General features: G+C 46.2%; 6 protein-coding genes, 4 long non-coding RNA genes, 1 other non-coding gene and 1 pseudogene across 88 annotated transcripts; 5 read left to right on the top strand and 7 right to left on the bottom strand.

Annotated features, from left to right (window-relative positions):
- Positions 1–46,951: 46,951 nt before the first annotated feature.
- Positions 46,952–53,385, top strand: LOC138848591 (uncharacterized). The gene is made up of 3 exons (XM_089327063.1): positions 46,952–47,079; positions 47,536–48,060; positions 53,303–53,385. Exons 1-3 carry the CDS (start codon positions 46,952–46,954, stop codon positions 53,355–53,357), a joined length of 708 nt encoding a protein of 235 aa, XP_089183189.1. The 3' UTR covers positions 53,358–53,385.
- C2H2orf42 (chromosome 2 C2orf42 homolog) lies at positions 53,072–98,235 on the bottom strand. Of its 34 annotated transcripts, none has more exons than XM_089326320.1 (11): positions 98,104–98,173; positions 87,706–87,813; positions 86,325–86,426; positions 83,272–84,106; positions 79,361–79,471; positions 74,485–74,589; positions 71,627–71,731; positions 63,599–63,706; positions 61,919–62,019; positions 60,027–60,189; positions 53,072–53,742 (listed from the first exon to the last, which is right to left on the bottom strand). In XM_089326320.1, the coding sequence occupies exons 4-11, from the start codon at positions 84,092–84,094 to the stop codon at positions 53,534–53,536; spliced, it is 1,725 nt and encodes a 574-aa protein (XP_089182446.1). In that variant the 5' UTR covers positions 84,095–84,106; positions 86,325–86,426; positions 87,706–87,813; positions 98,104–98,173; the 3' UTR covers positions 53,072–53,533. The 34 variants fall into 34 exon arrangements, with proteins under 34 accessions (XP_089182446.1, XP_089182444.1, XP_069925072.1 ...); XM_089326318.1 differs by having other exon boundaries at positions 86,325–86,588; positions 98,104–98,169; XM_070068971.2 differs by having other exon boundaries at positions 86,325–86,588; positions 98,050–98,140.
- On the bottom strand, positions 90,634–91,796 carry LOC100338304 (acetyl-CoA acetyltransferase, cytosolic pseudogene; annotated as a pseudogene).
- Positions 98,236–102,529: 4,294 nt separating the features above from the next.
- Positions 102,530–144,203, bottom strand: TIA1 (TIA1 cytotoxic granule associated RNA binding protein). 34 transcript variants are annotated; one of them, XM_089326315.1, is made up of 15 exons: positions 143,896–144,103; positions 142,529–142,593; positions 125,873–125,969; positions 120,886–120,979; positions 120,255–120,309; positions 120,050–120,082; positions 119,336–119,454; positions 118,761–118,848; positions 115,467–115,542; positions 110,333–110,441; positions 109,842–109,937; positions 109,645–109,729; positions 108,860–108,983; positions 107,875–108,020; positions 102,530–105,652 (listed from the first exon to the last, which is right to left on the bottom strand). In XM_089326315.1, the coding sequence occupies exons 7-15, from the start codon at positions 119,340–119,342 to the stop codon at positions 105,526–105,528; spliced, it is 858 nt and encodes a 285-aa protein (XP_089182441.1). In that variant the 5' UTR covers positions 119,343–119,454; positions 120,050–120,082; positions 120,255–120,309; positions 120,886–120,979; positions 125,873–125,969; positions 142,529–142,593; positions 143,896–144,103; the 3' UTR covers positions 102,530–105,525. The 34 variants fall into 34 exon arrangements, 21 of the variants coding, with proteins under 21 accessions (XP_089182441.1, XP_069925099.1, XP_069925105.1 ...); XM_070068998.2 differs by lacking the exon at positions 119,336–119,454 and having other exon boundaries at positions 120,881–120,979; positions 143,896–144,156; XM_070069004.2 differs by lacking the exon at positions 142,529–142,593 and having other exon boundaries at positions 120,881–120,979; positions 143,896–144,156.
- On the top strand, positions 136,761–140,620 carry LOC103347660 (uncharacterized). Its single transcript, XR_516238.5, has 3 exons — positions 136,761–136,927; positions 137,292–137,362; positions 140,395–140,620. It is a non-coding gene; the product is annotated as an uncharacterized LOC103347660 (long non-coding RNA).
- A 252-nt stretch (positions 144,204–144,455) lies between the features above and the next one.
- TRNAG-CCC (transfer RNA glycine (anticodon CCC)) lies at positions 144,456–144,526 on the bottom strand. Its single transcript has one exon. It is a non-coding gene; the product is annotated as a tRNA-Gly (tRNA).
- Positions 144,527–151,393: 6,867 nt separating this feature from the next.
- Positions 151,394–155,964, bottom strand: LOC138848593 (uncharacterized). Its single transcript, XR_011386597.2, has 2 exons — positions 155,577–155,964; positions 151,394–151,917 (listed from the first exon to the last, which is right to left on the bottom strand). It is a non-coding gene; the product is annotated as an uncharacterized LOC138848593 (long non-coding RNA).
- Positions 155,965–156,021: 57 nt separating this feature from the next.
- PCYOX1 (prenylcysteine oxidase 1) lies at positions 156,022–176,696 on the top strand. Its single transcript, XM_002709813.6, has 6 exons — positions 156,022–156,272; positions 157,293–157,499; positions 158,821–158,995; positions 171,144–171,355; positions 171,638–171,790; positions 172,947–176,696. Exons 1-6 carry the CDS (start codon positions 156,161–156,163, stop codon positions 173,603–173,605), a joined length of 1,518 nt encoding a protein of 505 aa, XP_002709859.2. The 5' UTR covers positions 156,022–156,160; the 3' UTR covers positions 173,606–176,696.
- Positions 176,697–177,049: 353 nt separating this feature from the next.
- On the bottom strand, positions 177,050–189,656 carry SNRPG (small nuclear ribonucleoprotein polypeptide G). Of its 7 annotated transcripts, none has more exons than XM_002709808.6 (4): positions 189,431–189,656; positions 185,073–185,095; positions 183,695–183,819; positions 177,050–177,221 (listed from the first exon to the last, which is right to left on the bottom strand). In XM_002709808.6, the coding sequence occupies exons 1-4, from the start codon at positions 189,460–189,462 to the stop codon at positions 177,171–177,173; spliced, it is 231 nt and encodes a 76-aa protein (XP_002709854.1). In that variant the 5' UTR covers positions 189,463–189,656; the 3' UTR covers positions 177,050–177,170. The 7 variants fall into 7 exon arrangements, with proteins under 7 accessions (XP_002709854.1, XP_089182433.1, XP_089182434.1 ...); XM_089326307.1 differs by having other exon boundaries at positions 177,050–177,676; positions 189,431–189,601; XM_089326308.1 differs by having other exon boundaries at positions 177,050–177,676; positions 185,073–185,126; positions 189,431–189,565.
- Positions 189,594–193,065, top strand: LOC138848590 (uncharacterized). Of its 2 annotated transcripts, none has more exons than XR_011386591.2 (3): positions 189,594–189,719; positions 191,906–192,033; positions 192,510–193,065. It is a non-coding gene; the product is annotated as an uncharacterized LOC138848590 (long non-coding RNA). The 2 variants fall into 2 exon arrangements; XR_011386590.2 differs by having other exon boundaries at positions 189,657–189,779.
- Positions 191,125–197,284, bottom strand: TIMCC (TIM double twin CX3C motif chaperone). 3 transcript variants are annotated; one of them, XM_051842802.3, is made up of 3 exons: positions 197,179–197,284; positions 196,286–196,426; positions 191,125–192,535 (listed from the first exon to the last, which is right to left on the bottom strand). In XM_051842802.3, the coding sequence occupies exons 1-3, from the start codon at positions 197,263–197,265 to the stop codon at positions 192,347–192,349; spliced, it is 417 nt and encodes a 138-aa protein (XP_051698762.2). In that variant the 5' UTR covers positions 197,266–197,284; the 3' UTR covers positions 191,125–192,346. The 3 variants fall into 3 exon arrangements, with proteins under 3 accessions (XP_051698762.2, XP_089182437.1, XP_089182436.1); XM_089326311.1 differs by lacking the exon at positions 191,125–192,535 and adding an exon at positions 193,128–193,454; XM_089326310.1 differs by lacking the exon at positions 191,125–192,535 and adding an exon at positions 195,221–196,012.
- An 11,106-nt stretch (positions 197,285–208,390) lies between these two features.
- Positions 208,391–250,710, top strand: LOC149128067 (uncharacterized). Of its 3 annotated transcripts, none has more exons than XR_016229281.1 (3): positions 208,675–208,907; positions 239,569–239,717; positions 249,681–250,710. It is a non-coding gene; the product is annotated as an uncharacterized LOC149128067 (long non-coding RNA). The 3 variants fall into 3 exon arrangements; XR_016229280.1 differs by lacking the exon at positions 208,675–208,907 and adding an exon at positions 209,001–209,149; XR_016229282.1 differs by lacking the exon at positions 239,569–239,717 and having other exon boundaries at positions 208,391–208,907.
- Positions 250,711–259,138: the final 8,428 nt, after the last annotated feature.

The raw sequence follows: 259,138 nt of genomic DNA, 5'->3' as shown, positions 1-259,138 counted from the left end.
AACATGCATGTGCTCACACAGTGCGCGCGCACACATGTACACCACCCACGCCCCCCACCCCTGCCGGCTGGCAGTTTGGGCTCACCACTCGTGGGTTCCCCCAGAGCAGCTACCTGCTGTCTGACCTGCCAAGGAAGCCATATTCGGCAAGAGATTGGGTTTGCTACTGTTGGCTACCCCAAGTGGTAAGCCACATATATGCCCAGGCCTGCCACTCCCACCAATGAGGCAGTACCAGGAGAAGCCTTTCACTATCAAGTCTCCCATCGCCTTGCCTAACCCGGCTACCTGGAAGGCTTCCTGAAATTAAAATCTGACCTCCTCTCTCCCACCCAGAGTCTAAAGGTCTAAGCTTTCCAGCACTGCGTACACTGCTCTCTCCAGATCTGTTCCCTGCATCTCTTATCTGCCTCCAGCCTTCCAAGCAGAAACACTTGCTGTTCCCCGAGAAAGTCGTTCTGTTTGGACATACCTGTTTCTCATTCTGCCCCTGGCTGCGCCCCTCCCCCTTGCCTGCCTAGGGTCCTGGGGTTCCTAATTGGAGCATCAACGTACTACAGGGAAAATCACAGAGGATCAGGAGGCCTGGCTCTGGCGTCAGCCCCCTGGGTGGTCTCAGACAAGTGGGTCCCTCTTTGTGGGGCTCAGTCATTCATCTGAGAGTGCTGGGGGGATGATCGTGATTGTCTCGCTGCCTTTGTGGGTATCCATCCCTGCCCGCCATAGGGCTGACTGTGACCCACAGGCCACTGTGAACGCTCGAGGGGAGAAAAGCAGAAGTTAACGAAGCCCAGCAGGCAGTCAGCCGGGGCCCAGCTTAGCATTTGGGTACTACCAGTGGGTGCTCGGTTGAGGAGGAAGCAGAAAGGAAGGAACTCCAGAGAGATCTGCTCTGAACCTCTCCGAGCATGCCTGTCGCTCGAGACCTTGCGGGGAACAGGAGCAGAGAAGGTGGAAAGCAACACGCCAGCAGCCAGCTTCCTAGTCCTCAAAGCACAGCCAAGCCCTTTCCTGTCCTCAGGGCCTCTGAGGGCACAGTGCAAGCGGCTGCAGCCTTCTCCTCCCCTAGGGGAGGCCAGGGGAGGCTGATTATTCCTCCAGACATTTGCCCCCAGGCCGAGTGACCTTGGCTGGGGCTGAGGCCACTGCATTGCTATGACAGCAAGCACTACCGGGTTCCTGACAGGCCTCAGGGAGGCCCCCAGCTGCGTCTGCAGGAATGACTGACGCCCACCAACTGCTTGTGCACAGTGTGTGAGATACTGCTGCAAGCACCCAGATGAACTAGCTCACTGGTTTCTCACGGCGCTGTGAAGTCCATATGAGGTTGATGCCACTTTCCAGGTGAGAAAGTTGAGGCCCACAGCTAGGAAGTCACATGTCCCAGGTTACAGATAGTCAGCAGCAAGGCCATTTTTTGGCTACCAGCCGTGGGGCTCCCAAGCTGCTGTCTTAACCACTTTTTTGGACTGTCTAGGCTAGAAAAACTGCCCCTGGAGAGCCTAAATGAACAGTCTGCACGTAGTTTTATTTTGTCTGTAGTAACTTTTCTTGCCAAACTTTTCTATTAGGAAAGCAATATGTGTTTTTCTAGAACACATATGAATGTGAAGTACACATGGAAATCAGTATTGTTAGCATTACTATCCTTTATCCCTTGTTTTACACAAATACACTAGGTACTACTACTCTTTATTTATTTATTTGAAAGAGTTACAGAGAGAGAGAGAGAGCTTCCGTCCTTTGGTTCACTCCCCAAATGAACACAACAGCCATGGCTGAGCCAGGCCAAAACCAGGGGCCTAGAACTCCATCTGGGTCTCCTACATGGATGGCAGGGGCCCAAACACTTGGGCCATATTTCACAGCTTTTCCAGGTGCATTCTCAGGGAGCTGGATTGGCATAAGAGCAGCCAGGACTTGAACCTCAAGCCGGCACCCTCATGGGATGCCAGTGTTGCAGGCAGTGACTTAACTGTACGACACAGTGCCAGCCCCTCTTTACAATGGGGTCCTATGCCACACACTCATTTATATATACTCTGTTTTCTTTTTAATGAGATTCCATTCATAAAATCCACCATTTTTAAAGTACATCTTTAGTGGGTTTTAGCATATGCACAAAGTTGTATTATCATCACCACTCTCTTAGACCATTTTCATCACCCCCAAAAGAAAGCCCTGTACCTGTCACGAGTCACTCCCTAAGCTGCCTCACCTCCAGGCTCCACCCTCGCGTCCCTGCCAAGCACTAATCTATTTTCTGCCTTAGTGACATTGCTTGTTCTGGTCATTTCCTGTGAGTGGAATTCTGCCCTGGGTACCCTTTTATTTCTGGCTGCTCTCTTTTAGCATAAGGTTTTTACATATTCATCCACGCTGTAGCAGGTGTCAGTACTTCTTTGCTTCTTGTGGCTGAAGATACTGATTCAAATATGGTACAGTCATGCAGTACACAGTGTGTATAAAGCAGGATACGATCACATCCCATTATGGTTTATCCCTCCAAAGGCTGCTGGACCCTGGGACTGTTTCTCCCTTCGAGCCATTATGAATAATGCCGCTACAAACATCCGTGTCTGAATATGCTCTCATTTCTCTGTGGTGTAGGCATGGGCTTGCCGTTAAGTGTGTGTCTAACTTTTTGAGGAACCTGCCAAACTGTTTTCACGGTGGTTGAATTATTTTACAGTCCCACCAGCAATGTATGAGGGTTCCAGCTCTCCACATTGTTTTCTCTTTCTTTTTTTTTTTTTTTTTAAAGATTCATCTTATATTTATTTGAAAGGCAGAGTTACAGAGAGAGGGAGGGAGAGACAAAGAAAGAGAGATCTTCCATCCACTGGTTCACTCCCCAAATGGTCACAATGGCCAAAGGTGGGCCAGGCCAAAGCCAGGAGCCAGGAGCTTCTGGGTCTCCCACAAGGGTGCAAGGGCCCAAGCGCCTGGACCATCTTCCACTGCTTCCCCAGGACATTAGCAGGGAGCTGGATCGAAAATAGAGCAGCAGCAATGAGATTCAAACTGGTGCCCACATGGGATGCCGTCACAGGTGGTGACTTTACCAGCTACGCTACAGCACCGGCCCCTCAATTTTCCACATTTTTGACAATACTTTGACAATACAATTCTTTTTCTTTCTTTCCTTTCTTCCTCCCTCTCTCCCTCCCTCCCTTCCTTTTTCACAATAGCCATCCTGGTGAGTGTGAAATGAAGTTTTAACTTGCATTTCCTAGTTGAACATCTTCCAGTTTACTTATTGGCCATTTATTTATATGTTTTCTTGGAGAAAAATCTTTTCAAATCCTTTGCCCATTGAGAAAACTGGGTTTTCCTTTTACTGTTGATTTGTAAGGGTTCTTCATATGCTAGGGACCTTATCCGATTTATAATTTGCAAATATTTTCTCCCATTCTGTGGATTGTCTTTGAAGTTTCTTCATTGCATCCTCTGAAGCACAAAAGTTTTTCATTTTGATGAAGCCCAATTTATTTATTTTTTCTTTCTTTCTTTTTTTTTTTTTTTTTGGTTTCTTGTGCTTTTGTTGTCACATCTGAGGAACAATTGTCTAATGCTAGGTCATGAAGATTTATACTGATGTTTTCTTCTAAGAGTTTTATAGTCCCAGCTCTTACACTATAAAACTTTAGAAGAAAACATCAGTATAAATCTTGGTGACCTTGGGTTTAGGTCTTTGATCCATTTTGAGTTAATTTTAGTATATGCTGGACAAGTCCAAATTTATTATTTTGTATATGGGTATCCAGTTGTACTAACACCATTTTTTTAAAAAATACCCTTTTATTGTATCCTATGCTTTAATTTATTTTCATTTTATTTGAAAGTCAGAGAGACAGAGATCATCCATCTACTGGTTCACATCCCAAATGACCACAGTAGCCAGGGTCTCCCAAGCACTGGAGTCATCATCTGCTGCCTCCTAGGGTGCTGATTGGTAGGAAACTAGAATTTGAAGCACAGCTGGAACTCAAACCAGGCACCTTAACACAGGATGTGGGCATCCCAACCAGCGTCCTAGGTGCTGTGCCAAACACTGACCTCTAGCATATCCTATTTTTTAACTTAATAAATTGTGAACATTTTCACTACAATAAGAACTACAATTTTATAATACTATTTCTTTGTTAGCCATGTATACTCCATAACATTAATGTAATTTACTTAACGTATCCCCTATTTATGGACCTTTAAGTCATTTTAAATTTTGCTGTCTTAGATAATAGTATGATGAATATACTTACAAATATTTCTTAAGCTACATCTTTGGTTGTTAGGATGAATTATTCCAAAGAGGAAATGCCAAGCTGAAGGGCAGTGCCATGTCAAGGCTTGAGGTTTGTGTTACCATTCGCTGTATGGCACAGTTCTCAAACCTTTTGGTCTTAGAACTACTTTAACAGTCTCAAAAATCACTGATGGGCATGGCCATCTTGGCTCAGGGAGTTAAACACCACTGGGGCTGCTGATATCCCCTATCAGGCAAGTTGGAGTCCCAGCCACTTTCTTCCCATCCAGCTCCCTGCTAATATGCCTGGGAAGCAGTGCATGATGGTCAAGTCCTTTACTCCCTGCCTTCCATTAGGAGACCCAGATTGAGTTTCTGGGTCCTGGCTTCAGCCTGGCCCAGCCCCAGCTATTGTGGACGTTTGGGGAATGAACCAGAAGATGGTAGAACTCTCTCTCTCCATCTTTCCTCTTTCCCTGTCACTCTGCCTTTCAAATCAATATTTAAAAAAATAAAAATTAGAGAATCCTAAGAGAGATTTTGTTTATATTGGTTATTTATTTCTTTTTTAATATTTATTTATTTATTAGAAAGAGTTACACAGAGAGAGAAGGAGAGGCAGAGAGAGAGAGAGAGAGAGAGAGAGAGAGGTCTTCTATCCACTGGTTCACTCTCCAGATAGCCGCAACGGCTGGAGCTGCACAAATCCGAAGCCAGGAGCCAGGAGCTTCTTCCAGGTCTCCCATGTGGGTACAGGGGCCCAAGGAGTTGGGCCATCTTCTATTGCTTTCCCAGGCCATAGCAGAGAGCTGGATGGGAAGTGGAGCAGCCGGGTCTCGAACCGGCGCCCATATGGGATGCCGGCACTTCAGGCCAGGGTGTTAACCTGCTGTACCACAGCGCCAGCCCCTATATTGGTTATTTCTATTTATATTAACTGTCTTGGAAATTAAAGCATAGAAAACTTTAAAATATTTCCATATAAAATATATATTATATAAATATATACTATTAAAATATAATTAACTCTATTAAGCCCATTAATACTTATATATGATACATTTTTATTTAAAATATCTGTTTTCCAAAACAAAAATATTTAGTAAGAAAAATAGCATTATTTTACATTTGGCAAACGTCTTTAATGTCTGGCCATAGAGTATGTTGGAGCTGAGTCTCATCTGTTTCTGCACCCTCTGTTCATGTATCACAAATCATGTAGCCTCTGGAAAATTGTACTCTATGCCAGTGAGAGAATGAGAGTGAGCAGGGCAAATGCCGTGGTAGTAGTATTATGAAAATAGATCCCTGGAAGGCTCTTAGGGAGCCACAGGGGTCCCTGGCCAATGAGAAAAGCCGCTGTACAGAATGGCTTTATGAAAGTGCACTCTCACTACTGAGCCCTGCGTTTTTGCACCTTCGCCCACCCTGGGCGTCACCTTTTCTTTCTTTCTTTTTTTAAGCCTTTACTAATTTGTTAAGCAAAAAGCAGGATCTCTTTCTGTTTTCTGTTTTTTTTTTTTTTTCACTTAAAGATTTTTTTATTTATATGAGAATATATTTCATGTATTTCATACATACGGTTTCTAAGAGCATAATGAAGCTTCCCACCTTACTCTCCCTCCTCCTTCCTTTCTTATTTTTAATTTTTACAATCACATGCTTTCAATTTACATTATAATCACAAGCTTAATCCTTCACTAAATAAAGAATTCAATAAGTAGCATGTAGAAAAACCACTGTTCCTCAAGAGTATAGATAAGGGCTATAAATAATAATCAAATCTCAAAATGTCAATTTTGCTCATATGCATTACATTCTTTTTTTATTCTAAATATTAGCTATCACAAACCAGGAAAAACATGATATTTGTCTTTGTGGGACTATTTTATTTCATTATTAAGCATAATGGTCTCCAGTTGCATCCATTTTGCTGCAAAAGATAGGATTTCATTCTTTTTTATCATTGAGTAGTATTCCATCATTTATATACACCACAATTCCTTTATCCAGACATCAGTTGATGGATATCTTAGCTATTGTTGAGCTGCTTTTTTTTTTTTTTTAAGATTTATTTTATTTATTTGAAAGCCAGTATTACAGAGAGAGGTAGAGACAGAGAGGTCTTCCATCCGCTGGTTTATTCTCCAGATGGCCACAACGGCTGGAGCTGCGCCGATCCAAAGCCAGGAGCCAGGAGCTTCTTCCGGGTCTCTACATGGGTGCAGGAGCCCAAGGACCTGGGCCATCTTCTACTGCTATCCCAGGCCATAGCAGAGAGCTGGTTCGGAAGAGGAGCAGTTGGGACTAGAACTGGCATCCATATGGGATGCCAGCGCTTCAGGCCAGGGCGTTAACCCTCTGTACCACAGCACCGGCCCCTTAGCTGCTTTAAACACGAGGGTACTGATAACTCTTTCATATACTACTGATTCCATTTCCTTTGGGTATATTCTTAGGAGTGGAATGGCTGGGTCATATAGTATTCTGTATTATGTTACCTTTTTCCCCACATCCTCACCAGCATTTATTATTTTTTGATTTTTGGATAATAGACATTCTTCTTATTCATTTTAATTTGCATTCTGTGATTTCCATTAATATTGAAGCTTTTTTCATTATTCTTGCACATATAAGATCTTATTTTCTTGTATTGTTTGCATATCATCTTCCTGGAGCTGGTGTCTGATGGTAAGTGCACTCTTTCTAACCAGAATATTAGCCCTTTATCATGAATATTGAAAATATTTTTGATGTGCAGGAGGTTTCCTTTCACTATGTTTTAATTTTTATTTATTTTTTAATTTGAAAGGCAGAGAGAGAAAGACAAACACACAGAGAGATCTTTATCCTCTGATTCACTCCCCAAATGCCCACAACAGCTGGAATTGGGCCAGGCAGAAGCCAGCAGCTAGGAATACACCTGGGTCTCCCACGTGGGTGGCAGGGACCCAAGCACATAGGCTAGCATCTGCTGCCTCCCAGGTGCATTAGCCAAAGTTGAACTGGAAGCATGGAGTAGCCAAATAGGTACTCAAATGGGCACTGATATGGAATGCAGCTGTCCCAAGCAGTAGCTTAACTCGCTGTGCCACAACACCTGCCCGCCATTTTTATATTACAAACAAGATCTCCCTGCTTTTAGTTTGCTGAATATTTGGATATTTCATAATGAAAGTAGTCCTTTTTAAATTTCCACTCATTTATTTGAGAGGCAGAGAGAGAGAGATAGAGCACCCATCTACTGGTTAACTCCCCAAATGTTCACCATGGCTAGGGCTGGGCCTGGAACTGGGAATTCAATCCAGGTCTCCCATGTGGGTGGCTGAAACCCAATCACTTAACTATCACTTGTTGCCTCCCGGGCTGGAGTGAGGAGCCAGAAACAGGTACCTCAACATGGGGCACAGGCATCTGAACAGGGGTCATCTGCTAAGCCAAACCTCCTCCCCATGAAATCACACTTGAGCCACAATGAAGGTGGTCTTTGAAAACACCATCCCAATACACTTCCAAACCAACTGTCCTTGGGGAGAGAGTTCCTTCTTACCTAGAACCAGGGGACAAAGAAGGGATGTGTTGTTTGTGTATTAGATGAGGCCAACCTCATCTGATCAGAATGCTGGATACCCACATGTGTCCTGTTTCTACCAGAGGAGATGGCCCATCTAGGTGGGCCTCCTGGTCTGAGGTTAAAGTTGTTGTGCCCAGTAGGGGGCTGTCTCACTGTACCCTAAGGTGGGGGCAGCTTTTACCCAAAATTTTCACAGGGGATTTGGGTATTCAAGAAGTTAAAGTTTGGGCCAGGTGTTCTGTGTAGGGGTACAGACACCACCTGGGATGCCTACATCCCATATTGGAGTGCCTGGGTTCTAGTCTCAGCTCTACTCCAGTGTTCCATACCTGCCTCCAGCTTCCTGCTCATGCACACCCTGGGAGATGGCAGGTGATGGCTCGGGTAGTTGGGTCCATGCTACTCACATGGGAGACCTGGATTAAATTTCCAGTTCCGAGCCCTAGCTGTTGTGGGTGTTTGGGGAATGAACAGATTCAAGATATCTATCTGTCCATCCCTTTCTCTCTCTGTCTCTCTCTCTATCTCTCTCTCTGCCTTTTATGTCAACAAAATAAATAAACATTTTTAGAAAGAAGATAAAGCTTTATTACAGGACAAATAGCCTAAGCACTCATGACCCATTTCTTCATAGGAGACCTTTGCAGAATAAGAAAAGGAAACTAGAACTTAACAGTGTGACAGGATATTCTTGCTAACCACAAATTGACAGAATTATAGTGGAGCTGCAGAGAGCTTGTCCTGTCACAGCTTCTGCAGATCTCTCTAGCAAATGCCGCCTTCTGCTTGACTGCTCACCGGAAAGCTGAGCAGAAGCCGTCACTCAGTGGATTTTGTGTCCAAGGTGACCAGGCCCCAGTAACTGGGACTTTCTCCCTTTCCAGAGTTTCCCACATCCTTAACCACACTGAAGATTGTTTTTTGTTTCTTGGTCAGTAAAAAAGAAGAGAGAGAGAAAGAGAGAGGAGAGAGGGAGAGAGAGAGAGAGGACAAACGGGCATAGGAATGTGTTAATTTTCAATCCTTAGGTAACTAGTGGGTAAAATTTTTCTGGGGGCGCATTGGTTCTAGTGTTGAAGATGCTTGCAGCCCATCTCAGAATACCAGGGTTCAGTGGCTGCTTCCTGTTCCTGACTCCAGCTTCCTGTTAATGCAGACAGGGGGAGGCAGCAGTGATTGCTCAAAATAATCGCATTCCTGCCACCCACGTGAGAGACCGGAATTGAGTTCCTGGCTCCCAGCTTCAGCTTCAACTCAGCCCCAGACTTACTGGGCATTTGGGGAGTGAACCAGAGAGTAAGCCAGTAGTTGGGGAGATCTCTCTCTGTCTCTATGCCTCTCAAATAATTTTTTAAAATTCTTTTTATTATTATTTGAAAATCAGAATTACAGAAAGGAAGAAACAGAGAGGGAGTGATCGTCCATCTGCTGGTTCACTCCGCAAATGGCCGCAATGGCCAGGGCTGGACCAGGCCAAAGCTGGGAGCCAGGTGCTTCATCTGGGTCTTTCACATGGGTGCAGGGGCCCAAGGACTTGGGCCATCTTCTGCTGCCTTCCCAGATGCATTAGCTGGATTAGGGAGCTGGATTGGAAGTGAGCAGCCGGGACTTAAACTGGTGCCCATATGGGATACCAGCACTGCAGGTGGCTTTACCCACTTAGTCAAAGCACCAGCCCATCCCCTTTTTTTAAAAAAAATTAATTTATTTGAAAGTGAGAGTTACACAGAGAGAGAAGGAGAGGCAGAGAGAGAGAGAGAGAGAGAGACAGAGGTCTTCCATCAGCTGGTTCACCCTCCAATTTGGCTGCAACGGCCGGAGCTACACCAGTCTGTAGCCAGAAGCCAGGAGCTTCTTCCAGGTCTCCCACGTGGGTGCAGGGGCCCAAGGACTTGGGCCATCTTCTACTGCTTTCCCAGGCCACAGCCAAGAGCTGGATTGGAAGTGGAGCATCCAGGACTTGAATCAGCACCCATATGGGACGCCAGCACTGCAGGCAGCGGCTTTACCCACTGCGACACAACGCTGGCCCCAGCCCCCCTTTTTTTAAATCTAAAACAAAAAATAGTTTCTCAGCAGTTTGCTTCTCTCCTTCAAGAACATTGCCTGTTCACATATTTTTGACCTTTTTCTATTGTGGTGTTAGTTTTCTTATTGATTGAGGAGATCATTATACAGTAAAACATTAGCAATTAATCATACTGTATTTTTTTCTTCATTTGTTAGTTTCTTTTTAACTTCTGCTCTACAGAAGTTTCTAACGGTTAAGTAGCTAAACCTATTAATCTTTAACTTTACGTTTCTGTCTTTAATGTCATGCTTGGGAAGTCCTTCCCTATCCACAATAATTTTATTCAAACTTTTTCTTTTTTTAATACTAGCATTTTATGAATGTCTTTTAAAATAATTAAATCTAATCAATCTGAAATTTATTGACTGTATATAATGGTGAGGACTAATAATTTTTTGCTCAAACTGCTTGCCTGTTGTCCCAGAGATATTTATTGAATAATCCTGCAAAGGCAAATATGTAACTATGTGACCCAAGTGCAATCAGTCTGCCTCTTCTGGACCCCTGGAAGACAATTTTTTTTAAATGTGGTCTCCTCCCCCCACCCCCCACCACCTCACTGTACAGTGAGCAGACAGACTTTTTTTTTTTAAGATTTATTTATTTATTTGAAAGTCAGAATTACAGAGAGGCAGAGGCAGAGAGAGAGAGGTCTTCCATCTGCCAGTTCACTCACAAAATGGCTGCAGTAGGTGGAGCTGGGCTGATCCAAAGCCTGGAGCCAGGAGCCAGGTCTCTCACCCTGGTACAGGGGTCCAAGGACTTGTTCCATCCTCTACTGCTTTCCCAGGCCATTAGCAGGAATCTGGATAGGAACAAGCGCCCATATGGGATGCTGGCGTCACAGGCGCCAGTGTAACCCACTATGCTACAATACTGGCCTCTGCCCACACTCCGACTGTTGCTTCTGTGTACTAAAGGGTAATAACTGGGAGCACAAGCTTACACCTTTTTTCAGCATTTTCTTGATTATTTTCTTTCATTTAAACTTCAGGTTAAATTTATTGCATCAAAATGCTTCCAAAAATATAAAATTCCTATTAGATTTTCCAATCTAGGCACATATATTTCTTTTCATTTTTACAAACATCCATGAAGTCCAAGAGTTTTATTCTAACAAGTCTTACACATAACTGGTTACTTATTATTATTATTATTATTATTATTGTTTTCTTATTTGAAAGGCAGAAAGACAAAGAGCAAGAGGGACAGGGAGCTCCCATTTGCTGGTTCACTCCCCAAATGACCACAGTGGCAGGGACCCCGTTACTTGAGCCATCCCTGGTACCTCCTAGGGTGTTCATTAGCTGCAAGCTGGAGTCAGGAACCAGAGCTGAATATCTAACCCAGGCATTCCAGTATGGGATGCCAGCATCTTACCTGCTAGGCTAAACACCTGCTCTAACTGGTCTATTCCTACATACTTTATATTTGTGATTGCTAATAAAAGTGGAATTTTTTTTCAATATCTAACTTCTTCTTACTAGAATGTAAACTTCACGAGAGCATTGACTACGTAGCTTTTGTTCTTTTGTAGTCCTAGAGCTTAAGAAATTGCTATCAGGGCCAGTGCTGTGGCATAGCAGGTAAAGCTGCTACCTGCAGTGCCAGCATCCCATATGGGTGAGGGTTTGAGTCCTGGCTGCTCCACTTCCAATCCAGCTCCCTGTTAATGTGCCTGGGAAAGCAGTGGAAGATGGCCCAAGTTCTTGGGCCCCTGCACCCTTGTGGGAGACCCAGAAGAAGCTCCTGCCCCTTGCTTTGGATCAGCCCAGCTCTGGCCCTTGTGGCCATTTGGGGAGTGAACCAGTGTATGGAAGACTTCTCTGTCTCTCTTTGTAACTTTGCCTTTCAAATAAATAAATAAATCTGAAAAAAAAAAAAAAAACTTCCATATTACAGGCCTTCAATTTTTTTTTAAATGAATGAAGGAATAATGGCATACAGCAATGCTATATTGTCTTAGTGCATTATTAATTTATAACAGGCAATCTTGTTGAATTCTTTGATTGTTTTTTATACAGTGTTCTCTGGAATTTTCCACATCTGCAAATATCAATAACTGCTTTCCTGTAAGGCATCAAATTCAATAGCTCTTCCAAAAAGGTTCTAAATAATGGTGAGGGCAGAGGCACCTTTTCTTATTCCTAACATTTATGGTAATACTTCTAATAGTTCACTGTTAAATATGATGACTACATGAAAAAACAAATTTGATGAGAACAAAATTATGGGTTCTGTTGTGGACATGTTCAAGGGGATATGATTGTGAAGATGTCCCATAGATGGCTGGACATACACGAAATCTGGACGAGAGACAAAGATCAGACCAGGAAAAAAAATAGTAAAGTGGTGGCAGGGGCGTCATGGTGCAGTGGGTTAAGCTGCATCTTGGGACACCCACATCCCATATTGGAGTGCCTGGGCCACTCCAGCTTTCCATCTAGCTTCCAGCTAATGTGCACCCTGGGAGGCAGCAGATGATGGCTCAAGTACTTGGGTTCTTGCCACCCACATGGGTGACCCTGATAGCTTCGACCTGGCTGAGCCCTGGCTGTTTGCAGGCATTTGGGCAGATGGAGATAATATTCTCTCTTTCTCCATATATATATCTTTGAATAAATCAACATTTTTGAAAGTGAGCTCGTGTGTGGGGATACTGAAAGGTGGTGCTGCCCCTGATGGAGCAGGGGTCCCTGTGGGGACTACAGCCATCCTCCCATTCATACACAGATGAATCCCTGCCTTGTTCTGCCCTTCTGTCAGGATCTGAATTCCTCTCCAGCCTCCTTAAACCCTAGAGATCTTGCATGACAGAGACCACCAGCCCCTGGGGTAGCAGTGGAGGGCCAGGCTCCGGAATATCAGTGATTACAGTGAACAATATGTTCTTCCACTTACCAGCCAAGCCCCCGCCTGGCTCCCTGCACTTGTGTGTGTGTGTGTGTGTGTGTGCCTCTGTGTGTGTGTTCAAGGCTGCCTATTCAACTGGAAAACAAAAGCCGCTCTGAGTCTGGAGCTAAGGTTTAAGCAGTGACCGCGATGACTCATGCTGCTGGGCTGCCACCCTCAGCGGGGCGGGGCCTGGTGGGAAGAGTCACAGGTACAGAGGCTCCGGTTAACTTCCCACCCTGGCCCCAGGCAGATTCCCTTTTGAGCCAACCAAATTCTTCGGCAAAAATTAAGACAGGAACTGTAACTTTCCTTGCACAGTCACAAATTTCCCAGTGTAAGCAAGGAAGTTGAAGCAAGCATCGGGCCAGTGGCTCTTGCAAAGGAACAGGATGCTTGCACAGGACCGGGGTACACAAAATTCAGTTAAAAAAGGGATTTGAGCAGGTGTTCAGCCTAGCAGTTAAGACACTGGCATCCCCTATCAGAGTTCCTGGGGTTCATCTCTGGGCCCCAGCTCCTGAGTCAGGCTTCCTACCAACACAAACTTCGGGAGGCAGCAGGTGATGGCTAGAAAGACTGGATCTCTGCCACCCTTGTGGGAGACCTGGATAGGTGCTTGGCTCCTGGCTTCCTTGCAGCCAGCTCTGGCCTTGCAGCCACTTGAGGAGTGGACCAGCAGATCAGAGATGGTCTTTTTCAAAATGCGTTCAAGTTGGAACAAGAGAAAGATGCTGTTGTGAGGAGGGGTCTCCTACAGGAGACATTTACCGGGAACTTAGGACATCCAGGGTTGGGGACAAGAAGAAAATGGTAAACCTACACTAACACAGTAGCCACTTGTTACATGTGGCATTGAAGACTTGAAATGTAGCTAGTTTAGTTAAGATATAAAATACAGACTACATTCCAAAGACTTCCTGGGGGGGATGTAAAATAGCTCAACAATTTATTATTTAAAAAATATATTTATTTATTTGAAAGGCAGAGATATAGAGAGAAAGGAAGACTCATCTAGAGAGATCTTCCATCTGTTGGTTCATTCTTCAGATGGTCAAAACGGTCAGTGCTGGGCCAGGCTGAAGCCAAGAGCTTCATCTAGATCTCCCACATGGGTGCAGGGGTCCAGGCATTTGGGCCATCTTCTGCTGCTTTTCCAGAAACATTAGCAGGGACCTGGATTAGAGTTGGAGTAGTCAGGTCTCAAATGGGCGTCCATATGGGATGCTAGCGTGGCAGGTGGTAGCATTCCCAGCTATGTCACAAGGCTGGCCCCCAGTGCAACAATTTATTAATATTTTTTATAATGACTACATATTAAAATGATAGTATTTACATATATTAGGTAAAATGCACTGTGCTGTTAAAATAAATTTCATCTCTTTCGTTTTGCTCTTTAAAATATGGCTGCCAGGGTTGCACATTGTGGTGCAGTGGGTTAAGCCACTGCTTGGGACATCTGCATTCCATATTGGAGTGCAGGTTCGAGCCCAGCTACTCTGCTTCCATTCCAGCTACCTGCTAATGGGTCCGGGAAACAGTGGATGATGCCTCAAGTACCTGATTTTCTGCCACCCACATGGGAGACCTAGATGGAGTTCCTGGCTCCTGGCTTTAGCCTGGCCCAGCCCCCCGCTGGCAGCCGTTTGGATAGTGAACCAGTAGGTAGAAAATCTCTCTCTCACTGCCTCTCAAATTAATTAATTAAGAATTAATCTTTTAAAAGATATACCTATTAGAAAATTTGAAGTTGTATTTGTGGCTTCCTTTGTGTCCCTAATGGACAATACAGCACCAAATCCTTCAACCAATGAACTTTTATTGGACAGTGACTTCGCTCAGGGAAGTATGGGTGTTCAAGGACATATATAATAGCAACAATCACTCTAGATTTTAAGCCAGGTATTTTGCCCTGATCTAGTAACTTTATTTAGGCCGAAAGCTGGTCTGCCTGCTTCTAGAACCATTCCTCCCTGCCCCATTATTAACCATTAGGCCAAACTGCTTCTCGGATGGTCAAGACCAAAGGATCTGATTGAGGCGCACCAAACACAGGCCCTGACACAACACAAGGAGCTGTGACATGGCGGCGAAATCTCAAGCCAAAGACCTACCCCTAGGACCACTTACTCCTAGTTTTTAAAAATCAGTTTTCAAAATAAATTTTTATTGATTTACTTTCATCTTATGTGAAAGGCAGAGAGACAGGGGGAGAGAGAGAAAGAAAAACAGAGACAGACATCTTCCATTCACGGTTCACTTTCCAAATACCTACAACAGTCAGGGCTGGGCCAGGCAGAAGCCAGGAGCCAGAAACTCCACCCTAGTCTGCCACAGAGCCCCAAGTACTTGAGTCATCACCTGCTGCCTCCCGCAGTAGCAGGAAGCTGGAATCAGCAGCAACTCTGGCACTCCAAGCCAGCACTCCCATGCAGCATGCAGTTATCCCAAGCACCATTATCCATCCCACCCCACCCCACCCCACCCCTTTTTTTTAAGATTTAAGTATTTGGGGCCCAGTGCTGTGGCACAGTAGGTTAAACTGCTGCCTGTGATGCCAGCATCCCATATGGGCACCAGTTCAAGTCCAGGCTGCTCCATTTCCAATCATAAAATCTTTTTTAAAAAAGATTTATTTATTTGAAAGGCAAAGACATATATAGAGAAGGAAAGACAGAGAGAGAGAGAGAGGGAGAGAGAGAGAGAGAGAGAGAGAGGTCTTGCATTCCCGGGTTCATCCCCCTAAATGGCCACAATGGCAGGAGCTGGGCTGTCTGGAAGTCAGGAGCCAGAAGCTTCTTACAGGTCCCCCAAGCAGGTACAGCAAGCACTCGGGCCATCTTCTGCTGCTTTCCCAGGTGCATTCACAGGGAGCTGGATCCGGGATGCTGGTGTCGCAGGCTGCAGTTTAACCCATGTACTGCCTTGCTCCACAAACAGCATCTTAACTGCTGAGCCAAGTCTATCCCTACTTAAGTTTTATTAGTTTTGAACCTGAGACTCAGCAATCTGTCTATACTCTCCCTACAGAGATAGCCTCAAGCCCCTTCCAGCTTAGACATTCAGGATTCTAGATCAAAGCTAGACTGGGCCCTGGGTTTTGAACAGAGCTGGGCCCCTTGCTGGTGCAGATGCCAGGCTCCCAGCCCTGGTGGAGACTTCACCTTTGGAACAGAAATTTCCATCTGCATCCTCTCCCTCTTCCCCACCTCTGCTCATGTAAATCAGCCTGGGGAATTAGATCTTGAAGAAACTTTGATCTCTTTATCTGGAAGGCACAAAGATAGCCTTGCAGGGCTGCTGCTGGTGTGGAGGTGGTGTTGCGGAATGCTTCACATTTTTCTAGTGAGTTTCATTCCTGCTGTATTCCCCAGGAGGGGCCTCCCCTGGGAGGCAACAGGGGAAGAGCACTGGCCTGGAATAAGGGAGGGGCGGGAGGGGGTGTCTTTGGAAGGAGGGATTGGCAAATTCTAACATTACAAAGTTTTGAAGTGATTGCAGTCACTCAGAAAAGAACTCGGGACTGGGCCGAGGGCCTGGCTCTGCTGCTGGGTGACTTACAAAGACCTTCATTGCCTCTGGGCTGGGACCACAGCAGGCCTCTCTCAGGTCTCCATTTGCATGCTTCCAGCCCCCCAGTGTCAAGGTCTGACTCCACCCCTCTCCAACCCTGTGCCTCCATTACCTGCCTTGAAAATAAGAAAATCTCAAGTCTTCCCTGGGGTGTTTGAAGCCCTTCAAAATCCAGTCCCAGGCTAGGGCCTAAATCTCCTCTCCTGCAGATCTGTGCCTTTCCCCTGCTCGACCGCCTGCTGAGTCCTTCCCGACACCGCCCAGAGTTCCTGTCTGCCCCTGCAGGGCCGTGAGCACCACGGGAAGGCACAATGGCTTCGCCACCACCAGCTGTGTCCTTCCTCCAGCACCCAGGTCCTGGCACACAGGCTCAGTAAAGGTTTGAGGCTTAATGCCCAACTAAATGGGTAACCAGGTAGGGGAGGCCCTCGCACTAATTCCCGAATTCCTCCACAGCACCGACCTGTGAGAACTGTTCCCCAGGACAGAGTTCAAAACTGCTTAGGGCTTGACCCAGTCACATGAACACTTACAGCAGCTTCTTCCTTTCTTTCTTTTTTTTTTTTTTTTTTAATTGGAAGTGGAGCAGCCGGGACTCCAGTCAGCACCAACACAGGATGCCGTCGCTGCAGGCGGTGGCTTAACATATGCCATGGTTCCAGCCCCTACTTCAGTTTCCAAACCAGAAAAATAGAGACAACTGTTTCTGACAGAGGGTTTAAAAGTTCGTTGCTCATAAAATAATTTTCCATAAGGTATAAGTTACAATGAAATTAATATTTTTAAAGGATTTATTTATTTGAAAAGCAGAGTTAAAGAGAGAGAGAGAGGTCTTCCATCCACTGGTTCATTCCCCAGGTGGCCACAATGGCCAGAGCTGGGCTGATCCGAAGCCAAGAGTCAGAAGCTTCCTCTGGGTCCCTGGGTGCAGGGACCCAAGCACTTGGACCATCTTCCACTGCTTTCCCAGGCCATAGCAAAGAGCCACTTAAAACTACTTAAGAATGGAGGGACTGGTGCTGTGGCACAGCAGGTAAAGCCACCACCTTTGATGCTGGCATCCCATATGGGTACCGGTTCAAGCCCCAGCTGTTCCACTTATGATCCAGCTACCTCCTGCTAATGAATCTGGGAAAGCATCAGAAGATGGCCCAAGTGCTTAGGCCCCTGCACCCATGTGGGAGACCTGGAAGAAGCTCCTGGCTCCTGGCTTCAGTCTGACTCAGGCCTGGCTGTTGCAACCATTTGGGAAGTAAACCAGCAGATGGAAGACATCTCTCTCTCTCTCTCTCTCTCTCTCTTTCTCTCTCTCCAACTCTTACCTTTCAAATAAAATAAATCTTCAAATAAATTTTTAAAAAAAGGTTAAGATGGGGGCAGGTGTTTGGTTTAGCAGATAAAACCTGCCATCTCATATCAGAGTGCCTTGGTTCGATGCCTAGCTCCAGCTCCAGCTCCTGACTCCAGCTTCCTGCTAGAGCACATCCTGGGAGTCAGCAGTGATGGCTCAACCACTTGGGTTCCTGTCACCCATATAGGAAACCTGCTTTGAGTTCCCAGCTCCTGGCTTTGTTCTGGCCCAACCCAGGTTGTTACAGGCATTTGGAAAGTGACTAGTGGATGAGACATCTCTCTCTATCTCTCAAATAAACGATTTGTTAAAAAGAAGGTTAGGACAATATGTTATGTGTAACATTACAGCCTAGGGGCAGGCACTGTAGCATAGCAGATAAAGCTACCACCTGCAGTGCCGGCATCCCAAATGGGTGCTGGTTCAATTCTCAACTGCTGCTCTTCCCATCCAGCTCTCTGCTATGGCCTGGGACAGCAGTAGAAGATGGCCCAAGTCCTTGGGTCCCTGCACCAGCATGGGAGACTGGAAGAAGCTCTTGGCTCCTGGTTTCGGATCGGCGCAGCTCCGGCTGTTGCTGCCAGCCTCTCTGTAACTATGCTTTTCAAATAAATAAATAAATAAATAAATCTTAAAAGAAAATTACAGCCTAGAATAAACCGAAACAAAACCAAAAACAAGCACATCCTGAATGTGCAGTTGCTGCCACCAAGCTCCCTAATCCTCTGGGTCCTGGGAGCTTAAAGTGATTCCATAAAGAAAAGCCCCTGGAGGCAAGAAAAGTAGTAAACACTTCCTTTCTGAGAAAAGATGGAGAAAGAGAGGATTCCTGGTTTAATGACGCATTCAGGGGCGGGTATTTGGTGCAGCAGTTAACATGCTGCTTGGTGGGTGGCGGTGGCGCTGCCATTATGGCACGGTAGGTTAAGCCACTGCCTGCAGTGCAGCATCCCATATTAGAGCTCTGGTTGGAGTCCCAGCTCCTGTGCTTTTAACCAGCTCCCTGCTAATGCACCTGAGAAAGCAGAGGAAGAGGGTCCAATTATTTGGGCCCCTGCCATGCCACCCATGTGGGAGATCCAGATGAGTTCTGGGCTCCTGGCTTTGGCCTGGCCCAGCCCCAGACATTGCAGTCATTTGGAGAGTGAACCAGTGGATGCTTCTATGTTGCTCTGAGTTTCAAATAATTTTTTTAATCTTAAAAAAAAATAAAAATGTCATTTGGGATGCACAAATTACACATTGGAGTTTTGGGTTTGAGTCCTAGCTCCCCCTCCAATTCCAACTTCCTGCTAAGGCAGCAGGGATGGCTCAAGCACTTGAGTCCCTGCTGTCCATGTGGAAGACCCAGATTGAGTTCTTGGTTCCTAGTTTTAGCCTGGGCCATTCCCAGCCATTGCAGGCCTTTGGGAAGTGAACAAGCAGATGGGAGATCTCTCTGTCTACCACTGAATTTCTGTTTCTCTGCCTTTCAAATAAGTAAATAAAGTATATAAATTTTTTTACAAAATGAAATAAAATGTTCAAATGTGGTATTTGAAGTGTCCTAACATCACCAATGTCTGGAGACTTCAGCTCTCTGCCACACAGCTACAGATCAGGCAATAAGCACAAATAGCCTCTACGTGACCACAAGGAACGTCACTTGACTAATGGAAGATCCAGTATTATGTGGGAGGCGCTTTTCAGTTTATAGGCAAAGACATTAAGGTTCTGGAAGGATAACTTTCCTAAATGCAGACAGCAGTAACTCTGAAAAACTGAGATGTAAAACCAGCTTTGGTGCAGAAGGAGTGCAGGGAAGAGGCCAAAAAAAAAAAAAAAAAAAAAAAGAGGGCTTCCTTGGTTTGGTTTTTCAAGGTTTTTTTTTTTTTTTTTTTCGTCCTCCCAAAGCAATTTGGAGCATCTGATCCAGACAGGGCTTCAGTGAAAGGAGATGGGGGCCGGGTGCCCCAGAGACCTGGGGGAAGAGCTAACACAGCGGCACACAGGCAGACGCCAGGGCAGCACCGGGCCACCTTCTTATAAAACACCGTGCTTCATGTGACACCGCTCCCAGCCTGCCAGGCTCCGAGACTCTGTGTTCAGGTTTCAAATTCCCAGGAGCCAGGATCTGGTCTGCCTGCCTGGGTTAGGTGTCTGTAACCCTGCCAGCCAGCTCTGCTCAGGGAGACAGGGTCCCAGGCCGCCGAGGGCCGCGGGGGCTGAGCCGAAGTGTAGGAAATCCCTGTGCATGAGGCAGTCTTCCAGCTGAGTCCCCAGCAGAAACACCAGGACAGAAGTGCCCTGTCATCCCAAGAAGCTCCCACACAAACATTCCCTTTAAAGAAAATTACTTCATTTCATTTACTTGAAAGACAGAGTTACAAACACAGAGAAGGAGAGATCTTCCATCTGCTGGTTCACTCCCCAAATGGCTACAGTGACCCGGGCTGAGCCAGGCCCAAGCCAGGGGGCACAAAGCCGTTCCTCCCTGCCACCCATCCCACCCCCAAAGAAACACTCTGAGCTCAAAATTTAGCCCACGTTTTGCACGTTGTCCATTCAAAGTTCCATCAGCATCAGGGACAGCGCGTCTGCAGCTTCGGCTTCCCTGTATTCCTGAACCTGCTAAAACTCGTCTTGACTACACTGCGGTTGCTACTCCGGAGCTTGTCTTCTGAAGGCACCCTTGGGGGATTCTTGGGTGAGAGCTCAGGGCAGGGGGACATGAAGACACACAATCTAGAAAGCTGAGCTGCCTGGGAAGCAGGTTGTGCTCTGGCTCCAAGAATCGCCTAGGGGTCCCTAAACAAGACACAGAATGTACGCCTTGTGTTGGATTTGTTTAGCTGTGCTTTGTGGCTTGTTGCACAGACACCTACCCATGCAGCGAGTCCTAATGAGCAATAAGCAAAGACCCCTTGGCCTGAATTCTAAAGCCCTTTCGAACCATCAGCCCTTACCCAGAGTTAAGTGTCAGGCACAAATCACTATTCGAATGAAATAGCCAGTAGATCAACAGCCTTTCTAAGTCAATAAGGCCTGTATATGAGTCAACAGTAGTTGCAACTATCACTGCTTAGCGCCTTACTGCTGTATATTTCAATCACACTTCTCTACAATTCTGAGACAGCTGCTATGACTTTAACATTTATGGATGAGAAAAATGAGGCACAGAGGAGTTTTGACTTGGTCCAGAACAGAATGTTGGGAAATCCCAGAGAGTATAGGGAGCTGAATTCAGGTTTTCTGACCCCGAATCCTAGGCTCATATAACTTTTAAAATATATATTTATTTTTAACTTATTTGGAAGGAAGGGGGACAGAGAGGGATCTTCCATCTGCCCAGATGCCAGCCAACAGATAGGGCTGGACCAGGCCAACATCAGGAACCCAGAACTCCGTCCACGTCTCCCAATGTGGACAGCAGGAACCCAAGTACCTGAGCCATCACCTGCTGCCTCCCAGGGTACAAATAAGCAGGACTCTGGACTGGAAGTGGAGAAGCTAGGATTCAAACCTGGCACTCTGACATGGCATGCAGGCATCCTAAGTGGTTAGCTGACTGCTACACCAAACTACCACCCAAACTTAAAAGGATTTGTTTTCAGGGCCAGTGCTGTGGCACAGAGTGTTAAAGCCCCAGCCTGAAGCACCAGTATCCCATATGGGTGCTGATTCAAGTCCAGGCTTCTGCACTTCCAATCCAGCTCTCTGTCATGGCCTGGGAAAGCAGAAGATGGCCCCACTCCTTGGGGCCCTGCACCTGCGTCATTTGGAGAGTGAACCAGCAGAAAGGAGGACCTTTCTCTCTCGGGCTCTACCTCTCTAATTCCTTCAAAATAAATAAAAAAGATTTAAAAAAAAAAAAACGGATTTGTTTTCAAAGATGTATTTATTTATTTATTTGAAAATCAGAATTAGAGAGTGAGGGACAGACATAGACACACACACACACACAGAGAGAGAGAGAGAGAGAGAGAGAGAGAGAAGAGAGAGATCTTCCATTCACTGGTTCACTCCCCAAATGCCCACAACAGCCAGGGCTGGCCCAGGTGGAAGCCAGGAGCCTGGTACTCAATCTGAGTCTCCCATTTGGGTGGCAGGGATCTCTGTACTTGAGTCATCATTGCAGCTTTCCAGGGTGCACATTAGCAGGAAGGTGGAATGGAGAGTGGAGCCAGAGAGCAAACCTAGGCCCTCTGATATGGGATGTGGGTGTCTTAAGCAGTGTCTTCACCACTGAGCCAAACACTTGCCTCTCTTGTATCTTTTTTTATTTTTTAATGTGGGCCCCTCACTCATAGGGAGGTGACAGTTCTTTTTTTTTTTATTTTTTAAGGATTTATTCATTTATTTGAAAGGCAGAGTTGAGAGAGAGAGAGAGAGAGAGATATCTTCCATCTGCTGGTATACTCTCCAGATGGCCACAACAGCTGGAGCTGGGCCGATCCAAAGGCAGGAGACAAGAGCTTCTTTGGGGCCTCCCATTTGGGTGCAGGGGCCCAAGCACTTGGGCCATCTTTGGCTGCTCTCCCTAGCGCATCAGCAGGGAGCTGGATCACAAGTGAGCAATCAGGACTTGAGCTGGTGCCCATATGGGATGGCAGCTTTACCTTCTACAGCACAGTGCCAGTCCCTCTTGTATCTTTTTTTAATTTTGATTTTATTTGAAAGGCAGAGACACAGTCAGAGGTCTTCCATCCATTGGTTTATTCCCCAAATGCCCATGACAACCAGGGCTGGGCCAAGCCAAAAGCAGGAGCCCAGAACTCTTTCCAGGTCTCCTGTGTGGGTGTAGGGACCCAAATACTTGAGCCACCACCTGCTCCCTCTCAGGACACACATAAGCAGGAAGCCTGATTGAAAGCAGAGGAGCCTGGACCCAAACCAAGCACTCCAATATAGAATGCAGGCATCCCAACCAGTGACATTCCCTGTGCCAACTGCTGATCCCACTCATGTACCTTATGAGGACTTTTTAATGAGTTCATCACTTCCACCTTCTTCAGAGTAAGTAACATAACAATTCTCCATCTTTATACAGAAGGGCTGGCTTCTCCATGCCAGTCCAAATGCATGTGCAAGCTGTGGCTCACTAGACTAATCCTCCGCCTGTGGCTCCGGTACCCCAGGTTCTAGTCCCGGTTGGGGCGCTGGATTCTGTCCCAGTTGCTCCTCTTCCAGTCCAGCTCTCTGCTGTGGCCCAGGAGTGCAGTGGAGGATGGCCCATGTGCTTGGGCCCTGCACCTGCATAGGAGACCAGGAGAAGCACCTGGCTCCTGGCTTCCTGGCTTCGGATCAGTGCAGTGCGCCGGCCGCAGCAGCCATTTTGGGGTTGACCCACCGGAAGGAGGACCTTTCTCTCTGTCTCTCTCTCGCTCTCTCACTGTCTAACTCTGCCTGTCAAAAAAAAAAAAAAAAAAAAAAAAAGCATCGTATCTGTCTCTCTGTCCAAGAAAGTAGTGTCTCCTTTTGCTTGGGCTCTCATTGCAGACAGCTGAGCTGGAGTTGATCCTGGTGACCCTTGTTGCCAAGTCCCAGATTACACAGCAGACAAGAGAATGAATTTTCTACGACTACACTAAAGCGAGGATTTCAGGATCACGGCGCGAAAAGAAACCCTGTTCCAAACCTCAGGATCGAAATTCAAAACCGGAGTTTCTGCTCTTCGCCTGTTAGATGTCAATCAAAGCTTAGTTCAGCCTGAGTGCTCAGGCACAAGTCCTTGGTGTTCCTCTGCATCTTTACGAAAGCCTGACCTTTCCATGACCCCTTTGGAGTGGGAGATGAGTGAAAGTGGCAGTGAGTAGGTAATGGGAGGGAGAGAATCAGCCATTTTGTGGTCCTGATCTATTTTTTCAAACTCTGAGTCAAGACTCCCTTGAGGGGCCGGCACTGTGTCAAAGCAGGTTAAAGCCCCCGCCTGCAGCACCGGCATCCCATGTGGGCGCTGGTTCTAATCCCGACTGCTCCACTTCTGATCCAGCTCTCTGCTATGGCGTGGGAAAGCAGTAGAAGATGGCCCAAGTGCTTGCGTCCCTGCACCCGCATGGAGACCTGGAAGAAACTCCTGGCCCCTGACTTCAGATCAGCTCAGCTCTGGCTGTTGTGGCCATTTAGGGAGTGAACCAGTGGATGGAAGACCTCTCTCTCTCAGACTCTCTCTGGCTCTACCTTTCTCTGTAACTCTTTCAAATAAATAAAATAAATCTAAAAAAAAAAAAAAAAACAACCCAAAACAAAAAAAAAACACAAAAAACAAAAAAAGAACTCCCTTGATGGGTTGTTAAGTTAGTTTACTGGGTCAAGATCAACATGTTTAACAAAAATGAAATAAAATATAGGACAATTAGTCAAGCAAGAGACTTCAGAACTAATCACATGTAGTTATGGTAAGTAATATCTCATGAAACATTTCAAAACAGAAGTTTTATTTATTTATTTTTATTTGAAATACAGAGGCAGATAGAAAAAATCTCCCAGCCACTGGTTCACTCCCCAAATGCATGCAACAGCCTATACAGGCAAGAGCCAGGAATTCAATCCAGGCCACCCATGTGGAGGGCAGGGACTCAAGTGCTTGAGCCATTATCTGCTGTGTGCATTAGCAGGAAAGTGGAATTTGGAAGCAGATTCAGACCCAAACACAGGCATTCCAATATGAGATGCACTTATATTGGATGCTGGCCCCCTAAGATAAATGTTTAAATAGATATATTTTTGTTCAGTGATTTGCAAGGTCAATTTTTTTTTTTTTTTACAAGTCACAGTGACTTGGCCCCTACTACCCATGTGGGAGACCTGGATGGAGTTCTTGGCTCCTGGCTTGCTCCTGGCCCAGCCCTGTCATTGTGGCCATTTGGGGAGTGAAATAACAGATGGAAGATATCTATCTATCTATCTATCCATCTATCTATCTTTCCCTTTCTCTCTGTAACTTTTTCACATAATTAACATAAATCTTTAAAAATATAAATAGGGGCTGGCATTATTGGCATAGTGGGTAAAGCCGCCGCCTGCAATGCAGTTATCCCCTATGGGTGCCGGTCCATGTCCTGATTGCTCCACTCCCATCCAGCTCCTGCTAATGTGCCTGGAAAAACAGCAAGTCCTTGGGCTCCTGCACCCACGTGGGAGACCAGGATGAAACTCCTGGCTCCTGGTTTCAGCTTGGCCCAGCCCCAGCCGTTGCAGCCATCTCAGGAGTAAACCAGTGGATGCAAGATTCCTCCCTTTCTGTCTCCCTCTCTCTCTCTCTAATTCTGCCTTTCAAATAAATAAATAAATCTTTAAAAATTTTTTTTAACAAATAAATGTTACAATTTTTTCACCTGTCTCTGTGTGTTTGGAAGACCTGGTTTTGTCAAGGATGTAAGCCTCCACAAGGCATTTCACACACAACTGGTGGAAGGATAATTAGACACGCTGGAGGAGCTATTGGCAACCAGAAGCCTTGACAACTGTGTGCCCTTTCACTCAATAATTCCCTTCAAATAAATTATCTCAAGGAAATAATCATGGGTGTGTTCAAGGCTGTCCACAATAGAAACCACTTGGCAAGCAAATCCTGACAGTCCAACAACAAGAATGTTACGAGCTTCTTTGTGTAAAAAGTAAAGTTAATTAATTAATAAGTATGCAAACAAAGCTGGGCTTGGGACAGGAGCTTGGCCATTTTGGGGGCTGGCAGGCTGAGGGCGCCTCTGGGGGTTCATTTTCCTGAGCACAGCTATACAGGCGGAGGTGGGGGAATGTAGGGGACAGAGGCCTAGGGCTGTTGAACCTCAATGGAGAGAGAGAGGTTTGCAATGGTTTTCACTTGAGGCTGTGTGAGACTCCCAAGTTTGACAGGGCCTGAGCTGACCAAAATGATCCCAAGGGTGTGCCGGAGAAAAAGACAGTGGGTACGAGGGTGATGGGGACCGTGGAAGCTTTTATTTTATAAAAGTGTGGGGATTTTATTTCAATGACCCGGACTCCATTTGCCAAATGCCTACTGTCCACCTGCGGCCAGCAGAAATGCTGCCTTCTCCCGGGCCCCCTTGGACAGCTCATTTTTTGTCTTCCCCTTAGGCTCAGTGGCCTCCCTTTTAAAAGCTCTTTTCTCCAGCACTTGTACATGAAGCTTGTGTTTGGGCCAGAGGGGTCTTTCCTGTAAGTCGATTCTGAAAACAGTGTGCAAACAGGACCCAGAAGTACTGAGGTTCACAGTCCGCCTGGGAGAAGTGGTGGACTGAGGCCCCTGGGGACCGGGAGGCCAGCTCTGGATCCCGGCCAGGCCTCTGCCTCCCTGGAGGTGTTAGGCTCCAGTGCACCCACACTGAATCCCTGACTCATTGGAAGCAGAGAGTGAGCTGCTAGTGTAGACTCAGTCCTATTATGTGTCCCCATTCTCTGCCACTGGGCACCCCATTTGGAGGCCTCCCAGAAAGCCAGGAAGAGGTGGAGACCTTTGTCATCATCCTGATTTCTTGGCTTCCATGTTATATCATCACTGGTTTCCAACATCAATAAATATTCTTCAGAAATATAATTTTGATGATGACTTATTATTCCCATTAACCATAATTCAATCAGTCCCTCTTGAAAAAAGGTGGATGATTTCTAGCTTCTGCCGTCGTCCTTAACAACATCTGGTTAACTGATCTCATTAGAATTCAGCCTCCCGGGCCGGCACTGTGGTGTGGAGGGTTAAGCCACTGCCTGCAGTGCTGCCACCCCATATGGGCACTTTACTTCCCATGCAGCTCCCTGCTTAAGGCCTGGGAAAGCAGTGGAAGATGACCAACTGCTTGGGCCCCTGCTCCCACCTGGGAGACCCAGAAGAAGCTCCTGGCTCCTGACTTCAGACCAGCCCAGCTCCAGCAGTTGCTCTCTCTCCCTCTCTGTAAACTCTGCCTTTGAAATACATGAATCAACCTTAAAAAAAGAGAGAGAAATCAGTCTCCCAAATTTTGAGACTGCAACCAAGAGAAAAAAAATTCTTTTATTTTCCAGTTTTCCCCACCTTCTCTGCCCCCTCCTCCTATTTCTTCTTCTTCTCATTAATTTTTAATTATTTCTTCTACTTGAGACAGAGCACGCCCATCTGCTGGTTCACTCCACAAATGCCCACAGCAGCTGGGAGAACCAAAGCTGGGAGCCAGGAACTCAATCCAGGTCTTTCATGTGGTTTTGTTTTATTTATTTTTTTTAAATTCTACTTTGGAAAGACAATCATTCTTGCCAGTGTCTGAGTTAATATTTATCTTTATTACTATTATTTGTCATAAGGAAGAAATAGCTTCACAATTTACAAACTACTCCCTTACATATTGTCTCAGCTAACACAACATATCTACAAAGCAGGTAACTATTTTACCTATGGGGAAACTAAGAAATTGAGGCTGGAAAAGGCTATGTGACCTGTTCAAGGTTAACCCAGGACTCAGAGCTGAGACTTGGGGCCCGGTCTTGGGACTCCACTTTCTGTAGGAGTGCACAGCACTCTGATAGGGTGGTGGGGGTAGGTAGGGAGCAACAGCAGCAGGACAGCTGTGGAACTGCTCTGCCCTCGGGAGAGTCAGATAAAGGCGGGGGTGGGGGGGTGGCTTTGGAAGGACAGAGGGGCTCCTTGCACCTGACGTGCAGAGGCAAGGGCCAGGTCAGGTGTTCAAGGATGCCCGGGAGCCCCATGCTGTGGAGGAGGGCTTTCCAGAGGCCCTGAGGAGCAAGGGGAAGTGTGGCTGGCTGGGGGGAGGGACAGCGAGCCAGAGCTGGGGTGTGGCCCGGGAGGAATGGAACTATAATTAGGGCCTCACGGAGGTTACAGCCGCAGGCAGGGCCCTGGAGCCATCTGCTAACACCAGAGATGTGGGGCTGATAGCGAAGGGCCTAGCAGGGAGGGCAGGGGCCGGATTCTACCTCTGGCTTCCGGTCTCCTTCCGTGCAGCCGTGACCCTTACCAGTGTCCTGCAGAAGGGGCCCCTTCCCTGGCGTAGGAACTGGACCAAGAACCAATGGTGGGGTGAGGGATGGAGCACAAGAGCCTTGTGAGGAGACAGCCAGGAGGCCACTGCAGTGGCCTGGCACAGGGACAAGTGACAACCAAAGAAGGTGGAATGAGAGGAAGCGGGAGGAGGGGTGGCAGGAACAGATACTGCCGAGGGCAGGCCGTGGGCAGCGGCAGGAGAGGTGAGGCAGCCCACAGGGAGGGCCTGAGCTGGGCGTCAGCCCCTTCCAGGAAGCCGCACCCGCGTGGAGCGCCCTCCAGCCAGGCCAGGTAGACTTCCAGGAAGTGACGCGCACTGCGGAGCGGGCTGAGCCTGTTCTGCTGCTGTTTGTGACATAAAAATACACAGGGGGAAAAACAAACCCCACCCCCTCCCAACACACAGGAGAAAGTGGCATCCGTGGTGACCTTGGGCCAAGGAAACGAGTGGGTGGCAGGCAGAGGTCTGCTTTTCTCCCTTCCCTCTTATACCTTTGGACTGTGGGCCAGGCATGCGAGACCCACCAGTAAAGAATCCGCAAAGTCCTTCCCCGGGCGTAGGAAGAGGAAGGCAAGAACTGGGACAGGACACGTGGAGGTGGCAGGTCCGTTTTTCTTTAGGGCGGACCAACTGGCCACAAAGGTGGGGGAAATACAGATGAGGGGAGGGCGCAGGCGAGAGCTCGGCCCGGCGGGGGGTTGGCGCCCGCGGGGGCGGGGAGGCGGGGAGGGGCGCAGCCGGGAACATGGCGGACGCGCGCCCCGCGGGCCGGCGAGCGGAGCTCTCGGAGCAGGCGATCGCGCGGCGCACTCATGGGGGAGCAGAGGCAGTACTGCAAGGGCCTTCGCGCCCAGATTAATGTCCAGCCAGCGGAGAACTGGGGTTTCCACGCGGCACCAGAAAAGCAAGGCGCGTAAGGGTGCTTGCCGCATGTCGGCAGACAAAGACGAACGCCGTGCCCGTGCGTGCGTGCGCGTGCGCTTCTGTGTGTTGCCCTCGGAAGGGAACCATGAGGAAAGGGGGTCCTTGGTACTCACAGAGTAAATGGAGCAGGTGCTAAACCAAACCAAACCCCCCCCCCCCCCCCCCCCGCCAAGGGCCCGGGCTCCGCGACGCAGGGGCCCCAGGCCCGCGGGGCGCAGGCGCGAGGGCGCGCTCGGCGCTTTGTTGGAGGCGGGCGGCTGCGCGCCCGGCGCTCCTCGCTGCCTGCGCCCCCGCCCGGGACAGACACTCGCGGGGGCGGGGCGTGGGACGGCCGACCCTTCCCCGGCTGACACGCGCGGGCCGCCCACTCCCTCGCTCTCCGTGCAGCCATTTGCTCTCCGCCGGGTGTTCTCCGTTTCTCTTTTGCCTTCCTCTCAGCCGCCGTAACCTCTCATCTACCTTCTGTCTCCGTGAATTTGCCTCTTCTAGATCATTCCTGCAATATTCGGCCTTATTTTACTTAGCATAATGTTTTCAAGGCTCATCCATGTGGTAGCAGGTTTGAGAACTTCATTTCTTAGGTAAATTATGGTAAGATGTACGTAACAAAGTGCCAATTTTTTGAAGTTTTTATTTTCATTTTATTTGAAAAGTAGACAAAGGCTGACACATGAGAGACCCTTCATCTGCTGGTTCCCTTTCCAAATGTCTGAAACAGCTAGGGCGGGGCTGGAGCTCAGTCTGGGCCGCCTACAGGGGTAGCAGGAACTCAAGTACCCTGGCCATCCTGCTGCCTCCCAGGGTGCACCGTAACCGGAAGCTGGAATGGAGGGCAGATCGGGGACTTGAGCCCACGTGCTCAGGTGTGGAATGTGGGAGTCCCAAGCAGCATTCTTAACCTCTGCACCAAGTGCCCCTCCCCCAAATTTACCATTGTAAACAATTTTAAGTCTACAGTTCAGTGGCATGAAGTATATTCATACTGTGCAACCATCACTACCATCCCTCTCCGGAAGTTTTCCATCGTTCCCAACGGAGACCCTATGGGGAGACTGAGACTGTCCAAGAAAGTGAGGCCCTGGGATGATTTCAAGTCATGTAAGGGAAAAACAGAAACAAAAACCAATAGGTTTTAGTTGAAATTTGAAAGCCAACAGTGTTGGAGAAGACTTAGGGATGTGCAGTGGCTTCACGAGGATGGCATTGTAGGAATGTGGTTAGAACGCTGCTGTCAGTAGAAATTATCAATGCGAATCACATTTTAAGTTCTCCAGTAGCTCACTTAAAAAGGCTGGCATTGTGGCGCAGTAGGTTAAACCACTCCTGCAACGCTGGCATCTCCTGTCAGAGAGCTGATTCCAGTCCTGGCTGCTCTGCTTCTGGCCCAGCTCGCTGCTAAAGCACTCGGGAAAGCAGCGGCAAATGGCCCAAGTCCTTGGGACCCTGCACCCATGGGGGAGACTAGGATGGAGTTCCAGCTTCTTGGCTTCAGCCTGGCCCAACTGTGGCTGTTGTAGCCACTGAGGGAGTGAACCAGCAGATGAAAGATTTCTTTCTTTCTCTGTTTCTCCCTCTATCTTTGTAACTCTACCTTTCAAATAAATAAATGAATCTTCAAAACTAAGTAATTTTACTTAATGTATACAAAATATGATTTCAACATGTAATCCATTTAAAAAATAATAATCTGGGGCCACACCCCATTTTAGTGTACTGGGTTCAAGTCTTGGCTCCCTTTCTGACTTCCAGCTAATGCAGACTGTGGGATTCAGCAGGTGGTGGCTCACATAATTGGCTCTCTGCTACCTATGTGGTCTGGAATGAGTTCCAGGGTTTAGCTTGCCTCCCTCCCCCATTGCAGGTATGTGGGAGGATGAACCAGTGGATGGAAGTTTTGTCCGTCTGTCTCTCAAATAAACATAAAAATGAATGATGAGACAGCTTGTTTTCACATTTGGTCTCCAGAATCAGAGCGGCCAATTTCAAGTGCTCAGTACCTTCATGTCGGTACTGTATTTGACAGTGCAGGGTTAGAAGGTAGGACTCCTCAAGACTCAGACAAGCCGGAGTTCAAGGGCCCGCATTTCGCCCCTTACCGGGCCGTGTGGGCAAATTACTTCACCTCCTATTTCTGTGTCTTCATCTAGAACATGGATCTAATAACAGTACCCACTTTATAGGATACTTTTGAGTATTAGTGGCACATGAAGCACTCAGTACATGCTCAGTAAGTGCTGGTGCTTAGTAGTAGTAAATTGGGTGATTATTAATTGAATGGATGAGATTTTGGTATTACTGTCAGGGTGACCTTGTACTTTTCCAGCAGATGATGTGGCTTGGAGACATTCCAGACAGACAGACAGACACAGCTAAATGACAATGGGCAAAGCAGGAGCACATCTCTGCAACACATATGACAAACAAAATGTTGTTATTCTTGGTTTTTAGGAAGTGCTTGCAACTAAATAATAAAATGAATATGAATGGGAAGTGCAAAAAAAGGAGTTAAACATCTGAAGTGATTTTTCAGGGGGAAAAAAAAAGCAAGGGAAAAAAAAGTTCAACTCTCCCAGGAATCAGACACAAAAATAAACTTAAGATACCATTGTTGAATAACAAATGTGCAGTGACCAGATCAGCTTTCTATTCCAATCAAGATTTTCTGAAGCTCTGATTGTGAGATCTGACCCCAGATGTTCAGGATAAATGAGTTGAGATCACGCCTGAAGCAGGAATAGCCTTTCTACCCACCCTTTCCCTCCTCCAAGTGCAGCTGAACAGCCAGCCCCTTCCAGCAAGGTGCGTTTCTCCCTGGGCCCAGGAGCAGTCCCTGCCTGCATATTTGCTCTGCCTGCAGCCTTTTACCACAGGTGTTGACATTTCACAGCGCTTGAAATAGCCCCCAACATTGTTCCAAATTTGGACAGGGCAAACTGAGGTTCTTAAGCCACAATACCCCCAGAATATTCTTAGACTTCTGGCTAATCCCTTTGGGAATGTTTTATCTGTCGGCAGGGTAAGCTACATAATTTGTGGGGCCCTTTTCTTCAACAAAGGAGGAAGCAAGCTCTGACTTCTCTGGGCTATTTGCTGTCGGGGATCCTGCAGGGGTCAATGCAGACCCTCACAGGTGCAAGACAGCATGCAGTGTCCAGTCTGGGAAAACTTGACCCCGTGGAGGGGGAAGACACAACTCCAAGTGCTTCCTGAGTCTTCTGTTCTCTACCCTCCGCTGGACAGCACTGCCCTGAGGAAGACGCCAAGGGGAGGGAGGGTCACAGGGTAACAGGAAACACTGATTGGCTAAGATCAAAATATTACATCTGCACATACTTATGCACTCTTTGTGTGCTACTGGCTCAGGTCTTGGGCCAAGCAAGGCTAGGATCAGTCTGATTAAGCTGTGAGCCCAGCTGCTACCATGGGGAATGTCTCTAGGTGGCCAATGCTATTCTGGCTTCATAAACTCCTGGAAAGTTCCTAGGCTGTTCAGGGGTCAAATGAGAGAGCATTAGTTAAGAGAGGGCCCAAAGTTGATATCTCACCCTTTACCCCCGTCTTTATTCAAATCTTATTTTCTTGCATCGTAAAATGCCTCCCCTTCAGGAGCACTTCCAGCCCTGGGAGTTGGGAGGAAAACCTAGGTCCTTGCCTGCACATGGAGAATGAAGCCAGTGCTGAACAGGCCCTCAGCTCCTGGTCAGTGGGAGGCCACATTCCACACCGGGATGTTTCTGCTTCCCCCACTCCCAGGAAATGTGGAAAGAAACCAACACAGCTCCCTCACTTCAGCCAGACAACGGCTGAGGAGTGAGTTTCCTGCCTCGGAGGGGAGGGCTAGCAGGAAGATCTGCAGCAGTCTGGAGTAGAGGCTGCAACAGGCTGCCGCCCTCTGGACGTGCTCAGGACCCGCCTCTTCCCGGGAGAATTCCCGGCTTCTGCCCCACCTGGACTACGTTCCTGTGACCACTTGAGCTCTACGGCAAAGAGTGAGAAAGCAGAGGGGCTCTTGTCTGGCAACATTGCCCTTTTCCCGTGGGCAGCAGCATTTTGCGTTGTTAGCCTTCTTCTGAAAATCTTTTTTTTTTTTTTTTTTGGTTCTGTTTTCTTTTTTTTATTTTTTGGTTCTGTTTTCTCTCTTCTGGTTCATCCATTCACCTGATCAGCAGTCAGTGAGTGCCTGTTGAGCAGGAGGCATGATGCCATGATGCTGGGTGCCAAGGACACAGTGTGGGACACCTGGCCTCTGCCTTCAGGCTTGTCACTCACACAGGATCCCCCTTTCCCTGGCTGCTCCTCCTCATTCTTCACTACTTCCTGGTTTTCTTAGTGTCCCAAAGCTCTTTCCTTTGGTCCTCTCCTTCCACCTGAGTTCACCCCCATAACTCTCATACCTTCACATGCAACCAGCCTTTAAATCCACCCCGACCCAAAAACTCGCCCGACCTCCAGAGCGGATCTTCGATAGCTGACCCATGAGCTCTACGTGGATGTCCCAGTGGCAAGTCACTTACCACAAACGCAATTCTTCAACCTCCAGGTACCTGCACAACATCCTACAACATCCTGCCTTAGTCCCCATCCTGACCACCTGAGCAGCCTGACTCCAGTGCTGGTTCAACGAACATTATTTTCCCCAGTGTGCACAATAAAAAAATCTTTGTTATTTGACTCCTTGTGTGTACCCCTGCCCTCCTGCCCAGTGGTCAGCCTCTGCCATGGATTCATGTCTGCTCTTTTCCATCTCTAGCACCCTGGCTGCACCTCTCCTGGACTGTTCAGTAGCTTTTTAAAAAAATTATTTTATTTTCTTAAAAGATTTATTTATTTATTTGAAAAGCAGAGTTACAGAGTGGCAGAGGCAGAGAGAGAGAGAGAGGTCTTCCATCTGCTGGTTCACTCCCCAGATGGCCGCAATGGCTAGAGCTGCACTGATCCAAAGCCAGGAGCTTCTTCCAGGTCTCCCACATGGGTGCAGGGGCCCAAGGACTTGGGCCATCTTCTACTGTTTTCCCAGGCCATAGCAGAGAGATGGATTGGAAGTGGAGCAGCCAGGACTCAAACTGGCACCTATATGGGATGCTGACACTGCAGACTGGGCCTTTAACCTGCTGTGCTACAGCACTGGCCCCTAAAAATTTATTTTATTTATTTGAAAGACAGACTTACACAGAGAGGTCTTCCATCTGCTGGTTCACTCCCCAAATGGCCACAACGGGATGAAGCTGAGCCGACCTGAAGCCAGGAGCCAGGAGCTTCTTCCAGGTCTCCCATGTAGGTGCAGGGGCCCAAGGACTGGGGCCATCCTCTACTGCTTTCCCATAGCATAGAGCTAGATTGGAAGAGGAGCAGCCAGGATTCAAACCACCAGCACCCATATGGGATGCCAGTGTTGCAGGCTACGGCTTTAACCCATTGCGCCACAGCTCCAGCCCCTCAGTAGCTTTATTTTTGTCTTCCTTTATAATTTTATTTTGGCTTCTGACTTTTTCTATTTTAATGTCGAGCTTCTAGTGCCTTTCCTTGCCTAAAAATTCTTCATAGGTTTACCACGGTCCCTTGAGGAAAATGCAGAACTCAAACCTGACACCTGAGGCCTCATCCAAACAGCCTGTTCTTCCTCGCATTCCCCCCCACCTAGTTTTCCAGAATACAGCCCCTGAGCTTCAGCTTCAGCCACACTGAACTGCTTTTTCTCCTTCTTGGTTCATTCAGTTTGCTCTGCCAGCACACTTCCTTGTTTCCTGCTCCAAATGAAAGCCCAACCCAAATGGCTCCTACTCCATGAAGCTTTTTCTCTTCTCTCAAATATCTGGCATTTTTTTCTTGTTTAAAGAATCACAGCCTTGGACGTGTTCCTCTCTGAGACCCACATATCTTGTGCCTCACCCCTCCCAAGTGAATTGAACACCTGAAGCCCAGGAGAATTTATTTCCCAAGACTGCATCATCCAGAGCGTAGCACCAAACCTTAAGTTGAGTAGCAACAAAATGAAATAGAAAGAGCATGAGTTTAGAATGAGAAGCCCTGGATTACTGCTAAACTTTGGTCACATCACGTAACTTTCTCAATGTCTTCATTATCTGCTATTCCCTATTTCACCCTACCTGTTGGACATCAAACAGTTGATATGTACACGTAGAAATTCTAATAGAGTTCAAATAATCTATCTAATCAACAAATACTTATTTTTAAAGATTTTATTTGATAGGTGAAGTTAAAGATAGGTCTTCCATCCACTGGTTCACTACCCAAATGGTCACAATGACTGGGGTTGGGCTGGGCTGAAGCCAGGAGCTAGGAACTTCATCTGGGTCTCCCACTTGGTTCCGGGGCCCAAGCACTTGGGCCATTCTCCACTGTTTCCCATCAGCTGCATCCAAAGTATAACAGCAGAGTCTCTAACCAGCACCCATATGGGATGCTGGTGTCACAGGTGACCGCTTTACCTGCTATGCCACAATGTTGGCCCCATGTCACTCTGCCTTTCAAATAAATAAATCTTTAGGGCCGGCGCCGCGGCTCACTAGGCTAATCCTCCGCCTAGCGGCGCCGGCACACCGGGTTCTAGTCCCGGTCGGGGCGCCGGATTCTGTCCCGGTTGCCCCTCTTCCAGGCCAGCCCTCTGCTGTGGCCAGGGAGTGCAGTGGAGGATGGCCCAGGTGCTTGGGCCCTGCACCCCATGGGAGACCAGGAAAAGCACCTGGCTCCTGGCTCCTGCCATCGGATCAGCGCGGTGCGCCGGCCGCAACGCGCCGGCCGCGGCGGCCATTGGAGGGTGAACCAACGGCAAAGGAAGACCTTTCTCTCTGTCTCTCTCTCTCACTGTCCACTCTGCCTGTCAAAAAAAAAAAAAAAAAAAAACTTTAATAAAATTTTTCTTTGTAAGGGAAAACGTTGAGGAGAATCTTAGATGGAATGCTGAAACATACTCACGGCTAAGGAAGCACATAGTAAGCAGTACTGTTCAGGGCATAAACATCAACACCAACTGGGTTCCACACTATCACACACACTTGGGTGTTTTGTCAATAAACTAGCAGTGTAATGAGCGACATAATGAAGACAAATGTATTCCTAACTTGTCATATGTCCCACAAAATTTATTTTTCCTGTCTTCATTTTGGCAAAAATACTAATGATGTATAAGTATAAACTACAGATTTTGAAGACCTGTTACCAAAAAAAAGAAAGTACAATATCTCATTACTAATTTTGGTATTGATACATATTGAAATAATCATATGTTAACTGCATTAGATAAGATATGCTATCAAAATTAATTTCATCTATTTCTTTTACTTTTTATAATGGGGTTACATAAAATTTTAAATTGTATTGGTAGCCTGCATTGTATTTGTATTGTGTAGCACTGATTTAAGGATTAAAATTGGAAATGGAACTCTATTTGAAGCACTGAAATGGAGTAATGTAAAATGTAAAGTAAAATATCAAAAAATAAAATTTTTCATGTTTCCACAAATTATCGCTCTTCTATAATGTTTTAAATGTCTACCAAAATTAAGACAAATAATACAGAATTGATAGATATAAAACATTTACAAGTTGTTTAAGTAAATCCAAAATTTAATTAACTTACTAATTTTTTACAATGATTTTTTTTTTAAAGAGAGAAAGAGAGGTCCCATTCACTGGTTTGTTCTTCAAATGCCTGCAATGATTAGGGTTAGCCTGGGCTGAGGGGAGAGGTAGGAACTCACTCCATGTTTTCCCATGTGAGTGGCAGGGACCCAATTACTTGAACCATTACTTTCTACCTCTGAAGGTGTGCATTAGCAGGAAGCTGGAAGGCAGATAGGGTAGCCAGGAATTCAACCAGATACTCCAATATGAGATGTGGCTGCCCCAAGCGGTGATTACCACTGTACCAAGTGCTCCACCCCCGAATAAGTTTTCTTTACATCAATAATATACTCCTAGAAAATATAGTGAAAAAAAACTCCACTTGTATAAGAAGTACACAGAACCTATGTGAAGAAAACTATCAGATATTGTCCACAGATCTAACAGAATAATTAAAACGACATATTCTGATTTTCATGGAAAAGCTAACTATGATAAAGATGTTAGTTTTCCGCTGTGGTAGGCTGAAAAATGGTTCCCAAAAACATATCCATGTTTTAATCCCTGGAACCTTATAAATGTTGCCTTATTTGGAAAAAAAACCTTTGCCATCCCAAGTGCCCTTATCTCAGAAGGGCAGAGGGAGCCCTGGCACACACTGAAGAGGCAGTGATGCGACCAAAGGGACTGGTGGGATGCAGTCACAGGTTTAGTGTGTAGCAGCAGCCACCAGCAGCTGGGAGAGGCACTGAATGGCCCTGCTGGAAGGTCTCCGGGTGGGACACAGTCTTGCTGACATGTGATTTCACCCAGACTTCTAGCATTAGTAATGCCAGAGACTAAATTGCTATTGTTTTAAGCCAGATTAGTAGTAATATGTTGAAAGAAAAAAAAAAAAATAGTAGTAATATGTTACAGGAGCCACAGGAAACAAATACATCCCCAAATAGATGTGTAAACTCACACTTCAATTTCCACTCCAATTCCACTCTTCTAGAATTTGGAGAAATTATTTTGAACTTCTTCTGAAAAGATAAATTATAAAAATGGCAAAGATATTCTTGTACTGCTGTATATTTAAAATATTTTAATAAAATTGTGAGTATAATATAAGAAAAAGCTAGTCCACAAAAGAGAATAAAAGCTAAAATGAAATCTAAATATATATGGAGCTGGCGCTGTGGTGCAGTGGGTAAAGCCAGCGCCTGCAGTGCCAGCATCCCATATGGGCGCTGGTTCAAGACCTGGCTGCTCCACTTCCAATCCAGCTCTCTGCTAAATTGCCTGGAAAAGCAGTAGAAGATGGCCCAATTGCTTGGGTCCCTGCACCTGCACGGGAGACTCAGAAGCAGCTCCTGGCTCCTGGGTTTGGATCAGTCCAGCTCTGGCTGCTGCGGCCATTTGAGGAATGACCCAGCAGATGGAAGACCTCTCTCTCTCTCTCTCTCTCTCTCTGCCTCTCTGTAACTCTGCCTTTCAAATAAATAAATCTAAAAAAAAAAAAAAAAAAAAGTCACTTGGGATGCACGCATCTCATACTGGAGTGCTTGGTTCAAGTCCTGCCTCCTTGGCTGCTGATCCAGCTTCCTGCTAATGTGCACTCTGAGAGCAGCAGTTGATGGTTCAAGTGTTTGGGTCCCGGGCCGGCCCCGTGGCTCAATAGGCTAATCCTCTGCCTTGCGGCGCCGGCACACCGGGTTCTATTCCCGGTTGAGGTTCCGGATTCTGTCCTGGTTGCCCCTCTTCCAGGCCAGCTCTCTGCTGTGGCCAGGGAGTGCAGTGGAGGATGGCCCAAGTGCTTGGGCCCTGCACCCCATGGGAGACCAGGAGAAGCACCTGGCTCCTGGCTTCAGATCAGCGCGGTGCGCCGGCCGCAGTGGCCATTGGAGGGTGAACCAACGGCAAAGGAAGACCTTTCTCTCTGTCTCTCTCTCTCTCTCACTGTCCACTCTGCCTGTCAAAATATATATATATAAAAGAATTTATAAAAAAAAAAAAAAAAGGTGTTTGGGTCCCTATCACACATGTGGGAGACTCAGATTAAGTTCTGGGTTCCTGCCTTTGGCCTAGCCTAGCCTTGGCTATTGAGGGCATTTGTGGAATTAACTAGAGAATAAAATCTCTCTCTCTTTCAACTGAAGCAGAAATAAATAAAAGTTTTTAACAATTAGCAAGAATTTTTCTGGGTGGTAAGATGAAAGGCAACTTTTATCCCATTTTCACTTATCTGGGCTTTCCTGTCAAAATAAAAATGTACCGGTCCTGAAAAACAATATAATAAACTCATATGAGTACTATTTCAGGAGGAACAACCATAGTATACCTTTTCCATGAATAAATTCTAGAAGTATGTGCTTAGCCTGCTGGTAAAGATGTATATGTTGGGGCCTGCGCTGTGGTGCGTACTGGACTAAGCTTCTGCCTGCGGCACCAGCATCCCATATGGGCACTGGTTCTAGTCCCAGCTGCTCCTCTTCTGATCCAGCTCTCTGCTATGGCCTGGGAAAGCAGTAGATGATGGTCCAAGTGGTTGGGCCCTTGACCTGCATGGGAGACCTGGAAGAAGCTCCTGGCTTCATTCAGCCCAGCTCCAGCTGTTGTGACCATTTGGGGAGTGAACCAATGGATGGAGGACCTTTCTCTGCCTCTCCCTCCCTCTAACCCTACCTCTAAAAAAAAAGCCTACGTCTCACATTGGAGTACCTGGGTTCAGTTCCTGGCCTCAGTTCCTAACTCTAGTTTCCTGCTAATGCTGACCCTGTTGATGACTGGATTCCTGCCACACACATGGGAGATCTACGTTGTACTCTTGGCTACTAGCTTTGGCCTGGGTAGTGCTGGCTGTTGCAGGAATCCGGGGAAAAAATCAGTAAACAGGATTTTTGTCTCTCTCTGTTTCTTGTCCTTTCAATAAATACTTAAAAAAAAAATCCTAAGGTGTCCTGTGTCAAGGTATATTATTTTCACAGAGCACCTATGATCTCACGAGTTCTTTTTATATTATGTAATTTAATCTTTCATAGCAACATTATGGGGCAAGTAATATAAAATAATACTTGTTCTACAGATGAATCAATGAAGGACCAATTTAGTCATCAGGACAGGGCCCGGAAGCAAATATGTCTTTAAAGTCCGTGCCCTATTTTATTGCAAAAGGCTAAAAACAACCTAAACGTCCCTGGTGGGAAGCAGTTAAGTTACAGTACATGCTTCAAGTAATACTCTGCAGCCACAGAAATAAAAGTTGGCTAATTTTTTTTTTCTTGAGAGGTAGAGCCACAGACAGAGAGGGGGAGAGACAGAGAGAGAGGTCTTCCATCTGCTGTTTTACTCCCCAAATGGCTGCAACGACTGGAGTTGGGCTGACCCGAAGCCAGGAGTCAGGAGCTTCTTCTGGATCTCCCACGTGGGTAGAGGGGCCCAAGCGCTTGGGCCATCTTCTACTGCTTTCCCAGGCCACAGCAGAGAGCTGGGTCGGAAGAGGAGCAGCTGGGACCCAAACCAGTGCCAATATGAGATGCTGCCACTGCAGACAGGGGCTTAGCCCACTCCGCCACAGCGCCGGCCCCATGGCTACTCTTCATACCCTGGTAAGGATGTGTCTCTCAGATCGAGGGTTAAGTGGGAACAGGGCATGCATCCAGCCTGGCACACCATGTATGCTACTGAAGTAACAAAGAGTATATGGTATATTGCTTTGGCTTGACTATGCATACAACTATGTTAGAAGGATAAACAAAGACCTCATCATCTAGTTGGGGGGAGACTGGACAGATGGAGACTGAAATAAGAGAAATAAATACTTTTTACTTATTTGTTTGGCTTTGAGCCACATGGATGAAGTACCTACACACAAAAAAGTAAACATCATCAGCATCTTAAAAGCAAAATAAACTTGTCTCCTTTCCACTCTGCCACGTGCCGCAGACATCTCTGGGGGGCAGTCGGTGTCCCCCTTCCACAGGATGGCTGCAGCACGCAGGCTGGCGGACTGCAGAAGATGCCCTGCCAGCCAGCAGCCAGGGCCAGGCGGGCCCTCTTCACTTATCCCCGACTTAGGAAAACAAAACCGGCAGGCAAATCCACTTGTCAGCATTTCTCAAGCCAGTTGTTAACCAATCCTCTTCCTGCCCTTTACTCTCCCTTTCATCCTTTTTCCAGAAAAACCTGGAAAGCTCTGCAGCTTCTTTGCAGAGGACTTCACCAGCTCTGGCTGCCGGGTTGTTTTCCTTCTCTCCCTTGCCCGTGTCAGCCTCTCAGGCAAGTACTGCAGTCAGACTCCCTGCCAGCTCGCCTGCTGCGTTCATCTGGCTCAAAACAAAGCAAAACAAATTTATATTTTTCATAGAACCTATCAGCCTCAAGTTTGAAGTTATTTTGGCCAACTCTCCACCCAAAGCAAAGCATCCCAGTTGTAAAATTTAGCAGAGTAAATCCATTTGGTTTTAAAACACAATCCCTTGGTTTCACTTTGTCTAGCCAATCAACTTGAAGTGACAGCTCTCATAAAATATCTGCTCTTGCGAAGAATCCCACGGGGCAGGTCTGTTTGTGTGTGGAGTCTGGCAGTGCAGTGAGTCCCAGTAAATTTCCATTCAGTAATTCTGTGACTGCTAATCGACACCTAATATGTATCCAGCGCTGTCTGAGGCCCTGTGCTGGGGACAAAAACAAACATAAGATTCAGTTCCTGTCCTCAAACCGGCAACCCTGTTAGGAAACCTTCAGTTCATCAGGGTGTCTGGCATAATCTGTTTTCTTAATTCCATTTGCAAGCTTCTCAATGCTGTCACTGAGTTGTGGATATTTCATGGTGCAATACGCATCAGAAACATGATTTTCTATCTTATTTAAGGTTTGGGAGAAATAGTCTTATACTGCAAAGATCATGGCCAGTGTCCAGCACTGCAGCACAGCCAGTTAAGCAGCTGCTTATGATGCCAGCATCCCACATGGGAACACCAACTCAAGTCCCAGGTGCTCACTTCCCATCCAGCTCCCTGCTGATGTGCCTGGCGGGGCAGCAGCAGAGGGCCCAAGTCCTTGGGCCCTGCCACCCATGTGGGAGACCTGAATGGAGTTCTTGGCTTTTGGCTTCAGCCTGGCCTAGCATGTGCTATAGTTGCCATTTGGGAAGTATACCAGCAGATGGAAGATCTCTCTCTCTCTCTCTTTCTCTTTGCCTCTGCCACTTTTCAAAGAAGTCTTTTTAAAAAAATCATAGCCAAAGTTAAACTCCAGGTAAAATAGTTCACATAAGATTCACTAATTTCAGGGTGTTAATTTGGTCATAGCAGTGTCATAGCTTTCATTAGCTAGCATTCCTTGGCTAATGTACAGGAAATTTGCAATGTCTTCCAGCCGTGTTCATTGAAAGGTTTGAGTCTAAAAGCAAGTCATTCTCAGAGAGGCTGAGCTTGGCATGAGTTCAGGCATCTTGAACCGTACCATATCCCTCTCCCAGAGGATGCTGGGCAAGAACACTGCCTTCCCTCGAGTGTTGTTAGCTTTGTAGGGATCATGGAGCAGAGTGTCCATGGAGGCAGCACTCCCTGTCACACATGGACAGCGTCAGCAGGAGTGATACCTGGGGATTGACTCTTCACTGACTTATTCACAGAGGGAAAGCCGGTGAGGTGGAGGCTAATGAACGGCAGAGCCTGTAAGAAGCAGCAAGAAGCTCGCACACAGCGGTGGCCCCCACGCGTCCACACAGCGCACACCAGCAGGAAGACGGAGGGGCAGCATGTTACTCAGGTTTCCTGTCAGGACATCCTGGTTTGAAACACAGCGTTGTTGCTGAAAAATGTAAGATAACCCACAGATGGAAACTGCCAGCTCATGTCCTTGAGTCTCAGAACTCTGTTAGCTTGTAAAACAGAGCTCAAAAACTGTCACTCATTCCCGTGACAGGCAGTCTCTCCTTCAGGTGAAGGGAAACCTAGGAACATGCAGGCACGAACTGATGCAAGGATCTGACCCGGGAAGGCTCCGCGCACATCCCAAGCAGACCAGGCTGGTTCCTAGACCGATGACCTTGGGCAAAATTTGTCATAAGGATGCGGCAAACTTGGAGGATAAGCATTACTGTGTAAGCAGCAGGCCACACGTTGTTTGTGTCTCTGAAGACGGCCTGGGAATTCTCCAATGCCTGTGGGCCCTGCAGGTCTCACCATCTGGCACTGAACAGTACAAGCCGTACTGAACACTAAGCTGCAGGGTAAAGGGGAATCCATTGGAAGTAGGGTACAGGCCAGGGTCCTGCTCTCATCACGGCATCAGTATCATTCAGTGTGCTCATCTATTCATTAACTTACTCACTCACCCACTCAGCACACACTTCTAGGGCCCTTCTGAGCTTCCAAGCACTCTGCGAGGTGCTGGGAAGAAGGTGAATGGCACACAGCTCCCTGTCTTTAAGACGTTCCGAGTCTAGTGGCAGAGGGCTAGGTAAACCAGGTGACAGGAAAACGGTAGGATGCAAGCTTGAAGAGTGCTGTCGCTGTTACTGTTGTGTACCCTGCCCTGTGTCAAGGACAGGGGGGCCCGTGGAGAGCTGGGCAAGAGGAACCAGACACTGTATGCCTGAAAGATAAGTAGGAGGGGCCACCACTGGGGCACATGGGTGGCAGGAGCTATCCCTGCTGCCTCCCAGGGTCTGCGTTAGCAGGAAGCTCGAGTTAAGAGTTGGAGCCAGGGATCAGAGCAAAGTATCAAACCCAGGTACTCCAATACAGGACATGGTTATTTTAACTACTGGGCCAAACTCCTGCCTCTAATTTCTCCCAATCTTATAATTAAGAGATGGGGAGACTCCAGGTACAGGTAATACTAGAAACCCAAGTTACTCAGCAGAGTTTAGCTATCAGTCATCCCCTTTTCTGTTGTTCCGCCCTACCTTCATTGCCCATGTCCTCAGCAGAGGTGACCACTGCCATGGAGGCCCTGCAGGTCAGCACAGGTTCTGAGGGAACTGCTGGACACCTCAGCCTTGTAACATGGGCACTGTCACCACAAATATATGTGCCATCCCATGAGCTTTCCCTCCTCAGACTTTCATTTCCTTCTGTTCTGTCCCAGAATGCCCAGAGGCATCAGAATGCATTTTTTTGTGCGTTCCCATTTCACCTCTGCCATGATAAACATGATAAATTCTAGGTTCAGAAGAGGGTGCAGCAGAAGGCAAGGTAAGCGAGTCTAGAACCATGGTGTTTGTACTTAGGGATCTAGATTAAAATTCCATTTTCCTCTTTTATGGTCCCTGGGTTTTCTGGCTTTCTGAGAAAATGCTCCATTCAGAGATCTTGGCTTATTTTTCCCCAGATAGTGAGTCATATTCATATATATTCCTGGAACACAACCTGGTCAGTTCCTCCAACTCACAGAAAATGACAGAAGACTGTATGTCCCTTCAGCCTTCATATTATTCGCTTACACAAAATATTTAAAATTTAGAGGAAAATCATGGGAATCTGGCATGCAACAGCTGCCAACAGCATCTCTCTAACAGACCTGGAAGACAGGCCTTTCCAGTAGAGTTCATGTCTCTGATCTCATGGTGTTCCCAATCTAGTGTCAGGTGTGGAGTGCCTTTAGGAAGCCCCAAGGCATCAAGGCCAGGGCTCACACTGGTCAGGTCACCAGGTCAACCTACATCAAGCTGTAGAACAAGGGGCATCTGACTGAGGCCTTATGCAGGGCCAAGTTCAAATTCCCTGGCTGCCACAAGATCCACATCTTGAAGAGGAGGGCCTTTAACCAAGTTTACAATGGATGAATTTGAAGACCTGATGGCCAAGAACTCATCCTAGATGGCTGTGGGGTCAAATGCACCCCAAATTATGGTCCTCTGGACGAGCGGCAGGCCCTGCAGCAGTGAGGGCCTGCACTGTGCTGCCCCCTCCCTATTCACGTCCACCAGCAAATCTTACTTTCTATCTAAAAAATAAAATAGAATGTGCAGGAAAGACATCTCAGCATTCCCCCCTGCCTTCCCACCCCTCGCTTTAATTTTCTGCATAGCGCTCACCGCCACCTGACATAGTATATTGTTCTGAACACTGATTCATTCTCTCTCCTTTTTGAGGGCAGGGCTTTTGTCTGTTCTGCTCATCAGCGCATTCCCAGGCCCCACTCACTGCCTAGTAGCACACACGGCAGTAGATATTCAGTAATGTTGAACAAACTGTTGGATGAAGAGTTGATTTTTCTTTCCTCTTCTCTGGGGCCTAACACTTCCCTCTCCTGCCACAAAAATATTTTCCCACTGCCCTAACAGCTAAGCAATCGGAGACCACACGTTTTACCTCCAATCTAGAGGCAGACTTCCCTGAGGTGGCAGGGAGTAGTTCCTCTTCACCTCTTACTTTCTCACCTCCTCTGTGGCCCTATCCTTTTACCTCCCACGGACTCTCACCAGCCCCTAACCCACGGCACAGAGCACTCGTCTAGAATTTAGCACTTTCCTCCTCGTGCGGACATGACTTTCCTGAAGGTGATTACAACAGTGAGACACACGTTGGCATCTCCTGGGCAAAGCTGGCTTCCTGCTCCCTTGCCTTTCCATCTTTCCTCGTGAGCAGTGTTTAACCTTGCTGACCTACTGCAAGGGAACATGGACTAAGTTCATGTGGCTGAGGGATATATAATTTAGATGCCAATTTGCTGACTTACAATGAAAAACAGTGGACATGGGCCTGACTGGCTTACCTTCTTCCCATGGGCTGAAGATTGCTTACCCATACAGACTCAGAGCACCTGTAAGCACCTAGAGTCGGGTTTCCCCTTTCCTGCAACAGGAGCTGCAGTTCCCTCAGTCCGGACCTGGCCTCCCTTCACCAGTGTCAGGAGGGACCTTGCCAGGGCTTACTTCTCTACTTGTGAGGATGGCCAGACCTCTTCAGTTCCCCAAAGTGGTTTACAAATTAACTGATTAGACTTTCAAGAAATTACAACCACTTTCCAGCCTATCAATGAGACTGTAGGCTACCAAGATCCATGCCTTGTAGGTCTCGATAAACATGCCAGCTGATTTGGGGCAGCAAAGAAAGGAAGAGAAAAACTCACTCCCTGAGGCTGATCTACTGTCTTGATATGAAACACAGATGCCTTATTCAAAACCAAGGAGAGTGGCCGGCACTGTGGCACAGTAGGCTAAGGCTCTGCCTGTGGTGCTGGCATCCCATACGAGCACCACTTCATGTGCTGGCTGTACCACTTCTGATCCAGCTCTCTACTATGGCTTGGGAAAGCAGTGGCAGATGGTCCAAGTCTTTGGGCCCCTGCACCCACATGGGAGACCTGGAAGAAGCTCCTGGCTCCTGGCTTTGGCTTGGCCCAGCCCTGGTTGTTGTGGCCATTTTGGGGAGTGAACCAGCGGAATGAAGATCTGTCTCCCTCTCTCTGTGACTCTGCCTTTCAAAAAAAAAATCTTACAAATAAGGAGCATTTTCATACGAAGCCCTGGGTTTTAAATAACTACTCCAAAATACCTGAGTCTTTATTCCCACACAAGTGATCTCACAAGGGTCCTGAGAGCCAAGCAGAATCATCATTCCTTTATCCTGGAAATTTCAGTCCCATGCTCTAGCCAAGTTCAAGATTTTAAAAAAGAAGAGGGGACTTGGGTCTCTGCTGCCTTTCTCTTGTCTCTTGTGGTAGCACATACAACTCAGGAGCGTGTCTGGGCTGCCATCTTCATGGCACGATACAGAGAACACAGCCATCCCCGAGGCACCCTGGTTCTGCCTTTTGCACTGACTGGCAAGTGAGTAATGGTTTGCAGAAGCAGCAGGTGCGGGAGAGGTGACTCCTGCCAGATGGTGCTAAAAAAAGGCCCGAGTCTGATACCCAGGAGTCCTTCCATTAACCCATCCATGACCCAGGCATGAGGGAGGGGGTTGCTTCTCATTTGCCTTCCTGGGCTTCTCCTGCCTCAAAAAAACCCTTGTCACCTAATCTGATTTCACCTTAAAAATAGCAGGGGAGCAGCAGGAGCTTGGCCTGGAGATTAAGACACTGACCGCTGAGACACTCGTATCTCGTGACACTGGCTGGGTTCAAGTCCTGACTCGGCTCCCAATTCTAGCTTCCTGTTAATGCTCACTCTGGGAGGCAGCAGGCGATGACTCAAGCAGTTGTGTCGCTGTCAACCCAAATGGGAGACCCCGAGTTTCAGGGGTCTTTGGCCTGGCCCAGCCCCGGCCACTGCAAGTACTGGGGGAGTGAACCAACAGATGGGAACTCTCTAATGAACAGATTGAAAAAACAATTTTTTTAAATGGCAGGTGTGGCCAATAGAGTGGACAGAGGTATGGCCAGAGCAGTATGTTTCCTCATACCCTCCAGCATGGCCCTGGAAAACTCACTTCCTAAGTACCTGGTTGGGTGCTGCCCCTTGCCACAGTCCTCCAACAGCTCCAGGGCACTGTCTCCAAAAGCAGAGGCTCCCTCACAGCCCGGCTGGGAGAAGGCAGGTGAGTGACTGAAATCAGCTGAACCCGTTTCCTCCTCTGTCTACATGCAAGATGACTCCACCGGTCTCACAGGAACCCGGTGGAATCAAACTTGAAATTTCTTGCGCCAAAAACCTGGTAGAGCCCCTGGCCAGCCTAACTGCTAAATGAGTACTTCAGGATACAACTCTTTTTCTTCTTTCCCGGGGAGTCTTGGCGCTGTGTCCACTCTGCCGGATCAGCCTCCTACAAACTATTGGGAGCCGGTTTGTCTCCCCCCTCCCCGGGTGTCAGGCCAACTTAGGAACAATGACTTGGCCACAGTCATGTCGCATGAGGTGAATGAGTCTGGGAAGGGTCAGCGAAGAGCAGAAAGAGAACTGAAGGGCGCCCTCTCCCCATGCCCACTAGGTCAGAAAAGAAGCCTTGGCCCCTCTGCTTCCAAAGCCACCAGGTAGGCTGCGGAGTTCACATTACCAAAAGGGAGGCTTCTCTACCACGCAGGCGCAGACCCACCCAGCGCCTTTTAGTGACTACGCAGGGATTAATGTTCCTGCAAACTGGCTCTCCCGATGGGCGGGAAGGAGCGGAAAGCGAACCGCGGTAACTATTCTGACTGAACAAGTCTGTGGGCCGGACGACGCCTGTTGGTTCTTTACCAAGTGGAAAACCGAGCCTCTGAGAGGCCCAGAGGCTCGCTCAAGGCCAACAGCACAGAGTCGGTGGCGGCCCCGAGTGAAACCCACGTGTCTCTCCGTCTCCACCCGGGAGGCCCGCCCGGGGGAGAGAACAGCTAACGCCAGCGAGGCGGGGAGGGCGACGCGACCCCGGGCAGGGAGGGGCGTGGGCGCCGAGGCACCGCCTGGGGCTCGGCCAGAAGCCGGCTCCGACGTGCCCCGAGGCCATTCAGCCGCCCGGGAGGGCCCGTGGGCCCCAACGAGGGGACCGTCCCGCCCGCGCGAGGGCGTGGCCGCCCCGGATGCCAGGAAGTCGGGGCCCCGCGGGCCAACGACGCAGCTCCGCAGAGCCTCGCGCCAGGCCGCCCCGCCCGCGCGGCCGCCTCGTCAGCACCTTTCCCCCTGCTCCGCCCGGCGCCCCCGCCGGGGCTCGGCCCTGCGATGGGTCACGAGGCGGCCGCGGCCAGGTCAGCGCGGCTGGACCTGCGCTCCGCGCCACCCTCCCCTCCCCCAGCCCGCGCGGCAGGAACGCGCGCCACGTCCCCGGCCCCGCCCCCGCGAACCACGCGGGGAACTCCGGTGACGTCACCACGGTCCGGCGATCGCATTCCCGCGCTCTCCAGAAAAGACGCGAAGGTGGTGACGTGTCCGAGGCGCCAGTGCGGCTGCGTAGGAGGCGTCGGTAACAGACCGTCCTGCGGCGCCGCCTGGTGGAAGCAAAGCGGCCAGACAGGCCGGAAGCGACGGCGCGGGCGAGAGTACGTGCCTGACGTCATCGCGCAGAGGCGCGGGGGTGGCGGTTGCGTGGCCTGAGCTCCCCCGCCAGCGGTATCTATCTCCTGTTAGTGGGGAGCACGGGAGCCTAATTTTAATAAGGCGGTGTTCTTTGACTTTGCGTTAACTTTTCCAAGTAATGTTCGTTCTAGAAAATTCGGGGGATAAAAGGGAAAGATAGGAAGAAAATGTTAGCATCCCCAGCCATATTCAACCTTCATATTCCTGCTTTTTTATTTCAGGAAACAGAATTATAGTGTTACTGTATGACAGGCGTGAAGTACATAAAAGCCTAAGAAGGGACAGAAAACGCCACTGGAGCCTTAAGGCCAAGTTAGCGGAACAGGGGACTTAAAACAATAGGCAAAATGAGCGATTTGCTCACCCTAGTATCTCATTTACTTATCAGGTAAATTTCCAGAGGAGGAAACAGGACTGAGAGAGCTAACTTACTGCCCAAGGTCGCATGGCAATAGAGGGTGGCAGAACTGGCCTTCAGACCCAAGCCCTCAGATGTGAACTTTTAGTACCGGGGTGGGAGAGGGCAGGGGGGGCAGAAGTGGTGCAAGGAGAAGGAGAAAGGCTGCAGGACACTTAGGAGGGTTACAGGACCCACTTCCTACTTCTGGAAAGGTAGAATTGGAACAGCTTTAAACCCCCGAGGAACAAGGCTGGTGCCACATCTGTTGGAACAACGTCGTGGGAGTGCCATAAAGCAGCTTGCACCAGCTAAGTGCCACAGGCCTCCAGCATTTCCTGTCCGTGGTAGTGAAGGGGGTAGGAGGGATTGCCTCCCAGGTGCGGCATTAGACGTGGCTGCTTAGTCAGTGGGCACCCAGCTGCATCCCTGCAGTCCAGTACTTTCCAAGTCACCTGGACAGGTGATAGACATGCAGCGTCTTGGATCCTCTCCCCCTCCCCCTCTGCTTCCCAGAACTTCTGGATGAGTGTATGCGTTTTACCTAGATTCAGGGCTGTTGTAGATGGGATGGTAGAACGACGTGGATGAAGGACACTTCATGGATGGTGAGAGGACAGGCAGACAGAGCAAGGTTAGTAAGATTTTTAGAGATAAGTAAGTGACGCCAGAAAATAGCATCATTACAAAGGAGAAAAGCCAGATCATCACAATCTGGGAGATTAAAATAAAAAGTTTGAGGAGGTGAGCAGATCCATCCTTGGGAATCACAGCTCCCTGTGGCTAACTTTTCTGTGTTGCTGTGGTTTATGCTTGAGGGGCTGGGGACCAGTTAATTCAAAGGGCTTCCATGGAGAGGGCAGCCCTGTGCCATCCCGTCAACTTCAGCAGTGTAGAGTGGGATTTATTGGGTTTTTCTAAAGCAGGGTGTAGTCTGGGCTCTTTCTGACATGGGCGAACCAGAGATAGGCGCTGGCTTTGGATGACAGACACAGTTGCACTGTAGCTGGAGTTTGGAGTGTCAGCACGTGTGTATGTGTTAGCCGAGATGGGCTGGATAGAACAGCTGGGAATTGACAGCCATCCACAACAGCAAACAGTACAAGATGAGGTGAATTACGGGTTTGGAAATTGCTGAGCCCCAGAGGTCCCAGACCTAATGACATCTGGTACCCTGAGCGAGCCAGGTGGCAGGCCATCTTTTGGGTGGGTGGTTCTTGGAGTCAGAGTTTCTGGAGACCCCCCTCCAGCCTTGAAATATTAGCAAGCTGTTGAGATGACAGCAGTCCCGGTAGAGACAGGGACACAATAGTCAGAACCAAAGTGTTCTGGATGGAGGAGAAGCGAGTAGCTGTTCTCATGCTAGCCATGATGTGACACAGCCCAGCCTGTTGGCCTCGAGTAGGAGGAATTAAGCCGTTGCACTCAGGCCCGTTAACACAGTCTGAGGATGATCCCTGGTGTACGTGGAGAGCTGTCTAGATACAGCGGGCTTTGAACTGTTCCCCTCCAGCAGCTGGGAGAGGCAGGGGCTGGGCTGAAAATCCCATTGGCTGATGGCAAAGGTGTGCAAGGCATAGTAAAGAGAATGTGTATGTGTAGGGAGGCCAGTGGGTGCAGAGTGAAGTGTGCTGTTCTGGTGGGAGTATCTAGGACCACTCTGGGAGAGTGTGGGACAGGTCTGAAGTGAGGTCAATGCTGACAGTGGCCCAGAGGGTGTGGGCGCTGGGAGTGGATGTAGTGCTCCAATGGGTCCTCCTAGGCCCATGCTTGACCTGACGGATAGGGTGGTGCTACAAAGATATCACCACAAAGATAAATGTTAGAGGTGATTTCTTATGCTAATTACCCCAATTTCATCATTACCTAATCTATAAATGTGTTGAAACCTCATTCTGTACTCCATAAATAAGTACAATTATCAACCAAGGATGAGAGTGAAACTGTTAGAAAAACAAACCAGTAGGGGCCGGCACTGTGGCTCACTTGGTTAATCCTCCGCCTGCGGTGCCAGCATCCCATGTGGGCACCGGTTCTAGTCCTGGTTGCTCCTCTTCCAGTCCAGCTCTCTGCTGTGACCTGGGAGGGCAGTGGAGGATGGCCCAAGTGCTTGGGTGCCTGCACTTGTGTGGGAGACCAGGAGGAAGCACCTGGCTCCTGGCTTCGGATCAGTGTTAGCTCCGGCTGTGGCAGCCATTTGGAGAGTGAACCAGTGAAGGGAGGACCTTTGTCTCTCTCTCTCACTGTCTGTCAAATTAAAAAAAAAAAAAAAAAAAAAAAAGGAAAAACAAACCAGTGTGACTTAGAGCCCAGTGTGGGATGGTCGGTATGGGCCGTGTGTGAGTCTGTGCTGGGGTGCTCCAGGTGAAGACATTGGCGCTCGAGGCCTCTCTGGGTGGATCATCTGCCCCAGCACATGTCGTGTGGCTCAGGTTACTAGACCCAGGTACTTGCTCCTAACATGAACAGTCTTACCCTTCAGGTGCATCTCCTGTAATTTTACTTTTTGAAAATATTTGTTTATTTGAAGAAACAGAGATACAAAGAGAGAGCTCCCATCTACTGGTTCACTCTTCAGATGTCTGCAGCAGCCAGGGCTAGGCCAAAGCCAGGAACCAGGGATTCTATCCAGGTCTCCCAGATAAGTGTCAAGAGCATGACAATGGCCGGTGCCGTGGCTCAATAGGCTAATCCTCCACCTTGCGGCGCCGGCACACCGGGTTCTAGTCCCGGTTGGGGCACTGGATTCTGTCCCGGTTGCCCCTCTTCCAGGCCAGCTCTCTGCTGTGGCCAGGGAGTGCAGTGGAGGATGGCCCAAGTGCTTGGGCCCTGCACCCCATGGGAGACCAGGAGAAGCACCTGGCTCCTGCTGGATCAGCACAGTGTGCCGGCCACAGCGCACCAGCCGCGGCGGCCATTGGAGGGTGACCCAACGGCAAAAGGAAGACCTTTCTCTCTGTCTCTCTCTCTCACTGTCCACTCTGCCTGTCAAAAAAAAAAAAAAAAAAAAAAAAAAAAAAAAAAAAGGCAGTAACAAGCCTCAGACCCAAGCACTTGATATGGGATGTGGTGTTCCACCTGGCAGAGTTTCACCTCTCAGCCAAACACCTACCTCCTACTTCTCCTAGTTTTAATTTCTCCTCTTCTCCATACCTAGCTAAACTTTAAATTTTTCTTCTTTTTTTTCTTTAAAGAGTTATTTTATTTATTTTAGAGAGTTACAGAGAGAGGTCGAACGAGAGAGAGAGAGAGGTCTTCCATCTGCAGGTTCACTCCAAGTGACCACAGCCGAGCTGACACGGAGCCAGGAACCAGGAACTTCTTGTGTGTCTCCCAGGTGGGTGCAGGGGCCCAAGCACTTGGGCCATCTTCTAATGCTTTCCCAGGCCATAGCAGAGAGCTGGATTGGAAGCAGAGCAGTCGGGACTCAAACCGGTGCACAATGGGATGCCAGCCCTGCAGGCTGGGACTTTAACCCATTGAACCACAGCACTGCCCCCTTCCTCTCTTTTAAACCCCAGTGCAAGCTCTAAGTCTCTGTGCATCTCCCTGGATTCACCTCAATGATCTCCCCTTTGTCTGAAGCACTTAGGAGCCATCCACAGAAGCCAGCCCCTCAGTCACACAGGGTAGACACCACTTAATCTGCCTCCCATCTTGCTTTTAGGAGCACTGCTGCCCTTACCAAAAACCCTTTCCTCTCCCCAGAGTTAGGCTAATCAGAGCTTTTCTTGTTTTTTTTGCCGTTTGGGTCAGAGAGTAAATGGAATGGTCAGTCCTGCTCTAGTGTGGAAGCCAAACTTTCGAGCACTTTAGATATCAGAATTCCTACCAGAAGAAGCTTCTCTATGCTGAGAGAGAAATGAAGTCCAGAGAGAGCCAGAATCGGGTCAGATGTACCATGGCTCCCCGACTCCTGAGGTCTAGCCATACCAGCTCCACCCCAGTGTGCTTGTCCAGCCCTATCTTAGTGTCCATGAACTCATTTTTGCATAAGCTGGTTAGAGTTGGGCTTATATTACTCACAACAAAAAGAAAAAGCCTACTTCATGTGGAATTTTCCATCTTTCCAAGGACAATTAATTACAAGTAATTTATATCAAAGCAACATGATCGAGTGGAAAGAATATGCACTTTGGAGTAAAACTAAATATTATTTTTAATGCTGTTTCCAGCAAGATAGGTAACCGTAGAGAAGCCATTTCTTTAGTGTTATGAAAGAAGAATGCCTAAACTCTAAGAATAATAGAGGCTACATGACGAGGTGAGAATGTAAAGGAGAGGGCCTGGCACGTGGCAGGCACAGGGAATGTTTGTTCCGTCTCTCCTCCGTGAAGACAGGCTCCCACGCCTGTGTCTTTCAGTACACCTTCATCCTGTGACCAAGGAAGTCACAGGGCGTGAACTTTACCAGCTCTTCATCTTTCTGAAGAATAAAGGAGGAAATCAATATCAAGTGAATAAGCATTAGTCTGAAGGTCAGTTGTCCCCTGATACCTAATGTCTTTCCTATTTCGCTATCAGTTAAACTCCCCAAAAGGTCCATCCTTTTCAAATAAGGCCAGCATGAGATAGAGTTGGAAAAACTAGTGACACTGTGCTTTATTTGAGAATAAAATACAGAGCATGGCCGGAACCCTGCTGGGATGGTTCTTATCCCTCTGCCCTAACCAGGCTGTTACTAACTTTCCAGCACTGTTGGTAGAAGGTTGAGTGCTGCTGACTTCTTAGAGAATTAGAAAAAGTTCAAACTCTAAAGGTGAGTGCCTAGAAGGAAAGTGAGCTTATTTTCTTTTTGTTTGTTTTAGGTCTCTAGCCAGAAATACTGCCCAGTGTATAAGGAAGACTACACAGCAGCACTGAAGAGGCTGTTTACAAGAATTTCCCTTCCGCAGAACCCACCTGAATGTTCTGAGCAGCTGCTTCTCGGCTGAGAGCCGTTCGCTGAGGAATGGGCCACCTAAGGGAGCTAACCAGTATTTAAAGTGGGCGAGGGGTGGGGATGTGCAAACTTAGCAGCAAAAGACTCCTGTTGGGCTTCACGGGAAAGTAATAGTGGTCAGAGGGGCCAGTTCCAGGGGCTGCTCAAGGGGGGGCCTCTGGTCTTGGTACTCCGCCACATGCCCATTCCGGTGGTGACCGTACTCAAACTTGATCCGCAGCTCGCCAATCTTGGACTGCGGAAGGATATCTGGGATCCACTCGATGATGAAAGGTGTTGGCTCCTTTTGATCTGGGGAAGTGTTGCCTACAAACCAACACAAAGGAACATTTATTAGTACTGTTCCACCTGATTCTAATTGGCATTCCTGGAAGTAAAAAGTTTGCTGAATTGGAGCCCAGTCCCCTCAGCTCTGATAATAGAAGACTGCTGATAGGGTTTATGTATTCCGTGTTGATGGGTGTATCACATTTGCTGATCATTATGAAGTTAAAACATATATATTTGATCATTTTAGGTCTTTCTTACTGATGCCACAGGCTGCAGTGACAGTCAGATGGCAGATATGAAACCAAAGCATTCAGCTTCAATGACTTCTGCCTGCCACTTAGAATGAAGGTGGGGTGGGTGTTTGGCATAGTGGCAAAGATGCTACCTGGATGCCTACATATTGGAGTTCACTCGTTTGTGTCCTGGCTCTGGTCTTGATTCCAGCTCCCTGCTGATGCACACTCTGAGGCACAGTGATGACTCAAGTGGGAGTCCATGATGCCCATATGAGAGACCCAGATTCAGTTCCCAGCTTTTGTTGTTGCAAACATTTGGGGGTGAACTAGTGGATGGGAGCTTTGCCTATCTCTCTGTCTTTCTGCCTATCAGATAAATAAAATTTTATTTATTTAATTCATTTTTTAAAAAGATTTATTTATTTATTTGAAAGGCAGTTACAGAGAGGCAGAGGCAGAGGCAGAGAGAGAGAGAGAGAGAGAGAGAGAGAGAGAGAGACTTTCATCCGCTGGTTCACTCCCCAAACGGCCAAATGGCCACAATGGCCAGAGTTGCACCAGTCCGAGCCAGGATCCAGGAGCTTCTTCTGGGTCTCCCACATGGGTGCAGAGGCCTATGGACTTGGGCCATCCTCTACTGCTTTCCCAGGCCATAGCAGAGAGCTAGATCAGAAGTGGAGTGGCCAGGACTTGAACTGGTGCCCACATGGGATGCTGGCGCTGCAGGCAGTGGCTTCACCAGCTACACCACAGAGCCGGCCCCCTTTTTTATTTTTTTAAAAAGATTTTATTTATTTATTTGACAGAGCTACAGACAGTGAGATGGAGAGACAGAGAGAAAGGTCTTCCACCCTATGGTTCCCTCCCAAAATGGCTGCAATGGCTAGAGCTGAGCCAATCTGAAGCCAGGAGCCAGGAACAACTTCTGGGTCTTCCATGGGGGTGCAGGGCCCAAGCACTGGGGCATCTTCCACTGCTCTCTCAGGCCATAGTAGAGAGACAGATCAGATGTGGAGCAGTTGGGACTAGAATTGGTGCCCATATGGGATGCTGGCATTGCAGGCGGAGGATTAACCTATTGCGCCACAGCAATGGCCCCAGATAAATAAAATTTTTAAAAATTAAGTCTTTCATGAAAAACAGTAAACATCAAAACTTTAAAGATTGTGTAAATGTAAGCAAACAAGGATAAAGGAAGATGACCCTAAATACAAATGTATATTGTAGTCCTTTTCCTCTTACTACTACATGCTGAGTTACAGAGACGCAGAGGCAGAGAGAGGTCTTCCATCTGCTGGTTCACTCCCCAATTGGCTGCAACAGCCAGAGCTGCACCAATCCAAAGCCAGGAGCCAGGGGCTTCTTCCGGGTCTCCCATGTGGGTGCCGGGGCCCAAGGACTTAGGCCATCTTCCACTGCTTTCCCAGGCCATAGCAGAGAGCTGGATCGGAAGTGGAACATCTGGGACATGAACCGGCGCCCATATGGGGTGCCAGCACTGTAGGTGACGGATTTACCTGCTATGCCACAGCGCCAGCCCCAATAAATAAATCTTAAAAACAAACAAACAAAAAAAACTAACGTGAGCCCAGACTGAGCAGAAAAGATTTACCGTGAGAAAGTCAAGTTTGCAGGAAACCACAAAGCAACAGAATTCAAATCAGCATAGTTCTAAAACATGTTAAAATCTGCAATCACCAGAACAGTGTGGTACTGGCATAGATGTCTAGACAGCTTAAAAGAATAATAGAAGGAAAGCTACAGACATAGAGCAGGAATTTAGAAAGTGAAGGCAGCATTTCCATTTATTAAAAGAAATACAAACAAGTGGGTTACTTTTATAATAAATGATATGTAGCAACCAAATATTTCTGGAAGAAAATTAAAGGTATTGAATACCCAGACAGACAGACAGACACACACACACACACACACAATCACAATGTTTATTCATTTATTTGAATGACAGAGCGACAGAGAGAGAGAGACTTATCCACTGGTTCACTTCCCAACTGCCCACAATAGCTATGGCTGGGCCAGGTCCAAGTCAGGAGCCTGGAACCATGCAGGTCCCCTACATGGTGGAAAGGACCCAGTTATGTGAGTCGTCACCTACTGCCTCCTAGGTGTATTAGCAGGAAACTAGATTGGAAGAAGAGCAGCTGGGACTCCATCAGATACTCTGATACGGGATGCTGCATTTAACACACTCTATCACAATGCTGCCTCAGGTAGTGGACTCTTACCTCATAACTTATATCAGAATAAATTCTAGAAAACCAAAGATTTAAACACGAGAAACTCAGCTTTAAAAAAATGCTTTTGATGTGGCTGGCGTTGTGGCATAGAAGGTAAAGCTGCCTCCTGCAGTGCCGGCATCCCCTATGGGCGCCAGTTCAGTCCTGGCTGCTCCACTTCCCATCTAGCTCCCTGCTAATGCACCTAGGAAAGCAGCAGAGGATGGCCCAAGTTCTTGGGCCCCTGAACCTACATGGAAAGACTCAGAAGAAGTTCCTGGCTCCTGGCTTCAGCCTGGCCCAGCCCTGGTTGTTGGCAGCCATTTGGGGAGTGAACTAGTAAATAGAAGACTTTTCTCTCTGTCTCCTTCAATTTAAACAAATCTTAAAGAAAAAAAAGTCAACTGTGTATCTCATATTAAAAGGTATAAAAATAAAGTAGTACTAATAAAGCAGGAAAATTTAAAAAGAGCCAGAACACATTATTAGACAAAAACAGAAAATAGTTTAAAATAATTGATAAAGAGCCAATTCTTCAGTTTGAAAAAGGCCATAAAACAGACAAATTTTCAGAGAGTGAACAACTACAGATTTAGAACAGATTTTAAGTTATGTGATTGGGGCCGGCGCCGCGGCTCACTAGGCTAATCCTCCGCCTTGCAGCGCCGGCACACCGGGTTCTAGTCCCAGTCGGGGCGCCAGATTCTGTCCCGGTTGCCCCTCTTCCAGTCCAGCTCTCTGCTGTGGCCAGGGAATGCAGTGGAGGATGGCCCAAGTACTTGGGCCCTGCACCCACGTGGGAGACCAGGAGAAGCACCTGGCTCCTGCCATCGGATCAGCGCGGTGCGCCAGCTGCAGCGCGCCGGGCGCGGCGGCCATTGGAGGGTGAACCAACGGCAAAGGAAGACCTTTCTCTCTCTCTCTCTCTCTCTCTCTCTCTCTCACTGTCCACTCTGCCTGTCAAAAAAAAAAAAAAAAAAAAAGTTATGTGATTGGGCCAGTGCTGCGGCTCAATAGGCTAATTCTCTGCCTGTGGCACTGGCACCCCGGGTTCTAGTCCTGGTTGGGGGGCTGGATTCTGTCCCTGTTGCTCCTCTTCCAGTCCAGCTCTCTGCTGTGGCCCAGAGTCCAGAGTGCAGTGGAGGATGGCCCAAGTGCTTGGGCCCTGCACCCGCATGGGAGACCAGGAGAAGCACCTGGCTCCTGGCTACGGATCACGCGGTGTGCCAGCTGCAGCGTGCCAGCCTCAGCGGCCACTTGGGGTTGAACCAACAGAAAAAGGAAGACTTTTCTCTCTGTCTCTCTCACTGTCCACTCTGCCTATCAAAAAAAAAAAAAAAAAAAAAAGTTATGTGATTGGGGTGGGCATTTGACTTAGTTGTTACGATGCCCTATGGGATCTCCACATCCCATATCAAGAGTTCCTGGGTTCAAGTCCCAGTTCTGCTCCTGATTCCATCTTCTTGCTAATGCACACTCTGGGAGGTAACAACTGATGGCTCAAGTAATTGGGGCTCTCCCACCCGAATGGAGACCTGGATTGAGTTCTTGGCTCCTGGCTTTGGCCCTAGCCAGTCCCAGCTCTTCAGGCATTTGGGAAGTGAATCAGCAGATGGGAGATCTCTGTCTCTCAAATAAATAAATAAATACAATTTTAAAAAAAATCATGTGATTATCATCTATACAAAAGTTTATAAAAATGCACATAACTTAGCTATTTAATTTGATACAAAGCTTTCCTAAATAATTTTCTCTATACCTGCCCCCTTCAAAAGCCTCCAAAAATGAAATGGTAGGCAATTATCACTCATGAAGAGAATAACAATTCCTCAAAGAAACCAACAAATAAGGTCTGTGTGTATAGTAGAAGAAAAAAAAATAGACCAAGCAGGATTTGGTCCAGAAATGTAAGATTAGTTTGATATTAGAAAGCTATTAGTAAAATTCATTGTGGGTAGTGGTCTAAGCCACTGCTTGTGACATTGTGACATGGGCATCCCATATCAGAGTCCTGCTTTGAGTTTGAGCTGCCTTGCTTCCAGTCAAGCTCCCTGCTAATGGGGTTCTGGGCTCCTGGCTTAGCCTAGGTTGACAGCAATTTGGGGAGTGAACCACAGTGGATAGAAGACATCTCTCTCTCTCTGTGCCTTTCAAATAAATTTTTTTTTTTTTAAGATTTATTTATTTATTTGAAAGAGTTACACAGAGAGGAGAGGCAGAGAAAGAGAGAGGTCTTCCATCCGATGGTTCACTCCCCAACTGGCTGCAACGGCCGGAGTTGCACTGATCCAAAACCAGGAGCCCCTTCTGGTCTCCCATGTGGGTGCAGGGGCCCAAGGACTTGGGCCATCCTCCACTGCTCTCCCAGGCCATAGCAGAGAGCTGGATGGGAAGTGGAGCAGATGGGTCTCAAACCAGTGCCCATATGGGATGCCGGCACTGCAGGCCAGGGCATTAACACATTGTGCCACAGCGCTGGCCCCAAATAAATAAGTCTTTAAAACAAACTATACCTCAAAATGGGTAAAGAAACATCAGCTCCTTTAAATAGCAGTTCCTAACAAAAATACTCAATAAACCAAGGCCATATGTCCTTAAAATAATAAAATTTATCTGGAATCCATAAACAACAGCTCACTATTTAATAGTGGTATAGAGAGCAACTTTCCCTAGGAAAACATGCCATGAAATGCTAATGACATTCTCCTGGGAAGTACTCACTGGTGAAATATATCTGGGAAATCTTAAAGAAAGTTCAACAAGTATTTGTATTTCAGGATTTTTCTAATATGCAAACTTATAGGATCAATTTCCAAGAGATGTAAATTACACTCTAACACGATAATATTATTTGAAAGGTAGAGTGACACAGAGAGAGGGAGTGATAAAGGCAGAATTCCTTCACCTGCTCACTCACTCCCCAAAATCCAGGCTGAAGCCAAGAGCCAGAAACTCAATCTGGGACTCCCACCTGAGTGGCAGAGGCCCATGTACTTGGGCCATCTCCTGCTGCCTTCCCAGGCACCTTAGCCAGAAGCTGGACTGGAAGTGGAGCAGCTGCGACTCAAATTGGCACTCTGATATGGGATGCCAGCATCACAAGCAGCAGCTTAACTTGCTGCATCAAGATGCTGGTCCCAAAATCCAAACTAATTTTTTTTTTTTTTTTTTTTTTGACAGGCAGAGTGGACAGTGAGAGAGAGAGACAGAGAGAAAGGTCTTCCTTTGCCGTTGGTTCACCCTCCAATGGCAGCCGCGGCAATAACTCTGCCTCTCAAATAAATAAATAAGATCTTAAAAAAAAAAGATTTATTTATTTGAAAGGCAGAGTTACAGAGAGGCAGAGGCAGAGAGAGATCTTCCATCTGTTGGTTCACTCCCCAAATGGCCGTAACAGCTGGAGTTGGGCCCATCCGAAGCCAGGAGCCAGGAGTCTTTTGGGTCTCCCACGTGGGTGCAGGGGCCTATGGACTTGGGCCATCTTTCACTGCTTTCCCAGGCCATAGCAGAGAGCTGGATCGGAAGTAGAGCAGCCAGGTCTTGAACCAGCACCCATATGGGATGCTGGCACTGCAGGTAGCAGCTTTACTGCTATGCTACAGCGCTGGTCCCCTAAAGGTGGTTTTTATTTTTGTTCTTTATGCTCCATAAAGTCTATGATTTCTCTATAGAGAATATATACTACCTCTGTAATGTTATTTTGGAAGCACTAGTTCAAACAGAACACACACCTTATCCCACGACTGCCTGTGCTAGATAAATGAATGTGTCATCTTCCTTATTTAAGGTCAAGAAGCAAAGCCTCCGACAGTGTCATGTACTCAGCTGACTGTTGCAATTCACTTACCAACTTTGAGAAAAGTCTTCAGTTCCAAGGGCCGCAGCACCGGCTGCTTCTCGATGCGCCCGTAGGTTTCTGCTATGCTCTCTACTTCCACTTTGGGGCATTTGAACAGCTCGTAGGTCCCATCTCGGTTCTGGATAAAGCTACGGGTGATTTCCAAGGGCATCTGGACACCCACATAATAACAAGACAGATGAGACAGGGAAAATTTTCAGAGTGGACAAATACTTGCGTGCCAGGAGATCTTTTAGTACTCCTTTTCTGCCATGAGCTACACTCAAATTAATTAAAACTTTCTCTGTGTTTTCAAGTAAATCCGGTCAACAAATCTGTCTTTTATCTCTTACATTATCCATGTCTTTCTTTCTCTTTAACCTTAATTTCAACCCTAGCTAAACCATATCCTAGCTAACCTCTAACACTTTGAAGGCTACACGATTGCTACTAGCAGAGACCTGCTCTAAAAATGAGGTTTATTCCTTCTCCTACTGTTCTGCTAGCAGCATTTTTCTCCTAAATACCCTGCTACCTTACATCCCTGTGTGCTTCACACTGTCCTTGGGACTGAGCCAGGCACAACCTGAACTGAATTCTGTCTCGCCACCAACCAGCAAGGTGACCCTGAACAGCTCACTGAATTTCTCAGAGACTGTTCTCTCATCTGCAAAACCAGGTTGATGCCCTTCCCAGTGCCCAGGTGGGAGGCTAAATGATGCCCACCAGACAGAGGTTCAGCGACCATTAGCGCTCTTTCCTCGCCTCCCGCACCTTGGGCTGCTTCAGTGCCTTCCTGAATGCCACATTCGAGGCCGGGAGCTGCTGCATTTACAGAGTGTCACCCTGCATTTCCTCGGGTGAGGCCAGTGAGAACTCTGGATAGAGGGTTCACATAGAGTTCTTTTCTTTCTTTCTTTCTTTCTTTTTTTTTTTTTTTTTTGACAGGCAGAGTGGACAGTGAGAGAGAGAGAGAGAGAGAGACAGAGAGAGACAGAGAGAAAGGTCTTCCTTTGCCGTTGGTTCACCCTCCAATGGCCGCCCTGGCCGGCGCACCGCGCTGATCCGATGGCAGGAGCCAGGTACTTCTCCTGGTCTCCCATGGGGTGCAGGACCCAAGCACTTGGCCCATCCTCCACTGCACTCCCGGGCCATAGCAGAGAGCTGGCCTGGAAGAGGGGCAACCGGGACAGACTCTGGCGCCCTGACCGGGACTAGAACCCGGTGTGCCGGCGTCGTAAGGCGGAAGATTAGCCTATTGAGCCACGGCGCTGGCCCACATAGAGTTCTGTAGCCACCAAACAATGTTTTTCTTAATGTAACAATATTCTGCAATTAAGATCCTAATGTATGAAATCACATTATGCTGCCTTCTCTACAATGTGCCATTATCATAGGAGAGGATTTAGGACCTGCTTGAGAAAGAATGTTTTAAAATGTCTGATGTTTCCCTAGTGAAAGAGAACCATAATTAAGGCTCATTGCTCTAATGAGCATGAATTTGCAGTTTTGCTAGGAGGGTTTAATTGTGTTGGACTCACCTCGACATCACAGAAAATGTATCACTTAAAATTATTTATATACTTTCCAGCTGCCTGCCAGTCATACTTAGGCTCATCATAGCCACCAGGGGATCATTATTTAACTTACAAGAAAAGTTCTCCAGTTTTCTGATCCCAAAGGCAGATAAAAGCATATTCCAATTTAAGATACCTTTCTGAGAAAGAGGGAATGCCCATTAAAGTCACAGTCAGAACTCTAAAGCCATGGATATTTCTGAATAACCTCTCAGCATGACCAAAAGCAACTCTTCGGCTGGAGCAACTGGTATGGAAATTTCCCTACCCCCACTCCCTCCTTCCCCACTCTGCCCTTCCACCAGTGTGAGAATAAACCCTTACCTCTGGGGTGTCTAAGATTTGTTTAACTTGCAGAATGTTAGTGATATGCCAGGTATACTTGGAAAAGGTTCCCAGTGGCAAGGCATCTTTCCGAACAAAGGCTTCAATATAAAAAAAGGACAAAATTAGATAACCAAAAAAACTGTCCCTCTATTTCTAGAAAGTTCAGCACAGTGTCATTCCTCCCTTATAGAATCTTAGCATTCTTGAAAAGAAATTCTAGGAGCAAATATATAACAAATCAAATTACAGGCAGATAAGTGACAAACCAAATGGTACAGATCTCTGCTCTATCTTTATATAAGTCTCTAATGCTTCTTTGAGACCCTGTTTCTTATTGGTACCTAAGAGACCTGTTTCTTTGGTAAAGCACAGAATGTACAGGAGTCCATTATAAAACAGCATCTGACAACACTGGACATAACAGAAGTCAAACCATAGTTCTTAAAATAATTACATGAAGATTGCTAATGTCATTACCAGTTCATTGTCCTGTCTGCAGGATTATAAAGCAGGTCCACCAAAGAGCCTGCAGAAACAACTAAGGGATTGGTTAATATGGATGCATCTGGCCTACAATTTAAACTGAAATAAAGACTAAATGCTGCTTCAAAAAGATAAGTTGTGAAGCAAAGATTCAGATGGTTCTAAACACAGTGATGAACAGCTGGCACTACGTAAAAACAGATGGAAACCTCAAGAAGTAACTACTAAATCACTAAATAACAATTTACCAGGATTAGCATTTGGTATAGCAGTTAAGACAGTGCTTGGGATGCCCACATCTCATTCAGGAAGCATCTGGGTTCAAGTCTGGTTCCACTCCTGATTGCAACTTCCTGTTAATGCACACCCTGGAGGGTAACGGATGACAGCTCGAGTATGATTCCTGCCATCCACATGGGAGATCCAGACTGAGTTCCAGGGTCCAAGCTTCAGCCTGATACTGTTATGGCTTTTTCAGGTATTCAGGGAGTGAAACCAGTAGATGGGAGATCTGTCTGTCTCTCTGCCTTTTGAATACATAAAATCTTACTGAAGAAACAGCATTGGCTTTTAGTTGCTGCTCTTGGCTATTGGCCACCAAGCAATCTTTTCCTCCCCTTCTTCCTTTTCTCTATTTCTGTATTCTGTGAGATCTCTAGAGAAAGAAAATACGTGAAACCAAAAACTACCAGAGTAATGTAGAATTATAAAATGTTCCAAACTAAGAATTACTCTAAAAAACAAAATCTTCCTTCACCAAAATTTGGGGACCAGGAGAAAATGCTTTTGTTTTTGATATACATGGTAATATCCGTCCAAGAAGCTGACCTGAATAACCACTGGCGCATGCAGTGCTTTGGTGGCAATTGGTTCATCTCTAGAAACACCAGACTTTTGGCAGCACCGTCACTGCACTCCACTGTTCTTCCTTTACCTCATTTGCGCTTTCTGAATCTTTCCATTAATTCTTACTGGAAGAGTATGGGGGGGCCCTTGAAGCATGTGGTCATTATTTCAGGAGCTGATTAGTGATGGGTTCATGCTCCAAGAATGTTACTTGAAGTCCTCACCCTCCAAGTTCCACACAGATTTTTTTCCAAACATAATTCTCTAAGGTTGAGATATCTACTGCCATTCTTTCCTTTCCTTCCTTCCGTTTGTTTACTTGTGCCCTTCTCAAGGGGAAACCCCTACCTGTGGTGGAGTTCGGGAGCCGTTTTTTTGCACTTCCTATGGATATTCTCTGTTGCAGGGCATCAAAAAAGGACTGAGGAATGTGGAACACCAGTGGTTCTGGTTTGCCTACAAAAGTAAAAAGAAAGTCACTTAAAAAAATTCAGTGAGCAGGCTAGCACTGTGGCTCAGCTGGTTGAGCTTCATATGCAATGCCAGCATCCCCTATGGATGCCAATTTGAGTCCTGGTTGCTCCACTTCCAATCCACTTCTCTCCTAATGAGCCTGGGAAAGCAGAGGAAGATGGTCCAAGTACTTGGGCCCCTATACCCAAGTGGGAGACCCAGATGGAGTTCCAAAATCATGGCTTCGCCTGGCCCAGCTCTGGAGTTACAGCCATTTAGGGAGAGAACCAGTGGACAGAAGAGCTCCCTCTTTCTATAATGCTGCCTTTCAAAAAAATAAAATAAATCTTTAAAAAAAATCTGGTGAGCTTTCTGATCTACAGGGAAAGGTCAAAGAAATGGAGAGTAACTACAAATACCCCTGATGTTTCTTTATACAGAGGCAAAAAGAAGGCTTTTGATGGGTATCTCTGAACCAGGCACTGTCACCAGCCCTGCACTTGATCCTTTGTAATCATAAAAACACAGTGCACCTACTTCTCATCTTATATAAAAATTAATTCCAAACAGATAAAAGACCTAAATGTAAGACCTGGGTGGCTGGCATTGTGCAGTAGCAGGTAAAGCCACTGCCTGCAATGCCAACATCCCATATGGGCACTGGTTCGAGACTTGGCTGCTCCACTTCCAATCCAGCTCCCTGCTGATGAGCCCAAGAAAGCAGTGGAAGGCGGCCCAAGTCCTTGGGCCCCTGCACCCACGTGGGAGACCTGGAAGATGCTCCTAGTTCCTGACTTCAGCACAATTCTGGCCATTATGGCCATTTGGGGGGTGAACCGGTAGATGGAATTCCTTACTCTCTCTCTCTTTCTCTCTCTTTCTGTAAACTTTGCCTTTCACATAAATAAATTATTATTTAAAAGAAAAAAAAAAAAACCTGAGGGGCCAATGCTATGGTATAGTGGGTAAAGCTGCTGCCTACAGTGCCACATCCCATATGGGCACTGGTTCGAGACCTGGCTGCTCCACTTCTGATCCAGCTATGGCCTGGGAAAGCAGTGGAAGATGGCCCAAGTCTTTGGGCCTCTGCACCTGCATGGGAAGACCCAGAGGAAGCTCCTGGCTCCTAGCTTTGTATTGGCGCAGCTCTGGCCATTGCGGCTAGTGGGGAGTGAACTAGTGGATGGAAGACTTCTCTCTCTCTCTCTGCCTTTCCTCTCTCTGTGTAACTCTTTCAAATAAATCAATAAATCTTTGGGAAAAAAAAAAAGACCTGAAATTATTAGAAGAAAACATAGGGGAAACATTTCAAGACATCATTTCAGGCAATGTTATTTTTTGTTTAAGACCTGAAAAGCAGAGACAACAAGAGCAAAACTGGACAAATGGGATTATATCAAACTAAGAAGCTTCTGCACAGTGAAAGAAATAATCAACAAAGAGACAACCAAGGGAATGGATGAAAATATCTGGCAACTATTCATCTGACAAATGATTAATATCCAGAATAGCCAGTGCCGTGGCTCACTAGGCTAATCTTCCGCCTTGCGGTGCTGGCACCCCGGATTCTAGTCCCGGTCAGGGCGCCGGATTCTGTCCCGGTTGCCCCTCTTCCAAGCCAGCTCTCTGCTGTGGCCAGGGAGTGCAGTGGAGGATGGGCCAAGTGCTTGGGCCCTGCACCCCATGGGAGACCAGGAGAAGCACCTGGCTCCCACCATCGGATCAGCGCGGTGCGCCGGCTGCGGTGCGCCGGCCGCAGCACGCCGGCCGCGGCGGCCATTGGAGGGTGAACCAACGGCAAAAGAAAGACCTTTCTCTCTGTCTCTCTCTCTCACTGTCCACTCTGCCTGTCAAAAAAAAAAAAAAAAAAATCCAGAATATATGAGGAACTCAAAAAACTCAATAATGGAAAAAAATCCAGTTAACAAATGGGCAAAGGATCTAAATGGGCATTTTTCAAAAGAAGAAATACAAATGGCCAACAAATACATGGAACAATGCTCAATGTTGCCAGCATAGAGAAATGCAAATCAAAACCACAGAGCAGTACATCTGACTCCAATCAGAATGGCTAGTATCAGAAAGACAAAAGATAAGAAATGATGGCTAGGATGTAGAAAAAAGAGAACCCTTATACACTATTGGTGGGAATGTAAATTCATACAACCATTAGGGAGAACATCACAGAGGTTCCTCAAAATACTAAAAACAGAGCTACCATATCACCCAGTTATCCCCCTTCTGGAGAGAGAGAGAGAGAGAGATAAAATGCATAAATATATTTATATAATATATATTTATAAATTTATATACTTATTTATAAATATATAAAATACATAAATATATTTATATACTTATAAATAATATATAAGTAATTTATAATAATTTATATACTTACAAATAATATTTTATATAACGCATATATATTTATTTATATTTGCATATATAAAGTGCAATATATTATATGCAATATTATATATAATGCAATCAGCAAACAGGAGCTATACCTGCATTCCCATGTTCATTGCAGCAGTGTTCCTAATAGCTAAGATATGGAAACAACTTAGATTTCATTGGTAGACGAATAAAGAAAATGTGATACACACGCACACACACACAGGACTATTATTCAGCCATAAAGAACAAAATACTGACATTTACAGCTACATTGGTGGAACTGGTACTCATTTTGTTAAGTGAAATAAGACAGACGCAGAAAGACAAACACCATATATAGATATTCTCATTCATGGAAGTTGAAGGAAAAAGTGGCTCTGATCTAGGAATAATGATTACTAAAGGCTGAGAAGAGTGGAGGGGGACAGATTAGAGGGAGCTTGGATGATACATAACAAAGCACTGAGACAGAAGTAGCAAGTTCTAGTGCTCTACAGCACAGTGGGGCCACCACATCTCATGATAGTGCACTGCTCTCTGTAGAAAGAACTAGAAGAGAGGAGCTGCTAAGCTCAAACACAAAGATAAGGAAATGGAAAGGTTAGTTGCCCAGTTTGATAGATTTACACTGTGTTTATCTTTAAAAATACTGCACTACACCCCATAAAATTGTACAAGTATTGCATGTTAATCAAGCATTTAAAAATAATTTAAAAAACAAAACAAAACAGAGCAGATCCTTGTCATTCACCAAGGATAAGTTTTTAAATTTTGAATTTTAAAAATTGTTTTTATTTGAAAAATGGAATGAGAGAGAGAGCGGAAGAGACACAGAGATCTTCCATCTACTAGTTCACTTTCCAAATGCCAGCAACAGCTGGGGTTGGGCCAGGCTGAAGGCAGGAGCCTGGAACTCCATCTGGGTCTCCCCCATGGGTGCAGGGGCCCAAGTACATGGGCCATCTTCTGCTGCTTTCCTAGACACATTAGCAGGGAGCTGGATCAGAAGCGGAGCAGTCAGAACTTGAATCAGTCCTCTTATTTGGGATATCAATGTTGCAGGAAGCAGCTTAACTGTATGCCACAATACTGGCACAGGAACTTAAATTCTGCATTTTGAGCACAGACTTTTCGCTTTAAAGGGAATATTAAATAAGATGAGATGAGAACAATGAAGCTGAGTTAAGGAGGAGCTGGTCACCTGTGTCCACTTGCTCCTGTTCACCACCCACAGGCACCTGCTACTTGGATTCCTGTCTGAGCAAAGTAACTGCATGCTCCTACCTGGATGGTCAGCATCACAAATGCTGAGGGACTACAAAATTAGGACATGACTTTATCCAATGGTCATCAGCCTTCCTCCCTGAGTATAGCCTCACGGCAAGCAAGATTCTGAACATATGTAACAAATCTCTCTTTTTTTAAAAAAAGATATTATTTATTTATTTCAAAGGGAGAGTTATGGACAGAAAGAGAAGGAGAGACAAAGAGAGATCTTCCATCCACTGGTAAATTCCCCAAATGGCAGCATGGGCTGTGGCTGGGCAGGGCTGAAGTTAGGATCCAGGAGCTTCTTCCAAGTCTCCCATGTGGGTGCAAAGCCCCAAGCATTTGGCCCGTCTTCCTTTGCTTTCCCAAGCACATTAGCAGGGATTGGATTGGAAGTGGAACAGCGAGAACTTGAAGCAATGACCCTATGGGATGCAGGTGTCATAAGCGGTGGTTTAACCTACTATGCCGCAACGCCAGCTACAACAATCTCTTCTTTTTTTTTTTTTTTTTTTTTTTGACAGGCAGAGTGGACAGTGAGAGAGAGAGAGACAGAGAGAAAGGTCTTCCTTTGCCGTTGGTTCACCCTCCAATGGCCGCCGCGGCCAGCGCGCTGCGGCCGGCGCACCGCGCTGATCCGATGGCAGGAGCCAGGAGCCAGGTGCTTCTCCTGGTCTCCCATGGGGTGCAGGGCCCAAGCACCTGGGCCATCCTCCACTGCACTCCCTGGCCACAGCAGAGAGCTGGCCTGGAAGAGGGGCAACCGGGACAGAATCCGGCGCCCGGACCGGGACTAGAACCTGGTGTGCCGGCGCCGCAAGGCGGAGGATTAGCCTAGTGAGCCGCGGCGCCAGCCCAGCTACAACAATCTCTTAAAGAAACTTGCAAGACATTAGTTTGACCAAAAGTCAACAGAAAGAGAATTCAGGGGCGTACATCAAATGACTTTAGGGACAGATACTTGGCACAGCAGTTAAGATGCCACCACATCACATCAGTTTAGTTGGATTGGAATGGCTGCTCTGCTTCTGATTCCAACCTCCTGCTTATGTGCACACTGTGGGGGCGGGCAGTGGTGGAAAAGCACTTGGGTCTCTGCCACCCATACGGGAGACCCTGACTGAGTTCTTAGCTCCTGGCTTTAGTTGCCTAGCCACAGCTGTTACGGACAATTGAGCAGTGAATAGTGAAAGGCACATCTTTTTCTGTCTCTCTGCCTTTAAATAAATAGACAGATATATACTTTTTTTATTAATTGAGTTGAGAATTTTCCTTAATTCTGCCTAAAGATCCAGAATGAGTTCCAGGATTCCAGTTTCAGCCTGGCCCAGCCCCGGCTGTTGTGGGCATTTGGGGAGTGAACCAGCAGATGGAAACTATCTTTTTCTCTCTTTCTGTCTCTGCCTTTTGAATAAATAAAATATTTTTTAAAAATTTTGTCCAAGGGGGCTAGCCCCTGCAGACAGAAAAAATACAGAACTACATGGATAAACAAGGAAATTATCTGCCTAGTACAATTAAAGGACTCTTTTAAAACAAATTTATTTGAAAGGCAGAGTTACAGAGAGAGAGAGAGAGAGAGAGAGAGAGAGAGAGAATCTTCCATTTGCTGGGACACTTCCCAAACTGGTGCTCATATGGAATGCTGGCATTGCAGGAGGCAGATTAACCCAACCCAATGTGCCACAAAGCTGGCCCAAGAAAGACTCTTAAAGACAGTTCAAATGCCTTTATTTTTTTTTTTTTAAGATTTATTTATTATTTGAAAGGCAGAGTTACAGAGAGAGATCTTCCATCTACTAGTTCACTCCCCAGATGGCTGCAACTGGGCTGGGCTAATCTGAAGCTGGGAGCCAGAAGCTTCTTTTGGGCCTCCCATGTGGGTGAAGAGCCCAAGTACTGAGCCATCTTCTGCTGCTTTCCCAGGCACATCAGCAGGAAGCTGGATGGGAAGCGGAGCTCTGGAACTGTAATCAGCACCCATATGAGATGGGTACAAGCGGTGGCTCTACCCACTATGCCACAGAGCCTGCCCCTTAAATGCCTTTTTGAAACAAAAAAGCAAGCCAAGAAAAATCAGAATGAAAAGTTTTCTAGAATTCTGTAGAAAGATTCAAATTCTCTCCATGGGTTTTGCCTACTTTACTGAATGCAAAATGTTAATAACCATATGGTCACTGATTCTGAGGCACAAAAATATTTTGTTTGCTTGTTTTTTTTTGTTTTGTTTTGTTTTGTTTTGACAGACAGAGTGGACAGTGAGAGAGAGAGACAGAGAGAAAGGTCTTCCTTTGCCGTTGGTTCACCCTCCAATGGCCGCCGCGGCAGCGCGCTGTGGCCGGCGCACCACGCTGATCTGATAGCAGGAGCCAGGTGCTTCTCCTGGTCTCCCATGGGGTGCAGGGCCCAAGGACTTGAGCCATCCTCCACTGCACTCCCGGGCCACAGCAGAGAGCTGGCCTGGAAGAGGGGCAACCGGGACAGAATCCGGCGCCCTGACCGGGACTAGAACCCGGTGTGCCGGTGCCGCAAGGCAGAGGATTAGCCTAGTGAGCCGCGGCGCCGGCCTAAAAATATTAACATCTAGATGTTTTCAAGAAGTCATCACACATTGGAATTTTAAGCCCTTTCATCCTGAAATCAGATTATGGACTACATGTAGGGGTAATTAGAGCTCCCCAAGAAGTGCTAACTCATCTGACCTCAGCTGATGTGATGCTTGAATGCAGGTTTACACAATCTTGGGGCCGACACTGTGGCTTAGCAGGTAAAGCCGCTGCCTGCAGAGCTGGCATTCCATATGAGCGCTGGTTCGAGTCCTGGCTGCTCCACTTCTGATCCAGCTCTCTGCTATGACCTGGGAAAGCAGTGGCAGATGGCCCAAGTGTTTGGGCCCCTCCACCCATGTGGGAGACCCGGAAGAAGCTCCTGGCTCCTGCCTTCGGATCAGCCCAGCTCCGGCTGTTGTGGCCATCTGGGGAGTAAACCAGTCGATGGAAGAGTTTTCTTTATCTCTGCCTCTGCCTCTCTGTAACTCTGACTTTCACAATACATAAATAAATAAATAAATCCAGCCTGTATTCTTCAATCTTCCTTAGTAGACTGTCTATACAATTTCAAGCAACTGGGGCTGGCGCTGTTGCATTGCAGGCACAAATGGATGGAAGACCTTTCTTTCTGTCTCCCTCTATCTGTAACTCTACCTCTCAAATAAATAAAATCTTTTAAAAATTTTTCAAGTAACTATCTTAATCTCACATGTTAAGATTTTTCTCTCAGCTTTTTTCCTCTATATTTTGATTTTAACAGTAAGAATGATCTAAAGGTTTGGTATCTCTCTCACCAAACACAGATACACACACACACACACACACAAACGTACATGTGATCAAGGCCATTTGCAATTATTTATTACTTGCTGTACTGTTTTCAATTTCTAAATCCATTTTTCTAGTCCTGCATTTTAATTATGTGAGTAGAGGCCACTGTGTGGCATAGCAGGTTAAGTGCCACTGTGACATTGACATCCTAAAGGAGTTTATGTCCCAGCTGCTCCACTTCTGATCCAGCTCCCTGCTAATGGCCTGGGAAAGCAGCAAAAGATGGCCCAAGTAGTTGGGTCCCTGGCACCCATTTGGGAGGGCTGGAAAAAGTGCCTGGTTCCTGGCTTTGGCCTAGCCCAGCCCTGGCTATTGTGGCTATTTGAGAAATGAACCAGCAGACAAAAGATCTCTGTCTCTGTCTCTCTCTGTGTAACTCTTTCAGATAAATGAATAAATAAATTACATGATTAGTCCTTTCTTTCAATTTGGACTCCTATTATGTGGGGGCCCAAAGCTCTCTGGACTGAAGTCCAATTACTTTTTCTATCAAAACAGAGTAGAATTATAGGACAATTGGACTGACATTGAGTCCCGGCTGCTCCATTTCCCATCCAGCTCCCTGCTAACATGCCTGGGAAGCAGTGGAAGGTGGACCAAGTCCTTGAGCCCCTGCACCCATGTGGGAGACCTGAAAGAAGCTCCAGGCCCTGGCTTCAGCCTGCCACAGCCCCAGCCATTGTGGCCATCTGGAGAGTGAACCAGCAGATGGAAGATCTCTCTTTCTCTCTCTCTGTCTATTCTCCTCTCTCTGTAACTCTGCCTTTCAAATAAATGAAAATAAATCTTAAAAAAAAAAACATTAAAATAAAAAATTACAGAACAATTTAGTACCTTCTACTTTGAGCAAGAGCCCAGTTGGGCAATCAACACTTACCATCAAATTGATAGTGCATGGTTTGATGGATGCGTTCTGTGACACTGGCCAGCCAGTCTTGGAAGGATAAGGTCACTTGGGCCTCATCCAACAGCTGACCACAGGCTAGGAAAAGAAGAAAAGACAACTCTTTAGTCACTTTTCTTATAGAATAAACACTTAATTGAAATTTGAGAAAGTTGAGTTTGCACAGAAAAAAAACCTAGAAGCTGAAATTCAAGGAAAGTAGATAAATTAAGTTTTACAAAAGAATGTACTTAGAAAAGCTTTTAGAGACTAACAGGTACAAGAGTATTAACCACAGAAAGTTTGCAATCTTTTAACACTAACTGCATGCTAAAGAATGGTTCCTCTCTGTATAACAGCTATTTTAGACATCCATAGGTTAGTTCTATTCCTGATAAATATATATTTACATGCTCCAAATCTTCTCCAAAATGAGGCTGTTTCAAATAAAGGTTGATATGTTTTCATATCAAGGTTGAGTTGATACATTCACCATGGGTTGCTGTGATATCTTTATACCTAAAACCTAAAACCTTGTATACAGATATCCAAAATGAATGAAAATTCACTTCTAAATAACGGCAAAAGACGTAAATTTCTAGCTCTGAGTAACTGGGAAATACAGTGACAAATGATGGAATTTAATGGGTCCGAGTTTGGGGCTGGGAGTCAAAAGGTTGCGGGATCATCATCCTGTGTGCTTACTGCCTCTGCCTCTTCTCTAAATAAGGATCTGAGTCTGAATGACCTTCCACAAATCTACCTTCCTATCCTATTGCTTCTCTAAAATATCTTTATGTGTCTGAAACCTGTCACCTTTTTATATATAGAGAAAAACATCATCATCCCTACTACCTATTTGAAATTAAAATTATCATAGGCAGGGGCCGGCGCTGTGGCATAGTGGGTAAAGCTGCCACCTGCAGTGCCAGCATCCCATATGGGCGCTGGTTCGAGTCCCAGCTGCTCCATTTCTGTTCCAGCTCTCTGCTATGGCCTGGGAAAGCAGTAGAAGATGGCCCAACTCCTTGGGCCCCTGCTCCTGTGTGGGAGATCCGGAGGAAGCTCCTGGAGCCTGTCTTCAGATCGGCCCAGCTCCGACCTTGCGGCCAACTGGGGAGTGAACCAGCGGATGGAAGACCTCTCTCTCTCTCTCTGTAACTCTGACTTTCAAATAAATAAATAAATCTTAAAAAGTTAAAATTATCATAGGTAAATGTGCTTATTTGTATTGAGGATACTTTCTTACTTCTTTTCCCTACAGGCAGTGATGACAAGTGGTTTAAAAAAATATTCTACCTGGGCCTGGCACTGTGGCTCACTAGGCTAATCCTCCGCCTGTGGCGCCAGCATCCCATATGGGCACCAGGTTTCTAGTCCCGGTTGCTCCTCTTCCAGTCCAGCTCTCTGCTGTGGCCCTGGAAGGCAGTGGAGGATGGCCCGGGTGCTTGGGCCCCTGCACCTGCATGGAGACCCGGAGGAAGCACCTGGCTCCTGGCTTTGGATCGGCGCAGCGCCGGCTGTAGTGGCCATTTGGGGAGTGAACCAAAGGAAGGAAGACCTTTCTCTCTCTCTCACTATCTGTAACTCTACCTGTCAAATAAATAAATAAATAATCTTTAAAAAAAAAAACTTCTGACAGTTGATCTGTTTATTTCCTGACCTTCCAAAAACATTTATACCCAGAAAGTACAAGTGCTTAATGAATAAGTTAATTAGTATTCAGTCCTGTATTCTATAATTACATATTGGTCTTATCTTCAAAACCAGAATGTAAGGGCAGGGATGATTCCAGTTTTTAACCAGCCAGTTGCATTACATGGCTGGCCATATCAAAACAAGTTTTCAATACTGCCAATGTTGGACTAAACTCTTTATACAATTTATAGAGAGTTAAGAAAAGATTGATTACCAAAATGTATAAGCTTAAGTATTCTGAGTAGAAAAGTGATAAACATAAACTGTGTTCAAATTAAGTCATTCTGTCTCATAAATTCAGAACAATAGCCAGGCTATTGCTTCTTAGGTATGTTTTCAAGCTTCACTGACTTTGGAAAATAAACTATACTTGTCCTTCTCAATAAATATTAATTTTTTGTAATTATAAAAACACATTTTTCCTTTCAGCTTTGACTCAACTACATGTGGGCAATAAGCAGTAAGAGGAAAACATCCTGCAAATACCCATTGCTAAAACATATGAGGCACTGCTGAGTTAAAGACACAATTTGTTTTGGTTTGTTTTCTGCATGGTTTTCTTGCTTTTAGTAATCTCTAAGGCTTTTCTTGCATAGTTTAAAATTTTTTTAGAGAATTGTATATTCATGTGAAATTGTAAGAAATGCAGAACTTGCACGCTCTTTACACAGATTCCTCCAAAAGCAGCATTTTGTAAAACTCTAGTACAACATCACAATCAGAAAAATGACACAGTACAATCCAGTGGCCTCATTCAGATTTCAGTGGTTTCACATGCACCCAATGTGTGGTGTGTGTGCATAGAGTTGGATGTAATTTTTCCACACGTGTAGACTTACATGACAACCACACTGAAGAAACAAGGGAGTCATGACAAGGCTCCCCTCTACTATCCTTTCACCACTGCTGTTACTTCCCTCCCAAACCCTCTCCAAGCTCTGGCAACCAACCAATCTGTTCTCCAACTCTATGGTTTCACACACAATTGAATTTTGAGCATGATTTGAAACTAGTAAAACAGGAAAGACCTCAGGTTCACGCCTGCTATTGTCTATGTTAGCACCTTTCAGGGACAACAGACGACACTGCTACTGCTTCTGGATTTTTAGGATGACTTTCCACCACTGTAGCCTATGCTAGGGAAGGGAACTTACCCTGCCTTTTTAGTGAAGAAGCAACCACAGGCTTTTTCAGGCCACTTTTTCTTAGGTTACTGCTCACTGCATCTTGAGGCAATAGTGAACTGTTCATCTGTGTGCCTAAACCATAAATCATGACAGTGTTTAATAAAGTACCTACAAAATACAAATTGATTTGATATTGATTTCTAAAGAGTCTAAAATATACAAATATTCCCTACTAATTTCTAGGTTGGCTTCATAGTTTCTAGAAGAAATTTGCATTAGCCATTATACATAAAAATTTAAACTTTTTATGCTCATTATGGAAATTAGAAGTTACAAAACAGAAAGAAGAAAAGATTCACCCATTGTTCCCACTTCTCAAATAACCGATTAGTTTTCTGGTGAGTGGTCCTCTACTTTTTAGTTTGTTTTGCTAGTTTTGTAATTGTAAGGAGCTGTGACCATAAAAATATTGCCAAATGTAGTGGAAAAATTAGTTTGAATTTCAGAAAAATAATTTTTAGTTAAGTATGTTCCAAATATTGCATGGGAGATACTTACACTAAAAATTTATTCATTATTTATCTGAAATTCCTGTATTTTGTTTTGAAAATTTTAGAGGCAGAGAGAGAGAGAGAGAGAGAGAGAGAGAGAGATGGAGAGAAAGCATCTTCCCACCTGCTGGTTCACTCCCCAAACGATGGTAATATCCTGGGGCCAGGCCAGGCCAAAGCCAGAAGCTTTATCTGGGTCTCCTACATGGGTACAGGGGTCCAAGCACTTGGGCCATCTTCCACTGCTTTCCCAGGCCATTAACAAGGAGCTAGACTGGAAGTAGAGCAGCTAGGCCTCAAACCTGCACTCATATGGGATACCAGCACTGCAGATGGCAGGTTTTTTTTTTTTTTTTTTTTTTTTTTTTTACAGGCAGAGTGGACAGTGAGAGAGAGAGAGACAGAGAGAAAGGTCTTCCTTTGCCGTTGGTTCACCCTCCAAGCACCTGGGCCATCCTCCACTGCACTCCCTGGCCACAGTAGAGAGCTGGCCTGGAAGAGGGGCAACCGGGACAGAATCCGGCGCCCCGACCGGGACTAGAACCCGGTGTGCCGGCGCCGCTAGGCAGAGGATTAGCCTAGTGAGCCGCGGCGCCGGCCTGCAGATGGCAGTTTAACCTGCTATACCACAACCCCCAAATTCTTTACAATCATTATTAAAAAAAAAAAAAAAAAGATTTATTTATTTACTTGAAAGGCAGAGTTACAGAGAAGGAGAAGTAGAGGCAGGGAGAGGAAGGGGTGGGGGGAGATCTTCCATCTGCTGGTTCATTCCCCAGATGGCTGTGATGGCTGGAGCTGGGCCAATCTGAAGCCAGGAGCCAGGAGCTTCACCTGGGTCCCCCATGTGGGTACAAGGGCTCAAGCACTTGGGCCATCTTCCACTGCTTTCCCAGGCACATTAGCAGGGAGCTGGATTGGAAGTGGAGAAGCCAGGACTCAAACTAGCACCCATATAGGATGCAGGCACTGCAGGCAGCTGCTTAACCCACTATGCAACAGCACCAGTCCCTACAACCAATTTTTTTTTGACAGGCAGAGTGGACAATGAGAGAGAGAGAGAGAGACAGAGAGAAAGGTCTTCCTTTGCCGTTGGTTCACCCTCCAATGGCCACTGCGGCCAGCGCACCGCGCTGATCCGAAGGCAGGAGCCAGGTGCTTCCTCCTGATCTCCCATGGGATGCAGGGCCCAAGCACTTGGGCCATCCTCCACTGCACTCCCTGGCCACAGCAGAGAGCTGGCCTGGAAGAGGGGCAACCGGGACAGAATCCGGCGCCCCGACCAGGACTAGAACCTCCGCAGGCGGAGGATTAGCCTACTGAGCCGCGGTGCCGGCCCTACAACCATTTTCAATGGCTGCCTGATATTCAGTGGTAAAGTGGCTTTACCATGGTTCATTTAACTATCACTAATTGTTTCTAAGTTTTCAATATTATAAATAATCATAAAATAAACATCTCTGGACAAAATTATTTTCCTATACCAAGATTATTTCCTTTAAAAAGATTATTTGTAAGTGGGACTACTGAATGAAAGGATAAAAACTTTGTTCCTTTTCAGAATTTTGAATTTTCCTGGAAAAAGATCAACAAGTAAACATTTAACAACAATCTCTACCTGATACTGCCACCTGAGGGCTTCTCCAAAGCACAGCAATGACCATGCCACTTTGTTTCTCCATTTTACTTCAACTTCCCGGCACCAAGATTCCTGTGCACTGACCATTTTAAGGTCCAGTAACAGATACTGCAAGCTTCATTTACCCATGATTAAAGCAATTTACTTTACACCGGCCATGAGAGCCTGGATTGCCAGCTTTGCCTGCAGTCTCAGCATTTTTAAATCCTTGATAATGTGTGGACAGGCCCTCCCTGAGACGCCACATCCCACACTGAAGCCCCAGGGCTGCTGCCCATTTCAGCTCCCACTAATGAGCACCATGGGAGGCATCAGGTGACAGCTCGGAGAGCTGGACTCCTGCCACCAACATAGGAGACACAGAAATTAGCTCATGGCTTCCTGCTTTGGTCTGCTTCAGCCTGGACTGTGTGAGCATTTGGGGAGTGAAACAGTGCATGAAAGCTCTCTCTCTCCCTGCCTTTCAAACACATAAAAATTTGGTAATTTGGTAGCAGAAGTATCTTGTTTTAATTTTGCATTTCTAAATGTTCACATTTCCCTGTTTACTAGTGAGTTCAGGGTTTGATATATAAAAATGGGCCAGGTAATATCTTCACTTTTTTTAGAATATAGATTTCTGGACACTTACGTAGTATAGTACCATGGCATTTCCACACTGACACATATGGGACCTTAACTGATACTGGCATTAAATATTTGAATTTTATTTTTTATGTTTTAAATATTTATTTACTTGAAAGGCAGATTACAGAGATAGACAGGGAGAGACACAGAAAGGGAGGTGTTCCATCTGCTGGTTTACTCCTCAAATGGCCACAATGACCAGGGCTGGGCCAGGCCAAAGCCAGGAGCCAGGAGCTTCACCCAGGTCTCCTATGTGGGTACAGGGGCCCAAGGACTTGGGCCATCCTCTGATGCTTTTCCAGGCTCATTGGCAGGGAGTTGGATCAGAAGTGGAGCAGCTAAAACATGAACCATCACCCATGTGGGATGCCAGCGTTGCAGGCAGCACTTAACCTGCTGCACCACAGCACCAGCCCCAAATATTTAAATTTCAAAATTGTGTGTGTGTGTGTGTGTGTGTACATATGGTCCCCGACTTATGATAGTTCAACTTAATGATTTTTTTTAGAATTAAAACATTTTATTTTTGCCATAAGAAATTTTTTTTCAACAATGACTTTGGGATTTTATAAGGGTGCAAAATCAATACACATTCAGTGGAAATCATACTTAAAATTTTGAATTTTGATTTTTTTCTGGGCTTTAATACTCTCTCCTGATCAGCCATGTGATCATAAAGAAAAAAAAAAAAAACCATACTCCACAATGTGTCCCATGGCTGAGCTATGAGGTGCTAAGAGTATTACATGCATTTTTAACTTATAGTATTTTCAGTTGATGATGTATCCCATTACATCTCAAGGAGTATCTAAATGTTATCAATCTCCACATGCTGAAACTGCAAACTATACTCCTACATTAGTGTGGAAAATACAACTAACCATTGTCACACTGTTTTTTGTAAAACCCTCTATGGGGTGGCCATTTGGCACAACATTTAAGCCACCATGTGGGACACCTGCATCCTGTATAAGAGTGCCTGGTTAAAGTCCTGACTCTTCCACCTCTGATTCAGCTCCCTGCTAATAAGAACCCTGGGAGGCAGCAAGTGATAACTCAAATACTTGGGTCCCTGTCCCCACGTGGGAGAACAGGATGGAACTCCAGACTTCTGATTTCAGCCTGGCCAAGCCCTGGCTACTGCAGGGATTTGAGGAGTAAACCAACAGATGGAAGACTTCTGTCTCTTTTTTGCTTTCTCTCTGACTTTCAAACAAAATGAAAACAATCATTATATTCTTAGAATTGTATCTATGAACTACATTGAATCTGTTCTCTTTATATTAACATCACATTAACATGAGAATTGATAAGAATTCTGCTGTAGTAATTACCATGCATTTGGTGTAAACCTAAGAATCTAACATATTAATACATCCCTAAAACTAAAAAAAATAAAATGAAATGAAAATTGGGACCAGTGTTGTGATGGAGGAATTAAGCCACTGTTTGCAATGCCAGCTGCCCATATTGGAGTCTCAGTTCGAGTCTTGGCTACTCCGCTTTCAATGCAGCTTCTCACTAATGCACCTGGGAAAGGCAGAGGAGGATGGCCAAAATACACAGGTCCCTGCCACCCATGTGGGAGACCAGGGTGGAGTTCCTGCCTCCTGGCTTCAGCCTCACCCAGATCTGGCTGTTGAGCCATTGGGGAGTGAACCAGTGGATGGAACATCTTTCTCCCTCTCTCTCCATCTCTCCTTGTCCACTCTGACTTTGAAATAAAAAAAATCTTAAAAAAAAAGAAAATAAATAAAAATTATAAATAAATAAAACCCTCTATAGATGAAAACTTCATAATGAAATAATCAGGTAGATTAAGATCTAAGATTAGTCTGAATGTTTTGGGGTTGAACAAACATAATAAAAGTGGAGTCTGGCTGATCTTACTTTTGATCAATAAAACCAATTTTTAGCTTGAGTTGACAAGGAATCATCAGTGGAGGAGAAAAACTTTTTTTGGAAGAAAGCCATAAGAACAAGAATGATTTCTTAGAATTGCTGAGATTCAGTGAAAGACATAAAACTCAGTAAAACAATTTCTAAAGATAATACCACCAAACAAACCAACTAAACAGCCTCTCACCAGATACTTCATCCTTCTTCCTTTTCTTGGGCTTAGAAGCAGTAGATTCACAGGCAGACACAGTTGATTCTGAATGGCAGCCTAACTGGGGTACAATAATCTCTTTAAGACCTAAAAGAGAAAAGACTTCCGAATTACAAGTACTACTGATTACTAATACTACTAATATTTTAAGAGTTAAGTATGGGCCCCTACTAGAGAAAAAGTAATTCATAAAAATCCAAATCCTGAAAACAAATGATCACGTGTTTGCCTGCTTAGAAATAAATTCCTGGGGCTAGGGCTGTGGTAGAATGGGTTAAATTGCTGCCTGCAATGCCAGCATCCTATATGGGTGATGCTTCAAGTCCTGGCTGCTCCACTTCTGATCCAGCTCCCTGCTAATGCACATGGGAAAGCAGTGGAAGATGGCCCAAGTGCTTGGGCCCCTGCATCCATATGAGAGACCCAGATGGAGCTCTAGGCTTCTGCCTGGCCCAGTCCCGGTCACTTGAGGCCATTTTGGGAGAGAACCAATAGATGGAAGACTTCTTTCTTTCTGTCTCTCCCTGTCATTCTGTCTTGCAAATAAACAAATAAATCTTTTTTTTTTTTTTTTTTTTTTTGACAGGCAGAGTGGACAGTGAGAGAGACAGACAGAGAAAGGTCTTCCTTTGCCGTTGGTTCACCCTCCAATGGCCGCCGCACCGCGCTGATCCGACGGCAGGAGCCAGGTGTTTCTCCTGGTCTCCCATGGGGTGCAGGGCCCAAGGACTTGGACCAGCCTCCACTGCACTCCCTGGCCACAGCAGAGAGCTGGCCTGGAAGAGGGGCAACCGGGACAGAATCCAGCGCCCCGACCGGGACTAGAACCCGGTGTGCCGGCGGCACAAGGTGGAGGATTAGCCTAGTGAGCCACTGCGCCGGCCCAACAAATAAATCTTTCAAAAAATAGTATTTAGTTCCGGGACTGCCATTATGTCTTGATGCTGGAAACCCCACATGGGTGCCAATTCCAGGCCTGGTTGCTTTGCTTCCTGTTTAGCTTCTTGCTAACACACCTGGGAAAACAGTGAAAGATGCCACAAGTCCTTGTGAAGCTCCTGGCTCTTGGCTTCGGCCTGGCCCAGCCCCAGCCCATTGCAGCCATTTAGGGAATGAACCAGCCAATGGAAGATACCTCTCTCTCTCTGCTACTTGGTCATTCAAATAAACAAAATATATATAAAAAAAGATTTATTTGTTTTAAAGGCAGAATTACAGAAAGAGAAGGAGAAAGAGAGGGAGAGGGGGAGAGAGAGAGAGCGAGCATTTCCATCTGCTGGCTCACTCTCTAAATGGCCACAATGGCAGGGGCTAGGCCGGGCTGAAGCCAGGAGCCAGGAACTTCATTTGGGTCTCCCACACGGGTGGCAGGGGCCCAAGCACTTGGGCCATCTTCCACTGCTTTCCTAGGCACACTAGCAGAGAGCTGGATCAGAAGTGGAGCAGCCCATATCTAACTGGCACTCATATGGGATACTGGTGTCATAGTTGGTAGTTTAACCTGCTGAGCAACACAGTTGCCAATGTGTGTGTGTGTATATATATATATATATAATTTTTTTTTTTTGACAGGCAGAGTGGACAGTGAGAAAGAGACAGAGAGAAAGGTCTTCTTTTGCCGTTGGTTCACCCTCCAATGGCCGCCGCACCGGCGCGCCATGCTGATCCAAAGCCAGGAGCCAGGTGCTTCCTCCTGGCCTCCCAGGTGGGTGCAGGGCCCAAGCACTTGGGCCATCCTCCACTGCACTCCCGGGCCACAGCAGAGAGCTGGACTGGAAGAGGAACAACCGGGACAGAATCCGGCGCCCCGATCGGGACTAGAACCTGGTGTGCCAGTGCCGCAAGGCGGAGGATTAGCCTATTGAGCCATGGCGCCGGCCTCTAAAGGAACTTTTAAAATATATACATTGGTGGCTAGCGTTGCGGCTCAATAGGCTAATCCTCCGCCTGTGGCGCTGGCACACCGGGTTCTAGTCCCGGTCGGGGCGCCAGATTCTGTCCCGGTTGCCCCTCTTCCAGGCCAGCCCTCTGTTATGGCCCGGGAGTGCAGTGGAGGATGGCCCAAGTACTTGGGCCCTGCACCCAATGGGAGACCAGGAGAAGCACCTGGCTCCTGGCTTTGGATCAGCGCAATGCACTAGCCACAGCGCGCTGGCCACGGCGGCCACTGGAGGGTGAACCAATGGCAAAGGAAGACCTTTCTCTCTGTCTCTCCCTCTCTCACTGTCCACTCTGCCTGTCAAAAAAAAAAAAAAAAAAGTTCCTTTAAAGAACTATCTAAGGGCTGGTGTTGTGGCACAGTGGGTTAAGCTACTGCCTTCGACACTGGCATCCCTTATGAGTACTGGTTCAAGTCCTGGCTGCTTCACTTCCATTCCAGCTCCCTGCTAACATGCCTGGGAAGGCAACAGAAGATGGCCCAAGTGTTTGGGCCCCTGCTACCCATGTGGGAGACCAGGATGGAGTTCCAGTTTCCTGGTTTTATCCTGGACCAGCCCCGGCCATTGCAGTCATGTAGGGAGTGACTCAGCAAATGGAAGATCTCCTTCTCTCTGTCTTCCCTTCTCTCTGTAACTCTGCCTTTCAAATAAATAAATCTTTTTTAAAAAGCCAAGCCATACTGGAGGCAAATTAAAAAAAAAAAAAAAAGAACTGGCTGGCGCCGCGGCTCACTAGGCTAATCCTCCGCCTTGCGGCGCCGGCACACCGGGTTCTAGTCCCGGTCGGGGCGCCGGATTCTGTCCCGGTTGCCCCTCTTCCAGGCCAGCCCTCTGCTGTGGCCAGGGAGTGCAGTGGAGGATGGCCCAGGTGCTTGGGCCCTGCACCCCATGGGAGACCAGGAAAAGCACCTGGCTCCTGGCTCCTGCCATCGGATCAGCGCGGTGCGCCGGCCGCAGCACGCCAGCCGCGGTGGCCATTGGAGGGTGAACCAACGGCAAAGGAAGACCTTTCTCTCTGTCTCTCTCTCTCACTGTCCACTCTGCCTGTCAAAAAATAAAAAAAAAAACTACCCAAAATTTGTATTTTTGTTCATAGATCATCATTAATGATCAGTATGAAGTGAAAATAAAGTGTTAACAAGATAAAGGTTTGTCAATGACAACAAAAAAAACTTGATGAAGACACTTTTAAAAATCTTTTGAGGGCCGGCGCCGTGGCTCACTAGGCTAATCCTCTGCCTTGCGGCGCCGGCACACCGGGTTCTAGTCCCAGATGGGGCGCCAGATTCTGTTCCGGTTGCCCCTCTTCCAGGCCAGCTCTCTGCTGTGGCCCGGGAGTGCAGTGGAGGATGCCCCAAGTACTTGGGCCCTGCACCCCATGGGACACCAGGATGGGTACCTGGCTTCTGCCATCGGATCAGCGCGGTGCGCCGGCCGCGGCGGCCATTGGAGGGTGAACCAACAGCAAAGGAAGACCTTTCTCTCTGTCTCTCTCTCTCACTGTCCACTCTGCCTGTCCAAAAAAAAAAAAAAAAAAATCTTTTGAGCAAGGTATTAGTCTTCCTTATGTTCAAAGCAAAGAAGCCAGGATAAAAGGGATTTTTTTCTGGTTCTTTGTATTAAACAAAGAACCAAAAAATGTTCCACAGAGCATCTGTGGAGGAGAAAAAAAAAAAAAAAAATCAAAGTGAGGCCCACTTGGCTTAGGTTCATTGTCTCAACAAAAAAATATCAAGTCTCTTGATCCTTAATTTCAACCAGTTATCCAAGGAACCAAACAACCTTTCTGTAAGTGTGCTGACTGGGGTAATGCAAAGGACCGCTTTCCATCTGAATCATCTAGCAGCTGCTTCTGAAGGTGGCCAGGGCACTCTCCAAAGCATCAGTGGCAACCTTGCATTTGCCACTTGAGAAAAACAGAGTTATTGTGTCAATCACACCACCTACCGCTGGAGTCAAAATTTAGGAAGTCTGAGAATTCTTGAGCCAATGTCTCATCACTGGCAAAGGCACAGATGCAGGCAAAGAAATGAATGCATCTCTGAGCTGCCTCATCCTTGGGGGTGGTCGACTTGCTCGCTTTCAGAGTCTGGCAGGAGCAGAAGAAGCGCCGCTCAGGCAAGCTTTTGGTACCAATTTTCTGCACAAAAGACGTATGCAAATACCCCAAACTATGCTTCTGGCTTGCCTTGCACTTCACCACCAAGATGTTTTTAGTGATCCTTTGTACCAGGGGGCCCGTGGGTGCTGTGGCCAACTGCCAGATGGTCTGTTTGGTTTCCGGGGAGGCCTGCATCGCATTCAGAACCGAGCTCTTCAGGGTCAGAGGGGTGGCCTCTGCCTGGCAGTTCACAGCCAGCTTAATGTGCTGGCACTGGTTTTCCACAACACCCTGGGCGGCAGCCTTGAGGCATGAGGGGACATAACACCGGCCAGAGCTCAGCTGAGTGATGATGGTCCCATCCACCGTCTGGATCGTCGTCTCCGAAACACCGAGCTCCACAAAGCACCGGCAATCAGGGCCTCGGTCTCTCTGCCGCACAGAGTAGACTTGCAGATCGGAGCCTGTGATGATTTTGACAGCTTCAACACTAGGTTGCTTCCGGGCCCCATAGCGGAAAATGGTTCCACACGTCTTGTTCTTACAGCTCAGCCCCCGAGTTCCATTGTATGTGCCACATCGGGGACACTTTCTAATTCCCCTCAATGTGGCCTTCCCCAAGTCAGACAAGAAAGCTGGGACTTTAGTCCTCAGTGAGTTTGGCTCCATGTTTCACAGACCCTAGAAAAGGCAGTAAATACATCCGCATGAGTATACATTCACACACATACACACACACACACACACAGAAAATTAAAATCACCTACATTATTTAGTACAGAAAGTAAAATCTAAAGAAAGCTTCTACTGGGATGGGTGGTTGAGCTAGGAGCTAAAATGCTGCTTGCAACACCTGCATCCCATATTGGAGCCTCTGAGTTCAAGTCCAAGCTCCACATCTGAGGCCAGCTTCCTAGAATCTCTCTCCAATGGATGAGATCTCTCTTTTTCCATCTCTGTCTGTCTGCCTTTCATAAAAATCATAAATGAATAAACAAAAATTAAAAAGAAATGTATGGAGATATGGAAGGCAAAGTTTCTATCACTATTATTTGAGGTTTTAAATTAATTTTTTTTTTTGACAGGCAGAGTGGACAGTGAGAGAGAGAGACAGAGAGAAAGGTCTTCCTTTGCCGTTGGTTCACCCTCCAATGGCCGCCGCGGCCGGCGCGCTGCGGCCGGTGCACCGCGCTGATCCGATGGCAGGAGCCAGGAGCCAGGTGCTTTTCCTGGTCTCCCATGGGGTGCAGGGCCCAAGCACCTGGGCCATCCTCCACTGCACTCCCTGGCCACAGCAGAGAGCTGGCCTGGAAGAGGGGCAACCGGGACAGAATCCGACGCCCCATCTGGGACTAGAACCCGGTGTGCCGGCACCACTAGGCGGAGGATTAGCCTAGTGAGCCACGGCGCCGGCTAAATTAATGTTTTATGGTACAATTTGAAAATGGTAGATAACATCTTTATTATTATTTATTTGAAGGGCAGACAGAGTGAGAGAAACAAAGACAGTTATTCTATCTTCTGGTTCACTCTCCAAATGCTCACAATAACCATATAGAGCCAGGCTGAACCCAGGAGCCCAGAACTCAATCTCCCACGTGGGCGGCCAAAGTCCAAATCTTTGAGCCGTCACCGCTGCCTCTCAGTGTATGCATTAGCAGGGAGCTGGAATCAGAAGTGGAGCTGGGACTGAACCCGGGCACCCTTACACGGGATGTGGATGTTCTAAGCTGCTCACTGCACTAAATACTCACACGTCTCTATGCATTTTTTAAATGTTTGTTTTCATCTATTTGAAAGGCAGAGTGACAGAGCAAAAGAGAGAATAATGAAGAAAGCTATCTTCCGTCTGCTGGTTTACTCCCCAAATGCCCCAACAGCTAGGGCCATCTTCATCTGCTGCCTCTCAGGAAACATTAACAGGAAGCTGAATCAGAACCAGAGATGCCACTCTTGAGCCAGCACTCGAACTTAGGATGCAGGCATCCCCAAGTGCGGCTTAACCTCCATGCAGCTTAACCCACAATGCCCACTCCTCTGTACAGGTTTTTTTTAAAGATATATTTTATTTACTTGAGAGGCAGAGATACAAAAGAGTAGAGGGGGTGGGGGTAGGGGAGAGGTATTCCATCCACTGGTTCATTCCCCAAATGGTCAAAAAGGCTGGAGTTGGTCCAGACTGAAGCCAGGAGCAAGGAGCTTCATCTGGGTCTCCCATGTGGGTGCAGGCACCCAAGGACTTGAGCCATCTTCCAATGCTTTCCCAGGAGCATCAGCAGGGGAACTGGATTGGAAGTGGAGCAGCTTGGAATCGAATGGGATGCCAGCTTTGCAGGCAGTGGCTTAACCCCTTGTACCAAAACACTAGCCCCTCTATACAATATTTAAAAAAAAAAAAAAGATTTATGTATTTTATTTGAAAGGCAGAGTTCCAGAGAGGCAGAGACAGAGAGTATTCCATCCACTGATTGACTCCTGAGATGGCTGCAATGGCTTCACTGATCCAAAGCCAGAAGCCAGGAGCTTCCTCTGGGTCTCCCACGTGGGTGCAGGGGCCCAAGGACTTGGGACATCCTCTACTGCCTTCCCAGGCCATTGCAGAGACCTGGATCGGAAGTGGAGCAGCTGGGATACAAACTGGCACCCAAATGGGATGCCGGCACTGCAGGTGGCGGCTTTACTGGCTATGCCACAGCACCAGCCCCCCTCTCTATACAGTTTTTAAAGTCCCACTGTAACCACCAAAACATTTTTCCAGGTTTGACCCTATATAACAACTGAAGTTAAGTTCACCTAATTTTTACATGCAGAGATGTTTAACTTTAGCAAAGACTAGAGAACAGGAAAGATTATTTTTTTTCCCTTTCATCATTCCCCGTAAAACCCAGTCCAGTCCTACCTGTGCCAGCTGCCAGGGCATCTGGAAAACCTGCATTCATAGGACCTACAGGTGTTTCATTAGTTTGTGATGATCAGACGGGACAGGCAAAGGCACAATCACCTGCAGAGTAAATGACACTGCATAACCCAAAGTCTTCTGAAGTTTGAACTCTATGGTGTAACAATGCAGACATTCTGCCACCTCCTTCCTGACCAGCCAATGGCAAAGCTCCTGCCCAGTATTCCACAGATTCCCACTGCCCTACATGGAAATCTTGGCCGTCTACAAGGAAACAAGAAAAACCATTAAAGTCATACAAAGATAGGATGATTCATGCCTCTTAGAAATCAGATATAAGAATCTAAATCTTTCACAATTATTTGAGGAATACTTGACAAATTCTTATGGTAATGGTTAAGTGTTTTATAGTTAAAACCACAAAAAGGTAAAGCAATGTTAATGTCATCACTGGGTTGTCAAGAACACCTAGAGTCATTGGCATTATTGTTGGTCAAATATTTACCCTTCCTAATTGTAACATATCATACCTTTAGAATGCTTTATGCTTTTCCAAGTGCTTTCACATGATTTCATTTGAATGTCAGAGCATTAGTATTTCATTCAAGCCAAACAATGGCTGTACAGTTGAAAATAAAGGAGGTAAGTCTGAGGTTGCCCAGCAGTCAGAAAATGCAGTTTCTACCAACCCACAGACTCTAAGAAGGGGGTGAATCTCTACTTGTGACTTACACCCAATATTTTATGAAAGATTCCAAACATACAGAAAACGAATCCTCACTAGATTTTACGATATTTGCTTTGTTACATATCTATCCATCCCACCTTCCATCAATCCCTCTTAATACAATGCATTTCAAAGTAAGTTGCAGGCATCAATTCAGCATGCACATTACTAATTAAAGTCATGTTTTCAATGATTTTTAAAGATTTATTTTATTTATTTGAAAGACAGAGTTACAGAGAGAGGTAGAGACAGAGAAAGAGAGGTCTTCCATCCGCTGGTTCACTCCCCAGGTGGCTGCAGCGACCGGAGCTGCACTGATCTGAAGCCAGGAGCCTGGAGCTTCTTCCAGGTCTCCCACACGGGTGCAGGGGCCCAAGGACTTAGGCCATCTTCTACTGCTTTCCCAGGCCATAGCAGAGAGCTGGATCAGAAGAGGAGCAGCCGGGACTAGATCCGGCGCCTATATGGGATGCCGGTGCTTCAGGCCAGGGCTTTAACACCGCTGCGCCACAGCACCAGCCCCAATATTTTCAATGATTTTTTTTTACGAAAGGCAATCTGCTTGTGATCTTTTTTGTTTTTAACGTTTATATATTTGAAAGGCAGAGGTACAAAAACAGAGTTCTTCCATCTATGGGTTCACAACCCAGTTACCTGTAATAGCTGGAGCTGGGCCAGGTCAAAGGAGCCCGGAACTCAATCTGGATCTCCCAGATGGTGGCAGGAATCTGTTGCTTCCCACAATTGTACATTAGCAGGAAGCTGGAATTAGAAGCAGAGCTGGGACTCGAACCCAGCCATTTCAATATGGGATACGGGCATACTAAGTTGCACCTTAACTACTGCCCCAAAGGCCCACCCTGCTTGTGTCTTTTAAATAGGCTGCTAGCATTGCTTACCCCCACCCCGACCCTTATCCCAAAGGATGGCCTTCATAAAATATTTTCCCTCCATATCTTCTGTAGTCTACTGATTGACAAATTGGAAAGCACAAATAAGAAGTTCAAAATATCCGTCTTTCACTGGTGCTACGACCTAATCCCCAACAGCAGTATTTGGTGAGTATCCACTTAACAAAGCTTTGTGAAGTAAGAACTATAGCAGTTGTCCACCTCGGCACTACTGACATTCAGGGCTGGACTACTCTTTGTGGTGAGGGTTATCCTACATGCTTTAGGATGTTTAGCAACATCCTTACTTTCTACCCACTAGATGCCAGCCAGTACTCTTACCCCCACATGTAAAAAAGACAAAAGTGGGGCTGACCCTGTGGGGCAGCGGGTTAAACCACCATCTGTAGTGCCCCCATCCCATATGGGCGCTAGTTCGAGTTCTGGCTGCTCCATTTCCAATCCAGCTCTCTGCTAATGGCCTGGGAAAGCAGTGGAAGATGGCCCAAGTGCTTGGGCCCCTGCACCCATGTGGGAGACCAGATGAACCTCCTGGCTTTGTCCTGGCCCAGTCTTAGCCGCTGCAGACATTTGGGGATTGAACCAGTGGATAGAAGATCTCTGTCTCCCCGCCGCCCGCCCCCCCCTCCCCGCCTCTGTACTCTGACTTTCAAATAAATAAATCTCTAACAACAACAAAAAGACAAAAGTGTCTCCAGATAATGCCAAATGTCTTCTGGAGGCAAAACCACCCCAGTTAAAACCCACTATGCTAGAGGCATAGCCTGTTCATATAGCATTTTCTTCTCAGCTCAGTGACCTTGTTTTGTAAGGATTCTCACTCAGCCAGACGTTCTTAGAATGGTGTTCCAAAGTCAGAACAGGGAGGATTTAGTGTGCTCTTTATCACTAGTTATCTCCATGATCAAAACCCTAACCCTCTGAGCTGCAGGACCTTTTTCCACTCACAAAAAGCCACATGCAGTGTTTCTTACATCGTATATATGTGTGTGTGTGTGTATATGTGTGTATAAATATGTATATACACACATACATATACATATATATAAACTTAGCAAAAAACTAACTTCTAAAATTATGTTGCTGATTATTTAAAATATTAAAGTGGAAAAAATATTTCTGCTCATTAAGGAAGGAATTGGTTTATCAGTTGATCATGGTGATCTATGGCAGGACAGGCATTTGGCTCAACAGTTAAGAAGCTGGTCAGTATGCCTGCATCCCATACTGGAGTATTCGGATTCACTCCAGGCTCTGGCTCCTGACTCCAGCTCTCTGTTAAGTCAGACCCTAAGTGATGGCTTAAGTGATTGGGTTCCTGCCACTCACATGGAAAACCTGACTTCAGCCTCACTGGATAAGGCATGCACTTGGGACGTAGACCGGCTGGTAACAGCTCTTTATCTTTCAGCTCTCAAAAAAAAAATTTTTTTTTTAAAAATTTATTTTATTCATTTGAAAGACAGAGTTACAGAGAGAGGTAGAGACAGAGAGAGAGGTCTTCCATCTGCTAGTTCACTCCCCAGATGGCCGCAATGGCTGGAGCTGCACCAATCCAAAGCCAGGAGCCAGGAGCTTCTTCCTGGTCTCCCACACAGGTGCAGGGATCCAAAGACTTGGGCCATCTTCTGTTATTCCAGGCCATAGCAGAGAGCTGGATCGGAAGAGGCGCAGCTGGGAATAGAACCAGTGCCAGTACGGGATGCTGGCGCTTTAGGGCTTTAACCCGCTGCGCTATAGCACTGCCCCACCCCCCCCATAAATAATTTTTAAAAGGACTTTATTTTTATGTATTTGACAGGCAGAGTGACAGAGAGATCTTCCTGAATGGCTGCAATAGCCAATGCTGGGCCAGGCCAAAGCCCAGGAGCACTCTGGTTTCTCATGTGGGTAGTAGGGGCCCAAGGCCATCCTCTACTGCTTTTTTAAAATTGATTTGATTTCTCCTTTATTTATAACAATATTAGATGGAATTGTCTTATACCTCAGATTACATATTAAAAAACAACGAGTTGTTAACTTGAGTTCTTATGAAGTAGAAAACGGTATCTATCCTCACTTTGGTCTTATTAGTTTACAAAGAAATGAGGCTCAAGTATAGTGGAGGCCTGATTAATTCTTTTTTTTTTTTATTATTATTATTATTTTTTTTTTTGACAGGCAGAGTGGATAGTGAGAGAGAGAGAGAGACAGAGAGAAAGGTCTTCCTTTTGCCGTTGGTTCACGGCGCACCGTGCTGATCCGATGGCAGGAGCCAGGTACTTATCCTGGTCTCCCATGGGGTGCAGGGCCCAAGTACTTGGGCCATCCTCCACTGCACTCCCTGGCCACAGCAGAGAGCTGGCCTGGAAGAGGGGCAATCGGGACAGAATCCGGCGCCCCGACTGGGACTAGAACCCAGTGTGCCGGCGCCACAAGGCAGAGGATTAGCCTAGTGAGCCATGGCGCTGGCCTTTTTTTTTTTTTTTTTTTTTTTTTTGACAGGCAGAGTGGACAGTGAGAGAGAGAGACAGAGAAAAAGGTCTTCCTTTTGCCGTTGGTTCACCCTCCAATGGCTGCCGCGGCCGGCGCGCTGTGGCCGGTGCACTGTGCTGATCCGATGGCAGGAGCCCTGGTTTCCCATGGGGTGCAGGGCCCAAGCACTTGGGCCATCCTCCACTGCACTCCCTGGCCACAGCAGAGAGCTGGCCTGGAAGAGGGGCAACCAGGACAGAATCTGGCGCCACGACCGGGACTAGAACCCGGTGTGCCGGCGCCTCAAGGCAGAGGATTAGCCTAGTGAGCCGCAGCGCCGGCTTGATTAATTCTTAAGACCTCACCCTCTCTGAACACACATTGCTATTCCCACTCCATTCCTGACACACTGGGCCACAATGCCATGAGGTCCACTGGTTCTCTCCAATGTCTGTAACTGGATAACCAGAATGTGACAACCAGGTGCTCCAGGAGGATGACATGGTCTCTGGAGGCCATGACCCTCCTTGAAAGCTGACCTTCTCTGGGTTGAAGCCAAGTCCTTTAGCTATTGCAGCAGACATAGTTGCAAGGGCTTCATGGATCTCAAACATGTCAACATCCTCCAGTGACCAGCCTGCTTTTGTAACAGCTGTTTTATTGCTGGAATTGGTCCTGTTCCCACAATGGAAAGCTCCACAACTGTGTGTGACCAGGAAACTATCCGTACTAGACGTCTAAGCCCACAGTCGCCAGCTTCTGACTTCACAAGAACCCCGGCGGCAGCACCATCATTATTCCTGCAGCATTGGCTGGCGTGACTGATCCGTTCCGTTTATAAGAAAGGCCCTAGTTTGGACAGGGCCTCTGTGTTGCTCCTGTGGTGAGGAAACTCATCCGTTTTAACTTCAATAAGTCCTTTTCTCGAAGACACAACAATTGGTAAAATCTGTCCAAATGGCCGGCTTTCTGTGCTCTCTCTGTCCCGTTCTGGGACTGCAACCTTGTCCTGATTTCTTGCCATTGTTTGGCTACATTTTCAGCTGTAATCCCATGTGATAGTTGTTAAAAGCATTGGTGAGGCTGGCACATGGTATGCGTCTTACCAACCTGGACTCCTGTGCCCAAAGGAAGCAAGTGAGGAGCCTTGCTCACACTATCCACACCTCTGGTAACCGCAATGCTGGAGTCTCCTACCCCTACTGGCTGGGCTGCAAGGCATCAGTTTTTAGGTCTGACCCACAGACCATTTGGCAGTTCCAGGCTAGGACAGAGTAGGGAATTCTTGCACCCACAATAGGCTGTGGGTTCTGCCCACATCCTGCTGCCCAAACATGTCCAACTATGACCTCAGGAGCCACAGTGGCCCTCTTCAAGACTGCTTTGATGAGAACTGAGCCCAGGTCCTAAACAGGAACAGCAGACACAGCACTATTTAGGAGCCTATCATGGTCTATACCACCAAGATGATGATCATGGGGTCCCAGCCTGCACTCACCCTACCACAACTACCTCTCCTGCCGCTGTAGCCCTTCCCTGGGGGCTTGGAAGCTGCCCATCCACTGCTTTCCCAGGAGCATTAGCTGGAGCTAGATCAGAAACTGAACAGCTGGGACTCGAACCAGCACTCCAATGGGATGCTGGGGTCTCAAGCAACAGCTTAATCCACTGTGCCACAAATCAGTCGCATAAATACATATTTAAAAAGAAAACTCTTCAGGAGCCGATGTTGTGGCGCAGCAGGTTAACGCCCTGGCCTGAAGCGCCGGCATCCCATACGGGCGCAGGTTCGTATCCCAGCTGCTCCACTTCCAATCCAGTTCTCTGCTGTGGCCTGGGAAAGCAGTAGAAGACGGCCCAAGTCCTTGGGCCCCTGCACCCACGTGGGAGACCCGGAAGAAGCTCCTGGCTCCTGGTCAGCCCAGCTCTGGCCGTTGCAGCCAATTGGGGAGTGAACCATCGGATGGAAGACCTCTTTCTCTCTCTTTCTCTCTCTCTCTCTCTCTCCCTCTCTGCCTCTCCTCTCTCTGTGTAACTCTGACTTTCGAATAGATAAATAAATCTTAAAAAAAAAGAAAGAAAACTCTTCAAAAAAGAAACACTATAGCTTTAGCATCAGCATGAGAATCCTACTCTTTCATCTTTGCTCACGACCACTTTTTGTATTATGTCCTGTAGGGGGTAATTTGTTGGTAACTTTCAAAATTATAACTGCATTTTTTGATAAAAACTTTCAATTTTGATTAATTTTAGATTTATAGAAAAGTTACAAAGATAGTACAGAGAACGCCTGTATACTTTTCCCCAAATGTTAACATCTCATGGGATATTTGTCATAAATAAGGTTTTCCTAGTGGTATGCCATAAACTCTATTGCAGGCTTTATTTGGAGTTACCAGTTTTTTCCACTAATAACCTTTCTTTAAAAGAGTAAACTTTTGGGGCAGACATTTGGCCTAGCTGTTCAAATGCCCATGACCCACACTGGAATGCCCAGGCTTCAGTTCCAGCTCTGGCTTCCGCCTCCTGCTTCTCACTAACATGAATCCTGGGAGGAAGTGCAGACAGCTCAAGTGGTTCAGTTCCTGCCACCCACACGGGAGACCTGGATTAGGTTCCTAGTTCCTAAATCCTGGCTCCACCTTTGGCCCAGCCCTAGCCATCCCTAGTGTCTAGTGTCTGGTCAATGGACTAATGGATGAGAGCTCTCTCTCTCTCTCTCTCTCTCTCTCCTTCTTGGATTAATTATTTTTAAAAAGAATAAGCTTTGGGGCTGGCACTGTGGTGTAGTGGGCTAAGCTGCTGCCTGCAGCACCAGCATCCCATATGGGTGCTGGTTTGTGCCCCAGCTACTCCTCTTCTGATTCAGATCTCTGCTAATGGCCTGGGAAAGCAGCGGAAGATAGCCCAAGTCCTTGGGCCCCAGCACCCATGTGGGAGACCCAGAAGAAGCTCCTGGCTCCAGCCATTGCAGCCATTTGGGGAATGAACCAGCAGATGGAAGACTTTTCTCTCTGTCTCTCCCTCTCTGTCTGTAACTCCGCCTCTTTCAAATGAAGAAGAAGGAAAGGAAGGAGAAGGAGAAGAAAAGAGTAAGCTTTTTATTTTAGAATAATTCTAGATTTTCATAGAAGCTGCAGATAGAACAGAGTCCCCAGCCTCTCTTTACTTAGTTTCCCCTGATGTTAACATCCTATTTTATCACAGGACATTTGTCAAAAATAGGAACCCAACACTAGCATATTATCATTAACAAAATTTCTGATTTTGCCCTTTTTTCTGTTCCAAGATCCAATTTAAGATACCAGATAACATTATTTATTTAGAGACTTAAAAGTATTAGAATCAAGGACTTCCAGCCAGAGCAGCGTGGAGGGAGGCTTCCAAAAGAGCAAAACCCAAAGGGACTGGTGGTAGTCGGCTTTTTAAGCATAAATTTGAAGGAAAAAAAAACCAAAACTTGACAATCAGATTGGCATTCAGTTACCAGGCGGGGACAAAAACCATCAAAAGGCCTCATTTACAATCCTCCTTCCTTCTGGCCAGCTACGGGTGGGACAGGTAACTGTTTTCACAATAAGCTGTGAGCTCAGGAGAGTTCCTTGCTATTCTCAGCCACAGAACAAGTAATCATCCTGTCTCTTTGATCTCATTCCCTTGGTGAGTTTCTGGTTTTTCCGTTTTTCATAATCTTGGCAATAATGAACAATATTGAAGAGTCATTTATATGATAAAATGTCCTAAATTTGGACTTCAGTGATATTTCCTCTGTATATTCCTTTTGACCCAGCAATTTCACTAATATGAATTTATCTTATATGTAGATTCCCACATGTGTGAAACACAAAGTTAATCATGGAAGCATTTTCCTAACAGCAAAACACTAGAAATTACATAAGATCCCTCAAGAAGGAATTAGTTAAATGACTTATGGTATATCTATATGACATAATACTTTTTTTTTTTTTTTCTGACAGGCAGAGTTAGACAGTGATAGAGAGAGACAGAGAGAAAGGTCTTCCTTCCGTTGGTTCACCCCCAAAATGGCCGCTACGGACAGTGTGACAGTGCGCTGCACCGATCGCAGCTGCACTGATCCGAAGCCAGGAGCCAGGTGCTTCCTCCTGGTCTCCCATGTGGGTGCAGGGGCCCAAGCACTTGGGCCATCCTCTACTGCCTTTCCAGGCTACAGCAGAGAGCTGGACTGGAAGAGAAGCAACTGGGACAGAACCCGGTGCCCCAACCAGGACTAGAACCCGAGGTGCTGGCGCCGCAGGCGGAGGATTAGCTTAGTAAGCCACGGCGCCGGCCGTGACATAATACTTTCTAAAAATAAAATGCTTTCACAGCTGGGGCTGGTTTTGCAGAGGAGCAGGTTAAACTGCCACCTGAGGCACCAGCATCCCATATGAGTGCTGGTTCGAGTCCTGGCTGCTATACTTCCCATCTAGCTCCCTGCTCACGTGCCTGGGAAACCAGCGGAAGACAGCCTGAGTGCCTGGATCCCTGCCACCCACGCTGGAGGTCTGGATGGAGTTCCAGGATCCTGGCTTTGGCCTGGCCCAGCACTGGCTATTGTGGTCATTTGGGGAGTGAACCAGTGGATGGAAGAACACTCTCTCTCTCTCTCTGCCTTTCAAAAAATAAATACATCTTTAAAAGAGGGTGGGAGGGGGATGGCATGTGGCACAGCAGATCAAGCCACTGCTGCAATGCTAGCATTCCATTTGGGTGCCAATTCAAGTCCCAGCTGCTCCACTTCCGATCCAGCTTCTTGTTAATTCACCTGGGAAAGCAGTGAAGATGGCCCAAGGGCTTGGGTCCCTGCATCCATGTGAGAAACTCAGATGAACGTCCTGGCTCCTGGCTTTGTTCTGGCCCAGCCCTGGACACTGCAGCCATCTGGGGTCCTGACTGCTCTGCTTGCCATCCATCTGCTTGCTCATGTGACAGGGAAACAGCCGATGATGGATCAAGTACTCAGGCGTGTGCCACTCATGTGGGAGATGGGATGGAGCTCCTGGTTTCTGGCTTCAGCCTGGCCCAGCCGTGGCTACAGCAGCTTTTGGAGAGTGAACTAGTGGATGGAAGATCTCACTCTTTTCCTCTCTCTGTCACTTTGCCTTTCAAGTAAATAAATAAATCTTTTTAAAAGAGTGTGAATTTTTTGTGATTTGAATAATATTCAACAAAGATTTTTTTAAAAGTCAAGGATGGCCCAAGTTTTTTATTATTTTATTATTTTTAAATTTATTTGAAAGGCAGAGTTACAGAGGGAGACAGAGAGAGAGATTCTGCCCATTCGTTAGTTCACTCCCCAGACGGCTGCAATGGCTGGGTTGTGCCATGCCGAAGGCAGGAGCCCAGGAGCCTGGAGCTTCTTATGGGGTCTCCCACATGGGTGCAGGTGCCGAGCACTTGGGCCACGTTCTGCTGCTTTCCGAGGAACATTAGCAGGGAGCTGAATTGGAAGTAGAGCAGCCAGGACTTAAACCGGGAGCACTGCTGTGTGGCAGGCGGAGGCCTAACCCAATATGCCACAATGCCCGTCCCTAAAGACGTTATTTTTAAAAAGAGCAAAAAAAACCTCTGAAATCCAAATGCCAAAGGGCTTATTTCCCGAAATAAAAGTCTCCAGAAATCAACAGAAAAAAAAAAACACCACAAATCTTTCAGAAAAATGGATAAATGACCTGAAGAGAGAGTTATTTAACCTTACAATAAGCAAGAAGCAAATTAAAACAAGATACCACTTTGGCAAGTAACAAACTGAAACTTACAAGTGCAGGAAGAGGCACTCCATATTGTCGCTGGTACCCTCTCTGAAGGAATGTAAATAAATGTAAATAAAGCACATCCTTTGTCCTGCCCATCTCAGTTCTCAGAGTTCCTGAGTTACAGCTTCCCACGTGCTCCTGGTACCTACAGGGACACTGACTTTAAAAGATGTCCAGCCAGCGCTGTGGCCCAGCAGGCTGATGCTCTGGCCTGAAGCGCCGGCATCCCATATGGGTGCCGGTTTGAGACCTGGCTGCTCTTCTTCCGATCTAGCTCTCTGCTGAGGCCTGGGAAAGCAGTAGAATATGGCCTAAGTCATTGGGCCCCTGCACCCGCGAGGGAGACCCGGAGGAAGCTCCTGGCTCCTGGCTTCTGGTCAGTGCAGCTCCGGCCATCGGATGGAAGACCTCTCTCTCTCTCTCTGCCTTTCCTCTCTCTGTGTAACTCTTTCAAATAAATAAAATAAATCTTTAAAAAAAATGGTCTACACAATTAATTAAAAACAAAACAAAACAAAAAGCTGTTCATAGGGGCCAGAGCTATGGCATGGCAGGTAAAGCCGCCACCTACAGCAAAGGCATCTCATATGGGGGACGGTTCCAGTCCCAGCTGCTCAGCTTCTGATCCAGCTCTCTGTGATGGCTTGGGAAAAGCAGTGGAACATGGCCCAAGTGCTTGGGCCCCTGCACCCACGCAGGAGATCTGGAAGAAGCTCCTGACTCCTTGCTCTGCATCTGTCCAGCTCCTGTCAGATGGTGAACCAGTGGATGGAAGACCTCTCTCAAAAGAGTTATCCATAAATGCACAAGAAGAGAAACTGCCTAACAACTCATCAGGAGAGAACTGACTACACAAGTTATACCGTCACCACACAACAGATTATAAAGTTGTAAAAAACAGGTCTATCTGTGGATTGCTAGGGAACGAGTGTCAAGAAATACTGTGCAACTGGAGCAGACGTAGTACTCTGTGTAAACATGCTATTCTCGGTGTTAAAGAGAAAGAGAGCGCGAGCGGGCGGGACGCACACACGGAATGCGGCGGGCGAGAGGCTTGGGCACCGCTGCGTCGTTCTATTTGAACTTGATGGACCAGCATCCCTTGTTAGGGGGCGACAGTGAAGGCAGACAGAAACAATGCCACTCGGAAAGAACTCTCCTACTGGAAACCTGAGCGAGAGGGCGCAGAGCGCCTGGTGGTGGCCGAGCTGACCCAGGACGGCTCCCTGCGGCGGTGGCTTTTCATCCAGCCCGTTTGACGGGGGACCGTTATCGTTCCGGGGAGGCTGACTAATGCTGGCGAGGCGCACCCGGGCGAGGAGAGCCGACCACCACGAATACACCACGGCACTCCGTGCTAAGTAAGCCCTTCCTACGCAGTTCCTCGTGAATCACTCACGCCACCCTGGGAAGAAGACACTGTTTTACCCACTTAGGGAGGGGGTGAAACCTGCTCAGATTCGACAAAAGTGTCAGAGCCAGCAGGTGTCTAACTTCGAGTTTGGAATCTGCTGGATTCCCTGTCGACACACAAGAAGCAGGGGCACACTAACTCTGCGCCGCCTCGGAGGAGCGGAGAAAGGCCGCCGAACCCCCGAGGCAGGCGTCGAGCGCGTCAGGCCACCGCGACGCGCACCGCCCGCAAGGCTTCCGGGACCCACTCGCCGGGAGACACAGCGGGACCTGCTTCCCGGCATCCTCCCCGAGCGGCCGTTCACTTCCGGTCTTCCGTAGGCCCAAGAAGAAGCATCACCCTGCCTGCACCCTGCTCCTTAGAAACGCTCTCCTCCGGGATTCCCAGATCTACACCCCTGTCCCGCCGCCGCCCCAGTTCTCTCTCATCGCGGCCCCCTTACCTGCCCTGCGCCCCCCCGCGGGCCCCGGGGCCCCTCGCTGATGACCGCCCTCACCTCTTCTCTCTTCGCCTGCCGCGGCCTTTTACAAACACGGCCAAAGTGTTCTCTGTAACGACAGTCGTTATTGGTCAGAGCCTCCCACGCGCGGCAAGTGCCCGCCCACCTTGGCTCGCGTTGTCTGATGGGAGTTGTAGTTTCTTCTTGCAGACGGCGGAGAATTGCAAGAGGGTGGAGGGTAGAACCTACGCTCACCTGGAAAAGCCATCGCTCAGGGACTTCCCTGTTGCTGGACAGTTTCTGGCCGAACCTGCCTGTGTGGAAGGCACCAGCACAGCCCCAGTAGTGTAACTAGTAATGGATGGGAAAATCGCCCGGATTTTCTACAGTAGCAGATGTCAGCCTTCCCCTGCTGCCTCCCAGGACGCTTTAGCGACAGCTGGATTGGAAGCAGAGGCACAGGGATTTGAACTGAGCACTCTGATATGTGATGTTGGCATCCTAAGTGAGGTGGTCTAAACTGCTGTCACAATGCCCACCCCAGTGCTTTAACATATTACTTAAATGTTATCCCTGTAATGATTAGAAATTGGCTTCCTGGATATAGTAGTTCTGGTCCTTGGAATCAAACAAAATAAATCTAAATGATCGTTATTCATGACTGCAGACAGCTCGCGAACACAGTGTGTTTCCAGGGGAGTCCTGTGTGTTCTGCAAATGCCAGTAATGAGATTTTCTATACCCTGGCCATTGGCTAGCTTCTCACAAGTAGTGGTACTGTGAGCAGGTTGCTTCCCCATTGAGAAGACTTTATCTTCCCAAGGCTACAGAGAAGTGATCCCTTCCAGGAGTAAGATTGTTTCTTAAACAGTAGGAAGGGGGAGAGAGGACCACAGTTTTTCCAGAAGACTTTTCAGTCTTACTTCCTCTTCAATTATAAGTTTTAAAAGTGCTCATCAGTATGTCCAGGACCATCTGATTGGATTCTGACAATAATGTGTGTTTTCCATGCCTGGTTTATGATCATATGGGTGCCAACTGATGGTTCAAAGCAGTCTCTCTCTCAACTGGGAGCGCTGTTATTGTTGCCTAGGGAATGGAGGCCATGGATGTTGTTAAAGATCCTGCAACGCCAGATGGCGCTGTAGCTCAGCGGGCAAAACCGCCACCTGCAGCATCAGCATCCCGTAGGGACACCAGTTCGAGTTCCGGCTGCTCCAATTCTGATACAGCTCTCTGCTTTGGCCTGGGAAAGCAGTGGAAGATGGCCCAAGACCTTGGACTCCTGCACCAGCGTGGGAGACCTGGAAGAAGCTCCTGGCTCCTGGCTTTGGATCAGCGCAGCCCCAGCCGTTAAGGCCATTTGGGGAGTGAACCAGCGGATGAAGATCTCTGTAACTCTGCCTTTCAAATAACTTTTTAAAAAAAATCTAAAAGAAGCTGTCCTGAGCAACCCCGTTTCTCAGTTTTCTGGCATCTTCTCTCGGATTCCCAATGCGGTTGCTGCTGTAGCGCCCTCCCTGCGACACGGTGAGGCTGAGCAAAGCAGCCAAGCAGAGGCTGCAGCCTCTCTTCAAGGGGCAAGATTGATTCCCTGTGGCATTTACCTGGGTTTTCAGAGGGATTCAGGTCCTGCAGTGCCTGCAGCAACTGTTCTGAGCCTACTTTGGGGATAAAGGACTATTTGTTCATCTGGACTTGAAAGCAGTCATGGGAGAAGGCCAATGGGGCACGCGTGTGGTCTGGCTGGGACAAGACACGGACATCATTCAGCCACCAGATGCATGGCCCAGGGCTCTGCTCAGATGCACTGGTGACAGCATGGAACTGCTACTGATACATCTATGATAGGTTGATCAAAATAAATATTTTTTAAAGAATTTATTTATTGCCTTGAGAGGCAGAGTGAGAGAGAGAGAGAGAGAGAGAGAGAGAATCAACCTTCCATCCACTGGTTCAGTCCCCAAAAGGTCGCAACGATTGGAATTGAGCCAATCAATCCAAAGCCAGATGTGGGGAGCTTCTTCCAGGTCTCCCACGCTGGTGCAGGGGCCCCAGCATTGGGCCATCTTCTACTCCTTTCCCAGGCCATAGCAGAGAGCTGGACTGGAAGAGGAACAGACAGGACTGAACCAGCGCCAATATGGATGCCGGTGCCACAGGCAGTCATAGTCTACTATGCCACAGCGCTGGCATATAAAAAAACTAGCGATTTCTTTCTCATAAGCCAGACACCCAGGGTCCTTCCATTTCAAAGAAGGACCTCTGAAGAAATGCTTCCAGGAGCACAGAAGCTCCTTGTGAGCCCTCTCTTCTAAATGGAATTCGCAGAATTGTAAACATTCTAAAGTCACGTTCTGACACAGTATGCCTTCTCTTCACACCATCTGAACTTGAGCGAAGTCACTAATTCACAGTGAGCATCCCTGGCATCAAGATATAATGGTGGGATTATTTGCCCGCGCCGCGGGTCACTAGGCTAATCCTCTGCCTTGCGGCACCGGCACACCGGGTTCTAGTCCCGGTCCAGGCGCCGGATTCTGTCCCGGTTGCCCCTCTTCCAGGCCAGCTCTCTGCTGTGGCCAGGGAGTGCAGTGGAGGATGGCCCAAGTGCTTAGGCCCTGCACCCCATGGGAGACCAGGAGAAGCACCTGGCTCCTGCCTTCAGATCAGCACGGTGCGCCGGCCGCAGTGGCCATTGGAGGGTGAACCAACGGCAAAGGAAGACCTTTCTCTCTGTCTCTCTCTCTCACTGTTCACTCTGCCTGTCAAAAATTAAAAAAAAAAAAAAAAAAATCTAATGGTGGGGCCAGCATTGTGTTATGATGCCAGAATTCTGTATTGGAATTGAGCCCTGGCTAATCTACTTCCAATCCAGCTCCCTGTTAATGTACCTTGGAAGGAAGTGGAAGATGGTCCAAGAGCTTGGGCCCCTGCCACCTGTGTGGGAGACCTGGATGGAGTTCCTGGGTCCCAGCTTTGGCTGGCCCAGACTTGGCTGTTGTGGCCATTTGGGGAATGAAACAGCAGTTGGAAGATCTCTGTCTCTGTAACATTCAAAGAATAAAAAATTTAAAAATTCCTTTGTCAGTCAGGTGAAAATCACACTGTGATTGTGGCCATTTGGGGAGTGAACCAGGAAACAGAAGATCAATCTCTTTCTTTCTGCCTTTCAAATAAGTAAATAAATATTAAAACACAAGCTTCAAAAACCAATCAACAAGCTTAAAAAAACAGTAGATCCAAAACACTTAAGTATTCCTTTTCATTAATACAGCTCTAGAAAATTAACCTACATATAAAACTTAGAAAGCAGAATTTGGCAATGAGGCCACTGTGAAGATTTTAGTTAAAAAAAAAAAAAAAAACATAAATAAGAAGCTTTTTACCACTGATAAATTCTGTAAGAGTAGGGATTAATTTTTATTCATATCAGTAACTACTGTCTAGAATACTGGAACTGTCTAGAATGTCTGGAACTGTTAAAGACATAGTTGTAGGCCAGTGCTGTAGCATTGCTGGTGAAGCTGCCATTTGCAGGGCCAGCATCCCATATGGGCACTGGTTTGAGTCCTGGCTGCTCAACTTCCGATCCAGTTCCCTGCTAATGCACTGGGAAAGTAGCAGAGGATGGCCCAAGTGTTTGGGCCCCTGCACCCACATGGGAGACCTGGAAGAAGCTCCTGGCTCCTGGCTTCAGACTGGCCCAGCCAGCAGTTGCAGCCATTTGGGGAGTGAACCGTGGATGGAAGACCTCTCTCTCTGTCTCTCCCTCTCTGTCTGTAACTCTGCCTCTCAAATAAATAAATAAATTTTTTTTTAAAGCAGTTCAGTTTGTTTCACGGGCGGGGGCCTCAAATGTCAGTGCCTATATCCTTTTTCTCCCAGGAGTTGCTTAGTTTTTTCATCCAAAGATCTTCCCACAACCTGTCTGGTGGCTATTACTCTGGCAACTGGTATTCTAGAGCTGAACAAAGGTAAGGAGCTAGGGATCTCATGTATCCAGAATTCAAAAGTGTGCTCAATCTTTGTTTTCTATATGGCATAACCTAGTAAAAAAGTTTACTCCCCTTCCCCTTGTAAAGTCGAATCATTATCAGAATACTAGCCTCCAACTTTAAAGGCCATAGTGTATTAGTATGTCAATCTCGAGAAAAATCTCATTTCTGAAGCCAGTGAGTGCTACAGAAAACTGAATAAAGCAGAAATCTGTAATACGGATACTCAAGGTATGCTACTGCTGACACTTGCAGGTATCATGGTTGGTTCATTCCTTACCATATATCCATTATGAATCAGTCTCCAAAGGAAGATATCCTATTCAACTGAGACACACTCATTTTATTAAGGCTCTTAAATTAAAATCCATGGTTTTGGAGGTATGTTCTTCAAATTCTAAACATAACAGTCAAAATGCAGAGATTGGAATAAAAGGTAATAATCCCCTACAAAGAAACTGTTTTTGGAAATCATGACTCTCTCATTAAAAAGGTTTGTTGTTTTATTTCTTATAAACACATTTTGCTTTTCTAGTTCAACTGTGCTCTCAGGAGCACCCTACAGCCCTTCTTATATCTAACTTGCACTGTAGGTGCAAACTCGTCCTTACCAACTGCCTTTTCCAATGGAACAGAACTCTTAACACACAAATAAAAGGAACATGGACAAAACAGACTATATATCTCATTTTGAACAAGAAAAATGAGACCATGGGTTCAAAACTGGAAAAATCTGCAGAATGCCAATTCTTTGTAGTATTAAACAGTAAACCAAGGCAAACCACAGTTTCTGGAATAAGAAGAAAAAAATTAACAAATATCTGAGTGAATATAACAATATAACTAGACAAAAAATTCTTACACACAATAATCACCGCAAGAAGATCCCACAGGTTATAGAAAACATAAAGGAACTTTAATATCCAAACAGGGTAAAGAATACTGGATTAATAACCCATTAAGTGGGAATTACTTCAAGTTCTTTACAGTACCAGAAAGTAAAATCTGAACGCGTATTGCAGAGAATGAAACTCTGATTCTCTTACCTGATTATTAACACCAGTATGACTTTCAGACTGAAAAATCTTTTAACACTAAGATTTCCACCAGTCAGCAGTGTGAGTTTGTTCAGTAGTAACCTTTTCATCATGACTACTACTACTTTCTTCTCAAAGAGCAGTCAATATACATGTTAAGATTTGTGCAATCTGAAAATACACCGGCTAATAAAAACTGTTACTACTTGAGACAGTCCAAATGAAGAAAAAGCTACACTTTTGTTCTGATTAGTTATTTCAACCCAAATAATTTACCCTGCAGTCCATGAGATGTACAGGAAATAACTGTGTTTTTTTTTCTTTTTAAAGAGAAAAACAGTAAGGGTCCTAAAATGGAAACATGAACTAGAAGCATTTAAAAGACAGCTTCCTGATTTTTCTGAGTATTTAATTTCAGCTTCTTTTGGCTGCATGCCCTGATGTGTAGAAGTTAACAAGGAAATACTATCTCCAAGTACGTAAAAAATGTACTCATCTTCCATAAAACAACTGTGTAATGTATCAATACTTAAAAATACACAGTGACTTAATGAAACATCAGCACAACTGCATAGAATTGAGCTCCAGAGAACTACAGACTAGGAGCTGCCTCCCCGGGCTCTGGTTTATAGGTGTTGGCTTAGAGACCAGTGTAATCAGGTGCTCCCCCCTGCAAGATTCAGGCCCGGAAATGGAAAATTCCACAGGCCTTTTCTCTTCCTAAATCAAATGCTGGGAGCTCTCTGAAAGTCTTCAAAGCCACCAAATATTCAAATATGGACCCCCAGACCCTTCCTCTCTGTGAGTCAAGGAAGGAGGCTTGTGACCTTCACTGAAAACCAAACCAAACCAAACCAAATCTCCCACAACTCTTCTAACAAACTCTGAAATGTACTAGAAATTTCAAAACTAGAACAACGCCATCAGAGGTTAAACCTCTTAATGCTTGAAGCAGCCAAAAAAAAAAAAATTAACCCCAGACACAGCACAAAATTAGGAACTCCAGAAAAACAGGTACCAAAATCATCAAAATAATGATTGCACTGAGGATTCTCTTCTTTGAAGGCTGTTTAAGGAGGTAGGATTTTAAGGTTTGTGTTGTGTGTGTGTGTGTGTGTGTGTGTATGTGTGTTTTAAAATCTTTTGGCCTCTGAACACCTAAAAAAATGCTTTGCCTGGCTGGTCCTCCAGGCTAATTTTAGAGTTCACAGTGAACCCCAAGCCTGACCTCAGGATATTCTAGGGTTTCACAGCTATCATTTGTACATATTAAGTTGATTTACTCTTTTTCAGTAAATCTAACTAGAAAATGGCAAATTAACATATTTCATTTACATAGAATTTTGTGTCTCAAAATTCTTGAAAAACAAGAGCAGATGACTTTGCATTCAAAGACTACCAAAGTATGTATTTGATATTCACATGCAAACAGCTGAAAACCTTATAAATCTCATGTCAGCTCTGCATGATGCCTTTAAGAAGGAAACGACATACAAAGTTTGCTAACTGTGCAAAATATAAACTTGCTAAAACATTTTACATAATAAAATAATACATGTAAATGTTGAAGTTGACACATGAAATTAACATGGCGCGAGAACTTATCACATTTCAGAGATTTTTCTTTAGTAACAAGTTTTTGTTTTTATAGTTCCGGGTACACAGCAAAGTTTATCACAGAAGATAAAAATCCTTTTAAACAAATCCAACAGGGAATTCTTGAGGCACCTTCTCATATAAAACACAAGATGAATGCAACTGTCAATCCATCTGAGAAAAGTATTCAATCGAAGTGAACATCATTTTTTTCTGTCTCAGTATATTTTACAGAACTTTAATAAGGCAAGACAAATTTGTGAAAAAAATGTAAATACAAAAATGATGTAAACTAATAATTTATATTTAAAAACCCCAAGGAGATAACAGTGGAAACGGGATAGCTCAAACAATACTTTTTTTTTTAACCTAAAACAGAATTGTGCACAAGCTGAAGATTACAAAGAACTTCTAGACTTTGCACAGTTTTGGTTTTTCTTTCTTTCTTTTTTTTTTACATCTTTATATTACATGTTTTAAATCATATCAGGAATGCAAACTAGAACTGCACACTACTTTAGCGGAGAAAAGTTCAACATTGTGCAATTTTCTGCCTCTTAATTTTTCAAAAGTGGCAGCAATCCCTGCAATTGTATTTGAAACAAGGATCTGAGAAACTTTATCAAAAAAGGTCATGAAGGCAAAAATTGGCAGACATCCAGCATCTTGTTTCTTTTTTAAAACAATGTGGATGATAAGTAATTTCATGATTAAAAAATGAATCTTTTAAATAAATACACTGTATCTGACATTTGCACTGACTGATTTGATAAATCTTTAAGTAAACAACGGCTTTACTACGCTCCCTGTAGCCTCAAGCCACTGGCTTTAGCTTCTGGAGTCCGTTTTCACTGGGTTTCATACCCGGCCACTCGGTAGCCCGCAGGCTGGCTGGGTAACATGCTGCCGTTCTGGCCAGGAGGCGGCTGCACGCCGTAGTTTGGTCCCATCCACGGTGCGGAAGACTGCGTCTGGCTGGGGGAGAATGTGAAGGGAAGAAGCAGAGGGGAAGGGCAATGCACTGATTAAAACCATGTAATGCAATAACAAATGCACTGGGAAAGGGGACACATACTTTAAAAAAAAAATACCAACGTAACAGTAATGCCATGTTACACAAACCAAGGGTAAAAGTGGAAGTTTCTCCTTGTAAAAGCAAGTATCCTCATAGTCCAGTGTAGGCAGTTTCATTTTGTTAGAAATTACAGCTAAAAAAAATATACCCTTGGGGCCAGCGCTGTGGTGGAGCTGGTAAAGTCACCACCTGTGATGCCAGCACCCACTATGGGTGGCTCAAGACCTGCCTGCTCCACTTCTGATTCAGCTCACTGCTAAATGCATCTAGGAAAGCAGTGGAAGATGGCCCAAGTACTTGCGCCTCTACACCAGAGTGGGAAACCTGGAAGAATCTCCTGGCTCCTGGCTTCAGAATGGCCCAGTTCCGGCCATTGCAGCCATTTGGAGAGTGAACCAGCAGATGGAATCTCTTCCTCTCTCTCCGTAACTCTGCCTTTCAAATAAATCAATCTTAAAACTAAAACTAAAACTTAAAAAAAAAAAAATCCAAAGCCTTAAAAAAAAAAGATACTCTTAACATATATTTACTCTGGGGCCGGCGCTGTGGTGTAGCAGGTAAAGCCACTGCCTGCAGTGCTGGCATCCCATATGGGCACTGCTTCGAGTACTGGCTGCTCCACTTCTGATCCAGCTCTCTGCTATGGCCTGGGAAAGCAGTAGAAGATGGCCCAGGTCCTTGAACCCCTGCAGCTGTGTGGGAGACCCAGAAGAAGCTCCTGGCTCCTGGCTTCAGGTTGGTGCAGCTCCAGCCGTTGTGGCCAACTGGGGAGTGAACCAACAGATGGAAGACCTCTCTCTCTGCCTTTCCTTCTCTGTGTAACTCTGACTTTCAAATAAATAAATAAATCTTTAAAAAATAAATTATAACAACAACAACAACAAAAACCACACATATATTTATTCCCTTTGAATTCAGAAACACCTATCTCTCATCTCTACCTGGGTTGTATGTACATTCACCCAGCTACTACCCGAAAGAAATTTGATCATCTGGCACAGAGCTAACTTTTATTTTACTCAAAGAAATTAGTATACGTAAGCTCATATATTTTCTCAACATTACAAACACAAGATTGTTTTTAAAACTGAAAAGTATTTTTATTTTCAGTTTCCTCCATCAGAAATTTAAACAAACAAAAAAAAAGAGGCATAAAATCTAAAAAAAAAAAAAAAAAGAGCTGGCACTGTGGCACAGCGAGTAAAGCTGCCACCAATGATACCAGCATCAAATATGGGCACTGGTTCAAGTTCTGGCTGCTCCACTTCTGATCCAGCTCCCTGCTAATGTACCTAGGAAAGCAGTAGAAGATGGCCCAAGTGCTTGTGGGGGCCTGGAAGAAGCTCTTGGCTCCTGGCTTTGGCCTGGCCCAGCTTGGGCCACTGGGGTCATTTGGGGAATGAACCAGAGGATGGAAGATCTCCCTCTGTAACTCTTTCAAATAAAATAAATTAACAATGAGGTTCAGCACAGTGGTGTAGTGGGTAAAGCTACTGCCTGCAGTGCCGGCATCCCATACTGGCGCTTGTTTGAGTCCCAGCTGCTCCACTTCTGATCCAGCTCTCTGTTGTGGCCTGGGAAAGCAGTAGAAGAGGGCCTAACTGCTTGGGACCCTGCATCCATGTGGGAGACCTGGAGGAAGCTCCTGGTTCCTGGCTTCGAATGGGCCCAGCTCTGGCTACTGAGTCCATTTAGGGAGTAGACCAGCAGATGGAAGATATCTCTCTCTCTCTTTCTCTGCTTCTACCTCTGTAACTCTGCCTTTCAAACAGACAAATATTTTTTAAGAAATCAGAAATGGTATAATGCCAGGAATATAAGGAATCTTGATATGTTAATAATATACAAATAAATCCTTCTGCAAAGAAAAAATGAAGCATAATAAAACTAGCATTAATAGAAGCACCTAAGCATGGCTAAGTCACCATTAGTCACACAAAAAGCTTAACAATTACTAAACTGCTTTTCTTATAAAAAAATTAGCTTATCCATTATCTAAATTTATGACTGGTCAATTCAAGACAACATATTTCTAGGCAAATTTTTAGAGAAATATTTAAAACTATAAAATTTCCTTTGACGTCTTCAAAGGTTAGTAAAAGAAAAGATCAAACGTGCTTACTTAAACCCCTGCTGGTTCCAGGCCTGGCCGTACATTCCATATGCAGGTACTTGCCAGCCGTTAGGCATGTACTGGCCAATCTGTTGTGCATTTCCATACCACTGGCCCCACTGGCCATAAGCTTGTGGATATCCAATTTGATTCTGCTATTAAGTAAAATTACAATAGATCATTTAGTATTAATTTAAGTTATCTGTATTTACAATCAGTCCTAATACATCACTAATACTTAGCCAAAACACATAGGGCACAATTATAATTAAAATGACAGGATAAACAGGAATTTAGCAAGTGACTGTGGAAAAAAAGAAAGTGAGGTAATACTTCTACTAACGCTATGGTGATGCTCTGAATGGCACAGTCTTTGTAAAGTAGCAGGTAATGCCCTAGTAAGATATTAAACTTAGTATAATGTTTAAGTGTCTGGTATACTACTTATGAAGATTACTGAGTCCTATATTCATGTTAAATTAAACCTGTAAATTAGGATTTTCTTACTCCCATCTCTGTGTTCTATTTACAAATCCTTAATAAAAACTTTTTGGGACCAAGTTGGAACCACCACAGCTGCCTGGAAAACAAAAGGCAGCTACATCTGGAAGAAAATGCCAGGACCCTCTATATGTATTCATATCTTCATTTTTGTTTCAGTTGAGTCAAACATTCTTCTGAGTTCTCCAAATAGTACATGAATAAATCTACCAAGTATCAAAAAAAAAAAAAAAAAAAAAAGATGTAATAATCCACTAGGTTTGTCGGAGCCTTTTTAAATTCATTGTGTGAGCATGAATCAGCTGAGGCAGTCACACTCCTCACATCACCACTGTAGTCCATGAACACCACTCCGGAGCTACCGTGCATGGAGGCAGAGCCCTCACATGCTCTCACTTCAACTAGAAATGTAAATAAGGATTATCAATAAACCTCATGTAAAAATCACCTCGCTATCACCCCTGCGACACCTCCCAGAGCTGAAGGCCCTCACCTGTTGCACAGGATTGATCATGTCAAGAGTTTCTTTGCCCCAGTAGCATTTCACGACATGGCCTTCAATGGTGGTTCCATTAACAGAAACAATTGCATGTGCCGCACTTTCATGGGAGTTGAACCTGTTGAAAACAGTATTAAGAGTATTTATGAAAATAAAATGTTATTTTTAAAAATCAAGGTGAGCCTGAAGGAAAACACGCAGTTTGCATATAATCAATAAAAATGTCAGATTTCCTTTGCTATTTTTTCCAAAGATCTTGCAGTTCTAGAGAAACTTGTTTTAACGGAGGATGCCTTTCACTGGTCTTATGTTCAAAGGAGGGAGTAATGCAGAAAAAAAAAAGGAGGTGGGGGCAGGGCCCACCACTGTGGCGTAGTGCAGAAAGCTGCCGCCTGCCGCGCCGGCATCCCATATGGGTGCCGGTTCAGGTCCCGGCTGCTCCATTTCCGATCCAGCTCTCTGCTATGGCCTGGGAAAGCAGTTGAAAGATGGCCTAAGTCCTTGAGCCCCTGCACCCGCGTGGGAGACCGGAAAGAAGCTCCAGGCTCTTGGCTTTGGATAAGTGAAGTTCCACCCATTGTAGCCATTTGGGGAGTGGATCAGTGAATGGAAGACCTCTCTCTCTGTCTCTGTAACTCTGCCTTTCAAATAAATAAATAAATCTTTTAAAAAAAAGAAAGAAAGAAAGAATGAAAAGAAAAGAAAGAAAACCATGAAGCTAAAAATTCCAAAGTTATTTAGAGGCAAAATGTTTTAGAAACAAAAAAAACCACCCCTACCGAACAAATGAATATCCTTTATCTGGAAAGACTCGAATTTCCATTATTTGTCCAAATGGTGAAAAAGTTTGACGCATTAGTTGTTCTGTTGGACAAAAAAACAAAAACAAGAAACCACATTACATAAAGTACTACAAATATTAAATTTCTCCATTTATAAATAATTTCAAGATGCCACACAGGAAAAGCTCCCATACCTGTTAGCCCCGAAGTAACACCTCCGCAGTACACAGTACAATTGCTTGGACTAGACTGGTTTACAACCTCATCATATGATAACTGTTTGGTGTTTGCTAAGGAAAGAAAAAGTTTTCTATTTTTAATACATGAAATAAAATGTCCAGAAAAAGAAAAGCAGCATTGACTATACCACTGTAAATGGTAACATTTACCTTGACCAAAATGTTTAAATAATACATACTACATTTGAGTTCAGGATAAAACCTCCCCCAAGAATGTCTAAAACATCACCCAGTACTCTCTACTTAACAGGAGACTTGACATTAGAAATAATATAACTTATTATTTATAATTACAAAAATGAAAACTAAGTACATTTTTGAACAGTAGTCTTGATTTGCTTCTCATCTATTTCTGCAATAAGTCTCCGGGAACAGCTCTAACATTTAAAATCTAGTGTATTTTTCTCCAAAATTCCACATTTCTTTTTCTTCTCCAATACACCTACACTCATATGTACTCTTTGGAGCTGGAGGCTTTCGGGTTGCCCAGTTAGTTCTGATTTGTCTTCCACCAAGCCACTGGCCACCCATCTGCTGAATGGCGTTTTCAGCATCCTGTTCCGCACATGAGAAAGGACAAAGAAGCCACCATTAGTTGATGTTAGGACAACTGTTAGCAGTAGCAACAAGCTGGCACTTTACGTAAGATTTTTAAATAAAATGCTGTATGAAATAGACAACAGAAGATAGCCTTCCTAAAATGTAATGATGCTACGTATCTTTCCTTTTCAAAAATCATTTTTATTCATTTATTTTCATTTCATTTGAAGAAACAAGAGACAGATGGGGAGAACCTTCCACCCACTGCTACACTCCTTTCAAATGCCCGCCACAGCCAGGGCCCTGACAGGCTACAACCTGAAGCCTAGACCTCAGTCCGGGTCTCCCATGTGGGTGGCAGGGACCCAGACATTTGAGCCATCACTGCTGCCTCCCAGGATGCGCATCAGCAGGGAAGTGCATCAGAAGCTGAGAAGCTGGGACTTGAACCAGCCACTTGATATGGGATGTGGGAATCTCAAGCAGTGACTTGAGAGCTGCACGAAAACATCTTTATTTTATTTGGATATCAGACACTGGGAATGTCAATCATCTGAGAGTCCTGAGCCCAAAATTCCTGATGAGGTAGCTTTCATAAAGTTCATACAACAGGGCCGGTGCTGTGGTACAGTGGGCTAAGCCTATGTCTGCGGCGCTGGAATCCTATACGGGCACTGGTACGTGTCCCGGCTGCTCCTCTTCTGATCCAGCTCTCTGCTATGGCCTGGGAAAGCAATGGAGGATACCCCTAGTGCTTGGACCCCCTGCACATGCAAGGGAGACCTGGAAGAATCTCCTGGCTCCTGGTTTCAGATCAGCTCAGCTCCAGCCATTGCAGCCATATAGGGAGTGAGCCAGAGGATGGAAGACCTTTCTCTCTGTCTCTCCCTCTCTCTGTAACTCTAACTCTCAAATAAATTTGAAAAATCTTTTCAAAAAAAAAAAAAAAAAAAGTTGGGGCTGGTGCTGTGGTGTAGCAGGTAAAGCCGCCACCTAAAGTGCCGGCATCCCATATGGGCACTGGTTCAAGTCCTTGGGCCCCTAACCCACATGGGAGACCCGTAAGAGGCTCCTGGCTCCTGGCTTCGGATCAGCGCAGCTCCGGCCATTGCAGTCAATTTTTTTTTTTTTTTTGACAGGCAGAGTTAGACAGTGAGAGAGAACTGGGGTCTCAGGCTGAGAGGAGGGCACAGCAAACAAAATGGGACCCATCAAAGATAAAACTCTTGGGTTCCTGCTTGGGAAAATTGGAAGGACAGTGTACTAGCAATTACTGAAATGGAGAGAAAGATTAGGAGAAAAGAGGGCAACAGGTTTGAGGAATAAGGAAAAAACTCTATTTAAGAGATGTTAAATTTGAGATATGTGTGAGACATTTAATGAAGATCATTTGACTCTAATTCCTAATAAATATGCACTCAATAGTGATTTTTATATAGCAGAAGCCTATACTCCATAATTTTAAAAAAATATTTATTTATTTTGAAAGGTTACAGTTACAGACAGTGAGGGAGAGAAAGAGATAGAGATCTTCCATTCACTGGTTCACTCTCCAGATGGCCACAACAGCCAAGATTGGGCCAGGTTGAAGCCAGAAGCCAGGAGCTTCTTCTGGGTCTCCCACACAGATGGTAGGAGGCCAAGGATTTGGGCCATCTTCCTTTGCTTTCTTGGCCCCATCATTAGGGAGCAGGATTGATAGTGGAGCAACCAAGACTCAAACTGGTGTCCATATGGGACGCCAGCATTGCAGGCGGTGTCCTCACCTGCCACACCACAACACCAGCACCTATTCAATAATCTTAAATGGAAAAGAGGGTTCTTAGTCCACTCACAACCACCAACCTACTATGTAAACAGCACTAAAAACATTCTGAAAACCTATGAATCAATCCTCTAAGGAACTCATACTAATTGAGGTTATAAACCCATTGTACAGGGTATTTTTCTCCTTTCCCAAATATTACACTACGTTTAACAGTAGAGCAGATCCAACCACACTATCATAATTTTTATTTTCATATCTCAGAAAAGAAGAATCTCCTAACTGGTAGATGGTACATGTACCATCTTGTGATCCTTTAATTGCTTCCAACTTCCTTCTAATATGTGGGTTTCCCCAATTTCTTTTTATTTTTTTTAAAGATTTATTTATTTGAAAGAATTACAGAGAGGTAGAGAGAGAGGTAGAGGTAGAGGTAGAGGTAGAGGTAGAGGTAGAGGTAGAGAGAGGGTCTTCCATCCGCTGGTTCACTCCCCAAATGGCTACAACGGCAGGAGCTGTGCCAACCCAAAGCCAGGAGCCAGGAGCTTCTTCCAGGTCTCCCATGTGGGTATAAGAGCCCAAGACCTGGGCCATCATCTACTGCTTTCCCAGGCCATAGCAGAGATCGGAAGAGGAGCAGCTGGGGATTAGAACCGGTGCCCACAGGAGATGCCGGCACTTTAGGCCGGGGCTTTAACCCGCTGTGCCACAGCGCCAGTCCCTCCCCAATTTCTTAGGCTTCTTTCTTCAGAGGGTTTTCTACTTTCTTTGAGGTTTTCACTTCATGTAGAGAATCTAAGACTACACTGCATAACTTATTTAAATGAGCTGATCATAAGCTATATTACTATGAGAACAGCTAACATACAGCTATGTACTTACATTCTCTTGCCTAGATCTGTGAAGTATGAAAATAAGTATGAAAACATTTTAGAGCAAATTACTGATGTGGACAGAAAATTTTGGGCAAATAATTACAAGCAATTTCAACAAATATCTGGGTAGTCAAAGTTCAGTTAGGAATAATCAGATATTACTACAGTGCAAGTAGACACAGGAACTAGAAAAATCATGGCAGTTTGACACTATTTGGCATAGCGGGAAACAGATGTATTAACAGAAAAAGAATCCAGAAGGAACCACTATAGCATAGTATATCATTATAAATGATGTTCATAAATTTGACCTGGAGTAATTTACTTCAAATATTCCATTTACTAAAGATAAGATTTTCAAAATATATTTCACACTATTAAAAAACTTTTGGCCGGCGCCGTGGCTCAATAGGCTAATCCTCCACCTTGCGGCGCCGGCACACCGGGTTCTAGTCCCGGTCGGGGCGCCGGATTCTGTCCCGGTTGCCCCTCTTCCAGGCCAGCTCTCTGCTATGGCCAGGGAGTGCAGTGGAGGATGGCCCAGGTGCTTGGGCCCTGCACCCCATGGGAGACCAGGAGAAGCACCTGGATCCTGGCTCCTGCCATCGGATCAGCACGGTGCGCCGGCTGCAGCGGCGGCCATTGGAGGGTGAACCAACAGCAAGGGAAGACCTTTCTCTCTCTGTCTCTCTCTCTCACTGTCCACTCTGCCTGTCAAAAAAAAACAAAAACAAAAACAAAAAAAAACCAAACAAACAAAAAAAAAACTTTTAAAGGTTTGTTCTAAAGGAGTCTAACATATAAGGTAGTGTTTCTGTTCTTATCATTGGCAGCCAATAGTTGTAATATAAAGGTAAAACAATGAAACCAAGGCTGGCACTGTGGTGTAGCAGGTAAAGCCACCACCTGCAGTGCCAGCATCCCATATGGGCACTGGTTTGAGTCCTGGCTGCTCTACATCCAATCCAGCTCTCTGTTATAGCCTGGGAAAGCAGTAGAAGATGGCCCAAGTCCTTGGGCCCCTGTACCCACGTGGGAGACCTGGAAGAAGCTCCTGGCTCCTGGCTTTGGATCAGTGCAGCTCTAGCCATTGCAGCCATTTGGGGAATGAAACAGTGGATGGAAGACCTCTCTCTCTCTCTCTGCCTCTCTGTAACTCTGCCTTTCAAATAAATAAATTAATATTAAAAAAAAAAAAAACACAATAAAACCCAAGGTTAATGAGGCTCTGAGGCATATTCCAAGACCAATCATATAAATTCTCCCACCAAGCATGCCTATCTATGTGTTTGAACGTGTGGTTCTGCTATATTTAACTATTTTGAACATTCAGTTAGCATACTAAAAATGTTCCAAGTTCTTTATTATTTGAAGTGGCAATACATTTACAAGGTTCAAACACCAAAAAGTACAATACAGGGGCGGGCAATGTGGCCTGGTGGGTTAAGCTGCTGCTTCAAACACCTGCATCCCATATGGAAGTGCTTGGGTTTGAGTCCAGCCCACGCTTCAGGTCCAGATTCCTGTTAATGCACAGGAGGGGAGTGAGCAGGTGATAGCCAAGAATTTGGGTCCCTGCTACCCACTTGGGAGATCCAGATGGAGCTCCTGGCTCTGTATTTGGCCTAGCCTAGCCTTGGTTGTTGAGGGCATTTGGAGAGCAAACCAATGGATACAAGGTCTCTCACTCTCTTTGTTGCTCTTAGATTTAAATAAAAATAAACATTTTCAAAAAGTTTAATATACTGAGAAGCTTCTTAGCCTATCCTCTATCTGTTTAGTTCTCATCACCTACCACCAAACAGGAAATTCTATCACAGGTTTATTGTTTATCCCTTCAGGGAAATCACACATACACCCCTCTCACTAAATCGGTCTCTTTTCCTTTTGAAACAAAGTAACTTTTTATCTAACAATACTTGGTAGAAACCTTTCCATAATTAGTACTGCACTATTCTTTCTTTTTTCTATGAGAACCAGAAATTTCAAGCCCATGCAAACTGGTTTTCATGAGGGTTCACAAATGAGAGGAGAAAATGAGAAATTAAAAACATGCAGAAGTTCCCATCTATTGGAGCATTTATTACCTACTTTTAAATTAACATGGAAATACAAATGGAGATAATGAATTATATCCACACATGAGATTTTCAACATCTACCTTTGGCTGGCTGACAATTTCAGCATTTCTATTAAGACAGTGTGAAAATCAGTACTGGTATATATATCAGGTGCTAATAAGCAAATATTGAATAAATAACCAAATAAGAACCCTCTAAGAAGCATGCTAATTTTCAGAGAAATGAACAAACAGCAGATGAAAGGAAGATGAATAATTAGGCCAACTGTTTCCACTCTGTCCTCTTCAAGCACTGCACAGGCACTTTTGACAGAGCTCACCCATTTGTTGAAAAAGGAGACAAAGCCATATCCCTTCGATTTTCCTGTAGCCATGTCCTTTACCACTCGGGCGTCCCTGAAAACAGAAACCATGAGAAGTAGATTTAGGCTTGTAAACAGTCCTCTGGATATAAAACAATTTCATACAACTCATTTTCATGATCTTTCACCTTCATTAAAGTGAACCTTTAATGAAAATCCATCATTTATTCTATAAAACTTATCATTTATTAGCAAATGAGGCTTAATTTTATAAACATGCAAATCTCAGTAACTTTTAAAATATATATACATATATATATACACACATACATATATATATGCTGTACAGAAAGGGCCTCCTACTTTGAAAGGGTTTTTAAACTTTTAAATATGAAGCATGGTGAAAGCAGCTATTCACATGAATTACTTATCACTGGTAAGGTTCATAGTCACATTAAATGAATGGCTTTCTTTAACCATGCAATTTATAATTTGCTGTTGGATATCATGAGTATTCCACCTAACCATTAAAAATTTAAAATAGAAAACTGAAAACTAAAAGATTTAAAAAGGTATATATTCCCTGAAGTAATTATTTCATTTTCTCAGATCAATTTTATACCCCCTTTCTGGACTAGGGTAAATTTTGAGAACTTGACATTTTCAGAACTGTTAAATCATTGAAGAAAAATTCCAAGACACACACTTTAGTTTTAAACTATACAAGAAAAGATTTTATACTGAATTTCTTAATAGCATTCATTTATATAAGATTGATTGAAAACTACAAGATATAAAAGCAAAATTTTAAAAAGTCAGAAAGTAAAAAAGCACGCCAACATTTATCCACTGTGAACCGTAGCTTGTAGTTAGCCAGGGCAATTCTGTCCATTCTTCAGAGACACTCTGCAAAATAACCAGAGCCCTATTATTTGAGATTGAGTAAAAACCCAGCCATGACAGCTAAAACTCCATACCTCAAAAAATTGGACTCAAATTTTGCTTCCTAGGCAATCTGCTTTTAAGTTAGCCAGGTATGTCACAATGCTTGTTCTCTCAGGACACATGAACAAAACAGGCACTTGTACAATAAAAGTCAAAAAGCCATGCAATGTAATTTTATATTAATTAGGGTACACAAGCATAGTTTAGGTCAATTTAGGAATTATTTACTAAGTGTTTAGGGTCAAAATGACAAAGAGGTGGTGGTGAAAAGGGAAAACTAACGTAAGTCACTTCTCTATATATAAAAACACTTGAGTTATCTGTATGGTACATGCATTTATTTTTGTAACTGATATATGCCTACAATTATTTGCTAGACTATTCTAAACTCAAGAAACAGGAAGGATTTAAACTGTGTGAATTAGGGAAAGCATATTTTTAAATATTTTAATAGAATGCCACTTATTATACACCTTCTGTAAATCAAGCACTGTTTAAGGTACTCTCTAGAAAGTATCTGAGAATCATGACAATCCTTCAACAGATAGTTATCAACACAGCACCTTTAACAACAACAGCAAAGATATGCTACTAATTGCCAAGTGGTTCCTTTAAATGTCAGAAAGCTAACTCTTTGCATAGCCTAAAGCTCAAACATATGAGGACTCTTCCAAAAGTTAATGGAAAACGTCTATTACAAAAAAAAAATCATAAAAGAACTTCAAAACCATTTGCAGCAAAACAACCCTTATCTTTTAATTCTATTTTTCCTTAAACTTTTCCAAGTACCCTCATATATTATCTTAACTGAAAATTCTAAAACTGAAAAAAGGTCCTATGAAGAAAAACACTGCGAATGTCAACAGCCATGGGACAATCAGAAAATCTGCAGACTAAAAACAGGACACCAATATATTTTGCAAAGTGGTTACTAATCCACAATTAAAAAGTCATGAAACTCCTAAAATTTGGAGGTTAATTATTAAATGACCTTTGGCTAATCCCAAACTAAAGGTACCATGTTCTCAAAAAGTTACTTCAAATCAAAGTATTTAGTAAACTTTTTAGCTAACAATCTGTACACACTGCTGATTTTTTCTTCTTAAAGTTTCAGGAAATATCAGCCTTGAAATACATTCAACTCTTACTAGTTCTCTCTGAAAAAGCTATAGCAAAGATATAAATCAGGGTTCTCAATCCTCTTATGGTCCTGTGACCACACTGAGAATGGGATGAAATTTATGATTCTCTGCACCAAATGAAAACACAAAATTCTGAAAAGAGATTTACAGAGACTTTGAGAGGCCAAAAACTAATACCCTCTATGTCTAGGTATCTTCTTAGAAGCAAGTTCACCAGTATTACAGTTCTAAGACAGAGTAAGAGAAATTAAAACCTCACTTATTGTCCTCATCAGCTCTCACAACAAAAATGTCGTCTACCAGAAGAGTCCATTTATAAGCCCTAATTTTGCGAATGCCTTCAAAGTTGGCCATTCCTTGTTCACAATGCATTGTCATTCTCTTACCAAGGAACTACAACTCTTCAAGATTCATCACCAATGCCACTGGCATTCTTTCCAGTATCCTCACCTTCTCATCTCTGCTGCTTGTTCAAACCAAGCTAACCATTTTCTTTTTACTACTCTTCTAGCTGAAACAATAACAAAGCAACAAGAAACCCTAAAAAATTATTTTCTAAATTCAACATTTATTCCTACGACTTTTGAGCAACTTTTTATTCTTATTCCAATATGGTATGCCTTCCAAAATAGTAAAGTTCTTTTATGATGAATGCTATCTTGAGGGAGACAGTTATAATGGGCCTAGAATGTATGATTAATAACAAATGCAAGCAAGACAGTGCTCCACAAAAAATACTATAAGGCACTAGTATTATTGTTAACAGTTAAAAAAGGGCGTGGGGGTGGAATACCTAAGGAATAACATGGAACTGCGTTTTAAAAGGTTGAATTGTTAAGGTCTCTTTTTGTTAAATTATCTAGACACAAAATGCATGGTATCACAGAAGTGCCCAAATGGTCTAAATTCCTTAGTCCCAGCACAAGTTTACCAAAGATCCTCACCAAGCTAGCAAAACATTTATGTAAGAAACTATAATACGTACAATGGCAAATTTGTCTCTTAAAAGCTAATGCTAATTGAAAAAGTACCAAAAATGCCTAAGTGGAAAGATTTCTCCACCAATAGGAAAACAATCTTTGGCTCTTAACTTCCTGAATGATCTCTAAACAATGTAATGTATTATATTCAAGTGTTAAAATCAATGCCCAAAATTAACAATAAAATTATTTTCAAATTACAAAGGACTATTTTAATTAAAAACATTTTATCTTTTGTTACTTACGATATTCTTCCAAATGGGGCAAAAGCAGCTTTTATATCTTCAGTTGTAATTTCTGGACTGAGATCACCAACAAAGACATGGAAATGATCTTATAAGGGGAAGGAAGGGGAAGTGAAAAGAAAAACAAAACTTTAGAATTTAAATATTAAAATAATTCATGGTTTATAAAAAAGTATAAATAAAACACTAGTCTATATCTATACAAGTCCTGTCCATAAAATTTTAAACACAATGAATCAGTAACAACATGGGAAAGAGCCTCCTAAAAAGATTGATATCTCTAGCTGGAAATTGACATTTATATTGCATTAATAGTCAATTATTATACTGGCCTAAGAACTAATAATAAACAAGTTTCAGTTCTGCAAAAAAAAGTATAATGACTTAGTTAGCATTGTAACAGTAGTTTACTTTTATTCAGTTTACCACTATACTAAGACTTCACAAATTAAAATAAAATAGTGGTACTGTGAGTTATGTAGACTAGATTTGCCTCAGTTAAGACAACTGACTGAAGCTAGCTACATGATACACTTGGTTTAACCATATTTTGTGAAGAACAATCAAAGAAATACCTTGCATTGCAACAGTTTGATGTTAAAGTATTTGATAGTTTTCTCAAAAGCCAACAGTTTTGGTTGCCCAGACATTACACCATTCAGTTTATGTGAATCCATGTGCAAGTGAACTAAGACTGAAGGCAACAGAATGAAAACAGTAATCCCTTCACTTTATATCAGAACCATCAAAAAGCATTGGAGAGAAATAACCAACCCATATTTGAAGTTTTTTTAAAAAGAGAGACAGTTCTCATAAAAGAAACACTTTAAAAATGCAAAATCCTTGGACCAACACTTTAAAATGGACACACATATATCACTTTTGACAAGGCATATTTGGAAAGAAGTTACCCCTTTCTGGCAGGCCTTAAGCAACATATTGCGCTGCTCCTTGGGAAACAGTTTCAGGAGCAACTCAAGCACTTGGAAGATCTGGATAGGAAGTCCAGATGGAGACCTCAAGGAAGCAGGGTATCTTGCCCTTTAGATGGTGAAAGTATTTCTAAGGCATCAGCTGCTACCAAGGGCACAGAGCTTGAACTAGTACCAAGGTAGTGGACAAGCCACACTTGGTCAACACTGGGAAGAAGGGGGGAAAATACTGCCAGAGACAAATAGAAATATTACCACCACCCTCTTCCCTCCCCCAACATCAAACAAAAACACTTCAGATGGTTAGTGAATACCCTTTCAAGATATTTCATTTTATGTTTAAGAAGATACAATTACCTTGTGAACGCTGTGTGCTGACAACGGTACTACCTGATGACAAAGATTAGATTTGTTCTTAAATTTATTAACACAAACACATTAAATCATATCTTAGGATAACGATCAAAACATTATTGCGAATATGTATGATGTTTATATGCTTTATAGTAAAACTAATGAGTATAATAAAAACAAACGTTTGAAGTTTACAGGATGTACTTACTGCTTGTATCCTTCTTTTGACTGCTGGGGGTTGTTGCCCAATTCACTTTGACTTCCTAAAAAAATTTTTCTACATTTATACTTCGTGAAAAAAAAGTTCAAAATCAGAGTTGCATTTATGAACACACAGGGAAGTGCTATGTTTGAGATGAAACACTCAAGGGACTGCACTGTAAAGTCTCCTACACTTAAATGCTGACAAATCCTAATTTTTATACATTTCTGTTAGCATTTAATTAATCTTTCCCATCTAAAGTACAAGTGAAATTGTTCTCTTTTACTTTTCCTCATTAGCATCCAATGTTCCTAGACATTTCATCCAAGTTTCAGTAATTCAACAAATATTTTAGTATCTACCATGTACAAGGCACCATGGAGAATACTAACACAAACATGGACCTCTGTCCTCTGAATCCCTTTTCCCCCCTTCTATTTTTTTTTTTTATCTTTTATTTAATGAATATAAATTTCCAAAGTACGACTCATGGGTTTCCCCCCTTCTAAATATGAAATGTGATGAATGGACCTTCTGCTATGAAGTGAATTTAATGCTTCCAAAAGGAAACGGGACCATAAGTAGCTTAAATCTCCCAGTGCAAGTCACCTACTTTAATCATGACAGCTTACCTTACCCATTATCTTCCGCCCATTCATAGCAGCTAGTGCAGCAGCTGCGTGCCGATGCTCATGGAACTCCACAAAACAATAGGGATCGTTCCCAGCTGTCTGTTGGAGAAGAACCACAAAAGCCAGCGTGAAGCTTTATTCTCCCACTACCTTAAAATTAGGCAGACTTGTAAAGCTAAGTTTTATATAACTCAATTACCAGGTTATGGAGAAGGAAGGGACCATTCCATAGGTAAATTTTAAGAGAAAACAGTAAACACTTAAAAACAAACATTTTATGGAAAGCTATCTTTTTGACATGCTATTATGATATTTGTATAATTAAATTTTAAACCAAGAATTTTTTTCAAAGAGATTTTATTTATGGAGCTGGTGCTATGGGTGGTGGGTTAAGCTGCCACCTGCCGTGCTTCCATCCCATGTGGGCATTGCTTCAAGTTGCGGCTGCTCCACTTCTGATCCAGCTCCCTGTTAATGCACCTGGAAATGCAACAGAGGATGGCCCAAGTGCTTGGGCCTCTGCACCCCTGTGAGAGACCCAGAAGAAGCTTCTGGCTCCTGGCTCCTCGCTTCAGACTGGCCAGCCCCGGCTGTTGCAGCCATCCAAGGACTGAACCCGCAGATGGAAGATTCTCTCTCTCTCTCTCTCTCTCTCTCTCTCTCTCTCATTATTACTCTGCCTTTCAAATAAATAAAAATAAATCTTAAAAATATGTATTTATTTATCTGTAAGTCAGAATTACAGAGAGAGAGATCTTCCATCTGCTGGTTCACTCCCTGGATGGCTGCAACAACCAGGGCTGGGCCAGGCTGAAGCCAGGAGCCAGGAGCTTTTTCCAGGTCTCCCACATGGGTAGCACGGGTCCAAGAACTTGGGTCATCTTCTGCTGCTTTCCCAGGTCATTAGCAAGGAGCTGGATCAGAAATGAAGCAGACAGAACACAAACCAGCACCCACATGGGATGCCTGCATTGCAGGCAGTGGCTCTACCCACTAAGTCCCAATACCAGCCCCAAATTAAAAATTTTTAGTGTCCTAAGTGAGGCCGGTGCTGCGGCTCACTAGGCTAATCCAACGGCCTTGCAGCGCAGGCACACCGGGTTCTAGTTCCGGTCAGGGTGCCAGGTTCTGTCCCAGTTGCCCCTCTTCCAGGCCAGCTCTCTGCTGTGGCCCGGGAGTGCAGTGGAGGATGGCCCAAGTGCTTGGCCCCTGCACCCCATGGGAGACCAGGACGGGTACCTGGCTCCTGCCATAGGATCAGTGCGGTGCGCCGGCCGCGGCCGCAGTGGCCATTGGAGGGTGAACCAACGGCAAAGGAAGACCTTTCTCTCTGTCTCTCTCACTGTCCACTCTGCCTGTCAAAAAATGAATAAATAAATAATAATAAAAAAATAAAGTGTCCTAAGTGGTTATATAGCTATAAATACTGAATTTGTAGTTTCTTCCTCTATTAAGTGTAACTATTGAATTTGTAGTTTCTCACTTTGTAAGTATAACCATTTCTTTCAGCTACAGAAGTTTGACTAGACATTTCTAGTTTTTCTTTGGTTTCTATCATTTTTCTATCCCTTTTCTGTTATATGTTACTTTTCTGCTTTCATGTTCTTTAAAGATTTATTTACTTATTTATTTGAGACAGAGAGGGGGAGAGAGAGAAATCTTCCATCTGCTGGTTCACTCCCTAATGTCTACAATGGTTGGAGCTGAGCCAATCTGCAGCCAAGAGCCAGGAGCCAGGAGCTTCTTCTGGGTCTCCCAAGCAGGTGCAGGGCCCAAGCACTTGGGCCATCTTCCACTGCATTCCCAAGCCGTAAGCAAGGAGGTGAAATGGAAGAGGAGCAGCCAGGACACTAACCAGACCTGCAGCCCAGATGGAGGCTTAACCTACTATGCCACAGCGCCAGCACCCTATGTTACTTTTTATTGCTACAAATATACATGTCTTTGCTGCTTCTGACATGCTGGGTAGAAGACCTTAGCTTATCTTCTTAAATCTGTTTCAGAAATATGAGTAAATAGGTCTTGAAAACTATCTCTGGTAAGTGAAGTTTTAGAATGTGAACTTACAAAATAAGTCTACATTTCTTTCTTTTTAACTTAAAAATTACTTATTATTTATTTATTTCAAAGGCAGAGAGAGAGATACAGAGAGAGAGAGAGAGAGAGAGAGATACCTTCCACCTATGTGTTCACTTCTCAAATTCCTGCAACAGCCAGAATTGGGGCAGGCCAAAACCAAGAACTCCATCCAGATCTTCCACATGGGTGGCAGGGACTAAAGTATTTGTGCCACTACCCACTGCCTCCCAGAGAATGCATTAGCAGGAAGCTGGAATGGAGAGGTAGAGACGGGATTCAAATTTAGGCACCCTGGTTTATAACAAATAGCAAAGGCTAGCCTAGTCAATCTTTTCAGTAGGTTAGGCAAGTCATTAACATTTTTCTAGTGAGCTTCACCCATGGAAATACAGGAGCAGGAGTGAGTGCCTGAGGGAACCGTGAGGGTGTTGGTTGCATCTCATATTCGAGAGCCTGAGTTTGAGTCTCAGCCCACTTATAATTCCAGCTTCCTGCTAATGGACACCAAGAGAGACAGCAGGTGATGGTGCAAGTGGTTGGGTTCCTACCACCTGTGTCGGAGACCCCGTCTGAGTTTCCAGTTCCTGGCTCTGGCCTGGCCCAGCCCTGGCCACCATAGGCATTTGGGCATTGGGCAGTAAACAAGCAGATGGAAGTTATATCTAATTAATCGATTGAAAGAAAGAGAAAGAAATATATGACCAGATAGAGAGAAAGGAGAATATCAGTACATAAACTAATGGAGAAGGTTTGTATTCAAACAGATAAAATTACAAATTCTTGTTTTGCTTCATTTTCTCACACATGAAATAACTTCTTAATAATATGTCTTTATATTTCCATCTGGCATTTCTTATAATATATTAAAATAACTGACAGGTGGCAAGTATTACATAAATGCTATTACTAGGATAAGGAAGGAAACTTTGATCAAGGAAAGACTGATTTTAAATTCCACATCATTTCCCTGTCTTTTCTCTTCTCCTCTTCTCTTCGGGTATAGATATCTCTTCTACTTTATTCAAAGCAAATCCATTTTAAAAGTGATAGACTGGAAAGCACAAAAATATTTGTTGATTCCAGCTATCTGATATGTACCTGACCCTGCAGTATTATGAGACAGCCTTGACAACAGAGCTTTCATCTGCTGGTTCACTCTCCAAATGTTTGCAAGAATCAGGGCTGCACCAGGGCCAAAGCTGGGAGCAAGGAACCCAATCATCTGAGCCACCACTGCTACTTCCCAGGATCTACACTTGGAGTCATGAACCAGAGCAGTGGGGCTGGTGCTGTGGCGCAGGTTAAGCCACCACCTATGAGGCCAACATCCCTATGAGTACCAGTTCTGCTTCTGATCCAGCTCCCTGCTAATGTGCTTGGGAAAGCCGCAGAAAATGGCCCAAGTGCTTGGGCCTTTGCCATCCATATGGGAGACCTTGATGAAGTTCCAGGCTCTTGGCTTCAGCCTGGCCTGGCCATTGTGGCCATTTGGGGAGTGAACCAGTAGAGAAGGTGTCTCTCTTTCTCTCTATAACTGCCTTTCAAATAAATAAATAATTCTTAAAACAAACAAAAAAAGTAGTCAGAGCTGGGAAATTGAACCCCCCAGCACTCTGATGCAGAAGTAGGCATCTATTTATTTATTTATTTATTTTTTGGCAGGCAGAGTGGACAGTGAGAGAGAGAGAGAGACAGAGAAAAAGGTCTTCCTTTTCTGTTGGTTCACCCTCCAATGGCCGCTGCAGCCGGCGCACCGCATGGATCCGAAGCCAGGAGCCAGGTGCCTCTCCTGGTCTCCCATGCGGGTGCAGGGCCCAAGGACTTGGCCCATCCTCCACTGCACTCCCGGGCCACAGCAGAGAGCTGGACTGGAAGAGGGGCAACCGGGACAGAATCCAGCGCCCCGACCGGGACTAGAACCCGGTGTGCCGGTGCCACAGGTGGAGGATTAGCCTAGTGAGCCACGGCGCCGGCTTTTTTTTTTTTTTTTTTTTTTTTTGATTTATTTAGAAGTAGGCATCTTAACTATGAGGCTAAATGCTACTCTCAACTACTTTTGTTTAAAATTGTTTAAATTTTATTTATTTTTTCAAACAATCACTTTTTAAAATATCAATTACAAAAACAGTTAAATCAGAACACAAAAAAGTCCGAAAAGTAGCAGATATGCACACACAAACACACAATTTTCTTTCCCTGAAAAAAGAAAACCAAAAGTTTACAGAAGGGGCTGGTGCTCTGGCGCAGGAGGTAAGCCACCACTTGTGACACCAACATCCCACACTGGAGTACTGGGTCAAGTCCTGCCTGCTGCACTTCCAATCCAGTTTCCTGCTAATGTGCCTGGGAAGGCAGTAGAAAATGGCCCAGGTACTCAGGCTCCTGCCACCTACGTGGGCGACTAGGATGGAGTTCACACCCCAAATGGCTGCAATAGTCATGACTGGTCCATGCTGAAGTCAGGAGCTGGGAACTCAACCCAGGTCTCCCACATGGGTGGCAGGGACCTAACTACCTGCAACATCACCTGTGCCTCCCAGGTTGCACATCAGCAGAAAGCTGAAATGGACAGCAGAGCTGGGATTCAAACGTAGGCACTCTGATTTGGGAAGTGGGCATCCCAATGCGCATCTTAACTGCTACACCAAAAGCCTATCACACAGTAAATAATTTGAATGCCTCAATGCTTCTTAAAACAAGAGCATACATGTTCTTTTCATCTGTTCTAGAAATTAGTTTTATTTTCTTCTTCCCTCATTTAGTAAATCAAATTAATTCAGCCACCAAGAGATTCATTACCAGTTCACTCAAGTCCCTTTGCATTTAAACTATTCAAACTAAGAATTTCCAGAAGTAATGGCTTTACATAATGGATGTTATCAAAATAATGTTGAATAAGTAAAATACCCTTACATCCATAATCATTTTGCAGTTTTTACAAGGTCCAATCTGGCTAAAGAGCTGGAGAATTAGAGCTTCTGTCACATCTCTGGAAAGGTTACCGACATATCTGAAACACAAAGAAAAACAATTTACCATTTTAGATTTGCTTCTTTTTCAAGTTGCTTACTAAAAAATGATTTCAGAGAATAGGTAGATCTCTGCTCACACTATATTATTTGGGAGTAACTTATAAATCTGCCAATACCTAAAAATCTCTTTCAAAATAGCGGTAAAATAGGTTATTTGCAAATATATTAGACACTGCTGGTAGAGGGGAAGCTAGTCTGTTCGTATATGCATGTTTGAGTCAAGGGTTTGCAAATTAAAGCATGTTTCTAAATGTCTAGACTTATCTTAGGAAGATATGCTTTTAAAATTCTCCAGTGAATCATTATTAGATGTACAGAATATTTCATAAAATCTATCTTGGGAAGCCCTGCAATTACTTCTACTATTACTGAGAACATTAATTTTCCTTCAATTTTTAATTCATATGACTCCCCTAATACTGTTTAATTTAGGTAGACTTTGCTTATGCAATGAACAAATGTTTGAAAAGTTACATGTGAGTCACATACAAGGTGGTGTGGAGGCTCCCAAAGGGATGGGAAACCTTTCCTTGAACATCCCGATCAGAAGGGTAAAAGGGAATAGAGAGCTTCCAGATAATATGAGTTGTGACTAACAAAATTAACATAAATTATACAAGACCACATGACTGAGATATCTTTATGTAAAGAGTTTACACATAAATTTTCCCAAAATGGGATTCGGAAATGAGATTATGTCTACTATGTTACAGAGTTAGTTTTATATCACTTCTGAAATCAAAGCAGTTTCCCAAGAACTGTTCTCATCCTTCCGCTGGGTAGCCATCAGAGGATCTGAAAGGTATAAACTCGCACCAGAAAAATAAACATCTATCCAAGCCCACTGAGTATGGATTCAATTTCTTCTCTCTACCAAACACATATTGAGTTCTCACTCTGAAGCCACTAGAAGATGGAAAAAGGAGAAGTGCTGGGGTGGGTACCATGGAGCAGTGGTTAAGGCTGCAGTTTGGGACTCTAGCACACCACATCAGAGTGCCTGGTAAGAATCCTGGCACTCCCCTTCCGATCCAGCTTCCTGCTAACGTGCCTAGAAGGCAGAAGCTAATGGCCCAAGTACTTGGGTTCTTGTCTCCCACATGGGAGATGGATTTTGCCTGGAGTAGCCCTAGCTGTTATTGTCACTCTGCCTTTCAAATAAGTAAACCTAAAAAAAAAGGGGAGGGGAGGGGAGGGGAGGAAAAAAAAAGAAAAGAAAAGTGTTGACTCTTCAGGAACAAATAGCATTTAAAGACAAGGTAGGATGATGGCCCCTACAGCCTGCCTGTGACTCTACCTGCCCTCACGTGCACTTGGCAGCACTTACAGATAGAGACGGTACCAACTTACAATGTCCGACTTAGGGGGCTGGTGCTGTGGTGTAGCAGGTAAAGCTGCCACCTGCAGTGCCGGCATCCCATATGAGTGCCAGTTCAAGTCCCGGCTGCTTCCCTTCCAATCCAGCTCTCTGCTATGGTCTGAGAAAGCAGTAGATGGCCCAACTCCTTGGGCCCCTGTACCAATGTGGGAAACCCAGAAGAAGCTCCTGGGACCTGGCTTCAGCATAGCTCTGGCCACTGTGGCCAACTGGGGAGTGAACAAGCGGATGGAAGACCTTTCTCTCTCTGCCTCTCCTTCTCTCTGTGTAACTCTTTCAAATAAATAAATAAATCTTAAAAAAAAAAAAAAAAAGTCAAAAAGTCCCACTTAGGAGTTTGTGACTTTATGGTGGTGGGAAAGGAATATGCACTCAGTAGGAAGGATGCTTTGTGTCTGGACCTCTTCTTGGGTTAGTGATATGCAGTACGATTTTCTCTGGCCGTGCTGAGCAAGGGCAGTGCTGGCGCTCCCAGCTAGCCAGATGATCATGAGGGGAAACAATCGCTATCCGCAGTGTACTTTGGTACCCGGCATTTCGTACACAGGTGTGTACGTCTTCATCCTTGGCGTGATGAAGCATGAGCATGCTTTGGAATTAATTATATGTGTACTTTATGCACGATGGCAATGGTGTTCACTATGTACAGACACGAAACAAAAGGGGAATCAGACACTTCTGGCAACCACACCGTGTTCATGGCCACTAAAAGGCACGAGACTGGGCTGAGAACAGGCAAGGGCCCTCTCCATCAGATCCACCAGCACTTCTCTACCTTTACCGGCTTACAAATGCTCTTTGTACTGAGTAAGCACTTGAACAGAGTTAACTCCACTAAGGGGAAAACTTATACTTGAGCTGGTCCTGGAAAGGCAATTTCAAGTAGAAGGTTCCACATGCCTTTTTTTTTTTTTTTTTTTTTAATTATTAGCTCATTTAGGGGTAGGGAACCTTTTCCTGTCAGAAGTTATTTGGGGGGCCAGTGCTGTGGCTTAGCGGGTAAAGCCACCACCTGGGTGCCAGTTTGAATCCTGGCTGCTCCACTTCTGATCAAGCTCTCTGCTATGGTCTGGGAAAGCAGCAGAAGATGGCCCAAGTCCTTAGGCCCCTGCATCCAGGTCGGGGAACCAGAAGAAGCTTCTGGCTCCTGGCTTCAGATAGGCGCAGCTCTGGCCATTGTGGCCATCTGGGGAGTGAACCAGAGGGTGTAAGACCTCTTTCTCTCTGCCTCTATAACTCTGCTCTTCAAATAAATAAATAAATCTTTTTAAGAAAAATGGTCATTTAGATATTTATAACATCATTCTTGGGGCCAGCGCCATGGCTCACTTGGTTAATCCTCCGCCTGCGGTGCTGGCATCCCATATGGGTGCCGGGTTCCAGTCCCGGTTGCTCCTCTTCTAGTCCAGCTCTCTGCTGTGGCCTGGGAGGGCAGTGGAGGATGGCCCAAGTGCTTGGGCCCCTGCACCCGCATGGGAGACCAGGAAGAAGCACCTGGCTCCCAGCTTCAGTTCGGCACAGTGCCAGCCATGTTGGCCATTTGGGGAGTGAACCAACGGAGGGAGGACCTTTTTCTCTCTTTCTCTCTCTGTCTATAACTCTACCTGTCAAATAAAAACAAACAAAGAAAAAAAAAATCATTCTCAGGCCATACAAAATTATCAACCTAAAAATTAGCCTGCTATAGAGCTACTGAATTTCAGGTCCTGCCTGCAGCTGGCTTCGCAGGAATAGATCAAGTGACAAGGCCTGTAGGCCCTATGTTCTCCACCTCTGCAAGGTGCACCACTGTTAGAGAACTCGGGGGCTTAGCACATAAGCGACAGACTTCCCAAACGACCTTGACTAATATACTCAGGCCCTTTATACTCTTTCCTAGAACCTAAAAAACTCTCCTTTGATGTAGCTGGAAATGCTCTAATGTTCCTATCAAAGAATTCATTTGCAAATAGCTTTGCTGTTTTTAAATTTAATACCAACTGTCAGGAACCCCTGAAGTTTTGAACTCTTTATAACATTTCAGAGTATGATGCACTGATCATGATGGGGTCAGGGCAAAAACAGGGACAGGCAAAGACCTAGGTACCAGGAATAGTTGTGAAGCCTCGCCTGAGAAGTGATACTTTCATCCAGTAGGTCAATAATCATGAATAAAGTATAGCTTTTAGATAGCAGAAGTACAATGTCCACAAACAACTGGCTCCTCCTTTTTTATAAAAATACCTCTGTAATTAAAACTTTCAATGGTTTGTATTTTTAGAATTTTTCTTTTCATGATCCAGAACTGAGTTTGCTAGAACCAGCTTAATGGAGTATTCACCCTTTGCCTTTGTATTTCTTTTTTTCTTCTTTTTGACAGGCAGAGTTAGACAGTGAGAGATATAGAGAGAGAGAGAGAGAGAAAGGTCTTCCTTTTCCGTTGGTTCACCCCCTAAATGGCCACCACAGCCAGCACACTGTGCCAATTCGAAGCCAGGAGCCAGGTGCTTCCTCCTGGCACCCATATGGGACACCGGCACTGCAGGTGGTGGCTTTACCCGCACTTGGGCCATCCTCCACTGCCTTCCCAGGCCACAGCAAAGAGCTGGACTGGAAGAGGAGCAACTGGGACAGAATCTGGCGCCCCAAATGGGACTAGAACCCGGGGTGCCGGCGCCACAGGTGGAGGATTAGCCAAGTGAGCCGCGGCACTGGCCTGTATTTCTTGAATTGTGATAGATCTCTATTGACTTCAGGCTACAGAACTAGCTGAGGTAAGCTCAGGTACGTAAGGATGGATGTCACTAGCTTCTTTTTTGCTTAACCTAGAAATTACTTCAATATATTTATCCTTTACATACACTGCATCATGTTGAAGGTGATTAAACAATTTTATACAAATTAATAGATATAAATCTAAGGACATTCCATTTAAGAGGCATATAAGAAAATGTCACATACTTTTATTGAATTTAAAATGTGTTAATTACTCAATTACCATATTTAACCAATATTCAGAGCAGCTTCTATGTACTAGGAATCATAGGAGATGCCACTAGCTTTTCCCCATGCCTCTGTACTCCAAAATCTATGCTCAAATGATTAAATCTGCCATCAAAACAATATTCATAAGAATGGGTCTTAAGCTCTGAAGGTAGTACCCAAAAATAGTATCCTACATTGGTGGTAGACAAAGAAAGCATTGGGGTTGGCATTGTGGTGTAATGGTTATACTACAGCTGGTGCTTTGGCATCACAAAGGGGTGCTGGTTTGAGTCCCAGCTGCTCTACTTCCAATCCAGCTCCCTGCTAATGTGCCTTGGAAGACAAAGCAAGCATCACTTATCTAATCATATTTAAAATGCACTATAGAGGGGCTGGAGCTGTGGCACAGTGGGTTAATGGCCTGCCCTGGCCGCTGGTTCTAGTCCTGGCTGCTCCACTTCCCATCCAGCTCTCTGCTATGGCCTGGGAAAGCAGTAGAAGATGGCCCAAGTCCTTGGACCCCTGTACCCACGTGGGAGACCTGGAAGAAGCTCCTGGCTCCTGGCTTTGGATCAGTGCAGCTCTAGCCATTGCGGCCATTTGGGGAATGAAACAGTGGATGGAAGACCTCTCTCTCTCTCTCTCTCTCTCTCTATATATATATATATATATATATAACTCTGATTCTCAAATAAATAAATAAATCTTTTTAAAAAATAAATAAAATGCACTAGAGAGGTGCTTTTCTCAAGGTCACTATATAATGAATTTCTATATATGCTTTTGAACTATGGGTTGCCTTGTTTTGATTATTCCAACAGCTAGGGTTGTCCTGTTAACTAACTCAGTACCCTCCATGCTCAGTTTAACTTATTTCTTTTAAAGATTTATTTTTATTTGAAAAAGAGAGAAATCTTCCATCAGCTGGTTCTCTCTCCAAATGACTATCAGCCAGGGCAGGGCCAGGAGAAAGCCAAGAGCCAAGAACTCCATCTGAATGTCCCATGTGGGTGGCAGGATTGCCTTCCCAGGTGCATCAGGAAGCTGGATTGAAAGTAGCATAGCCAGGACTGAAACTGGCACTCCAATATGGGACTGGGTATCACAAACAGCGACTTAACCTTTGGCACCGCAATGCCCGTCCCCTCAGTTCAGCTTTTGACTCTCTCCTTTAAACTCTCCCTGAATCCACCTATATGTTATTTTTTCCTTAATTTACTTAACAGGCAAAGAGGGAGAAAAAGAGTGTGTCCTATCAGCTAGTTCATTCCCCAAATGCTTACAATGGCAGGGGCTGGGCTGGGTGGAAACTGGGAATTCAACCCAGGTCTCAAATGTTGGGGCAGGAACCCAATCACTTGGAGCCATCACCGCGGCATCCTAGGGTCTGAATGAGCAGAAAGCTGGAGTCAGGTATTTGGACATGGGATGCGGGCGCTTTAACTGCTAGGCTTACTGCTCTCTCAGGGCTATTTTTTTTTTTTTTTTAATTTGACAGGTAGAGTTATAGACACTGAGAGAGAGAAAGGTCTTCCTTCCGTTGGTTCACTCCCCAAATGGCCGCCACAGCCGGCGCTGCGCCGATCCGAAGCCAGGAGCCAGGTGCTTCCTCCTGGTCTCCCATGCAGGTGCAGGGACCCAAGCACTTGGGCCATCCTCCACTGCCTTCTCGGACCACAGCAGAGAGCTGGACTGGAAGAGGAGCCACCGGGATCAGAGCCTGGTGCCCATATGGGATGCCGGCGATGCAGGTGGAGAATTAACCAAGTGAGCCATGGTGCCGGCCCCCTCAGGGCTATTTTAAAGTGAATCGGTACTAGCCAAAATACGCTTTACCAGTAATGTTTTTGTGACTTCATAATGTTTTTCTCTCCAGGCTGTGGGGTGATGGAATTGAGGTTTATTTAGATAAAATGCTGTAAGTAGAAGTATAATACCAACAGAAATTTAAATGTTGCATGTTATCAAAGGGATTTCATATCTTAAAAGCATATACTGGCCGGCGCCACGGCTCACTAGGCTAATCCTCCGCCTAGCGGCACCGGCACACCGGGTTCTAGTCCTGGTCGGGGCGCTGGATTCTGTCCCAGTTGCCCCTCTTCCAGGCCAGCTCTCTGCTGTGGCCAGGGAGTGCAGTGGAGGATGGCCCAGGTGCTTGGGCCCTGCACCCCATGGGAGACCAGGAAAAAGCACCTGGCTCCTGGCTCCTGCCATCGGATCAGCGCGGTGCGCCGGCCGCGGCGGCCATTGGAGGGTGAACCAACGGCAAAGGAAGACCTTTCTCTCTGTCTCTCTCTCTCTCTCGCTGTCCACTCTGCCTGTCAAAAAAAATAAATAAATAAAAAAAAAAAGCATATACTACTAAAAAGTGCCTTACAGGAAGATTTTTGCCTGGTTTAGGTAAAATTGTAACAAGAAAAATGTAATAAGCAATATATGAAAATAAACATTAAAAAGCAAAAAATAACAAGATTTATTCAACAGCAATTTAACAATATTAGAGGTTATCACTACACCAAATCTATCTTGTGATTAAGTAATTAAAGGTGAAAATTAAGCATTTATTTTGTCTTTTCAATAGCAACTCAAGAACAATGTAATCTATCGGCTGTGGTAAATGAAGGAAAGTTCTTTACAAAGAATGCTAGTTAATAAGTGTAGAAGAACAGTATTAGATTAACACTGTACAAGCCCTAATGAAATAACTGATTCAGGCAAGGATCACTGATTTATGCTAAAACCATTAGGTGAAAGGTTTGTGTGAAAGAGTACTTATAATAGACCAAAGTTACAGAGATTATTTAACTACTCCAAAAGAAAAAATCATACCTAAAAAATGAGAGCTCTGGGAGGCCAGTGCTGTGGTGCAGCATATTCAACCACCAGTTGCGACGCTGGCATCCCATAGTTGAGTACCAATTTGAGCCCTGGCTGTTCCACTGCTAATCCAGCTTCCTGGTATTGTGCAGATGGTGGCCCAAGTACTTGGGTCCCTGCTAGCAAGTTGTGGGAGACCAAGATGGAGTTTCTGGCTCTTGGCTTCAGCCTGGCCCAGCCGGGGCTGCAGCAGCCATTTGGGGAATGAAGCAGTGGACAGAAGATCTCTGTTACTGCCTTTCAAATTAAACTTTTTTTTTTTTTTTAAGGATTTATTTATTTGAAAGGCAGTTACAGAGGGGGAGAGGAGGGGACAGAGGTCTTCCATCTACAGTTTCACTCTCCAAATGGCTGCAACAGCGGAGCTGCGCTGGTCCAAAGCTGGAAGCCAGGAGCTTCTTCTGGGTCTCCCACATGGGTGCAAGGGCCCAAGGACTTGGGCCATCTTCCGTTGCTTTCCCAGGCGGATTAGCAGAGAGCTGGATGGGAAGTGGGGCAGCTAGGATTTGAACCAGTGCCCATATGGGATTCTGGCACTGCAGGCAGTGGCTTTACCTGATGTTCCACAGAGCTGGCCCCCCAGTGATTAAGCTTTAAGTCAGGAGAAAATAGTTTTTTGTTTTGTTTTTGACAGGCAGAGTGGATAGTGAAAGAGACAGAAAGGTCTTCCTTTTGCCGTTGGTTCACCCTCCAATGGCCGCCACGGCTGGTGTGCTGCGGCCGGCGCACCGCGCTGATCCCATGGCAGGAGCTTCTCCTGGTCTCCATGGGGTGCAGGGCCCAAGCACTTGAGCCATCCTCCACTGCACTCCCTGGCCACAGCAGAGAGCTGGCCTGGAAGAGGGGCAACCGGGACAGAATCCGGCGTCCCGACCAGGACTAGAACCCGGTGTGCTGGCGCCGCTAGGTGGATTAGCCTAGTGAGCCGCGGCGCTGGGCGAGAAAATAGTTTTTTAAATTTTCTTTTCATATGAAAGGCAGAGAGAGAGATATATAAAGAAGCCTTCCATTCACTACTTCACTCCCCAAATCCCCACTACAACCAGACAGGGCCAGGCTGAAGCCAGAAACCTTGAACTCAATTCAGGTCTCCCACATGGGCGGCAGGGATCCAAGTACTTGAGCCATCACCTTCCAGGGTATGCATCAGCAAGGAGGGGCCAGGAGTTAAACCAGACACTGATACAGAACGTGGATATACCTAGCGCAATTTAATCTCTGTGCCACACACCTGCCCCAAACTAAGTCATTTTATAGATGGGCAATGACACATGGTGTGTGTAATACCAATTATAGTATACCAATGAGATGGCCACATCAAAAGTCTAAGATAAATTTAACCAAGATTCAAATTAGATTTGGGGATAGTAGGCATATAAAACAATTATACAGGGGACCAGTGCTGTGGTACAGCTCCAGGTTCCTAGCTTTGGCCCAGCCCAGTCCCGGCCCTTGTGGCCATTTGAGGAGCGAACCAGCAGATGGAAGATATTTGTCTCCTTCTTTGTAACTGCCTTTCAAGTAAATAAAATAATAAATAAAATCCTTAAGAAACAATTACGGGGCCGGTGCTGTGGCACAGGTTAATCTTCCGCCTGTGGCACCAGCATTCCACATGGGCGACAATTCAAGTCCCGGCTGCTCCTCTTCCAATCCAGCTCTCTGCTGTGGCCTGGGAAAGCAGTGGAGGATGGCCCAAGTGTTTGGGCCCCTGCTCCCATGTTGGGGGCCTAGAGGGGGCTCCCGGCTCCTGACTTTGGATCGGTCCAGCTCTGGCCACTGCGGCCATTTGGGGAGTGAACCAGCGAGTGGAAGACCTTTCGCTATGTCTGTAAACTCTCTCTCTCAAAAAATCTTTAAAAAATAGATCTTGAATGAGGAAAATGGCTTTCTCTTGCAGAATGATAATTAACAAATGTTGAAGGAATGAGAGAAAAATCACCAGTAAAATATCAGCAATAACCAGGGGCAAGATCTACCCCTGGAAGCTAAAATTAGCTGATGAAATGTTAGGAGAAACAGTATTTGCATATTCTCTAAAATATTATTGGTTTTAACCAATGAAATGGTGGTTTTACCATATGACCACAAATTCTTTTGATATACCTCCATCCAGTTAGTGTGACTTAATTCTCCTCTCAAGTGTGAGCTAACCTCAGTGATTTGTTTCTAACAAAGTGTACAATGGACAACCAGTGTCCTCGGAAAGTGTCAAGGTCACTAAAGACATCCACTCAAAGCCTGAAGGAGAATAAAGAGATATGGCAACTAAATTCCAATGTTGGAGTAGAAAAGGGATATCAGCGGGGGAACTGGGGATATGAAAGCCTGCAGTTAACAGCATTGTTACCAATGTTAATTTCTCAATTTTTGATACATAGGCCAATGTTTTACACGATGTTAACACTAAGGAAAGCAGGTGCAGATTACGTGAGAGCTCTGTACTATCTTCTCAATTCTTCTGTGTCTATTCTCATCAGACTCTTACATTTGTAAAATATTACCAAGAAGAACAACTGCCACATACACAGGTTTATTCATGCATTTTTATTAAAAATAAATAAAACAGAAGCCCTCAGGATTGCATGTAAGACAAAAATGGCTCTTCTGAAGCTAACTGGGGTACTACTCTGTTGAAGCTAGACAATCTAATGACAAGTGGAGAGTGCTTAGAGCACCTGAATTCTATCCCTCTTTATATAAAACTGTCTCTAAGGTTTCCTGAGAAATGTTTTCTGAGTCACTACCTAGTTTGAAGACAGGCAATAAAAGGCAGTGAGAAAAAAACTACTCTGAAAGAAGCACTAAGGTCTGTGCTGCCTTTACTGGAATTCACTTAACATGATCAGTTGTATGCCCTAAGCTCCAGGAGCAGCTATCAATTAACTATACACAGCTGTTTAGAGAAATGGTCTGAAGAGGAAGTCACATACAAGATTTGCTGGCAAATCTGTGTCTTTATTACAATAAACTACAGGTAACACCGTACGTTTTCTTAATAAAGAAATGACAAGATCTCCTTTTCTTGTCTGTGCAAATATGAGGACTGAATACATTAATCTTTTGTTTTTTACCAGTAAACTGCCAATACCTACCTCAAATTTTAGAAACTTAATGCTATTACTATTTGTTTATTTGCTAAATAAACACTGTAATTTGAAACAGAAAGCCCAAATTTGAAATCTGCAGCCCCTTTTTAGACCCAAGATATTTTCATGAAAACAAAAAAACCCACAAAAGTTTCTTAAAGTTTGTAGAATACTTTATAGTTCACCCTTATTTACATAGACAAATGCTTCTTGCATTTTCACATACTTTATCACATTTTTTTGTTTCTGAAGCCAAAGGATTTCCTATTAACAGTATGAATTTCAGTTGTATGTGTAGTGGATTATTTTTTTCTTTTTGGCTACCAAACACCTCCTTTGCTATTTTTAGAGAAATCGTCACCCGAGGGCAAAGCCTGACTCCCTACAGGATCTGAAAACACCAATTATGGTTTTGTGTCCTCCCTTGCAGCAAGAGCAAGTGCATGTGATGCAGCTAGGCCAGTTAGATACCTTAACACAGAAACTGTGCACAGGCCTTAAAGAAGCAGAGACTGAAAAGAATCCATTTTGGTAATAAATCACAGCAGTGGAGTCCCATGTCCAGTGCTAGTGGAAGCTGTGTTATTTGCTTGTCAGTGGACAGAAGAGCAGTACTCCTCCTGGGATGGTCTGTGGCTTGATTATTACCAAGGAACTAATAGCTGCCTCTCTTTCCCGAACATTTTCTAAAGCAAGTTCTGTGCCCTTCCTGCAAATTTGGGGAGTATCTAATACATTTTTAAATTTATTTGATCCATAAACTAGTCAGCTACTTTGTTATTTGCTTTTAAAATACTGACTGATACAAAAATTTGTACCTGAGCAGGTGCAAGCCAATGTCTCTTTCACAATGTCTGCTAGACTGCAAAGTAAAAGTGTAAAGCTTTCTTACAGATCTTGTTTTCCAAAATTGTTGTTGAACATTAAAATGTGTCTTTTTAGCTGTCCCATAAACTTAAGAGTATGGATTTAAGTATCTCATGTATTTACAGAATCAACTCTGAGATCACTTCTCAATCCTGTGCAGAAGTGGAAAGACAGCAGAAGAGAATTAACTGTTTAGGTAATGAACTGAAATACATTCTTGGGCAAGTGGATAAATATGAATATGCACTATATGTTAGCTAATAATGCTGTAGAAATATAATCTCCTTAATGTGAAAAAATATCTTATTATGTAACGTCCTTGTTCTTTTTCAAGATTTATTTTATTTATTTGAAAGACAGAGTTTTACAGAGAGAGGTACTGACAGAGAGAAGTCTTCCACCCACTGGTTCACTCCCCAGATGGCTGCAACGGCTGGAGATGCACCGATCCGAAGCCAGGAGCCAGAAGCTTCTTCCGGGTCTCCCACGTGGGTGCAGGGGCCCAAGGACTTGGGCCATCTTCTCCTGCTTTCCCAGGCCCTAGCAGAGAGCTGGATTGGAAGAGGAGCAGCTGAGACTAGAAAATGGGATGCCGGCATTTCAGGCCAGGGCTTTAACCCGCTGCGCCACAGCACCGGCCCCAATGTCCTTGTTCTTAATGGTAGAGTATTTAAGTCCAAAGTGTCATATCTTCAACCAACTCTCTCAAATGGTTTAGAAAAAAAACACATAAATATGGCAATTTTGGGTAAATATTAGCAATCGGCAATTTCACATGAAAGGTCTGTAAGTCTCCAGTGTTTTATTTTTGTTAGTATTCTGAAGGTTTTTAGCTTTTTGAAATGAATGAGAAGTGAGGCTCAATGGAAAAAGTCATCAAAATTACTACGTGAAAATTCTGTCAGGAATAAGACTTTGTGTAAATGCATTACACATGTTTGAAGCTAACATCAAATATTTCCGTAAGTGGAATCCAGGACTGGCATTGTGATACAGCGGGTTAAAGCCACAGTTTGAGACGCCAGCATCCCACATCAGAGTGGGGGCCGGAGTCTGGTTGCTCTGCTTCTGACCCAGTTTCCTGCTAATGCGTCTGGGAAAGCAGCTGAAGATGGCTTAAATATTTGGACCCCTGCTACCCAAATAGAGGAAATATGGCTGCAACCAGAGACAAAGAAAGAGAAGCAGACCCCTCCTCCCAACACAGACCTTGAAAAGTGGCTGCTCACAACTAACCAGTGAAGCAACTGCCCACTGTTACCTTGTCTAGGGAGGGAAGAAGTCCTAAGCTCTGCTTCTGTAAGCTCCAGCCATACATCTGTCCTAATAAATCTACCTCCCACCTCAGATTTCTGTAACACCCATGTGGGAGACCAAGACAGAGTTCCTGGTTCCTGGCTTTGGCCCAGCCCAGCCCAGCCTCAGCTGTTGTGGCCGTTTGGGGAGTGAACTAGGGGACTTAAGATCCCTCTCTCTTTCTGCCTTTCAAATAAATAAATCTTAAAAGAAAAACCAAAGCTTCAAAAATCAATCAACAAGCTTTAAAAAAAAAAAGTAGGGGCCAGTGCTCTGGCCTAGCGGGTAAAGTCGCCGCCTGCAGTTCTGGCATCCCAAGTGGGCGCTGGTTCGAGTCTGGCTGCTCCACTTCCAATTCAGCTCTCTGCAATGGCAGGGGAAAGCAGAAGATGGCCCACGTCCTTCAGCCCTTGTACCTGTGTGGGATACCCTGTTATTTTGTTTATGGAGAAGTTCCTGGCTTCAGATCAGCACAGCTCCAGCCATTGTGGCCAATTGGGGAGTGAGCCAGTGGATGGAAGACCTCTCTCTCTCTGCCTCTCTGTGGCTTTCAAAAAAAAAAAGGTTGATCCAAAACACTTAGGTGTTCCTTTTTATTAATACACCTCTAGAAAATTAACCTACAAATAAAACTTAAAAAGCAGAATTTAGCAACGAGGCCCCTCTGAAGATTTTAGTAAAAAAGTATAAATAAGGGCCAGTGCCGTGGCTCACTTGGTTAATCCTCTGCCTGCAGTGCCAGCATCCCATGTAGGTGCCAGGTTCTAGTCCCCGTTGCTCCTCTTCTAGTCCAGCTCTCTGTTGTGGCCCAGGAGGGCAGTGGAGGATGGCCCAAGTGCTTGGGCCCCTGCACCCGCATGGGAGACCAGGGGGAAGCACCTGGCTCCTGGCTTTGGATCGGCACAGCGCACCAGCCGTAGCGGCCATTTGGGGGGTAAACTGGCAGAGGGAGGACCTTTCTCACTGTCTAACTCTTCCTGTCAAATTAAAAAAAAAAAAAAGCATTAAAAAAAAGCACAAATAAGTAGGTTTTTACCACTGATAAATTCCCTAAGAATGGAGATTTTTATTTTTAATCATATCAGTATTTACTGTCTAGAATACTGCCTGGAACTGTTACGAGATTCTTGTTACCGGTGCTGTGGCATAGTGGGTAAAGCCACCACCTACAGTGTCAGAATCCCAGATGGGTGCTGGTTTAAGTCCCAGCTGCTCTACTTCCGATCCAGATCCCTGCTAATGCACTAGTGCTTGGGCCCCTGTACCCCTGTGGGAGACCCAAAAGAAGCTCCTGGCTCCTGGCTTTGTTGCAGCCATTTTGGGAGTGTACCAGTGGATGGAAGACCTACCTCTCTCTGTCTGTCTTTGCCTCTCTGTAACTCTGCCTTTCAAATAAATAAATAAATCTTAAAAAAAAAAAAAAAAGATAACTTATTATAGTCTCTCAGAATGATTTGCTAGGCAATAACCTCTTTTTACCTCACTTCTTCTAGTTCGGGGTAAAAGGTTATGTTTTACTGATTAAGAAATTATGTAGAATAGTGACACAGGATACAACACATCAGCACCTCAACCTTACTCCCTTAGGTACTTCACAACTGTCTGCTTTTCACAAATAATCTGTTGCACTGATAGCTGGAACTGCCTATTAGCTAGTACCTCCTTCACTTGGAGATCAAAACAAACCCTTGAACAGATCTGTGTTTGCAGATGGCTTGAGGGATATACATACTTTCAGGACTATTTAAATTTTTTCTTATATTTTGCAACAAACTTATTATTAGATGACTGATAATGCATATTTGTAAATAAACTCACTTACTGTTGATGTGTCATTCTCACATCAAATCCAATTCACTGGGACTACTGCCTGCAACACTGGCATTCTATATCCCAGCAATTTGAGTCCTGGCTACTCTACCTCTATTTCAGCTCCCTGCTAGAGTACTGAGGAAAGCAGTGGAAGATGGCCCTAATCTTTGGGACCCTGCACCCACAGGCGAGACTTGCAAGGAGTTCCAGGCTCCTGGCTTCATCCTGACCCAGTCCTGGGCCACTGTGGTCATCTGGGGAGTAAGCCAACGGATGGAAGATCTATTTCTTTCTCTCTCTAACTCTGCCTTTCAAGTAAATAAATCTTTAGGAGGAAAAAAAAAAATCCAGTGCACTGCAGTTACTGTTAATATTTTCAAAACATACTCAGAATCCAACCACCTCTCACTTCCACCGTTACTCCTTTGTAACAAGCCATCATCATTGTATGTTTTACCTGGTCTGGATTTCTGACTACTTATTTCTGCCATTGTAAAGGTTAAAACAGATTATATCAGTCCTCTGCCTAAAACCCTCTTACGGCTTCCATTCCCACTCAGAAAGACCCAGCCTTCACAATGAATGCCCTGTATAATCCGGTATATTCTGCCCACCCTTCATGGCTCCCTTGCCCCCCTCATCTCTTGCTTCTCTCCTATTCACTCTCCTCAGGTTATCTGAGAAGTGTCTCCCCAGAATCCCTAGCACTTTCTAGAGTGCCTCTCCTTCAGTTTTCTATTCAAATGTCACTTACCTCTTGTCTTACCACTCCCTATAAACTAGTACCCACCCCATCCACCTTACTTACCCTGCCTTAACATTTATCCATGTCACTCATTCAGCACTAACACAATTACTAATATAAGTGCTGTTAAATAAATGTTAAGATTTGTTACATTTACTGTTGTACCCCCCGCTCCCAGAAAAGTGACAGCCATGTGGTAAGCTCTTAAGTATTACTGAATGAATATATTTCTAGCATTCTTAAATAATTGAGTATTACACGATTCTTAAATATCTGACTTTAGTTTATCCTAACCTCAACCTAACCTTTGATAAGAGTCAACAAGCACATTTAACTCAACACAAAAGGGATGCTATTACACAAAGATTACAAGGCCACACAAAGGATGCTAAGGTGCTGGGATTTGAGAGAATTAACGTCCATCAATTCACTTCTTCTGCACCAGCAATGTATTTCTAATCAAGTGTGTACCTTTTAAATCACAAACTCAAAGTCTGTAAAGTGACCAAGGCCAATGCAGATTTACTGTATACATTTTTATTATGAAAAACTTCAAATTTATACATGAGTAGAGAATAGCAGTATGTACACATTACCCATCCACTCCCTACATATGTTTGAACTTCTAAATTGTATGTTGGATACTCTTCAAAACAGTTTTGCAGTATAAACTTGAAGACTTTTTTTGTCTTGCAATGTTTCCAAAGTACTGCTGACAAGAAACTGAATACTGGCAACCTCCAACTCAACAAGGTGACACTAAGATTCAGACTCTCTTTTATTCTCAAGAATGAGTAAAATCTTGATTTATTCCTTAAAACGGTACCGGTTTTTGGGACAAATTTATTTACTTACCATGTACCAGACACTGTACTAAGAACATATTAAAGTGCTAACTTCCAGGGTTGTGAAAGCAAGCATTTTACATTAAATGTAAAAATCCTGCTGGGAAATCTTTGGGAAGAGTGAGCATTTGGATTTGTGGGAGGTAGAAGCAAAAGAGTGGTTAACAAGACATTTCAGAGCAGGGCTACTTCGGAGGAAAAGATTCTTGGAAGGGATGTTCTACTGAGGACTACAAGGCACACTTAGAAACATCAACAGCTGAAAGTTGAGGACAGCAGAAATCTAAGATAAAGAACAAAAAGATACATGATCTTGGGCGGGCTACTCAAACTCAAAGGTTAGTTTTTCCGCAGCTACTAAGTGAAAACACTTCAAGAGTCTTGAAGAGGGTTAATGAGCATGTAAAGCACTCAACACAGAGCCTGGTATATAGTAAGCAGCCAATAACTGCCTGTGAATAAAACTCCACTGTTTCTCCTGCAATGGGTTCCTTCCTTGTCCCCAGGCTAGCACTATGCAACTACCTGTTTCTATAGACTGGCCTGAGACAGCTGAAGTTGTCTTCATTATTTGATAGCCCCAAATCAAAAATACTAAAAAGTTCCCACATATTTTTGGCAGTTACTGAAATTAAAAAATTTCAAAGTAATGAAAGATTCTTACCATTTGAAGGCATTAGTAAGGAACAATGTTTAACCCAATAAGCTGCTGACTCTCTTTAGTTCTACCTAAGAGGCAAGTGGAGAAAAAAGGTTTTCACACCGAAGGAGGCTAATAATTTTTGGGAGCAGTACTCTACAGATACAATCTTTCAAAAACAAAGGCCATGTCCTGTTGCATCCTATAAGAAGATACATGCTTTAGAATAACTTGAATATCCAGACAGCTAGAAAAACAATCTAAAATTGCATGATTAATGCATTGGGCTCTCAAACTGGCAGTTTCTGAAGAATGAAAAAAGCTAGTCAAGAACCCACTGAAAAGTAACTATGAGATGATACACAGCAATGTTTCTCTACAGTAACATTTTAACTATATGAATCCAATAATATCACTGTAGACCTCAGATATACACAGTAAAATGTATTTTAAACAAACCAAAACCCCCACTGAGCTTTTTTTTTTTTTTTTTAAGAGAAATGCAACAAAGGCAGGATCACTCTTCCAATAGTGCTTAGAAAAACAAAGAGGCAGGGGGAGGGGGAGGGCTATAAGACAAATAGCCCAAACTCAGGTCCTGTAACACTAATTCTAGAAATCCCCGGACCTGACTATTCATTAACTGTTGCTTCACAAAAAACCGCCCGTTCTCTCCGCCACATGTCAATGCCAGCAGGAGCAGGCGACGGTGGAAACGAGTTAATCCACTCCCTGGGGCCGGGGAGGGGGGGTCCATTTTTAAAAAAGCAGTTTCAAAATCCTTGGGGCGTCCAGTTCGGCTTTTTGGTCGGGGGTGCTACGGAAGGAAAGCCAGCGAGTGGTTAACGACGGAGATTTGGCTTTTGTCCAGTTGGCAACCGCCAGAATAAAGTTTACTTCACTAAAAAGGAACACGAGCAGCCGCGAGAATAAAAGATCCTATCAACGAGAACGTGAAAGGCAGAGTTTCGGGCGGAGGACCAAAGTAAAATCAGAGAGGACTGTAAAGATAGAGAATCATCAAGAAACAGAAACAGGACGGGGCGGGAAAAAGAGAAGGAAGAGAACGAGTCGAAAGGGAGGTCTGCCGAGTTCGAAGAAGGGGTTTGAATGAAAAAGTCTCTGCTCCAGGTCTGAGCCGGCGAGGGGCCGTGCCCCGCGGCGGTGCAGTTCAGACCCAGCGGCTCACTCGCAGGGCTGACCCCTCGCCCTCCGCATCGTCCGCTCACAGCCCGGGTCTCCGTCCTAAGCAGCCAGGTGTGCGCTAAGGAGACGGAAAGCGCGATCTCGCGGCGGCCACGGAGAACAATAGGCGGGGCAGCGGCGCGGGGCCGAGGCCTCCTTCCGGGACGACCACCATCCCGCCTCCCTCATCGCTGCCCCAGACTCACAGAGTCTTGGGCATCTCGTCCTCCATGGCTGCTGCTGTCGCGGCGGCGCCTCCAGGTCCAGCTCCCTGCCCTTTACTACCTCCCAACTCCTTTGGGCAGCTATGGCTGCGGAATAGCAGGGTTTCTTCGTGGACTAGAGGTTACTCCGCCTCCTCCCGTGGCGGCGACTACACTCGACCGCCTGGCCCAGCGCGAACAATGAAGCCCCGATACAAGATGGCGGCCAGCCGGGAGCCCTGGGGCCGCCAGCGGAGTGACCCCGGCCGCGCAGGCGCAGAGTAACTTTGCATGCTCAACCTCCCGGCTGCAAGGCTATCCCTCCTTCCATAGGTTCACTTGTTGCGCAGCCGCTCTTCCACTGACTCGAGGCATGCCGCGGACTGCGCAGTGGCAAGGGTTAAGGGAGCTTGCCTAAACTTTTGTCTGCCGTCTCGCTCCTAAGGTTTTAATAGTGAATTCTAATGAAATAGAAACTTACAGAGAAGGTAAATGACCGCAATATTTCCATCAGCAGGATTCGTCATGACTGTTCAATCGACTCATTGAGAGCAAAATATCTGTGCGCCGCCCGGGAATCGAACCCGGGTCGCAAGAATGGGAATCTTGCATGATACCACTACACCAGCGGCGCTGTTGGAAGAAAGGCTCACAAGAAACTCTTATGAGAAAATTTAAGCAGCTGTTCTCTCCGACGCCAGGATGGATTTTATATTCATTTACTCCTAGAAAATGAAAATTTGACAGTGTATGATCTTCTACTTTTCAGCGATACAAGAAACTATCCTTTTTTCATCCCAATACAGTTGAATACATGTTTCTACTTTTTAAGCGCAGAAAAAGCTCAATTAATTTTTTTTACTTAAAAGGAAGAATTTAGTTAAGAAGTGTTTGCCTTGTTAGAGCTAAAATCAAATTTTTGAGAGCCAGAAAAATATTTCCAGGTAAAGGGTATTTCTTTATATTTGCATTTCTTTGGTATAATCAATGTACCTTGAAAAACATTTTAAGAAACAGTTGTTGAATGCAAACAGGTCACAATAATCTTAAAAGTAAATGAAAATACATAAGCTTCAGTCCTCTTTTAGGAACTAGAAAATTTAGGGCTCTAAAATGTGGTTCAGTGTACTCATTGTGCATTTCACATTGCATTTTATAAGTTACAAGAAATATTATTTTCAAAACAAAGGAGAATTTACACATCCGAAAAGAGGGAATTTACAAATTCCTCTTCAAAGTAGTGATACATTTTGGATTTCTATTTTTGGAAATTATCTTTAGTCTTTGAATATTTCAATTTATATTATATTATATTATATTATATTATATTATATTATATTATATTCAAAGATATGAAATATTCATCTCTTGAACATGAATAAGACACATTTTAATAATTAAGGGTATTTTTAACACCTACTTGAGATACTCATTTAAGTTTTAATTCACAGTTTACTCACAGAGGTGTTCACCCATCACCACAATTAATTTCCAAAAAGGAAACCCTTACTAATTAGCCGTTGCTGCCTTTTTCCCATTCCATGCCACTCCCCGTCTCATCTTTCTATTCGCATAGATTTGCCCATTTTGACATTTCCTGGAATCACACAGGTGACTGGTTTCTTTCACTTAGCATTATGCTTTCATGGTTCATCCATGGAGCACATATCAGTTCTTCATTTCATTGCCCAACAAAATTTCTCTGTATGGATATTGCACAAGTACTTCTTTGGTACAGTATTTTTTTAAGTTACCAAAGTAATATATATGCTCACTCTGACAAGTGAAACAATATAGATACATAAGGAAAATGTTAAAATTCCCTTCATTCTTCCCCTTTTGTAAACTTTCATATATTGTTTGATATGCATAGAGAGGCACATGTATGTAAGTACTTGGGATTTTCAGTTACTTAGAAAATAATGCCAGAGGTAATACTTTGTAACTTGCTTCTCTCACTTAAACTTAGCATATTTTCCAATTCAACAAATACAGATTTAATTGTTTTTCAGTAGTTGCATAACAGTCTGTATACTAGGTGGCATGGTAGATATTAGACTAGTATGTGACAGAGATTAAAGAAAATGGGAATTTTTGTGTGGTTGAATGAGGGGGAAAAAAAAAGGAAAAGTAGAAGCACACCTGGGAAGCTAGCCATTGCCCTCTTTGGACAACCTAGTTAGGTGGGTTCCAGTCCTCTCCAGGGGCACCTTAGTGGAATCTTGCTCTCTGGGGACCAATAACACTGTGCTAATGAAGTTCTGGGAGGAATTTCACAAATCCTGCCACACCTAGAAAGCCCTCGGCCCAGGATGATCCCAGAAGAGGGGAGTGGAGGAGAAACGGTGAGCCTATACCCATGTCCATAAAATCTCCAGTCTGAATCCAGGCAGGGCCCCAGTTCTCTGCGGAGATGCCTGCCTAGCAGGGGCATTGCGTTCATTAAACGTGGCTAGCAGCTCACTGCTACTCCCTGTCTCCCTCTGAAGTTCTTTTTTTTGCATGAAGACAAGGACTTCTGATCAGCCGTCTCCAGTAACACACAGAATAAATTACATTTATTTGATGGTAAAGTGAACAAGCAAATCACCATACATGGTATTGATGGACATGTAGGGTACTCTACTCCCCCCCATCTACAAACAACGTTACAGTAGCATCCTGGTACAAATATAAATTGATTGCCAAACCTGGAGTCACTGAATTAAATGGTGTGTACATAATCTTCATAGATAAAGGTTGTAGCCATTCACGTCTCCACTAGCAAGCTTTGAAAGTCCGTTCTTAAGACCTCCCCGTCCCACCCCACTTTTCTCTGCACTAAGATATTGTATTTTACTAATTTTTGCCAATATGATAAATGAAAAATAGTATATCCTTGTTTTGGTTCGCATTTACCTAAACTGCTACTGGGGTGGAGCTCTCTCTCTCTCTCTCTCTCTCTATATATATATATATATATGTACATGCATATATATATTATATGTATATAATTTTTAAACCATTGACACTTCTTTCATCTTTGACAAATTGCCTATTCATACATTTGTCTGTATTTATATTGAATTGTTCACTTCCCATCAATCTGTAGAACTCTTAGAATATTTGTGATAATGATCACAACCCTTTTGTCCTAATGGCAGCATTTTTCTCATGCATTATTTTTTGTTTTTACTTTTAAAATTTTATTCCTTGCCACCTGAAAAAGTTTAGGCTTTTTTTCCCTCCAGTGAAAGCCTCATTTACAGTCATTTGAGCCTTATGAAATTTACCTGTAAGTTTCTGTATCTTTCTTAATATGAATACAAATATTTAGAGAGAATTTGGGAATTCAGAAAATTAATATGAGTAGAAATAAATGTTGCCCTAAAATTGTATACCCTAGAGGTAACTTTTTAAATTTTTATTTAATGAATGCATTTTTACATAGATACAACTTAAAGAATATAGTGGTTCTTTCCCTCATACTCCCCCCACAGCTCCCATCCCACCTCCCTCTTACGCTCCCATCTCCTTCTTCATTATGGTTCATTTTTAGCATGACTTTATATACAGAGGACCAATTCCATGCTTATTATAGACTTCAACAATTTGCATCCACGCACACACACAACATATAGAATACAGTTTGAGGAGAGAATTTGCAGTCGATTCTCATATAATTCATTAGGGACAGAGGTCCTACCTGGGGAGCAAGTGCACAGTGACTACTGTTGTTCCTTTAACAATTAACACTCTTTTTTTATGACGGCAGTGATCATCTGAGGCTCTTGCCATGGGCTGCCAAGGCTATGGAAGCCTTTTGTGACCATAGACTCCATCAGTATTTGGACAGGGCCATAAGCAAAGCGGATGTTCTCACCTCCCTTCAGAGAAGAGTGTCTCTTCTTTGATGACCCTCCCTTTCCTCTGAGGTCTCACAGAGATCCTCAGTGTAGGATATTTTTTTCTGTCAGAGTCTTGGCTTTCCTTGCCTGAAATGCTCTCACAGGCCTTTCAGCCCGACCAGGAAGCCTTAAGGGTTGTTTCTGAGGTCAGAGTGTTATTTACTGCGAATGTCATTCTAGGAGCGTGCTGTATGGACTGCGTCCCATGTTGATCCTTCCTTCCTTTTTAATTCCATTATTTTTACTGGATACTTGATGTTATTTATATATTTAAACTTAGACTGATCTATCTGTTGCCTTTAACATTTAATATGATCATTTTAATAGTGAAGATCGCGTCTATACCACCGATTCTTATGGGTTTGGAGCCCCATGACCAGTTCTTAGGCTGTACCCTGAGAGGTAAGTCTGTATGACTGTAGGAAGAACTAGACTGTTTTACAGTTATAGACTACCTCCTCCATCTCTTATTCCCCCTCTTATTTTTAACTGGGATCTTTTTCCAATTGCCTTAAATTACATATAATTAACTTTGTGTTACATAGAGATTTCAACATATAGTATGAAGAAGAGAAATGAGAGAGAAAGAAGAAAACAGAGAAAAAAAACAACAAAACAAAACAAAAAGATATACACAGTAAAAAGTAACAATAGTAAACTGTCCCTCTACAATCAGGTCAAGGACTCTTGAAGACATTGATTCTAAAAGTGACAATTTTGCTTCTATAGCTTTCATTTTAGGTGTGCTAATAATTCTCCCCAATCAGGGAGCACATATGATGTTTGTCTCCTTGGGACTGGGTTATTTCACTAAGTATGAGGTTTTCCAGCTTGCTCCATTTTGTTGCAGAGGACTGGATTTCATCTTTTTTTTTTTTTTTTTTTACTGCCATGTAGTATCCCATAGTGTACATATCCCACAATTTCTTTATTCAGTCTTCAATTGATAGACATTTAGGTTGCTTCTGTTAGGTAGGAAGTCAGTTATGAGCTTATGTGTGTGTGACATAAAGGCCTAAAGAGAAGACATCTATGTCCAGCATATGCATCTGCAGACAATGTTTCAGGGGCAGCCCGGTATTCACATCCTGCCCTGCCCCCTTCTACCTGATAACCGGCCAGGTGGAGGTCCCCGCCCCTTCTGCCTGACAAATCTTCCACAATCTCCCAGATGCAGCCCAGTATCTGCATTCAAACACCCTGCTCCGGATCCCCATTCTCTAGGGGGTCCTGTTCACCCTTCCTCTGAACCCAGGATGGCACAAGCTAGGCTTCCTCCTGTCTGATACCTTCAAGGAAAAACTCAGACAGGAGCTTCTTAATATTTACAGCCATAAAATCCTTTGTTTCAGGAGGAGGTGTGTGAAGACAAAGACCCACCTCCTTAAAAACCCCTGGCCTCAACCAGACTGCACGCTCAGCCCTCTGCCTCTATGCTGAGTTGCCCGCCTGGTCTAGCCAGGTGTCATCTCTCCACCCAACCATGTAACCTCGTTCCTTCCCCCCTCCAAGTCCGAGCGACTGGGCACCCTCCCAGGTCCTGTCTGGAGAGGTGCCCATCCATCCTTATGGATGTCCCTTCCCTAATAACCTTGCTATTTTACCTTCCACTACTCTCTGTCTCACGCCTGAATTCTTTCTTGCCCGGAAGACAAGAACCCTGCAATTTCTCCAGTAACACTTCCATATCTTAGCTATTGTGAATTGAGCTGCAATAAACATGGAGGTGCAGATAGTTCTTTTGTTTACTGATTTCATTTCCTTTGGGTAAAATCCCAGTAGTGGGATGGCTGGGTCATATGGTAGGTCTATATTCATATTTTTGAGGTGTCTCCATACTGTTTTCCACAGTGGCTTTACTAGTTTACATTCCCACCCACAGTGGGTTAGGGTGCCCTTTTCCCCACATCCTCTCCAGCATTTGTTGTTTGTTGATTTCTGTATGAGGGCCACTCTTACTGGGGTGAGGTCAAACCTCATTGTGGTTTTGATTTGCATTTCCCTGATGGCTAGAGATTCTGAGCCTTAGAGATAACTTACATTTTATGTATTTCCTTCCTTCCTTTTTTTTTTTTTAATATGATTTATTTATTTATTTACTTGAAAGGCAGAGCGAAAGCGAGATTGAGAACAAGAGCAAAAGAGCTAGAGACTGAGAGAGAGAGTTTGTCATGTGCTGCTTCATCCCCCAAATAGCTGCAAGGGCTTGGGCTGGGCCAGGCTGAAGCCAGGAGCCAGGAACTCCATCCAGGTCTCCCACGTGGGTGGCAGGGACCCAAGTGCTTGGGCCATCTTCTGCTGCTTTCCCAGCAGCATTAACAGGGAAGTGGCCTGAAGGCAGAACAGCTGGGACTAGAACTGGGGCTCTGATATGGGGTGCCAGCATCCCAATAGGTGTCTTAACTCACTGTGCCACCATGCCGGCCCCTTTATATTTTCCCTTCTTGTGTTCAATTCATGCATTCAAGTACCTTATTATCTGCTTCCTTCACTATGAAACACTTTATACATAATTCCTTGTTTGATTTCACATTCTCTTATGTAGTATTTTCATGTAAGGATTCTTCAGAACAACATTTTTAATCTGTATGGATGTAGCCCTGTATATTTAACTATTCTTATCTTTAAAAATACATTGTTTCCTACATTTCGCCATTATCCATCATAGCACAGTGATCAGCTTTAAACAGCTTCCATTTCCTTAGGTTAAAAGTGAGCCTAGACTACTCTGTAAGGATTGTTTTCCACGAACACAGAAAATGTGGAGATTTATGCAGTCAGGTAAGTTTATCTTCTCTTCTCGTGCTTCTGAACTTCCTGTCTTTCCCAGGATAGAATAAATATCATTTAGACTATTGAGAATAAGGAAGAAACTAGATGTGAAGAAGAAAGAATACTTTCTTTCCAGGCAGTTTCAAAGAAGAATCAAAACATATGGAGCAATGGCAGAATTTAGGAGCTGACTACTGTCAAAGAAACAAAACAGGACACTGTAAAATGGTAATGATACAGAACAACCCCAAAAACTGGTTGGTGGAGTTGCTATAGAATCCCCAAAACTGGATCCACTTGCCCAACGTGCAGAAAGCCAATTACTGGCCCCAGGATGGTGAAAGAAAGCAATTTATTGCAAAGAGCAGAGCAAGGAGCCAGGCAGCCCTCAGTTGACTCCTGAGCTGCCCGAGGGGTTAGGAGTAAAGTTTCTTATAGGCTGAATCTGTGGCTGAGAAGTGCCAAGTTCTTAAATATAAGGAAGCAGGGAGAGTGGGAAGTATGATGCTCTAAAAACTGTACCTATACGAAATGCATGAAGTTTGTTCCCCTTATACGCATTTAAAAATTATTTAAAAAAATCTGAATCCTTTGCTCCAGAACAAAGCAGAAATGTCTTAGGTGTTCATTTGCTTCTCTCTGGGGAGCACTTGCCTAGTCATTGCCTTCAACTTCTGTGACATGAGACTGCCCTGGGCGCCTTCGTGGCTTCTTTTTAATTATTTATTTTTATATGTGATTAAGTAATCATAGATAAATTTTCTTAATTCATTCTGTCTTGTAAGTCAAATAAATATCTAGATCATACATCATATCAACATTTAATAAAACATATAAATTCATTTTGTTTTATTTTATTTTTTAAAAGAATTATTTTATTTATTTGAAAGAGGAATTACAGAGAAAAGTAGAGCCAGAGAGAGAGAGAGGTCTTCCATTCTGCTGGTTCACTCCCCAAATGACCGCAACAGCCAGAGCTGAGCTGATCCAAAGCCAGGAGCCAGGAGCCTCCTCCAGGTCTCCCACGGGGGTGCAGGAGCCCAAGGAGTTGGGCCATCTTCTAATGCTTTCCCAGGCCATAGCAGAGAGCTGGATTGGAAGAGGAGTAGCCAGGACTCATATGGGATGCCGGCGCTGCAGGCTGGGGCTTTAACCTGCTGCGCCACAGTGCCGGCGCCTATAAATTAAATTTTTTAACAAAGTGCAAGTTACTAGTTGGTCTGCAGCGTTCATGACCTTCCTTCGACTGGTCAGCGATATGGATCCTTTAGGGATTTTGATGCTGGCACGGTGAATTTCTGTTAGTTTGGAGGTTACAGGCAGCTGGTGCTTTTGTGCTCTGGGCTTGGAGTCCCTGGAAAAGAAACTTCAGGAAACAAGACCAGATATCAGGATGCAATCTATGACCTCATGAGTCTGATGATTAGAACCTTGCAGACTGCACCACACCCTCCATTCTGTGAATTAATGTTAAAAGAAAGTTGATTATCAAAAGCTGGGGTAGAAACCCTTTAAGCTAATGGAGGAAGGCTGGGAGGTCATGAAAGACAAAGGGCCTGATGGTATCTCACAGGGGCATTCAGGGCAGGGCTTAGGGGCTGGGTTTCAGTAGCAACAGACGTTAATCTGTAACATATTATCACAATAGGGAAAAAAAGTTCAGTGTGAACAGAAGTCTACTTCCCTGGGTACTGAGGCACCTGCACCTTTTAAAGGGAGAATGAGGGATTAGGGAAGGGGATGGGTAAGGGGCTCAGCAGGAGTCAGGAGGGTGAGAAGTTAGGATTAGAATTTGTGAAAGCTGTCTGGGTTTGTTAACTGGCTCTGAAGGCAATTTGTGATGTGACTCCCACAGAGGCTGGGAGACAGGAACCCTATCTTCAGATGCTGATTGGAACAGCTAAACACCTGGCAAGCCAAGAGTTTTCTCAAGCAGGTACTTTGGAAGAGGGTGCAATAGGGTCGACCTAGGGTTGCAGCTTGACGCTACTAGAACCTCTGTTCATGCTTTGTTCATTTGTACAGCTGAAGAAAGTTTAGAAGCACCTGGGTGGAGTTTGGTCAAGGAGAGAATCTTCAGTGTTAGGCTCCCTGGGAAATTGTTTTGCATAACACTCATAAGACTAAATATTTGTTATATATTACCTGGTAATTACACTTTAAAATTAGGTAACATTTCCCCCTCCCCTATGTTTTTTAAGCCTTTTTGAATCTTATTTGCACCAATATTTTGAAAGAGCAAGGGAGCAGAATTAAACAGCCTTCCATCCTCCCTGCCCTGGTGAGCTTTCTGAACTGTCTCTTCACTGCAGCAAACTCTTTCGCAAGGTTTTCCAAGGTTTTGATATCAGAAGTCAAAGTTCCCAAATATGAAACCTGGGTCAAGGTTTCTAAAGTAGCCCATTCCAATCAACCAACACATATTTATTGAATATCGATTGGACTTAGTGCACTGAGATATGGAGGTCATAATGCGGTTTGGAAAAAAAAGAAGCAAAATATACACAGTTGGTTTTTTCAGTTTGCAGTTCCTAGAAGTAGTGAAAGAGGTGACTTGTTCTTCCTATCTTTATGTTAGAAGTTTTTACTATCAGGGTAGGCATTGTACTGCAGCTGATGAAGCTGCCACTTGGGATACCAGGTCTTTCCTGCCCCTTCTGATCCAGGTTCCTACTAATGCACTTGAGAGGCAGCAGATAATAGTTCAAGTACTTGAGTCTCTGCCACCCTTGTAGGAGACCCAGATGGAGTTCCTGGCTCCTGGCTTCAGCCTGGCTCAGCTCCAGCTGTGGTGGGCATTTGGGGAGTGAACCAGGGCATGGAAGATCTTTCTGTTGCTCTGATTTTCAAATAAATAATGAATAGTGGCCAGCGCTGTGGCACACTAGTCTAAGGCCCCGCCTGCAGTGCCCGCATTCCATATGGGCATTGGTTTGAGTTCTGACTGCTTCTCTTCTGATCCAGCTCTCTGCTAGTGGCCAGGGAAAGCAGTGGAAGATGGCCCAAGTGCTGCACCTGCATGGCAGACCCGGAAGAAGCTCCTGGCTTCAAGCTTTGGATCGGCCCAGCTCTGGCTGTTGTAGCCATTTGGGGAGTGAACCAGCGAAGACCTTTCTCTCTGCGTCTCCCTCTCTGTGACTTTGTCTCTCAGGTAAATAAATAAAGTGTTTTTTAAAAAAGATTTATTTTTAAGTCAGAGTTACAGAGAGAAAGGGAGAGAGAGAGAGAGAGAGAGAGAGAGAGAGAGAGAGAGAAAGTCTCCTATCCATCCGCTGGTTCACTCCCCAAATGGCAACAACAGCCAGAGCTGAGCCTATCCCGATCTGAAGCCAGGAGCCAGGAGCTTCTTCTGGTCTCCCACGTGGGTGCAGGGGCCCAAGCACTTGGGCCATCTTCTACCGCTTTCCAAGGTCACAGCAGGGAGCTGGACTGGAAGTGGAGCAGCTGGGACTAGAACCGGTGGCTATATGGGATGCTGGCGCTTCAAATGGCGGCTTTACCTGCTACACAGGGCCGACCCCATAAATAAAATCTTCTTAAAAAAAGAAAAACCCTTTGTTTAAATGGACTTCTTGCTGTCTCTCAAACATGCCAGACATTCCTGAGCCTACAAAGTTTTTTCCCTAGGTACACATATGCTTTAGTTCAAATACCAGCTACTCAGTGAAGCTTACCCTGATCACCTATTTAAAATTGCAGCCCATTTCCCATTTCTTTCATTCCATTATATATATAACATCATTTACTCTTTTTTTTTTTTTTTTTTGACAGGCAGAGTGGACAGTGAGAGAGACAAGTCTTCCTTTTTTTCTGTTGGTTCACCCCACAATGGCCGCTGCGGCCGGTGCACTGCGCTGATCCGAAGGCAGGAGCCAGGTGCTTCTCCTGGTCTCCCATGCGGGTGCAGGGCCCAAGGACCTAGGCCATCCTCCACTGCCCTCCCAGGCCACAACAGAGAGCTGGACTGGAAGAGGAGCCCCGACCGGGACTAGAACCTGGTGTGCCGGCGCCACAGGCAGAGGATTAGCCTAGAGAGCCATGGCGCCGGCCATCATTTACTCATTTATTCTAATTATCACTTTTCTCCACTAAAATGTCAGTTTCTTTGTAGCAAATAAAAAAATGTTTTATTCACTGATTTTTCTTAAGCACCTAGACCATTGCCTGCCACCTAGAAGAAACCCAAATATTTGTCCAATGAATGATTTTTTTCGTATCCAACTTACTGTTCTTTATGCTTATATGCTAGTGTTATTTTTATTTTGGTTTTGGGGGGCCCAGGCTAAAACTGGCCCGTTTGAAGATTTGTTAACATATCATGTCTCTTTTTCTCCGGATATGTTGGCAAATCAGGTAAACAATTTAGTTTCAGCTTGATGTCATGGACTTCATGGGATCAACATGAATGACTCCATTTTGGTTTGATCTGTTGTGCCTGGTGCAGGAACTTTTCAATAAGCTCTATTTTAAACGTCTCATTAATTTTTGTCTTTTGGGGCTGGTGCTGTGGTGTAAGTGGGTAAAGCTGCCACCTGCAGTGCTGGCATCCTATATGGGTACCGGTTTGAGTCCCGGCTGCTTCACTTCTGATCCCGCTCTCTACTATGGCCTGGGAAACAGAAGATGGCCAAAGTCTTTGGACCCCTGCACCCGTGTGGGAGACCCGGAGGAAGCTCCTTGTTCCTGGCTTTGGATCGGTGCAGCTCCAGCTGTTGGGGCCATCTGGGGAGTGAACCAGCGGATAGAAAACCTCTTTCTCTCTCTCTCTCTGCCTCTCCTTCTCTCTCTGTGCAACTCTTTTACAAAATGAATAAATCTTAAAATTTTCTTAATCTTTTGCTGTTGCAAATTCATGTTCTGGTTTTAGGCAAACGGGAGAAGACAGAGTTTTCCTTGAATCTGTCTTCTTAACTGTCTTCACCTTGAACTAATCCTACGTCCTAGAGGCGCGTTTTGGGGGTGGCACGATTTGGTCTCCTGCAATATTCTACTTTTATTCGAGTCTGGCACTGCTATGCCACTTACTTCACAGGGAGCCGCCCCATCCCCAGGCTCCCTCATTCTTCTGTTCAGGGAGCACGAGATGCCCACTGGTCCTTGGGACACCGATTTCTCTCAGGCAATTGTCCGTTGGTCCTTTCTGACGGCGACTGGCTGCGGACATTCTCCGAGGAGGTATGACTATAGGGATAAGAGGGCAGGAGTGAAGAAAGGAGGTGTTTCACCCGGACCGAGAGGACCAGAGGCCGAGAGCCTTTGACGTCTTCGGGAGGAGGGTGGGCTTCGGGAAGGCGGGGTGGGCGCGGTGGGCTAGGGCCCGGGCAAGGGCGGGGTGGGGAAGAGCCAGGCTGGCTTGCGCCCGGCCGGGGCGGGGTTTCGGTGGACGAGGTTGGAGGACAGCGAGGTCCCGGGGGCGGAGCTGTCCAGGGGGCGGAGCTGTCCTGGGGCGGAGCTGTCCAGGGGGCGGAGCTGTCCTGGCGCGGAGCTGTCCTGGCGCGGAGCTGCCCTGGGGCGTGGCTGTTTGGAGGCGAGGCCGGCGGAGCGCGCAGACGCAGCGCGGCGGGAGCATTGCTGAGCGCAGGCGGCTGAGTGCGGTGCTCTCGGAGGCCATGGGGCGCGTCGCCGGGGAGCGGTTCCCGTCGTTGTTGGGGTTGTGGCTGCTGCTGTGCAGCTGGGGGTGCCCTGGGAACGCCGAACTGCGGGCCCCACCGGATAAGATCGGTAGGTGGGCGGGAGGAGCGTTGGAGCGCTCCCGTGCCGGGTGGCCGGCGCGTAGTGTGCCCAGGCCCCGCGGCGCGACTCAGGACGGGCCGAGTGGGCCGGGTTGGCGCGCAGCTCGCGCTCCTGCAGCTCACGCAGCGGCTTTCGGCCTCCCTGCTGACGGGAGCATTCCCTCCTGGGGCGCAAGGAGCCGCTGACATGAGGCATGGACAGGCGCCGAGCGTCCCCGAAGCCTCCCGTCTCAGACCCTGGGGCTCCGGAGAGGCGAAAACCCCTCAGCGCTCTCCTTTCCTGCGCTTTTGGGTGGCCAGTGTTCTGGCTGATCCTGGAGGGTCCAGCCGTGGACGCACATCTCAGGCGTGCGCAGGCACAGCGCGGGGAGCGTCCACACAGCTGGCCCTGTCCGCTTCCCTGTTGAGGCTGCAACCCCCTCCCCTTCCCCCATCCCCACTTTGCTGAGGTCTGCCCGCTAGCAGGGGCCCCTGCTTGCAGTTTCTCTGCCTAGGACTGCAGCTGCCAAAGGAATCTGTTTTTCCTCTAGGTTCGGTCGCCTTGGTTTTTTTACTCCTCGGTCCCTCTCCCTCTCCCATTTAAAGCTGTGTTCTTCGGGATCATTACCCTCTCTCCATTGACTCTCCAGCGAGAGAGAACAAAGCTAAGTAAAAATGGCGGTCCCTTTATGGAAGGTGTGTGTTGTAAAGGCCCAACACTACTCTTCCCATATATTGGGCACTAAGAAAGGTGCGCAGGCCAATCGGTGCCTCCACAAAGACCTATGAGAATCTGGGCATCCGGCCCGGAGGAAAAAAAAAATCTACAAAATCAAATTAACGTTAGTTTGTAAACCAGTCTGTGTTCAGCTTCTCAGCTTTCGTCTGGGCACAGAGTTTCTTCTCCCCCTTCCCTAAATTATTTTAGGTGATAGTTTCAGGTAACCTGTGTAACCTTTTGAAAACCACGCTAAAGCAAACACACAGCAGGTGGGAGAAGACCGCTGTTCCTTTTTGTTCCCCCTCACAGCCATCATCGGAGGAGGAATCGGTGGCACTTCAGCAGCCTATTACCTGCGGCAGAAATTTGGGAAAGATGTGAAGATTGACGTGTTCGAGAGAGGAGAGGTGGGGGGCCGTCTGGCCACCCTGAATGTGCAGGACCAAGAATACGAGGCGGGGGGTTCTGTCATCCATCCTTTAAATCTACACATGAAGCGTTTCGTCAAAGACCTGGGTGAGTGATTTTGGTCTCAGAGCGAAGCGGATTTTTGGGTGACCATGGTTTGAACCCGTGCAGCACTGGAACTTCACTGCCTTGGAAATGAAACGTGCACAGAGAAGTTGGTGAAACTGTTGGCTGCACTTTGCTGAGAGCAGCCGTTACTAGTGGCTTTCCTGTAATGGAACACTGGTTATCTGTATCTTCAGTTATCTGGAATTACAGCCATGAGACGGGGGTGGGGATGGCTGCTGTTTGTCAAGTCTTTTTTTTTTTTTTTTTTTAAAGATTTATTGATTTACTTGAAAGGCAGAGTTACACAGAGAGAGAGAGAGAGAACTGCTGATTCACTCCCCAAATGATCACAACCCCTGGAGCTGGCGTCCCAGTTGTGGGTGCAGACATGGACACCTGCCTGCTGTACTGCCAGCCCAGCGGCCGGGCAGGTCCTGGAGGAAGTCTTGGCAGGCTTCTGCAGGTCCTCTCCTCAGGGGACATTGTGTCATTCTGGCCTCTTCCCAGTTACCTGAAACAGCCAGTAGGCACAGCCAGCTTCCAGCCTCTGCCTCTTTTCCCGGCAGCAGCTCCTGCTTATTTTTAAAGATTTATTTATTTGAAAGGCAGAGTGACAGAGAGAGAAGGAGAGACAGAGAAAAGGATTTTTCCGTCTGCTGCTTCCTCTCCAAATGGCTACAACAGCTGGGGCTGGGTCAGGCTGAAGCAGGAGCCCGAACTCCATCCATGTCTCCCACGTGTTGGCAGGGGCCCAAGGAATTGGGCCATCTTCTGCTGCTTGCCCAGGCGCATTAGCAGGGAGCTGGACTGGAGTTGGAGCAGCCAGGACTCCGTCTGGCTCTCTGATATGGGATGCTGTTGCCAGTGTAATCTGGTGCACCACAATGCTAACTGCCCCCTAACCCCACCCCAAAGTGGCCAGTAGCGTCTTAGATCCTTGGTGATGCTTCGTGTGTTTCCGTGTCTTTCATAACCAGGAGCAACTCATGGCAGCAAGATTCATGGACATTTTTATGTTTTGACTGAATGCCATTGGTCCTCTGGCTTCTTCCTGTGACTTTTAAATCTTTTTGGACATTGTTAACAATAGCTAGTCTGATTTTGGTATAGCTGCATGATCATCTGACCCATCTTGGAGACAAGCTGCTTTTGGACAGTGTGGCGGGTGTCCGGTGTGTCTCACTGTTTGAAAGACAGCACTCCTGACCACTGGGGAAACCCCAAGTCCACTCCTTTCAGGGTGTCCCCGGGAGCTTCGGATTCCTTCTTTCACTGCATCGGCACAGAAACTCCTGACGTGGCCGCCCCTTCTGTGTTACAGGTCTCTCTACTGTCCAGGTGTCTAGTGGCCTGGTGGGAGTGTACGATGGAGAGGCTCTGGTTTTTGAGGAGAGCAGCTGGTTTATTATTAACATGATTAAACTCATTTGGCGCTATGGATTTCAGTCCCTCCGAATGCACATGTGGGTGGAAGACTTACTGGACAAGTTCATGAGGTAATGTTCCCCTGTCCGTTTAACTTAAGACCTGTTGGCTGGATGCGCTTCAGAAATTTTGGTTTCTTGGAACGGTGCTCTGCCTAATTGCAGCCCTGTCCGTGAGATGGTTAGGCACATGTTTTATGGAAAATACACAGACCATTTATCTACTTGGAAGTTGAAAGGACAGTTTATTTTTGTTTCTGAAATCTATTTTGCAAATGCTTCTTTAGTGTGGCCAGATGCTCTACAGATCCTAAGTCACTGAATACTCAGGACAATTTCTCAGGTAGGTCTTGTTACCAGTTTCTTTATACAGCAGTGGAAGATGGAGGTATCCAGAGATTTTTTGTTTGTTTTTTTTTGAAATTTTTGTTTTTATTTATCTAAAAGACAGAACTATTGAGGGAGAGGGAGAAGGAGAGGGAGAGGGACAGAGACAGACTGAGATCTTCCATTTGCAGATTTACTCCCCAGATGCTGGCAATAGCCTGGGCTGGGCCAGGAAAGAAGCCAGGAGCTTGAAACTAATTCCAGGGGCTGGTGCCGTGGGGTAGCGGGTAAAGCTGCCACCTGCAGTGCAGGCATCCCATATGGGCTCCAGTTTGTGTCCTGCCTGCTTCACTTCTGATCCAGCTCTCTGCTATAGCCTGGGAAAGCAGTGGAAGATGGCCCAAGTCCTTGGGCCCCTGCACCCATGTGGGAGTTTCAGAAGAAACTCCTGCCGCCTGGCTTTGGATTGGCCCAGCTCCGGCCATTGTGGCCATCTGGGGAGTGAACCATTGGATGCAAGACCCCTCTCTCTCTGCCTGTGCCTCTCTGTAACTCTGCCTTTCAAATTAATTAATTAATTAGTTGATTAAACAACAACAAAAAAGAAACTAATTCCAGTAGGGGTTGCAGGTACATTGCACTGACCGTCTGCCCCCAGCTTGTCACTTTTCAAGAAGGGAGGTCGTCTGTTGCCACGTGCTCAGCAGGCAGATCAAGTTCAGATGGCAGTGGGTGCAGCCCTGCGTGTGTGCATCATTTTTCTTTCCTGTGGCTTGTAGAGTAACTCTTACAAGTCAGAGCCCTTTGAGAAGTGAAGAAATTACTTTTGAAGAGAGCTCAGGTTATTACAGAACTGTGGAAAAGACACAGTATGAGTGGCTACACAGACTATACCATTTTTGATTTTAGAAACTTTCCCAAATGTTATGGAATCGTTGCCTTTCCATCTTTAATACTTTTATTCTACAGCACTGACCTTTCTGTTGCTAATGTTGCATCCTAAGTTCCTGTTTCTTTAAACACATCAAGGTAATGTCAATCTTGTAATGTGGTCATACTGTGAGATCGTTGGAGAGGAGGTGGGTGGGGTGGGTGTTCAGCCCGCCGGCAGCAGTTGTTCAGAGCAGTGAAGGCACTGCCAGACTGAGCTGTGGCCGCTGTCCTGAGCACCCAACTCAAGAGGTCTGTCCTGTGCCTGCCCCAGCAGGGAGTCTGCTTTCTGATTTCCTGCTGTACTGCTGGTCAGATGTCTTTAATATCAGCCCATGTTGGAGTTCATTCTGGAACATCACAAAAACCAGGTTTGGAAGCCAAAGAGGAATCTGGAACAGCTAATTCCTCTGCATTTCAGTTAAATAGTAGTGGTTTTATAACCCTGGCTACACATTAGAATCACATGGGGATCTTTTAAAAAAAAATATGAATGATGAGCCCCATCCCTAGAGATTTTGAGTTAATTATTCTGGGGTAGAGGTCTGGGCGTTGGTATTTTGAAAGGCCTGTCAAATGGATTTTTGCTTGCAGCCATTGTTAATAGCCACTGAATTAAAATATACCATTGGAAGATATTCATGAGTTTTTCTTTTTTTGAATGGTGTAGAAACCCAAAGGTTTTGATGAAAGGTTGTCTTCTCTTTGGGTGTAAGGGTTTACGAGACAGAGCCAGTCAGTTCCTTGAAAGTGGTGTGCATGAGCTTCTGTGGAAACCTGTGAAGGACTTGGCCAGCCTTGGGGAGGCAGAGTGTGCACAGCGTGAGTGGAGGCACACATGATAGTGGTAAGCCACACATTCAGAGAGCATTCAGGCCTGTGATAGGCAACTCCCGGGGCAGGCATTCACTCTTCTCTGCTGCCGGAGGTTCTTGGGTGGAAATTCTGCAGCCCCCGACATCCACGCTTGCCAGATTAATTTCCAGTTCTTTCCTTTTTTTAAAAAAAATATTTATTTTATTTATTTGAAAGAGTTACAGAGAGAGATAGAGATAGAGAGTCTTCTTTCCACTGGTTCGCTCCCCAGATGGTCACAATGGCCGAACTGAGCCGTTTCGAAGCCAGGAGCCAGGAGCTTCTTCCGGGTCTCCCACGTGGGTGCAGGGGCCCAAGCACTTGGGCCATCTTCTACTGCTTTCCCAGGCCACAGCAGAGAGCTGGATCAGAAGAAGAGCAGCCAGGACTAGAACTGGTGCCCATGTGGGATGCTGGCGCTTCAGGCCAGGGCTTTAACTTGCTGTGCCACAGCGCCGGCCCCAGTTTCCAGTTGTAAGCATTGATTTCTGCAGTTCTTCTGGTTGGGCGTCATCCTTTTTTTTTTTTTTTTTTTTTTTAAAGATTAATTTATTTGAGGCAGATTTACAGAGAGAGTGAGGGGGGGAGAGAGAGAGAGATATCGTCCATCCACTGGTTCATTCCCCAAATGGCCTCAATGACTGGAGCTGGGCAGGTCTGAAGCCAGGAGCTGAGAGCTTCATCCGTGTCTCCTGCATAGGTGACAGGGTCCCAAGCACTTGAGCCATCTTCCACTGCTTTCCCAGGGACATTAGCAGGGAGCTGGATAGGAAGCAGAGCAGCTGGGACTCGAACCAGTACCGTATGGGATGCTGGTGCCACAGGCAGTGGCTTTACTTGCTGTGCTACAGTGCCAGTCCCAACAGGTAAGATTCACAGTGAAAGGCTTCCTTCTAGCTAAAAGCACTGGTTTTATTCTTTTATTTAACAAATCCCGTCTGCTTGAACCCTATATGGCTTTAAAATATGTCGAGAATTTCACCCCTTCTCACCATTACCACTGCTGCCTGTGTGGCCCAAGCTGCTATTCCCTTTGTCTGGCTGTTGGTGTAGTTGTCTTCTGGGATGGACTGAACAGTGCTGCTCCTGCCCCACTTGCCCCAGCCGTCCACATCCTGATCCCCGGAGCCTGGGAATGTGCTGCTTTCCATGGGAAAGGGATTTTGCCAGTGGGCTTGGCTAAGATCTTGAGATGGGGAGACTATTTCTGCTTAAGGAGGTAGGCCCAGTGAAACCAGACGGTTCCTTGTAAGAGGAAGGCAGGAGGATCAGGGCGAGTGGGAGGTGTACTGATGGGAGCAGGAGGTGAGAGTCATGCTAGGAAGGGATGTGACTGTAGGAGCTGAGCGATGCAGGAGGCCTGAAGCAGCTGTAAGGGGCCAGAAAGCAAATTCTTCCCTCAGAGTTTCTGGAAGGAACCAGCCCTGCAGGCACCTGGATTTTAGTCCAGTGAACTTGACTTTGGACCTTGATCCCACAGAAACATCAGATAAGTTAAGTTTGTGGTCACTGGTTACAACAGCGGTGGGAAGGTAAATCCGCCTCCTAGGTTATTGCCCTTCACCTTTGTGCTACAACGGTCTTTGCAGGGTAGAAGCAAGTGTCATTATATCACAGCCTTTTGTTACCACAGTGAAATAGCTGAGGCAATGGACATGGTAAACAGAAAAGGTTTAGGCCGGCGCTGCGGCTCACTTGGCTAACCCTCCGCCTGCGGTGCCGGCACCCTGGGTTCTAGTTCCGGTCGGGGCGCCGGATTCTGTCCCGGTTGCTCCTCTTCCAGTCCAGCTCTCTGCTGTGGCCCGGGAAGGCAGTGGAGGATGGCCCAAGTGCTTGGGCCCTGCACCCACGTGGGAAACTAGGAGGAAGCACCTGACTCCTGACTTCAGATTGGTGCAGTGTGCCAGCCACGGCGGCCATTGGAGGGTGAACCAATGGCAAAGGAAGACCTTTCTCTCTCTCACTGTCTAACTCTGCCTGGCAGGAAAAAAAAAAAAAAGAAAAAAGAGAGAGAGAGAAAGTTTAGCTGAAGTCCAACATCAGACAGCCCCTTGGTTTGACCTCTGATGCAGGCCATGATGGCAGCAGTGCATTGTGTGCAGAGGAAGGATCACGTGGTGAGCCAGGCTGGAGAGAGGCTGGGTCCAGCTCAGGGCTTTGTAACCAACCACCTCTCTTTCAAGAACTGCATATTCCCTAGGCAACGCCGATGATCTGAGGGTCTCCCATGAGAGCCACCTCTTACACAGCACATTTAGATGAAGTTTCCACTCTCTGAGTATCATTAACTTATAGCCTTGGGGTTCAAATGTCCTTTGTTCCATATGCCTGTGTTTATGCTAGTACTATCCTGCTGTTTGACTACTGTAGCTTTGTAATATGTTTTGAAGCTAAAAGTATGAGGCCTCTAGCTTTGCTTTTCTTTTTCAAGTTTTGTGACTACTTGGGATCTTTTGAGATTTCATGAGTTTAAAGATTTTTCTCTTACTACAAAAGAATGCCAGTAAGATTTTGACAGAGATTGTTTTGAATCTGTAGATTGCTTTGGGTAGCATGAACTTTTTGATAATATTAAATTTTCCAGTCAATCCAGAGACATGGAATGTGTTTTGATTTTTTTGTGTCTTATTTAATTTCCTTTAGCAATATCTTGTAGTTTTCAGTGTACAAGTCCTTCACCAAGTTAATTAAGTTTATTCCTTAGTATTTTATTCTTTTTGATGCTGTTGGAAATGAGATTTTCTTAATTTCCATTTTATATTATTAATCGTTAATGTATAGTGCCTTTTCTAGGGTTTAATTTTAATTCTCATTTACTGCATATTTTTGAGTTATTTTATTACACTGAACATCTTGAAACATCTTTAAATATTAATTGTTAACAGTACAGATGGGACTGGCGCTGTGGCTTAGTAGGTTAAAGCCCTGGCCTGAAGTGCCGGCATCCCATATGAGCACCGGTTCAAGTCCTGGCTGCTCCACTTCCGATTCAGCTCCCTGATAATACACCTGGGAAAGCAGCGAGGATGGCCCAAGTCTTTGGGGCCCTGCACACATGTAGGGGACCCGGAAGAAGCTCCTGGCTCCTGGCTTCGGATCAGCTCAGCTCTGGCCGTAGCAGCCACTTGGGGAGTGAATCAGCGGATGGAAGATCTCTTTCTCTCTGTCGCTACCTCTCTCTGTAACTCTTTCAAATAAATAAAATAAATCTTAAAAAAAAAAAAAAAGTACACAATCCTAATTTTTAAGTTCATACCCACTGGTGTCAATGTATTTTTGTTTCCCCTTTCCTTTTGCTACTGTCATACAAATCACATCTGTATGCATTTTAAGCCTATTACCACAGTTTTAGAGGTATTGCTTTGTGTACTTGTTTTTTTAAATGAGATAGGAGAAGAAAAGAACTACAGACAAATATAGGGGCCTTTTAGGGATTGGTGCTATGGCATAGTGGGTAAAGCTGCCACTTCTGACCCAGCTCTCTGCTATGGTCTGGGAAAGCAGCGGAAGATGGCCCAATTTGCTTGGGCCCTGAACCCATATGGGAGACCTGAAAGAAGCTCCTGGCTCCTGGCTTCAGCCTGGCTCAGCTGTGGCTGTTATGGCCATTTGAGGGGTGAACCAGTGGATGGAAGACCTCTCTCTCTCTTTCTCTTTCTCTCTGCTTCTGCCTCTCCCTCTCTGACTCTGACTTTCAAATTAAATAAATAAATAAATCTTAAAAAAAGGCGCTGTTTACTGTCATTTAATCCATGTAGTTACTTCCATTGGTGCGATTTATTATTTCAGGTGGATTTGGGTTTCTGTCTAATGTTCTGTCTCAGCTGCAGGATTACTCTTATTGTTTCTTGTAGGGCAGGTGTGCTTGTGTGTAATTCTCTGCTGCTGTTTATCTGGGAATGCCTTCATCCTGTTGAACTTAGAAAGTTGTACTTGATCTAGGGCTCTTGCTAGACAGTCTTGGAGTTTTTTCTGTCGTACCTGTGTCAGGTCTGTGCTCTGATGTCACCTTAGTAAGGGTTTCTCTGACCACTCCACTTATTTTTTTTGGACAAACTTATTGAGAATTGCAGACTTGCCAACCCCATGCATTGCCAGTTTTCATTTCTCATTTATTTTTCTTAATTATTATTACAGTCATGTATTACTTAAGGACAGGATATATCCTGAAAGAGGTGTCCAGGGGATTTCACTAGAGTGAAATAGATATTTCATGGAGTATATATATTTATATTTTGACTGTCAAAAACCCATTTTATTTTTCCATTCTGTATAAATAAAAAGCAACCAATAAGCATATTTCCCTTACATTCAACTTCTATGACCAAATTTTCAGGAACTACTGAAAGACTTCAAGTACATGCTCTATAAAGAACAGTCTATAACTTCTGAATTATATACATTTTTGCTAAATATATTATACACATTTTTGTTTGGGATACTTTATAAACTAGCTACCTCTTGTAAACTATCTTCACTGTCTTTTTTTAAAATAAAATTAAAAATTTGAAGCTTCATGCAGACATGACATTTTAAATTCCTATGTTCCTGAACACATGCTAAGACTTAGGCAGGCCACCAGTGGGAAATTATAAAATATCCATCGTAACACACAAGTATGAATCACATTGGTAATTAGTAAGAAGTCAAAAACAAAGCTAAGAGCCAGTGCTTCTTTGAAAAGTTTCTGACATTTATTTACTTCTGGATAAAGGAATATGTGAGAGGAACCATCAGTTTAAACCTATTGTTAGTTTCTATTCTTCAAACTGCCTAAGAGTTCTTAGAATACATAAAAATTTTTTTTTGAATGCATTAGGAACAGTTTACCAATGTGTGTATCCCATCTACATTTTTTAATGGAATGTGTTAAAATCAAAGCATAATTCACCAGAAAGATAAATCAGAAAAAGAAAACAAACATTTGAATGGCATGTTATAATGACCTCGCCCCGACCGATTATCAATCATAGTAGTTAGCACACGCGACAGACTGAGAGATTAGATCTTGCACTATATACTTTAAAGTTTTGTCAGGCATGAGCCATTTTTAAATGTTTCTGTCAATCGCTTTTGTCTCCACACATTTATTTTTTATTTAAAACAAGAAACAGTTCTCTCTTCGCATGTTAATCAGTGCAAAGTACAACAAAGCAATCTCTGTAGAAGTTATTACAGTGATACTTTAGAAAGGCTTAATCCCAAAATGTGCTTAAAAGATGTCCAAGTCGTGAGAGTGATCAACCTCAGTGGCTTCCTCTGCTTCCAGCCTGGCTTCTCTGTGTCCCTCCTGGGACTTGTCAGTGGAGGCCAGTGCCTCATTTGTGTCACTTGCAAAAGTTTCTCGCGATATATCATCTTCCTCTTGCAAATTTAGACTTTTGATGGCCTGTTTCATCCTCTTCCCCAGTATCTGTTCTTCTTTTCCTAGCAGCTTTTTAATTTTCATTTTCTTTTTGATTTTCAGTGTAGAAAATGGCCTTAATTTGCGCCTCCCTTATACTCGGAGTATTTTTCAGAAAAACTCCATCTGGTGTCGGTCTTCGACTCCCATTCACTATAAAAAGGCCACCATTTTGTTCAACTTCAGCAGTTTCCATCAGCAGTTCAATTGTCTTTGTTTCGAATTATCCTCACTACTCGGGCTACCAGACCTTTCTTTGGTTCCTGTAACTGGCACTGGCAGCGGTCTGTCACTGGGCGCAGCCATCATGTGGGAGTCTGAGTCGGAAAGCTGCCCATCTTGCATGTCGCCCGCGTTCAGCGCCATCTTCCTGTGGCGCTCGCTCATGGAGTGTATTTGCACAAACCAGGATGGCTACAGTATCACGTGGGACCTGGGTCCTCCCTGTTGTGTATGAGGTCCATCCCTGATTGGAGTGTTGTTATGCAGCGCTGACTGTATTAGCATCCTCTTGCCTGTTCTGTAATTTGCCTGTATTTATTTAATTTTTACAGCCTGCTTCCTCTTCTAGAACACACGCTGCATGAGAGCAGGGATAGTTTTTCCTCTGTTGTGTTCTGTTTAGCACCTAGAACAGTGCCTGGGTCAAAGTTACTCCATAATATTTGCTGGCTGAATAATTGAATAAATAAGAAGTGTTATACCAATTTTGTTGGAAAAGAAAAAAGACTATAAGTAATTACACTGTAGCAGAAGCTACTAGTTATAATATATAGTTTTTAGTAATTAAAAAAAGTTACTTATTTATTTGAAAGGCAGAGTGACAGAGAGCAAATGAGAGAGAGAGAGAAATATTTTCCATCTACTGGTTTACTGTCCAAGTGGCCATAACAGCCAAGGCTGGGCCAGAGTGAAGCCAAGAGCCTGGAACTCCTGTTTCCCACCTAGGTGGCCGGGGACCAAGTACTTCGGCCATTTCCGCTGCTGTCTCAGGCACATTAGCATGAAACTGGATAGGAAATGGAGCAGCTAGGACTTGAACTGGCACTCAGATATGGAATGCTCTATCTGCTGTGCCATGGTACTGTCCCCTTTTTATTTATTTGAGAGGTAGGTGACAGAGAGGGATAGACAGAGATATTTCCATCTGCTGGTTCACTTCCCAGGTCTTTGCAACAGCCAGGACTGGGCCAGGCTGAAACCAGGAGCCAGGGACTCCATCTTGGTCTCCCATTGGTTGGCAGGAACCCAAGTGCTTGGGCCATCCTGTGCTGCCTCCCAGGTGCATTAGCAGAAAGCTGAATCAGAAGCGGGGCTTGAACCAGGCATTTCAACATGGGATGCTGGTTAGCCCACTGCACCACGAGGCCTACCCTGTAATACTTATTTTAATGCACTATATTGTGGAACAGTTATAATGCTCAATATTTATAATATCTATGTGATCTCATCTCACCCTTGCTTGGAAGGCTGGCTTGAGTGGGGTTGCAGCTCAGGCAGGGGGAGTGGGGAATACTTTTATTAATAGTATCATTGATAAGTTATTTAATTGGTTGTTATATTGTCATGTTGACCCTTAGCCAACTTCACTCCTCTTTCTTTCAAGATTTATTTGATAGAGTAACAGAAGGAGAGAGAGAGAGAGATATCTTCCATCCACTGGTTCACTCCCCAAATGGCCACAACAACCAGATGTGGGCCAGGCCAAAGCCAGGATGAGGGAGTCCATTCTGCTCTCCCACAAGGGTGCAGGGGCCTAAGCACTTGGGCCATTTTCTGCTCCCTTTGCAGGAATCTTAGCAGGAAGCTGGACAGGAAGTGAAGCACCCAAGACATCAACTGGGACTCTGATGTGGGGATGCCAGCGTTACAAGTGGCAGCTAACTCTGCCACCCCACAACATGATTCCCACACTTCATTTTATGAGATAGCTAATCTATTATTTTTCTAAATAACTCAGTGGTCCCATCCTGTTTTTTCTAAAACCCATATGATATGATTGGAAGGTGTTGTTTTAATTTGTCAATTTTGGCACTGATGTCTAATGAATTTTTCCCATAAAATTTAATCAACATTTTGTACACTACACTCTTAGCAGGTAAGGCTGAGTGATTATAATATCTTGTTTCCTAAGCATTGCAATTTATTTTGAAAGAAGAAACCTGATCTAAAAGTTTCTTGCTCTCGTGGTCGATGATGAGAAATGTTCTTTGGCACTTAGGTCTTCCCTTTGTTTCACCTGTCTGGCTGTGCCTATGCCTTAGTACCTGGGCCTAGCTCTGAAAGGAACCATGTGTTGTTTGTCATTGTACTACTTGTAACCTCAAAATTCATGTATTGGATTTACTGCATGCAATGATTTTTTTAAAAAAAAATATTTATTTTATTTATTTGAAAGCCAGAATTACAGAGAGCTAGCGAGAGAGGTCTTCCATCTGCTGGTTCACTCCCCAAATGACTGCAGTGACTAGAGCTGGGCCAGGCTGAAGCCAGGAGCCAGGAGCTTCTTCCAGGTCTCCCATGTGGGTACAGGGGCTCAAGGACTCAGGCCATCCTCTGCTGCTTTCCCAGGCACATTAGCAGGGAGCTGGATCGGAAGTGGAGCAGCCAGGACTTGAACCAACACCCATATGGGATGGCAGTGCCTGGGGCTTTAACCTGCTGCACCGCAGTGCTGGCCCCTGTATGCACTGCTTTATGTGAATGTTCTTTGAAATCCATAAGGGGCCAAGAAATGTCAAGTGATACTTTCCTAAAAATAAATAATATAAAGTAGTATCTAAGTGCTAAGTGGGTGGCGTTGATGCTAATTTTTTATGGGACCTTTAAGATGGAGACATCACTGTGGATGAGAAGTCTTATTAGGCAAGACTTGGCAGAGGAGATGGGACTCAGGTCCTCGAGGGAAGTGTAGATGTTCTGGGGTTGGGAAGGGGAAGGGTGTTCCGATTGGAGTGGAGAGTTTGTGCAGTGGGAGGAGACAATATGCAGAGCGTGTTTAGAGACCAGTGAGTCAGAGGCGTTTTAACATGGGATGCTAATGTCCCAAGTGACAGCTTAACCCACTACCACGAGTGCTTGTCTCAAGTAGAGGGTTACGAGCATGAGCACGTGTGTGTGTGTGTGGGGGGTGTATATGTATGTGTTGGGGGAGATTGAAGGCAGAGGGGGCACCTGCTGTGTGACCTTTACATTAGGACTTTTTTATTGAGTTTCTTTATTTGCAATTAGAACAAAGTAGTTAGACTTGATGAGTTTTGCTTTAAAAACTATGATGTACTTTTTTTTTTCTTTCCTTATGTCAAGCTAAATGATCTGGACTTAATTTTTTTTTATTTTTAAACTATTTATTTATTTATTTGAAAGGCAGAGTTACAGGACGAGAGGGAGAGACAGAGAGATCTTCCATCCACTGGTTCACTCCCCAGATGGCTGCAATGGCTAGACCTGGGTCAGGCTGAACCAGGAGTCTGGAACTCCATCCTGGTCTCTCACCTGGGTGGCAGGGGTCCAGGTATGTGTGTCATCTGCTGCTGCTTTCCCAGGTGCATTAGCAGGAAGCAAACAGCTGGGACTCACTGGTGCTCCCATGTGGGATGCTGGGATGCTGGAGTTGCAAGCGGTGGTTTAACCCTCTGTGCCCCAAGCACCGGCCCCTTGGACTTGGTTGAGTAAGCATCCATAAGCAAGACTTTTTGAATAAATGAATGTCAAGATAAAAGAAGTATTTTAAGATTTTGGAGAGGGTCAAAAGCATTTTAAGGGAAAGAAACTAGAAGCAGGTATTTATTTTATAGTTTGAGTATAACTTGTGACTGAAGATCAGGGAAGTAAGAATGGAGTAAAGAGAGAGGTGTTTGGGGCCAGTGCTGTGGCGTAAAGCAGCCACCTGCAGTGCTGGCATCCCGTATGGGTGCTGGTTTGAATCCCGACTGCTCCACTTCCGATCCAGCTCTCTGCTATGGCCTGGGAAAGCAGTAGAAGATGGCCCGAGTCCTTGGGCCTCTGCACCTGAGTGAGAAGACCCAGAAGAAGCTCCTAGCTCCTGGCTTCAGATTAGCGCAGCTCTGGCTGTTGTGGCCATCTGGGGAGTGAACCAGCGGATAGAAGTCCAGTATCTCTCTCTCTCTCTCTCTCTCTCTGCCTCTCCTTCTCTCTCTTTGTAACTCTTTCAAATAAATAAATAACTCTTTAACAAACAAAGGTGTTAGGAAAATGATAAAGCTTCCTACCAAGTGGGAAGAAGCAGAAGGAGCTGTGAGTTTGAAATGGAATGGTGACACATAGGACGTCTGGGGTAGTCAGTTATTTTTGGTGAGGCTAGGGGTTGCTTGAGGTCAAGCCTGGTGGAGAGAGACAATTTAATTTTAGACACGCCTAGGTGCTGCTGGAAGGTCTGAAGGAATGAGAACCAAACCTCTCAGCTTCTGCAAGGTGCTCCCAGAGGCCACATGCGTGCGGGAGGGGCGTGGTGTGTACTGTGGACCTGGATTTCCAGAGGAGGTGGAGGGCAGGGGTGGCCAGCAGCTTCGGGAGGAGCTGGGGAAGGCGGTGGCTGGGCTGCATCTCACGTGACAAACAGAAAGGCGTTGGAAGGAAACTCGGGCATCCGTTTGATTCTTATGATATGATTTCCCCGCTTTCTATCTCCCCTTTGCCCTGTCTCGTTTGGTGTGTAATGGCCATTTCTCTTCTATCCCAAAGGATCTACCGCTACCAATCTCATGACTATGCCTTCAGTAGTGTAGAAAAATTACTGCATGCCTTAGGAGGGGATGACTTCGCTGGATCGCTTAACCGAACCCTTCTCGAAACCTTGCAGAAAGCAGGCTTCTCTGAGAAGTTTCTCCATGAGCTGGTTGCTCCTGTCATGAGGACCAATTACGGCCAAAACTTGGACATCAACACCTTTGTGGGTAAGCCAGGGCTTGAAACGCTAATGAGCATTCGTCCACAGATGGGCTTGCCTGATGTGATGATGGCTCCTGACCTGAGGCCGTGGTTGGAAAGGCTACCTTTCTTGGAACCTTTGTTAGTCAAAGGGGCCTTAGCTCTCATTAGTTTACTGGTTTTCAGCAGGGGAGATTTTGCTCTCAAGGGCTGTTTGGCAAAGTCTGGAGACATTTGGAGCAAACGTAATTGGGAAGGGCTCTTACAGAATGAGAATTAAAATGTTTTTTGTTTCTTCTTGCTTTCAGGGGCGGTATCAATGGCTTGTACTGATTCTGGCCTTTGGGCAGTAGAAGGAGGCAACAAACTCGTTTGCTCAGGGCTCCTCCGGGCTTCCAAAAGCAACCTTATTTCTGGTTCAGTAATGTCCATAGAGGAGAAAACAAGAACAAAGCAGACAGGTGAGTTTGAATGTTATTTTTTTTTTTTATTTATTTTTTTGACAGAGAGAGTGGATAGTGAGATAAGAGAGACAGAGAGAAAGGTCTTCCTTTTTTGCCGTTGGTTCACCCTCCAATGGCTGCCGTGGCTGGTGCACCGCGCTGATCCAAAGCCAGGAGCCAGGTGCTTCTCCTGGTCTCCCATGGGGTGCAGGGCCCAAGCACTTGGGCCATCCTCCACTGCCTTCCCAGGCCACATCAGAGAGCTGGCCTGGAAGAGGGGCAACTGGGACAGAATCCGGTGCCCCGACCGGGACTAGAACCCGGTGTGCCGGCGCCGCAAGGCGGAGGATTAGCCTAGTGAGCCGCGGCGCCGGCCTGAATGTTATTGTTCTTAATAACCCTTCAGAAAATGATTGCTCAGGAGAGAAGCTTCTTTTCTGCAGTATCTCACTCGGTGCCACGATGATGGAACTAGATAAATTACGTATTCTGTGCCATGTAGAAATAACTCTAAATTTGCTCAAGTGCATTGGCATCACACTCTGGATTTAAAAATAATCTCGTCCTTAAAAGTAAGAATTGGGGCCAGTGGTGTGGTGCAGCGGGGTAAACGGCCACTTGTAGGGCCCGTTGTGTGGCAGTCAGTTAAAGCACCGTCTGTGACAGTGGCGTCCTGTATGGATGCTGTATCAGGTCCTGGCTGCTCTCTTCCTATCCAGCTTCCTGCAGGTGCTCCTGGGAAGACAGCAGAAGGTGGTCCAAGTACTTGGGTCCTTACCAGTCATGTGGGGGACCAGAGTGTAATTCTTGTTCCAGGCTTTGGCTTGGGCAAATTCAGCTGTTTTGGTCATTTGGAGAGTGAACCAGTAGATGGAAGGTTTCTTTCCCTGTCTCCCTGTCTCTGTCCGTCTGCCTTTCAAATAAATAAACAAATAAATACATAATAAATCTTGCAAAAAGGTAAAAATTCCGTATTTTGTACTTGACATTCTGAATAGGGAATTGGTCCCAATACATAATAGTGCATGAGACAGTTATTTTTAAGGGATAAAACTCCTTTAATTCCTCAGAATTGGCAACTATTAGGATGGTATAGAATTACTTTTAGAAAGTATAACATGTAGTACATTAGATAGAAACACTAAAGAAATGTATGCTTCCTTTTTCTCTGTAGGAAATCCCACAAAGATGTATGAAGTGGTCTACCAAACTGGATCTGAAACCCATTCCGACTTCTATGACATCATCTTGGTCGCTACTCCACTGAATAGAAATATGGCCAATATAACTTTTCTCAACTTTGATCCTCCAATTGAAGAATTCCATCAATACTATCAACCGATAGTGACAACTTTAGTTAAAGGGGAATTGAATTCAACTTTCTTTAGCTCTAGAGCCAAAGATAAGTTTGGCCTTTCTACAGTTTTAACCATGGATAATTTAGATTTATTCATTAACAGTGTTGGGATTACATCCTCTGTAAGAAACAAGGATGATCCTCAACCATCAACAGATGGGACACATGTTTGGAAGATCTTTTCCCGAGAGACTCTTACTAAAGCACAGATTTTAAAGCTCTTTTTGTCCTATGATTATGCTGTGAAGAAGTCGTGGCTTGCGTGTCCTCAGTACAAGCCCCCGGAGAAGTGCCCCTCCATCATCCTCCATGACAGACTTTATTACCTCAATGGCATCGAGTGGGCAGCCAGTGCCATGGAGATGAGTGCCATTGCAGCCCACAACGCCGCCCTCCTCGCCTATCACCGCTGGAATGGGCGCACAGACATGATCGACCAGGATGGCCTCTACGAGAAACTGAAAACAGAGCTATGAAGCAGTACTTTCTCCTTCCCAGTCCCAGTGCTTGTCGCTGGCAAGAGCGAGCAGTCTGAGCAGAGATGATGTGGAATCAGATATTTTGCCATTAACAAAAGTAATCCCTGTGACTCCTGAGAAAATTGAAGGTTTTAATTAAGTTTGAAGATAAAATTATTGCACTTCTGCCATCTCCCAATTTTTTTTTTCTTTCACTCTTAGCAGTATTTACTACATTTGTCTGCTTGGAAGAATCACCAGTAATTTGTTAAACACACAGACGCTCAAGCTCCCTAGGCATTCTGGTTCAGCACATCTGGGAGTGGGGACCTGGATTTTGATCAAAACCATGAAGAGTATTTTAAGCTGAGCACTTGAAGAACTTAAAGACATCTTGGGGACTCATTCATTGGGCTTCACAGTTGGATGTGATCTTCAGTCAGCTAAAACTGTTAAGAACTGGCATCTTAAACCTGGCTTGTAGTAATTTTTTGTGCCCATGCCTAAAGCTGACTTTCAGAAAGCTGTCTGTCTTTTGATTGTGAGCTGAAATTCAGAAGTCTCAGTAACGTAACCTTAAGATGTCATAGAATACTGATAGACACAACCACAGGTTTTGATTTACTGGATTGAGGATAGGCCCTGAGTGTTTTCATGTTCCTAACATAGCTGGAGTTGAGAGAAAGTACGTGGGGGTTAAATGTCTAAAAAGGGGTTTTAGTGCCTTATAAGTCCTAAGAAACTCAATCCATGATCAAAGCAGATTCATTTCACAAGGAGTGACTTCCCTTCAGTAGGAGTAATCTTGATAGTAAGGAACCGATCCAGAGGCGATTTAGGTAACTACAGAATAGTTGTCATTAGAGCAGGATATTCAGAACAACATCAGACTTGGCCAGATGCAGGATATGGTCAAAGTTGAAATGCCCCAAATAAATTAGAGTGTTCAGGGTGGGCAGTTGGTTGCTGAGATCTAAAGGCAGTGGCCCTGACCTTGGGTGCCCATTGGAATCACTGATAGGGCTTTCAAGTTTCCCAAATGATTCTAATATGCAAACTTGAGAACCACTTCTACATATACTGCACAAAGATTATGAGGGACTTTCACAGCCAATGGCTGAAGAGAACAAGTAAAAGCTAGTGTGTTCTAAAAATAACTGCAACCAAGTTCATGCATACTATTATTTTAAAAAGTCCTTTATCAGGGTGTGGCAGTACCAATGTTAACAAAATAGTGTAAGAGAACAATGGTTCTTAATAAAAATTTTCTTCCTTACTGCAGTTGTGAATATTAATATGCTGATAAAACTGCCAAGATTTATTTGATAGAGGTGGAGATTAAACTCATGGTTTGTCAAAAGATCAGCTTTTTTCTAATTTTATTCTTAAATATATTAAGAAGCATTTCTATTTTTTGCTTTTGTGGTTTTAATGGGAACAATTTGTAGAGCATTTAATACTGTATTATGTATATGATACAATAGTCCCCCTCTATCCAATGAGGACAGAAATTGTATATATAGTTTTCTCTATATATACACACCTAAGATAATTATAATTAATTATAATTAAGATTATTAATTATAATTAATTAATTTATAATTTAGGCACACACATAAGCAAATAAGAATAATGTAAGTTATTTAAAACTTAGGATTTATTTCCAGATTTTTCCATGTAATCTCTTCTTATGCTGTCAACTGCAGGTAACTGGAGAACAAAACCACAAATAGAGGGGAACTACTGTCAGTAATGGTAAATACTAATTAAATAATTTCTATCATTTGTAGACTTGTCTTATAGTGGGATATATTTTTACTTATGAGAATACCAACTTAAAATGTTACTGGCATTCTATTAACCTACTCCGATTAAATGTTCCAATAAGGTGTTTGATGTTGCTGTCTCAAAACCAAAACAGGTGGTCAATATATTAGGCATATTAGGTAGTATTATTGCAACTATAGTATTAAAAAGAATACTTTTCTACTAAGAAAAATACTATTGAGCCTGCTATGCTAGGCTTTTTAGGTAGATTCACATAACTGCAGTATTAAGCTAATTTTATTGGAAGAAAAACTTATTAGAGCTTGCTCCTCTGGACTGTACCTTATAGGATACTGGTAAAATGATGCGGAGGCTGAAAGCCAACTCGACTCCAGTTGTTTTCTGAGTAAGCATCAGAGACAGCTGGAGGGCTTATTGAAACATTGCTGGGCCCATCCCCAGAACTTGTTCATTCATTAGGTTACAAAAATTTGCATTTCTTTTAAGTTCCCAGGTGATGCTATAATTCTACAAATCACACTTGGAGAACCAGTTGTAGGATTCAGCTCTATCTATCTATCTATATGATTGCAAAAAAACAATCAGTATCAGTGAATAGTTAAAAGCACTCAAGATGGAAGAATAAAATGTGTATTGGATTTCACACCAACTCTCCTGTGACTTCTGATGCCTCTGTTTTGTTGTAAACATTTTCTGTCGACAGGAAATATTTCACATTTATACCCTTTCACTGTGTTCTGTGTAACCTACTGTACCCACTCACTTGTGTATGCTTTATTAGTTTTAAAGTGATTTTGGATTTGCAGGCTTTTTACCAAATCTCCGAAGTATAGGCCTTATTTGCTTGGCAGGTTTAAGATTAGGCTTGTAATATAACCATCTGTATATATATCATTTGACCTTGTGGGCCATGAAATGAGACTCATGAACTACTTGAATATATTGTGGACTGCATTCCCACTACCCTTCTTTACTCACGAAGAACCACAATACACTGGAATGTTTTTCTCTGGAATCCTATTTCTTCTCTTTTATTCAACTCTCCTTTCCCCACTTAATGATTATGTTCAAAATAAATGACAACATTACTTCCTGTGTTTTACGTTTGTTTTACTATCCTTGGAATATAGAGGTACAGGTTGAGCATCCCTAATCCAAAGTCTGAAATGTTCCAAAATGGAAATTAGTCTAATGCCAGAAGGGGAATATGCTACACCTAACCTGTATCTGGTCACAGTCAAAATGCAGGTACACTAAAATACTGTATAGGATTACCTTCAAGCTATTGTGCATTAAGAAATAAAAAATGAATTTTGCGTTATGACTTGAGTCCCATTTGTATGATATTACACACATACATATATGTGTATATATTTCAAAACCTGAAAAAATAAAACACGTGAAACACTTCTGATCCCAAGCATTTCAGATAAAGGACACCCAACCTGTACTTGGAGATGTCAGAGCAGATCAAGGTCAGTTGATGTTTCAGGAGAAACCCAAGCATGTTTGCAGCCTCTTTATATCTACTCAGTGCTGAAAGATGGAGAAAAGGAATCCTTGGTATGTTTGACATTTCATAACCACCTTCCAATGAAATTCATAAAACCCTTTAAAACCAGTCCATCCAAGAAAATCTATGCTATTGTATTTCTATATTCACAACATGAAAGATTTTTGACTCACAAAAGTTTATTTAACAAAAAATTTAATATGAAAATGTACATGACCCAACTTTTACATCATAGTAAAACAGGTCCTTTGGAGAGGGAACACGGGTTTCTTTGTTGAACAGTCATACTCGTTCCAAGGCTTCTAACATGATGATACTATTTCCTCGTATTACCTAAGAAAAAGCAAATACGAAAAAGACATGGATGATTAAAGAACTTTTATACAATAGTATTGGCTTTTTGGTATCACGTCAATTTGTGAAGCTTTTTTCAAGCCATAGGGACACCAAATTAATTTTTAAATCACAATATGAAGCCCTTTAATAAGAGATGCACATTTTCCAGTTTGGAGGTTAACAATTACCTTTAAGAGATAAAAAGTTGACTCATTTTAGCCCTCCCCCCCTTTTTAAAGATTTATTTATTTATTTGAAAGCCAGAGTTACACAGAGAGAGGAGAGGCAGAGAGAGGTCTTCCATTCGCTGGTTCACTCCCTAGTTGGCCGCAATGGCTGGAGCTGCGCCGATCCAAAGCCAGGAGCCAGGAACTTCCTCCGGGTCTCCCATGTGGGTGCAGGGGTCCAAGGTCCAAGGCCCATCTTCTGCTTTCCCAGGCCAAAGCAGAGAGCTGGATTGGAAGTGGAGCAGCTGGTCTCGAACCGATGCCCATACGGGATGCAGGTGCTTCAGTCCAGGGCGTGAACCTGCTGTGCCACAGCACTGGCCCCATCATTTTACCTTCTTAACTGTAGAACTTGGGGCCGGAACTGTGGTGTGGTGGGTTAAGCCGTTGCCTTCAGTGTCAGCACCCCATATGGGTGCTGGTTCAGTTCCCAGCTTTTCCACTTCTAATCCAGCTCCCTGCTAATGGCCTGAAAATTAGTGGAAGATGGCCCAGGTGCTTGGGGTCCTGCCACCCATATGGGAGACCTGGAAGAAGCTCCTGGTTCCTTGCTTTGGCTTGGCCCAGTTCCAGCCAATATAGCCATCTCAAATGGGCTCCAGTTCGTGTCCTGGTTGCTCCTTCTCTAGCTTCCTGCTAATGTGTCTGGGCACGCAGTGAAGATGGCCCAAATGTTTGGGGCCCTGCCACCATGTGGGAGACCTGAATGAAGCTCCTGGCCAAGCACTGGCTGTTGCAGCCATTTGGGAAGTGAATTGGTGGATGGAAGATCTGTCTTTCCTTTTCTTTCTGTAAGTCTCTTTCAAATAAATAAATCTTAAAAAAAAAAAAAAAAAAAAAAAAAAAAAAAAAAAGGCCATAAAGTGATGTAGGAAACAGAGACAGTTGGCATTTAACCTCAGAAGGCCTCAAATGCCAGTCTTACAAGTTTGGAGGGCAGCATGGTACCAACAATGAACCCGGGAAAGTTTTCACAGTCAGAGGAATGACAGCTATTTTGGCAACAACAGGAGTCTGAATGGGAAAGCACTTAGAGGCAGGAAGAGAAGTTAAAAAGAAAGGGTCTTAGTAGCACAGTGCCTGACCTAGTAAACATTCATAAATGAAGACAGACAAGGATGCTAATGAGAGCATGGGTGAAGTATCTGGTCACTGCATCTGGAAGGTTAGGAGACTGAAACCGGGAAGTCCCTGATGGACTCTAGATCATAAGGATCTGCAGATCACAGGCCAGTCAAGTAGAACTGGATAGGTGAAGATAGGGCACAGGACAGGAGGGTGCTGATAGGAAATACACTTCCAATCTACTTCTTGCTAATGCGCCTGGGAAAGCAGTGAAAGATCCATACTGGCTTTGGCCTGGCCCAGCCTGGGTTGTTGTAGACATCTGGGGAATGAGCCAATGGATGGAAGACCTCTGTCTCGCTCTTAACTCTGCCTTTCAAATAAATAAATAAATCTTTAAAAAAGAAATGGAAGCATTCCGAATAAAGAGTCCAAGTGGAGCCATGCTTGCAGGCAGAGTAAAAATACCTAGACTTGGTCTTTCTCTTCTTACTCAGCTTCATTATACACACACTATGGTTTACTGTCTTTCCTACTCAAACATAGATTCTATGAGGGCAGGGACTTTGGTGTAGTATCCCCCAGTGTCCAAACAGTAACAGGCACACACAGGGCTCTGTAAGTACCTGTTGAATTAACAAATGAAATTTCATATGACTCCTGCAGGTGACAGATTGGAAGGGACCAACACGGGTATACAACTGATATGAGGCCTGGCAGACAATAACAGCAACGAATATGGTAAGAAGGTGGCAAAGAATTAAAGAGTAGCTTTAGGTCAGCGCCTTGGCTCAATAGGTTAATCCTCCGCCTGTGGCGCCGGCACACCGGGTTCTAGTCCCAGTCCGGGCGCCGGATTCTGTCCCGGTTGCCCCTCTTCCAGGCCAGCTCTCTGCTGTGGCCCGGGAGTGCAGTGGAGGATGGCCCAAGTGCTTGGGCCCTGCACCCCACTGAGACCAGGAAAGGCACCTGGCTCCTGGCTTTGGATCAGCGCGGTGTGCCGGTCGCAGCAGCCATTTTGGGGTGACCCAACGGAAAAAGGAAGACCTTTCTCTCTGTCTCTCTCTCTCACTGTCCACTCTGCCTGTCAAAAAAAAAAAAAAAAAAAAAAAAAAAAAAAAAAAAAAAAAAAGAGTAGCTTTAAAGGCGAATAATACCCTGAAAATGAGAACAGGGGCTGAAAGAATGTATAGATTCTTACTTTTCTTAGTTAGGAAAAGAAATGTACAAGAGTGCTTCACAAGTTTGTGGAAAAATGGTATTAAAGCATAAGCTTATTTTGGTGCAAAAAAATGAAATCTTTTTTTCATACTGTATATTTTGTATGAACTTTTTGAAGAGCTTCTTGTATATATGGCTCTAAAAACTTTGCATACCAAAATGAATGTATCTTTTAATTTCATTTTGAGAGGCAAAGAGCTGAGAGCGCGCCCATGTGTGTACACACAGAGAGAAAGCATGAGCGTGCACACGTGCTCCCATCCACTGGTTCACTCCCAAATGCCTACAATGGCCAGAACTGGCCAGAGACTGGTCAGGCCAGCCCTGAAGGCAGAGGTGGGAATTCAATCCAGGTTCCCAAGTAGGTGGCAGGAACTTAGATGCTTGAGCTGACACCACAGTCTCTCAGGGACTACATTAGCAGAAAGCTGGGGTCAGGAGCCAGAGGCAGCTACTGAACCCAAGGACTTTTGATATAATAAATCTCTGCCCTTCCACAAACTTTTTGACAAATTCTTGTAGAAAGCTAAACAATATGATGGGTTGGCGCCGTGGCTCACTTGGTTAATCCTCTGCCTGCGGCACCGGCATCCCATATGGGCGCCGGGTTCTAGTCCTGGTTGCTCCTCTTCCAGTACAGCTCTCTGCTGTGGCCTGGGAGGGCAGTGGAGGATGGCCCGGGTGCTTGGGCCCCTGCACCTGCATGGGAGACCAGGAAGAAGCACCTGGCTCCTGCCTTCGGATCGGCGCAGTTCCCGCCATGGCGGCCATTTGGGGAGTGAACCAATGGAAGGAAGACCTTTCTCTGTCTATAACTCTACATGTCAAATTAAAAAAAAAATATATGCTTCTCTAGTTCTCAGTTTTATATTATTTTTTTTTTTGCAAGAGATGATGAACAAACACGGCATCTCCTTGATTAAACCATGAGAAACAACTAGCCCTCTTCCTTTCTTGCCCCCTCCTAAATGTATCCATGTCTGACACTTTCCTTAGGAATAGATGGGTGAAGAGAAGTTATTTTTGATAACTATTTTCAAATCTGAGGGCCTTTTCTTTTTAGCATCATTAAAAAAAAAAAAAACTGCGATTTTCATGAACATTTTCTAAAACGGCATTATATATTTCTTGGCCTTGTCACAAAGTATTAAGAAAACAAGGCTACTTGGTGAACACCTTTGCCTTATGGCACACTTCCTCTTCTGCCACTGGGTGTGACTTTAATTTCCAGATCAAACCAGAACCATGAAGTACAGAATTCCATATGACTCCTGTAGTTGTACTTCAATGCTAGTTTTTACAAAGTGCTGTTCAGGCTTTCACTCTCTTTCTTTTTCAAAGACTGATTTATTTTGAAAGTCAGAATTAGAGAGACAGAGAGAGACCTTCCATCTGCTGGTTCAATCGCCAAATTGCATCAACCGCCAGCATGGGCCAGGCCAAAGTCAAGAGTCAGGAGCTTCATCCAGGTCTCCCATGTGGCTTGCAGTGGCCCAAACACTTGGGCTATCTTCTGTTGCTTTTCCCAGGCCATTAGCAGAGAGCTAGATCAGAAGTGCAGCATCCAGGACTCAAACAAGTACCATATGGGATGCTAGCATCGCAGGTGGCAGCTTCACCCGCTAAGCCACAATGCTGGCTCCCAGGCTTTCTTCTCTTGAAAGGGCACAACTGTCTAACAGAATATGAACCTGAAACAGAGCCGCAGAAGCACAACTCTAGCAGGAGCTCCTGACCCATGCAGCATCCTCAAATCTAGTATGTTTACTGTATTCTTACAGGTAACCTCAGATGGGGTGCAATCTTGGGGAAGTAAGATAGAGAATATGCCACTGACAATTCTAGGTACACCTCAGAAGAAGGCAGCTGAGACTTAGCCACATCAACTCTCCCTCAGAAAGTATACACTACCCAGTAATTTCAATTACCTCAACGTGTCACTGACTTGGACAAAGTGCAAATGAAGACAACAGAACAGTCTCCATTGTCAAACAACTTTTCCTGCTAATGCAGCTGTGATTTCAAGTGATTGGGCTCCTGCCTCCTAAGGGGGAAACTCCTGAGTTCCTGGCTCCCAGGCTCTGCCCTTGGCTTAGATTCTGTCAGTCAATAGATAACCCTGGACTCAAGTCTAACTTAGGATATTGCCAGCTCTGAGCCTAGGAAAGACACACACACAAAAAAACAAAACCCCAAACCCACTCTTTTTATGAAAGACAACTGATAAATTACTTCATTTTCCTTCTTCTCTTGCTGAGATTTTTATTTATATGAAGGAGAGAGAGAGGTAGCTTCCATTCGCTGGTTTACTCCATAAATGGCTGGGGCTGGTTTAGCCCAAAGACAAGAGCCTAGTAGGGGCCAGTGCTGTGGCACAGTGGGTTAACGCCCTGGCCTGAAGTGCCAGCATCCCATATAGGCGCCGGTTCTAGTCCCAGCTGCTCCACTTCCTATCCAGCTCTCTGCTATGGCCTGGGGAAGCAGTGGAAGATGGCCCAAGTCCTTGGGCCCCTGCACCCCTGTGGGAGAACCGGAAGAAGCTCCTGGCTCCTGGCTTCAGATCGGCACAGCTCCGGCTGTTGCAGCCAATTGGAGAAGTGAACCACTGGATGGAAGACCTCTCTCTCTCTGTGTAACTCTGACTTTCAAATAAATAAATAAATAAACCTTAAAAAAAAAAAAAAAAAAAAAAGAGCCTAGTGTTCCATTCAGGTCTCCCATGTGGGTGTCCAAGTACTTGCGTCTTCCTCTACTGCTTTCTCAAGCACATTAGCAGAGAGCTGGATCAGAAGTGAACAGCTTAGACTTGAATTGATGCTGACACTGTAGAAGGCAGTATAGATGGCTGTGCCACAATACCAGCCTCTCTCTCTTTTTTTTAACATGGGATGATCTCATGTAAAAAAAAATATTTAAAAGTTAGAGAGAGATATATCTTTCATCTGCTGTGCTCCTTAAATGGTTTCAGAGGCCAAGGCCGGGTCAGGCTGAAGTTAGGAGGCTGGAACTCTATCTGGGTCTTCCATGTGGTGACAGAGGCTCAACCATTTGGGCCATTGTCCATTGTTTTCCCAGGCACATTAGCAGGGAGCTGGATCAGAAATGCAATAGCTAGGACTCAAACTGGTGCTCATATAGGACGCTCACACCACAGGCAGCAGTTTAACCTGCTAAACAACAGCAGTGGTCACCCTCTCTCTTTTTAATTTGAGAGGCAGAGAGAGGGAGGGAGAGAGAGAGATCCCTTGGGCAGATTTATTCCTCAAATGCCTGTCATGGCCAGGAGGACAATACTGGGAACTCAGTTCAGGTTTCCCATCTGACTGGCAGGAACCCACCTCCTTCAGCCATCACTGCTGCCTTCTAGGGTCTGCACTAGCAAGCAGCTGGAACCAGGAACTAGGAATTGAATGCAGGTACTCGGATGTGGGCTACAGCTATCTTAATTGCGAAGCCAAATACCTACCTCTGGACTACTTTTAAGTTTGGGCTATGATAAACCAGAAAATCCGGGTTAACTACATACACGAGTAAAATCACAAAGTGTGATCTGTGGAGTAGCAGATCTGCATAATCTGGGCATTTGTTAGAAATGCAAAACCTCAAGTTCTACCCCATACCTACTAGAACTACTTAACAAGATGCCCTGGAGTATGCATAGTTTGAGAGTTACTACTTTAAGTACTAACTACAGACCTCTTTTATAGAATAAAGCTCAAAAATAATTTCCAATAGCTAGTTCAAGCCCTGGGACCTTCAGGTGTTCTGTATAGCTGAGATCTTACCCACCGGGATATTATCACAGCTGTCATATGTTAAACTAAAAAGGAAATAGGATATCTAATCTTGCCTGTTATCTTTTGTAGGGGCTACTAACTTCAATTTAACCCAAGAGTTTGATACATGGGAGTTAATACACAACCCAAAATCTCTAAGAGAAAGTTTATCTTCACTTACCACCATTCCAATATTGTTCTGTTGTCCACTATTTGCCATCTCCACACATTCATCTATCACGAGGTTCATAAAGGGATCAAATCCCCGTAGGATTCCCTGGACATGTCTGCCACCATTTAATTTCACTATAAAAAAAGAAAAAGTAGTTTCAGTAAAATTTTTTTGAAAAAGATTTATTTACTTACTTCAGAGGTAGAGTTATAGAAAAAGGGAGAGACACTAAGGTCTCCCATCCATTGGTTTACTCCCTAAATGGCCAGAGCTGGGCTGATCCGAAGCCAGGGGCTTCTTTCCAGTATCCCATGTGAATGTAGTGGTCCAAGCACTTGTGCCATCTTCTACTGCTTTCCCAGGCCATAGCAGAGAGCTGGATCAGAAGAGGAGCAGCTGGGACTTACTGGTGCCCATATGGGATGCTGGTGCTGCTGAAGGACGCTTAGCCCACTATACCAAAACAATAGCCCCAAAACTGTCTCTTAACTATAAATAATTCATTAAAAATAGGGTGGGATAAAACACAGGTATTTGAGATGTTTGACCCACTATAGCACATGTCAACTACTAGGTTAAATGTTTTATATTTACTTCTACATTTTAGTTTATAAGAGTCTTGTGGGGCTGGTGTTGTAGCTTAGCACATAAAGTCACTGCCTATGACACCAGCATGCCATATGGGAGGGGGTTCCAAGTCCTGGCTGCTCCACTTCTGATGCAGCTCCTTGCTAATGGCCTGGAAAAAGCAGAAGAAGTGCTTGGGCCTTGCCACCCAACTGGGAGACCTGGAAGAAGCTCCTGGCTTCTTCCTAGCCCTGGCTGTGCGGCCATCTGGGGTGTGAATCAGCGGATGGAAGATCTCTTTCTCTTTGTAAGTCTGCCTTTCAAAAAAAAAAACAAAAACAAAAAACATTCCTGTGAAATGGAGCTTTTAAGTAGCAGTGTTCTAGGTTACAGTTACTGTATGATACAGCCGAGATTCAAACTGCAGGTTGCTTGCTTACCTCTGAAGCTCAGGGTTTAACCCCTATATATGAGAACTAATTAAGTTGATTATAGATTACTAATTAAGTTGGACAAACTTGTGTTTCTTACATATTCCCAAGACACAGAAAAACTGTTTCTTGTCCAAGTACTTTGTAGCTTATTTAAAACCTTAATTTTGTCAAAAATGAGGGAGGATTCATGAAATAACCCAAGTCTGAAGTTCTATTAAATTTATTAAATACCACGAATTAGGTAAATTAAATGGTCTATTTTGACAAGCCTGGTTAATTAAAGGTTCTATGCACTTAAATTTTTTATAAGGTCATTCCAGGTAGGAACCGATACATGTAACAAACACTTAAACAACAATAACACAAAGACAAAACAATAAACTTACATGACAACTTCTTGTCCATAAACCTGAAAAGATGAAAGGGTAAAGATGATGTAACTTAAAAATTTTTAAGCATAAATAAGAACAGATATAGGTAAAATAATTTGCTAAAATTTATACAATATGAATATGAAATTAAGAACAGTAAAAATCTTTTCATAAAGGATGAGGGAGCAATGTAATTTGGGAATGGACAAGGTAATAAAAATGGGTATCTGTAGGTTATATTAATCTATATTAAACTGAATCCTTAAACTAATGTGAATTATAAAAACATTCTTCTTGGGGAGGGCACTGTGGTGCTGGATTTGGGTCCCCGCTCTGCTTCCCATCCACATTCTTGCTAATGCCCACCCTGGAAGGAAGCTCATGTATTGAGTCCCTGCTATCCCAAATAGGAGACCTGGATGGAGTTTGAGTCTCCTGGCTTTGGCCTGGTCTACTCCTGTTTGTTGTAGGTACTGGGGAGTGAACCAGTGAATGGAAGATCTTTCTCTGTTGCTCTTTCAAATAAGTTAGAAACAAAAACAAAAACATTCTTGGTCAATACTATGTTCTTGCTCCACTGAACTAACTTTTAATGAAGACTTTACAGTTATAACAGAAAAAGATATCTGGGTTTTGTTAATTTCTAAAACTTAAGGAACTAAGTTGTGGAGATGGGGAAACAGTAACTAATAATTCATTTTAAGAGATATTTTATTTTACATTTGACATAATGTGTTAAGTATCAAGCTTAAGGGCTGGCACTGTACTGTAGCAGGTGAGGCCATCACCTGTGATGCTGGGATCCTCTGTAGATGCTGGTTTGTGTTCTGGCTGCTCTATTTCTGATTCAATTCCCTGCTTAAGGCCCAGGAAAAGCAGTGGAAGATGGCCCAAGTGCTTGGGCGCCTGTTACCCATGTGGGAGACCTTGAAGAAACTCCTGGCTCCTGGCTTTGGCTTGGCCTAGCTCTGGCCATTGCGGCCATCTGGGGAAGTGAACCAGTGGGTGGAAAATCTCTCTCTCTAATACTTTCAAGTAATAAATAAATCTTTTTTTTTTTTTTTTTTTAAAAAGAAGCATCAAGTTTAAATGTTGAGGACAGTTCTCAGCACTATTTTATTTTTATTTTTTTAAACAGACTTATTTCAAAGTCAGAGTGACAGAGAGAGATACAGACAGGGAGGGAGATCTGCTGGTTCACTCCCCAAATGCTGCAACAGCTGAGGCTGGATCAGACAGAAGCCAGCAGCCAGGAACTCTATTCAGGTCTCCCATATGGTTGGCAGGGACTGAGGTACTTAAGCCATTATCCACCACCTTCCCAGGTGCATTAACAGGAAGCTGGAGAAGCAGAGCAGCCGGGACTTAAACGGGCACTCTGGCTGATACACGATGCTGATGAAGGCGGCAGCTTAACCTGTGTGCCACACTGCCTGCCCTCACAAATATCTTAGTAAAATGAATTGATAACTTGAAACTTTAAAAAAATTTGAATTAAAGAAGAAAGTCTTATGCCAGCAATATGAGAATAGTAAGCCAAACAGTTAAATTAGCTTTTACCTCTTCTAGTTATAAGAAAATAAGAAATTTTATTTAATTTGAATATATAGGATATCACTGGGCAACTCAAAGGTAAGTAAGCTAGAAAGTGGGAGTAGACAGAAATGAAAGTGTATTTCTAGGGGCCAGCGTTGTGGTACAGTGGGTTAACCTGCCACTTGTGACACCAAGCATCCCCTATCAGACCACCAGTCCACTTTCCTGCTATTGCACCTGGGAAGGCAACAGATGATGGCCCTAGTTCTTGAGCCTTTGCCACCCACATGCCATTTGTAGAGTGAACCAGCAGATGAAGGTCTCTGTTTCTATCATTCTGCCTTTCAAATAATATTAAAAATATGTATTTATGTAGTATAATGAATGAAACCATATGTCTTAATAGGATTTTTTACATGAAACAGCAAAGATAACATACAAGAGTCCATTTAATCCTTACAACATATTATTTACCATTATTACCAGCATTATATATGTGGATATTTCAGGAAATTCATAGAAAATGTGTATTACTTCAAACTTTTGAGCTCCAAAATAATTTGTTTACTCCCCAAGTGGCTGCAACGGGTAGAGCTGGATCAATTCGAAGCCAGAAGCTCAGAACTTCTGGGTCTTCCATGCAGGTGCAGGGGCCCAAGGACTTGAGCTGTCTTCCACTGCTTTCCCAGACCATAGCAGAGAGCTGGGTCAGAAGTGGAGCAGCCAGGACTTGAACTGGCACCCATATGAGATGTTGGCACTGCAGGTAGTGGCTTTACCTGCTACGCCACAGCACTGGCACCCAAAGTAACTTTTAATTCCATTTTCTCATGAACTTTTTGAAGAAGTTTCATAGATGAGTAACTGAGGAAGTCTTAGAAAAATTAAGCAAATTCTCCAAAGTCACACAGCCAATGGAAAAAGCTTATCAAGCACAAGTAGTTCAGTTAGACTAGAGAACAGGGCAGTCAAATATTAGGCTGGGAGAGTTAGTGCTTGGATTTCAGATGTAAGGGCTTGAATATTGAGGTAAAAAGTCTAGACCTTATTATTTTTTTTTAAGATTTATTTATTTGAAAGGTAGTTAGAGGAAGAGACAGAGAGAGAAAACCGAAAAAAAAAAAAAAAAAAAAAAGAGAGGTCTTCCATCTGCTGTTTCACTCCCCAAATGGCCACAATGGTTGGAGCTGGGCCAGCCCCAAGTCAGGAGCCAGGAGCTTCATCTGTGTCTCCCACATTGGCGCAGGGGTCCAAGCACTTGGCCCATCTTCTGCTGCCTCTCCAGGTGCATTAGCAGGGAGCTGGATCAGAAGTGGAGCAGTCATCCCATAGGGGATGCCAGCACTGCAGGGGGCAGCTTTTCCACCTCTATGCCACAGTATCAGCCCCCAGTGTTATTAAAGCGATCAGTGGAATACTGCAGCAGCAAATTTTCAGAGGTGGGAAGAATGCCTTAGGCCAGGACATCTCAACTTCGGTACTACTGACACCTGGGGCCAGACACTTCTTTGTGGTCGGAGCTGTGCGGTACACTGTCATGTTTAGCAGCATCCCTGGCCTCCATCCGCTAGGTACTGTAGCACCTGATTCCCCACCCCCTAGTTAAGAACCAGCGAGTTACGCTAATCCAAGAGGAGGGTATAAAGGTGTAAGGGAAGATGGTATTTGTGAGAAAGCAAAGCAAGGACATTTTGGAAGCAGACCTCATAGGATCTCACAGTAAAAATGGCTACTGTTTCATCAATTCCTGATGAATGCAGAGGATACTCACAAGATTTCACCAGCTCCCAAATAAAGCAACTTTTAGATAAACATTTTCATGACATTATTTTCTATTTTTCTTAATGTTTGGTTCATTATTTAATAACTAATTCTTTTAACGGGTCGAACTAAAATATATGGAGGAAGTTTTTATACAGATGTTGACTTTGGTACAAATGTGTATTTAAATGCAAAGTTAGTAAATACAAACTTTTTCTTATATCTGACTTCTTCATGGCAATGGACCGGTAACAAATGAGCTATACACAAGGCAGAGCGTCCAGCTACTCTGGAAAGAACCGACTCCTGTTTTAATGTTTCACTCCTCCTGCAATCCAACTACTACATGCAATCCCAGCATTACACAGTATAAACAGGACAAAGAACTCAGGAAAGAGAACAGGGTAAGGTTAAGTTCACTCAACAGTGTTTGAGGAGGTTAAAGCCTTAAATTTTCCCATCTAAAGGAAGAATACGGTACTTAAAAGTTAATTTTACTGGGTGCAGTAAAAACCCTTCTCATCAGCCTTCTCTGATGAGAAAAACGAATATTTCACTCCCTTCTATCAGAACAAGATATTACAAGACGTTCCAAGTTTAACTTAAGTACAAGGGAGCATAAAAAAGAGAATTCTGAAAGCTCAAAGAAACGGCTCCAACCACATTAAAGTTACAGAGTGGCTTGAGTCCTCATATACAACCAAACACTGCTCCTTAGAAAGACCCCTCCCGTCACCTCATCCAGCGCACGATGCTTTGCACGATGTTCAACAACGGGTGGCATCTGGGTCTGCGAGCAACAGGGGAGAGCTGGGCGGAGGGAGGGGAGCCAGAAACTCGGCACTGAGAGCCACGTCGGCTACACAGAGGCCCCCAGGATGCTTCTGGCAACCAAGCCGACCAAACTAAAATTCGAAGACGCGAAGGCACGGGGCCTTGGCCGGATAAGGAACGAAGAGGGGCCACGCCGTACGGAATGCGCACGCCAGGCGCCCTGATGAGAATGGACCACATCGAAGGTACCACTCCGCGCACGCAAAGAAGCGGCCGCATGGGCGCCGCCCTCACACACTTACTTTTTCAACTCGGGAGGGTGAGCTTTGCTCATGGTGTCTGCTCCAAGCGCTGAGAGATTCCTTGAAACGGAATTCGCAGCCTCCTTCACGCTCCCGCGGTAGGCCCGGCGCTTTGCGTCTGACGTAACCCACGCTGTTGGCCAATCGCTTGTCAGCAGGAATCACATTTAATCTCGCGATACCTAGGGGGAACCCGCGCGTGTGGCTCTGCCCAGAGCTTCCGGTTGCGTCATCAGCGATTGGCCAGGACGGTGGGGCGGGACCTGGAGGCGCCCTCCTTTCTCTTTGTGTAAGTTGATGGTGGTCCTGTTAACGTGTTGCGAGCGAGCCTGGCCTGTCCTTTGTCTCTGTGAGTGAAAACGAGCTTTGGGGTGGGCCCCCAATGTTTCTTTGACAAGTGTTCCCTCTGCATTTCAGGTCAAGCGTAGGGTTCCAGTAACATCTAAATTAATCGTTTCTGCACCCGTTAGGTGACTGGTTCTGACAGCAAGAATTTGAACTTAGATCCTTACAGTGTGTTCCTGAGGATCTTGCGATGTTTTCAACACTGCGTCCAGAATCCACTCCTGGCCTAGTGGTTAAGCTGCAGATGCGAGTGCCTGGGTTGGAACCCAGCAGGCTCCTGACTCACCTGCCTGCTAGGGCAGATCCTAGGATGACGACTCAAATGGGGTCCTGCCACCCCAATTAGGATTAAATTCCTGGCTCCTGCCTTTGGCCCCGCCTCTGGCCACTGTAGGCATTCGGGGAGTCAACACCAGAAGTGAGCTCGCTTTCAAATTACGTGAGGGGCGCAACACAGCCCTTCTCTAATGAGGTACTGACTTTGCAGGTCGCACTAAAGGTAAAAAGTGGGAACGTTCCGACTTGTTCCCCGGTTTTACCTTATTCAAAACATTAGAATCACGAATTATAAAAGCTTTTGACTAGAGAACTTAGGGATGGTCCTCCAAAATTCAATTCATTTCTAATGCTCAGGAATGGCTCTATTTATAAAATTCATCATGTATTTTGTACTCTTGTACTCAAAATCTTAGACACTGCATTTTCTCTCCTTTTTTTTTGATTGGCAGAGTGGACAGCGAGAGTGAGAGACAGAGAGGAAGGTCTTCTTTTTCCGTTGGTTCATCTCCCAATGGCCGCTGCGGCTGACATGCTGCAACCGGCGCACCGCGCTGATCCAAAGGCAGGAGCCAGGTGCTTCTCCTGGTCTCCCATGGGGTGCAGGGCCCAAGCACTTGGGCCATCCTCCACTGCACTCCTGGGTCACCGGGACAGAATCCGGCGCCCCGACTGGGACTAGCACCCGGTGTGCCGGTGGTGCCACAGGCAGAGGATTAGCCTAGTGAGCCGCGGCGCCGGCCTGCATTTTCTCTTGAGGGCTCACAGCCATGTACCTTTTCCACCAGTTGCTGTTAGTATTTAGCTTAAACTAGAAACCTGACATAGCTCTCCAATGAATTATTTCTAACTTCACAGTTTCTATCCTTCTTACATGAACAGACTTCAGGTCACAAGGGTCTGGCATTCCCTCAAAGTGTTTCCCATTTAAAATGAACAAGTCCTGCATCTGAACCATAACGAGTTATTTCCACACTTCTAGGCATCTTAAGAAGTTTCTTTCATACATAACACGGAAAAACATATTGAGAAAGTTACATATTCACTGCCCAGATATTAAAAAAGAAACATTATGGGGAGAAAATTAAACCTTCTTTATTTTCTTTAAAACCAAACAACTAGGAAAATATATCACAGCATTCCAACAGTGAACAGACAAGCTATATGATCATTTCAGCAAGTTCTAAAAAACCAAACAAGGTCCTTATCAAAAATGATAAGGTGCCGAGCTGCGGCACAACACTGCGTGTTGCAAGGGCCTCAGACAAGATGGGATCTGGTAATGGGGGGCTCCCTTCCCTTCCCCCGCTCTCAGGCAGTTGAGGCTCCCCCAGGCCGCCTGCTTTTCCTCCCTTGACCTTTCCAGTCGCCACGGGATTGTCTGAATAAGGCTCTGTTAATTCTGGGGCTAAGTAAGCAATGCTCTGTTTAGGCTTTCATCCCATTCTGTTACACGAAACTCAGGTTTTTCCAAACCCAGTACTTGCCAGCTCTCTTAATTTTGTAGCCAGCAGTTCACCTTGTACCGTTCATTCCTGGATATTGGTATAGATCACAGTCAAACCCCCTTTCCCTTCAAGGGGAAACTCACGGCAAGTTATCCTGGGACTCCGTGAGAGTGGAGCTGTGCTTCCCACACCCTGGGTGACATCGCTTCTCCTCGGTTTGCTCGTCTCCAGGTTGAAAGATGCGGTCCACAGGGTCCTTCAAAAATTCTTTCCCAAACTACTCTCCCTCCCAACTCCACATCTTGAATCAACTTCATGCCCTTGTGTATAAAACAAAACCGAGCAAAACAAAAGCCCAGACACCTATTTTCCCCTTTTCCATGAGTGACCCTGGGAATTGTTACAGTGTATGGAAAACGGTGTGGCGACAGCTCAACCAAACAGGAGGCTGGCAGCGCACAGAGGTCCCTCTCCTCCAACTGCACCAGACCTCAGGCCGATGAGAGGAACCCACCGCCTACTGTACCTGTGCAGGTAGGAAGAATCTGGTGCTTTGGGGGGCTCTGCCTTGGTACAAGGGAGGGCCCTACTGCCAGCACAAACCCTTGCCACATGAAGTTTAGGCTCGAAAACACTCCCCTGTATCTCTAACCCAGATTTTAGCACCATTTTTTTTTTTTTAAATTTCACTTCCAAGGATCGAAATATAAAGGAATCAGTGTCCAGAGGCAAGTGACATATGCTTTAAACTCACTGTCTTCCATGATTTCACTCATAAAAGACAAAAGTTCCCATTCCTTTTTAAAATAGATTCCTTCCCACAGCCCCGATGGCCACCGGCAGACTTTTACTTCCCGATGGATGAGAGTGACTCCTTCATCTTCTTGGTCATGGTTGGGATGAGGTGCATGTGGTCATCCACACACTTGGTCACACAACTGTCCAGCTGCTGCTTCACCTGCAGCTCCTTATTCCCTGCGTCTATGGCATCTTTGGCTTTGTCGTTGCAGTGCATGGTGCACCGGGCCAGGCGGTCCTGCGGCAAGAAGGACAAGAGGTGAGAAGGCTGCGGTCGCCTTCAGTTACTGAGTGCTCATCATGGGACAGGCCCTGCGCTGTCCCAGCTCAACATACAGGCCCTTCATCAAGCACAGCGACATACTTTAATGCGAGCCATCAAGACTGTCCTGGCTAAAACAAGAGGTGGCACAGGAGAGCGCAAAGCATCACCAGATAGAGTTACAGAAAACTCCACCAGGGGGCTGGCATTGTGGCACACTGGGTTAGGCACTGGCTGCCACCCGTGACACCAACATCCCATCTTGGAGCACCTGTTAGAGTCCCAGTTGTTCTGTTTCTAATTCTGCTCCCTGCTAATGCACCTGGGAAGACAGCTGAAGATGGCCCAAGTGCTTGGGCCCCTGCTACCCAGGCTCTTGGCTTCGGCTTGGCTCAGCCCCCTCTATTGCAGCTGTGTGGGGAGTGAACCAGTGGATGGAAGATACCTCTCTCCCTGCCCCATAACTTCCTTTCAAATAAATAAATAAATAAAATCTTAAGAAGAAAGGTAGATCCATCGTCTTTTTTTGCAGGGGTGTGGGAGAGAAGACTCTGCCAGGAGGTTACTGTTAGACTTAAAAACGTCTTGATTTATTAATGCCTGTCCTTGCCACAGAAAAACAATTCAACACACTTTTTATTAAGCACTCAGTGTGTGCCAGACTGTCTTCTAATGTTTGGGTATGTAGCAAGGAGTGAAAGACAAAAGGTTCTTGCCCTCCTAGAACTTACATTCCAGTGAGGGGGGAGATGCAAACAAAACAATCAGGAGACGTCAGGAAGCAGGGGGACGTATGAGTCTCGAGTTCAGGAGGGACCTCTGGTCTGGAGACGGAATGCAGGAGCTGTCAGCACGCACTCATAGATGACACCGGCAGCCACGAGACGAGAGGAGACTGGAGAAGTAGTCAAGACAGACGAGGACTGAGGACGGGCTGGGGAGAAGAGCCAGCCACCGCAAGGCATCCTGGTGGCCCAGTGAGTAAAGCGCTTCAATGGGGAGGAGAGCGACCCACGGTGTCAATGACGCAGACAGGCTGAGTGGGTGAGGACTGGGAAGTGACCCCTGCATGTGGCCCCACAGAGGAGTGACAGGAGCAAACCTGCTCTGTGGGAGAGTGGGTGTCTGCGTGGAGTGCACTGAAGAGAATGCATGGAGACTTCCACGGCCACCCAAGAACTGAATTTTCAAAGACCCCATCTATAAGGGCTCTTCAAAAAAGTTCGTGGAAAATGCATCATGAGAAAATGAAGCTTGTCTTTCCAGTTTCTGCATCAAAATAAACTTGTCTTTCAGAAAGTTTTCTTTGAAACGCAGAGAAAGACAGATGCAGATCTCCCATTGGTTTGGTTCACTACCTAACTGCTCTCACCAGCCAGGGCCGGGCCACACCGGAGTCAGGAGCCAGGAACCCCATCTGGGTCTCCCACCTGGCTGGCAGAGACCCCAGCACTTGAGCCTCCCAGGGCGTGCATTAGCAGGAAGCTGGGACTGGGAATGGAGCTGGGACTCAAGCCCAAACACTCTGATATGGGATGCAAGCATCATAGGTCATGTCTTTTTTTTCCTTTTTTTAAAAAGATTTATTTATTTGAGAGGTAGAATTACAAACAGTGAAGAGAGACAGAGAGAAAGGTCTTTCACCTGCTGGTTAATTCCCCAGATAGCTACAATGACCAGAGCTGGGCTGATCTGAAGCCAGGAGCCAGGAACTTCCTCCAGGTCTCCGAGCTTTCCAGGCCATAGCAGAGAGCTGGATCAGAAGAGGAGCAGCCGTGACATGAACCAGTGCCCATGTGGGATGCCGGCACTGCAGGTGGCGGGTTAGCTTACTATGCCACAGTGCCAGCCCCACAAGTAGTGTCTTAGCTGCTATACCCAACACCCCAAACTTATCTTTTTTTTTTAAGATTTACTTATTTACTTGAAAGTCAAGAGTACACAGAGAGAGGAGAGGCAGAGAGAGAGAGAGAGAGAGAGAGGTTTTCCATCTGTTGGTTCACTACCCAGATGGCCACAACGGACGGAGCTGCGCCGATCCAAAGCCAGAAGCCAGGAGCTTCTTCCAGGTCTCCCATGTGGGTGGAGGGGCCCAAGGACTTGGGCCATCTTCCACTGCTTTTCCCAGGCCATAGCAGAGAGCTGGATATGAAGTGGAGCAGCCAGGTCTTGAACTGGCGCCCATATAGGATGTCGGTGCTTCATGCCAGGGCATTAACCCGCTGTGCCACAGTGCCAGCCCCCCGAACTTATCTTTTAATTCCATTTTTTCTGCAAATTTTCCAAAGTACTCTCATATAAAACTATAGTCCAAATGAACACAAAGAAACTCCCTGACCTTGGAGAAGCTATTCCTTTATAATGGCAGTGATTCTTTTTTTTTTTTTTTTAACTTTTATTTAATGAATATAAATTTCCAAAGTACGACTTATGGATTACAATGGCTTCCCCCCCATACCATCCCTCCCACCCACAACCCTCCCCTTTTCCACTCCCTCTCCCCTTCCATTCACATCAAGATTCATTTTCGATTATCTTAATAGACAGAAGATCAGCTTAGTATACATTAAGTAAGGATTTCAACAGTTTGCTCCCACACAGAAACAAAAAGTGAAAAATAATAGATGATTTTTTTAAATGATGATGAAATCAGATCAGACCTATTGTCATGTTTAATCCCAGTGAGAGTCAAGTTGGGAATTGATAATTTCTTTTCTCTCTTTTTTTTTTTTTACAGAAGATCAGTTTAGTATGCATTAAGTAAAGATTTCAACAGTTTAATGGCAGTGATTCTTAAGAGTTTTATATAGCACAACGTAAAAATGTTCTTACTTTAGGTATAATTTTTCCATGCAAGTGGAATTTCAGGCTACGAAAGACTGGTTCAGAAGTGGGCCCTGCCTCCCATAAGAGCCAGAAAAACAGAAGCAAAATGAAGTTGTGGACACCCTTTGCCTCTGAGAGGGGGAAAAAGCTCTTTAAGCAATGTCAGAGGGACTGTGTGTCCACAAAAGCACTTCCTATCCGGGAGTTGCCTCCGGGTATAGCAGGCAGGGGCAGTCTCGGGTTGTTAGTTCACAACTAACTCTAATCCACACCTTCTCGTGACCATCCTGCTCCACTTTCCTGGGGATTCCGAAGTTTTAAAAATTAATTAGGGATGGGGCCGGCGCTGTGGCACAGCAGGTTAATGCCCTGGCCTGAAGCGCCGGCATCCCATATGGGTGCCGGTTCGAGACCCAGCTGCTCCACTTCTGATCCAGCTCTCTGCTAGGGCCTGGGAAAGCAGTAGAAGATGGCCCAAGTCCCTGGGTCCCGGCACCCACATGGGAGACCTGGAAGAAGCTCCTGGTTCCTGGCTTCGGATCAGTGCAGCTCCGGCCATTGCAGTCATTTGGGGAGTGAACCAGCGGATGGTAGACTTCTCTCTCTCTCTAACTCTTTCAAATCAATCTTAAAAAAAAAGAAAGAAAGAAAAAAAAAAAAAGGAAAAGCATCAGGGCTCTGGGTCCTGAATGCCTCTGCTAACTCCCTTTTACATCATTGTCTCTATGAGAAAGTACGGTTCAACCTACAGCACTCAAGTTCCAGAATCCTAAGCCCTGTGAAGGCTGGTAGGCCATTAGACTCCCACAAATGTTAACGCAGCTAAGCTCTGCTAAAGCTTGTCATCACCTGCGAGAGGGCACAGCAAGGGCCAGGGCCCCCGTTTGGGGTGTTTCTCACCTGGAACTTCTCCAGCTCGCTCGTCACCAAGGCCTGGGCCTGAGCCAGAGGCATGTGGCAGCGTTCGATGCACTGGTGCACCTGCTGCATGGACGCCCGGCTGTCCTCGCAGCAGCCGGCACTGCACTGGAACATGAGGCCCTGCGGAGGGAGGACAGGATGACCAAGGAGCGCTTGCAGGTCAGGAGGCCTACTCTCTACCTGTGCTCCCTCTCCTCGGGACAGGCGGCAGGCCCTTCCAGCCTCGACCTGGGGAAACCATCTCTGGAGACCGGCAGGGTGCGTCTGGCCTCCCAGCCACTGCTAGCTCACTGGCACTTGTTGCATCTGTGGCGGGGACGCTGGGACGGGTCAGACGGAGCCAGGCTCTGAAAGCCGGCTGCCGACGCCGCAGGGTTCAGAGGTCGGCCCCCGACCCAGGGGTACGACAACGTGGTGAGGGTGGCGGGCCCAACACCCTCACACTTTCAGGGGGCCGCGGGAGGAGGGCACACAACCAGGCCATCTGGGTGGGCCCGGAGCTTTCACCTTTTTGGTTTATCACCTTGGCCGTGCCCTTTCCCGGCCTCGGGTCGCTCACCCGAGGGAGGGACCGCGCGCTCGAGGCGGGTGGGGTGGACGCAGGCCTCACACCGGGCTTTCAACTCCGTCCCGCGGACACCCTCCTCCCCGGGGCGGAAAAACGGCCGCGCGCACGGATTTCACCCGACCAGCCCGAGCGCCGCCCGTTTTCGAGGAAGGGGCTCTCTTCCGGGGTCGCCACAGCGACCCCAAGGACGCCCAGCCCAGACCGGGTCCGCGGTGCCCGGCATCGCGCGGTGGCCGAGGGAAGGGTCCAGGAAGGAGTCCAGGCGGCGGGATGGGGGAGTCCGACTCGGCCCGCGCCTCGCTACCTGCATCTTACGGATGTTCTCCCTCTCCAGATTCTTCACCATGGAGTCCACCGCCTCCTGCAGCCGGAGCTGCTGCAGCTCCGCCATGGCGACCCCGCGCTGCGCTGCGCTGCACGGGCGCCCGCATGGACCCGGCGCTCGGGCCCGCCCCCTGCCGCCGCTTCCCGGCTGGCCGCGCGGCCGGCGCTTCTCGGCCCACGCCGCCGCCTGGCGTCCGAGCGGAGGAACTGCACGCGTCCTGCTTTGCTGGCGGCGCGGCGGGCCTGGGGACGCTGGCGGTGCGCTCCGGTCCCGGGGGGCCGCGCGCAGGGCTGTCCGGGGCGGCCCCGGCTTCGGGAGCCCAGCGCCGCGGGGCTGTGCGGCTGAGGCGAGCGCGGCCTGCCTCGCTTCCTCCCCTCCCTTCCTTCCCCCCTCCGTCTCCCTTCCTGACAATTCCGTGAGGACGTTTTTATGTAATTAAGATGCAGGTGGATGCGCGATCGAGGAGTGCAGCCTGATGCGTTCTTCAAACCTCGCCCTTTCCTGGTCATCGCTGCCCCTTCTCTCCCTCTCCCTCCACCTGACCCACCGATGTGCTCCCAGCCACTATAGGCTGCATCCCCCCTTGTGGAATTTCACAGACCCCCGTGTGACTATTTGGGAGGTGCTCCTTTCCACCCCTGGCTTCTTTCCCTCCGCGTCCTGCGTTTGAGGCTGGGTGAGCAGGACACAGACGGGGGTCCTGTCGTTGGAGCTTGGCAATTCCCGCCAGTGGCCACTAGATGGCAGGAGAACTCCGGCTCGAGGCAGCCGGGCGCTGGGTTCCACCCTGGGACCTGGGGGCAAGGCGGTGGTCTGCCACCCCAAGGCGCGCTCTCACGCAAGCGCCGGTGACTCGCTGGAAACCCCTGCTCGGAACCAGCACGTCCTTCCCGCTTCAGGTCAGCGTCAGGCGGCTCCCAGCGGCAGCGGGGTGCCGTTTGAACTGCTGTACCGGGATTAACTCATTTAATGCCCCCAATAATCCCTTGAGGTTGGCACTTTGCTATCCACTCTTCTCCCAGGAAACAGACACCGAGGGAGGGGCCGCCACTTGCCAAAGTGCACGGTTCGAAACTGGTGGAGCAAGGCTTTCCAATCCGATCCTGGGCAGCTGGCTCCCTCCCGTGGCGGCGGAAACGGCTGTGGTCCACTTGACGTTTGTCTTCACATCCCCTCGTGCCACGGGTTTGTTGTTTGTAGCACAATGTTAGAGTAAATCCCTTGTTTTGCCCCTTATTCCTAAGATGTCAGGCCCAATTTCTCCAGTAGGCCCTCTGTGTAGGCCCCGCTAGTCACGCTGACCTGAGGTTCGACGCCCGTAAGGCGGCCTTGCTGGTTCACGTGCACAAAGTGAGTGGCTCTTCCGCAGTTAAGAATAGCGAGTCCCGACTTCAGCTGGCTTTGGAAGTGGAGTTGGACCGCATGGGAGGAAGCTCACATACCTGCTCCTGTTGCTGTCTGGGTACTCGGGGAGCTGGAGATGGGATTTCAGGGTCACCTGGCCCAAGTCTTGGCTGCCCCACTGGAACAAAGCTGATCCCTTCCAGGGTCCGGGGTGATCACCTGTGCAGGCTCGGTTTCTTCCCCAGCGCTCCCGGACACGGGCCGGCCAGCTCTGTTCTCCGGGGTGGCCCAGCCTGTCATGGACAGTGTCCCAAGAGAGACACCGGTCCTTTCCTGTGTACTCCTCCTGTTCAGGGTGCATGTGGGAGGCGCGGGGGCCTGGGAGCTGGGGATGAGGGAGGAAGCTTATCTCCTTATTGCCACCAGTTCTGCTGACCCAGGGTAGTGATGGGGGACAGCCGGAGACCCAGCTCTGGCCACCTGGGTTGCAGTTGTGGATGAACCTTTAGGGATCCTGTGTCTTTTTTTTTTTGACAGGCAGAGTGGACAGAGAGAGAGAGAGAGACAGAGAGAAAGGTCTTCCTTTGCCGTTGGTTCACCCTCCAATGGCCGCCACGGCTGGCGCGCTGCGGCCGGTGCACTGCGCTGATCCAAAGGCAGGAGCCAGGTACTTATCCTGGTCTCCCATGGGGTGCAGGGCCCAAGCACTTGGGCCATCCTCCACTGCCCTCCCGGGCCACAGCAGAGAGCTGGCCTGGAAGAGGGGCAACCGGGACAGAATCCGGCGCCCCGACCGGGACTAGAACCCAGGGTGCCAGCGCCACAAGGCAGAGGATTAGCCTGTTGAGCTGCGGCACTGGGCCCTTTTTTTTTTTTTTTAAAGATTTATTTTATTTATTTGAAAGACAGAGTTACAGTTAGAGATAGAGACAGAGAAAGAGGTCTTCCATCCACTGGTTCACTCCTCAAATGGCTGCAATGGCCAGAGCTGCGCTGATCCAAAGCCAGGAGCCAGGAGCTTCTTCCAGGTTTCCCATGTGGGTGCAGGGGCCCAAGGACTTGGGCCATCTTCTACTGCTTTCCCAGGCCATAACAGAGAGCTGGATCGCAAGTGGAGCAGCCAGACTTGAACTGGTGCTCATATGGGATGCCGGCACTGCAGGCGGTGCCCTTACCTGCTGCACCACAGCACTGGCCCTTCAAATCTCTTCTAGTCCAATGTCATCACCCTGGAGAAAGCCACATACTTTATTATTCTTATATTATTTGACTGGGGTGTTATAGTTGACAATGTTCAAATGTCCTGTACATCTTCGTTATTGAGTGGTCCTTCACTTGCTGGTCTGAAGGACATATTTATGTAGTCTCATAATGAGCTTTTTGTCAGTTATATGTGTATCTTACTCTGTGACTTGCCTTTTCATTTAAAAAATTCTACCTATTAGGGCCAGCAATGTGGCATAGTGGGTACAGCCGCTGCTGGCATTCATATGGGTGCCAATTTGAGTCCTGGCTGCTGCGTTTCCTATCCAGCTCCCTGCTAATGGCCAAGAAAAGCAGTGGAGGATGGCCCAAGTTCTTAGGCCCCTGTACCCACATGGGAGATCCGGAAGAATCTCCTGGCTCCTGGCTTTGGATTGGTGCAGCTCTGGCTGTTGCGGCCATTTAGAGAGTGGACCAGAGGATGGAAGATCTTGCTCTCTGTTTCTGTCTCTCTCTGTAACTGTGCCCTTTAAATAAATAAATAAATCTTTTAAAAAAATCCCTGTTGATGAAATAACTCCTTTATTTAAATATAGTCCTATTTACAATTTTCTCTTTAAAGTTAATTCTTTTTGTGTCTTGTTTTAAAAAAGTATTTCTCAAATCAATGAAAGTACTTTTTTAAAAAATATTTATTTATTTACTCAAGAGTCAGAGTTACAAACAGAAAGAGGGAGAGACAGAAAAATCTTCCATCCTCTGGCTCATTCCTCAAATGGCCCCAATGGCTGGAGCTGGGCCAATTTGAAGCCAGGAGCCAGGAGCTTCTTACAGGTCCCTACATGGACACAGGGGTCCAAGCACTTGTGCCACCCTCCACTGCTCTCCCAGGCTCATCAACAGGGAGTTGGATCGGAAGTGGAGCAGCCGGGACTTGAACTTATGTCCATATGGGATGCTGGCACCATAGGTGTTGGCTTTATCCGCTACATCACAGCGCTGGGCCCCCTGGAAGTACTCTTGAGGTATAAAAATTATGTTTGTTTCTTTTCAGCCTCACTTCTTTCTGATACATGCATTTTAAGGATATAAATGTTCTTCTTAGGACTGCTTCAGTTACTCCTGTAAGTTTTGATTTATAGTAGTTTTGTTCAAAAATTTTCTAATTTTCATTGTGAATTATTTGATCCATGAGTTACTTAGAAATGTATTGTTGATTTCCGAACATGTAGATATTTTTAAGGTAACTTTTCTTTGTCCATTGCCAGTGAGATTCAGTGCATATATTCTGTATAATTTCAGTCCTTTGATTTGTTGAAACTTGTTTTATGGCATCATAAAGGTGTTTCTTGATGGGCCCCTTCCTGCTTTCTATGTTTCTCTGTCAAACTTTTAAAAAAATTTTTTTAAAGTATTATTTTTTTTTTTTAAGATTTATTATTTATTTGAAAGTTACAGAGAGAGGCAGAGACAGAGAGGTCTTCAATCCACTGGTTCACTCCCCATATGGCTGCAAGGGCTAGAGCTACACCGATCTGAAGCCAGGAGCCAGGCGCTTCCTCTGGGTCTCATGTGGGTGCAGGGGCCCATGTAGGCTGTGGCACAGCGGGTTAAAGCCCTGGCCTGAAGCACTAGCATCCCATATGGGTGCTGGTTCTAGTCCCAGCTGCTCCAATCCAGCTCTCTGCTATGGCCTGGGAAAGCAGTGGAAGATGGCTCAAGTCCTTGGGCCCCTGTACCCACATGAGAGACCCAGAAGAAGCTCTTGGCTCCTGACTTCAGATAGGCACAGCTCCGGCAGTTGCGGCCAATGGGGAGTGAACCATCGGATGGAAGATCTCCCCATCTCTACCTCTCTCTGTAACTCTGTCTTTCAAATAAATAAAATAAATCTTTACATTTTTTTTAAAGACCGAGACATAGCAGATAGTCACCACCTACAATGCTTGCATTCCATATGGGTGCCGGTTTGTGTCCTGGCTGCTCCACTTCCTATCCAGCTCCCTGCTAATGGCCTAGGAAAAGCAGTGGAAGATGGCCCAGGTGATTGGACCTTGCCACCCACGTGGAAAACCTGGATGAAGCTCCTGGCTTTGGTCTGGCCCAGCTCTGGCCACTGCAGCCATTTAGACAGTGAACCAGTGAACGGAAGATCTCTCCCTCCCTCTGTCTTCCCCTCTCTTTCTGTAATTCTTAAAAAAAAAAAAAAAAAGTCTTTAATAAAAGGAAAGACCCTACTATTTTAAATACCACGGTTAGCATTTGTATTTCCTTCCTTCTTTCTTTGTTTCCCGTATCTCATAGTAAGTAAGCAGTCCTGTAGGATTCCTCCTTCTCCCCGTGGCCACACCCACATCCATATGGTCTTGATTGATTTCTTCCCAGTCTTTTTTCCCTGTGGGTTTTTAAAAACATTGCAGAAATAGAGTATATGTATTTTGGTATATTACTTTTCCAATGACATTACAATTTTTTTTTTTGACAGGCAGAGTGGACAGTGAGAGAGAGAGAGAGAGAGACAGAGAGAAAGGTCTTCCTTTGCCGTTGGTTCACCCTCCAATGGCCGCTGCGGCCGGCGCACTGCACTGATCTGAAGCCAGGAGCCAGGTGCTTCCCCTGGTCTCCCATGCGGGTGCAGGGCCCAAGCACTTGGGCCATCCTCCACTGCCTTCCCGGGCCACAGCAGAGAGCTGGCCTGGAAGAGGGGCAACCGGGACAGAATCCGGCGCCCCGACCAGGACTAGAACCCGGTGTGCCAGCGCCGCAAGGCGGAGGATTAGCCTATTGAGCCGCAGCGCCGGCTATGACATTACAATTGTTCCCATACCATTATGTGCAAGTAAAGGGAAACACAGCATGTAGGCTGTGGTCAAAAAGAGGACTGAAATTCTAATACGAAATGTAAAGATTTGTGTAAGTCCTGAAGTGGGAGCTGATGGAACCCCCAGATTGGCTGAGCAGTCCAGGAGCAGAGGGGACGTCCGTGCCTTCCTGGAGCCCCTGGGAAGTGGCCAGGCTGCAGAGGGTGATGGCTACATGGTGGATCTAGGGAGCAAGGGCCTTAGGCAGCCCAGGGGCTTCTCCAAGGCTCCCCGAGAACAGCCTGGAACTAGCCAGGGCTTGAGGTAGCTGCAGGGTCCCTCTTTCCCACGGCTCACCACTGCTTCACGGTCTCTTGCAACTTAGAGCATCACAGAGACTGGAGGTACGTGGCAGACAGAGCTGATGGACAGAGCTTGTGGTCGGCAAGATGGTCTTGAGGCAGCTGGTGTGACCCGAGAACCTGTGTCCTCGCAGGCGGTGCAGCTCACCCTCCCAGCAGAGGTCTGGCCGCCGAGAGGCGCCTCGGGCACGGGCTCCCACCTTGACTGAAATGACACGTCCGCCCCCCAGCACGAAGGAGCTCACATTAGGAATGCTTGAGTCGTAGATAAAGTCACATTTCTTGTTCGTCCGAGAGGGTGGAGGGAGATCCGTACTAGCTCTGCGTGTGCTCCGTGGACGAAGGGTCAGCGGGAGAAAGTGGGCTGCTGCGTGGCCTCTGGGGGCCCGAGAACTGTGCGCTCTGGCTCCCTGCAGGGCACCAGAATGGCTGTGGGCCTGCCCCGGCCTCAGCTGCTGCCTCGGCTCAGCTCCTGCGTCCTCCCAGGACCCTTGTGATGGTAGTCCTTCGGTTCCCCTCACTGCTGCAGGCTGTCCTCAGAGCTCCAGTGAGCTCTCTAAATTTTAAATCTGGCATTCTCCTAGCTCTTCCTTTTACCCATTGTCTGCTCACAGTCCCCCCTAGCTTACAGAAGGGACTTCCTTCTGAGAATAGACAGCAGGACCATCAGGGCCAGGATCTGCCTGTAGGCCACTGTCCACTCCGGCCCTTTGCTTCTCCTTACCTGGTGCCAGCTACGTCTCTCACAGCCGTCACCATCTCCTTCCAGGCCTCTGCCCAGGCACGTGCCACACCTCTGTCTGGGGTGCCCTTCCCCACCGTGCTTCCCTGCCTCGTGGCCTCCCCCTGCAGACGGGCTCGGCTGCTGCACAACCCGGGGCCTTCTGTGTGCTCCCGTGCCCTTCCCTGTCATGAAACCATGGAGCCCTTTCTGCCCTTTGGAAGGCAGGGGTCTCAATTCATCTGCTCTGTGGGACCTGAGGGAGTGGGACCTGTGGTGAGTGAGCAGGTCTGCTGTGAGTCCCATGTGTGCAGAGTGGAGGGCCTGGGGCAGACAGAAGGACCTCGAACACCACAGGCTCAGACAAAACGTGGTACACCTGGCTTTTGAGGCTGGTAATCATCTGTGTTCCTTTTTAAAAAATTAATTAAAGAGAGAGAGAGAGAGAGAGAGAGAGAGAGAGACCCCATAGCATGTTGACTCCCCAAATGCCTGCAGGAGCCAGGGCCGGGCCAAGACTTAGGTGAGGAGCCTTGGCCTGGAGCTGGGCACTCAGTCCAGGTTTCCCAGGGTCTGCACTGGCTGGAAGCTGGGGTCAGGAGCTGGAGGCAGGTGTTGGACCCAGGTTCTCCAGTGTGGGACACACGCGTCTTAGGCACTAGGCCAGACGCCCATCCCATTTCCTCTTCTGTCATCCCTGGATAGCCAGTCTCTGAAGAATGCTGCATGGAGTCACAGCACAACACACACACACATCATCAGGACATGTTTGTTGAATAAGTTAATGAGTGGGAAGGTGACATCTCACCTTTCTGTCTATCTCATCTGCTTCCAAGTTTGCCTGGGGCGTGGCATGGCCTTGGGCCTCCTCTGTGTACTCAGGATGGTCCTGGGTAACTTGATGAGGGCCTTTTGGGAAAGATGGAGCAAATCCAAGCCTCCTGTGGAGAATTAGCCATATGGGAATGACGGAGAGGGAAGAGGGGTCAGTGGCAGGGGTAACCTGGAACCTGGCTGGGAGCTGCTCCCAACCCTGCTGACCCCTGAAGCGATGACTCTGGCTGAGCCCCTTCCTTTCTCTTTGCCTCAGTTTCCTTTTCTGAAAAATGAACAGAGGCCAGGCAAATCCCTAGTCATTAGCTAGTTTCAGAGAAGTGAGAAGAACAGAGGACTTTCAGGTTCTTGGAAGAAAATCTCTTTTCAATACAGAGGATTATCATGAGTGAAACCCTTGAACAGATGAGCCACTGCTTCCTGGAGGGAACTGCGAGATGAGATGTGGGAAATTTTATGATTCACCTATGACAAGCCCGAGGAGACCTGCGGGGTTTCATCTAAAGCAGCTTCTTTTCTAATCCGTACCTGCCAAGCACCCTGGTGGGGCACAGAGCAAATCCTCCTTGGGGAGGCCTGGAGCCTGTTCCAAGGAATAATGCAGGTGGGCCAGCATGTGGCTTTTGAAATGTCCCTTGTTATGAATCTTCTCTATTCTACAACTCACCTATGAGTGCTCAAGTCAGTAGACGCTCAGCACAAAGGTTCATAATTGGAGGCATCTAGATTTGAGTTCTGCTTTGCTGCTTATCGGGATGTCAGTATTTAATGTTATTAATTATTGATGTCATTTCATTGTCATTATTCAATGTCATCACTTAATAATCTCCAACTGTAAAGCTTCATAAGTCAACTGCCTACTTGGCAGGGTGCTCATTCTGTGACTTTTACTCCTGGGTGGTGCTGTCCCCATTCAGGCCATGCAGAACCTGTTGAGACCTTTCTTGATGTAACAGACATCTTGATATGTAAAGACCAACGTCTTTGGGGCAGATTTCCTTCTCCGGGTTAATGCTCGTCTGTGTCTTGGATCGAGAATAACAGAATTTAAAGGTATCCTACAGATCAGTTTGTTTTTGATTTATTTTTAAAGAAGAATCCTTTTTTGGGTTTGTTTTCAAACTTAACAACTGGGTTTGGGGGACCCCAGTATATAAGAATTGATGATGATGTTATTTTAATAATCTCAATACATTTTGTAAGTTTAAATTTCAAAGACCTGCTTATTGTAAACAGACTATCTATTGCTCTGTCCATCATGGCAGTCACTAGCCATGTCATATTGGTTATTTAAATTTACTTTTTATTTAAGATTTATTTATTTGGAAGTCAGAGTTACACACACACACACACACACACACACAGAGAGAGAGAGAGAGAGAGAGAGAGAGAGAGAGGTCTTTAATCTGCTAGTTCACTCCCCAAGTGGCCACAACGGCCAGAGCTTTGTCATCCGAACCCAGGAGCCAAGAGCTTCTTCTGGGTCTCCCACATGGGTACAGGGGCCCAAGGACTTGGGCCATCTTCTACTGCTTTCCCAGGCCATCAGAGAGCTGGATTGGAAGTGGAGCAGCTGGGTCTCAAGCCGGCGCCCATGTGGGATGCCGGTGCTTCAGGCCAGGGCATTAACCTGCTGCACCACAGCGCCGGCCCCTAAATTTACTTTTTAAAACATTCATATACTTATCTGAAAGACAGAGTTAGAGAGAGAGAGAGAGAGAGAGAGAGAGAGAATCTTCCATCTGCTGGTTCATTCCCCAGATGGCCACAACAGTTGGAGCTGGTCCAGGAGCCAGAATGTCTGAAGCCAGGTGCCTAGAACTCCATCCAGGTCTCCCACATGGTGGCAGGGGCCCAAGTGCTTGGGCCATCATCCACTGCTGTCTTAGTCACACTAGCAGGGAGCTAGATGGGAGGTAGAGCAGCCAGAACTCAACTGGAACTTGTATAGGGTATTCAAGCTGTAGGCCAGCCTCTTAAATTTACATTAAAGGTGGGGTCAGTGCTGTGGTTCAGTGGCTTAGCCCACTACTTGTGGCACCAGCATCCTCTATCAGAGTGCTGGTTGGAGTCCCAGCTGCTTGGCTTCTGATCCAGCTTCCTGCTAATACACGTGGGAAGGTAGCAGGTGATGGTCTAAGTGCTTGGGGCCCCTGCCACCCACATGGCAGACTGAGAGTTCCAGGCTCCTGGCTGCGGCCTGGCCTGGCCCTGGCTGTTGCAGCCATTTGAGAAATAAACCAACTGATAGAAGATACCTCTCTCTATTTCTCTCCCTCTTTCTCTGTCACTTTGCTTTTGAACAAAATAAATCTCCCTCCCTCTCTCTCTCTAAGATTGCATTTATTTACTTGAGAGGTAGAGTTACAGCCAGCGAAAGGGAGAGGCAGAGAGAAAGGTGTCTTCCATCCACTGGTTCACTCCCCAAATGGCCACAACGGTCGGAGCTAGGCTGATCTAAAGCCAGGAGCCAGGAACTTCCTCTGGGTCTCCCACGTAGGTGCAGGGGTCCAAGCCCTTGGGTCATCTTCCACTGTTTTCCCAGGCCATAAGCAGAGAGCTGGATTGGAAGAGGAGCAGCTGGGACTCAAACTGGTGCCCATAAGGGAAGCTGGCACTGCAGGTGGAGGCTTAACCTACTATGCTACAGCACAGGTCCCTGAATAAATAAATGTTAAAGCAATTATATTAAAACTAAATAAAAGGGCTGGTGCGGTGCTGTGACGTAGCGGTTAAAGCCACTGCCTGCAGTGCCAGCATCCCATATGGGCACCGGTTTGAGTCCCGACTGCTCCTCTTCCAATCCAGCTCTCTGCTATGACTTGGGAAAGCAGTGGAAGATGGCCCAAGTCCTTGGGCCCCTGCACCCATGTGGGAGACTGGGAAGAAGCTCCTGGCTCCTGGCTTCAGATTGGCTCAGCTCTGGCCATTGCAGCCAACTGGGGAGTGAACCAGCAGATGGAGGATCTGTCTCTCTCTCTGTCTCTGCCTTTCAAATAAATAAATAAATCTTTTTTTAAAAAAATAAAGGTAAATAAAACAGTTCAGCTCGTCAGTCACACCAGCACGTCTAGTGCTCACCAGCACATGTGGCTGTCACACGTAGATGTAGAACATTTCCATTGTCACAGGAAGTTCTCCTGCGTAACATAGTTCTAGAACAATGCAGCTGTTTCTAGACACAGAAATACTGAAGTCAGGGTTACAAATGGCAACTACCCAGCAGTCTGTGCATCCAGGGTGCTCTCAGCTATACCTTACTTACGTAGAATCAAGGTTGGAGTCCTTTCCAAAAACTCCTTCAGTCTCAGGATAGCATCTCATCGAGCACAGGGGGCAGGAAAATCTTTAGTTCGAGCCTGGCCTAGAGCAAGTTGACCCGGTGGCACAGGAGAGTTCCCCAGCGCTGTCTTCTGGGCTAAGACATGAGTGGAAAATGAGGAGGGCTTCAAAGAGTCCCTGGGGAATGTGTGCTTTGGAAAAACCATGCATGCATTTCAATTTTATTTTTGCAGCAAAGTAAACTTATATTTTTAACAAAACATTTATTTATTTGTGAGGAAGAGAGACAGAGGGAGGCAGAGAAACAGAGCGAGAGCTCCGATCTATGGGTTCAACCCCCATATGTCTGCAACAACTGGTGCTGGGTCAGGCAGAAACCACACACTGGGAACCAGAAACCACACACTGGGAGCCCAATCCAGGTCTCCCACATGGGTGGCAGGACCCAACCATGGAAGTGGAACCAGGACTCTGACATGGGATGCAGGTACCCCAAATGCCGTCTTAACCTCCAGTTTCAACGCTCATCTCAATAAACTTATTTTTGAATTCCATTTTCCACAAACTTTTTTTCTTAAATATTTATTTATTTGAATGATAGAGTTACAGAGAGAAGGAGAGACAGAGCAAGAGAGAGATCTTCCATCTGCTGGTTCACTCCCCAAATGGCCGCGATGGCCTGGCCCGGACCCTGGAGCCTAGAAGCTAGGAGCCAGGAGCTTCATCCAGGTCTCTGACATGGGTGGCCATGGCCCAACTACTTGGTCCATCTTTAAAACATTTTATTTTTATTAATTTGAAAGCCAGAGAGGCAGGGTCAGAAATACAGAGGGACAGAGGGAGAGAGATACCTTCCATCCTTTGGTTCACTCCCCAAATACCTGTAACAGCCTAGATTGGCCAGGCCAAAACCAGGAACGTGGAATTCAATCCAGGTGGCAAGGATTCATTTACTTGAGGCACCACCTGTTGCTTCCCAGGTGTACCTTATCAGGAAGCCGGAGCGGGACGTGGAGCTGGGGCTCACACCCAGGCACTCCAATGTGGGATGCAGGAATCTTAAGTGGTGTCTCAGCCATTTTGCCGAATGCCTGCTGCTCCACGAACTGTTTCAAGAACCTTGTGGTTTGTGTGTGGATAGATGGGTGTCTTTCCGCAGAGGTAAGTGTGAAATTATATTTCTCTCTGTGGGCAATGATCAGTGGAGTTCGGCAAGTCCTAAGCTGAAGCGCTGTGGAGGTCAGACACAGGTGCTATTGGAAACACTGGTCTACAAATTCCACCTGCGGCCGAGCTGCAGCCTCTTCTGGGCTCCCCCCTACCTCTGCCAGTCTGTCCCGCGACAGAGCCTCTGGCGGTTCTGTGAGCTCTTGGGGTGTGGTGGCACGCCATGAGTTACAGAGGTAAATAATGATTACGGTTGGTGGGAATCCTGTGTTTCTCTGTCTCCCTCTCTTCTTACTTGTAGTTGCCACAGCAGGAACAACAACGGTGGTAAAGATGATATCTGTGAACCTGCTGTGGTGGGGTGGGGAGCCGCCGTGCTGAGGAGCCCCACGAGGAAGGCCTCTTGCGGGCCGGGTTCAGTGCAGCTGGGAGAGGACACGCACTCAACCCCGTGGGCCCTGCTTCTCACTGCGGTGACGGCTCGTTCGGGGAACTCTGGTTGAAGTCTGGGTCTTTGCTGGTCTTTGGTGTTTCTTTTTATGGAATCAGTTACTTTTTCCTTCTTCTTCTTTTATAGAGGTTATTTATTTGAGAGAGAGAGTGAGTGAGTTGAGGGGGGAAGAGGGCATCCCCAGATGGGGCTGGGCTGGGGCTGACTGGGCTGAAGATGGGAGCAAGATTGAGAGAGGAGCCAGGACTGAGATACCAGGTGGCAGAGACCCAACTACTTGAGCAGCATCGTGCTGCCTCCCAGGTTCTGCAGTAACAGGAAGCTGGAGTCAGGAACCTGATCTGGGTATTGAACTTGGTCTCTCCCATATGGGCGTGGGGGTGGGCATCTTAACCCTTAGGCTAGACCCAACCCAGGGACTCAGTTTCTTCATCTGTAAGATGAATAGGAGTGGATTAGAACATCTCTGGTTTTCATCAGTTTTACCCTCTATGAAGTCTTTTATCAAAGAGACTGAGAGCCCCGTGATGTTTGGGAAGCATAGCTGGCTGCCAAATTTTGAAGAGTGAGAGGAGAGGCGACATCTGCTCTGAGGCCTTGGTACAGTGGGCTGGAGGCAGAGGCTTGAGGTGTGCTGCCCAAGTCATGGCCAAGGGAGGGCACTGGGCTCCTGAGAGGCCCAGGGATTAAGAGGGCATGCCAGCCGGCGCCGCGGCTCACTAGGCTAATCCTCCGCCTTGCGGCGCCGGCACACCGGGTTCTAGTCCCAGTCGGGATGCCGGATTCTGTCCCAGTTGCTCCTCTTCCAGTCCAGCTCTCTGCTGTGGCCAGGGAGTGCAGTGGAGGATGGCCCAAGTGCTTGGGCCCTGCACCCGCATGGGAGACCAGGAGAAGCACCTGGCTCCTGCCATCGGATCAGCGCGGTGTGCCGGCTGCAGCGTGCTGGCCGTGGCGGCCATTGGAGGGTGAACCAACGGCAAAGGAAGACCTTTCTCTCTGTCTCTCTCTCTCACTGTCCACTCTGCCTGTCAAAAAAAAAAAAAAAAAAAAGCCATTCCGAGTTGCCCAAGACTTACTTTACCTACTGTAAATCCCGAATACTTTATCTACTGTAACCATCGTGCAGCAGACACTAATACACCCACGCTCAACAAGAAGAGTGTTGCAAGTGGGCTGGGTGTGGCTCCTCGTGGTGATGTGAGAATGTCAGTGGCACTTCAGATAAGCTCACGTGAGCATGAGCAGCTCATCGCCCACCTGGCCCAGCACTGCTGTGGGCCATTTCACCGCAGACACGTGAAAAGGCTGCCTTCAGATTTTAAAGCCAAATCTGCATGTCGAGTTGTTATTAAGTCCATGTAACTGTGAGGGGCATCGAGGGGAGTGTTGTCACTTAGGTGGTCTGAGCGGAGGTGAGGCCAGGCGTGCTGATGGGAGCGAGCAAGGAGCTGTCCTCCTGCCCACGGCACTGCAAGGCTTTGGCAAACAGCTTGTGGCTCCTGTTGGGAGCTCAGCAGGAGCACCAGGCTCCAGCCAAGTTCTTGACAGACTTGCGGCGGGGAGGGGGGGTGGCCAGGAAGATGAGCAGTGGAGCGTGGAGAGTAACTAGGCTGTAGAAGGCCAGGGGAGCACATTCTTTTTACAATATATTTTTCACTTTTAATTGACACATAGTAATTGTATGTACTTATGGGGTACAGTGTGACATTACAATACACGTGTACAGTGTGCAATGATCATACTGGGGTACTTGGCATGTTTGTCACCTCTGACCTTTATCATTTCTTTATATTGGCAACACTCAAAATGCTCTCTATTAGCTATTTAAAATATTAATTTTTACTCGAAAGGCAGAGACAGAGATCCTCCATCTGCTGATTCACTCCCTAAATGCTGGCAACAACTGAGGCTGTTGAAGTTCATTTGGGTGTCCCATGTGGGTGACAGGGACCCAATAACTTGCGCCATCACCTGTTGTCTGCCAGGACGCACATTAGCAGAAAGCTGGGTTGGAAGTGGGGTAGGCAGAACTCAGACCAGGCACCCAACACCTATCCCAGTGAGCCACCACGAAGTAGTCAATGAGTTGTTGTCAGCCAGAATTATCTGGCTTTGACACAGCCATTAGAGTTATCCCTCTTTCCAGTTGCTCTCCCGTCTCCACTCCTCCCTTCCCCACACCCTTCCCACGCTTCTACTCTCACTTCTTAGAGACCAACTCCTCAGGGGGTGGGAGCGCATTTGTAACGGAAGGGCCAGAAAGAGAAGCAGGTGCCCTTGGTCCACCTGTCCCAGCAGAACCCCTGCACGGGACGACCCCTGGCTACCTAGGACAGAACTGCGTTCCTCATAGGAGTGTGGCCCAGGGTGTGGGCACGGCTGGGTTTCTCCATCATTTGTACACAGGAATGACAGAGCTAAAATGCATTCAGTGTGTAGACAGGAAGGAGAGAAGACATTACCTGGACAACCACAGAGGGGTGGGCTGTGCATGGAAGGGGTGTAGAAAGGGAGAAAGAACAGCTGGTAGGTATCCACAGCACTGCGTGGAGTACGGGCAGGTTGGGTGTTGAGGAGCCCCAAGGGTGTTCTAGCACCAGATTTCCCACTGTGTCCCCTGTTCCTGTTCCACAGGAGCCGCCATGTCCTGATGGCCCTGGACTCCTGAAACTTGGAGATGTGCAGTGAGCATCTCTTGGGACTGTGGGCTAAATGAAGCCCGAGGGAATGAGAAGTCAGCGCTGTTTACTCGGAACTTACTAGAGCAGAGGAGTCCTCGCTTGCATTTCAGCAGAGATGCAAAGGCAGGCAGAGAATTGGGAAGAATTTATAGTGGGGAAGGAGGAGGACTTCAGGTGTGCTCTGATCAGGAGCCTTTGGCCGGGGAAGGTGTAGGTGGATTAAGTGGCTGTGGGACATCCTATGTGACTCAGTAGGGGTGCATATTTGGCTTTCTCTGGTTGGTCCTATTCATCATTAGAGGAAAGTTAAGGAAGTCTTTCAGTTGTTATTTATGGCTGACTGTTGATTTCCTGGGCCGGTTGCTGTGGGTTCAGGTCAAAGTTCTATGATTCTGTGTGGTTTGGCCATGGCATGTTTATGCATTCAGTCTCAGGACTGTTCTGACAGGGCACAGCATGGAGCTAGAAGGCGGGCCTCCTTCCTCTCCCAGGAGAATACAGTACTTGAGTCTCCTGGGACTGTGGCAGGGTCCCTTGTTTCTCAGTGGCATGGAGAGGGACCCAGGGAAGACTGTTTGGAAGGCAAAGGTGATGTAAGACCCGCATGGCTCTGGCTGAACTACTTCAAGGAGAAGTTTGGTACATGTTTGGAAAGTCACAGCGGTAGTGACTTCTGTGTTCTGAACTTTAGACAGACTCAGAGAAGCACCTGCTCTTGCTCCTAGGAGGTGGGGCTCACAAGGCTACCCCAGTGACTGGAGACAGCTGCACAAGTCAGCACGGAGCATCTTACTCAGACCCACCTGTCCTGCAGGCCCCAGCCCAAGCCCACCTCTCCAGGTGGGATGGCAAGGACCTATCCCACTGCTTTGAATTTCTGTAGCACTTGTTGGCAGAATTATCTTTCCAGCTCTTCACTCAGGTCAGCCTGATGCAGTTACCTATCTGTGACCGTTGGGAGCAGAAATCCCATTTTCTGTTTGCTTTGAGCTCCTTTGGGAACTCAGGAAAGCCCTGCACATAGCTGGCTTGCCAATTCCAAAAGGCATACTAGAAAGAAAAATCCTCTTTTGTTGTGCCAAGAGCAAGGGGGCCCAGTTTGTGTGTGAAGAATTCAAAGGAGAATAAATGCATTGCAGCCTGCAGCTGCAGCGCTCTGTTACCTGAACTGTCTCGGCTCATCCTCAGATTCGCCAAGCAGAGATCTAGGGGAAGACATGAGGTGCTTCTCCTTTCTAGTTCTTTGATTTCTTGCACCTTTGCCAAAGGTGCCCAATGTGTAAGGATAATACTGGCCTCTGCACCTCTGGGAAGTGCTCCCCCTTGCTAGGGTCTTTAAGATGGAAACAGATTTGTCCTGATCCACAGCTGCTGGGGAATGTGAGATCCTCCCAGTTCCCCAGAGGATTCTAAGGGCTTACATTTCCCTGTGTAACCCTGGGTGGAGTCCCCTTGCACTTGCAGAGGGATCGGTTCTGGGAGAAAGGGAAGTAACCCACGCATTTACACATCTAGCTTGCAGTGTGCCAGGCATTGCTCTAGGTTCTCCCTGTCAGCTTTTTGTTACTACAGCTAAATACCAGAAAGCAGCTACTTTGGGAGGAAGAAGGTCTGTTAGGCTGACTTTTTTTTTTTTTTTTTTAAGATTTATTTATTTGAAAGGCAGAGTTACAAAGATTGTAGAGATAGAGAGAGGTAGAAGCAGAGACAGAGACAGAGACAGAACGAGCGCTTCCACCTGCTTATCCACTCCCCAAATGGCTGCAGCAACCAGGGCTGGGCCAGGTTGAAGCCAGGAGCCAGGAGCTTCTTCCATTTCCCATGTGGGTACAGGGGCTGAGGCACTTGGGCCATCTTCCTCTGCCTTCCCAGGTGCATTAGCATTGAACTGGATCAGAAGTAGAGTAGCCGGGACTTGAATAGGTGCCATAGGGAATGGCATCATTGCAGATGTCAGCTTAACCCACTACACCAGGGTGCCGCCCCCTCGGCTTAGAGTTGTAGAGGTTCACAGTTCAAGATTGGGCAGCCCCTGATGTTTAGGTATCTGGTGAGGCTAGAGGACCACAGCGGATGGTGCCATGTTGGACCAGGAAGCACAGACAGGGAGCAGGCTCTTGCATGTGGTTCAGTCGTGGGCCCTAGCCAGAAACCTAATCCAATGTAATCACTTCCCATTGAACTAAACTTCAGACACCTTTCATAAGACTTTGGGGTTTAAAAATCTTCATAAGCTGGGGAGCCAAACTATGTTCAAACTGTAGCAGTACTTTACAACTATCTAGTCATTTAATCCTCACTCTGATCCTTTGGAGCTGGTATTATTATTATTCCCATTTTACAGATGAGTAAACAGGAAGGTGAAGTTCCTTGTGCAAGATCACCTGTTTACAACAGTAAAGCCAGGATTCACGCCCAGGCCATCTGGCTCCAGAGGCCACACCCATCGCGGCCGTGGCTCCCTACTTGATGACAGGAGTCCCTGTGGTCCTAGGGGCTGGTGGGATTCAGGGCACTCCTGGCAGTGGAGACTCAGGGGCTGGAACAAGGCAGCAAACTTGTAGTGGTGGTCAAGGAGCAGGTCCGGGTGTCGTCGAGGAGCTCCACGCACTCCACAGGTGCAGGCTGTGGTAGGCATTTGGGGAGTGAATCAGCAGATGTGAGATCTCTCTCAGGACAGAAGAGAAAAGAAAGCAGCTGAGTCAGAGTGTGGAAGCCTGGGAGGTCTGACAGTGAAAATATCAGAAGGGGCCATGTGTAGCGCAGCAGGGTAAGCTGCCGCCACCAGGGAAACTCATCCCATATGAGCACCAGTTACATTTTTTTTTTTTAAAGATTAATTAATTTATTTGAGCAGCAGAGTTACAGACAGAGAGAGTGAAACAGAGAGATCTTCCATCTGCTGATTCACTCCCTGGATGGAGCTGGGCTGATCTGAAGCCAGGAGCTTCTTCTGGGTCTCCCATGTGGGTGCAGGGCCCCAAGAGCTTGGGCCATCTTTTATTGCTTTCCCAGGCCATAGCAGAGAGCTGGATCGGAAGTGGAGCAGCTGGGACAAGAACTGACACCCATATGGGATGCTGGCACTGCAGGCAGTGGATTAACCTCCAGCACCACAGTGCCAGCCCTGCTTCACTTCTGATCCAGCTCCCTGCTAATGTGTCTGGGAAAGCAGTGGAAGATGGCCCAAATACCTGGGCCCCTGATACCCATATGGGAGACCAGGATGGAGTTCCTGGCTCCTGGCTTCAGTTTGATAGAGGCTTGGCCCTTGTGGCCATCTGGGGAATGAACCAGCAGATGGAAGATCTCTTTCTCTCTCTCTTTCTCTAACTCTGGCTTTCAACTAAATCTTTAAAAAGAAAAAAAAAATACCAGAGTATGGCTAGAGGCCCTCATATGATGCATAGTTATGAGAATGAGGCAGAGTGTTTGACAGGCCATGGGGTGGTGGCGGCAGTGGTGGGGGGAATAGGCATGACACAAACCAACCAAGGTCCTGAAAGTTTGTGCTCACTTGTCACCAGGAACACTTCCTGGTGGTGCATGTGCAGCGTGGACAGAATTGGGGGCCATTGTGTTCAGGGAAGTAAGCCAGACACAGGAACAAGTACTGCTTGTCCTCTTATATGTGAAAGATAAGAAAAGTTGATGTGGGGGTGAGTGGTCAGCCTAGAAGTAAGCTGCTGGTTGAGTCACTCACATCCCATATCTGAGTGCCTGGGTTTGAGTCCTGGCGCTACTCCCAGTACCAGCTTCCTGCTAATGCACATCTGAGAGGCAGCTCCAGTAGGTGGGTCTCTGCTACCCATGTGGGAAACCTGGGTTGAATTCTCAGCTCCTGGTTTCTGCCCCAACTGACACAGCACTGCTGTTGTGGGCATTTGGGGGAGTGAATGGGCAGATGGGGCCTGTCTCTTTGTTTCTCTATGGCTCTCAAAAAATAAAAAAAATGCTGATTAAAATGCTCTTGTCCCACATTGGGGTCCTTGGGTTCAGTACTCTGTGCCAGCTCCTGAGTGCATTTTCCTGCTCATGTGGACTCTGCAAGGCACTGGTGATATTTCCCTGTCACCCACACAAGACACCTGGATTGTGTTCCTGGTCCCTGGCTTCTGCCCTAGCCCAGGCCTGGCCATAGTGAATATCTGGCAAGTGAACCAGCAGATGGGTGGGCTCTCTCTCTCTTTCTCTCTCTCTCTCTCTCTCTACATATATATATATATATATATATATATAAAATTCTATTCTATATATATAGAATCTTCTCAAAAAATTTTGATTTGAATATGGACTGGTGATTACTAGAGATTGGAAAGGCTGGGGGTTGGGTAGAGGAAGGTTGGTAACAAGCATCAGACCACAGTCAGAAAAAAGGAACCTGTTCTAGTGTTCTACAGCACTGCAGGCAACTGTAGTTCACAATAACCTAGTACATACTCTATGAAGAGCTGGAAGATAGGAACTCCAAACATAAAGAAATGATAAGGAGAGGTAAATAGCAATTACACTGATTTGATCAGTTCATGTGTTGAAATATGTTGTGCCCCATAAGTAAGTACAAGCATTACTGTTTATTATTATTATTATTATAATAATTAAAGAAGGGCTTGTGTTATGGTGCAGTGGGTTCAGCTGCTTCTTGCAATGTCAGCACCCCAAATTGAGGGCCGGTTCGAGTCCTGGCTGCTCCACTTCCAGTCCAGCTTCCTGCTAATGCATCTGGGAAGGCTACAGATGATAGTCCAAGAGTTTGGGTCCCTGCCACCCATGTGGGAGACCAGGATGGAGTTCATAGCTCCTGGCTTCTGCCTGGCTTAGCCCTGGCCTTTGTGGATATTTGGAGAGTGGACCAGTGAAGGAAGATTTCTCTCTCCCCCCCCCCCCCTCTCTCTCTGTTAAAAAAATAAAAAGAGGGGCCAGCACTGTGCCATAGCAGGTGAAGCTGCTGCCTACAGTGCTGGCATCCTGTATGGGCACTGGTTTGAGGTCCGGCTGCTCCACTTTTGATCCAGCTCCCTGCTAATGCATCTAGAAAAGCAGCAGATGATGGTCCAAGTGCTTGGGTCCCTGCACCCATGTGGGAGACCTGGGAGAAACTCCATTCTCCTGGCTTCAGGTCAGCTCAGGTCTGGCTGTTGTGGCCATTTGGGTAGTGAACCAACGGATGGAAAACCTCTCTCTCTCTCTCTCTCTGCCTCTGTAACTCTGCCTTTCAAATAAATAAATAAACCTAAAAGAAGTAAATACAAAGAGACACCCTGAAAACAAAACAACTTAGAAAGGCTACAAATAAGAGGGGCAACCTGGCAAAGGCAGACAAAAGGAAATCAGGGTTGGTTACAATAGCATAGCAGAGAACATGAATCCAAGATAAAAATACACTGAATTTCTTTTATACAAGGAAAAGGAAAATCCTGCGTTAAAACCCAGCTCTGACTAGCTGCAGTTAATAGGGGATTTATTTGTTTCTTCTCCTTCTCCTTCCTCTTCTTCTTTAAAAGATTCATTTATTTATTTGAGCAGCAGAGTTATAGACAGAGGGAGAGGGAGAGAGAGATCTTCTATCTGCTGACTCACTCCCGGGCTGGAGCTGGGCTGATCTGAAGCCAGGAGCCAGGAGCTCCTTCCTAGTCTATGTGGGTGCAGGGGCCCAAGCACCCGGGTCATCCTCTGCTGCTTTCCCAGTCACATCAGCAAGGAGCTGGAATCGATGAGGAGTAGGGGCGACTTGAACTGGTGCCTGTATGGGATGCTGGCGCTGCAGGCTGGGGCCTCAACCCACTGCACTACAGTGTTGGCCCCTTATTTGTTTCTGTCATCAAATCAAAGGAATAGCAGAGACAGAGCAGGATGTACCCGAATCTAAGGACCCTTGTTTCTTGTTTTGCGTTTCTTGTTGGTGCTGGGTCTATTTTCTGTCCTGCATGGAGGACATGGATCTGGGCAATGTGAAGGGTCCTATCCATCCAGCTTGTACATGGATAGGGAAAGGAGGCAGGCTCACCTGCCAGCTCTTATGAGAAAAATCCTGGGAGAGAGCTCTGATTGGCCCGGCTTGGCTTTACCAAACCCTAGTGCCAGTGTGGTCATGAGGTGGTGGAGGCTCCGCTTCTCACGAGTGTGCCCCTGACGTCAAGGTTGCGGAGTCTTTCACCAGAAAAGGCGTGGAGAGAGGGTTGCCAGATAATTTACAAAGCACAGCCAGTCCCATAAAGAAACACAACATATAGTTAAAAATAAACCAACATGGGCTTCATATTTAGTCTAATATAGATAAAATAATAATAAAAAAGATATGTAAACACAGATACTACAGAGAACAAAAATAGTATGCATGCTATGCTAATATATTATATATACATATATATATTTGGTTATAGCCATTTTGTTAAACACCTAATCACATACCAGATGTCCTCACATATTATTCCCCATATTCTTCATACCTTCACTTTATTTTTAATTTTTTTTATTTTTAAAAGATTTATTTATTTATTTGAAAGAGTTATACAGAGAGGCAGATGCAGAGAGAGGGAGAGAGAGAGAGAGAGAGAGAGAGAGGTCTTCCATCTGCTGGTTCATTCCCCACTAGCTACAACGGCCAGAGCTGTGCCGCTCCAAAGCCAGGAGCCAGGAGCCAGGAGCTTCCTCTGGATCTTCCCATGCAGGTGCAGGGGCCCAAGGACTTGGGCCATCTTCTGCTTTCCCAGGCAGAGAGCTGCATGGGAAGTGGAGCAGCTGGGACTCAAACTGGTGCTTACATGGGATGCTGGCAGGCGGCAGCTTTTCCCGCCATGCCACAATGCTGGCCCCATCAACTTCACTTTAGATGTAAGGAAATGAGGTGCAGGGAGGGTGACTCCCCTCTACTCTTATAGGCAATAAACAATGAAATGGTGACTTAAACACAGTCCTACCTAGACCTCAAAGTAACATCCCTTGGGGCCAGCGCTGTGGTGCAGTGGGTTAACACCCTGGCCTGAAGCGCTGGCAACCCATATGGGCGCCAGTTCTGGTCCTGGCTGCTCTACTTCTGATCCAGCTCTCTGCTATGGCCTGGGATAGCAGTGGAGGATGGCCCAACTCCTTGGGTCCCTGCACCCGCGTGGGAGACCTGGAGGGGGCACCTGGCTCCTGACTTCAGATTGGCGCAGTTCCCGTAGTTGCGGCCAACTGGGGAGTGAACCAGCAGATGGAAGACCTCTCTCTGCCTCTCTCTCTGCCTCTCCTCTCTCTGTGTAACTCTGACTCTCAAGTAAAAAATAAATAAATCTTAAACCCAAAAAACAAAAAAATCCCTGGCAGTTAGGAAAACGATTATTTTTTAATGACACATCCTAAATAATAAAGCAAATTCCATTATTTTAAAAAGATTTATTTATTTGAAAGACAGAATTACAGAGACAAGTAGAAAAGGAGGGGAGGAAGGGGGAGAGAGAGCAGTTCTGTCCACGGGTTTACCCCCTAAATGGTCACAAAGGCCAGGCTGGGCCAGGCTGAAAGCCAGGAGCCAGTAGCTTCCTCCAGGTCACTCACCTGAGCGCAGGGCCCCAAGTACTTGGGCCATCTCCTGTTGCTTTCTCAGGCCATTAGCAGGGAGCTGGATCAGAAGTAGAGCATCTGGGACTTGAACCGACGCCCACACGGGGTGCTGGTGCTGCTGGCCGCAGCCTTAATCCACTGTGCTGCAGAGCTGACCCCAAATCCATGACTTGATTAAGTGGCCATGAACAGCATGGATTGCTTAAAGAAATCTTATAGGAAACCTATTTGTTTAAAAAAAGAGATGTATTTAATTTATTTGAAAGAACCAGAGAGAGAGAGAGAGAGAGAGAGAGAGAGAGAGAAAACTGTAGAATACTTCTGAATAAAGCATGAGAGTTGGGGCAGGCATTCGGCAGTGGTGAGACCCCCCTGGAAGGCTTCATCCCGTGTCGGAGGGCCTGGTTTGAGTCCTGGCTCTGCTGCTGCTTCTGGCTTCCTGCCAATGACACCCTGGGAGGCAGCGAGTACTGGCTCAAGTGCTTGGGTCCCTGCCACTGATGTGGGCACTCCACCGAGTTTCAGCTCCTGGCTTTGGCCTGTCCCAGATCTAGGTGTTGCAGGCATTTGGGGAGAGAATCAGTGGATAGAAGATCTCTGTTTCTCTGCTTTTCAAGTAGAGTAAAAAAATTAAAAAAATTGGCAGCATTTTTAAAGAATAAACACCATACTCAGGGCTTATTCTAAGAGTGCTGGTAAAGTTCGATACAAAGTGGTCTATCGATATATTATTCATTTCATAAATATATGAAAAATATACAATTATAATACAATTATAATTTTACCATATAGATCAGGGCAGCAAAAATAATCATTTCATAGTTGCAACATACTGTACTTAAGTCGTGTCCATGCTTAAGACACAGCCGTGGCTTCCTGATGCCTTTACTGTAAAGACAGAACTCCTTGGCACACAGGACCTGCTTGTTGGGCCCTTCCTTTCTCTATAGGCTCATCTCCCCCCGTGCTCTGCCCAGGCTCTGTGTTCCAGCCCTGCTCGTCTCTGTAGTTCTTCCTATGTGTCCTGCTTGCATTGTTACAGGGCCTTTGCACATGCTGCTCCCTCATTTTTTTTTTTTTTTTAAACATAGTTAAGGCCTCCTTTCCCTTCGGATCTGAATCTGCCCATCGCTTCCTCCAGGAACCTTTCCTCCCCTCATTTTCCTTCTCCTGTGCTTCTCTGACTGCTGCGTGTTTGGGAAGCCTCCTGTGCAGAGGCGGACTCTGATCCAGGAGTCTGGGGCTGGAGATCCTGTGCTGCTTCCCCTCTTATTCTCCCCTCCTCCCAGCGTGTGTTTCTAACAAGCCCCCAGGTGAAGCCCACGCCGCTGGTCCATGGACCACGTGTTAAGTGTTTTTAAGCCCTTTCTTCCCAGCGTGGGCTGTGGTTTTATATCTCTTATCAGATCATTTGGTTATTCCTTGTGTCCTGCAGTGGACCCTAATACGTGTCGTGAAGGCAGGGTTGTGTCTGCTTTGCTCACTATTGTATCCAGCTCCCAGCACAGGGCCTGGCATAGAATAAGAGTGCAGAAGGTATTTGTTGAGTGAACGAACAAGTGAGAAAAAGAAATTACCTAGACATACATTAAGAAGGCGTTGATCGGCCGGCGCCGCAGGTCAATAGGCTAATCCTCCACCTAGCGGCGCCGGCTCAGGTTCTAGTCCCGGTTGGGGCGCCGGATTCTTTCCCGGTTGCCCCTCTTCCAGGCCAGCTCTCTGCTGTGGCCCGGGAAGGCAGTGGAGGATGGCCCAAGTGCTTGGGCCCTGCACCCCATGGGAGACCAGGAGAAGCACCTGGCTCCTGCCATTGGATCAGTGCGGTGCGCCGGCTGCAGCATGCCAGCCGCGGCGGCCATTGGAGGGTGAACCAACGGTAAAAGGAAGACCTTTCTCTCTGTCTCTCTCTCTCTCACTATCCACTCTGCCTGTCAAAAAAAAAAAAAAAAAAAAAAAAAAAAAAAAAAAAAAAAAAAACACCTAAATGAAAGATCTCTGCAAGTGAGATCCCAGTGGAAAGAACAGGCCATCAAAGAAGGAGGTACCTTTCTCTGAAGGGAGTAGAGAACTTCCACTTTGACTACGACTTTGTCTAAATATGATCAGAGTTAGTGAACTCAAAAGGCTTCCATAGCCTTGGCAACTACTCATGACAAGAGTCTCAGGTGATTACTGACGCCATAAACGAGTGTCAATTGTTAAGTCAACAACAGGAGTCACTGTGCACTTACTCCTCATGTAGGATCTCTGTCCTTAATGTGTTGTACAATGTGAATTAATGTTATAACTAGTACTCAAACAGTATTTTACACTTTCTGTTTCTGTGTGGGTGCAAACTGTTGAAATCTTTACTTAATATTTACTAAATTGATCTTCTGCATATAAAGATAATTTAAAATGAATCTTGATGTGAATGGAATGGGAGAGGGAGCAGGAGATGGGAGGGTTGTGGGTGGGAGGGAAGTTATGGGGGGGGAGCCATTGTAATCCATAAGCTGTACTTTGGAAATTTATATTTATTAAATAAAAGTAAAAAAAGAAGGCATTGATACTAATGTTTTTTGGTAAAATTACCTAACAAATTAAGGATAGAAGGTTTTCCTTGAAAATGTTATCTACCCAAAATATATTTATTTATTAAAGATTTTATTTATTTAAAAGGCAGAGTTACAGAAGCAGAGAGAGTGAGAGTGAGAGAGAGAGAGAGGTCTTCCATCCACTGGTTCACTCCCCAGTTGGCCACAACCGCTGAAGCTGTGCCGATCCAAAGCCAGGAGCTAGGAGCTTCTTCCAGGTCTCCCACATGGTGTAGGGGCCCAAGGCCTTGGGCCATCTTCTACTGTTTTCCCAGGCCACAGCAGTGAGCTGGATTAGAAGTAGAACAACCAGGTCTCGAACCGGCGCCCATATGGGATGCCAGCCCTTCAGGCAGTGGTTTTATCAGTGCCGGGCCCTTGTAGAAAGAATTCTAAGAAGATAATGATACTCCCTCCTTCCCTCCCTTCCTCCCTGCCCCCCTCCTTTACATGGGGCTTCTAAGTTCCAGGAGATGTGTCTCCCATGTTAGACACGGTGAAGATTCTCTCAGTTAGATGTGCCATCCTCATTCGTTAGCAAGAGAGCAAGGATTGATGAGCTTAGACAACAACTCACTCAACACTTCTAGATGATTGTTATTCCTGTTAACTATCAGGTGCTTTATGCACAAATACTTCAGGCCATACCACTGGCCAGGTACGCTGGTTGGGTAGGAGGGTAACGTGGGGAGGCCTGGGCACACAGGGGCAGGCGCTGTGGCCGTGGACTTTGGTTTTCTTCCTGCCAGGTTGGTCGATCTGGAATCGCAGCTCTGCCCAGATTGCCTTAATGACAGCCTCGCCTCACCTGCTTTCCTGGGCCGATGCATTCCTTCCCGCTTGGATCACACAATGCTATTCTGGTTCTCCAGGGCGTGGGCCCGGCCTAGTTCAGGGCCTGCTTGCCGAAGATTTGCCCTGAGTCACTCTCTCTGGAACCAGCAATCTGATTGCTACAACTGGATTTTTTTTTCTCGCCTCCTTCAGCTTGAAGAAAACACCCTCCTACTCACATCTCCCACTGCCCTGCCCGTGTAGGTCCAGTGGGCTCTGAGAGGGCTGTCCTTCCTCCGTCAGTAACTGGGGAAGCAGGGGAGCTGCTCTGTGGCTGCTGAGCTGGAGGACGGAGCAGGCCGGGCCCACTCGCGCTTTGTTCTCACGGGCTGGTTAAGCTGCTGAAGGAGTTCTCGTAGACAAGGCAGCTTGGCAAGCTGTTCACAACAGTCAGTCCTGAGGATCTGCCATCAGTATATGTGGTTTATATATATATATGATACATATGTGTGTGTGAATAGATATACACATATAACCTTATAGGTGCACATATACATATATATGCAAATAAGAACTATGAAGTGTTCTGCTACTTATTTTTATTATCAGAGGTGCTTTTGGCTCATTTCCTTAAGATTTTTATTTATTTGAAAGAGTTACAGAGAGAGAGAGAGAGAGAGAGATCTTCCATCTGCTGTTTCACTCCCCAGATGGCAGCAACTGCTGGGGCTGGGCCAGGCTGAAGCCAGGAGCCGAGAGCTTCTTCCAGGTCTCCCACATGGGTGCAGGGGCCCAAGGACTTGGGCCATCTTCTACTGCTTTCCCAGGCCATAGCAGAGAGCTGGATGGGAAGAGGAGCAGCCGGGACTTGAACAGGTGCCCATATTGGGTGCCGGCACTGCAGGTGGAGGCTTGGCCCAGCAGGCCACAGCACCGGCCCCACCATCCCCCTTTTCAAAGGAGGCATCTGACGTTGATGTGACATGCCTTCAGGCTGCACAGCTGGTAAGTGGCAGCACTGGGGATGGATGGCAGGCAGGGTTTTGACAGAGGTTTTTTTTGTTTGTTTGTTTGTTTGTTTGTTTGTTTTTTTGACAGAGTGGACAGTGAGAGAGAGAGACAGAGAGAAAGGTCTTCCTTTTACCGTTGGTTCAGCCTCCAATGGCCGCTGCGGCTGGTGCACTGTGCTGATCCAAAGCCGGGAGCCAGGTGCTTCTCCTGGTCTCCCATGCGGGTGCAGGGCCCAAGCACTTGGGCCATCCTCCACTGCACTCCCGGGCCATAGCAGAGAGCTGGACTGGAAGAGGAGCAACTGGAACAGAATCCAGTGCCCCAATGGGGACTAGAACCCGGGGTGCCGGCGCCGCAGGCAGAGGATTAGTCTACTGAGCCGCGGTGCTGGCCAGAGTTTACGTTTTGTTTCTTTTTTTGGTGGGGGGAGAGAGATTTATTTAGACAGGAAAAGGTATATTTAAAAATTGACAAAAATTTGGGTTCCTTTGGAAATAACATCTGCTCATCAAGGCATTATAAGGGAAACGGAGTCGAGACCCACACTGGAGTTTGTGTACAAAGCGCCATGCTATCTTCCCTTTCAGCCACTGTTGTCACTCCAAGTTTCAGACTTGGAGGAAAGGGGAATTCAGGGAATTTAAATGATTTGCCCATGATCTCTTGGATAGGAAGAAAGTCTGAGTCCAAGAGACAGTGTTTTGTACTGTCAGGCTCTCTGTCCTGGGCACATCTATCGTACGATGAATTAATGCATTCACCCATGCTTATTTTGTTGATCTCAGCTGTGTGGGTCCCCAGCAGGACCAGAGGAAGCCATAGTGGGCAGCTCCCCGATAGAGGCCCCCCGCACCTCGCCACGAGGACTGCCTGGGCACATCTTTTGATCTCTCCTCCACCAGGCCCTTCCATGCCCAATCTTCCAGGGGGTTCCTGGACCAAGAAGGACTACCCCTGGGCCAGCCTATCACCCCTCCCCCCTATTCTGAAGAAGCTGTCTTTCATAGCTGCAAATTGGGCCACGGTGCACCCTCCAGGGTGAAAGGGTACCTTTTAAAGCTCTCCGAATTTAAACACATCTGTGAAATGTCAATTTCAACAACCACAGACAGATCTGCAAAGAACATGGAAATGGACTTCATTCTACCTGTGGGGCTAAGCCTCATACAGACAAGAAGACTGAGTCTTGAGGCTGGCGTTGTGGCACAGCGGGTTAAGCTGTGGCCTGTGGTACTGGCATCCCATTTGGGCGCTGGTTTGAGTCCTGACTGCTCTACTTCTGATCCAGCTCCCTGCTAATGTGTCTAGGAAAGCAGTGGAAGATGGCTTAAGTTACTGGGCCCCTACACCCATGTGGGAGACCTGAAAGAAACCTCCTGGCTCCTGGCTTTGGCCTGGCCCAGCCCTGGTCATTGTGGCCATTTGGAGAGTGAACCGTTGGATGGAAGCTCTCTGTCTCTCTCTACCCCTCTCTGTAACTCGGCTTTTCAAATAAATAAATAAATAAATAAGTGAATGAATGAATGAATCTTAAAGTTGGATTCCCATACCTGGCAACTGCCAAGTATTTTTTTTTCTATATCTCAGCAATTTTTTTTATTTAGTAAATATAAATTTCCAAAGTACAGTTTATGGATTACATTGGCTCCCCCCCCCCATAATTTCCCTCCCACTCGCACCCCTCCCATCTCCCGCTCCTTCTCCCATTCCATTCATATCAAGATTCATTTTCAATTATCTTTATATACAGAAGATCAATTCAGTATATATTAAGTAAAGGTTTCATCAGTTTGCACCCACACAGAAACACGAAGTGTAAAAATACTGTTTCAGTACTAGTTATAGAATTACTTCACATTGGACAACACATTAAGGACAGATTCCACATGAGAAGTAAGTACACAGTGACTCCTGTTGTTGACTTAACAATTTGACACTCTTGTTTATGGTGTCAGTAACCTCCCTAGGCTCTAGTCATGAGTTGCCAAGGCTATGGAAGCCTTTTGGGTTCGCCAACTTCGATCTTATTCTGACAGGGTCATAGTTAAAGTGGAAGTTCTCTACTCCCTTCAGAGAAAGGTACCTCCTTCTTTGATGGCCCCGTTCTTTCCACTGGGATCTCACTCGCAGAGATCTTTCATTAGGTCTTCTTCTTCTTCTTTTTTTTTTTTTTTTCTCCTAGAGTGTCTTGGCTTTCCATGCCTAAAATATTCTCATGGGCTCTTCAGCCAGATCCAAATGCCTTAAGGGCTGATTCTGAGGCCAAAGTGCTATTTAGGACATCTGCCATTTTATGAGTCTGCTGTGTATCTCGCTTCCCATGTTGGATTGTTCTCTTGATTCTATCAGTTAGTATTAGCAGACACTAGTCTTGCTTGTGTGATCCCTTTGACTCTTAGACCTATCAGTGTGATTAATTGTGAACTGAAGTTGATCACTTGGACTATTGAGAAGGCATTGGTACATGCCACCTTGATGGGATTGTATTGGAATCCCCTGGCAACTGCCAAGTATTTAGGGTTTCCAGATTTAACAAATAAAAATACAGGGCACCTAGACAAATTTGAATTTAAGATAAACAATGAGTAATGTTTTCGCATTAAGTGTGTACCATGTGAATAACAGTTATTTGCTGCTTATCTGAAGTTTGAATTTCACTGGGCGTTCTTTCTGTTATCTGACTGCTCCACAAGCCTTTATTAACAGCTGTCTCTACATACATGAGGCCTCCTGCTTCCGTATCACATGGCTTCTCTGTTAGCGCATCCGAGCTGCTGGTTCAGTCTCTCCAAGAGCTCCCAGCTATCCAGATTTGCCCATGGGATATGCTGGGGTGAGCAGGAAGGTCACAGCCTTTGCTGCCGAGGTTCACCAGAGACTGCGTTTGACTCTCATACCAGAGCATTCTAACCAGGCAGCTCTGCCATGAACTTGGGTTTGGTTCTTTTTCATTTATTTATATAATTTTATTTTATTAAATATTTATTTATGGCCGGTGCCGCGGCTCACTTGGCTAATCCTCTGCCTGTGGCGGCAGCACCCCGGGTTCTAGTCCTGGTCGGAGTGCCAGATTCTGTCCCGGTTGCTCCTCTTCCTGTCCAGCTCTCTGCTGTGGCCCGGGAGTGCAGTGGAGGATGGCCCAAGTCCTTGGGCCCTGCACCTGCATGGGAGACCAGGAGAAGCACCTGGCTCCTGGCTTCGGATCAGTGCAGTGCACTGGCTGCAGCATGTCAGCTGCAGTGGCCATTGAGGGGTGAACCAATGGAAAAAGGAAGACCTTTCTCTCTCACTGTCCACTCTGCCTGTCAAAAAAGTAAAATAAAATAAATAATATTTCATTTGAAAGGCAAAGTTACAGAGAGGCATAGGCAGAGGCGGGGGGAGAGAGAGAGAGAGGTTGGTCTTCCATCTACCAGTTCACTTCCCAAATGGCCACAACAGCCAGAGCTGAGCCAATCCAAAACCAGGAGCGAGGAGCTGCTTCTGGGTCTCCCACACAGGTGCAGGGGCCCAACAACTTGGGCCATCTTTTACTGCTTTCCCAGGCCGTAGCAGAGAGCTGGATCGAAAGTGGAGCAGCTGGTACTTGAACCAGTATTTACATGGGAGGCTGGCATTACAGATGGCGGTTTTACCTGCTACACCACAGCGCCGGCCCTGGGTTTGATTCTTTCGCATCTTCTGTGCCATGGACACTGTGGGCCCTGTTCATGCTCCCCTCCATGTTTCCTGTTCTCTCTTTCCACCCTTGCTAAGCCCAGTGTGTTCCAGCCTGTGCTACACTGCCACACAGGCTGCCTGGATGCAGTGTGTCTAGGGGAGCAGGAGGGGTGACAGTGGTGGGAAATCAATGGTGTGGGGGAAAAGTTGTCAGAGTGGGTCTGAAGGGTTGGTGAGGCTGTAGGTAAGTTCAGTAGGGTTAGAAGCTGAGGTCTGGAGCAGGTAGTGCCTGAGAACACCTCGGGTCAGGGAGGGAGGCCAGCGCTAACACCATGAGCCATGGAAGAGCCGGAGGGCAGCGTGTGTGTGTGTGGCACATGTGCTCTGGTCGTCAACTTCCTATGTCACCTCTGCTGTGCTATTGTGGCCAGTTGTTTTGCCAAACGCTAGCCTAGAGATTACCACGAATTATCTTTCATGAGCAGCTAACATGGTGGGAAGCAGATTAGATCAGGTGGACTTGAGCCCATCGGTTGAAGGCCGTAAGAGCAACTACAGTTTTCCAGAGAAGAAAAGAAGTCTGTGTGTGCGCTGCCTTGGGATTCAAGGCTGCCCTGTGGATTCCTGCTGGAAGTTCCCAGGCTGCTGGCCTGCCCTACAGGTTTCAGACTTGCCAGTCCCTACCACCAGTCTTTCTCTCCCTCCTCTGTCTCTCTCTGTTTCCCTGGAGAACACTGACTAACACACATGCTCTGGAACATCTGTGGCAAGGAGTTTCCCACGGGCACCTGGTCTCCAGCGTTCCCACTGGCGCAGGCACAGCACCTGCAGCACAGCCCCTCTGACTTGCCTGACTCTGCTGGGCCAGTTAGTGGCAGCAGTGCTGTGATCCGTTCTTGGAATTGCCTGCTCGGGGCCACACGACCTGGGAAGCTCTGGAGCAGTGCTTTCAACTGATTGTGTTCTGATGGCCAGCCTTGGTGCTCTGGCTAAGGCTCTGATGGCCAGTTGGTGCTCCCTGCCCAGAAGAAGGCGGTGGCAGGGAGCTGTTCTGAAGAGGGCTACCTGCCTGGACATGTGGGCTGACCATCTCTGCCTGCCCCATGAGCTGAGCTAAAAATGTCACATACAGCTGCTTTTTTTTTTTTTTTTTGTGACAGGCAGAATTAGACAGTGAGAGAGAGAGAGAGACGGAGAGAAAGGTCTTCCTTTGCTGTTGGTTCACCCTCCAATGGCCGCCGCGGCCGGCGCACCGTGCTGATCCGATGGCAGGAGCCAGGAGCCAGGTGCTTTTCCTGGTCTCCCATGGGGTGCAGGGTCCAAGCACTTGGGCCATCCTCCACTGCACTCCCTGGCCACAGCAGAGAGCTGGCCTGGAAGAGGGGCAACCGGGACAGAATCTGGCGCCCCAACTGGGACTAGAACCCGGTGTGCCGGCACCGCAAGGCAGAGGATTAGCCTAGTGAGCCGCGGCGCCGGCTCCAGCTGCTTCTATATGTTTGAATTCAACTACTTGCTAGAATCCGTCACTCCAAAATCAACATTGGGGGCACTTTTGGAGTCACTTATGCGTGCACGAAGGGCAGTGAAGAACTGGAACGGGCCACTGGGCACATTCCCAGCTGTGGCTGAACAAGGTCGGCCTATTGTCTGGACTCTGCTGCTGTGAACAAGTGTTCTTGTCGTTCATTCGGCTCCCTTTTGTTGGCCATTTTTGTGTCTTTTGTTGGTGATTTCGTTAAGACGGCTCCCAAGTGTAGTGCTGAAGGAGCATCTATCGTACATTAGCACAGGAAAGTTCTCCTGTGGCTTAGGGGAAACCATGTGTATCAGGGGAGCTCCGCTCAGGCAGGCGTTACAGTGCTGTTGACTGTGAGTTCAGCGTTAAGAATCAACAACACAAGGGCTCTTCAACAAGTCCACGGAAGATGAGAAAACTGTGCATGAGTTTCAGATGTTTTGCACCAAAGCTTATCTCTTAGTTCCATTTTCCATGAACGTTTGGAAGCCCTTTATATATATATTTAGTAAACAGTCATTTTAACAGAAACATAGAGAAAGCCAAATTGTATTTTTTTAAAAATTTTTATTTATTTGAGAGGTAGAGTTACAGACAGGGAGAGGGAGAGACAGAAATGGTCTTCCATCCCCTGGTTCACTTCCCAAATGTCCGAAGCTGGGTCTGTCCGGAGCCAGGAGCTTCCTCCAGGTCTCCCACGTGGGTGCAGGGGCCCAAGGACTTGGGCCATCTTCTACTGCTTTCCCAGGCCATAGCAGAGAGCTGGATTCAAAGTGGAGCAGCCAGGACTTGAACTGGCACCCACATGGGAAGCCGGTGCTGCAGGCAGAGGATTAACCTGTGCCACAGCGCCGGCCCCTAGATTGTGTATTTATGGGTGGACAACAGTGTTGTGACCAGAGGTGCTGTATTTCCCATCGGAAGTGCAGGGTGTAGTTGTTGATTTGGTGTTCCAGCCAACTTCATAGAATACAGCAACTGCAAATAATGAGGACCAGCTCTACCTCGCCTCACCCAAGATGGTAAGCCCTCTTGCCAGTGAAGATCAGTAAGTGCCTAAGAAGGTTGAGTGGCTATCTAGGTTCCTAGGGAACTTTCCAAGTATAGGCATCAGCGATGTTCAGCCAGGTCTCTGGCACTTGGCCTCCTGTCCTCTGCACCCTGATGTCCACATACCCATGTGAGGCTGCCACCTGCTCCTTCCAGCAGCCTAGAGGTGGCCCTGTGACCCTGTAGTTCTGGCTTGATATTGCTGGAGGTATCTCATTCTAGGGGCAGGGAAAACTCTGCTGGAGCACCTGGACCAGGTAGAGGTAGCTGCTTGGGCCAGATTGGGTGGGAGAGAGAACTGTCCACCTCCTAGCTGAAGAAGAAGTAGGAGTTTTATGTTTGTTTTGACAGGGTCAACTTCACAAGTTCCTTCTTTCCCCAAGAAAGCAAAGGAATGGACTCAGTGGTGGACCCATGTGTGGGGATGCGAGTGATGGGGGAGAGGACAGTGGGGATGGAGAATCATTTGGGCCTGATGGTCTCCTTGGAGGGAAGAAAAATCAGTGAAGGAATGGGGAGAATTTAAGTAAGACAGGCCAGATTCTGGGCTAATGCTTTGGGTTTATGGTTCCCTTTGTTCCCAATGTCCCTTACCTTAAGGAGCCTACGTGAGACCCCTCAATCTTGCACCTGGGGAGACTGAGTGTGGCAGAGAGGGTCTTTCCATAAATCCCGTTCTCTCTTCCACCTCCAGGGTATGCAGCTGGGGCACATTTTGCCTCCTCTTCTGCTCACCCTAATTTGCATGGGGCAAAGGCATTTGGAGAAGGCTGCCTCCGCGTATGTGCCCGCTTCTCTGCTGGGCAGTGAAGGTTTCTCTGTGCCCGCTTGGTTCCATGCCACCCTTTCTTTGTCCAGTGCTTCATCCACTAGGGATTGGCCTGGAAGTTTGCATGTTGTTCTTATTTTTTAAGATTTCACTGGGGCCAGTGCTGTGGCATAGCATGTAAAGCTGCTGCATGCAGTGGCAGCATCCCATATGGTTGCCGGCTCAAGTCTCAGCTGCTCCACTTCCAGTCCAGCTCTCTACTATGGCCTGGGACAGCAGTGGAAGATGGCCCAAGTCCTTGGGCCCCTGTACCGCTGTGCAGGCTTCATATTGGCCCACCATCTGTGGCCCTTGCAGCCATTTGGGGAGTGAACCAGTGGATGGGGACCTCTCTGTCTGCCTTGCCTCTCTGTAACAATTTATAATAAAATAGAATTATGATGCTCATTTACAAGAGACAACCAGGAACATACTGGCAGTAAAAAAAAAAAAAAAAAAACTCAAAAAGTCATGTTTCTTAGCTTGCTGCAGCCAGGAAGGGCACAGCCCAGATGATCTGTGGGAGACCTGAGCTGGGAGGGGCTCCTTAGGGGATTTGGGTTTGCAGTGGATGATTCTAAAGAGGGATGAAGAGAGGAGGGGCAGGCTCTGGGCTGGAAATTGTCAAGAAATAGGGGGAATTTGGTGGTTGAGCATCTAAATAATTTTCGTGTAGGAAGATTCTAGTGAGGATCTAGTGAGGATTAAAGCTGAGCTACAGGCAAACTTGGCAAGGAAGTGTTAACTCATGTGAGTCAGAAAAGGGGGTATTTAGTCATTTTTTGTGGCTGCACAGTAGCCTTGTCTCTGTATTGTTCCAAATTTGGTCTTTATATGGCCTTGTCTGAGAAATATCATTATCTAGCTGCCATCACCACTGTTTTATTATTTTATTTTATTCGGAATTATTTATTTGAAAGGCAGAGTTATAGAGAGAAGGACACACACACACATACACACACACATGCATGCACACAGAGATCTTCCATCTGCTGGTTTATCCCCCAAATGGCCACAGTGAGCAGGGCTGGGCTGGGCTGGGCAGAAGTCAGGAGCCAGGAGCTTCATCCAGGTCTCCCATGTGGATGCAGGAGCCCAAGTTCTTGGGCCATCTTCTGCCTCTTTCTCAGGAGTGTTAGCAGGGAGCTGGATCAGAAGTAGAGCAACCTGGACTCGGACCAGTACCCAGGGGGATGCTGATGCTGCAGGCTGTGGCTTAACTGGCTACTCCACAATGCTGGCCCCAGAAATATATGTCTTGAAAAAATTGCAGACTCAGATCAAGGGAACAATATCCTGTGTCACCCTCACTCAGCTCCACTTGTCTTCCTGGAGTTATCTGCTGTTTCCAGTCTGGTGTGTGTTATGCTGTGTACTTTCAATGCTGCGTTTATCTGCAAGAATTTCCATAAACTTTGGATTTCTATGTTTTTTTTTTTACCTTTTCAGATGTGATCATATTATATGCAGTGTTTCACAGCTTGTTTTTTGCTTGGACATCTTTCCACATTAGATGAGATAGAGAGCTCCCTTACTTAAAGAAAAATTTCTCTTTTGACTTCATTTATGGTATCTTTGGGTGTGCGAATGGTTTTCTTTCTAGGGGGTTATAGTTATTGTTTCTTCCCGGCTACAGATCGAATGTGCATGGCCTCCAGAATTCATATGTTGAAACTTAGTCTCCAGTGGGATAGAATTTGGGGGAGTGCTTAGGGAAGTGATTGGATCCTGAGGGGGAGCCTTCATGAATGGGATTTATAGCCACATAAAAGGGACCCTAGGGAGTGCCTCCTCCCTTCCACCTCTGACAATTCTCTAGGGAATGTGTGACTTTTTCTGGCTGGACCTAACGATTCTGCCATCAGCGTATTTACACAGTGTTACTAGGAGAACTACCAGTTGATGAGCCTTCCACCCACACTTTGCCATTGTCATCCTCTGGCCTCTGCAGACGTTGGAACCAGTGCTACCCTCCAGATCCTGGTCTGGGAACCTCTCAAACCAAAATAATCTCCCTTTTTTCGTGAGTAACCTGTGTTAGGAATTTGTTACAGTAACAAAAAGTGGGATAAGACAAGCCTCAAGTTTGAACACAGCTGCTCTAGATTTCTCTGAGAGCACTCCCTCTGCCTAGGGTGCTCTGTGCCCATCTCAACACCTTTCCAGCCATCCCTCGCTTCGGGGCCTTTTCTGCCCCTTGGCCACCATTGGAATCTGCAAAAATGAGTGCCGGCAATCTGAGGGCTCCGCTGGTGGGTGGGTGAGGCCATGGCTAAATCCTCTGGGCATGGGGAAAGTGGAGGGGCCAGAGCTCCTTTTGAGGCTGGCGCCATGGAATGCGCGTGCCTCCATGTCTTGGCAGCAGGGGTCACTGTGTTTAAGGTTATAGCCAGGTGCCAGCTTTCTCCGGTTTCCTGGTGTGGCTCAAGGGAAACCAGGTTGACTTGGTGCCAGTTATACAGACCCAATGGGGTAAACAGGTGTGACAAAGTTTGGAGTGGTGCTGAATGAGTCCAGCATCATTGTGGCTTCCACCAGCATTGTCACAGGGAGTGGGAGTGTGCCTTCTCCTCAAGGCTACTGCTGGGACTCAGGGCACACATAGACAACTCAGACACACCCAGTGAGGCTGAAAGTTACTTACAAGCACAAGATGGTTGTGCACACTAAGCAAACAATCAGATCACTGCATAATGCCTAAGGACCAGATTTCTTTCTTTTTTTTTTTTCTTTTTTTTTTAACAGGAAGAGTTAGAGAGAGAGACAGAGAGAAAGGTCTTCCTTCTGTTGGTTTACTTCCCAAATGGCCGCTATGGCTGGTGCTGCGCTGATCCGAAGCCAGGAGCCAGGCGCTTCCTCCTGGTCTCCCATGTGGGTGCAGGGCCCAAGCACTTGGGCCATCCTCCACTGCCTTCCCGGGCCACAGCAGAGACACAGCAGAGAGCTGGACTGGAAGAGGAGCAACCGGGACTAGAACCCAGGGTGCCAGAGCCTCAGGAGGAGGATTAGCTTAGTGAGCGGCGGCGCCAGCCAGATTTCTGCTTTAAATAGTTAACATCTTGAAAATTGCAACCGAAGTTCTAATTTTCCTGGCTGCCTGGGACTCCCAGTATCCACAGGTCCCTTGTGGGCTCTGAAGTCCCTTGGGATCAGAGACCAGGAGGTCCTCAGGCTGTCTGTGAATCTTTTCCAAGTTTTATTTTCCTCTGGAAATCTGAAGCACAAACAACCTACCATCCTGGACAGGCCATTTCCCCTTCTTGGCCTCAGTTTCCCAATTGAAAATGAAGTTAAACCATTGTTTTCAAATCACTTCTGTGAGATAATCCTAATCATTCCTCTTTTTAAAAATATTTATTATTTATTTGAAAGTCAAAGTTACAGAGCAAGGAGAAAGAGAGATCTTCCATCTACTGATTCACTCCCCAGATGGCTGCAACAGCCAGGGTTGGGCCAGGCTGAAGCCAGGAGTTGGGAGGTTCTTTCAGGTCTCCCATTTGGGTACAAAGGCCCAAGTACTGGGTCATCTTCTGATGCTTTCCCAGGTGCATTAGCAGAGAGCTGGATTGGTAATGGAGCAGCTGGGACTTGAACCGGCACCTGTATAGGATACTGGTGCTGCAGAGAATGGCTTAACCTGCTGTGCCACAACACCAGCCCCTTTTTTAAAAAAATATTCATTTGAAAGGCAGAGTTACATACACAGAGAGATGGAGGTACAGGTAGAGAGGTGGAAAGATAGATAGAGGAGAGAGAGAGAGATGGGCAGGGGGGAGAGATTTTCCATCCACTGGTTCACTCCCCAAATGGCTGCACCAGAGCTGGGATGATCTGAAGCCAGGAGCCTGGTGCTTCCTCTGGGTCTCCCATGTGGATGCAGGAGCCTGGTGCTTCCTCTGGGTCTCCCATGTGGATGCAGGAGCCCAAGGACTTGGGCCATCTTTTGTTGCTTTCCCAGGTGCATTTGCAGGGATGCAGATCAGAAGTGGAGCATCCAGGACTGCAACTGGCACCTATATGGGAGGCAGCACCAGCCCCAGTCCTGAACATTCTAAAATCAAACTCTCAGCGCAGTCACTCTTGTTCTTAAATGTATTTAAGAACACATGATAAAAAAGAAACATGTATATTGTGGTTGTTATATAAGAAGACACCTTAAAGAGATATGACCCAAGTCTAGGAACATGAACAGGAGGTTGAAAGTGCACAGCTGGACAGGCAGGGATTTCCAGCAAGGGAGAGGTTAAAGCCTATCACCTACCTAAGGATATTGCTCTATGCTAGGTCTGTCATCTTATAATTATTACATATTCTTTTGCTTTTCTTTCTTAAGAAAATAAAGTGATTTAACTAATATTTTCAGTTTGTTATGAGGGTAAATAACAGGACTATATTTTGGACCATCTTGCGTAACATTTAACTCCCTGGGGACACTACATTGGCTGCTTGGTTGCATCCAAGTGCTGTCAAGGCATGATAGTTTTAGAAAGTTTTACTGTCACATTTCTTAAGGGGCTACTGGATTCCAGGACTCTGGAGCCTGTACTAATATGATATTCCGGGAAAGGAGGAAAAAGGGGAGGAGGCTCCATAAAGAAGGATTGAGGGGTCTACCCATCACAGTGCCATATATGTATGTGAGTGAACCTGCATGTGCAGTGGGTGATGAGAGAACACCTGGGTCCAACAGGACCAGGGTAACCTGAATAGCGGGGACTCTTCCTGGGGCTCCTCAGGAAACATTGTGTCTACAAGGCCTCCCCAGGCAAGCATACCCACCCAGGTGCAGACCCACAAACGCATCTACCCTGGTACGTTGTTAGGGATCCGAACTCCCAGATACACACAGACACCTCAGGCACCTGCAGAGACACATCCAGACACACGCACACTCAGACACACAGATATGCGGACATAATGCGTGCGCGCAGACACACACACACACAGACATAGACACACAACACAATGTGTACATGCACACTTGCTTCTGGATTTAAAACCTGAAGGCATTTCCAGCCCCGATTCTCACTCTCTAGGAGTCCTGGCTGAGCCTTCTTGACGGGCGGGGCTGCTTGCAGCTCCCTCCATGGTGCAGTGCAGACCTCAGTATTCTGAGCCGCACACCAGCCCCTGTGTCATAGAGCTCACCTTCCTTTTCCTGGGGAGTTCGGGTTTTAAACTCTGGGTGCTCCTGTGGCTCGCTGAATCTCAGGCCTCCGGAAGCCTGTGCTCCCCAGGGAGGGGGCAGGCGTTGGGCTTCTCACAGGGTGAGTTTGGAAAGTGGCCCCGGGCTGTGCATTTGCACAAGCCCCCGGGTGATTCTGGTGCAGGAGTTTCATGGAGAAACAAGCCATCAAACTGTCTCAGAATTCCATGAATGCCACATCTAGTGAGAGAATCAGGATACTAAGTGTTCCAGTAAAAATGTACACGCATCACCCAGGACACCTCTTGGCTAGGAATCTCCCGTCTGTCTCAGGAGCAGACGGCACCTATGTATGCCTCCTTCTCTGTGCCGCGTGGTGCACCTGTCACTTGCTCGCAGGAGCTGTTTTGACTTACTTAGATGATACTGGCCTCAGAGGGTCTTGGTTTGTGAAGCCTCTGGGATTGAGTCTAGCTTCTCAAACTTTAAAAATATTATGAGAATCATGGAAACAAATACATTCTACTTGTTGACCCATTATGTGCAATGTAAACACACACATTTATTGAAAAACATTCTCAAATAACATGTTACCCTTATTATTAGTTTCCATTGCATTCTATTCTGTTCGATCGTATGTCATTTTTGAAAGTACGTTGGTTGTGATACATACACTAGATTGATTTCATGGCCCACTGGTCCAGTTCTCAATTACTGCCTAACAAATCATCCCCAAGCTTAGTGGCCTAAAACAATACTAATTGCTTTATTTTCCTACACGTTTTCTGTGGGCTGGCATTTGGGGAGGGCTCAGGTGGGCTGTCTGGCTTAGGTGTCTCACGTGATTGTAGTTAGGTGGTAGCTGGGGCTGGAGCAGTGCTGGGCTGCATCGGCTGTCTCTCTTCTTCATGAAGTCTCTTGCAGTCCTTCTGCCTGGGCTGGTTTAGGCTTTCTCACAGCAGGGCAGCCTCAAGGCAGTTACATTAATTAGGGTGCCTCCAAGCTCCAAAGGTAAGAACCAAGCACCAGGTAGCCTAGCCTCGGAAGTCACAAAGCATTGCTTCCTCCATAATCACAAGCCCACACCAACTCAAAGGAGGGAAGACAGACTCCCAAGTCCTGTTGTGAGAAGAGCAGGTGAACAGAAGACGCTGATTTGGAAAATGCATGTGGACACTCCCACTGGAGGAACCGTTGCAATTTGGAAAACAGCCCTCTAGAGGGCACTGTTACCATGTAATGCTGGATTTATTTGGGGGATGGGCCAGAGTGCTGGGGAATGTGTTGGGAAGAGAGGAGAAAGGGAATCTGAGTATCGGCAAAGGTGGCGGGTATCATCCTTTTTGAATTGGTCAGTCTTTCTGTTGCACAGGCGTGTGATGGCAGTGATGGGGGTGTGTGGTCAGGTGGATGTCTTAGGGGAAGGGAACCCAGCGAAGGAAGAGGCTAAAGCTTGCAGGGTTTCAGCCTTCGTGCATCCCTCCTCCTACCCCACGAGTGCCTAGCAAAAGACCTTGCATGTGGATCTTCCTGACAGCTACACAAAGTGGCAGTGGGTCACCAGGCAGAATTCCAAGCCTTGGGTAGGATAGTGTTGCCTCCAGCATCTTCCCAGAACCCACAGTTTGCAACAAAGCATGGCTGGCTCCACACTTGCAGTGTTGGAAGATGTGCTGGTGGATGAGATTGTCCAAGGGGAGTAGATGAAGTGAGAAGAGAAAGGGGCCACGGAGAGAATGCTGGGTGTCTTCAATATTTAAGGAGAAGAAGAGGTGGCCGGGGAGACCAAGGAGGGGTGGGCAGAGATGCAGGGGGAGCACCCAGTGAGAACGGTGGCATGGGCTGCGGCAGAGTCCTGAGGAAGAGGGAGTGCTCCTCAGGGTCAAGTGCAACAGCAAAACCCAAACTGAAAAGAAACCTCTGGAGCTAGCAATGAGGAGCTGAGTGGTGACTGGTGTGATGGCATCTGCAAGAAGTCAGGTGGGCAGGGCAGTGTGGGCGTTCAGTAGTACTGGGGGGGAGGAGGAGGGAGGAGCAACTTGACAGGGGGATGGGAACAAGAGGGTTGTTGGTTTTTTTTTTTTCTTTCTTTTTGACAGGCAGAGTGGACAGTGAGAGAGAGAGACAGAGAGAAAGGGCTTCCTTTGCTGTTGGTTCACCCTCCAATGGCTGCCGCAGCTGGCGCACTATGGCCGGCGCACCGTGCTTATCCGAAGCCAGGAGCCAGGTGCTTCTCCTGGTCTCCCATGCGGGTGCAGGGCCCAAGGACTTGGGCCATCCTCCACTGCACTCCCGGGCCACAGCAGAGAGCTGGCCTGGAAGAGGGGCAACCGGGACAGAATCCGGCGCCCCGACTGGGACTAGAACCCAGTGTGCCGGCGCCACAAGGCGGAGGATTAGCCTATTGAGCCACAGCGCTGGCCTGTTTTTTTTTTTTTTTTTTTTTTTTTTTTTAATTTATTTTACAGGTAGAGTTTTACAGACAGAGAGAGAGGTCTTCCTTCCATTGGTTCACTCTGCAAATGGCCTCAATGGCCAGACCTATGCTGATCCCAAGACAGGAGCCAGGAGTTTCTTCCTGGTCTCCCATGCAGGTGCCATGGGAGATGGTACTTGGGCTATCTCCCACTGCCTTCCCGGGCCACAGCAGAGAGCTGGACTGGAAGAGGAGGAACCGGGACTAGAACCCGGCACCCATATGGGATGCTGGCATCGCAGGCGGAGGATTAACTTACTGTGCCATAGCGCCGGCCCCGTTTTTTTTTTTTTTTTAATCTTGGGTAAGACTGAACATGTTCATAGATGGGGAGAGGAGCCAGGAGGTGAGAAATCAAAGATTAAGAATGAATAGCTGATATGGCCTGGCCTGGGGAGAAGTGGGGTCCGACATCCAGATGGAGGGGCTAGCCTTGGAAGAGTAGGGTGAGCCTCCTCCTGAGAGACAGTGGAACTATAAAGCAGGGAAAAGGTCGAGATTTAGGGAGAAGCGGTGGTCCACCCAGCTAGTTCCACTCCTGTTTGTGGGCTCTCACCTCTTCCTTGAGTTCCATGGAAAGAGTGTGCCAGAGGGAAGGGGAGACGTGGTGTTCCAGGTGAGCGCTGAAGCCTGGCGCAGCAGGGGCATCACCATCCCAGGGACCCTCAGCCAGGCAAGTTCTGACAGGAGACAAAGGGCGCCGCCCGCCTTCCCTGTGAGTCTGGGAAGAGAGCCTAGTGCAGCGTGGAGGCGCCTTCCGACCTTTGCCCAAGGTCTGCCTGGGATGTGGATGGGGGGAGGGGGAGATGGTGAGCTCTGCCCTCAGGAATGTAGGTGGAGGGCGGAGGGCCACTGGGGCTGGGTGGTTCGGTGCAAATCACACGTCCTTGGTGCTCGGTTCTTAAATCTTTGCAGTCTCGGACAAGCCACTTAATTCTGTGCCCGCTTTCCTCATCAGAGTAAAGCTTCGACTGAACTTGTGTGTAGGATGCAAAGTACCAGGAAAATCTAGATTGCCAACACCTGCTGTTATTATCATCACTACTTCACTTACTATCTTGAAGAAAGTCAGGACTCCTGTGTCAAGACCAGGGCTGTAAGAATGTGGTAAGATTTTGGAAGCTTTGTCACTCACACAGACCCCCGTTTTATCATCTTTTATCTTCCTTATTGTCCCATAGTAGTTAGCAGTCAAATTCTTAAAATCGAGATTCCTGGGTACTTCATTTTGGAGGGATAATACGAAAGGGGAGCTGGGAGACTGCTTTTGTCCCATTGCTTGAACCGGCGTAGGGCAGAGAATCTAGCAGAGTGTCAGCAGCTATGATGGAGAGGAAGTTGCTGACTGGAAGAGACGGGACTATAAGCAGCCAGGAGAGGTCTTGGAGCGAGGTCTTTCAGGGGAATCAGGCGATGCCAGCCACAGCCAAGTCATGTCCGAAGGGAAGGTGTGCTTGCTGCTTCCCTCTGGTGTGTACCTGCACGGCCTAGGGGCTGGACCGCCACCCAGGGGGCAGGGACCTGTGCTTCCTCATCTCTGTTGTGTCCACTGGCTACAGCATGTACCTCTCTATTCACTTCACCTGTATCACTCATCAGACAGCACCTTGAGGATGGGGACAGGGACCTTGTGTACTCTTTGCTGGTGAATCCTTAGTGCTTATTTCTCAGTGCCTCCCATGTGGCCAGTCCTCTGAAAATGTGACTTAAAGACTGCATGCCTGAATGAATGAGTGGCTAATCATTCAATAATAGAAAAAAAAAATAGAATGCAAGAACGTTGCCTCAGCCTATTTTGAGTCTATTGAAGTGTTGACCAAGTGTCCGTCAAGGTCACCTCATGCCTTGAGAACCAGATAAGATCCCTTTTCATCCGGGGAATCCAGAAGTCTCCCTAAAGTGTGTGTGGCCTCTTGGAGTTGAGGCTAGAAGAGTTGGGATAGGGAGAGGCTTATTGTCTTCACTGGCTCTTAACCCTAAGGGGTGTTCCTTAGTTTATGTATGTATGGTCTCCATGACTGTATCTTGGGCCCTGCGTACGACACAACCTCCTCCTTGGCTTCCACACAGTGGATTTTACAGAGATCTTGAGCTGCAGGGTGTTTACATCATGGCAGCACACAAAACTTCCAATAGGAAATCATCACTAGGGAGTTCTGGTTGATGCTTTCCTTGACGTTGGAGCTCAGTCTCGAGCTGTCCTACAATCAATTGCACTTCTACAGATTTCATTTTAGCTGCTCTATTAATTCTCTTCAGTTTGTTAATGTGGTGTATCACATTGATTGATTTGCAAATGTTGAACCATCCCTGCATACCAGGGATAAATCCCACTTTGTCTTAGTGAATGGTCTTTCTGATGTGTTGTTGGATTCGATTGGTTAGAATTTTGTTGAGTATTTTTGTGTCTATGTTCATCAGGGAAATTGGTCTGTAGTTCTCTTTCTCTGTTGCATCTTTTTTGGGTTTAGGGATTAAGGTGATGCTGGCTGCATAGAAGGAGTTTGGGAGGATTTCCTCCCTTTCAATTGTTTTGAGTAACTTAAGAAGAAGTGGAGTTAGTTCTTTCAATGCCTGGTAGAATTCAGCAGTGAATCCATCCAGTCTTGGGCTTTTCTTTTCTGGGAGGGAATTTATTACTGATTAAATTTCCATTATGGTAATTGGCCTGTTTAGGTTTGCTATGTTTTCATGGCTCAATTTATGTAGGTTGTATGTGTCTAGGAATCTATCAGTTTCTTCTAGGTTTCCCAATTTGTTGGCATACAGCTCTTTGTGGTAATTTCTTTTCTTTTCTTTTCTTTTTTTTTTTTTGGACAGCAGAGTTAGACAGTGAAAGAGAGAGAGACAGAGATCTTCCGTTTTCCATTAGTTCACCCCCTAAGTGGCCGCTACGGCTGGTGTGTTGTGGCCGGCGCACTGCGCCGATCTGAAGACAGGAGCCAGGTACTTCTCCTGGTCTCCCATGCGGGTGCAGGGCCCAAGGACCTGGGTCATCCTCCACTGCACTCCTGGGCCACAGCAGAGAGCTGGACTAGAAGAGGAGCAACCAGGACAGAATCTGGCACCCCAACCAGGACTAGAACCTGGGGTGCTGGCGCTGTAGGGGGAGGATTAGCCTAGTGAGCCGCAGCGCTGGCCTGTGGTAATTTCTGATGATTCTTTTTATTTCTGTGGTATCTGTTGTTACATTTCCTTTTTCACTTCTAATTTTATTGATTTGGGTCTTCTCTCTCCTTTTTTGGTTAGCTGGGCCAATGGTGTGTCAATTTTGTTTATTTTGTACTCTTTGCTGTTGAATCCTTAGTGCTTATTTCTCAGTGCCTCCCATTTGGCCAGTCCTCTGAAAGCGTGACTTAATGACTGCATGCCTGAATGAATGAGTGGCTAATCATTAAATAACCAGCTCTTTGTTTTGCTGATCTTTTTTATTTTGATTTCAATTTTATTGATTTCTTCTCTAATTTTAATTAATTCTTTTCTCCTAGTAGTTTTGGGTTTGGTTTGCTGTTTTTCTAGATCCTTGAGATGCATTGATAGCTCATTTATTTGATGCCTTTCCAATTTCTCGATGTAGGTACCTGTTGCTAAAAACTTTCCTCTTAACAGTGCTTTTGCTGTACCTTATGAGTTTTGATATGTTGTCTTCTTCATTTGTCTCCAGAAATTTTTGATTTCCCATTTGATTTCTTCAATGACTGACTGTTCATTCAGGAGCATGTTGTTCAGTCTCCATGTGTTTGCATATATTCTAGAGATTCCCAAGTTGCTGATTTCCAGCTTCATTGCATGGTGGTCTGAGAAGATGCATGGTAAGATTTGATTTTTTTGGTGCTGATGCTGTGGCGCAGTGGGTTAACACCCTGGCCTGAAGCACCAGCATCCCATATGGGTGCTGGTTCGAGACCCAGCTGCTCCTCTTTTGATCCAGCTCTCTGCTATGGTCTGGGATAGCAGTAGACGATGGCCCAAGTCCTTGGGCCCCTGCACCCACGTGGGAGACCCGGAAGAAGTCCTGGCTCCTGGCTTCAGATCGGCTCAGCTCTAGCCATTGCAGCTATCTGGGGAGTCAACCAGCGGATGGAAGTCCTCTCTATCTCTACCTCTCTCTGTAACTCTTTCAAAAAAAAAAAAAAAAAAACACACACACACAAAAAAAAACCTTGATTTTTTTTTTTTTTAATTTGCTGAGATTTGCTTTATGGCCTACATGTGGTCAATCCTAGAAAAATTTCCATGCACTGTTGAGAAGAATGTGTATTCAGCAACTGCAGAATGAAAAGTTCTGTAGCTATCTGTTAGGACCATTTGCTCTATAGTGTCCATTAACTCTGCTGTCTTCTTGCTGATTTTCTGTCTGGTTGATCTGTCCATTGCTGAAAGTGGGGTATTGAAATCCCCCATTAATACTGTATTTGAGTCTATGTCTCTCTTTAGATCCTTTAATATTGCTTTTAAATTGCCAGGTGCCCTATAATTAGGTACATATACATTCATAATAGTTACATCTTCTTGTTGAATTGATCCCTTCATCATTACATAGTGCCCTTCTTTGTCGCTTAACAGTTTTTGTGTTAAAGTCTATTTTTTTTTCGGATATTAGGATGGCTACTGGTTTCTGTTAGCATGGAATATCTTTTTCCATCCTTTAACTTTCTGTCTGTGTGCATCTTTGTTGGTAAGATGTGTTTCTTGTAGGCAGCAAATAGATTGTTTTTGAATCCATTCAGCCAGTCTGTGTCTTTTAACTGGAGAGTTGAGGACAATTAATTCTTTTTTTTTTTTTTTGACAGAGATAGAGAGAGACAAAGAGAAAGGTCTTCCTTCCATTGGTTCATCCCCCCAAATGGCTGCTACGCTGATCTGAAGCCAGGAGCCAGGTGCTTCTTCCTGGTCTCCCACGTGGGTGTAGGCGCCCAAGTGCTTGGGCCGTCCTCCACTGCCTTCCTGGGCCACAGCAGAGAGCTGGATTGGAAGAGGAGCAACTGGGACTAGAACCCGGTGCCCATATGGGATGCCAGCGCCGCAGGCGGAGGATTAGCTAAGTGAGCCATGACGCTGGCCCCAAGGCCATTTAAGTTCAAGGTGACTAATTTGATAAGTAATGATTTTGCCCTGCCATTTTCCCATAATTACTCCTTTTTTTTTTTTTTTTGGATTTCCTTTGTACTTTTACTGTGATATTTCCTTCCTTTACCTTCTTTCATAGTGATGACCATGTTTCTGTGTGCAGTCCATCCTTAAGCATCTTCTGCAGGACTGGACAGGTGGCGACAAATTCTTTCAATTTCTTTTTGTCATGGAAGTTCTTTTTTTTCACCTTCATTCATAAATGAGAGCTTTTCAGGGTATAGTATTCTGGGTTGATAGTTCTTTTCTCTTAAGACTTGGAATATATCTCGCCATTCTCTCCTAGCCTGTAGGGTTTCTGATGAGAAGTCTGCTATGAATCTAATTGGAGATCCTCTGAAAGTAATCTGGTGTTTCTCTCATGCACATTTTAGATTCTTTATGTTTTATTGTGGAGAGTTTGATTACAATATGTTGTGGTGAAGATCTTTTCTGGCCATTTCTATTAGGAATTCTATATGCTTCCTGCACTTGGATGTCCCTTTCTTTTTCCAAATTGGGGAAATTTTTTCTTATTATTTCACTAAAAAGGCCTTCTAATCCTTTCTCTCTTTCCATGCCTTAAGGACTCCTAGAACCCATATGTTGGGTCATTTGATAGTATCCTGTAGATACTTCTTGTGTTTGGTCTGACTGTATAATTTCTGTGCTTTGTCTTTTTCTTTCTTTCTTTCTTTTTTTTTTTTTACAGGCAGAGTGGACAGAGAGAGAGAAAGGTCTTCCTTTACCGTTGGTTCACCCTCCAATGGCTGCTGCGGCTGGCGTACTGTGGCCGGTGCAATGTGCTGATCTGAAGCCAGGAGCCAGGTGCTTCTCCTGGTCTCCCATGCGGGTGCAGGGCCCAAAAACTTAGGCCATCCTCCACTGCTGTGCTTTGTCTTCCAAGTCGGATATTCTTTCTTCAGCTTCACTGATTCTGTTGTTAAGGCTTTCCACTACATTTTTTATTTGTTCTATTGAATCCTTCATTTCCAAGAGTTCATTTTGATTTCTCTTTAAGATCTCAATTTTGTGGGAGAAATTTTCTATCATGTCATATACAGATTTCATTAATTCATGCATTTGCTTCTGATTACTTCTAAGTAATGTTTTGAATTCCATTTTTGGCATTTCATCAATCTCATCATCTTCACAATCTAATATTGAATTGTTGTATTCTTTTGGGGGCATCATATTGTCTTCCTTATTCTTGTTTCTTGGATTGGTACATTATTTGGCATTTGTAGAGATACTCACTAGTTTCTTCTTTGTTTTTTTCACTGTGGCAGCTTTTATCTTTGGACTATGTCTCTCTCTCCAACGGTAGTGTGGAGGCTCTTGGCTGCTGGGGTCCTAAGTTGTGTGTGTCCTCACCCTCCACGTAGATCTACTGTGTCCCTCCAATTTGCATAGAGTTCTCTCTGCTGTTTTCTCTCTAACTCTTTCCTGAAACTGCAGTCTTTCCAATTTTAAAAAACTATCTTCTCCTAGACTACAGCAGCAAGCTCCCACCCTGCTCCACCATCTTAATCCCCCTCCTGCTCCATTTCCAATCTAGCTCCCTGCTAATGTGCCTGGGAAAGCAGCAGATGATGGTCCAAGTTCTTAGGACCCTGCATCCATGTGGGAGACCTGGATGAAGCTTCTGGCTCCTGGCTTCAGCCTGGGCCAGCTCTGGCTTGGTGACCATTTAGGCAGTGAATCAGTGGATGGAAGATCTCTCTCTCGCTCTTTTTTAAAGATTTATTTATTTATTTGAAAGAGTTACCCAGAGAGAGGAGAGGCAGAGAGAGAGAGAGGGGTCTTCCATCTGATGGTTCACTTTCCAGATGGCACCACGTCTTCCACGTGGATGCAGGGGCCCAAGGACTTGGACCATCTTCTACTGCTTTTCCAGGCCATAGCAGAGAGCTGGACAGTAAGTGGAGCAGCCGGGTCTCAAACTGGCGCCCATATGGGATGCCGGCGCTTCAGGCCAGGGCGTTAACCCAATGCGCCACAGCACCGACCCCAGATCTCCATCTCTCTCTCTCTCTCTAACTCCTTCTAACTCTACCTTTCAAATAAATAAAATATGTCTTTTAAAAAAAAGGAACTGTGTGGACAAACCATATTGAATCTGTTAAAAACTATTTAAAAATAATAAAAAAAGAAAAAGACTGAACCAGAGGATGGAAGATCTCTCTCTCCCTCTCCTTCTCCCTCTCCCCTTCTCTCTGTAACTCTTTCAAATAAATCTTAAAAAAAAGATTGAGGAAGGCCAAAAAGAAAGAAGCAGTTTCCAGATGTCAAAAAAGGAGGGCAAATGAAGAGCTTTAGGAGGATCAAAGGAAGTGAGATCAAGGGCTTATGACTGAAGAATGGACAAGAGTGAAACAGAATGCGCCTAGGGTTGGGCCTGCAGGTGTGGCACTTCTACCCCTGTGGAGCCTCCTGGAAACCCTCTACTTAAACAAGCAGGCAACAGACCTCCTTTCTGGAAGTTTTGAATCAATGGATGAAAAATTGCAGAGAAATGACCCTGCTACTCCTCTCCTTACCACTCCAGGATTATTGAACATTAGCGATTTGGTTACTTCAAAGAGGATATCTTGAATAATGACCACCAGTCCATATAAGGACTTAAAAATATAGAACCAGGGGCCGGTATTGTGGCATAGTGGGTAAAGTTGCCGCCTGCAATGCCAGCATCTCATATGGACACCGGTTCAAGTCCTGGCTGCTCCACTTTCCATCCATCTCCCTGCTAATGTGCTTGGGAAGGCAGCAGAGGATGGTCCAAGTGCTTGGGCCCCTGAACCCATGTGGGAGACCCAGAATAAGCTCTAGCTTTGTCCTGGCCCAACCCTGGCCATTGTAACCATTTGGGGAGTGAACCAGTGGGTAGAAGACCTCTCTCTGTGTTTCTCCCTCTTTCTGTAACTCTGCCTCTTAAATAAACAAATCTTTTTTTTTTTATTTAAAGAATATAGAACTAATGGGTTCTTTATGACAAACAAGGACCTCATATGATGTTGGAAAGTGACTCTTGCTCTCAGAGGTGGGAACTCCTGGCCTGGACCAAAGTCAGAGCTTGAATCAGGAGAAATTTCATGCTAAGCCACAAGACAGCAGAAAGATGAAGCAGACGCTGAAGTGGCTTCCTTCTCCAGCCAAGGGAGAAGGAAGACACTGTAGAAACTGATGCCAGAGTCTTAAAAGTCTCCACTGAGAAGAATAAAAGGGAAGTCAGAGATAAGGCTCTTAACGGAGATATGAAGCTGTCATTTAGGAAGAGGACAGGGACAGACTGGCCCACAGTTAGAGGATCTGGAGGAAGGCTGACCCACGGGCTAGTTATGGCCAGCTGAACATCAGAGAAGACCAGGGGGTCAACACTGAGACTTCTCCTTTTGGGGGTCCTGTAGTAGGAGAACCCAGCCACTCCAGTAAGATAGGATAACAGCTCAATGTCTTCAATCTGGAGTGAAGGTCTGCAGAGTTTTTCTTGCTTTTGTTGTTGTTAAAGATTGATTTATTTGGGGCTGGTGCTGTGGCACAGTGGATAAAGCCACTGTCTAGAGTGCTGACATCCCATATGGATACTGGTTCGAGTCCCAGCTGCTGCACTTCTGATCCAGCTCCCTGCTAATGCACCTGGGAAATGAGCAGATGATAGCCCAAGTGCTTGGACACCTGCTCCCACATAGGAGACCTAGAAGAATTCCTGGTTCCTGGCTTCAGCCTGGCCCAGCCCTGGGTATTGCAGCCATTTGGGGAGTGAACCAGGGGATGCAAGATCTCTCTCTCTCTCACTGTCTGTAACTCTGACTTTCAAATAAAAGATTAATTAATTTGAAAGGCAGAGTGACAGGGAGGACTGGGGGGAGAGAGAGCCTCAATCTACTTGTTTGCTTTCTGAATGGCTGCAGCAGTCCGGGCTGTGCCAGGCGAAAATCAGGAACCTGGAACTCCATCTGGGTCTCCCATGTGGGAAAAGGGGGTCCAAGCACTTGGGTCATCTGCTGCTGTTTTCCCAGGCCATTAGTAGGGAGCTAGATTGGAAGTGGAGCAGCTGGGCCGCAAACCAATGCCCATATGGAATGCCAGTGTTGAAGGCTTTACCCACTATGTCGCAATGCTCCCCCTAAAATCACTCTTAACAAAAGTTCTGTATACTAAATACTTTACAAGGGTACATCAAAAGGTATGTGGAAAAGTGGAATCAAGGTACACATTTCTTTGGGTGCGAAAAAAATTTGAAATTTATGCACAGGTTTCATAAAACACAATTTCTATTTATTTTAGAAGATTTATTTATTTGTTTGAAAAGCAGAGTTACAGAGAGGCACAGGCAGAGAGTGAGCAAGAGAGTTCTTCCATCCGCTGGTTCACTCCCCAAATGGCTGCAACAGCAGGAGCTGGGCTAATCTGAAGCCAGGAGCCAGGAGCTTCTTCTGGGTTTCCTACGTGGGTGCAGGGCCCCAAGGACCTGGGCCATCCTCCACTGCTTTCTCAGGCCATAGCAGAGAGCTGGATTCAAAGTGGAGCAGCCAGGACTCGATTCGGCACCCATATGGGATTCTGACACTGCAGGTGGCTTTACTTGCTGTGTCACCACACCAGCCCCTCTATTTACATTTGAAGACTCTTTGTAAATACATCATCTGCTTTATCATGAATCATAATCCTGTATGATTATCTCCAGTCTTCTACTTTTTATTTGTAAAGATTTATTTTATTTGAAAGGCAGAGTGGCCAGGGTAGAGATGGGTGGAGAGAGAGATCTTTCGTCTGCTAATCTCTAAATGCTTGCAACAGCCAGGGCTAGGCCAGGTTGACACCAGGAGACAGGAACTCCATCCAGATTTCACATGTGGGTAGTGGAAGTCAAGTACTTGGACCATCATCTGCTGCCTCCCAGGCACGTGAGTGGGAGGCTGGATCACAAGTGTGGAGTAGCTGGGACTCAATCCAGGCACTCTGACATGGGATGCGGATGTCCCAAAAAGCGGCTTCACCCACTGCGCCATGATGTCCACGCCTCAGTTTTGCACTTTTTTTTTTTTTTTTTTTTGACAGGCAGAGTGGACAGTGAGAGAGACAGAGAGAAAAGTCTTCCTTTTGCCATTGGTTCACCCTCCAGTGGCCGCCACGGCTGGCGTGCTGCGGCCAGTGCACCACGCTGATGCGATGGCAGGAACCAGGTGCTTCTCCTGGTCTCCCATGGGGTGCAGGGCCCAAGCACTTGGGCCATCCTCCACTGCACTCCCTGGCCACAGCAGAGAGCTGGCCTGGAAGAGGGGCAACTGGGACAGAATCCAGCGCCCCGACCAGGACTAGAACCCGGTGTGCTGGCGCCGCTAGGTGGAGGATTAGCCTATTGAGCTGCAGCGCCGGCCAGTTTTGCACTTGTAAGATGAAGAAACTAAGGTTCAGAGAACCTGAGACATTGTTTATAGGTCCATTCCTGGTAGATGGTGGAGTGAAGTTTAAGTCCAGACAGTGTAACTCTGAACCTGTGCTGTTGGGTTTTTATCCCTTCCTTCACTTGGACTCCACAGGCAAGAAAGGCACAAACCGAATCCCATGGCACCAAATGAGGTAGTGAGTGGTACGGAGGGGCCTTTTGTACCCTTGCAACGATGCAAGCAGATAGGAATTAGTGTTGCTATTTGGTGCATTGAGAAATTGACACTCAGAGTGGTTAAGCGATCTGCTCATGGTTATGCCGCCTCAAGTGTTGAAGTTGGGAAGAGCTTCCACCCACTTAATCCACAAGAGGACCGAGAAGATCCAGGGACTCGGATGGATGGGTGAAACATTCGTTTCAGTAAAAAACGTGGTTCCTTGTTCGGTCAGATATTCCGTTATAGTGAGAAGTCCCCAGTCTGATTTTCTTTCGTATGGAAAGACCGATTGTCGGGTCAGGCAGCTGGGGAATGTTTGCTTTTTCATGAATTCGGGCTTTCTGCCTCCTAGGGGGAGATTTAACTCTCATCGCCTCTCTGAGAAGGATGAACTCATTGATGCTGACAAGAGCAGCCCTCTGTCCTTCCTTCTCTCCTCCAAATTCTGGAGGAAGTGGGATGCAAGTACCCAAATGTCACAGAAGCCTACGAAATGCTGACTCCCGGATGCCAGGCATAACTGGGCTTGGCTCAGGACGCGGAGACAGGGCAGCACCATCATCTGCGAAGAATTCATTGTTCTGCAGCTTGCCCTGGACACAATGGCGGGACTGAGCCAGGAGAACTGGCTATGGGGCGGGTGGGGGCGTGTCTCTGCAAGCGCAGCCTTCTTGAGGGGTGGGGAGTGGAGCAGTGCAGGATTAGTCAAGAGGCAGGCCATGTGTGGGCTCAGAACACCAAGGAGCAGGGACACAAAAGCACGGCCGAAAGAAAGCAAAACCAAAGCAAACAAATACCCAAACAAAGAATGAGATGGGACAGCGTTGGCTTGGAAAAATTTTGATAGTCACTTCTTAAAGAAAGCCATTGAATTAGTCATGGGAAAATTCTGAATTTTGTTTTGTGTTTTGTATGTTGAACCACAGGTGGGGGGTGGGCACCATGACCTTTGCAGAGCGAGGATACTGTTTGCACTGGGAGTTCTGCCGGGTTGGAGGGTACCAGCCTCCCGGGTGGGCAGAAGAGCAGCTGACGGCCTGGTGGGCATGCTCTGAGGCCCTGGGGGGATCCCCGACTCTTTTCAAGGCAACTGGGAGAAAGAGCTCCAGAGGGTTAGCAATGGAGGTGGCACTGGAGGCTGTTTCATTCGCTTCTTTGTATGTTTTCCAAATTTTCCTTTGTGTGTGTATATATTTTTATTAATGCAAAATCATACAATTAATATGAAATTGTGTGTTCCTTATACACAAATCATCACTTTATGGTAAGAGAAACTAAGTCCCCATGACCTTCCCTTTGTCTCTGTACATTCCTATCCATGTAGAGACACACAGAAATGAGAACCAGCATGTTTCGTGTGACTTTTTATTAAACAGAAACAACATTAGACTGCATATTTCTTTCTCCAAATTGCATTTCTTTCTCCAATTTGCATTGCTAGATCTACTTCATTCTTTTAACCACAGCCTGCTAATTCATGGTGTGCCTTTATTATACATACAGTTAATAAAAAAGAACATATACATGCATATATATACATATGCATATACATATATATGCATGTATATATACATGTATATGCATATACATATATATGCATACATTAGGTTGTTTCTAATTGCAACTTATTGCAGAAAATGCTTCAGTAAACCGTCTTGAGCACAATTCCCTGGCATGTGTTCAAGGATTTTCTGAAGGCAGATACGGAGAAACTATTGGATCCCAAGGCTTTAATTTTCAGTAGACATCATCAACTTGCTGTCTTTAGGGGATATAATAATTGATATTATTTCCACTTGCATTTTTATTTATTTTAACTTTTATTTAATAAATATAAATTTCCAAAGTACAGCTTTTGGATTACAGTGGCTTTCCCCCCGCCCATAACTTCCTTCCCACCCACACCCTCCCATCTTCCGCTCCCTCTCCCATTCCATTCACATCAAGATTCATTTTCAATTAACTTTATATACAGAAGATCAATTTAGTATATATTAAGTAAAGATTTCAACAGTTTGCACCCACACAGAAACACAAAGTGTAAAGTACTGTTTGAGTACTAGTTATACTGTTAATTCACATTGTACAACACATTAAGGACAGAGATCCTAAATGGGGAGTAAGTGCACAATGACTCCTGTTGTTGACTTAACGATTGACACTCTTGTTTATGGCGTCAGTAATCACCCGAGGCTCTTGTCATGAGTTGCCAAGGCTGTGGAAGCCTCTTGAGTTCGCCAACTCTGATCTTATTTAGACAAGGTCATAGTCAATCCACTTGCATTATTAAAGTATCTATTTCCTACAACTTTGTACACATTTGATGATAAGGAAAAAGTCATTAGATTCATGAAAGCAAAGTGTTAGCTTCCCTGATTATTAGTGAGGCTTTTAAATTGATTTCCTCTTCCTTTTCTTCAGGTTTTCCTCAGGGAACACAGATTACTTCCATAACATGAGAGTTCTCTGCTTGTCACCGCCTCCTTCTCATTCTTGTGGTTAACATGATGCAGACCCACTCACTGGGCCATCTTTGATCAAATGCCCGCTCCCAGCCCCATCCCGGGCGGGACACTGGAGATTCTACTACTGCAGCAATGGGAGTGGGACTCCCCTGATGGGCTTCAAGGTCACTTCTGGCGCTGAGATGTGTCCATCTTGTGGTCCTCATACCCGCTGAGCAGAGGACGTTTTGCTTATGGTGCAATGACCATCTCCAGCTGTAATGCCCGACTTTGAGAAGGACTGAGATTCCACATGCTTAATCAATGACATTTTCCTCGAAAAGAACAGACACACTCAAGCTGAATCAAGTAATAGGTGGGATTACTTGGAGGGGAAGCTGGGGTGCCTCCCATAGCACAGCTGTAGGGAGCAGACGTGGGCTGGGCTGGGCACTAGAATGCTGGCCAGGACAGGGCCACCCTCCCTCTCTCTTCTCTCTGCCCATCTAGGTCCACCTTCCCTTTGTCTTTCCTGTCTGGTTGACTACTGGTTACTGTCTCATGAGTGGCCTCGGCTGGCCAGCTTAGCTTTGATCACTATCTTTTCTCTGTGAGTACTCACTCTCTATTTCCTATGGTCTCTGGGTCTTTTAGTTTAATTTTTGAGAAGATAAAATTTTGAAGAAAACAAAAAGGGGGATAGGCAGCGCCATGATGTAGGGAGTAAAGCCACTGCCTACAGTGCTGGCATCCTCATAAGGGCACTGGCTCGAGTTCCGGCTGCTCCTCTTCTGATCCAGCTCTCTGCTGTGGCCTGGGAGGGCAGCAGAGGGTGGCCCGAGTGCTTGAAACCCTGCATCCATGTGGGAGACCCAGAGGAAGCCAGTGGGCAGAAGACCTCTCTCTCTGCCTCTACCTCTGCCTCTCTCTGACTCTCCTTTTCAAATAAATGAATAAATATTTAAAGAAATTTGATGGTTTCTGGCTACGCAGTGAATTGGCTGATTTGGTGTCATGTGCTCACATCTGATCCAATCATTTGCCCATTACCATGAAGGACAGGGCTACTGCCCAAGAGGCCCATCTCTTGCAAGATCTGTGGGTGTGGCAGTTCCTCCAGAAACTCCCTGGGCAAGGCAGGCAGTGGAATGTGCCTACCACACAGGTGTGGTCTTATAAAACCTGAGTTTCCCCAAACTGTTCCCTTTCCCTTCTCCTGCTTTGACTCCCAAACCCAAATTCTGGGAAGCTAAGCTAAGTCTTACGCACAAATATATTCTACGAGGAGCATATATAACACTGTTAAACAGAAATGAACAGAAATAGTTTATACTCAAGGAATGGCTAAGTGTGACCATTCTATGGCATATTATGCACTATTAAAGTGATGCTATTTTTTTTAAAAAAGATTTATTTATCTGAGAGGCAAAGTTATAGAGAGGTCAGTCTTCCATCTGTTTATCCACTCCCCAAATGGCTGCAATGGCTGGGGTTGGGTCAGGCTGAATCCAGGAGCCAGGAGCTTCTTCTGGGTCTCCCACAGGTGCAGGGGCCCAGGCACTTGGTCATCTTCCACTGCTTTTCCAGGCACATTAACAGAGAGTTGGGTTGGAAGTAGAGCAGCCCGATCTCAACCTGGCGCCTGTGAGGGATGCCGCACTGCAGCGGAGGCTTTCTTCACTACACCACCACGGCCCCTAGCCATTTTCAATAGCGAGGGAAATGTGGTTGTAAGATCCCATAATAGTAAGTGAGAAATAGATGATTTCTGTATGTAAAGGATGGTCACAGCTATATAAATAAAACAAACCAGATTGCCATCCATCTGCTGCTTTGACAGTGGAGACTTGTTTCTGTACTTCTCAAGGCAATAAACACATGCCGCTTTGGCCAAGGGAAAGCCTAATGAGCTTTAGGTTGAAGAGGACAGCGTGGACGTCTGGAACGCTGGTCATGTGCCTGGGGGCTCTTTTCAGTAATGTCTAACAACGACCTCCGCTAGACTTCTTTAGGCAGCAACAGGGAATATTCTGGATTTCACCACTGCCTGAGTGCAGTAGGCACAGAGAAGACATTTGCGGAATGAACGACTGACTAATGAGTGGATCCTTAAGCCAGGGATGACTGGGAAGGGAGAGACGAAGCCAGTGGCCCCCGTGTGAGCAGGAACTCCTCAGCGTTTCCAAACGAATGACACACCTGAGCAGACTCTCATCTGGGGCCCCAGGATGTCCCGCCCTGACCAGGACTTGGGAGATCCCTGGCTTACTCCCTGCACCCACACTTTGCTGCCATCCAAGGGGCTGGGATTCCAGTCCTTCAGCCAGGGCTCAGATCAGCAGCGCACCCCATTCCTGTTCTCTGCCCTAGCAAAGCGTGTTCCCTGTCTTAGTTGGTGCCTTTCTTCAGTTGAACTGAAGTTTTCCTAAAACCAAAGGTTTCCCTTCTTTTTTAAAAATACTTCAGAGCTAGAGTTATGGACAGAGAGAGGGAGAGACTGAGAGAAAGGTCTTCCATCTGCTGGTTTACTCCCCAGATGGCTGCAATGGCCGGAGCTGGGCTCTGATCTGAAGCCAGGAGGCAGGAGCTTCTTCCGGTCTCCCACGTGGGTGCGGGGGCCCAAGCACTGGGGCCATCTTCTACTGCTTTCCCAGGCCATGCAGAGAGCTGGATCAGAAGAGGAGCAGTCAGCATGCAAATCAGCACCCGTAAGGGATACTGGCCCTGCAGGGGGAGGCTTAGCCGACTGCACCACAGTGCCGGCCCTGAAAACTTTCCGTTCTGAGATGAAGCTTCCAGTGCTGGAGGAGTGTGTGTATATGAATGCAATTTGGGATTAATAAGCCTACTGAGGATGAATGGCTCATGTCCCGTGCAACCCACCTGTGCCCCATCACCAAGCAGCCCTGAGCCTGCACCATTCTAGAGCCCATCTCTCCTTGCTGACCCAGCTCTGCCCTGCCGCTGGTGGCTGCGCTCATCCAGATTACATCTCCTACAGCTCCTGGCACCATCTGTTTATCTATTAGATGTCCAACCTCCGGGTGCTGCCACGCTGCTTCTCACATTTCTCCATAATGTTTCTGAGCAGGTGCGCCTTCCTCCCGCTTGCCTTTCACTGTGTCAACGATGTGGGGAGCAACTGGGAGCAACTCGGACTAGACTAAGTTACTGGAATTAAGACTTATTCTATGCATCTGCTCTCCCACAATATGGCGCTGGGAGAGGAGGAAACAGCTTCTACTCAGCTGCCTCCAGTTCAACCAATAAACAGCAGGACCTGCTCCTGATTGGAGGAGAGCAGCGTACTCGGTGTGTGGGTAGCAGAGTTGGGATTGGTGGAAGAGGACTGTAAAGGAGGAGAGAGACAACATGCACCAGGAACATCTATCTGAAGGAACACCTGTGCAGCCCCCGAGAGAGCCGGCCGGCGGTGTGCTGCTCCCCCGCGGAAGTGGGGAAAGTGGCAGGGGGAACCACCCTTCCACGGAGGTGGAAGGGATGGTAGCCAACCCGGGAAGAACCAGCAGCAAACCTGGGGAGGGCCGAGCAGACGAAAGAACAACGCAGGGTCCTGTGTCGTTCCTCCACGAAGAGGGGGAGCGACATAATGGTGCTGTGACTTGGATAGGAAACTTAGGAGGGAAGAAGTGGGAAGAAGTGGGAAAATACCGGAGAGAGAGACTAGCAAAGAGCCTAGGGAAAAGCCGGACGGAAAAGGTGCCGGAAGAAGCTATCGAAAGCCTAGGCATAGACTTGGATGCGGACTGTGGGAAAGAAGTTAGGATTGGACATTAGGATTGAAAGCGAAAGTGGAAGCTGGGAGAAATCTCTAAGGTTGAAAGCGAAAGTGAAAGCTGGAGGAAACCTAGACTCGGATGCGGACTATGGCGGGGAAGCTAGGAGATTAAAAGCGAAAGTGAAAGCTAGAACAAACAGACTTGGATATGGACTGTGGGGAGAAGCCAGGAGAAATGAGAGGGGAATATTGTTGGAAGAAAAGTTAGGAAACATACCGGGTAGTGAAAAATGTTAGGGAGGATGAAGCCGCGGGGGCAGGCCAAGGCGGAGACGTAAGCTAGCTTGGAATTCTTCAAGTCAGCCCGGGGAGCAAAAGGCGAAAATCTGGAACCAGAGGCAGAGACATGGGCCGCCAGGTTGGGATCCGTCAGATTAGCCCGGGGAGCAAAAGACGGGAAGCCAAACCGAAAGGCGCAGACGTAAGCTAGGTTGATTTCGCCAGGTTAGCCTGGGGAACTTAGACTGAATACCAGTGGCAGAAACGTGAGCTAGGCTGTGTGATTCGCGGAAGCTGCCGCGTGCAGAGAGAGCACAGGGCGCGAATAGATAGGGAACGTGGGGCTAGCGCGAAAGCCGTGGTGCAGGCGCAAAGGGCGTGGAGACCGCGGAGCGCGAAGGGCGTGGAGACCGCGGAGAGCGCGCGAAGCCGGGATGCAGCTCAGAGCCGGGAAGCCGCCGTGGGGCGAGGCGCCGAGAAGCAGCCTCGGGGCGGGCGCCGGGATGCCGCAGGGATAAGAGAAACAGAAGTTTAGAAGTAAAATGAGAGAAATAGGAATGCTGGCAGAAAGAAGTAAAATAGGAGAAATAGGAATGCCCGGAGATAGAGAAATAGAGAAAAATAAGGCCTCCCCTCAACATGGCAATGAGAGAGCTTGGATTCGGTCTGCCTGATTAGTAAGGCGATGAGCACCTGCGGGTGGCTAGCAGCTTATGCGCCGCAGGTCACCGAAGACAGGCACGAATTAACATCAATAAGTCTCCCCACAATACGGCAATGAGAAGGCTTGGATTCAGTTTGCCTGATTGGTAGGGCTTGTAAGCACCTGCAGGCAGTTCTAGCAGAGCAGAGCATGCGCTGCAGGGCACCGAACACAGGCACGCATCAACGCCTAAAAACCTCCTCACAACATGGTGAAGAGAGGACCCGGATTCGGTTTGCCTGACTGGTAGGGCTTGTAAGCACCTGTGGGCAACTCTAGCAAGCAGAGCAGAGTGTGTGCCGCGGGGCACCGAAGACAGGCGCGTATCAACGCCAAAAATAAAAAGAAAGGGGGATCTGTGGGGAGCAACTGGGAGCAACTCGGACTAGACTAAGTTACTGGAATTAAGACTTATTCTATGCATCTGCTCTCCCACAATATGGCGCTGGGAGAGGAGGAAACAGCTTCTACTCAGCTGCCTCCAGTTCAACCAATAAACAGCAGGACCTGCTCCTGATTGGAGGAGAGCAGCGTACTCGGCGTGTGGGTAGCAGAGTTGGGATTGGTGGAAGAGGACTATAAAGGAGGAGAGAGACAACATGCACCAGGAACATCTATCTGAAGGAACACCTGTGCAGCCCCCGAGAGAGCCGGCCGGCGGTGTGCTGCTCCCCCGCGGAAGTGGGGAAAGTGGCAGGGGGAACCACCCTTCCACGGAGGTGGAAGGGATGGTAGCCAACCCGGGAAGAACCAGCAGCAAACCTGGGGAGGGCCGAGCAGACGAAAGAACAACGCAGGGTCCTGTGTCGTTCCTCCACGAAGAGGGGGAGCGACAAACGATGCCCCACCTTGGGTAGAAGTTGGCAGAGTTCTGGCTCCTCCCACGTGTCAGGCACCTTGTTTGATGCTGGGGGTATGGTGCTGGACAAGGCAGACCTGATTCCTGCCCCCACTGGAACTCTCCTTTCACCAGGGGAGTCAGACATCAGCACAGTGTTTGAAGCTCCGTGGTGATAAAAGCCACGAAGAGGCACAAGGTGCCAGGAGAGCTCCTTGGGACTCACCTGTCGGGCTGGAGTGGTTAGGAGAGTTTCACTGAGAGGAAGCGAGGCTGAGAGGCTGAGAGCGAGTAGGCAGGGGGAGGGAGGGGCTGTGGTGAGCAGGGCTCCATGCTAGCCCTGGGCCTCTCGCTTTGGAGAGGAGTCCAAGATTCTGCATTTCCAGCAAGCTCCCCAGTGACACCAGAGCTGCTGGCCCACTCACACCAGCGGCTCGCCTTTGGCTGTGCACTGAAGCCAGCTGGAAGCTAAGGCATGCTGGAGGCTGGGTGCTAGAGGCTCTAGTTCGCATGGTTGGATGTGGCCTGGGTTTTGGGAGTTTTAAAGTTCCCCAGAGACTCCTACTGTCCAGCCAGGGTTGAGAACCCTTGATCTCGGCTGGGTCAGAGCACGTGTAAAACCCAAGGACATCAGCAAGTGGCTTCTCTTTGTGGAGGGCCAAGCGCTAGAAGGGCTGTGGCAGGAGTTGAGGCAGGTGAGGTGGGGCTAAAGCAGCCAAGGTTTCCAGTGTATGTTAAAGGTTTGGGGCTGCACACAAGCGTAGTAGGAGACCACTGCAGACTTTAAGCATGGGATTGAGTCCAGTTTTTTAAAATGTTATTTATTGGCCAGCGCTGTGGCTTACTTGGCTAATCTTCCGCCTGCGGCGCTGGCACCCTGGGTTCTAGTCCAGGTTGGGGCGCCAGGTTCTGTCTCAGTTGCTCCTCTTCCAGTCCAGCTCTCTGCTGTGGCCCGGGAAGGCAGTGGAGGGTGGCCCAAGTGCTTTGGCTCTGCACCTGCATGGGAGACCAGGAGGAAGCACCTGGCTCCTGGCTTCAGATCTGCACAGTGCCGGCCATAGTGGCCACTTGGGGGGGTGAACCAATGGAAGGAAGACCTTTCTCTATGTCTCTCTCTCTCTCTCACTGTCTAACTCTGCCTGTCAAAAAAAATGTTATTTATTTCATAGGGGGGAAGAGAGAAAGAGAAAGAGAGAAAGTGAGTACTCCCATTTGCTGGTTTACTCTCCAAATGCCCACGATGGCCAGTTTGCTTCCCAGTCCTGAATTTCCGGCTCCACTTCTGCCCTGAGCTTGATGCCCTTGAATGCCACCCTTTGCTGGAAATCTCAAGTAGAGATTTTCTGTTCTAGAAAGGGTGACTAGAGAAGTATTTCTTTTTGATTTATTTATTTTTTATTTGAAAAACAGAGTTACTGAGAGAGGTAGAGAGAAACAGAAAGAGGTCTTCCATCTGCTGGTTCACTCTCCAAATGGCTGTAATAGCTGGAGCTGAGCCGATCTGAAGCCAGGAGCCAGGAGCCAGGAGCCAGGAGCCAGGAGCTTCTTCCAGGTCTCCCACGTGGGTGCAGAGACCCGAGGACTTGGGCCATCTTCTACTGCTTTCCCAGGAGCTTTAGCATCCCTGCTAATGCTAGATCAGAAGTGGAGCAGCCAGGACTCAAACCGGCACCCATATGGGATGCTGGTGCTGCAGGCTGAGGCTTTAACCTGTTGCACCACAGCGTCAGCCCCAAGAGGAGTATTTCTATAATGGACCTAAGGAGGTGGTTGGAATGATGTGTTTGGTGGTATATGAGGACTCAAA

Source organism: Oryctolagus cuniculus, chromosome 2 (assembly GCF_051225735.1).
Source record: "Oryctolagus cuniculus isolate XC-2025 breed Fujian yellow rabbit chromosome 2, ASM5122573v1, whole genome shotgun sequence".
NCBI lineage: Eukaryota > Metazoa > Chordata > Mammalia > Lagomorpha > Leporidae > Oryctolagus > Oryctolagus cuniculus.
Note: the sequence above shows the minus strand (reverse complement) of the source record. Positions and strands in the feature narration are given on the sequence as shown.

Bases quoted from the DNA above. Each gene is read 5' to 3' on its own strand.
- TIA1 (XM_008254284.5), bottom strand. From the start codon at position 143,921: ATGGAGGACGAGATGCCCAAGACTCT. The intron at 110,442-115,466 runs GTGAGCTCTGTC...TGTGCGGAACAG, and splicing joins TCTCCTTTTTCAACAAATGG to GATGCTGAAAACGCCATTCA. The intron at 109,938-110,332 runs GTAGGTGTATTG...TTCTTTCCTTAG, and splicing joins TCCAAAGAGTACATATGAGT to CAAACACCAAACAGTTATCA.
- SNRPG (XM_089326306.1), bottom strand. From the start codon at position 189,407: ATGCGGCCGCTTCTTTGCGTGCGCGGAGTGGTACCTTCGATGTGGTCC. The intron at 183,820-185,072 runs GTAAGTTTATTG...CTTTTTTTATAG, and splicing joins TATGGACAAGAAGTTGTCAT to TGAAATTAAATGGTGGCAGA. The intron at 177,677-183,694 runs GTAAGTGAAGAT...CTTCCAATCCAG, and splicing joins AGAACAATATTGGAATGGTG to CTCTCTGCTTTGGCCTGGGA.
- LOC138848591 (XM_089327063.1), top strand. From the start codon at position 46,952: ATGTCGCATGAGGTGAATGAGTCTGGGAAGGGTCAGCGAAGAGCAGAA. The intron at 47,080-47,535 runs GTAGGCTGCGGA...GAGGCCATTCAG, and splicing joins TCTGCTTCCAAAGCCACCAG to CCGCCCGGGAGGGCCCGTGG. The intron at 48,061-53,302 runs GTACGTGCCTGA...TGTTTGTTTTAG, and splicing joins AAGCGACGGCGCGGGCGAGA to GTCTCTAGCCAGAAATACTG.
- TIMCC (XM_051842802.3), bottom strand. From the start codon at position 197,265: ATGGCGGAGCTGCAGCAGCTCCGGCTGCAGGAGGCGGTGGACTCCATG. The intron at 196,427-197,178 runs GTAGCGAGGCGC...CTCCCTCCGCAG, and splicing joins AGAACATCCGTAAGATGCAG to GGCCTCATGTTCCAGTGCAG. The intron at 192,536-196,285 runs GTGAGAAACACC...TTCTTGCCGCAG, and splicing joins GCGAGCTGGAGAAGTTCCAG to GACCGCCTGGCCCGGTGCAC.
- PCYOX1 (XM_002709813.6), top strand. From the start codon at position 156,161: ATGGGGCGCGTCGCCGGGGAGCGGTTCCCGTCGTTGTTGGGGTTGTGG. The intron at 156,273-157,292 runs GTAGGTGGGCGG...TCCCCCTCACAG, and splicing joins GGCCCCACCGGATAAGATCG to CCATCATCGGAGGAGGAATC. The intron at 157,500-158,820 runs GTGAGTGATTTT...TCTGTGTTACAG, and splicing joins GCGTTTCGTCAAAGACCTGG to GTCTCTCTACTGTCCAGGTG.
- C2H2orf42 (XM_051842804.3), bottom strand. From the start codon at position 84,094: ATGGAGCCAAACTCACTGAGGACTAAAGTCCCAGCTTTCTTGTCTGAC. The intron at 79,472-83,271 runs GTAGGTGGTGTG...TTTCTCTTTTAG, and splicing joins CCTAAATTTTGACTCCAGCG to GTCTTAAAGAGATTATTGTA. The intron at 63,707-71,626 runs GTAAGTGTTGAT...TTACTTTTGTAG, and splicing joins CATGCACTATCAATTTGATG to GCAAACCAGAACCACTGGTG.